Raw genomic sequence first — 288,358 nt, forward strand, 5'->3', positions numbered from 1 at the left:
AATGACAACATGAGGAAAAACTTTTTCACGCAGCGAGTGGTTAGAATCTGGAATGCACTGCCTGAGTGTCCGGTGGAGGTAAGGTCAGCTGAGGCTTTCAAAAGGGAATTGGATCATTATCTGAAAAGGAAAAAAAAAATGCCAGGCCATGGGAAAAGACAGGGGAATGGCAGTAGGAGAATTTCTCTCCTTCAAAGGGCCAGCACAGATATGATGAACCAAATGGCCTTCTATGATTTTACATTTGTGTTGTCATGAAATCTTGCTCTATATCATTAAAAAATTTTTTTGAAACCACAATGAAACTTTTTTGAAAAGGAAACTAAAATATCACTCCAGTGTCTTGAGCTGGCAGCCAAAGATGGCTACACTATTTGCATCACTCTACCTTTCACATTTGGACACCAGTGAGGTAGAATCTACCGGTTTGCAAAATTCCACCAAAGACAATGACCTAAAGTTTATTTATTAGTGTTTCACAAGTAGGCTTACATTAACACTACAATGAAGTTACTGTGAAAATCTCCTAGTCGCCACACTTCAGCACCTGTTCGGGTACACTGAGAGGGAATTTAGCATGACTAATGCACCTAACCAGCATGTCTTTCGGACTGTGGGAGGAAACCGGAGCACCTGGAGGAAACCTGCGCAAACACGAGGAGAAGGTGCAGACTCCGCACAGATAGTGACCCAGGTAGGGAATTGAACCTGGGTCTCTGGGACTGTGAGTTAACAGTGCTAACCACCGTGCCACCGCCTCAGGGTAATGCGAATGAACCACGGCTGAGATTTTCCATTCCCGTTCACATCAGGTGGGTTTGGCAGTGGGGACAGCAAATATCGCAAGAGCAATCAAATTGCATCTTACATCAATGTAAACATGTGATGTGATTGTCCCCTCCCCCTGGCAGTGACTCGGTGCATTTCCCAGTGTTCAATACTGGAAACATCATTTGAATTCATTAGCACATAATTATTGGCCCCTACACCTGAATCGCTCCCCCCACTCCCACCACCACCAGAATATCCACCCATATTGACGTCACAGTGGAACGGTGTGAAACCTGACAGTTTTCCCAAGATGTACACCTGGCGAGCAGGACTTCCAGAGCCCAGATGAGAGCAGCGCTTAGGGGGAAAAGGGTCATGCCCAGGTAATGCCCTGGAACTGTCTGGACAGTGCCGAGAAGCAAGCGCAGAGTGTCAGGGCTGTGCCAGGTATAGTACCCAGGCAGTGCCAAGGTAGTGTATGGGCAGTGCTGGGGCATTGCAGGGGAAAACAGTGGTGAAAGCCTTTGTGCTGGAACAGCCTGTAAAATTGTTGGCCTGATCTTCAAGTGACTAAGTTGCTGGTGGCGTGGGCGAATCAGTGGCTACTCCATAAAAAAGAACTTGTTGTGGTCAAACAAATAGAGGGAAAAGAAGAGACTCAATCAGCCCCTGCTCTCCAGATGGTAACACTATAATAATGAAATATTTCAATCATGAGGGTATCACATCTTCCTTACAGCAGTCTCCTACATTACAACGGTGACGACACTTCAACAAAGTACTCAGTTGCCTGTGAAGCACTTTGAGACACCCTGAGGTTGTGAAAGTTACAAGATAACTGCGCAATTTTCAAGCCTTTCTTTCTGTAGCTAACTTTGATAACTTCAGCTTTGACATGACCTCTAAGAGTTACATCAGGTTCTGTAAGGATGCACACTCACAGACTTCATCAGGAACACAAAAGGTATTTATTAACAAGGAAAATCTATACAAAGGCAGTCAGTCCACCGACTGCTCCAGTCCCTACATGTCGGGGCAACACTGATTCATTTTGGTAGGACAAGCTTGAATGTGGATTACAGGGTCAATGGCAGGGTTCTGAGGAATGTGGAGGAACAGAGAGATCTTGGGGTTCATATCCACAGATCTCTGAAGGTTGCCACTCAAATGGATAGAGCCATGAAGAAGGCTTATAGTGTCTTACTGTTTATTAACATGGGTTTGAGTTTAAGAGCCATGGGGTTATGCTGCAACTATACAGGACCTTGGTGAGACCACATTTGGAATATTGTGTGCAGTTCTGGTCACCTCACTGAAAGGATGTGAAAGCATTGGAGAGAGTGCAGAGAAGATTTGCCAGGATGCTGCCTGGTTTGGGGGGTAGGCCTTATGAGGAAAGGTTGAGGGAGCTGGGGCTTTGCTCTTTAGAGCGGAGGAAGTTGAGAGGTGACTTAATAGAAGTTTATAAGATGATGAGGGGGATAGATAGAGTAGACATGCAGAGACTATTTCGTCTGGTGGATGTAGCTGTTAATAGGGGGCATAACTATAAGGTTCATGGTGGGAGATATAGGAGGGATGTCCGAAGTAGATTCTTTACTCATACAGTCGTTGGGATGTGGAATACACTGCCTGCTGTGATAGTGGAGTCGGACACTTTAGGAACTTTCAAGCGATTATTGGATAGGTACATGGAACACATCAGAATGATAGGGAGTGGGATAGCTTGATCTTGGATTCGGACATAGCTCAGCACATCGAGGGCTGAAGGGCCTGAATTGTGCTGTACTGTTCTATGTTCTATGATCTAACACGGTGGTACAATGGTTAGCACTGCTGCTTTACAGCACCAGGGACCCTGGTTCAATTCTGGCCTCGGGTGGCTGTCTGTGTGGAATTTGTACATTCTCCCTGTGTCCGTGTGTGTTTCCTCCGGGTGCTTCAATTTCCTCCCACAGTCCGAAGATGTGTGAGTTAGGTTGATTGGCCATGCTATATTGCCCCTTAGGATCAGGGGGGTTAGCAGGGTAAAAGTGTGGGTTACGGGGATATGGCCTGATTGGGACTGTTGTTGGTACAGGCTTGATGGGCTTGTGCATGCCTTCTGCCCCAGGAGAGAACTGCACCCCATGGAGTCCTCAGTCCTAGTCTCAGTCCCCCCACTCTCAGTCCCGGTTGATCCCTCCTCTGCTGTGTTGTCCTGAAAGGGACAATCGCCAGTTTCAGTAAAACAAGTTTTCTTGGCTGGTTATTATCTTTAAAATTGCCGCTTATACAATGTGACACTATTATTGGAACAGTAATACGATTGATCTAATACACCAGGGTGGCCTTCATATGGAAATATCACCCCAAAATGCCTCAAGGAATGAAAATGCAATTTTAGATCCATTTAAGTAAAATTTACTTCTGCTTCTTTAGCTTTCCTGTTCTTGTTTCTTCCCTAGTCTCACTCTTTTTCCAGCTTTTTATTGTTTAATTCATTTTAAGGAACCTAGACCTCGCAGTCCCACCATTTAGTTAAAAAAGCACAACTATAAAGATCTTCTGGGATTCTTCTTGGTCTTAGCTCCCGCCATCTATTGTGGAGATGGGGAATGTGTCTGAACCAAAAGGGCTTAAAACAGGTGAAGATAAATGGCTGTTTTGTCAGCCACTCAAGGACACTTCATATAAATGAGGTAACAAGATCACACTTCAGTAAATAAAAACTGGAAACAGGTTTTCTCACTGGTGGCATGAAGCGTAATCAGACCGAAACAAGTTAACTTAAACTAACAGGGTGAGGTTTTAATGATCATAAGTTTCATATAGCAGGGTCTGTTCTGATTGTAAAACTAGAGAGAGAATGTTACACACATCCATTTTACTTCTGGTCTCCAGTCCAGCCACAAAGGAGATGGAACTATTTACATTGGTAAATCTGTAGAGTGATTGAAGCAAATTTAATCAGAGTGTGAGTCAACACCGTGCAAAAGAAAATAGAAATTTGATACAGTTGACGTCAAAAGGGAAGTGAAGAGTGTCCAGCAGAAACAGCTCGAAGGGCGGTAGGGCTACTGAATTGCAATCTCAATTCCCCTAACTCGTGTTTCCTTTGAACACGCCGTGCTGTTAGGACCACAAGATCATCGAACTTGCTCTTGTAAATGAGGATCTCTCATTCAAACGCCAGGAGGAGTCAGCTCTCGCCATGGCTCAGTGGGTAAATGCAGGCCATGATGTTACAGCAAAGGCATCAAGCAACATACTTGGTCTACACTAAGTTAGCCGATCTCAGTTGTGGGTGAGGGGAGAATCTATGATTGGCCTCAGTATCTGAACAATGAAGAGGAGGAAAAAGAGAACAGAAATAGAAAAACAGTCAAAGCTTCCTGTAGTTATGCAATGGCTCAACTTTTCTCCCAAGTTGGAGGTTTGTACGTCGACAAAGTCAAGATGAAATAGAGGCTAAGCTTTTATCCCAAACCATTAGCTGCAAAGCCTATTGGCAGCTAAACTCACACTTAATCATAGAATCCCTACAGTGCAGAATGTGGCCATTTAGCCCATTGAGTACATGATCACAATCCTACACAGGCCCTATTTCCATACCCCATATATTTACCCTAGCTAATCCCCCTGACACTAATGGGCAATTTAGCATGGCCAATCCACCTATCCCGCACATCTTTGGACTGTGGGAGGAAACTAGAGCACCCAGAAGAAACCCAGGCAGACATGGGCAGAATATGAAAACTCCACACAGTAAGGGGCAATTTAACATGGCCAATCCACCTAACCCGCACATCTTTGGATTGCGGGAGGAAACCACAGCATCTGGAGGAAACCCACACAGACACGGGAGAATGTGCAAACTCCACACAGACAGAGATTCAAGCCAGGAATTGAACCCATGTCCCTGGTGCTGTGCAGCAGTGATAACCACTGTGCCACTGTGTCACCCAGAAAGAATGGCTTGTTTTGAATTTTCTAATATGTCATTGAGTAACTGCAGTGCTTGACCAAGTTGACTGGGAAGACACCAGGTTTGATTATTTGTTCATACTGACTTTATTCCCAGTGGCAGTAAAAACTCTACAAATAACCTTAGCAGCCTGTCCCCAGACTGAGCAACATAAAGCTTGTTAAATGATGAAAAGCCTCACAAAGGTACATCCAGAGAAAGATAGAATCCAACCCAAGAATGTTGGCTTTAACTGGAGGAAATTGCAACTCCTTCAGGATAGGATGTTGGACAAGTAGTTGATCAGCACTGAGAAGGAATGTAAGGGCTGAGAAATATGCTGGACAGATAGATATGAGAGCCATCAGTGTAGATCATAGAATCCTAGAATCCATACAGTGCAGAAGTAGGCCATCTGACCCACCAAGTCTGCACTGACTCTCTGACAGAGCATCTTACACAGGCCCTAGCTCCATAAACCCACATATTTGCCCTACTAATCTCCCTAATCTTGGGGCACTAAGGGGCAATCTAGCATGATTAATTCACCTAACCTCCACATCTTTGGACATAGACACCTTTAGAGGTGGAAGCTGACTCCATGTTTGTGGATTTCATCACCAAGGTGTAGATGAGGAAGAGGAGAGAACCAAGGATGGAACCTTGCAACACTTGAGAGGTAATGATGTGGACTGTGGGAGAAAACCAGAGCACCCAAAAGAAACCCACACAGACTCGGGGAGAATGTCTGTCATAACAATCCTATAGGGCACATTAAAGGCACTGAGGATCGTACATCCAAAACCACTACCAATGCCTTCTTATTCCTGAAGGCAGCAGGTCTTGTTCCCAGAGGCTGTGGAGTTCTGTGACATCCTGTCTGAAGATTCCTCTTGCAATGCACCTGCCACATTTTAAAAGGTGACTCTTACATTCTGGCTGCTGGATATGCTCTCCAGGAGCTGTTACCCTCACCTTGCTGTCCCTGCAAGGCCAGGCTGCAGGTGGTTTCTGAGGCTTCTCTGGCTGTTTCTCCTCCTCTAATTGTTGCTCCAGCCAAAATAAAGAAGTGCAATAGCCCCCATTATAAGCTGAAAATCCTTACTCAGGCTGAGAAGGCTACAAGACGTGTGGAGAAGTGCTCTGTGAACTGGAAGTCTCCCAGACAGCAAAATGATCTTCCAGTCCTATGGCTATGCCTTCCAATGCCGTTTCAGCAACTCTCCATAGATCACAGCGGGTTTAATACCAGCAGGGCTTTGGAAATACTGAGTTAACATAAAAGCAGCAAATGCTGGAAATCCTCATCCGGTCTGGCAGCACCAGTGGAGAGAGACACTGAGTTAAGGTTTCAAGTCCGGATGACTCTTCCTCAGAGCTAAGGAGAGGGAGAAACATGATGGAATTTATACAGTTGATGAGAGGGGGTGGGGCAGATGGAACAATAGAGATAGGTGGGAACTCAGGAGAGATTTGAGAAAGATGTCATAGGTACAAGACAAAGGGAGTAGAAATGATCATGATAAAGTCTAAGGCAGGTGTTAATAGTGGTATAAAGGTCAGTTAGCAGAATGGGTGCTCTCTGAAAGCAAAACATGGGAACAGAGTTGACCTTGTGGGAGAGTTTGCTTAAGTAGCCTTGGAGTCCAGATGATGTAATTAGAGCATGGATTTTAATATTTTTCCAAAATCGGTGCTTAAGATGGGCGAGCATGCGTGCATGCGTGCATGTGTGTGTGTGTGTGTTTGTGCTTGTGTGCATGTGTGTGAGTGTGCCTGCATGCATGCATGAGTGTGTGTATGTGCATGTATATATGTGTGTTTGTTTGTGTGTGAATGTGTGTTTGTGTGTGTGTGTGTGTGTGTGTGTGTGTGAGTATATGTGTATTTGTGTGCATATGCGTGTGTGTATGTATGTGTGTGTGTGCATGTGTGAGTGTGTGTGTGTGTGTGTGTGTGCATGTGTGCCTATGCATGTATATGTATATCTGTGTGTGCATTTGTACCCCCTGTGCATACTATTCCCAAAAGCTGGATGGGGTTAAGTTGGAGCTTGTACCTTTGAAGGTATAACAGCAGACAGATAAATCTAAATATGAATTTTCAAAATAACCATAAACTCTCCTTGTTAAATGGGACTTCTCACATACTGTGCCAAAATGTATAAACAACTTGTAACAAAATGTGACCCTTACTCAGACAGAATTTATTGAATTAAAAACCTTGGATGGGGGGATCGTTTTTCCATAGCTCACATGACAATGCTGCGAACTCAGGGCTCCAAATAAGCTTTGGCTTCATTACATCAAAGAAATTTGACCTTAACAGGGATACGATATCATGGGCATGAAAGATAAATAAGTGTGCTGTGCTAGGGATTCGGAGACCCAGTGTGAACCCGAGCCTAACTTCCACACTCAGGCTTCCCTCTGAACAGTGATCTGCTCAGTGCTGGCGATGGTGGATACAACATCACATCAAGGGAGGTCCTGACATTATTCATATGTCGTATCTCCCAGAAGAACTGACATTGATAGCGGCTGTGGTGATGCGGCAGACTATTCAATCCTCTCAGCTATAATTGGGGTCACAAAGGTCAAAATCTAAAATAAAATTGTCTATCAGTGTCACAATAATTTTAAATTCCAGGGAAACACTGAGGTTTCGGCACAGAAGGATCATATAGTCCATTGTGCAAGTGTTAGTCCGCACTGGGGCTATCTGCTCTAATCCTTTTTCCTTCTTAAGCTTTTCCTGCACCCATTGGTAGTTTCCTTCTCCAGGCACTTAACTCCTTAAATATTGTGATTGACTTGGTTTTAATACTACTTGTGAAATCGCCTTCTATATCCTGAGAACTCTTTGGTCAGATTGGCAAATGGCTTTAGATTTACCAGTAGAATGAACTGAACTGGGCTTATTGCAAACGTAGGGACAAGCAGATTGCATTTTTTTGAATGGGCAGCTTTATTCCAGGTTTGTGATCAGTGCTTCCAACATGCTACATTCTGACACCAGGGTGCAGAAGGGAAAAATCTGCCATATGAGGTGACAACATGGTCACCTCTTCCTGACCACCACCCGCACTGGCCAGATATTTTAACTAATAAACTCTGGCCCAATTCCCATGAAAATGTGTTATGCAGGGACAGAAAATGGCCAAGAACTTCCACTCTCTGGACAGCCAGGTGTACTCCCAAAGAAAAGTTACAAAACCCCTTGGAAGTCCCAATGCAATGACTGCTTGAGAGTTACCCAGGAAGTTTCATCTTCCGATGGGCAATTTCCCTGCTCTGCAATGAATCTCCAACTAAGTGTCCAGCCAGGGAAGTGATGGTCACTGTCAGTAATGCACCAAAGCCCAGGATCCCCAAGGGACTGAGTTTAACATGGAAGATTAGCATCTTTTCATAGCTTTGGAGTGAGTTTTCTCAATTTAAATGATTCGAACAACAAGCATGAATTTAAAAATAAAGATGATTTATTATCACTCACTTGCCCCGATGGTCTGGCACATACTATCACACATACCAAAGAGTGGATACAAATAAAAATATATATATTACAATTACAATCTGGAATTATTTCAGTCTCCTTCATAGCATGGCTGTAGCTTCTTAGATGAATAGCTGGAATCAAGGTCTTACAAAAGCATAGGATTGCCAGGAAACTGTGAGGCCTCTTGCAGTTGAATTGCCAGTAGGTTGGCTCTCAGATTAACTTGAAATTGGATCAGTTCCCACTTTTAAAGGATAGCTGTGTATTACCTTGCGTGCATAGTTGTCTTGCAGGACGTTTGTTGGTTTAGGCGGTGTTTCTGATAATGTCTGTCTCAGAGCAGCTTCTGCTATTATATTTTAAAAACAGGTAACAAACATGGCTGCCTTACTCATGTGATTGTTACAAGTCCAAGTCCTTTTCTAAATAAGGTGGCATGTTAGGCCAGCTTTTCACACCCTGAGAGTTTCAGGCAGCCAAGGCCTTTGTGTTTGGGTTGAGGAGACATCACAGTACAATGAAAGGTCATTGAGATCCATTTCATATCCATCTAACACCCAGTGAGTTTCGATGTCTCTCTTGTCCACGGTGAAGCAGAAAGACGAGCCGGCTGATATGTTTCAGTCCTTACTACTGGTGGGCAATCCTTAACAAAGGCATGTGTGAATTTCACAAGTGGCTGTCATCATCCATCTGTAATTAGGTATTTGCTTGTGTGTCAGGATTGCCAAGTCATTTATGCTACAGCCACCTTAGGCAGCTTTTTGTGTCCAATTTTTAAGAGAAGGCTTTAAATTTTGGAATATCTTCATGCCAATACTGGGTGTGAATACAGAGACTTCCTAACAATTAGTTAAATGGATGAGAACCAAGCTTTTCCTCACATCTATGTCCACCCTCTTCACCCAGTGCAATTATTGCAATAACTATGGGCTTCATTTACCTGATATTACTGCAACTTTGGGGAATTAGCTGGGTAAATATGTAGGGTGGTGGGATAGGGCCCGGGTGGCATTGTTGCCGGTGCAGGCTTGATGGACAGAATGGCCTCCTTCTGTACTGTAGAGATTCTATGATTCTATTTTATGTTATGCAGAGACAGAAAATGGCCAAGAACTTCCACTCTCTGGACAGCCAGGTGTACCCCCAAAGAAAAGTTACAGAACCCCTTGGAAGTCCCTTTGGGTCAGGAGGAGAGAATGCAGTGTAGGGAGCAATTCCCATCCATCAACAAGGACCACAAGGCCAACAGGAGGCATTACCTGAGGGGCAGGCTGGTTCGGAAATAGGAATCCAGCACTGCCACGTCAACACATCTAGAGGGCAAGAACAAACTACATTCAATTGCCAAAGAGGCAATGTCACAGATATCTGAGGGAGCTCCAGGAAATGGTCACCAAGAAACATTGAACTGGTCATCAAGATGTGCAGCCATGTGCATTTAATGGGAATCCTGTGTCAATGGACCTCAAGGTTACAGCGACACTCAATTTCTGTGCCAGCAGTGACTTCCAGGGTGCAATAGATGACATCCATGCAATTTCACAGGCTGCCATACATGGGTGCACACAAAAGGTAAATGATGCCTTATTTAGTTGTGCCAATTATTTTATGCCCTTCACCACAGCATGGTGACACAGTGGTTGGCACTGCTGACTCACAGTGCCAGGGTCCAGGGTGCAAATCTCAGATTTGGTCACTGTCTGTGTGGAGTTTGTACATTCTACCTGTGTCTGTGTGGGTTTCCTCTGGGTGCTCTGGTTTCCTCCGATCATCCAGAGATGTGCGGGTTAGGTGGATTGGCCATGCTAAATTGCCCTGTCAGGAGGTTAGCTCGGGTGAATGCAGACTTGATGGGCTACGTAGCCTTCTTCTGTAGGGATTCTATGATTCTAAGACAGCCAGGCAGCAAGGTCAGGCATGGTCAGGTTTCATCGTTTGATTTTCTTGACTGCAAGGGGTAATCGACTGCACTCACATGGCCATAAAACCTCCCTGGAAATAGCCAGTTGCACTTGTAAATCGTAAAATGTTTCACTCCTCAAACGTACAGCTGCCCTGTGACCACAGGAGAAGAATAATGCAGATCTGTGCATATTTCCCAGGGAGTTGTTACGATACATACATCTTTTCATTTCTCCTGGATCTTTTCAAAGATTGATGGCTGGATCTTCAGTGCCAAGGGCAATCCTACATCTATGGCTGATGAGACATCTCCATAGCAAGGCAGAGGAGAGTGGCAGTCTACCTGGGCCATCATCAAGCACACCACTGGGCTTATCAAAATGCGTTTCCACTGCCTAGACCAGTCAGGAGCAGCTCTACAATATGCAGAGGGTGAGATAAGTAGTTGTGGTCTGCTGTGCACTGCACAACTTGATACTGCAACACGGACACACATCACAAGGAGAAGGGTGCGAGGAACATCAGCTCTCCTCAGATGATAAGGGTTTATCAAAACATGATGAGAAGGAGGAAGTCATAAATCCAATGAATGCCAGGACATGACAAGATGTGTAAGGGATACCAGGGATAACCTGATCTACACAAGGTTCTCACAACAATACCACATCTGCATGACCATCCCTCCAGCACCTTCCCACAGTGTGGATATAGCCTTGCCATTCTCCCTCGCCAGATTCACTAAACACCTGCATCCTCAATGATCTAGTGTAAACTGGAGCTTTGTCACACACATTCACTAGTCGTACCAATGACATCTTTGGGGTAAGTGGATATCCATGTAACAGCCTGTCCTATCCAATTATTCTCATCCAACACCATCTTTAAAGTTCTTCTGGTAAAATGCATCTGTCTCATGTATACCCACTGAGAGTGAAAGGGGCCACTATCCTCTAGAGCGCATAGAGGTGGGGAGTTGGCAGATATTCTTGTATTTAGAGCAATGTTGTATAGAATGATCATCACAGAAGTAACAATTCACGTCAATATTCAATAAAGCATGCATGTAATCTCTTTCAAGAATAATGTCCATTTCCCTATCTCCTCTCTAGCCATTATATTGTGGAAAACATAGGGCGTGTCATGACCATTAAATCCAACAATATGACAGTCCCGAACAACTCTCAAAATTACAAATCATTGCTGAAAATAAATGATATCGTGTGTATTGTCAGAGAGACATGGGTAAATCAGCCATGCCACCTTAGTGCTTAGAGTTTTTCCCATTTTTCTTTCTACCACTACGACTAGCTACCACCCCAACATCAGCAGCTGAAGAGGAAGCAATCTGCTCAGTGTCATGCTCCTGTTGCCTTGGAAGGCCATGGCAGGCATCGTCTGGAGCTATTGGACTTCGAGAATTCCAGCTTACAGAGGTAGGCAGGAGGAGTGAGAGAGGTGGTCCCCACAGCCTCGCCTGCAGGAGCTAATATGGTTCTTGGTGGAAGAGATGAGGAAATACTTTTATTTTTATAGTTACGATTTTTATACTGACAGCTAACTCTATACTAATTCTAACTCTAACCCTAACCCCTGCCTCACTGAACTCCCTTCCACACGAGTGATTTCAAATTCTGCTTTCAAAAAGACACACTTTCAAATCTTTTTTTAAAAAATGCTTTCTCTCAGCTGGTCCCATTTAAGTTTTGCCTTTAGGTTTTACACCTCCCTCTTCGGGATTTCTTTTGTCTTAAAGGCTTTTACCCAAACTCTGAGATCCAGCCACAGATTCCCATGGTTACTTCAAACAATACCTCCCAAACTGTGGTCAAATCTCCCAAACCTGAAAATCACTTCACATATCTCCTTGGCATCTCAATTTTCTTCTCAACTCTGCCATTCTTTACTGGACAGTTCTCTGTTCTAGTATCTTTAACCTCAGGCTTCTTGGAAACTTCTTGCCATTTCTCTAGTTTCCTTTATTTAGCTGGACTCTAGTTCCCTGCACTTATTTTCTTTACCATTACTTCATGATTTTCTTCTGGCAAAATTGAGAAAGGTGTTCCCTCTTTATCCTTCTAAACCAATTGCCAATTAATTCAGCTAAAACTAAACTCCAAAAGCTTTTCAACCTTAAAAGGGCCCCTGGCTGCTAAACAAGAGCCTTATGCTTCTGCTAGCTTTTATTTATTTATCATTCAAAATCTCTCTAAGCACAATAGAAGCGCAGTTTGAATTGAAACCAAAGCCCCCAAGCATACAAACACCTTTGTCCAGCAGGAATCTAACTATAGGTTTACTCTGCCTTACACAGAAACACTAAACTAAACCCACTTAAAACTAAATCTTATTTTTAATATTTGCCAATACAAACATAAATCCCTCATAACTACCTTTGTTTCCTGATGTCAGTTTGAATAAGGGAAGATCAAAAGCAAAAAAAAATCAGAGGAAAATTCATCCTATGCAAGGGAACTGACTTGAAACTGTACTGCACAATGTGCCTGGAGAAGGTCTTTTTGAGAAGGTAGTTGTCTCTCTCCAAAGTTAGAAGCAGTCCCAAAAATATAAGTGCCTGGTCTGGTAACTATTGCTAGATTTTTCTTTTAGTTTTAAAACCTATGGTGTGTTGTTCCGGGAGGTTTAACTTTGAGGTTTGGAAAATAGAAAGGTTTGGAATTGGATAAGTTAAATATTCAATGTATAGCCATTAATGTAGTCAAAACTATTATTAGTTGCTTTTCTTGGGTGTTTTACTGTTTAATAAATCTGTCACACTCCTGACTTGTGCCTTGTAAATGATGGGCAGGTTTTGGGGAGCCAGGAGGTGAGTTACTCATCACAGAATTCCCAGCCTCTGACTTGCTGTTGTAGCCAAAGTATTTACATGACTGGGTGCAGTTAAATATCATGGACAGTATTCTGAGCAAGAGTTCTCCTTCTGACTCTATTAAAACCATGGGCCATCTCTGGTCATCTTTTAACCCCTCCCCCTCCTGATTGTAATCTGTCCCCTTGCTCTATCTCCCAGTCACACTCCTTTCTCCGGGATCTACACAAGGACTGCTGTCAGTCGCAGCTTGGTGGTAAGTCCACTCGTTCTTTGCCGGCGAACTGTCTGGGAATGCAATGCAGGTGCCCACAGCTCAGCAGTCTGGTATAAATGAGGTCTGAGACCCAAGGCAGGTGAGTCCTGGACTTGTCCATTTTGGCACAGGGATTGATCCCAGCACCAAGTTCACGGGCAGTATGAACCAATTTCCAGCCGACGCAGCCTGTGATTCTATCCATTTCATAAAGTAAACTGCAAAATGGGTGGATCCTCAAAAAGAATTGCTGCACCCTTAATATTAATCTTTTAAAAAAGCCTTTTTTTTAAATTAGAGACCAACGCAATACATTTCAAACACATATAATACTGATTTAATTAGAGACCAACACAATACATTTCAAACACTTCTAATACTGATCAGCGCTCCGCAGCCTCCTGAAATAAACAGAATTAAACAGAGGCTGAATTTTAGAATTTGCTGTTCTTATTTCTGTGAGCTGTGGACAGGTTTGTCAGTGATGTCACTGGCGGGTTATGTGGGAGAGTGACAGTTGGAATCCAGCTCCTTCATTCCTCATGCTGAGGATCAGGCATGTGGCTTCCACAATTGGAAACAGTAATATATGGGTGCAATGAGTCACTATCTTCCAGGAAAACATTACCTTAGCAACCTAAACCCATGTGACTTACACCAGGAGGCCAACTTGTCAGTTGATATCTGGCCACAAAAGTCAGGACTGCGGGAGCACGCAAACACTCACACCACTGAAATTATATAAGGGTTTCAAGCCATTTTTACGAAGCAAGGGGTGTACAATGCTCATTGTAGGAGATTTCTACAATGAGTTACTGTATTTGAGAACTATTATAAAGCATGTTATGAATGGGGTGCCGACAAAAGGGGCATTCAAAGAACTCCATTAGTGAAAAAGTCATATCAGTAGTAGGAATAGTTTTAAAACGTGGTTCCTAATGTAGTAAATAAGCATTTGGAGAGAAACATTGTAGGGAAAGGGGCACCACAGTAGTACAGTGGTTAGCACTGCCACTTCACGGCACAGGGACTCAGGTTCAATTCCCAGCTTGAGTCACAGGGAGTCTGTATGTTCTCCCCGTGTCTGCATGGGCTTCCTTCCACAGTCCGAAAGTGCTGGTGCATTGTTTGTGCTAAATTCTCCCTCAGTGTACATAAACTGGTGCTGGACTGTGGAGACTAGGGGATTTTCACAGTACTTCATTGTAGTGTAAATGTAAGCGTATTTGTGATACTAATAAATGCACACTTTAAAAATTGTTTTATCATCAACAAAATAACTCAAATGTATTTAAATGATCAGAACAGGTCCCACCTCCTCAATGCCCAAGTGAGATACTTAAAGTATCTTCTCTCCGCTTAACCACCCAGATAGTAGGACATGTAGGAATCTACCTCCCAGCCTTCTTCTGCAGTGCCACTTTGAAACAAAGCCACTGATGTGAGATTTGTGAAGCAAAACTTGCTTCCTTTCTCATGTTACAAGACTAAAAACACAAACTTGAAGCAGATGGATGACTAATAGAGGATTTTCTGGATGAGACTGTTACAAACAGAATAATTACAAACACATAGATTCATAGAGATATACAGCATGGAAACAGGCCCTTCAGCCCAACTGGACCATGCCAACCAGGTTTCCTAAACTGAATTCGTCTTATCAATGTATTGGGCAAGAATAATCCATAATATAGGTGTATTTTGAAATGACTAAAGTATTTTATTAGGCTGACTTGCGGCCTCAGCAAGTGATGTATTTCATATTATTTATTATTTTTTGTGAAGTAGTAGTATGACCTGGTTACCTGCATTTTCATTTTGCTAGAATTGGCATACAGAAAATGATATAGATTCAATGAGGTGCTTAAAATGACCTTCCCTTCAACTCGGTGGATGATGGCCATCCTTCAATGTGAAGAGGCTGAACTTTGAAACGTAAAATTTCAGCATGCTTCAGTCAGAATTGTGAGAACTTTGCAAAAACGGGACTATACATTCTGACTGAATTTTGTAAATCAAAATTAACTAAAAAGAATAAAAGCTGATTTTTTAAAAATAAATGTATGGAAATCATTGGATAACTTTCTGACATTGCATGTTCAGCAGGAGCACATATTGGTTGTAACAATGGTCTTCTGTAAATTGAGTGGTTAATAGCCAAAATGGCAATGCAGTCAGTCTTGGGGCGGCAAGTGGCACAGTGGTTAGCACTGCTGCTTTGCAGCACCAGAGACCTGCGTTCAATTCCCAGCTTGGTCATTGCCTGTGTGGAGCTTGCACAGTCTCCTCGTGTCTTCATGGGTTTCCTATGGGTGCTCCGGTTTCCTCGCACAGTCCAAAGGTAAGTGGGTTAGGTGAATTGGCATACTAAACTGCCTCTTAATGTCAAGGGGACTAGCTAGGGTAAATATGTGGGGTTATGGGGATAGGACCTGGGTGGAATTGTCGTTGGTGGAGACTCAATGGGCCAAATGGCCTCCATCTGCATTGAATGATTCTATGATTCTTAGTAAGTTGATGATTAAGTTGATGGTTTCTCCTCGAGAACACTCACTTTTACACGCCAAATTATCATGTGTCAACTGCTGACATGCAATAAATTGCATGAATGTTACTCTGTGCACATCCAGTGGGAAAAAAATACAATTGTCTCAGTGCAAAATGTTGGTGGTAACAATTCTTCTTTCCCAATATGGTTTAGATCATCGAAACAAAAGGCAAGTGTGCTTGACTGATCTGCTGTTACTCCTGCTCCCAAATACAAGGAAGAGAAAAGTAAACGTCTTCAAGGCTGAGTTGGCAAAAGTTCCACTGGATTTGACTCCACTACATGCCAAAATAAATATTCACTATAGGATAAAGTTCAAACAAGTCTGTTTCTTTTTCAGAGACCACAGCATTTCCCCTAATCCCGGATATTTTTGCTGCTTAAATGCAGTTAGTAGCTACTGTAATGTAGGGCAAGGAGTTACCTCATAAAATCCTTACAGTGCAGAAGGAGGCTATTTGGCCCATCAAGCCTGTACCGACAACAATCCCACCCAGGCCCTATGCCTGTAACCCCAAATATTTTAACCAACAATCCCCCTGACACTAGGGGCAATTTAGCACGGCCAATCCACCCAACCTGAACATCCCCGGACCACGGGAGCAAACCGGACCACTCGGAGGAAGACACGGGAAGATAGTGCAAACTCCACACAGAGAGGCCCCCCCACCCCCCATGGCCAGAATAAACCCGGGTCCCCAACGCCCAGAGGCACTCATGCCAACCACTGTGCCAACCATACCACCCACCATGATTCTGATGATTTGATGTGATTTTCTTGATGACGCTAATGTTAAATTGACAGTAATTCTAGGGAAGCCCCGTCTAATATTAGTTATTAAAGCTATTAAAATTTTTGAGAAAGTTTCCCTCGCTAATAGGCAAAGCCTAGGATCTTGCTGAGTGGGAAATGATGTCTAGCTGGATGGTATCTCAGTTCTTCTCAATTAATTTGCATTTCTAAAACAGGTTCCAAGGCAACATTTTCCAAACAGGAATCCATGCCTTCCTGCAAGCAAAACAAATCCGTGCAGTTTTTGGAATTAGAGTTCTGACATATTTCTCTGTCCGGCAAATACATTCTCAAAATAAACTTCCTAATTAGTGCCTTACAATTTGTCACATTCCAATGCGTACGAGGAACCAATTTAAATTCCCTTCATTATTACCCAATCAGAATAAATCAGCAGTCTTCACATGCGTGTCAATGAGTGCATTCTTCCAATTTTCCACAATCCACTGAAGGATAATTTATTAGTTAAATTGATCAAATGCGATTTGAATCCAAATATCATCACAATAAGATGGGATTTGTTTCTTAAAACACTCGTAAAGGCTTCAGCAGATATATGGAATGTATTTTTTGTGTATAATACCATTAAGATGGAAATGAGACAACAGAAAAAAAGGCTAGGCATTTGAAAATGAGTTAAAGAGAAGAAAATAGAAGTGATGGTAAAAGCTGCATTCGTTCCCAATCTAATCCTCACCATTCTAGTTACCATCACTTCGCTGAATGCATGATAAGCAACTTGTTCTCAGCCACTCTCTAACTAAAAAGAATGGCCTCAATTGGATATCTTATAAGAGTACATTGACATCACTTACATAAAGGCTTCAGTGGTAGTGAGTCCAGAGTGAAATATGGAAGCCAACACTATAGTTAAGAAAGGCCACCAACGCCCCTACTTTCTCAAGAGACTAAGGAAATTCAACATGTCCACTACAACGCTCAACAATTTTTCCAGATGCACCATAGAAAGCGTCCTTTCCAGATCTATCACAGCTTCATGCTGCTCCAGTTCTGACCAAGACTGCAAGAAACTACAAAGAGTGGTGAACATAGCCCAGTCCATCACACAATGCAGCCTGCCATCCATTGACTCTGTCTACACTTTCCGCTTCCTCAGAAAAGCAGCCAGCATAATCAAGGACTCATGTGTCCTTGACATACTCTCTTCCACCACCTTCCGTTGGGAAAAAGATGTAAGTATGAGAACTCGTACCAACTGACTCAAAAATAGCTCCTTCCCGACTGCCATCAGACTTTTGAATGGATCTACCACATATTAAGCTGATCTTTCTCTTCACCATATTTGTAACTGCAACATTATAAGAACATAAGAACATAAGAAATAGAAGCAGGAGTAGGCCAACTAGCCCTTCGAGCCTGCCCCGCCATTCATTAAGATCATGGCTGATCTGTCTTGGCTCAGTTCCACATTCCCGCCCTCTCCCCATAACCCTTAATCCCCTCCCTTATCAAAAACCCATCAACCCGCGTCTTAAAAATATTTAGCGAGGCAGCCTCCACCACTTCAACGGGCAGAGAATTCCAGCGATTCACCACCCTTTGAGTGAAGAAGTTCCTCCTCAACTCCGTTCTAAACTGCCCCCCCTTTATCTTGAGGCTGTGCCCCCTAGTCCTACTATCCTTTCTGAGCGGGAAGAGTCTCTCCACCTCTATCCTATCCATCCCATTCATCATCTTATACGTCTCAATGAGATCTCCCCTCATTCTTCTAAACTGTAATGAGTACAAGCCTAATTTATTCAGCCTCTCCTCATAGATCAACCCCCTCAACTCCGGCATCAGCCTAGTAAACCTCCTCTGCACTCCCTCCAAGGCCAAAATATCCTTGCGTAAGTACGGCGCCCAAAACTGCACACAGTACTCCAGCTGCGGCCTCACCAATGCCCTATACAGCCGCAGCAAGACCTCCCTACTTTTATATTCAATCCCCCTCACGATGAAGGCCAGCATCCCATTCGCACTCTATATTCTGCACCCTCTCCTTTCATTCTCCTCTATGTACTCTACGAATGTTTTGTCTGTACAGCGCGAAGAAACAATACTTTTCACTGTATACCAATACATGTGACAATAATAAATCAAATCAAATCATTGATTGTTATCATTGCTGGCTAATTTCACACAATAGCACACTGCGTACATCCAGAATACTGTTTCATCAACACACACACACACACACACACACACACTTCAAATCATGAAACTAAACAAGTGACCTTTCAGGAGAGTTTATATAAATTGGATCAAAGTGAACTTGGGAGTGATTCTGTTCCCCTACAGTACACGCTAGTGTTCCCCCTATCATTCCCCATAAGGAAGTATCTTAATTTGCCCTGTACGTTGTCTCTGATCAATAAGCTGGGATCATAAACTGCTAACAATGAAAGCTACACATATCACACTGCGGTACATCAGAAATCACACCCACAGAGAGCCCAATTCCCTTTTCAAATGAGTTGTCATGAAATAAGATGCAATGAATAGTACAGAGCTCAGATTCAACCTTAACCAGTAGTTTCTGGGGAGAAGAGGCCTACTGGCAAATTTCAACTGAGTTAAACCAGTGTTGAAATGTGGGGGCGGGGTTGGGTTGGAGAGATGAGAATGTGGCCTTCACGTGATCAGAATTCTATTCATTGTCACCAAGATGTCAAAAGGATCAATCTGAGATTCTCTGGAGGTGTCAACAGGTCAGAAGCATTTTCTAGATTGTTCATTGCGGGCAAATAGGCATGAAAAAGCTGCAATGTGTTTTTTTTAACTGATTCGCACAGCTCATTTACCACTTCCAGACTAGTTTGTTGCTACTTTTTACAGTAATGACCCCAAAAGGTAACCACCACGACAGGCTCCTTGGGATTGTTTACTGTGTTAAAGGTGCTACACAAAGCAGAAGTTGTTGCTGGCATTAATCTTCTGCAGCCTTGCATTATAGGATTTCTTTCAATCCCATAACCTCAAGTGTTAAATAAATCTGAAAGCAATTTTGACATCAAGTGTGGAGACATCTTCCAGCTTTGCCATGTTATTTCAGTTCAAATATTCCATGAAATAGCTTTCGGTTCTAATCGTGTTTGTAGAGAATTTTGTTAAATAATGCAACCTCTATCCTAGTAATTCTCAACTTTTCTGGGGGATCCTCTGCAAATATTAGCACATACTGCTGGGGCCTCCTGCAAATATTGGCAACACTCCTGGGACCTCCTGCAAACACTGAGATACTCCTACGGAGCTCGAAAAACTTCTAGAGACGCTGACAGCTGGCCAAGGAAAAGCAGTGTCTCAGCCGTTCTTAACCCAGCAGAGATAATATTCTAGTCAGTCAACAAGGGTAGGAAAATTTGAAAATTGTATAATAAAGGAAACAAAATATATGAGATATTCTCTGGGATGCCACTTGGAAACTTTCAAAAATCCTGGATACCTGGTTTAAATTCCTACACTGTATTCCAACATTGCAATATTTGTTCATTGGCGAAGTTTTTTAATATAAAGGAACAGTCAATGCTCTGGGATAAAGATTGATCCTACAAATTTAATAGAGATTTATACTTACAAAGAATCTCAGAAAAAGTACATCTTATCGTAGTGGTGGGCTGATTCTGATCTGAACTGAATGATAAACACTGGAACTACATAAGGAAAGGAGAGGTTTTTTCACTGACTCTGAACCTAAGTATAGAATCATAGAATCCCCACAGTACAGAAGGATGTTCAGTCCATTGAATCCGCAGCAACTGTGCAATAGAGCACCTTACCCAGGCCCACCTCATGCGCTATCCCCATAACACCAAGCATTTATTTCACGAATTCCCCTAACCTGCACATCTTTGGACACTAAAGGGACAATTTAACTTGGCCAATCCGCCTAACCTGCACATCTTTGGACTGTGGGAGGAAACTGGAACAGCAGGAGGAAACCCACGCAGACATGGGGAGAATGTGCAATCTCCAACAGATAGTCACCCAAGACCGGAATCGAACTCGGGTCCCCAGCACTGTGAATCAGCAGTGCTAACCACTGAGTATAGGTTCTGAACACAATATGAAGTATTTTCATGTCATGTTGTTAGTATCAGCAAGAAATAGTGCCCACTTGAAGCGCACATTTTGCCATAAGGCCAGGCAGAGTATTTTTTTAAAGTGCAATTCATAACTCTGATAGTAAATATCCACAGTTCAGTTTCACCTCTGGCCAATCCTCGGAGCTCATCCATATCAGTATAATGAACTCTATATTTATCATCGGCTAGCTTTCAAGACTGGAAACTAAGGAGACAGAATACTCCGTATGTATCATTCAAGAGGTAGTCAGTGAATGGTAAAGGGATGAATTATTAATGGGTGAAAGACTGCTTGCCATTTTAGGTCTGCGTACACAAGTAACTGAGATGGTCCCAATTCAGATTGAGGGTATATGATACAAACACACTGGAAAACCAGCAATGGCATTGGTCATGGTCACATAGTGGTTTTAATAGGACTACAGTTGTCATGAAAAGTAGTACTATCATGGATTTATCTGCACTGGGGCAACATTGAGTCTGCCATTGAATCATTGAATCATAGAATCATACAGTGCAGAAAGAGGCCCTTCGGCCCATCGAGTCTGCACCGACCACTATTCCAACCAGGCCCTACCCCCATATCCCTACATATTTTACCCGCTAACCCCTCTAACCTACGCATCTCAGGACCCTAAGGGGCAATTTTGCATGGCCAATCAACCTAACCCCCACATCTTTGGACTGTGGAAGGAAACCGAAGCACCCGGAGGAAACCCACGCAGACACGAGGAGAATGTGCAAACTCCACACAGACAGTGATCTGAGCCAGGAATCAAACCTAGGTCGCTGGAGCTGTGAAGCAGCAGTGCTAACCACTGTTGTGATCCCAGAGGCTGAGAGCACAGTTACAGGATGAGCCCTTGGTCTGAGAGTAGTCGAGAGGTGGTGTTCTGGAATCATTGGGACAACACTTGAAATCTGAGTTCACAGGAAGAGGCGGGAGGAGTGGAAGGAAGAAACTGTGTTACATATTCATCCTAAGTACGCGGGCAATTGGGACTAACTGGGAAGACACTATGGTCGGCATGGGCCAGTTGGGCCAAAAAACCTGTTTCTGTGTTGTATTGCTCTATGACTCTAGATTACAGAGAAGAGATTATTATACATAAAATCTCAATAGCGCACAGCAGAAGCTGTTGATGACCAGAGGCCTAGTTCGAATGACACTAACACGTACACTAATCTTAGTAGAAGATGTGTGTATTATGTGAGTCAGTGTACTTCATGTCTATAGTTTCTCATTTTACCATTCATCATTCTGAAAAACAAAGCATTCAACAACGAGAAACATTCTGGGTCCTGACCACCATGCTGCCCTACAGGTGGACCTCCCAGGTTAGGTGTCCTGGAGGGCTTCTTCTTCCAGCTTCAGAATGTTCCTGGAGATCCATCTCCATTATCAGGAGGGCCACCTTCTGGTCCCAGAGTTCTCCCAGAGATCCAGCTTCATTTTCAGCTGGTCCACCTTCTTTCTTCAATAGTGGGTCAGTGACGTTGGACTCCTTTTCAAAATGGCACCCAGATTTTATTAGAAAACTGCTTGACACACGAAAGGTAAAAAATCCAAAAGATGATCCATCAACGTAAACCTAACTTGGTTAGATAATTAAAACCCTGAAGAAATGGCACAAACCACTGTTTTTATCTCTTTATGTAATTTGTCCGGAAGTCTCGCACTCCATCCTGCTCTCTGGCAATTTTCTGAGGCAGAACCAACCTTGATATGATATTGGCCCCAAACATACTTCCAAACGTATATCCATAACAACAGTACGGCCACTTTCTTCTACTTCCATAAAATCAGCCAACGTGACCTCTGCCACTGTTGTCTCATCCAAGTCTCTGTATCTCTGGATTTGACTACTCCACTCCACAGTTATCCAGGCTGGCTTCCCATCTTTCAGCCTCCCTAAATGTTAGGTTATCCAAAATTCTGCATCCCTTATTCTACCTCACATCAAGTCCCATACATTTATCACTCTGCGCACGCTGACATACATCAGGGTTAAGCAATACCTCAATTTTAAAATCCTCACCCTGATTTCAAATTCCTCCATAGCATCTCAATTCACTGTCTCTAGTCTCCTCCAGCAAACCTCCAAATAACTGCACTCTGTCAATTCTGATTGCTTTGCAATTTTAATCACACCACCATGGTGGAAGCCTGGCATTCCCTCCATAAACCTGTCGCCTCTCTCCCACTTTGTCCCCCTTGAATATAACAGCATAAGAACTAGAAGGAGTGGGCAATTCAGTCCCTAGAACCTGCTCTGCCATTCAGTACGATCATAGATGATCTTGCCTTGGCCTCAACACCACTTTCCTGCCAATTCTCCATCACCCTGCAACCCATTACTAATTAAAAATCTGTCCATCTCCTCCTTAAGCTTACTCAGTGTCCCAGCATCCACCACACTTTGGGGTAGGGAATTGCATAGGTTCATGATCCGCTAAGAAAAGTAGCTTCCCAGCATCTCTGTTTTAAATCTGCCAGTCCTTATCCTAAAGCTATGACCTCTTGTTCTAGTTTTCCACACAAGAGGAAGCATCTGCTCTACTTCTACTTTGTCAATATCTTTTATTGTCCTCTGGACCTCAATTAGATCTATGCCCATTCTTGGACAGAACAAAGAGCAAAGAAAATTACAGCACAGGAACAGGCCCTTCAGCTCTCCAAGCCAGCGCCGACTATGCTGTCTGACTGATCTAAAACCTCCTACTCTTCTGGGGACTATATCCCTCCATTCCCATCCTATTCATTTAGTTGTCAAGTTACCCCTTAAAAGTCGCTATCATATCTACCTCCACTACCTTTCCAGTAGTGAGTTCTAGGCACCCACCTTCTGTGTAAAAAACTCATACACCTCTTCTAAACATTGCCCCTCGCACCTTAAATCTATGTTGCCTAGTAATTGACTCTTCCAACCTGGGAGAAAGCTTCTGATTATCCATTCTATCCATGCAGACTTCTTCAGGTCACCCCTTAACCTCTGTTGTTCCAGTGAGAACAAACCAAGTTTCTCCAACCTCTCCTCATAGCTAATGTCCTCCATACCAGACAACATTCTGTTAAATCTTTTCTGTATTCTCTCCAAAGCCTCCACATCCTTCTGGTAGTGTGACGACCAGGATTGAATACTATATTCCAAGTACAGCCTAACTAAGGTTCGATAAAGCTGCAACATGGCTTGCCAATTTTTAAACTCAATGCCCGCCCGATGAAGGCAAGCATGCCTTATGTCTTCTTGACTACCTTCTCCACCTGCGTTGCCACTTTCAGTGGCCTGTGAACTTGCACACCCAGATGCCTCTGCCTATCAATACTCCAAGGGTTCTGCTATTTATTGTATATTTCCTATTTGTACTAGACCTTCCAAAATGCATTATCTCACATTTGTCCAGATTAAATTCCATCTGCCATCTCTCTTCCCAACTCTCCAACAGATCTATATCCTGCTGTATCCTCTGATGATCCTCATTGCTATCCACAATTCCATCAACCTTTGTGTTATCTTCAAACTTATTAATCAAACAGTTACATTTTCCTCCAAATCATTTATACATAATACAAATAGTAAAGGTCCCAGCACTGATCCCTGAGGAATGCCACTTGTCACAGTCCTCCATTCAGAAATGCACTCTTCCACTGCTACCCTCTGTCTTCTATGACTGAGCCACTTTAGTGTAATTCTTGCCAGCTCACCTCTATCCTGTGCGATTTCATCTTCTGTACCAGTCTGCCATGTGGGCCCTTGTCAAAGGCCTTACTGAAGTCCATGTGGACAATATCCATTGCCCTACCCTCATCAATCATCTTTGTCACTTCCTTGAAAAACTCGATCAAGTTAGCGAGATACGATCTCCCCTAAACAAAACTATGTTGCCTCTTGTTAATATGTCCACTTAGTTCCAAGTGGGAGTAAATCCTGCCTCGAAGAATACTCTCCAATAATTTCCCTACCACTGCGTAAGGCTCACTGGCCTGTAATTACCTGGATTATCCTTGCTACCCTTCTTAAACAACGTAACAACATTGGCTGTTCTCCAATCCTCTGGGGCATCCTTTGTAGCCAGTGAAGATACAAAGATTTCTCCCAAGGCCCAAAGAGCAAAGAACAAAGAAAATTACAGCACAGGAACAGGCCCTACAGTCCTCTGAGCTTGCATTGATCATGCTGCCCGACTGAACTAAAACCTCTTATCTTTCTGGGGATTGTATTTCTCTATTCCCATTCTATTCATGTATTTATCAAGACTCCCCTTAAAAACATAAGAACATAAGAAATAGGAGCAGGAGTAGGCCATCTAGCCCTTCGAGCCTGCCCTGCCATTCAATAAGATCATGGCTGATCTGTCGTGGCTCAGTTCCACATTCCCGCCCTCTCCCCATAACCCTTAATTCCCTCGCTTATCAAAAACCCATCAACCCGCGTCTTAAAAATATTTAGCGAGGCAGCCTCCACCACTTCAACGGGCAGAGAATTCCAGAGATTCACCACCCGTTGAGTGAAGAAGTTCCTCCTCAATTCCGTTCTAAACTGCCCCCCCTTTATCTTGAGGCTGTGCCCCCTAGTCCTACTGTCCTTTCTGAGCGGGAAGAGTCTCTCCACCTCTATCCTATCCATCCCATTCATCATCTTATACGTCTCAATGAGATCTCCCCTCATTCTTCTAAACTCTAACGAGTACAAGCCTAGTTTATTCAGCCTCTCCTCATAGCTCAACCCCCTCAACTCCGGTATCAGCCCAGTAAACCTCCTCTGCACTCCCTCCAAGGCCAAAATATCCTTGCGTAAGTGCAGCGACCAAAACTGCACACAGTACTCCAGCTGCGGCCTCACCAATGCCCTATACAGCTGAAGCAAGACCTCCTTACTTTTACATTCAATCCCCCTCGCTATGAAGGCCAACATCCCATTAGCCTTCCTGACCACCTGCTGCACTTGCAAGCTGTGTTTTGCGACTCATGCACAAGGACCCCGAGGTCCCTCTGCACCGTTGCCTGCTGCAGTTTTTCGCCACGTAAGTAATAATCCTTCCTACCATTATTCCTACCAAAGTGGACCACCTCGCACTTGCCAACATTAAATTCCATTTGCCAGTTCCTGGTCCATTCGCCCAGCCTATCTAGATCCTTCTGCAGACTCTCCACACCCTCCGCACAATTTGCCGTTCCACCAATCTTGGTGTCATCAGCAAATTTCAACACCATACACTCGGTTCCCTCCTCCAGATCATCTATATAAATGGTGAATAGCTGAGGCCCCAGCACCGACCCCTGGGGCACTCCACTAGTCACCAACCGCCAATCCGAATAGCACCCATTGACCCCCACTCTCTGCCTCCTATTTGACAACCAATCCTCTATCCACGCCAAGTCATTATCATGTCTGCTCCCACTATCTCCCCGGTTTAGACCTAAATTGCTCTTCTCTTTTCATAAGACACATCCCTCATCTCTGGTATGAATCTGCTGAATCTCCTCTGAACTGCCTTGAATGCCACTACATCCTTCCTCAAATAAAGGAATCAAAACTATGCTCAGTACTCCAGGTGTGGTCTCACCTGTCCTTTGTATAGTTGCAGCAACACTTCCTTACTTTTATACTCTTTCTTTTTAGCTAGAAATGCCAAAATTCCATTTGCTTTCCTTATTGCCTGCTCCACCTGCATACCAGTTTTGTGTGACTCATGCATGAGGACACCCAGATTCTTCTGCACCAAGGCACTCCAAAATCTCTCTCCATTTAGATAATAAGTTGCCTTTCCATTTTTCTGACCAAAATGCATAACCTCACTCTTATTCATGTTAAACGCTATCTGTCACATTTTGGTCCACTCATTTAACATATCTATATCCATTTGTAAATTTCTTACTTCCTCATTGCAACTTACCACCCCATCTATTTGAGTGTCATCTGCAAATTTAGCTACGGCACTTTCTGTCCGTATAACCAAGTCATTAATATGGACTATAAATAGTTGAGGCCCAAGTACTGAGTCCTAAAGAGAACCGAAACCGCACCTCCTTAACCAATCTGACCTAATATTTTTTAACGCGGCTCTGCATTGAATTTCATTTGATAAAGCTCCTGTGACTGCCCTGGAAAGGTTTATTTTTTCCTGTGAATCTCTGCAGAAATTCCAAGTCTTTACTTTTTATTTTTTCTTACCATCTTCCTCATATCAGATGTACACTGATTGCAAGTACATCATGAATCCATGATTGCAAGTACATCAGTTGCTTATAATCCAGTACACTTTACAAATAAATAACAATGGTTTTTGCTGCAAACTTTGACCTTTGTACTTTGTCAAGTGTAATTTGCATGACCGCGCACAAATCTTAGAATCTTAGCTGTCTGGATTGTGTGAGTCAGTTTTTTCATTTCACCATGTAACCTCTTTTTTTTAATCTACCTCCTATCCCAATGTATATTGGCATCACAATCAACCCTCGGAAGGGTACAAGTTTTCTCATAACATCACTCATCTCCTTGAAAACATCATCATCCCACCACATAAACCTCATCCACAAGTCTGAACTATGTCATGGAGTTGACAGTAATCTTCCTAATCCCAGAACATTGCAATTTGCTGCTACATTCTTGACCTTAGCAAGGAACAAAGTCCTTCATCCTTGTATAAACTGACACTATTTCATGCAGAATAAGTCAATTTTAATATTAAAACACATGATGGGACTTCTCCAACAATCCCTATGGTACTCAGAAGTGTACTTACATGCTCAGGGGAACAGGATAGTTATATGATTATACTGGGTGGCATGGTGGCACAGTGGTTAGCACTGCTGCTTCACAGCACCAGGGACCCAGGTTCAATTCTCCGCTTGGGTCACTGTTTGTGTAGAGTCTGCATGTTCTCCCTGTGTCTGTGTGGGTTTCCTCTGGGTGCTCTGGTTTCCTCCCACAGTCCGAAAGACATGCTGATTACTTTCACTGGCCGTGCTAAATTCTCCCTCAGTGTGCCAGAGGGTGGCATCTAGGGGAATTTTCACAGCAGCTTAATTGCAGTGTTAATGTAATTGTGTCACGAATAAATAAACTTTTTTATGTTTTACCCATCATCACAAGGGGCTGGATTATACCATCTCCTGTGGTGATTCTGAAGTTGGCGGAGCTTGTAAAATAAATCTGGTGGCCTTGCCACTGCCTTGCCGCTCACCACCTACCTGTCTCCCATGGCTGGGGGAGGTGGCAGGCACCCTGCCTGCTCTGTGGCCTACTGAGGCCCTTAAGTGGCTAATTAATGGCATCATCTCCGCCGATCGCTAATGTGCAGGCAGGGGAAGAAGATATCAGGCCAGCAGCCTGGCAACTGTCACCGTGCAGGCTATTGCCAGGCAGCAAGTGGAGATTACTCTTCCCGGAGTCAGAGAGAATCTGTGTTATCATTGGAGGTAATCAGGTTTCAGGTGGGTAGGCTGATGACTGACTTTTCAGTCAGGGAGGATAAGGAATATACTATTTTTTAAAGGTATGATTAGTCATTCATTTCTTTCTTCAACTATTCAATGATTATATTGAAGTAGTTTGTGTCCATGTATAGCAAGACCTGGCCAACAATCAGGCTTAGGCTGATAAGTGGCAAGTAACATTCCCACCTCACAACAGCCAGGCAATGACCATGTTCAACAAGACAATCTAACTATCTCCCCTTGACATTTAATTGCTTTAACTATCATTGAATTCCCCGCTATCAATACCCTGGGGGTTACCATTGACCAGAAACTGAACTGGACCAGCTACATAAATACCATGGCTACAGGTAGGTCAGAGGCAGGGAATTCTCCAAAGACTCTCCAAAGCCTGTCCACCAACCCCAAGGTTCCAGTGAAGAGTGTGATGGAATACTCTACAAGTTCCCCTCCAAGACACACACCATCCTGACTTGCCATTTGTTTTCTGGGTTCAATACCCTGAAACTTCCTTACAGCACCGTGTGCATGTATATCTACATCAGTTGGACAGCAGGAGTTCCAAGAAGGCTTTCTTAATGGTGATTAGGGATGAGCAACAAATGCTGGCCTGGCCCCAGCCAAACTCACATCCCATGAAAGAATAGAAGGCTTCAGTTGATAATAATTAACAATAAGTGAGAGGAACCATAAGATTATCATAGTTGAACCCTGATTGTGACATTGTGCCAATGTGTGTCACACATGTTCTTCACTGCAAGGTGATTAGTAATCAGATGGAACTGTTTTGATCTGCTAAATCCAAGAATTCTACAATCAAAGAAATGCAGGTTAGGTTAACTGGCCATGTTAAATTACTCCTTAGTGTCAGCTGGGATTAGGAGGGTAAATACATGGGGTTATGAGGACAGGACCTTGGGTGGGATTGTTGTTGGTGCAGGCTCGATGGGCCAAATGGCCTCATTCTGCACTGTACACTCAGTGATACTGTGATGCCGTGAATTGTAGCAATCCCATTTTCAATCCCTTTGCACTAGACAATGAAACAACACATCAGCAATCAAATCTGGGACTTGGAAGGCCTGTACGGCTTAACCAATGTTTGGATAAATATACTGAAACACCATCAGAGGAAATCTTTCCAGAAGTGATTGTCATCGCAGATCAGCTTTTATGGAGTCAAAACTGAAGCGAAGAACAAGTCTTGAGCTATGAGGGGGATTTAAAATTGACATGTTTGTCTTCTTACCTACAAATCCTGAGCAAAAAGATACACTTATGTTACCAAAGGCTCTGACCAACACCACTCCTTAGGTTTTGATACTTCACATACTCACATCCATCTTGAATGATTTAAAGATATTTGGAACACTATCTCCAAAGAGTACACAGTTGCTTTCCTAGTATTCATTCCAATATATCACAAATATTTCCAAAGTATTCCGACTAAATTAAATGTTACTTATTTAAATGACTCACCTGATGAAGGGGCAGTGCTCCGAAAGCTCGTAATTCCAAATAAACCTGTTGGACTTCAACCTGGTTTTGTGAGACTTCTTACTTTGCCCACCCTAGTCGAATGCCGGCATCTCCATATCTAAGTTAGATATTACTAGTTTAGAAACATATTAAAGCCATGAGGATGTGAATTATTTTAGAACTGAATTCATATTTATTTGGTTGGTCAACAATGACCCTTGGATATTGATGGTGGGAGAAATCTGCAATGGTAGTGCTTTTGAATGCCATGGGGAGGTGGTTAGATTTTCTCCTTGAGATAGTCATTGCCTGGAACTCCTACAGCATGTATGTTTATCAGCCCAAACCTGAATACTGTCCAGGTCTTGAAGAAGCCCATGCCCACGTGCAGCATTATCTGAGGAGTTCCAAGTGGTACTGAGCATGATTCACTCATCAGCATATATCCTCACTGCTGACCTGAGGGAAACAGTAAGAAGTGACTCACCTGGGGAGGGAGCAGTGCTCTGAAAGCTCGTGATTCCAAATAAACCTGTTGGACTTTAACCTGGCGTTGTGAGACTTCTTACTGTGCCCACCCCAGCCCAATGCTGGCATCTCCACATCATAACCTGAGGGAAAGCCATTGATAAAACAAACTAAATGTAAACTGGAAATATGAATTTCGTGTTGTTTCATCAACCAAATACAAAGAGCGGGACAGAGGCTGGCAATTCTGCAGTGTGTAACTCACCTCCTGACTTTCCAAAAGCATGTTCACTATCTACATGGCACAAGCCCAGAGTGGGTGCAACTTCACCAACACTCAAGAAGATTGATACAATCCAGGACAAAGCATCCTACTCGCCCATTACCTTAAACATTAACTCCCTCGGCCACTGGTGCACCATGGCTGCAGTGTGTACTACAATATACACTTAGTGCACACGGCAGCCACCTCCCAAACTTGTGACCTCTCTCACCCAGGAGGGCAAAAGGCAGCAGGTGCATGGGAACACCATGACCTCCAAGTTACGAACATCGCGAAATATATTGCTGCTCCTGCACGATCACAGGGTCAAAACTCTGGAACTTCCTGCCTAATAGCACAGTCTGCACCTTCTCAGGAGTGATTTAGTGCGGGCAATAAATGCTGGTCTAGCCAGCAACACTGACATGCCAGGAATGAATAAAAGGAAATTAAATTTGAGCGGTGGTATTAAAGACTCGTGGAAGAAATGGACTTGGGATACAGAGTGACAAACTTTGATTATACATTCGCCTGTGAGGAATACAGGGCCAAAGAGAAGTCCCTTGTTTTTGTATTTTCTGAGTTCCAATCTCAATTTACATATTGTTGTACGATACCCCGTTGCCAGATAACTGCCAATGAAACTCTCACTGACTGGAAGAGGCTTGTGGCCACACCAGAAGAACTCTCATTCTGATGGCAGCACTATAACTTAACTGGGACAACATTTTGTGCTTCCATAGTTACAAAAATCCAATTCAAGTGACTGCTTCTGACTAGGTCACGACACCAGCGCTGAACAGAATAAAATCAGTCCCGGTAATGGCACAGGCCATCAGTCCTTCTGGAAGAGAGTCTAAGCACATTCCACACTTTTAAGTCACAGTTGCAGGTTAAAATGAGGGTCGCTACTGTATGCAAACTCACCCCTCTCTGCAGGTATCTCGTATTTCAGGGGGTCGGGTGCCGCCATGTGATTTATATTCCATTTCAACTAGTCAAGAAGTGCTGATACAACCTCCAAGATAAGGAAATTTCTCTCGCGTTGCATCTCATGTTGAACATGTTTATTCTGTGTTGAGCAGTATCTGTTTTTCTAATGCACATGGATATGTCATCTCGGTTCTCTGTTGTAAACCTTTATTAGTAGGTCTGACCCAGACACAAACCTTTTTTTTAAGGTCCTTGCATAAATATTTTATAGTATTCCCTTCTTATAAATTGTTAAAGGTTAGTTCAGATATATTCTCTGTAGGGTGAAATGTTTTATAGCAGTTCCCTGCATTCCTTTTACTTAGCAAGTTCACTGCTCCCAGGGGTAGGTGTCTCAGTTTCAGGTTTCACATGTGGTCAAGCTGTGACAGGGAGAGTTTGACTAGCTACAGAAGTTTACAATTAAACATGTTAGAGACTATCTGATCAAAACAACACATAAAACAGTGCATCAGAAGTCACCCATATTTTATGTGAGGATTCAGATAAATGTTACATGGGCAAATACATACGAAACCTGCAAAATATAAAATTAACGGTTCCGCTATCTTGTCGCTCTTTGTGCTTTGGATACCGTCTCGAGCTGAGAAATTGGCTATTGCAAGCAATCACTGAGTAATGGAAACATCTTTCATTTTACACTAACTTTTGGTACTTTATTTTCCTCCTCCTTTAAAGCACCTTGTAGGAGGTCTTGTGGTACATTGGCCTTCTGAGCCACAAGCCCTGGGCTTGAGTCCCACTCTAGGGGCTTGACAGCCACAGTAAGTGCGTTCATATTGTGACCAAACGGATTATCAACCTGTAAATCCTTCCAATACACCAATAACAGGCAGTAAGAGTGGGGGAGTCTTCTGTTCAGACATGCTTAATGCAGGGTGACACCCCTCAAGCTCTTGCAACCTGTTGCAGGAAGAGTCACCTATAGAAACAGATATAAACTTGAATGTTTTTTAGGCGCTCCATTTGCTGATAGACACTGTCAAGTTTCTGAGTTACAACATCTTGCAAATAATATAAAATGTAATAAGTTGCAAATTATGTTGGCAGCACAGTGCTGAGCACTGCTGCCTCACAACTCCAGGAACTAAAGTTTGATTCCAGCCTTGGGTGACTGTGTGCAGTTTGCACATTTTCCCTGAGTCTGCCTGCATTTCCTCCGGATGTTCTGGCTTTCTCCCACAGTCCAAAGATGTGTAGGTTAGGTGGATTGGCCACACTAAGGATGGGATTTTATAGCCAGAAATTCCCGCCCAAGGTCAACGGACATTTCTGTCCCTCACCTGCTCTGATCCCGTGGCAAGTGGAGCAGTAGAATTCCAGTGTAAATTGTCCCTTAATGTAGGCTAAATAGATTAGCCATGTGTGGGTTTATACGGATAGTGGAGGGAATGTGTCTTGGTAAGGTACTTTATCAGAGAGTCGTGCAAACTCGCTGGGCCAAATGGCCTCTACTGCACTGTAGTGATTCTATTCTATGATGTCAGAACAGTACTGTATTTGGTACTAGAACTGTTGATTTGTACCTTGCCACCACCTGCTCATCTTTTTCTGCATGGATTACGAAAGTTATCTTTTGAAGGATAAACAAATACTCCATTTATCTATTCAGAGCAAGTAGGAAGGAGAGCTTACACTATCAACTTAACTTCAATAAAATTTACTGCTATAATATGCGAATTGGATTGTTCTCTATGAATGGTTATCCATACATACATCACCAAACAGAATCCCACAGAAGACTGAGGTCAATACAAACCAAAATAATGTTGCATTAGTTTCACAAATCCAAAATCCTTCGAGTCAAATTTCAACCTTGTGTTGTTTCATCCTAACTCTCAGTATTAAAATATACAGTTGCAATTAAACTCAATGAGCTGGCTGATTTTTTAAAAAGGATAACCATCAAAGATACCATTAATTCAGAAAATTGTGGCTATTCTTATGGTTGCATGTAAGAAGATTCACTTTTTGCAAGCATTTCATCACACTTGATTGAAGAATGTTGAAAGATACATTGAATACCTATTGCTTCACTTAAAGGGTTAAAGTGTGTTAGAGCCCATCAGTGTCATCTAGGCAGGGGTTTTAAAATAATATTTTTAAGGATCCGATGAAGTGCTGAAATCATTAATCATATTCTTTGGGTTTATAGCTCCTCTACAATAAAGTAAGAGGAATTCTAGAAATGGAAAGCCTCCTTTCTTACAATGAAAGCTGCCGTGACCTTTAGGGTGCTGACAATAGTATTCTGACATCATGTAAAACAACCTTCAAATTTAAACCAGGTGCAGATAGTTTGCTGGCGTCTTGTGGCTGCCATTCTGTCCACAGACTCGTAGACAGAAGTACTGAGGTACCAAGTGTGATTGTGCGGAGATACCACACACAGCCAGAGCCTGGAGGTATGACTGGAACAGCTGATGCTATTAAAAAATATTTATATTCAAAACAGCTACACTTTTCTCAGTTAACTGTGATGCGTTTGCATTCTGCAGACAATTCAACCGACCATCTTTGGAAAGGGGTTCATTTAGATTGTTAAAAAGTATTTTGGATTATAAGTTGTACCCATTTTACTAATTCTGCCATTAGAAATATTAGTGCTCTTCACATCTACCTCCAGATTTTGGTGCATCATTTTTGTACTTGGGAATGACATTAAAAGTCCAAACAAAAAAAAAACCTCTTTCTCCCTTTCTTGGGATAACCAAAAAGTTAAGTTTGTCATTTGTGGTTACTTTAAGTGATGGATACATAAAGATTTCATAAACTCATCGGTCAAAAGATTGCTTGATTAGGGAAAACTAGAAAAAAAAACTAAGCAAACTGTACCTACTGTATTTCCTCCAGTTTTCCTTCATAAAATTCTTTAAGATTAGAATTCTTCATAAGCAAGAGGTTAAAATCAATTTAGTTCCTTATCAAGCTAAAAGTTCAACTAAATCATTTACACCCAACTTTGATGTTCTTTAAAAAAGCAACAGATTCACATGGCATGGAGCAATGTCGACACGTCATTTTGAAACATGGGCCTTATCGTAACACACTGGGAATGACATCCATTGACAAGCCATATACTCCTAAGAGGAAAATGAGACAATAAATCAAAGCCCTGCATGGTGGCACAGTGGTTAGCTCTGTTGCCTCACAGCACCAGGGGCCCAGGTTGAGTCACCATGTGGCATCTGCACATTCTCCCAATGTCTGTGTGGGTTTCGTCTGGCTGCTCTGGTTTCTTCCCACAGTCTGAAAAGATGGAGGATTGGTTGTCAAATAGGAGGCAGAGAGTGGGGGTCAATGGGTGCTATTCGGATTGGCGGTTGGTGACCAGTGGAGTGCCCCAGGGGTCGGTGCTGGGGCCTCAGCTATTTACCATTTATATAGATGATCTGGAGGAGGGAACCGAGTGTATGGTGTCGAAATTTGCTGATGACACCAAGATTGGTGGAATGGCAAATTGCGCGGAGGGTGTGGAGAGTCTACAGAAGGATCTGGATAGGCTGGGCGAATGGACCAGGAACTGGCAAATGGAATTTAATGTTGGCAAGTGCGAGGTGGTCCACTTTGGTAGGAATAATGGTAGGAAGGATTATTACTTACGTGGCGAAAAACTGCAGCAGGCGACGGTGCAGAGGGACCTCGGGATCCTTGTGCATGAGTCGCAAAAACCCAGCTTGCAGGTGCAGCAGGTGGTCAGGAAGGCTAATGGGATGCTGGCCTTCATAGCGAGGGGGATTGAATATAAAAGTAGGGAGGTCTTGCTGCGGCTGTATAGGGCATTGGTGAGGCCGCAGCTGGAGTACTGTGTGCAGTTTTGGAGTAGTGTGTGCAATTTTGGGCGCCGTACTTATGCAAGGATATTTTGGCCTTGGAGGGAGTGCAGAGGAGGTTTACTAGGCTGATGCCGGAGTTGAGGGGGTTGAGCTATGAGGAGAGGCTGAATAAACTAGGCTTGTACTCGTTAGAGTTTAGAAGAATGAGGGGAGATCTCATTGAGACATATAAGATGAATGGGATGGATAGGATAGAGGTGGAGAGACTCTTCCCGCTCAGAAAGGACAGTAGGACTCGGGGGCACAGCCTCAAGATAAAGGGGGGCGCAGTTTAGAACGGAGTTGAGGAAGAACTTCTTCACTCAAAGGGTGGTGAATCTCTGGAATTCTCTGCCTGTTGAAGTGGTGGAGGCTACCTCGCTAAATATTTTTAAGACGCGGGTTGATGGGTTTTTGATAAGGGAGGGGATTAAGGGTTATAGGGAGAGGGCGGGAATTTGGAACTGAGCCACGACAGATCAGCCATGATCTTACTGAATGGTGGGGCCGGCTCGAAGGGCTAAATGGCCTACTCCTGCTCCTATTTCTTATGTTCTTATGTGCTGGTAAGGTGTATTGGCTATGCTAAATACTCCCTCAGTGCATCTTAAGTTCGTCACACTATTTGTAACCCCCATGACTTGCCTGGGCTTGGAACATCTCACTTACTGTCTTGCCTGGAGACAATACACATCTCTTTAACCTATGCTTAATGCTATCTCCACTCACATTGTCTGCACCTTTAAGACTGGATTAGAATGTGATCTTTACAGCTAATCAGTATTCTGTAAACTGAGTGTGTGCCTTTACATGCACTGTCCGTGATCAGAACTCCCCACTCATCTGACAAAGAGGCAAAGCCCCAAAAGCTAGTGGTGTTTGCTACCAAATAGACCTGTTGGACTTTAACATGGTTTGGGAGACTTCTTATGCATTTACCCCAGTCCAACACTGGCATCTCCACATCATGTCAGGTTGTGACAACAATCATATTTCTGCCCAAAAACAGCCAGGTTTTCACCCCAGATCTTCTGACACTGTCAAAAAACAGGGGGTGTTTTGTGCCATCATGCTGGAAGGGCAAGGCCTAAAAGCTGGTGAGGCCTGCTACAGAGATTGATGTGACTTTTCAAAGGCAGTCCTGATCTCAAAGGCCCCTCCATGGTACATCTCTCCCCACCTCCAGCAGACAAGGGAAACACACAACCCTTGAGCAGAAGGTCATCCTCTCAAATGGTTGGCTCCATCCCCCCATCCTCCACCCCATGCAGGCATCAGGGTAACCCAAATCTCTACCTCATCTTCGCCAGCAACAGAGGCATCATTCCCCCCCCAAAATGCAGGTACAACCTCTCTCCCCACCACCTCGCCAACACACAAATGGGGAATACCCCAATGGGGTACCCCAGGACCAGAAGTGCCAATACCACCAGGCATGGTCATGACTGGTTTTAATTTTTAAAACCTGATATCACACCTGCTGGGGAGAGCATCTAACATCCCAGGACAGCTTAAACCGTTTGGTCAGGTAATACATTTAAATTCACGGTAATCAAGCTTACACAGCTCTTGGGCGTGAACTGGATTTGATCACCAGCAGGGATCAGGGAAGGTCTCAAACAGACCTCGCCACCTCAAATCCTGTGTTGGCCTTGTCACAGGGATTTGTGAACAGGCATAGAGAATGGCAGCCAGAATATTTGCAGAAATAGTTTCCTGATAAAAATAGAACATAATTGTCAATCGTATCAGTTATATGATTCAATTCTACTACAAAAAGGTAGATGTGGCATTTTTGTCAAATGCAATCATGTCAATATTTGCAATGATTAAATATGACCAATATAAATGAACCAATTATTTATTTCTTAATGTGCAAATTCCTTGAAAGGTGGCATTATGATTAGGTATGACCGTGGTTGATGTGGGGTTACAAATAATCCCAACAGAAATATAGAAAAGAATCCGAATGTTAAGGAGGGCAGGTTTGGATATATCTGTGATATTCTCAAGTTAAAACATCAAGATTCACAGTTCCAGTCACAATTGAAAGGTGGCTGGCACTCAGCTGGAGTCGTTGTCTTTAAAAAGAGTAAGCAGTGTTACTCTTTTTTTCCCCCCGGTGCAAATACATTTTTTCAAAAAATGTTCTTTCAGGCATAATTTCTACCAACAAAGCAACAGAATTGAGATTAGTCTTGCAAACAAGTTTATTTTATAATAATCCATGGGTTTTAACACTTTATTGAAATCATTCCCACTGAGGGTTTACTGTGCATTTTCTAACACATTTGGAAATGTCCATTTAAAAAATTACAGATTATAATTCAATATTTTCCACAAAGGTGAACTGCTGCTTTAAAGAACTGTTGACAGATTGACAATATTCTGTCATCAAAGCAGGAAAAGTGCAACAAACAGAATTGTTGAACTTGAGATGTGTCTATTTGAAGTGCATTTTTATTATTGCATTAATAGAGCATAGTGGTTTAAAGCTTTCATATCAAATGAGAAAATGCCTTTTGCAAAGGACTGCAGTAATTTAACATTTTTTATTTTTAAAAACATACTCTTCTACATCAGCAATAAAAGATTATTTTGGGCAGTAGATTAAATACGACAAAGAAAAAAACAGGCATTACATGTGAATTGTTCCATCATCCAGGTTACAAGATCATTACTGGGGCAATATTTCACAGTAAGCATCTTTCATAAAATGTAAACAATGAGGAATCTTCCTTTTAGTATACAAATAGAATGACCCGAGTGTAAAACACATCCTGTCTCCTGTTCAGTGAACACAAATTAGACAAAGCACTATAACGGGAGTACAATATCTTGAGCGTGCAACTGGCATTAGCATCTGGTGGAGTTATTAAAAAAAGAACTGACTGTCATAAATTTGGAGAATATCAGGATCAAAGGCAAGTTGAATTTTGCTTAATTTTAAACATGGTGGCATTGAATTAGTCAATGTTACGAGCAGCTGCATGGTTTTTGCTTCCTTTAACTTGTGCAAAATTGGAAAACATTTTGGATGTGACCCAAAATGTTACATTATCTGTACACAAAGCTCATGTCTTAGCACAGAATAAAACATTGTAAAATATTACCCAAAAAGTGAACAAAGTAGCCAAATGTTGATGCACTTCAGCAGTCAGCCATGTTTTACTTGCAGGACCTAATCTGGCAGAGTGTATAAACAACATTAATCTGTGACAAATGACAGCTATTGTACGCCTTTGATCAAAATCCCCTGGTGTTCACTGTCAAACCAGAGCAACTTCAAAAACATTTAAACATGCACACTTGCAAGGAAAACAAATTTAAATACTTATCTTGTGAAACTGTAAGCAAGTGTTAATCATATCATCCTCATCAGTTCTTTAAAAAAAATTAGACTGTGTTAATTAAGATACTTAAGAAACAGTTCCCAACTCAGATGAAATATTCAATACATGTGTATAAGATAGGGACAGAAGATTTCCATTCCTTTCCTTTCAAAAAAAACAGTGCTGAATAAGAGATACTGAAATATTAAAAAAGACTCAATGCCCACTTGCTTTTTTGACAATTGTATAAAGTTTTTCCAGCAGAGAAACTTGGGTTCTTAAAAATGTGTTTCAATGCCATTTCTCCAAAGCAGCCATGGAAACCACATCAGTAATGTGCACCATTATTTAGGGAAGGTTTCATCACTGTATTTTATTGGTTTAATATCAAATCCCAGCAGAGACTGCCCTTTGCTCTATTTTCAATTATTCAAGTTCTTCAATATTTCTAATTTGACAAATAGACAAATATAAAAATCCTGTAAACCTATATTTACTATCCCAAGACTAAAGAAATAGACTAAAGATGTTTTTGATGATTCTCACAGGTACACATCAAGTAATTGGACACAAAATACATATATATACCAATATATGCCAGTGTTAGATTAGATTGCTTCTCGTCCCAAAGTGCAGTAATTTTGTTTTGATTGCTGCCAACGAACATACAAGTTTTAAAAAAATCTCATGCACACATTCATTATTTACTTAGATAATTTTAAACAGATTGCTTTAAAAAGACTATTTTTTGGACAAGTATTTGAGAATAAATTTAACAGCATCATAAATCACCAATATCTCTATTGCAATTGAACACGTTACATAAAATTGCACTGGCCATAGAAATTTTCCAAAACATTATTTTTCCAGGTGACAATTTCTCTTCTGGTGGATATTTCTCCACGGCAATACAACATACTTGATTTCCTTATGCTCTGGCCCACCCCCGCAAAAACACGAACATGGAGAGTGGGATAGAAGCAGTCAAAGCAGAGTCCTTATTTTTGATCTTGCACAAACATTTCTAGATGCCCAGTCACCAGGTTTATTCCCAGAGATTTAGTAAATCTGGTCCAGTTTCTGCACCTTTTTTTTGCCTGCAGAAAGGCAGTTCCACTTGTCACCATATTTCCAGTGAATCAGGAAAAAAAGTGATGGCTACAAAGATGTCACCGAACTGATAGATTTCCTGAGTGTTTGTGGTTTTCATTTTGTGCAACTTCTGTTGATTAGGCTTCATTTTCAGTGTGCAGCCAGGTTATAATGATAACAGGCAAACTAACAGCACCACTCAGGCAGCCCAGAATAATCAACCCTAGAGCCTTGTAAAACAAAAAGAGTAGTTTTGAGGCAAGAGAAGGAAAATATAAAACATATTTCTATGAAATATCTCTGTTGTTGCTTTGAAAACACCAGCCTTGAGATTAAACAATAGAATACTAGTCATGCACAGATTAAAGAGTTGGTTTGAAATTACTTTGCAATTTTAGAAGTGTTGGCCCAATGACTTGAAACGGATTAACACCACTCTTAAAATCAGGGCCGAGGGAGTATGCTGAAGTCACGTGGTACACACATCCTACCCCAAGTCATAAAGGTTACTTTGGTAATCAAATTTGTATGTATTCCAAATGTCCTTTGAAATGTGAGATACTATGCATTTGGGCCAACACTGTTCACATCTGTGCAGTGTCACTGAGTTTTGGGGAGGTGGTGGTGGTGGAGGGAGGAGGCGAAGGAATGAAGCCCTCTGCTATGAGTTGGTACATCACTGTTTTCATATATTCTGCAGGCAGGAGTGTGTGATGGTACTGTTCAATGTCACTTCACTCATGGTGAGGCCAATTATTCTGTTAAATGTATTGGGAACAATGGGAAAGTGGATGAAGCAATACATTATTAAAAACAACATGTGTCTTTTAGGCTTTGCATATGGCTACGCTAGTTTCAAATCTGTTGAAGCCCATTTTAAAGCAATATACCATTGTTACGTCAACAAACGTAGAAGCCAAAGTGGGATAATATGGATGATTCAGACCATGTCCATTGAGTTTGAAAGGAACAAAGTGCCTGTGACAAAGAAGACAGCTGTAAAACTGGATTTAAAAAAAAACAGAAAACATGTGAATGAAGTGGCAAATTAAGGGGCAAAGTCTAACAATGGAGAAAGAATGATTTCATGCTTAAATCCCTTTCTTACAAGTTCCAAAATGGAAAAAAGACAATTGAAGTAAACTGTAGTAAGGTTCTCAAATAGTACAAGATCATTTGGGATTAAGTGCCATTCTGCCAATTTAGCATTGACTAGTAGGCTGGAATATCATATTTTGATTAAGGAAAGCCAGGACTAAAAGATTTTTTAAAAAATTCATTCATGGGAGTTGGCTCGACATGCGCTTATTGCCTAGCCCTGTGGGCAGTTTAAGAGTCAGCTACATTGCTGTGGATCTCGTATCTCATGCAGGCCAGACCAGGCAAGTGCAGCAGATTTCTTTCCCTAAAGGACATCTGATGATTTTTTTAAAAAAAAATCAATAATTGCTTCAAGGTTATGAGACTTTTAGTTCCAGATTTTTTTTTCAAATTTCATCATCTGCCATAGTTGGATTTGAACTCGGGTCCCTGGATTACTGGTTCAGCATCAAACCACCATGCCATTGCCCTGCCTTCCAGCCATACAGTCTTGCACCAAAAACTGGTTATTTCAAAACTCACCTTAAGCTTCTTCAGGGATTTCAAAGGTTCACCGCTTATTTGCAAATAAAAGAGCCCAGGGTAGATAAACAGTAAAGCAGTTGAGGTAGTGGAACCTGAAGAAATGGAGAGAGGATTAGACTTTTTTTAAAAATGCAAAATGTACACATAGAAACAGATCATCTGGCCAAACAGGTTGTCTGTGTTTACCTTCCACTGTAGCCTTCACCCACTGCATTTCATCTAACCTATACCTTTATTTCCCCACTCATTTGTCTAGCTGCTTCTTGATGTTACAACTGATCTAAGGTCTAAGACATTAGATTCAAAAGCATTTTGAGCTTTTTATTCAAGACTGAAGTGAAAAAGCTTTTTGTGACTGATGTAGAATTTTACGTAGGAGGAATAGTTGGATAGGTTGGGATTATTTTCCTTCAGAACAGGAGGCTGAGGGGAGATTTAATTGAGGTATCCTGGATTATTTAGGAACCCATAGAATGGATATGAGAGACCTATTGGAAGGTCATTAACCAGCAGCCCCTGATTTAAAATAGATTAACAGCAAGATTAAGGTTTGAGAAGATTTTTTTCCCCTCAGTGGTGGGGATCTTGAACTCTCTGCCTGAAAGAAGACAAACGTTCAATAGAGAATACCTGGATAAATGCTGCAACCCAATTGGAAAGTATGATTGAGTTGGACAGCCTTCTTTCAGCTGGTAAAGACATGGCTTGCTTCGGCACTGGAAAATCTTCATGGTTCTATGACTCCTTACATTCAAACTACCTCACAGCAGCTTTAACTTAAAAGTCAGTGATTCAGATGGGCAATGCTCAACATTGGAACATAAATAGAAACTTCAGTGATTATGTAACCAGGAAATTGCAATCTTTAGACTTCATGGTTGTTAACTTGATGGCAAATCCTTCAGCAGTTACACGCAATTGGGGTGAGATGAGAGCATAGGCCAGACCTGAGCCTTCTTTGAAAGATTCTTACAAGCAGCACAGTCCCTGGCATTCATCATTCACACACTTGAAAATCACAGGTGCCCCAACAAAGCCTTTCACTGCCCTACATGTTTTGCTGTGTTACATTTCATAAAGAGCAGATGATTAATTGATTCAGAAATCTGAAAAAAACTAACTTGGGTTTACGTCTTTCCCAGTTTCTATCTTTGGCAATTTGCTTCCAGCTTCATAATAAACTAACTTACCAACTACACCAAAGATATTCTGAATATTTGGCACATACATTGCCAATAGCACAATCGCTGTTTGAATAACAAGTGTGACAGCAATATGGTGTAACCATGTGAAGGGGCGGTTTGAAAATAACAGCAGCTTAAAAGCTTTCCTTGCCTGCAAAAGAAAAGGAAACATCCATGATAAACAGATGCTCTTTAGGATGCTACTTGCTCTAACCCAATATTACATGAGATAATTTATACAAATAAAATTTTGTATGGGCTCCCACTTGGTTAAGGTGTTTATAAATGCTAATGTAACACAAGGTAGCCTTATATATGGAATTCAATAAAACATTTTAAATCATACATCCATATCTGAAAGCATTTTCTTTCAATTTAACATTGAGTTGCAAGAACATGCCAAGAGACAAATTTACTAAAATAAACCTTAAAACTATTGCTGCGGCATCCACATTTTGCTTTCTACCAAAAGCACAGAGGACATTAAAATTAGATCCCCTGTGGCATTGTTAATGGGTAGTCAGTTATCTCATTTCTTATGTCTAGTGCTTGCCCTGGTCCTGCTGCAGCCTGTACATGACAATACTTTGATCCTTGCTTCAATACAAGTAAAAAAAAAATTACATTCAGATAGATGAATCTGCACTAATCATCAGTTTATATTCTTAATTAGAAACGTATTAAAAAATTACTTTCCTGTTTGACTTCCCATAGAGTACTTTTGTAAGATATGAATCTTGTCAATTCACTTCTCTAAACCCATTGTCATAATTAATTGAGTTTTTTTTTGTACTCTAAGCCCAGGGTTCAACTTCGTTTTCCAAACTGATTAAAATTGCTCAAATCTCCTTCTTACCACAGCATAAAACATCAACACTTCAGGGGCAAAAACATGCACTTCTGGCTTAAAATTTTGTCTACGATTTAGAACGTGGAACAACAATTGGACAGACTTGGAATAAGTCATTGAAGGGTACTTAGCTTGTCTAATGATAATGATCAAATGTCCCTGTTAATGCCATGATTTTGGGCTATAGAGTAATGATTTAAGCAATGCAATTTGTAAATGCTAAGGGATAAACACTGCAAACTTTTGTTTTAGCATCATGTTTGGCAAACTGGTTTAGACTAATTCACGCAACAAAAACACAGTGCAAAGAGTAATTACATCTTTGCAAAAACTCACTGGGAAATGGATGAGAGGCACAGTTAGAAGTACAGAGAAGAGTATGCATATTCTAACAGACATGATGACAACATCTTGCGGCAGATATTGGCTATAACTGTGCAGCAACTGAGAATCCACTTTGCCTGAAATAAATCAAAATTGAACAAGAATACCTTAAGTGCTTTGGAGAGGGTCTGTAGAAGGAACTTTTTAAAATGTTCTAATTAATTCTCCATACAAACCATAAAATGTCAGATAGCCAAACAAGGCAGACAGCATGTAGACTGAAAAACTCAGAGTTATCCCTACGTTAACTGCTTTTTGCATCTTGCTCTTTGAAGGCCTGATTAAAAGAAATCCAAATGCATTAGTGTTGCACATGCTTCGTTACAAGATTAAGCAGAACAGCCACTATTGTTGAAGCAAGTATCACAGGCTCATAAGAATATAGTACGTCAAAAATTGAACATTAAACTTATACATACAAGCCTGAATCAATGGCAGGAATACAGAAATTAAAGCATGTTTTAATAATTCAGCCTCAGCTACATGATTTACTTTCCAACTATCATAAAATAATGAAACCATCAAGTCAGCCTACTTAAATGATCTATTCTGGACACCATGGGGGCTATTTTTCCAGCCTGCTGTGCTGCTAGAGTGGGCTGGGGGACATAAGCGTAGGCCATTTCGTGGGCTCTCTGCTGGGTGTCATGGCCTCCACATGACTACGGCCACTGGAATTCCAACATCAGCTCTGCGTGATTTGGTTTAAATATTTAAACTCAAATTTAAGGGTCATTAATGGGCCCAAAGTCTCCGGGCCTGCTAGCTTCATTGCCACACCCCTTCCTCCGGCCTGGAGTGTTTCACACAGCCCCCCCCCCACTAACAGGGAGCTGGCAGCCGGAACCTTGGGGGTCCCGCAGGAGATCAGGGATAAGGGGTGCCCCCTTGGCATTGCCAGCTTGGCCCCCAGCATTGCCCAATGGGCAGAGTGGCAATGTCCAGGTGGCACTGCCAAAGGATAGGGTCAATGTGGGGGAGGGGGGTGTGTCCTGCTGACACACCGCATAGGGGTAGAATGACAGTGAAAGACTGATGGGGGCAGCCTGGAGATGACCAGCGATTGGAGATTGGAGGAGTCAGTCAGGCTGCATTGTGGGGCTGGCCAGTGATCAGTAGGTCGCCTGCGACAGGCTACTGCACATGCGATCTCCACTACGGCAGATCGGCGCATGCCCAGCACTGTGCTGCCAGCTTCTCCAGCAGGTATAGGCCCCACCCATTGATTTTTAAAATTGAGATTCACGCTAGTGATGTAGAGTGTGGGAAATTCATTTTGAAAATCACATTAAAATAAAATGGGATTTACTTCAGTTTTTACTAATTAATTTAAATGCTGAATTTGGGTAAGAATGAACAAATTACGTTATTGGAGGAGGAAGAAAAGCAAGCAATTAGAGTAGCAGTTGAGTCAATAAGGATTGCCAGTGCGGGCGCTGAATCACGTAAGAACATAAGAAATAGGAGCAGGAGTAGGCCATCTAGCCCTTCGAGCCTGCCCCGCCATTCAATAAGATCATGGCTGATCTGTCGTGGCTCAGTTCCACATTCCCGCCCTCTCCCCATAACCCTTAATCCCCTTGCTTATCAAAAACCCATCCCCCCTCGGCCTTAAGCTAGGATCACCCTTCCTTATGAATGTCACTCCCACCATAACTCACCATCTCAGCTATTGGGGTTGGGGCTGTTATTTGAGTGAATGTATTGGCATACCATGTGTAATAGTGATGCAGAAGGAGGCATTCCAACAGTACTGGGAAGCAATTCTCCAGCTTCTGTGCTATTAACTCCAAAGACGGGCGGGTTAGATGGATTGGCCATGCTGAATTGCCCTTGTGTGTCCCTGGGATGCATAGGTTAGAGGGATTAGTGAGTTGGTTATGGGGATAGGGCCTGGGTGGTGGTGTTGTCGGTGCAGACTCGATGGGCTGAATGGCCTCTTTCTGCACTGTAGGATTTTATGATTGGACACGGGATAACAGATATTTTGATAGAACAGCAGGATTTGCTAATCAGTCCAACAAATTTTATGAATGACTGGAATTTACTACATTACATGGATTGGACTGATACCAATTCCCGTAAGAGACTAGAATGACAGGCTGCTTTCAGTGTAGTAAAGTGATGTACTCAAGTCAATTGGAACTTGCAGTCAGTCTGTAAAGACATTTGCATCATTTACATGACTTAGCAGGCTCTTTTCTCCACTTACCTTTGGAGTTCACAATAAATGGGCAGTACAGATGTGTGACACAGAAATGAGAAGGCCAGAATTGGAATTGCATACACACTCTACGAGATGACAAAAAAATTGTGTTAGAAGAACATTTTATCTAGCATAATGTTTTTCTTTGGTTCAATCAAATCAGCTTTTTTTGAGACCCATTCTTGCACTCTTGACCTCTTTCCCACTAAACTGCTGACCGAACTACTTTTTCTTGGCCCTCACGATAGTGGACATTTTAACTATTTCCATTCCTCACTGACTATCGCCATCCTCTTCAAAAAGATTGCCATTACCCTCAACCATTTTAATCAAATAATGCCTTCATGCAATAATAAAAAAAAATCAGATGCTTCATGAAGAGCTATTGAAAAAAATTGACAAACTCAAATAAGGAGATACTTGGATTGGTGACCCTCAAAAGAAACAGATCTTAGATATAGAAGGGCAGAGAGTTTCCAGCCACGAATCTCAACAATTTTCTTTCAGCTCTCATGCCTAGATTTGGTTAGAAATCCACACTTGGATGAGCTGCAATTTCCTCTACACAGCGGGAAAGCCAAAGCTGTCACCTTTGGTACCTGGCAGAAATACTGCGCTTTTGCTACAGATTCACTCTTCCTATCTGTTGATTGTATCAGATCGAATCAAACTCCATTTCCACTCCATCACCAAGACCACCACAATTCCACTCTTGTATCAGCAGCAATCACTGCCCCAACCCATCTACTGCTAGACTTCCATCCATGCCTTTGTCACAAAGATTTGGCAATTGCAATGCCATCATGACTGACTTCCCAGCCCCTAACTTTCATAAACTCAATTTTATCCAAAGCTCAGCTGCCGATGTTCTATCATGCACCAAGTCATCATCCCCTTCCACTTGCTTACCTTGACTTTCAGTCCCATTGAAACCTCAAATTTTATGATCCTTGTGTCCAAATCTTTCCATATTGTGATCTCTGCATTCTTCTTCAGCCATACAATCCTCTAAGAGCTCTGCATTATCTCAAGCAACCCAAGATTTTGTAAACACTTAGTGACTATTCTTTCACAAAACCCCTCAAGATGCATTTTTCTCTTAAAATACTTTATAAAACCTCCAGATTTGACTAAACTTTTCTCTTTTTGGCTCAGGCCTTGAATTGTCAGGTATTGCTTCTACTGAAGTGCCTTAGCATATTTTTTCCTATATTTCAGAGCACTAAAATAAAAATTACCAAGCCAAAAACAAAAACAATACATGACCTTGTGTGTGTTAAGGAAAATCACTGAATAATTCAGTTAAACAACCATTCGCCAAAATGAAAAGATGCTGTGTAATATCTAAACAGTTTAGACTAGATCTTAAAATCAGAATCCCAATTAAAATTGGGCCTTGTCCAAAATAGGTCATCCCTAGTCAAGAATGCCTTGGGCAACTCATTGTAATTTGTATTCCAACAATTTTCCATCTATGCGGATGCAGAGTGATGACAGGAGTTTTACATGGGATGCAATTTAGTTTAAAAGGGGCTACTGTACAAATTATCATTCATTAGAAAAGTCTACTTTACAAGCATTTCATATTATAGCAATCCAAAGGGTCAGGATGTCAAACGAATAGTGCTGTCAGTGCTTCATTAACAGGTACATTTATTCACACAGGAAATTGCATTTTGCCTCTAAGTTCAGACTCTAATCGCCCAAGCCCTTGAAATAATGGGTTATTTTATTTAGAAAAAAATTAAATGGATTTCATATGTGAATTCCAAATGACTTGTAAGCCAGAGATGCATTTATTTTAAAATCAGTAATTAAATATCTCAGTTCTCCCGACTTTTTTTGTTGGAGTAACAACATGAAAGGATCAAGAACCAAAGTAGATATTACAATTCAAGAAATGGGTTTTAAATAAAAAAGAAAAGTCACAACCAGTATATTATCCATCTAATAGAAGACACAGGATAAGCCAATTCCACTACAAGTTCTTAAAAATTAATGATTAGATGATAGAACTAGCAAAATAGTAATGTCATTTGATCAACGATCCAGAGGTTAAGGCTAATGCTTTGGGACATGGGTTCAAATCCCTCCACAGCAACTAGTGGAATTCAAATCCAATTAATTAAAATATGCAATTTTCTGGCCACTATTACATAATAAATTGTTGTGAAAATCCATTTGGCTCACTGAAGTCCTTTAGTGAGGGAAAACTGCTGTCCTTATCTGGTTTGGTCTACATGCAACTCCACATTCACAGCAACGCGACTGACTTTCAATTGCCTTCTGCAATGGCCTAACAAGCCATTCAGTTCAAGGGCAATCAGGGATAGGTAACAAATGCTAACCTCACTAGAGATCATGAACGAATATTAAAAAAAATGCTTGAACAGTTTTATATCAAGTCCAGCCAGAACAACATTTAAACATTCTTAGATACATGACGTGTTCCATCACTCAAGCTGGATTGTTGGTGGATCACTTTTTGTAAAGTGATCACAGTCTACTTAATTTAGTTTAGAGTTAAATCATCTTTTTCCAGGTGTAAGTGGTTTGGAAATTGCTGTTCAATTAGCCATGAGGAGTGAAGTGATCAGGAGCTGCCAGTCATTTATTAATGTCACCTTTTGTAGAAGGCTAATCGTACAGCTGATGACCATAAAATTCTATAACTAGCGAACAGTTGCTAGACCTCCATACACTGCTATAAAGCAGAATACAAACCTTGGCTGAAATTTGTAGAAGCTTAGGTTTACATTCATCGGAACTGAAGTCCTAAACAAGAAAGAAAAATGTAACTTTACATTCCACCAAAAACCTTAGATCATCTGCTGTCTATTTAGCCCTTCAGCCTGGTACACAGTCTTCATTGAGCATCTTGCACGTTACTGGCAACAATTAGATTTTTCTTTCATTTGAAACTGCTAACATAAATAATAGATATCCTCCTGCTTCTTGCCATATCTCATGGAGGAAAACAATACATACATGGGTGCCAGTAACTAGCCAATAAAATTGGATAACCAGCGATCCTGGCATGCAATCCCATACAATGAGTGGATAATTATGGCCAAGTCAGATCCCAATATCCGCACATTTTCTATCTGAAGGTTACTAATAAAGCAGATTAGGAGGAGTGGCTGGTTCGTTCACTACCTTGGCCTCGGGACAGAATCCATTTGCCATTTTTAGTAATGGAGTATTATTACATTCTTGGCTGTTCCAGAAAGTAGAAAACTAAAAGCATATTGCAATACAAGAATTGTCAAATTGAAATGCAAGTGAGCAAATGCATTCAAACACAGATAAAGTAGTCACTATTACTGACAGTAACATAATCCTTCTGCAGACCATCCAGCTATAAAATTGCTTTATGTAAAGACAAGCCCAAACTTTTGGAACATTGGTTTGAATCTAGTGCAGATTTGAGGTCCTGCGTGAAATGAACTTGGACAGTCCCAATTCAATACCTATTGAATGAGCACACAACACACTATTTCTCCCAATCTGACAGAATTGAATAACCTAATATTGGAAATGTAAAAAAATGCCACATTGCAGTTCATTACACTAAAGCTGACTAGCAGTGATGCTAATGCTAGGTGTCTGAGAAGTGTTCATTCCCCAATACTTGCATGCATTCTGATGGGCAAAGAACAGCAAAGAAGCAATACATCAATACATTCAGTCCTTTATGTGGGGGGGGGGGGTCTCACAACATTTTTGCTCCAGAGGCTCCCATTTGATATTAGAATAAAATCTGAACGCCAACAATAAAATTGGTATTTCAATATCACATGAACAGTCTGCATGCTATTCATTTTAGCAACAGGAGAACAGGGACAAAAAACAAGTCATGGAAGGCTACAAACAAGACAAACCAACTCAGGCCCCTGAAATCCTCCTGTATCCTCTCAGGGAACCATGAACTCAGTTGAAAACCCTCTACTTTATAGCTTATATTTAAGGGATTTAAAAAATTTGTTGACTGAATTTGCACTGTTCTCCATTAATTCACTTATACATGAACTTCTATAATATTGCTCAGTAAAGCCACTGCTTTACTCCATTAGGTGTTAATCTGGTAAAAAAAATACATACATTCGAAAAAATTAGGCTTGGCACAGCTGTGATATTTTAGCCATAAATAGGATTCACATGCATCCCAGTTAGACAGCCAGGAATTACAGGAGTTAATCAAATCATACAGCCACAGAAGAGATCCTTCAATCTATTGCATCTGCAGCAGCTCTTTGAAAGAACTATCCACTAAATATTACCCCAATTTTTTTTGCCATAGTCCTGCAAAACGTTTCAAGTTTATATCTAATTTTCTTTTGAAAGTTACAATGCAACCTGCTTCCCTTTCAGGCAGCGTATGCTGTATCATTCAAGCTTTTCAGCAACCCACCTAACCACCAGAGCTGTATTAAAGACATCTTACCTGCACATAATTCATGGTTCCATTAAACAGCGGGCAAGGAATGAACCATTTTTTAACTATGACCTGTGAAAGACAAAGCAGAAAGACTGTTTGACATGACTTCCTTTCCGAAGATTCTGCTGAGATAATTCAATTTGTTTGCAGAATGAGAATTTACGAGTCAGGAATGCACACAACTGTACATGGCCAGCACCAGCTAACTCAACTTATCTGATATATTTGGTGCAAATGACACCATACTTAGTCAGCGTATGACCAGGAGCTCCCCACTCAGCTGCTTTAACAATTCCTAATTTAAACATCTTGATTTGAAATTCACAGGAAAAATGTAAAAACTAAGAGCAGATTGGGGGAATAAAATCTGCAGCCATGCCAAGATGTGATGTAAAAGTATATTTTTTTAAACCATGGAAGAAACCCTTCTGTTGCAACAATTTTAATATGAATAGAAGGGGAAGTTGATTTCAGAAAAACAAATGTAAAGTCATCGTAGATTGGTGGAGTTGCCTATTTTGCTCACTATTGCTAATGTGGCAGAGGACTGTGATGGGAGCTCAACACCTCTTGACCAAGAGTGCTTTGCTTATAAAATAGTAAATAGCAGAAAATCTAGCTTTTGAACATTTGGATTTAATTCACGTATGCAACTATAATTTAGAAAGAGAATTTCCAAGGCAGAAATGTTAAAGCTGTACTGAGACTTTCACAGATGCACAACGAAAAGCATTCTTCCATCTTGTATCACAGCTTGGTATGGCTCCTGCTCTGTCCAAAACTGCAAAAAACTACAAAGGATCATGAACAAAGCTCAGTCCATTGTGCAAACCAGCTTCCCATCCATTGACTCGGTCTACACTTTCCGCTGCAGAGAAGCGGCCAGCATAATCAAGGATTCCGAGCACCCCAACATATTTTCTTCCACCTTCTTCCATCAAGAAAAAGGGCACAAAAGTCTGAGATCACGTACCAACCAACTTAAAAACAGCTTTTTCCCCTGCTGCTTTTAATGGACCCAGCTTATATTAAATGGATCTTTCTCTACACCCTAGCCATGACTAACACTACAGTTTGCACCCTCTCCTTCCCCAAGTAAGGTATGTTTTGTCTGTATAGCGTCCAAGAAGCAATACTTTTCACTGTACCAATACATGGGACAATAATAAATCAAAGGGAATTTTTTTGTAGCATTTGCTTTAGGAATACAAGAATGACATGGCCATTCATCCCTTCACACCTGCTCCACTATTTAGCTGGTACTTCAATGCCACTTTCCCACACGACTGATAAAGCGATAAGGAGATAATCTCCAGAAATCTATTAATTTGTCTTGAACATGCCAAATGAGCTCCCCACAGCTGTAACGTGCTCCACGTTGCAACCAAATAAGGTTGTAGATGTTTTGGCTGATTCTTGAGCAGCAAGCTGAACGTAGCTATCTTTGAACGAATACAATTAGAAAACCCTCGAGGAAGGGAATAGGTGTGGGAAAAGGGACAGGATAGTGTAGATAGAATCTATTTAAAAATCACTTCACTTCAAAACATGCCACAGACATGCATCTCATCACATTTTGCAGAGAAAAAAGATTTTCAAACCTGCCATACTATAATTCAAATGGTCCATCTCTTTGGGACACACTGGTCAGAACTTCCAACTTCAGGAACCAGACATGGGCAGCACTGAGTTAGTCAATTACACAACCCACCCAATTTCCCTTTCTCAATGGCAAAGTAGGATCATGTGGGATGTGCAAGGCTGAGGATCCATTACTGATATTGCAGCCCTGATGTTGAAAGCTCTACTCATTTTAGTGCAAACAGCATATTCAGAAATAACATGCAAGCATTAGTTCTAATCATCTAATGACTTTTGACAAAAATCAAACCAACATCACAAGAGTTACCACCGGTAGAAGATCCGAAGCAGTCACTTACAGGTTCCGTTTCCACCTTGGCACATTTTGCAAAGAAATAGTTTGTGATAAGTGTCTCATCACGTTTATGCAAAATTTAAGGCTTACAATATTAATATTTGCATCTATTGGAAAGTGCACATGGATAAAAAGCAATAGATTAAAAGTTGAACATTTTCTCCTTTTTCGCCACACTATTTACCAAGCTTTCTAGGACTTTGCTTCTGACAATTGCTTACAAGAAAAGGTGTGTAAAGCAGTCTGGACCTCATTTACACTCTTCTCTTGGGAAATGTTTAACCATCACTTGGCAGTTCTATGATTGGAACTCAAGTTCACAAACCTTCCCACTGCTCAGTGGGATTGCTTGCAGGTTCTTAATATCACTACACAGACAGAAACAAGTTAATTTTTTATTCAGGTTTTGGAAAGTTTAACTGACTTGATAGAACAACAGTTCCTAGTATGACATATTTGGAAGGAAAAAAAATGTTTTTTTTAAATTCATTCCTGGAACATGGGTATCCCTGGCTAGGTCAGCATTTATTGCCCATCCCTAACTTCCTTTCCGAAGGTGGCGGCTTGCTGCCTTAAACCACTGCAGTCCATGTGTTGTTGGAACATCTACAATGCTTTAGGAAGAATGGACATGTGTAGGACGAAAACAAAAGTTAGACTGATGAAAATCCAAATGAGTGTTAAAGTGACATATCAAATCTGGGATGGCTCATTTTAAAGAGATTTATGTACCACTGGCTAAATAAAGTTGGTAAACGGAGGTACAGACTGGAAAAATTCTCAAGAACGAAGGGAGACATTAGGAGAATTGTTATCATAAAGAGGGTTATTAAAATATTAGCAATTGATGTAGATGCCACATCTTATAAAAACAGAAGATTCAAAATTGAGTACATATTAAAAAAGAATCAAGGGATGGTCAGAGAAGTGAGAATAGAATAGACAAAAGTTGAAGGGCCAGCATAGGCACGAGGGGTTGATTGATCTCCTTTAAATGATGGAATTTCAATGATTTGATCATAATCCAAGGATAGATGATCAGCCAACATCAAGTCATGTGTATGGTTCTAAACACAATGTTTAAGAATTACCACAACTGGTTTTACATAAGGAATAATAAAATCAGTAAGCCATCTGCAGAAGCATCATTTTAGAAGGTGCAGTGGATCCTCAATAGAAGGCAGGTCAAATCTGACTATATAATCTGTGGTGTTAAAAAATACTAAGTTGCTAGCACAATGAGTGGAACTAATTCTGTCTGACAAAGATCCAGCACCTCAGACTCAAGTATTAACAAAAAAAAAGAGGATACCACGCTACTGGAAAACTTAGGCATGCATTTGTTTTCTCCAAGTTAAGGGATGACAAAGATGTACGCAAGTGGTGCAGTTATTTTAAAATCACTTTCAGCTGCTTTTGAGCATATTCCTACTTGTATGGTTCCTCTTACACAACTGCAATTTGTACATTTATACAAGTGAGCCTTAAAACCCACTCCACAATAGAGCTATAACTTTCATAATTATGTTGTACTGTGATGCCAAGGGATAGCCCATGCATCTGGACAATGGATCTGTCTCAGGTTAAGTAGTGTCATGGTACATATTTTACAGTAATGTTCCATTATCATTAATTCCAGTATAAAATACGACACTTGACAAATATATAACAGCTGCACCATGCAATTAAATGAAATGTCCAATAAAAAATGACAGTTGCTGCAAACTTTCCACATCTTTGTGCATTACATGGTTAGAAGCAATTTTTCTGGTTCAATTTCCCAGCTATTGACAGTGGCAGGTCAGTAGGCAGGAATATCCCAAGGCAGATTGGTGGCAGTAGATTGCTGCTCTGATGCTAAATCGTTCCATAGCACATTATGTAGGCTAAAGGTCAATTTTCGCGCTATTTTCTTTCACTCATTCCTTGTATAATAAGCTTCTCATCTAGGCTGGGATGGAGATATTGACCGGATTCAGAACAAGCAAACTATTAATGACAATTTTCAAAAGTGGAAAATGAAGGTTGAGTGCATAATTTTAATTTTCTTTGGCATACTGTATTATCTGTACCCTTTCCCCTGTCAACTCCTACTGTGCTAAGTGAAAATTGGATGCAAGACATTCAACGATAGTCTTAAATGATGTCTCTTCCTATTACGTAAACACCCGATTCAGGATTTTACGGCCTAATTTGTCCTGAAATTGTAGAATCCTGTCTGAGTTCAATGGACCTTCCCGCTGCCCACTCCGATTCCCATGGCTGGCAGGGCGGTAAAATTCCAACCGTGGGTCTTTCTACATAAAAAGGGTATAGCTGATGACAGGAAATGAACTTGTTGAAATATGAGGGGAAATCTTTGCCAACACAGCCTTGAAGCAAAACAAAATGTTTGTCAAATGCAGACCATGTCTTACTTTAATTTTCACCACTATGTCAGTGTATTGGTGGGTTTCAGTCCAACCGATTTATTTGATAGTAAACTCACTAGCTTTCGGGTTAGCCCCTTCATCAGGTGATGTTCACCACTTCATTCACCTGACGAAGGGGCTAACCCGAAAGCTAATGAGTTTACTATCAAATAAATCGGTTGGACTGAAACCTGGTGTTGTCAGGCATTTTACTGTGTTTACCCCAGTCCAACACTGGCATATCCACATCAGTGTATTGGTGGGCATGCAAGTATTGACAAATCACATCCCAAGTTTTAGGGTGGTTGGTCATAAGATTAATACAGCATTGGCACATACTGTATTAATGTTATGACCAACCACCTAAAAAGTACAACCAGCTTAACGAGTTTAAAATGTAACAATATGAAATTACACTCACCACAATGGCAAAGTAGACCATGAACAAGATGGATAAACCACTTGTGTAACCAAGAAACTCTGAAAATAATAAGGCATGATTTAGAAAATTTGAAATAAAAAAGTTGCAGTTGTGTGTGTGTGGTGGGGGGGGGGTGGTGGCAGGCAGTGGCAGTGGTGGCGGGGAAGACAAAGAATACATTCTATTATAGTTTACATGAAGGAATGATTTTCTATAGCCTCATGGGCAAAAATGAGCAATACTTGCAGGTATTCCATTACCCTGCCCCCACACAGCAGAAGCACACAGAGCACAAACAGCTGCACATGCAAAAACAACTAACTAGTATATTTGGCAAATGGGCAGCCCTTTGCATGAGCTAAACAACAAATAGTAGAGTGTGTTTGGAAATAATGGCAAATACTTGAAACACACATTTCACACCATTCACTTTTTCCTAAACGACTGGATAAGCCCACAACCCACTCTCAGATTTGTGGCATCCTTTCAGCTGGCAAGTGGTACTCTTATGTGGACAGTTTAAAGAAAGTGAGATGGTTCTCATTTGGAGAAGAAAAAGGTGATAAAGCAACTAAATTTCCTAAATCATGAAGCATTTTAATAGGAATAAACAAAGGGGAAGCTGGTCAAAGTAACCACAGGACACAGATTTAAGATGCGGGGAGGAAAAAGTCTACAGGGAAAGAGCAAGGGAGTGAATTAATTGGATGGCTCTTTTTAAAGGGCTGGCACAGACATGATGGGCTGAATTACTATTTCCCATGCTGCATCTTTCAACTTCTGATACTTTTCTGAATTATATTTAAACTTATTTCTGGAATTTTTTTTTGCCTTTTATCCATTGTTACCCAAACACTATGGAAATTATATTTTAATCAAGTGAAACAAGGCCTGATTTACACAATGTGCAACGTGTGCTTCAATACAACAGTCACAACAATTTGAAGTCACCAAACTAGAACTTGTCAACATTATTCTTCCTAATCTAAGCAGAAACCCCCTCCAGGCAAATGTAAATGCAGAAAAAGGGAAAGATTAGATTCAGAAGTTTGCAACCCCAATTCCTAACGGTACAACAAAGACTGCTAGAAGGAAGACATCATGAATCAATTTTTGATTGGGGAAAGAGGCTGAACCAGTCCTAACGCAATGATACATGACTAGCAGACACTTGGGGAAAATGCTTGTATTCAAGAGAAGATACCTCCCAAAAAACAACAAACTGGAGTCCCAAGTCAGTCACTTTTCACTGATGCAAAACGTTAAATGATGATTGCAGTTCCACTCAAGCAAAAGTTACTTTTGAATGTAAAATTAGGATTGCAAATCCAAGCTGCATTTGTCAAAGAACTGTGATATTGGGTATTTTGGCATCAATGTGGTTCACTGCGAAATGAAGAGTTTTTTTTAAAATTAGACTTTAAAAAAGGGTAAATCACTAGTTGAATGTAGATACGGTAACAATGTCATTGGAACTGCACTTTCTCCCTTGAATAACCAAGAGTTCCCTATTCTAAGCACGACCTCCAGCAGCCTCGATCAACTATGTAAAGTTTCCACTTCTGCTGCACTGAACAGAAGAATAGGAGAGATTGCGGAATAGGGTCCTTTTGAGGGGTTGGGAAGAGGAAGACAACAGCCCGGAATACAAGCTAGAGAAACCATGGGGCCCAGAATTCCCCAGACAGAGAAGCAGTGGCAGACAAGTGGTGAGTGTGAAGGGTAGAGAAAGGAATAGAAAAAGAGGAGGGAGGAATCCTAGGAGTCTTAACGTGGCAAAAAGTGGAAAAATTATACTCACTTGTGGCATTCCAAGAATTTGTACAAGGAGAAATGAGGAAGGTTCTTGAATAGAGGCCCATTATACAGTGGTAATCTTCACCATATTTCATTGGGTGTTAGATATTTGACATAAGGCTGTCACGTCAATTCATCAGGAATACCTCTAAACCCGAGGACCTTAATTCTCCCAATGTTGAAATCAAGATTCAGTAACTGGGTCCTAATTCATTCTTCACCAGAATCTTTGGAACAAATAACTTCACACAGCCTTTACTTCCTTTGTATAATCTACAACTGATTTAACTTATCATTTTTCACACCTAGGTCCTACTTTTTACTTACCTACATTGCTCAACAATTCTTAAAAAATCTCTTGCCTCAAATCTAGTCCTTTTACAGTGAAAAGCCAAGTTAGTTTCCTAGGATATTGTTTTTGGATATATACACTTTGCAGTACACCAATTACCTGTGATGGCCCATGTGCTTTAGGGAATAAAGCAATATTTTATGTTGGGATGATAATCATTGAGAAATAAACATCTCTAGGAGATGATTTCTGGTAAAGTAGCTTGCTTCCAGTAACTGATCACATGACCAAGTTGCCCAGGAAAAACAATAAATTATAGGGGAGTAGAACGTGTCTGTAGTTCTGTTCGGTGTTTAGAAAAAGCTGGAGAGGGGGAATATTTCTTTCCAGCAGGGTGCAGTCGAAATTATGTTGGCAAAATGGGATTTTAAAAACTGTTAACTGAAGAATTCCAGTGAGCTGGATTTCAGGGATGGTCAAGATGAGGATTGTTGGAGCACAAGGGGAAGGGGGAGTTGGTGAGAATAGTGGGACTCAGAACTCAATGTGAAATTCACTACACAGGATGTATAAAATCAACTCAACCCAACATCCACCTGATACAGAAAAAGGACTTTGAACAAGTACAAGTGACACAATACGACAACCATACTTTGTTTACTTTTAACAGCAGCAGAAGCTATTCTGCGGGCAGACAGAGTTTTATCAGAAGGCCATTGAACCAGCTTGGAGTCATCTAAGCAGCCATGGTAATGAACCCTGAACATCAGAGAAGGACTGCCACTTCCACTCACCTGAGAGCCAACCCCCTGGAAACTGGACTACAAGATGCTTCAGCTTACTGAGAACCATCTGCTTTACAAGACCTCAACTCTGAAGAATATATAGGTCTGCCATGAAAGAGACTGAGACAATCAGGAATTTCACTTGTGTTGTTTTAACTTCCATTTATCTCATGTGTGTGTGAAAGAGTTCAGTACTGAAACTTCACCCCAGAGCAATCGAGAGATAATAAATAACACCCTTCATTTTTAAACTCAAAGCTTGCTGCTGGAGATGATTTAATTGCAGCAACCACCAAGGGTTTAAAAAACACTTAGATGTTCAAACATATGGATCACAAATATATCACAGACAACAATGAACCAGGGCCCTGGGAGATGCAAGGTCTGAGTTGCTGAACTCATCTTGAATCACTGGATTATTTCTATCTAATTGTATTTCCTTTCCAACTCTTATACAGGGATGATTCCTAGAACTCCCATTTCCGAAAAAAGGAAACAGAACAGGTATTCTGGAGTGTTCAAGCACAGACAACTCTAATCACAGCATTTTAGCAGTATTCTGCAACAAAAATGTAACTTGAATTAACTGAGTTACAACAGAAGTCATGCCATTTCACAAACACTCCCAAAAATAGCAATAGTTACAGATCAAATGTTATGCTGTTAAGTACTTTGGCTTGATGACAAATTGCACTAGGTACATTCTCTGAAACTTCAACTAAGGATGTGCTACATTTTAAAAGATCAAACCTATCTAACAAATTGAAATGTAATTGTCACCAGGATAAAGAGATAAAATAGCAATTGGTTATATGTCACTCATTCTATGTTGGTAAGAAATTGCAAAGTAAAAGTAACATTTATTCACAGTAAGGACTAATCTCCTTAGGCAAGTGAAAAATCTTATCCAAACAAACAAAAAGTCTAAGATTAGAAGTTACCGTCACATTTTATGGCATATAAATTTAATAAATGGAGAATTTACACTGAAAATTTCAAAATTAGGGTAGCTGTCTCCCACCCTCCCTGTTAGAATGTTCAATACAATAGCCAGTTGTACAGTATTTAAAAGAATCACATTTTGTCATGGCAAGGTATCATGGGAAAACAAAGAAAAAACATCAGTTTGAGTATTAATATTTCTATAAATAGGAAATAAAATCAAGTAAAACAATCACCTATTTTAGGGAGAAGAGCAAGCGGCAGAACAATACAGACAACGGTAATGAGGAGGAGGATCTGCCCATTGAGATACCACGGAGTCCTAAAAATGTGAAAATAAAGATACTCGTGTTAACCAAAAGGCATCAGCATTTAATGGTGATAAATCTAAAAACGTACAAGATCATTGCCACAATTTGGAAATCTTTATGCTCACAGATCTGAAATATTTGCAACCATCTTCAGCTACAATTGCAGAGTAGATCTTGCCCTACTTGAATTCCTTAGAAGCCAGTCTTCAGGCTACCCATTTCACTCCACATGACATTAAAAAACAGCCAATGAAGAAAGCAAAGGCTAGAAGGTTCCAAGAAAACTCTGGCCGCAATGATAAAGACTTGTGCTCCAGGATTAGCTGCGCCTCTAGCTAAACTATCCGTCAGCAGCTGTAACACTGGCATCCACTTGACTGGATATTGTCTATCCAAGTCAATCTTTTTGACTAAACAATTAAACTAAATCAAATGGAGGGGAGTCCATGAAAGTACACACCCATTCCAGCAAATTACTGCACCATCAGCAAATCGATAGAAGGAGTCATTGACTGTTCTATGAAACAGTACTTATTCACCAATAACCTGCTTACTGATGTGATGTTTGGTAAATCACTTGGCTCCAAACGTCATTGTAGCCTTAGTCTATAACATGGACAAAGTGAATCCGAGGTGATGTGCAAGTGACTGACCTTGACAGAGTCTGACATCAAAAATACTAGTAAAATTGAAGACAATTTAAAGTGTGGGAAACCTCTCCACTGGCTGGAGTTTTAGAATAACAGTTATTATGGCACCATAATATGACATCAAGCCATACAGGAAGATGGTGGGTTAGTTGACCAAAACATTGGACAAAAAGTTAACTTTTAAAGAACGTTGCATAAGAATACAAGATTAAGAGGCAGAGTTATAGGGAGAGGATGTCAAAGTGTAGGGCCTAGGGAGCTGAATCCATAGACACCAAGAGTAAAAGAAAGTCACTGTTTCTCAAGATGCTGGAATTGTCTTTGGTGCAGGTGTGGGGATCAGTCTGGAGGCTTCAAATAGTTATGCAGAAGTTAAAGTAGTTTTATTTCTTCTATTTCTATAACTAGCTAGCATAACACTGGCAGATGGTTCTCACTGCAGCACAATTGTCCAGGAAAGTTAACACTTAAGAACATAAGAAATAGGAGCAGGAGTAGGCCATCTAGCCCCTCGAGCCTGCCCCACCATTCAATAAGATCATGGCTGATCTGTCATGTCTCAGTTCCACATTCCCGCACTCTCCCCATAACCCTTAATCCCCTTGCCTATCAAAAACCTATCAACCCGCGTCTTAAAAATATTTAGCGAGGCAGCCTCCACCACTTCAACGGGCAGAGAATTCCAGAGATTCTGGAACACTTCTGGACAATTGCTGTGCAAAATGGTTTATCTGGGAAGTTCCGAACAAAATTCCCTGGAGTATCTTAGGAGTACCTGCCAAATTCAATATGGGGGAAACTACATCCCATTATTATTGATTGTTAAGGTCCCAGCACTGATTCCTGTGGCATTCTTATTGGTCACAGCGTAACAACTTGAAAACACCCTATTTATGTCCACTCTGCTTCCTGTTAACCAAACCTCTACACTAATGCGTCACCCCAACTCCATGAGCTCTTATCTTGTACATTAGGTGCTACACAAAGGTTAATCAAATATCTTTTAGAAACCCAAGTGTACTACATCTATTAGCCTCCCTTCATCCATGTTCCTGCTCAGTCAATTTGTCAAATAGGATTCCTTCAGTGGACCTGTTCTAATTATATTGTGCTTTAAGTGCATTGTGGATTTTCTTAATAGATTCCAGTATGTTCTGGATGATGATGTCATTTGCAGTTTTCTCTCCCTCCTTTCTGAATGGCAGTGTTACATTTGCAAACTTCCAATCTCAGGGACCATTCCCGAATCCAGGGAATTTTGGAAATTTACAGTTGCCGAGATAGATGATGTGCTGGCTATCAGAACCCTAGGATTTTGGTCAACAGACCCTGAAGATTTGATGGATTTCTCCAGTATTTTTTCCTCTACTGCTATCAATTACCTCACTCTTTAGCACCTAGATTACTCAATTTCTAGTATGCAATTTATGCATTCTACTGTGAAGACAGGCATAAAATACTTGTTCAAGGTCCCTGCCATTTACTCATTCCTATAATTTCTCTTCCCTCTATTTCCAAGGAACCAAATTTAGGTACTCGCTTCCTTTTTAATACATTTGTAAAAGCTCTTACAATCTGGTCCTCTTTTCCTGGATAGCTTACTCGTTTATTTTTTCCCCCTTTATGAAATTTTTGGTGACCCTTTTATGGTTCCTAAAAACACACCCAATTTTCAGACTTAGAACATTATAATCTAATACTATCTCAAAGCCACAGTAGGATCTCTCCCCTCTTTTTTGCTTCTCAACGGAATTTACTTTTTGAATATTTTGAATTTTTTAATATTTTTGCTACATCATAATCTACTTAGCCAATTAATCTTGGCTAGTTCTCCATTTATAACTATTTAATTGGTTTTAAGATTCTTCTTCATGATTGGAGTATGTCACTTTCAATCTTAACATGGAACTAAATTACATTATAATCACTAATTCTCTGTGGATCTCTTGCATGGCATTACTAATTATCACCGCACAATACCAGACTGGAAGTAACTTTATTCCTTCTTAGCTTCCTGGAGCTGTGTTGTGGAACCATGAAAAACATTTTACAAACTCACCTGCCTAACCACCTTTGCCAATTTGATTGGTTCAATGTACAAGATGATTAAAGTTCCCCATAACTCTTTGTTACAAACTCCAATAAATGTTTTGTTTAAATGTTCTGTTGTATCAGATAACTACTGTTATCTTTTGCCCTGCACTCCATATAATCACTTAATGGATAATGTGAAAAGGCTGCAAAAGTAGAAATGTTATATAATAACAATGAGATTCTCTCCAAAATAAGCTCAGAATTGATGATGTTCACTGATCATTATAGAACCTTTAGTCCCATATGGAACTCCTCAGGTAATTAAGCTATATGTGTCTGCATGCAGCAAGATCTGGTCAACATTTCAGGCTTGGCTGATAAGTAAGAAGTCTCACAACACTAGGTTAAAATCCAGCCTGGTATTGAGAGACTTCTTACTATGCCCACCCTAGTCCAATGCTGGCATCTCCACATCATGGTTGATAAGTGACAAGTAACATTCATTTTAACAAGTGCCAAGGAATGACTAACTCGAGAATCTAACCATCCTCTCGATATTCAATAGTATTACAGCTATCAAACCCCTCAACATCTACATTCAGAGTGTCACCACTGACTGGAAACCTAACTTGACTAACATACAAATACGGTGACCACAAGAACAGAAGCTTACAATACTTCAAGTTTGACAGCCAGAACAAAACAGTCACTTGATTTGTGCCTCATCTATCCGTGGCACAACCGTGGTTGCAGTATGTCCTATCTGCACAATGCACTACAATAACTCACTTAAGGTTTCTTTAAAAACATCCTTGGAAGCCATGACTGTTGCCATTTGGAAGGACAAGGGTAACAGGTACATGGAAATGCTACCACTTGCAAGCTCCCTCAAAAATCCATCCCAACTTGGAAATACACTACTGGGACAAAATCCTGCAGTTGCTTCTCCAACAACAACATAGGAATATGTTCATCACAAAGTAGTTCACCATCACCTTCTCAATGGCAATTACAGTTAAGCAACAAATGCTGGCTCACCAGTGATGCCATCAGGCAACGAATAAGAGATTTTGAAAGAAATCACATAGGATCAAATGTGTGGGGGACAGCATAATAGCAAATGGACCAAAATTGTACAGTTTGTATAACTGAGCCATATTACAAATACAATATTACTAGTTTATGCCATGTATGGTTTAACAAAAAATTATATTTACCACAATTCGACACTATTGTGCTGGTAGAAATGGAGCAGTATAGAAATATAATTTTCAAAAAGAGCAATAAAAACCTGAAATTACTAACTAATGGCTTCATTTGACAGCAAACATTTCAACATTAAACTTAAGTATAATTACTAATCGGTCAACAGCTCCCTTGTAAGTGATAACTTGTATAATGAAATTCAGTGCAATTTATGATGTTCTCATCAATTCTGCCATGAATAAATTAATCTAACCACATAATTCAATTCCACTGAAGAATCTATATATAATCATTATCGCTACTGACACTCACCCAATGTAGTTGTGGTGTAGGAAACCAGCAATTGCAGCAGGTAATTCAGATTTTATGATGAACAGATAAGACGACATCGCTGATGGCAGAAAGAAACGTGTCAGAATACGTCTGGCTTATTTTCCTTGTGTTTTTGTGAATTATTAAGAGCTGTACTAAGCCTAACTGCTGATTCAAAGTTGCATAAAATCGTTTGACAATTAGGCTTCATGAAAGAAAGAAAACCTGAGGCAGCTATTTCAGTTTGCTTCCTCCATCCTTACCTGGACTGGCCTAAATGTAACTCCAAAATCACAGCTACGTCACTGGCTTCCAACTGCCCTTGGGCAACCAGGGATGGGCAATAAATGCTGGCCAGCCAGCGATGGCCATGTCCCATGAATGAATAAAGTTTCTTTTGGGGGCATTTTAATAATTGGTCAAGTTGCATATGAAGGCAGCGTATCTGTCTTTTCACTACTAAAGAAACTAAATGGCAGCTTTGTTTTCCCACATGGCATGTGCTTGCAGTGTCACAATTTGCAATACCATTTAAGGCAATCACATTGGGGGAGAAATTTAATACTGATGTTCTAAGATCAAAGGATACGCAACATATTGGGGAAAAGGAGGGAAAAGAAAGGAGCTGCTGGCCACCTGGTAGCTGACTTGGGAGTGTTAACACAATGACAAAGTTTATCCCTTGAGCAGCAAAGCCATTTTTCAATTTGACAAGCAGAAGAATACTTCAAGCAGTTTAAGGCAAATGCACATTGAAAAAAATTATAGTTATTGCTGAATTAATGTTAGATTTTGGCAAACGTATCCTAGCAAATTGGAGTGAATTAATATGTGCATTGATAAAGGTTTGCATTCTCCGAAAGTAACCTGGGCAGAATTAGCTTCTGTAAAACAAGTTTTTAAAACGTTATTACAAACAGATGACAATTTAGACTTTGCTTCATACAAACTATTCATTTACATTTCTTTTACTGAGACTTAGTTACACAGTGAACAATGGTTTCTGATTACATCTGTTCAAGACAGAAATCTGTTCTACATATAAAACGATTTGCTCTGATTCTTAGCAGCACATAACATTAGTTTTTATGAAGGCGGCTCAGATTCAGAAGGGAAGGCATTGGATTTACCTAAAGCTCAATGTTATTAATTATGTTACTGGAACATCCTGGAGTTTCCACTGAAGATGAGCAGCATGGGAATTTTTTTTCCAAAAAACAGGGATCTTTCAGCATATGGTTGAGATAGCAACCATTTCTCACAGGATCAATTGCCATCTTAGAGAAACAAATGCAGCATGGATAGGAAATGTTGCATTTTAATTTTAAACCAAGTGTATCTCCTCTTGTTTTAAGTAATATTTGCAGTAAACCCTGGGTAATAGAAGAAATGCTGAGTTGTCTGTTTGGTATATAAACTATTTATTGAAATCAAAAGGTTTCTTCTGTAGGCAAAATCATTTATACACCAATAACATTCCTGTTTTTGTATTTAGGTAACATGGGTGAAGTGGTGGGCACTTCTCCAGGGACAAGTGGCAGGCATGTCTTTCCCCTCATATTGCCACCTACATTTCTCTAGCAGGCAAGTCAGTTGCATAATTGGTCTAAAAATAGCATTTACGGTATTGTGTATCTGGGACTGCCCTGTCAATGGCACATTCTAGAAAGTATGGTAGAATCAGTTTGGCAGAGAGTGCGGAAGGTACCTTGTCGCTTGCTCTGTCTTTCGAAGAAGCTGCATTTGTTTTGTTTTGCTTTGGAAAAGAATTAAAACATCAAGAATAGGAGTAGACAATTTAGCCCCTTGAGCCTGCTCTACTATATGATAATTGCAGATTTCATCATGGCCTCAGTCCCACTTTCCTGCTTGTTCACCATAATCCTTCAAACTCTGTCCACCTCTTCCATAAATTTGCTCAAAGTCCTGGCATCCACCACATTCTGGGATAGTGAATTTCACAGACACAACCCTTTGAGAGAAGTAACTTACCTATTTAAATCTTCCACCCCTTATCCTAAAACTATGACTTCTTGTTCTAGATTGCCCTACAAGAGGCAACATTCTTTTCACGTCTACTTTGTCAATTCCACCGCACCCCCTCCTCCTCCCCACCAATCCCTATAACCTGCAAACCTCACACTCCTTACATTCTTCTAAACTCCAGGGAGTATAGGCCTAAATTACCCAATCTCTCTTTGCAAGACAAATCTTTCATCACTGAAATAAATCCAGTGAACCTCCCCTGAAATGCCTCCAATGCAACCACATCCTTTGTCAAGGGGATCAGAACTGCAAACAATATTCTAAATGCAGTCTCACTAATGCTTGTACAGAAGTAGCAACAGTTCACTTTATATTCTATTCCTTTAGCAATGATTGCCAAGATTCCATTTGCCTTCCTGATTAACGGCATTCTAACTTTCTGCGATTCATGCATGAGGATACCCAGATGCAAAGTTTATCTCCATTTAGATAATAATTTGCCTTTGTATTTTTCCTACCAAAATGGACATCATCACCCTAAACCATGTTAAACTCCATCCACCAAATATTGCCCCATGTACTTAACCTATCCATATCCATGGTGCAGCATGGTGGCATATAACACTGCTGCCTCACAGCTCCAGGAACCTAGGTTTGATTCCAGTGTTGGGTGAGTGTGCAAATCTTCCATGTCTACGTGGGTTTCCTCCCATAGTCCAAACACGTGTAGGTTTTGGTGGATTTGCCATGGTAAGTGTGTGGGATTACAGAGATAAGGCAAGGATAGTCGCTGCCAAATGCCACCCCCCCCGACCCGCTGTCAGACTTGATGGGCTGAATGACCTTTTTGGGATTCTATGACTTGTAAATTTCTTTCTTCATTTTCAGAAATTACTATCCCAGCTATTTTAGTGTCAGTTTAGCTCCTTATCTTAAAGATTACAGACCTTGATCACTTCCTGCAAGTCCAGTTTCTCCAGATCAGGAGACAATGTAAGCTATAACCAAGAATAGCTTTGCTGACCCGTTTGCAACTCATGGATGCTGCAATTCCAGATATGAACGAGTTCTTGCACTCAACATTTCTCTCTCCTACACCCCCCCCACTCCTTTTCTTTAAAAAGAAAAGCAGACAGTGAAACTATGTTAAACAGTTAAAGATTATCATGGTCAAACTGCCTTTTACAATCAAGTTTTGATCTCTTGAAAATGAGTAACCATCATTTGTGGAGGATATAATAAAATAAAAGATAGAACAAAATTGAAAAGAGTACAAGCCTCAACTTGAATGCCTAAGCATTTTATTTTCCAAGCCACCCACTCCCATTTTAACTTGACACAAACTAAACCAGTTGTTACAAAGTGGATCAATTCTTCTTATAGTATCGCAGTTAAGCACGCTTCTGGAAGAAATGCCATCATTTAACATTCTCTGATCGAATATTTCTCTCTAGGTAGATTTAGCTTACCTCCAATGTTCTGTATCAATATTGCACCAGCAACCATAACCTGCAAGGAAACCCCACAAGTCTCAGTTACTCAAGGACACGATAATGTTACAAGCACATCCAAAGACGTGCAGGTTAGGTGGTTTAGCTGTGCTAAATTGCCCTTGTGGCAGGGGATTAACAGGGTAAATATGTGGTGTTATGGGGGATAGAGAATGGGTGGGATTGATGTCAGTGCAGGCTCAATGTGTTGAATGGCCTCCTTCTGCACTGTAGAGATTATATGAATAACCCTCTCCACAGATGCTGGCTAACATGTTGAATATTTCCAGCATTTTCCAACTTTACTTCAGATTTCCAACATCAACAACATTTTGCTTTTGTTTCACAACCAATAAGCTACTTTTATAGCGTGGTTACTGTTATGTGGCATCAAGCTTACATTCAGCAAGGGAGATAAACAAAATCAGTTTTTGACATGGGTTAGGAAAGATTGTTAGCCAGGAACTCATTGGTTTTCTTCAAAGAAGATCTCAGTTTCATGTTTCAGTTGAAAGATAGTACCAGCAATACATAAATCCTTAATTATGGCACGAAGTGTCAACCTAGATTATATGCACAAGCTTTACAATTTACTTGAGACAACTGGAGTCACAGGCGATTTTGACATCATGCAGAAATTTTAACATTCCATCTTATCGGTAGCCTAAAATAACCTAATAGTTTCAACTAATTACTCCAAATGGTACAAAAGCATATCACCCGCAGCCAATACTTGTATAAGGCAGGGCATGGAGGTCATAGAATTTTCATCTAGTGTAAAAACAAATTGCTAGATTTCAGTTTTGTATTGGGAAGAAGAATGTGGCACTGCTGACAGCCCAGAAGAAAAGAACTCACTCACTTTCATTAAATGGCATTTATTTACAGGGCTTGGAAGTATGCAAGAGCTTGTTAACCCTGTGTGCAGGATGAACTGTTTTATTGTTACCTTCCCAGTTGTCTTAAAGGCATAAAACCCAAGGTCTTCATAGGAAGTCAGCTCTAGGAATATATAAGGGAGATATTATTAATGGAAAACGGTTTCCTTTTCAGCATGCAATTTTGAAATTTCATTCTTATAACACCACTCTTTCCTTTTCCCACCCTATTTGTATGTGATAGAAAAGGAATAATATGCAATATTAAAAGCCCAATTAGATACATTTTAAAATGAAGGGATTAACCATTTTAATCATTCTAAAACAACTCAAGTTCTTACAGCCTATGAGGGCCACAAAATAACTTGGTTTTCAACTTACCAGTCTGTTCGCACAATTCAAGCAGCAGATGAACTGAGTATGCAGCCAGGATGGCGACAACCAACAACAGGAGGCTGCAGGAAGAAAGCAACCAATTAATGATGGCACTTTACTGTAACAAACATTTCACATGACAAAGCACGCAGCTCTAATTTTGTTACCAAATTTTCTCCTTTTCTGGAGGAAATGATGGGGTACAATTCTACAGATGCAACACCAAATATCACACTGAAGTAACCATTCTTGATGTCAAGATCCAAGACAGTGAATCCCAGCAGACTCTTCCAATTATTGGCATGTTTACAGAGACACACTCCCAGTCAGGCAGTTGTGGGAAGTTATGAGCAGGAACTCTGGTCATGGACAAGGTTAGTAGCAATCACACCTGAGACAGGTCATAAATTAAAAACCCCACTCGAGACGTCAATGAATAATCCAGGCTGACAAAAAAAAATCGACGTGTGCTGCTACACTTTTGAACAGACAGATTTTCAGATGATATATTAAAGTAACTATTGCCTTGCTGTTAGGAAATCGACAGCCAGGTGTTGATAAGAAATAATCCCAGGTCAGGTTTGACAGGATAAAGCATCCACCATTCCATCCACAATTAATTCAAGTCATCCTCAAAATAATGCTTGCTATTGAAGTGACGTTCTCTTTTCAATTTCTACACCAGCCCCTAATATCCAATTTAAAACGTGCTAAATTTTCTGGGGAATCGTGCCCCCCAAATACCTCCCGCAATTGTGTACCATTGGTATTTACACACACACACACACGATTGCTGCATATACCTTTGGTATATTACAAATTCCAAATAATTATGTATTTTCAAGTTGGAACCATTTTTGACATATTAGTTTTTTTGAGACAGGTACATCTTGTTTGAAGCCTTTGCTAATTTTCTACATTGACATCAACATTCTTGCTGAGTTGTGCTGGTACGTAGTATTGCAGCAGCCGGGAAAGTAGGTGCCTTGTTCCATGATAAATAATACACAGAAAAACTGGCCAAGCACAGCAACTAAATTTTAAAGGGGAATACTATTTAGCATGTATGAGCCAGTGCTACACTGTAGCAACATGTATTACTATAGCACCTTTAAAGCAGCAAAAAGAAAAGCCCCAAGATGACTCACAGGAATATTTGGAAACAGAATTTGATAACAAGCCATGAAATTTATTACGGTAGGCTTGACCAAAGAGGTACATTTTAAAGGAGCACCATAAAGCTAGAGCAGTTGAGGTGGAGGGAATTCCAGAGCTTAGAGCCTTAGTAGCTGAAGGCACAGCCGCAGACAGCATACAATAAAACCAAGGGTGCAGAGAAGGCCAGAATTGGAATGCTGCGAGACTGGACGAGGTTAGAGAAATCTGGAAGGACAAGGTTATGGAGAGACTTAAAAAATGACAATGAGATTTTTTACAAAGTCATTGCTTGATTGTAAGCCAATATAGGTCAGTGAGCACGAGGATGATGGATGAACGAGACTTGGTACAAGTTAAGACATGGGTAGTAGAGTTTTAAATTACTTCAAACGTAAACAGGAGGGTGGGGGGGAATGCAAGGCTGTTCAGCAGCATGTTGGAATTTAACATACAGTAGCTTAAAGATAGCAGACACTTCATTCATTGCCCTTATCAGAAAAACAGCAATCTTATTCGAAGAGAGATTACTGAGACTTTACAAGGTTCAATTACAAGCAAACTATTCAGGATGTTAGATAATCAAGTAAAAGCAAGTGTAATGTCTTGCCTTCTTACCTAAAACCAATAATACCTGTACTAGACATTGCATATGCCAAGCCCAGGATGCCACTTCCCATGATGGCATGCATTATGTTGAACACTGAGGAAGCAAATGAAGCATGTGATGATCCCTGATGCTCTGTTACCTGCAAAAACATAAAGTTGCATTAGATTTGAAAGAAAAATTATAGCAAACTGTCAATCCTTCATTCAGCTAGCACTATATAACCAGAGTACAGGTTACATATTCATTACTGAAAGGTCAGTGAGCTGAAACAGTGCATTTCTATCTCCACAGATGTTACCTGACCTAGAGTATTTCTAGCATTGTGCTTTGTTCCCCCAACAGCCGCAACTTCTAGGAACCACTGTATTTTGCTTTTGACAAAATGATATTTATTTAACCTCATTGTTTTTAAAATTGATGCCCCATTGTATCAAAGAGGCAAAACCATTGGAGGAGAAGTGGTTGAAGCATACAGCTACGCACAGATGTGTGCATAACAGTCAGTTTGTGCAGTACCAAATCATAATTCAAAAGGGACTGGAATGTACTTAATGAATGAGACCCACTTAACCGAACCACATGCATTACATTCAACACATGCATGCACTTTCAAGCAATTCATTTTGAATAAGGAGTTCTGCTTCAGATGGCACTGTGGCTGCTTATTTTTGTTCACCTCCACTACTTGAATCATTATTTTCATCCTGCACTCAGTCATCCATGAAGACATTTCTTCCGATACATTCCTGCAAACGTAATACTGAGGCAGATGGAGGTTGCTTCAACCAAATTTCTGGATGTCAGAAGATACGCTAAGGAAATGGATTCGTTGTTTAACATACCTTGCCTGTTCCAGCACCAAGATCATCATAAGCTTTAGTCAAATGGAACAATTGTGTATAGTTTCCATGCACCAAAAAGTGACTCGATGGTCCACAAAAAAAAACTTTAGAATGCATCCTGTATTCATACACATGGTAATACAGCTGCACTTTGAAAAAGTAAACAGATGCAATGGAAGAATTATTGCTGTAAAATTAATAACTTCAAAATTTTCTCAGGTAACTTGAATCACGTCCACGTTATCTGCCACTACAAGTACCGAAGGTTTACAAAATAATCTGGTCGTGACAGAACTTGAAAATGTCTACTGGCGCAAAATCTTAACCAGCATGCAAGTATGTGGCATACAGAAAATAATAAGACCAAAGAACGATACAGTGGTCATCTGGCCCATCAATCAAGTGCTATCTAATTAGTCCCACTTCCCTGCTCTTGCAAAGTTCTAACAGCATTTATCGTTTCAAATGCTTTTCCAGTTACTATTAAAATACCGTCACAATTTTCAGCTATTGCATTTCAGATCATAAAAATTAATTGATCAAACTTTCTCTTCTCTCATAAGACTTCTTATCTTTTTTATCCCCTCTGGTTACCAAACCTTTCTTCCACTAATATTACAGAATATCTTTCCTGCAAGTCAAATATTTTTAGAATTCAAGGCAGCACAAAGTTTCTAACATTAATCATCTACAACGGTCATTCAGGAACTTTCAGAAGTGCACAATTACTGCTTTGAGCCTTCCTTCTGTACTTTTCCTTCTTTGTTCTAGCACCGAAGAAGCCAAATGCTACCTGACTATTCCCAATGTGGTAAGGATGAGATAACAACTAAACATAGGATTTGAGAGAAGCCTGTGAACCATTCATTAGTAATTAGACAGATAGCTGGCTATCAGACCACATTTAATATCTGGCCATTTGAAGTGATTAATTTTGGAGTATGAACATGAACAAAACAAAAATTGACAAAATGGTAAAATTTAAAAGGTGTAGAGAAGCAGAGGCACATGGGTTTAGCTCGAAAAGCTTAAAAGAGGAATATTTGTTAAAGCTATATGTAGAGTACTGTGAGCGTTTCTGAACACTGTATGCTGGAAAGGAGATTTGTAAGGAGTGTAGCATAGATCCACGACAATGTTACCAGAACTCAGGTTTAGATTTGCGGAGAGATTCCACAAACTATGCTTCTTTCCCTTGAACATAGAGGGTTTAAAGGGTGATCTGTACTTAGGAGTTTGAAAGTAACTGATAGGGTAGGTAGAGAAATGTTTTACAACTGATGAGAATCCAGGACAAGAGGATGTAACCATTAGGAATAGAGCCAGGTCATTCAGCAGGAAAATTAGGAGACACTTTAGCAGAAGGTGGTAGAATCTAGAACTCTATCCCACAAAAAGCAGTACATGTAAGCTCAATTAATAAATAAGAACATAAGAACATAAGAAATAGGAGCAGGAGTAGGCCATCTAACCCTTCGAGCCTGCCCCGCCATTCAATAAGATTATGGCTGATCTGTTGTGGCTCAGTTCCACTTTCCCGCCCTCTCCCCATAACCCTTAATCCCCTCTCTTATCAAAAACCCATCAACCCGCTTCTTAAAAATATTTAGCGAGGCAGCCTCCACCACTTCAACGGGCAGAGAATTCCAGAGATTCACCACCCTTTGAGTGAAGAAGTTCCTCCTCAACTCCGTTCTAAACCGCCTCCCCTTTATCTTGAGGCTGTGCCCCCTAGTCCTACTGTCTTTTTTGAGCGGGAAGAGTCTCTCCACCTCTATCCTATCCATCCCATTCATCATCTTATACGTCTCAATGAGATCTCCCCTCATTCTTCTAAACTCTAACGAGTACAAGCCTAGTTTATTCAGCCTCTCCTCATAGCTCAACCCCCTCAACTCCGGTATCAGCCTAGTAAACCTCCTCTGCACTCCCTCCAGGGCCAAAATATCCTTGCGCAGGTGCGGCGCCCAAAACTGCACACAGTACTCCAGCTGCGGCCTCACCAATGCCCTATACAGCTGCAGCAAGACCTCCCTACTTTTATATTCAATCCCCCTCGCTATGAAGGCCAGCATCCCATTCGCCTTCCTGACCACCTGCTGCACCTGCAAGCTGGGTTTTTGCGACTCATGCACAAGGACCCCGAGGTCCCTCTGCACCGTCGCCTGCTGCAGTTTTTCGCCACGTAAGTAATAGTCCTTCCTACCATTCTTCCTACCAAAGTGGACCACCTCACACTTGCCAACACTAAATTCCATTTGCCATTTCCTGGCCCATTCGCCCAGCCTATCTAGATCCTTCTGCAGACTCTCCACACCCTCTGCACAATTTGCCTTTCCCCCAATCTTGGTGTCATCAGCAAATTTCGACACCCTGCACTCGGTTCCCTCCTCCAGATCATCTATATAAATGGTAAATAGCTGAGGCCCCAGCACCGACCCCTGGGGCACCCCACTAGTCACCAACCGCCAATCCGAATAGCACCCATTGACCCCCACTCTCTGCCTCCTATTTGACAACCAATCCTCTATCCACGCTAACACCCTACCCCCAACTCCATGTCCCCTGACCTTCTGCAATAACCTCTTGTGAGGTACCTTGTCAAACGCCTTCTGAAAATCCAGAAAGACCACATCCACCGGCTCTCCTCTATCCACTGCCCTAGACACATCCTCATAGAACTCCAGTAAATTTATCAGACACGACTTCCCTTTAATGAAACCGTGTTGCGTCCGCCCTATCAAGCAATTCCCTTCAAGATGCCTCGCAATTTCCTCCTTAATGACGGATTCTAACATTTTACCTACCACAGACGTTAAATTAACCAGCCTATAATTCCCCGCCTTTTGCCTGGCACCCTTCTTAAACAACGGCGTAACATTAGCCGTTTTCCAATCTTCCGGCACTTCCCCGGAATCCAGCGACGTCTGGAAAATAACCACCAAGGCATCCACTATAACCTCCGCCATTTCTTTCAGAACCCTCGGATGCATTCCATCCGGTCCTGGGGACTTGTCCACAATCAGCCCCCTCCAGTCTGTCGAGCACCACCTCGCTAGTAACAGTAATGTCATTAAGACCCTCCATTCCTACCACCTTTCCATCGCTAACACCCGGCAAATTATTCACGTCCTCCTCCGTGAAGACAGAAACAAAAAAGTTATTCAAGACCTTAGCCATATCCCCATCCCCTACCACTAGCTCCCCTTTCTCATCCTCTAAAGGACCAACGTTCACCCTAGCCAGCCTCTTCCTTTTTATATATTTCTAAGATCAATCCCTTTTTTGTCAGCCAAGGAGATTAAAGGATCTGGAGCCAAGTCACGATCTCAATGAATGGGACAGTAGGCTCAAAGGGCTGAACGTCTTACTCTCATTCCCATGTTAAAAACGAGACATCTTGATAAATATGTAAACTAAAGCATGCAGGATTCTGACGTTTGATTTAGAAAAGCAAAGCGGAAAAGACTAGATTGCAGTTTGAATACACACACAGGCAGGCTGGTTAGAGAAACTGGGACTTCAACATCCTTTTCACTAGACTATGAAAATTAACAGTTGATCTCCAGAGGTGTCAAAAATAGACAGTGTTGGAAAAGTAACAGTGAGAAAAGCATTTTCTTTATTGGTTGAACAATTAACAAGAGCAGCCCATCAGGACTAAAAACAGAATACCAGAAATACACAGCAGGTCTGCCAGTATCTAGGGAGCAGGAAACAGAGTTAACGTTACAGGTCATTAATAAAAGATTCTTGTTCATCACTTCACAGATGCTGTCTCATATTGCTTTTTATATCAGATTTCCAACATTCACAGTATTTTGTATTTGTATCAGTACACTTAATATCAAATGTAAAGAAAAGACTTGGATTGTTGGTTATGAGGACAGGATTAGTCAATTAAGAATTATTTAGATTCAAGGATGAATGAATGCTGCAAATGTCACACTGTCTAAGGCTTAATGGTCCATCCTCATCATCCTTTCCATACAACATTAGCTTATGGTGTAGAAATACTAAGTTTATCGTACATTTGTTTTCTGAAACATGGCCAGATTTTGTTTTGATCCTGTCTGAAGCCAAATTGTCAGAAATGAACAGCTTTGGATAGAAGAGGGAAAAAAACTACAAAATAAATTCTAATCAACTATGTGGAAAGAAAAAAAAAGTTGTATTGCATCATTATTTGAATAAATATAGTACATTACACCCCCATAAACAAAGACTATTTAATCATTTTAAAGGCACCAATTCCAATGATGATTCCCAATTGTCGTCATGTTTCAATACAGTCTCCTGTCCTACCTAAAAATGGAATTCACACCAGTGTACCTATTTAATAGGGGTACTCTGTTTACGGCATGTTAGCACTGACACCAAACGCAGCTACCTATCAAGTTATAAACAGATTCTTCCAATTTGGGAGCTCAACAAATTTTAGAGCTGCAATCCCAGCTCTCCCAAAGTCAAGATCTTCCTCATCTATTATGCCAATAACAGATCAATACTGCTCTCTGGGTGGCATGGTGGCACAATGGTTAGCACTACTACCTCAGTGCCAGGGACCCAGGTTCAATTCTAGCCCCACGTCACTGTGTGCAGTTTGCACATTCTCCCCACGTCTGCGTGAGTTTCCTCCCACAGTTCAAAGATGTGTGGGTTAGGTTGACTGGCTATGTTAAATTGACCCTAGTGTCAGGGGGATTAGTAGGGTTACGGGAATAGGGTCTGGGTGGGATTGTTGTAGATGCAGACTTGATGGACTGAATGGTCTCCTTTTTCGCTGTAGGGATTCTATGTCTGAAATAAATCTGTAGGATTCAAGTTTTGCATATTGGTATCTTTACACATTCCAGGATAAAGAAAAATGTAAATATTTAGTACAAACTAGAGAAAAAAGTTAAAAATGGGTTGTCAAACTAACATTTTACCTATGTCTTTCAATCCTTATTTTCCTAGCTACTTGCTTTTAGTGATTGATTGGCACAAAGCTTGATGCAATTTCTATCATGCCAATCCAGATGTAACTAGATTGATGCTAAACCCAGTTGTAGATACATGATGAGAAGACAATTGGGACAGAGAGTACACATTATATTTAAGAGTGGCAAGGAAAAAGAAATAAGCCTCTGTACCCAATAACCCAAGCCCCAATACCATTGTGTTATAATATACATTTTTCTAGACCATTTTTCCACAAAACGTTCCAATGTTCCCAATATCACACGATTAGGGAAATATACAGATTTGTTTTTCTTGGTTCAAAAGTAAATGGTCTCATTCTTCCCCACATTGAAATCCAAGTTTCACAATTCTATTCATTTACATAATTGATGTCCAGCGTTTTCTACGCTACTCTTGACTCTGCAATTAACAGGAATGGCACTGAGAGAAATCTGGGGATCTCACTATTTGTAAAACAGTGCGATTGTTTCCACTACTTGATAATCAGGAAAGGAGAGGGGCAGGGACTTGGATTGCACACTGAAATAACCAAGGAGGAAGCAGACAGGCATTTTCATCATGTGATCAATCACAAGTTACTTTACCACAAGTAGCTGATGATGCAGAAACTAGATCATTAGTATAAAGTAGATAGGGCACACATTTGAAAAGGATGAACTTAAAAAGAAAAATTGGGTTATAGAACAGGGTAGTAAAACTGGAGCTGAACTGCCTCCTGTGTTGCAATATCTTATTCTATGAAAGGCCTTTGAATCTGAGCCCAGGTTTTGAAACATTTGTCCCAAAGTCAGTTCAACACCACTTGCTTTGGTCCATGCAAGTCTGTGCTGAAGAGTTTTTATGCAAAGTCCAAGTGCTGATCACCTGCTAGTTCAAAGCCATCACATTCACACAACCCAAGGCCACAAAATCCAAGGAAATGGGAAGATCAGGCATATTAATAAAAATGGCACCAGGAAGCCTGACTACACAGTGCAAATACAGGAGATTCTGGCTTAGTTAATATAGCAATAAACCATTGCTTTGCCACAGGTTATGAGGGGAATCCAAATGTTACCAGTACTATGTAATCAGTGCAATTTCATTGAATCCTATCAGTTATACTGGTGGAATTAAAGTTCCTCCAACCTCTGCAACTATTCCTCCCCCTACCTTCCCTTCACAGCCTCCTAACCTTCCAATGACAGTTGTTAGTATAAAGATTCACAATGACAAAAGGCCCAACTGTTGAACTCAAATGAAACGTGGCTTGGCTTCATGTGATCAGAAGAATGCTTTTCCAAAGTTAGTAACTCAACTTCAATTCCAGGCACTCAAGTTTTGCTAATAATCTGTGTGAAGTTTTATGAACTACCTTTTGGAATTCACTTGGACACGTCCCTGTGTACCAGATTAAGTAAGAAGTCTCACAACACCAGGTTGTTGTGTTCTTGCTATGCTTACCCCAGTTCCAACACCATTATCTCCACATTATGCCACCAGATTAAGGACATTCAAAAAAAATGCAACTAATCAGATTTATTCCTTTATAAATTCATGCTGGCTCTTTTTGATCAGCAGTGACTTGTTCAAGTGCTCAGGTACTAGTTGCCCTTGCATTTTGGTTGCAGAAACTTCTTCCAACCCAGCACATCTGTCATGCACAATGCAGCACCCCCCCCCCCCCCCAAGACACCCTACTCCCCATCCCACATCAATTCTCACCCCATTCCAGCTCTTTCACCCCCTTCATATAAAAAGGCCCATCTTCAGTACAATTTGAGAAGCAGACTGAATTCCCATTCACTGAGGACCAACAGGTTCATCCCATCAGCAGCCATCCTTACCCAACCTACCTGTCCACAGGTAGGAGGGGGGCGCTGAGAGGGCAGCAGGGCCTTTCCACTGACAACAGTACAACAATAAATCCCTGTCGCTGTCATGTTAAACGGACTCACATCTCTGGGGATCAAGGCTGACTCCTCGCTCAGTTCGCTCTCAATCTCACTCTCACTCCTCATCATTGTCGCTGCAGCTCGCTCCTGCGCTCGAGCGGCTCCACCCCACCGACACGTGACCAACGAACGGCACAGCAGGTTCTAATGACGTCGCGGAGCCACGCGCCTTTTGATGACGATTCAGAGCTGCGTTCTTGCTGGGGAGGTCGGCATGAGGTGAGCGGGTTGTGCGGGCAGTGGTGCGATCGCCTAGCAACAGGGGCGGGGGAACGGATCCACTAGCAACAGGGGAGGGGAGTAGGACCCCCTAGCAACCAGGCAGGGGATATTGGATCCCCTAGCAACCAGGCAGGGGGTGTTGGATCCCCTAGCAACCAGGCAGGGGGTGTTCGACCCCTTAGCAACAGGGCAGGGGTGATGGGACCCCCCAGCAACCAGCCAGGGGGTATTGGACCCCCTAGCAACCAGGAGGGGATGTTGGACTCCTTAGCAACAAGGCAGGGATGATTGGGACCCCTAGCAACAGGGGAGGAGGGGATGGGACCCTCAGCAACAGGGCAGGGGAATATGGGGCCCCCTAGCAACAGGGCCAGGGTATGGGACCCCCTAGCAACAGGGCAGGGGGGGATGGGACCCCCTAGCAACAGGGCAGGGGATTGGGACCCCATAGCAACAGAGCAAGGGGGATGGAAACCCCTAACAACAGGGTGGGGGTGATGGGATCCATTAGCAACAGGGAAGGGGTAATGGGATCCCATAGCAAAAGGGAGATGAGACTGCCTAGCAACAAGGCAGGAGAGGCAAGTTGGACCCCCTGGCAGCAAGGCATGGGGAGGTTGGGACCCCCTAGCTACAGGGCAGGGAGGGATGGGACCCCTTAGCTACAGGGTAGGGGGAATGGGACCCCTAGCAACAGGGCAGGGGAACCCTCTGAGGCCTGAGCCAGTGGTCTAGTGTTGTAAGAGTGGGTTGCCCAGAGGAAAGAAAATGATTGTCGTACATCGTTCCAGTGGTAACAGCAATTAAACAGGCTGCTCAGACTATCCAGTGCCCACCATCAGTAGGGGCAAAGAATGCTGTCTTTAGGGTACTTCGGGGAGGTGGCTGGCATGTGTTGTGCTGAGGGCTTTCTCCATTACCTGTCGATCCTGTGGTGATGTCTCTTCCCAGGATTGGTAGTGGATTCCAAAATATAGATGGGAGCCCATAGCATAAAGCCATGCCTGATTTGGTGTCAAACTAGCAAACACTTGCAGAAAACCCGGAAGGATAACTGGAATGGGAAATTGATTTATTAGATTAAAGCTTTTCTTTAGGACTAGGCTACATGATTAGAGTAGAGGGAAGTTTGGCTGTGCTATATCTGACCTTGAAGTATCTGATACTGCCACTGAGTGCCTCATTTGGTAAAGTGTTCAAATTTGAATGCCACAATTTTTCACCTTGGTAAGCACAAATATTTGCCAATAAATGTTCGGCTAATATTGCCTGTAAGCTGGTGTATTGGGTGCTGTATTCTCTAAATACTGTATCTTCTGAATACATAAGTGGCTAGCTTAGTTACTCAAATGGCATTGGAAAGTTATTCAAGGTGAAGCACAAAACTACAGCATGAAAAAGGCAAAAGATTTTGATTTTGAAAATAGTTATGTCAATAGATCAAACAAGGTGTTATAGCTGGATCTGAGGAGATTTGTCAGTATTCAAGAGATATATGCATTATAGGTAAGTTCAAATGAAAACATTTTTTTAAAATTTGAATGGCGTCCTTTTTACCCTCATGCCTCTCTGAGTCTTACAAAAAAGGTAATTTGTATGAAGGATTTTTTTTGCTGATTTTCTGGATCATTGCCAAGTGTTGGAGAAAATCCATGACTTAAATTTTATCTATCAGATTCTTAGTATTTAAATCTCAACTAACTTTATCTGGATTATATAGTTTATGGGGTGGTCCAGAATAGAAATGTTCACTGACTTGGAAATGTAGAGTCGAATTGGGCATTTTGGATCAGTGATCTGAAATGCCAAATTGTGTATTAGTGAATCAAGCTGCTTCAGGTCAAATCCTGGCTACCTTCATTAATTACTTAATCAAGATTAAAACAAAGAAACTGGAAATGCTCAGCAGATCAGCCATCATTTGTGGCAGAAAAACAGAATTAATGTTTCAGACATACTTGTCACAGAGGGAATACAGCGAAGGTTCACCAGACTGATTCCTGGGATGGCAGGATTGTCATAAGAGGTGAGACTGAGGTGGCTGGGCCTATGTTCCCTGGAGTGAGTGGAGATCTCATTGAACGAATCAGCCATGATCACATTGAATGGCGGAGCAGATTCAATGGCCAAATGGCTTATTCCTGTCCCTAGTTTCTATGTAGGTGGATGACAGAACTGAAAAATGTCAGAGACAGCAATTTTCAAGTATGTATAGAGGCAGTGAAAGGGAGAGGGAAAGAAAAATAAAAGTGAAGGTCTGGTAGGATAAAATGCAAGAGCAATTAAATGAAAAAGCAGGTGGTATTGGGATGAGTTTATAACAGCTGTAAGTGACAATAGCAAAACTATTACCAGCAACTGCTGCCTTGGAAAAAGAGCAGTGGCTATGATCTGAAATTGCTGAACTCAATGGAAGGTCGCAAAGTTGAGATCCTATTCCTTAACTTTCCATTGAACTTTATTGGAAGAGTATGAAGCCAACAACTAAAAGGGAAATGGAATGAAGAATTGAAATGGCAATCAAAAGGAATCTCGGGGTCATACGGGCTAAGTGATCATTTCCAATTTGTCTCCCTACTGTAGAGAAGACCACATTGTCACCCACAATAAATTGGAAAAAGAGCAAGTAAATCACTATTTCATCTAGGAGCACCGTTTGGGACCCTGCATGGTGGGAAGGAAGAAGATGAAAGAACAGGTCTTGGGTCTCCTGGACTTGTGGCGGGAAAGTGCTGTTGGGAAAAAGAGGTGTTAGAAGACCAGACCAGAATGTTGCAGGTGGAATTGTCTCCCTCTGAAAGGGGAGGGGTTTTTGGTAGCAACATCATACTGGAAGTGGTTAAAATGACAGAGGATGATTCAGTGAATGTGGAGTGGAAAATAAGGAGAGGGGGTGCTCTGGGAACTGTGAAGGCAGAAATTTAATACTGGATTAATCAGCGTTTATACTTAGTATCACTGGATTGACAGCACTTTTAGTATTTGTGGATTAACATCAGTTCTTAATACCAGCTCATTTAGTATCACTGGATTAACGCAGCATTATTCCATTGTTGGATTAACACAAGCACTATTCTACCACAAGATTAATATTGTTGGATAATGTTTAGTATCACTGGATTAACAGCTCTAATATCACTGCATTCCTAAAGGACATAGTTGCTAGACTGGGACTTTGGCAGCAGGTGAGGGGAAACAAGAGGGAAAGACATACTTGATCTTATCCTCGCCTGCCTGCCTGCCTGCCTGCCTGCCACAGACGCATCTATCCATAACAGTATCGAGTGGAGTGCTCATCGCACAATCCTTGTGGAGAACAAAGTCCCTTGTTCACTTTGGAGGAGAACCTCCATCATGTTGTGTAGCTTAACTACCATGCTAAATGGGATAGATTTCAAACAGATCCAGAACCATAGAAAGGTTACAGTGCAGAGAGAGGCCATTCAGTCCCTTGTATCTGAGCTGGCCAAAAAATAAACTAACCACTCGTTACCTCCACTCTCTTCACTGTCAAAGGCCCCAAACACTCCTTCCAAGTTAATGGGATAATTTACTTGTATTTCCTTCAATTCAGTTCACTGTATTTTCTGCTCATTATGGTTCCCTCTAAAATGGGGACATCAAACGCTGGTTATGTGACTGATTTTCAGAACACCTCTGTTCAGTCCGTATGCGTAACCCCAACCTTCCTGTCCCCTGCTCAGTTCACCATGTTGCTCTCATTTTTGTCTTGGACGTGCTACAGTATTCCAGTGAAGCTCAATGCAAGCTGGGGGAACAGGACATCATTTTCCCATTGGGCACTTCACAGCATTCTGCACTCAACATTGAGTTCAACAACTTAAGACCATGAACTCTGTCCTCCATTTTGAACTATTTTTGCCCAAGTGCCAGTTTATATCTTATTCTCATGTTTTTACTTTAAGACAGAGCTGAACTATGTTCTGCTGTTCACGCCTACTCTGGACCAATGCTTTGTTTCTTTAATGCAGTTTTTACCACTCTCGTTGTCTTTGGTTCAATGACATTGTTGTAATTTAATCTCCCCTCCCTTTTAACGTATCCCTGGCCTCTTTTGTTCCACCTGCCTCCCCACCACTCTGTTGATAAAACCTATCACTTTCTTATCTCTCTCCAGTTTTGGAGAAGTGTCATATTGGGCTCCAAGTATTAACTCTGTTTCTTTGTCCAAAAATGCTGCTAGAATTGCTGAGTTATTCCAGCATGTTCTGTTTTTATTTCAGATCTCCAGCCGTATCTTTCTTTTAGTTAAGTCATATTGAAGCAGTGGTGTGGAGGATGGGATAGTTAGAATAGTAAGAAGTCTCACAACACCAGGTTAAAGTCCAACAGGTTCATTTGGTATCATGAGCTTTTGGAATGCTCCAAAAGCTCACGAAACCAATTAAACCTGTTGGACTTTAACTTGGTGTTGTGAGACTTCTTACTGTGTCCAACCCAGTCCAATGCTGGCTTCTCCACATCATAATTAGAACAGATATGACAGAGACAGAGGATCTGAGAGTATGGAATAGATTGGATTTGATCTATATAATTTTCAAAACCATTATGTTTTCCATATTTTAGAGTTTTGTACTTCATATGTTACCGTTCATCTGTCATTAAAATAACTATGTTCACCCTGTAAGGTGAATGCAGTTCTCCATATATTAACTTACAAGACACAGTTAGCCAAAAATTTAGTAGTACTCAAGGCGGCTGTGAAAATAAATAGGCTTATGGTAGGTTCTGGTTGACTGTCCTTAGAAACGGAGCTGGAGAAGTTGGGGATGGGAAGGAAAGAGTCAGAGATGGACCATTTGAAGATGAGGCAGGGAAATTGGAAACAAAGTTGATGAAAAATTCTATTTAGGGGCAAAAGCAGGTAGTCATGCCAACACAATCATCAATGTACTGGAAAAGGAGGTAGGGAAAGGGCACCAGAGTGACACTGGAACAAGGAATGTTTTCACATAGCCCACAAGAAGGCAAAGTGACCCATATGGGTTTCCACAATGACACCAGTTATTTTTAATCATTCATGGAATGTGGGTGTCACTAGCTGGTCCAGCATTTATTGCCAATCCTTGAGGGCATTTAAGAGTCAATCACGTTGCTGTGGCTCTGGAGTCACACGTAGTCCAGATCAGGTAAGGATGGCAGATTTCCCTAAAGGACATGAGTGAACCAGATGGGTTTTTGCCACAATTGAAAATAGTTTCATCGTCATCTTTAAGAGTTTTCGTTCCAGATTTCTTTTATTGAACTCAAATTTCACCATCTGCTGTGACAGGCTTTGAACCCTGTTTCCCAGAGCATTACCATGATCTGTAGATTACTAGTATAGTGACAATACCACCATGCCACCTGACTCCCTGATGAAGCATTTTCAGACGTCAATAGAATCTTGAAACACTAAATGCATTCTTAGGCTTTCTTTCTCTTTTAGTTTCATAAATATTAGAATTTATCATTGTTATCAGTAATTGTTATCAGTATATGTCTTTGAGTTTAGCTTGGCCATACTAAATACAAATGCTCAATTAAACCTAGTCATTGATTTGATGATAGATGATCAGAGCAACTTCTTACTGAAGCCAGTGGATCATAATTGCCTTAATAACTATTTGGTGTTCAATTTTATTTTCATCTTAGAATTCTTCTTTTCTTTACCAAGTCTTGGACCAACACTGTATTAAATGCATTGGCTAAAAAATTGACAACTAAGCAACATCTTCAGATTACTCAAATACAGCCTCAGTATTTGTCCAGCCAGTGCATTTCCAGAGGTGTCATCACTGAACTGGCCATAATGTCAGCACAAAACTCTGAAGAGGACACCAATCTCTACACACCTCCCACGACTGTACGTGGTATTACTGAACTTAACAGAGACTTATTTAGAAAGCATGTGAGTCTTCCAGCTCTCAAGGTGAAAAAAGATGTCATAAACAAAGTCATGAAAGTTTTGAAAAACTCAACACTGAAAAGACCCGGACTAAAGCGTGTGATTGAAGACTCTGAAGATGAAATGTATAGACTTGTTTTATTGGACCCGTGCAAAATATCGTGCTCAGAATCTTTTGAGGCCCCCGAGAAGGCTGTTCTAAAGGAATATAATGTTGATCTTCAGATTCATATGCACAGTTTAGCAATGACTTATGAGCATTTCAAATCTGAAGAGATTCTAAAGGCAGTTTTGCCTGAAGGACAGGATGTAACTTCTGGATTTAGCAGAGTTGGCCATATTGTTCACATGAACCTTCGAGACCATCAGCTTCCTTATAAGTATTTGATCGGTAAGGTCTGAATATCGTTTCTTCTAAAATAATTCATCTTTGTTTCAGGGAATGAAATATTATGCTTATTTTTGATAAAGCTGATGATAATGGACTCATAATACCAGCTTTTAGACTGATGTATAGAAATGGAATCGTGCCATTTATTATGTTTTGTATCAGATTATGTAATAGGTTGGAGAAGCTGTGGTTGTTCTCCTTAAAGATAAGTTTGAGAAGAGATTTGATGGTGGTGCTCAAAATCATGGGAGGCCTGGACTGGAAGATCTGGAATTTCCTGCTTGAGTGTATGGTGGAGGCAGACTGAATATTGCCTTTCAAAAGGGACAAGCAGCTAAAGGGAAAAAATTGAAGAGACATGGGGAAGCACAAGGAAGTAGGCCTTCCTCCATTGTTCTTAGAGCCAGCACAAGTTTGACAGACCAAACGGCCTCTTTCAGTGCAGTAATCATCCCATGTGGCATGTAAATATTAATTTGTTGCAAACATTTGGACATAATTTCAAATTATTGCTGTTAATTAAGATTTGAAGTTTAAATTTATAAGTAACAGAGTTTCTACTTTAGAAGCAGAAACGGGATGGATAGGATAGAGGTGGAGAGACTCTTCCCGCTCAAAAAAGACAGTAGGACTAGGGGGCACAGCCTCAAGATAAAGGGGAGGCGGTTTAGAACGGAGTTGAGGAGGAACTTCTTCACTCAAAGGGTGGTGAATCTCTGGAATTCTCTGCCCGTTGAAGTGGTGGAGGCTGCCTCGCTAAATATTTTTAAGAAGCGGGTTGATGGGTTCTTGATAAGAGAGGGGATTAAGGGTTATGGGGAGAGGGCGGGAAAGTGGAACTGAGCCACAACAGATCAGCCATGATCTTATTGAATGGCGGGGCAGGCTCGAAGGGCTAGATGGCCTACTCCTGCTCCTATTTCTTATGTTCTTATGTTCTTATGAAACAAATACCATGCGCTTTTTCTGTATTCATGTAGTCTTAAAGAAATTGTCACTCATTTTGTTTCCTAGGCCAAGTTATAATGGATAAGAATCCTGGAGTAACTTTAGTGGTTAATAAAACCAATATTATTGACAACACTTACCGTAATTTTCAGATGGAAGTACTAGCTGGGGAAGACAGTATGATCGCAAAGGTAAGAATTTCAAGTTTACAACAATTTTCCATGATCCTCAATTAAATTTTCTTAAAACTGTTCCATTTTTTAAAAATTACATCCAGTAGGTAATTTTTGAACTCTCAAATTAACCACCAAGGATTAAGAAATGCCCACCATGTAGTGATCATAGTTTAAAAGAATGCAACCATTCTAAACATACACACTTAAGGAGTCCAGAGTTAGTTTTTTTTGGAGGAATGTAAGTACTTTAACATGTGGTGGTATCAGCAATTCAAACAGAATCATAAACAGTTTTGGTAATAATATCTTTCTTCTGCCTTTGGGTATCAGACTGCAATGAAATACATAATTATCTTTCAAAAAATGCAAATATCTTTTTAGGATCCAAAACAATTATATGGTGGAAATAAATTATGTTGATTGGGGGTATTGGGGAATGGTGAGAGAAGGAGAATGTGACCTTCTTGCTCTTCAAATAATATTATTCATCACATACCTAATTTCCCCATTCCAGGAAAAAATAATGTTCTGCATTTTGCACAAAGGAGATGGGTGGCAGAGTGGTTAGCACTGCAGCTTCACAGCGCCAGGGTCCCAGATTCAATTCCGACTTTGGGTCACTGTCTGTGTGGAGTTGCACATTCTCCCCATTTCTGTATGGCTTTCCTCCGGGTGCTCTAGTTTCCTCCCACAATGAAAAGATATGCTGGTGAGGTGGATTGGCCATGCTAAATTGCTCCTTAGTGTCCTAAGATTGAGACATATAAGATGATGAACGGGATGGATAGGATAGAGGTGGAGAGGCTCTTCCCGCTCAGAAAGGACAGTAGGACTAGAGGGCATAGCCTCAAGATAAAGGGGGGGGGGCGGTTTAGAACGGAGTTGAGGAGGAACTTCTTCACTCAAAGGGTGGTGAATCTCTGGAATTCTCTGCCCGTTGAAGTGGTGGAGGCTGCCTCGCTAAATATATTTAAGACATGGGTTGATAGGTTTTTGATAGGCAAGGGGATTAAGGGTTATGGGGAGAGGGCAGGAAGGTGGAACTGAGACATGACAGATCAGCCATGATCTTATTGAATGGCAGGGCAGGCTCGAAGGGCTAGATGGCCTACTCCTGCTCCAATTCCTTATGTTCTTAAGATGTGTAGATTAGGGGTACTAGTGGGGTAACATGGGGTTGCGGAAAGTGCCTGGGTAGGATCCTCTGTCAAAGTCAGTGCAGACTCGATGGGCCAAGTTGCTTCTTTTTGCACTATTAGGGATTCTATAAAATATATACATATGTCTGGTGAGATGACAACTTAACTGAAACAATTCCTTGGTTGTACAATGAAAACTGAAGCCCTGGTTTTGGGCATTGTTTAGGCTTCAAAGTATTGTTTGTTTGAATGAACCCTCATTAAAAGTTTAATATATGGGGAAGAGGACTAGGAAGTGCTTATGAATTTAAAAAGGACAACTGAAAAGAACTATCTGTCTGACTAGCCCATGGGAAATACAGGTAACCTTTAGAATGGCTGCAGCATGGAAGAACACCATTTTGCTGCTTATGTCTGTGCCAACTTTCTGCAAGAGCCACTCAATCCCCACTCTTTCCCCGTAGACCCTTAAATGTTTGCTTTGCAGTTGTGGGGAAATGTTTATCTGAAAGTCCAATTTTAGACCGTGTTTGCAAGTAAAACCTAGTTAATTCTTCGTCTGCTACATGGGTTTATTTTTGAAACACAGAACATTTGGTGGAAGGTAGTTGAGACAGCAGTATTCCAGTCTTAGGTTCATTTCCTCCTGTTCCTAAAAGTGCTTAAAATTGTAAAGTAGCTCTGGAAAGGTGTGCATGTGGATGTTGATGTTGCTGAGCCTGTAGGTATATTCTGTACAATAATGTTACTCAGCTTGTGGAGAATACTCTGTACAATGGTGATTTTTAAAGAGGAAGTAGTTGATTTTTTTTTAAAAAGGAAGCCAGTGATTGAGTCTTTTATTAAAAAAGCAATGTGATTACATTTTCAAACAGTCAGCTCAGTGGAATGGAGGGAGAATTTTTCAAAATATTCATTCTTTGAGGATGTGGGCATAAAGGGCTAGGCCAGCAGTTATTGCCCATCCCTAATTGTCTTTGAGAAGGTGGTGATGGTGAGCCACCGCCTTGAACCACTGCAGTCCATGTGATGTACATACACTGAGTGTGCTGTTAGGGAGGGAATTCCAGGATTTTGACCCAGTAACAGTGAAGGAATGGCAATCTAGATCCAAGTCAGTGTGCTGTGTGGCTTAGAGGGAAACTTGCAGGTGGTGGTGTTCCCATGCATCTACTGCCCTTGTCCTTCTAGGTGCTGGAAGTTGTGGATTTGGAAGGTGCTGTTGAAGGAGTCTTGGCAAGTTGCTGTAGTGCATCTTGTATATTGTACAGACTGCTGCCACTGTGATTTGTGTTGGATGGGGTGCCAATCGGGGAGGCTGCTTTTTCCTGGATCTGCTTTATCCTGGGTGTAAACCAGCATGTACAGCAGGATATTTCTACAGTTTAATTTCAATTGTATAATTTTAATCATTTCATTATTTACCTATAAATATTCCATTATTTGTGTCTTGATAGGTCAAGGAGAACAGTATAACGTATGAATTTGATTTTTCCAAAGTCTACTGGAATCCTCGGCTCAGTACAGAACATGGCCGAATAGTTGGTCTCCTGAATGCTGGAGATCTAGTGTATGATGTGTTTGCTGGTGTTGGACCTTTTGCTGTTCCAGCGGCGAAGAAAAACTGCAAAGTCATGGCAAATGATCTGAACCCAGAATCCTTTAAGTGGCTAGTCCACAACTGCAAGCTAAACAAAGTCGACAAAAAAGTACAGACATTCAATATGGATGGCAGGGATTTTATTTTGGGTCCAGTTAAAGATGACTTAGTAAAACAAATTGATGTGCTTTCATCAAAGGAGAACAAAACCTCCATTCACATAGTTATGAACCTGCCTGGTATGGCTATCGAGTTCTTGGATGTCTTCAGACAACTCCTGGAGGACCAGAACCCAGTTGACGCTTTACCTACAGTCCACTGCTATAGTTTTTCTAAGTCTGATGAACCTGCCAAAGATATTCAGAAAAGAGCAGAGGATTTCCTAAGAACTTCTTTAGAGGGACGTTGTTCTATCCATTTGGTTCGGAATGTGGCCCCAAACAAGGAAATGATGTGTTTAAGTTTTAAGGTCCCTGCTGAAGTGCTGTGTAGGAGTCACTTGGCGGAAGGAGGTCAGTACTTCAGTCGCAGTAGCTATTCTCACAATGACACATCATCATCTTTACAGCTTCTGGCATTCAGTATGATTTTGTTTACCACTGCAAAATGGGTTGTGGCTTAAATATTAAATGTACCATAAACAGAAAAGCACTGTATAAGAAAATATTGTTTATAATTTTAGGGTCTCAATTTAGATATTGTCTCAGGTAGAATGATACTAGCCACCTTGCAACATCTGTTTATGTGTGTTTCCTGACTACCCAAGATTTAAATATATGTTAGTGTATGTAACCCAGGGGGTTTAACACCAGTACCTCGGAAGTGGGTCCTCTTGACTTAACTAACGTTACTGCCAACAGCCCCACAAGCTACTTCTAAGCCTGGTCAATACTTAGCTTCTCAGTGTTCTCTTTGAAGACCTGGCTGAGAATTTCCATCTCTTTTTAAACTGCCCCACTCCTCCAACCCCTCCCCAATCACCGATTCATTAGCAAAAAGGAATAACAAAGTATTTAGCACTTTCAGGAATTTCAGTTATGCCTCCTATCAGTATTTTTATTGGTTAAGATTCTAAAATGGTCAGATTTGTGACCTATCATACTCAACCATACTGATAAAAGGTCACCAAAAAAGACAGAAGATTTCATTCATCACTGGATATAAGTTAGCAACATCAGTTGAAAGTTACTTCAGTCACAGGTAAGTAAAAGTGGTGGACTTTATTGAACCCCTATCTAGTTTTGAAAAAGTGAAGTTTTGCTTTTGGAAAATATCTCCATTGAATCAAATGATTATTCACCCCACCCTGTTCCGCCACTTTCATTACAAATGATCTGTTTCTCTGTAGGCTGTGAGACCATCAAACCATAGAACAGTACAGCACAGAAACAGGCCTTTTGGCCCTTCTTGGCTTTGTCAAACCATTTTTCTGCCTAGTCCCACTGACCTGCACTTGGACTGTATCCCTTCACACTCTCCATTTTCCTGTCCAAGTTTTTCTTAAATGTTAAAAGTGAGCCCGCATTTACCACTTCATCTGGCAGCTCATTCCACACTCCCACCACTGTCTGTGTGAAGAACCACACCCCCCCACCGGCAATATTCCCTTTAAACTTTCCCCCTTCACCCTTAACCCATGTCCTCTAGTTTTTTTCTCCCCTAGCCTCAGTGGAAAAAGCCTGCTTGCATTCACTCTATCTATACCCATCGTAATTTTATACACCCGTATCGAATCTCCCCTCGTTCTTCTACGTGCCAGGGAATAAAGTCCTAACCTATTCAAACTTTGTCTGTAACTCAGTTTCTCAAGTCCCGGCAACATCCTTGTAAACCTTCACTGCACTCTTTCAACCTTATTAATATCCTTCCTGTAATTAAGTGACCAAAACTGCACACAATACTCTAAATCGGCCTCACCAATGTCTTATACAACCTCACTATAACATTCTAAATCTTATACTCAATACTTTGATTTATAAAGGCCAAAGTACTAATTTACTACCTCTCCAAGTATACCTAGCGACTGAACCTTCCTAACTAACCTCCCATGCTGACCTTGTCAAAGGCCTTACTGAAGTCCATGTAGACAACATCCACTGCCTTCCCTTCAGCCACTTTCATAATAACCTCCTCGAAAAACTCTAATAAATTGGTTAAGCATGACCTACCACACACAAAGCCATGTTGACTCTCCCTAATAAGTTGGGCTGAAGTCATCTATTCTCAAGTCTACACATCAACTCCCTGCAGTTGGGACCATCCACGTATTTGTAGATCCTATCTCTTAGCACTCCTTCCAATAATTTACCTACTACTGACGTCAAATTTACCAGCCTATAATTTCCCTGATTACTTTTAGAGCCATTTTTAAATAACAGAACAACATGAGCTTTCCTCCAATTATCCGCACCTCACCCGTGGATACCAACATTTTAAAAAGCTTGCTAGGGCCCCTTCAATTTCAACACTAGTCTCCTTCAAGGTCTGAGGGAGTACCCTAACCAGTCCTGGGGATTTATCTACTCTGATTTGCCTCAAGACAGCAAGCACCTACTCCCCTTTATTCTGTATAGGTTCCATGACCTCCCTACTTGTTTGCCTTATTTCCATGGATTCCATGCCAGTTTCCTTAGTAAATACGGATGCAAAAAACCCATTTAATATCTCCCCCATTTACTTTGGTTCCATACAAAGCCAACCACTCTGATCTTCAAGAGGACCAATTTTATCCCTTACTATCCTTTTGCTCTTAATATGCCTGTAGAAGCTCTTAGGATTATCCTTCACCTTGATTGCCAAAGCAACCTCATGTCTTCTTTTAGCCCTCCTGATTTCCTTCTTAAGTAGTTTCTTGCACTTTTTATACTCCTCAAGCATCTTATTTCTTCCCTGTTGCGTATACATGTCATACATCTCTCTCTTTTTCTTTATCAGAGTTGCAATATCCCTCAAGAACCAAGGTTCCGTATTCTTATTCACAAAACATTGGATATCTTACTCTTGCTTCAAACTAACCATTACAATTCAAGTAAACAGTGCATCCGTCTGATGACGACTTAGCATAGGAAGTTATTGCTCAGAAAAACATGAAAGATTGTCTGCCATCTATCACTCCATATGCCAGTTAACACAATGATTACTCACGCGTACATTGTCATTTCAATTGAAGGCCGCACCATTTACTTTGCCCATTATTAGTGCAACATTGAGCTTGTCAACAGTTATTGATTGAACATCAGCAAAATAGATTTAGATATTTTAAGGGGGTTCATTTGCAGCCCAGAAAAATGGCAGAATATGAAAACTCATAAGGATCAAAGCTTCAAATGGTTAAAAAAAATCAACTTTTTTTTCTTGTAAGTTTTATAGTTGGCTACATTTCAGAAGTTCTGTTATTAATATACAATCTCACTTTCATCTTTCCAGACAATACTGAAGAACCAGCTCCAAAACGTCTACGGCCAGATGAGATTACTGCCTCAGAAGGACCACAGTGACTTGTGATAAATGAGCAACATCATTTTTAGCAGTTAAGAAACCGAATACAGTGCAATTTAATTACCAGTCAGTAAAAGGAATCTCAGAATGTTTGCATCATTTCCTGGACTCCATTCTCCTGGTCATGATTTGTTTCTATAAGCAGCCAGTGATTTGTTATAATGGGTAATGAAGCCCTCTCAAGGGCTCACTTTTTTTGCTCACCAGGATAGATTTTCCACTGCGGATATTGAATTCTATCATGTTAATAAGTGACCAATGGGAAATCTTGTCTTCAGCAACACCATTAGAACTGCAAATGTATATATTTTAAAATGTATTGTACATTAATCATTTTAGTTTTTGAATTTGAAATAGCCTATGTTCTGCACAGCAGAGAATGTTTGTGTAGACGTGAGAATAGGTGACTTCAGTCCAACTGCAGTAAAATAAATTGCATTTGTCGTAAACATATTTTCTTCAGCTCTGGTGTCTCATGATTAGGGGTTCAGTTTACAAGAATAATAAAGCAATTTGTATTTTATTGAAAGACTACATTTAAGTTCTTCATATAACAAGTTACAATGATTACTTTTATTCAGTTCATTTTTTGTCACAAAGTGAAATGTCCTGAGATTGCTCAGAGTGGAGTGCTAGTTCATTAAGCACTTATGTGCATTTAACTTATTTGCAATACTCCACTGTTGAGATAGAAGATCCTTCCACTTCAATTTGGTTTACTCAGATACAGGACAGTAAAGATACTGATGCTATTTCTTTGGTATCAAAGGCAATGAAAACCAGTCAAATAGTTAAAAGCAAATTATTGTGGAAGATGGGATCTGAAACAAAAACAGAAAATGCTGGAAAATCTCAGCAGGTCTGACAGCAACTGTGGAGAGAGAATGAGCTAATGAATTGAGTCTGGATGACTCTTCATCAGATAGACTAATCAAATAGTTGCTTAGCATTGGAGAAGTTAAAGAAATATGATGACATCCCTTCCTCCTCCATCCGCTCCCTGCCACCACCCCATCTAAGTGGATCCCCATCCTCCCCGAGACTCCACTAGGGCCTGCCCCTTGGCACAGATTGGCACTGCCAGGATCATGTAGTTGTAAATCTGGTTTTCTGAGCTTTAGTAATGGAACTTATTTTTGTTTTTGCAAGGTCTGCAGTTCTGGCAGCATCTATAGAGAGTAAAACAGTGAACTGTTTTTATAATTCTGCTTTTGTATCTAGGGTCTGTATCAAGCACTGTCATGAAAACTGCACAGATTAGATTAATTTTCTCCTCCATTTCCTGAAAACAACACAGAATCTCTCTAATTCCACTGCATCTATTGTGATATTTATGCATACCCGATGCTTGTCTAAGCATCACTCTTCCTTCCTGTCATGTTTCAGATATCATAGTGAGCAACTGTTATTTTGGGTTGAGATTTCAGATTTGTCTCAATTAAGGTTCATATTTTTGTGCCACACTTAAAAGAAGTTTTTTTTAAAGACACTTTCCATGAATAGAGCCAGGATATCTGCAGTCACTTAATTATCTATTTAATATATAAATACTTGATATAGTTCTGTTCTCTCCTCTCATTGTTGCTACTTATGCTGGCTATTTCTTTTTCCCAAGGCCACCAGGAACAATTTCTCTTCCAGGCAGTAGCCTGAAATGGCTGCCCATTTTGAATTTACATTTGCCAATTTTAAATGAAATTTACACACACCTATCAAAAAACATAGAAGCCTACAGTACAGTATCCCTTAATGGGGAAAAAAATCTTCTGCAGCCACTTGGGTCACTTATGTTCCAACCCCTGGATGTTAAGTTTGTTTTTCACGAGACTCATCCATCCTTGATAGAAGGGCAAACACCAACCATTGTCAGAATCAAAGTTCTTTATTTGTTCTACATATGTAGGCTGGCTAATCTTTACTACTTAACCTCCACTTAGTGCTGGAAGTCAGTTAGTAAAAAGCACATGAAGCAACAAGGCTGACCCCTTTTATACAGTTTACAATCCCATCAGGTAGATGTGATTTCAAACAAGACTTAAGCACACATCATCTGATTCAATCAAAAATGTCTAGACTTAAGCACACATCACCCAATTCAATCAAAAATGAGTGGTTATAAGAATTGCTGCATAAGAAAGAACATCCTATTAAAATACGCATTTACTACTTACAATCCCCACCCATCAGAACATAAGCAAAATAGCTTTAGGATACACCATTTGTTAGCGCAAAAGAGAACATTATCACATACTCAGCTAGACCTGCACCCCAGCCAGGCTCAGCAAGCTGGAGCCTGTGGTTAACCTGTTTTGTCAGTTTGCTCCCATGAGCTGTTTCTCTACCATTCTTGCAAGCCCAGTAGTTCGCCTTGCCCTCTACAATAGCCATTAATTCTTTAATATCTCATGGGCAGCAGTTGGGCATCGTAGGCTCAGCACCCTTCATTGACTTTGTTGAACTTATTCTAGCGCAGCTGTCTTTGCCACTCCTCTTAACTTCACCTCACTAAGGTAAAGCCAGCAACCTTCCAACTCCAGTAGCTGACTCTTCGTTGCAGATTGATCTGTATACTTGGCTGCTAATTACCCATTGTCTCCTCTTCAGTCCAACCCGCTAAGTGACTTTGTATAGCCATAGTTGATCCCTACTCCCAACGTGGCCACCTCCTGTGATACCACAAGCTATTCTCCTGCCCTACTCTTGTCACTCCCTCAAGATGGATATAATTGCATTTGTCATTTGGGGTGTTTGGTAGGGTTTGGGTGGGTGCCTAGGTGACTACGAAAGCTAATCTCCACTCTTAAGTTTTTGCAGATTATTTGAGTTTTGTACCACAGGATTTCCTGTCCTGATATTTTCTCGATGCATCTGCTCTGCATTTGTTTTTGAACAAAGTCGCAGTTTTTGTTTGTGCCAGGTAGAGCAATCTTGGGCCAAGCTTCTTCCAGGACTCGAAGTTGATATCAAAACACCTAATTAATGTGTGTGTGTGTGTGTGGAGGGGGAGGGGGGGCATGGGGATGTGGCTTTGCTGGTCAGTAGTGTTGTTACCCAGGAGTTGTACATGCGACAACTTCAGCCCATTGTAAGGCTGAAGTTGTCGCATGTACTGAAGAACAAATCTATGCTATGTTGCATGTCCAACTCTGAAACAGGAGTTAATGGACAGTCACTGGCAAACAGAAAATCATTAAGTTTATACTTGAAGTCCTTGGTCTTTGCCTGGAATTATCACAGATTGTGCTGCTTCCCACACACACATCTGATTCTGATGTTAGGATCAACATCATGGAAGCTACTGGACAGCACAATGAAGAAAATCATCCTGAAGAGGACTGGCGCTAACATATAGTCCTATTAACTCTTAGTTTTCTGATCCATTCTCCATCACTATCACCCAGGATATGTGCGTGTAATGAGACAAGAGGCCAACTTAATCCAATAAAGAGGACCCCCTCCACATTTTACTCAATAAATACACTTCACAATCCTTCACCTTACTCTCAGGCATCCATTACCCTAATGCATTAATGTGCTGCAAGGAAATGGTTACAAATATTAAGAACAGCAACAGGTCTCTCTGGGAAACATATACAAATACATCCTGTATATACGCTTTGTCTCTTCGTTGCCTGCCATTGCACCGCCTTTACATGGCTAGCCATTGTGTAGTCCAGCAGTCACTCAGCATCCATATGAGTGCTTCTGCCTTCCCTTTCTGGCACTGAACAGCTGTTGCTGAAGGTCAGCCAGTGACCACCAGTATCACCTCTCTCCCTGCTGGCTGTTCAGACTTCTGGAACATAAGTCCTTAAGTCTCTTCTCACCCTTATCTGCCAACATGATCCCTCTGCAACCTCTCAGAACCAGATGATGCTTCTCCTGTCATTGCCTCACTGCCTTCAGATGCAGCTCCACTCTCCATCTGCCTCTATCACCCACCATCTCACTCAGCTTCACCTAGTCTACTTCCAGCCTTGCGAAGTACAATAGTTTTTTTTAAAACTAGGAACAGAGGACTTAGGATCAGAAGTAAATCATTGAGTCCTTTGAACCTGCTCCACCATTTATTTAGATCATGGCTGATCTGGTTGTGTCTTAACTGCACTATGCCCTGCATAACCCTTGACTCTCCTGTCAATAGAAAATCTGTTTTAATACTCATGAATAAATTCAATGACTCCACTATTTTCTGGGGAAGATAATTTTTTATTATTTATTCATTCAAAAGATTTTGGTTTTGCTGGTTAGGCCAACGTTCATTGCCCATCCCCAAATGCCCTTGAGAAGGTAGTGGTGAGCCACCTTCTATATCCACTGAAGGCCACATGGTGAAGGTACAACTACAATGCTGTTAGAGATGAATAGCTTTTGGGAGAAAACAATTCTCATCTGTCTTAAATGGTCAACCTCTTATTTCTAACTTTGTCCCCTGGTTCGAGTCTCGCTTACGAGTGGAAACAGCCTTCAGGTATCTATCCTATCAAATCATTGCTGCAACAACCCATGATTTCCCATCCTCCCAGCTGCAGCTGCCAACATTCCTGTTTGAATTGCATCTTAAATATGCAACCAAGCATCCCCCACTCCCCCATCCCATCCACCCCCACCAAGTAAAATATGGTCAGATGCCAGGGTCATGAGGGCAGGCAGAATTCTTGCCGAGTAATTTTTCTGAAGAGCGCAAAAATCCAGCCCCGACGATCAATTGTCACTCCAAATCCACAGGATGGTGGGGTAGGAAATGGAAAATGTCACATTGGTGTCAAAGGGGATACTCAAGGCTGGGGCTGAGCCATGTTTGTACAGAGGATTTTTTTTTAAAAAGATGTGTCACAGTTTGCAGTTGTTCCCCATTTCCCCATTCGGCAGCTGCACAAAGCTTCAGGCCATCCCTCAGGAACTGGACCACAGAATGTGCAAGTCTGCAACACTTGTTTTTGACAAATCGTTGGGAAAGCAGCAGCAGCAGCTGACACTTGACATGATATGTGCACGGGTAATCAACGTAAAGGTGCACAGTGCCTATAAAGATAAAGATATATTAAATTTCTCAATTCCATCACAATCTGTATGTGAACAACATAAAAAATGCTAAAAAGGATAAACCTAAACAAAATTATGCCAGCTGAATTCTTCTGGATAACATTTCAAAAAGTTTGAATTGAATAATATAGAAAGATTATGAATACCAATATCTCAAGTTGCAGCACAAGTATAGGCAGGTGTTATTAAACATTTATGTGTATTCACCTCCGGTGTATTTGTGATGAATGCAGTAACGTTTTAAGATCAGTCAATAAGACAAGTTAGTTTTTGACTTCCACATATATTTAGTCCCAATATAGTTCCGATCTATGTTAAGGTGAAAGAAAAATCAGGAATTAAAAGTTGTAAATGAGTTTTATTCAAAATAAATGAAGACTTTTTCAAATTGACTAGACAAACATAGGAGCTGTTATCTTTACGCAATACAGGCAATCATTACTGATCCCCATCAATATCATCTTTGGCTGTGCTGAGAAATATTTGCGCTTCCTCAACCTTCAGTTATCAGATATTAAGTGGTACATACACATCTGTGACCAGTATTTAGTCAGTGTCTCCTTCTTCCTGTAAATGGATCTTGACACACTCCTTGTAAATAGAAAATGCTAATCTTTGACTTTATCAGCTGCTGTTTCCAAACAGCTGTCCAAGTTCAAGTTCTTTGGCTGTGTGTCAATTTTCCATTCAGCTGTGGTGTGGCTGATAGTTTTTCTTTAACAGAGATCAAGTTGTTGGAGCTCATGCCATCAATTCAATGGCTACCTTTGAATCCTTCTTCTGTCTATCAGGCTAGCTGGACTGCCAGAAAAGTCCACTAAATGCATCTTGCAGAGCACGATAGCATGCAAGCGAAGAGGTGTAGCCTCCAGCAAGATCCTGGGGTGTGGCAGTACGTACATGATTCAGGTACCTTAAAACAAAATGAAAACACAGTTCTGAGAAATTAGTTTGCATAATTCCTATTAGGCTAATTCAAGTAATGGAAAAGTACATTGAGTAAATCCATATTTTCATACAGTTGATAGGTTCTTAGTAGTTGTAGAGCTTGAAAATTAACATCTAAAGTATCGTACTTTAACACTTTGGGCGGCAGTATGGCACAAGTACTAATTTTGAAAGCAGTAAGCAATGGAAAATACTGAGTAATACTATCTATTTCATTCATTGACTGTTGCCAATATCAATGAAGAGTCAGCTGCTATTAACAAAGTTTTCTTCCCAGATGTTGCACTGCTATCACAAACACTGATGTAAATGGAGATATCAGCTGGAATTTTACCAGCATGCCCACCCAAGCCTAAGGTCATGCTCAAGGCCTATGGAGATTCCAGGGCGGGAAAAATCAAGGCCATCCTCTCCATGTAAGCTCAGATCAATTCCAATATATTGGTTTGCAATCAAATGGCTGTACTACATATATTGTGTTGGTGGACTGCAAAATATGCAGTACTTAACTACTTACTCACAAGAGCAGCAAGTGTTTACCTAGACTGATGACCAACAAAAGTCTTTGCAAATGGGAATTTTGCCAAAAGGATCCACTTTGGAATATACTCATTCAGTGAAAACTTAGAAAGGCATGGATTAATCAAGCAGTAAGCATGGACCTGTGAAGGGCAGCTTTTGCTTAACTACTTCATTTCCGTAAAAATAAATCAGCGAATGGATAACAGGAATCCACAACATGCAAAAATGAAATTTCAGATGGTATTTGATAGGGTGCCGTTTAAGAGACTTGTTGTAAATATTAAGACATATGACATGAAAGAAAATATAGCTGCATGTGTAGTGAGATGTCATGGGGAATGTAGATGGGTAAACGGGTGTTTTTCAGATGGATTTGAGGTTGGCAGCCAACTGCTTATTAAAATTTGCTGATAAAATAAAATTATTGCAAATTGAGGAAGGCGGCAGATAGGGGATCTACGTAGATCAGTGAAATGGGCAGATAAGTAGCTGATGTAGCTTAATGAAGAAAATTATGAAATACTGCATTTTAAGATAAAAAGCAGTGAGAAGCAAATATAGTCTAAACAGAAGATCTGAAAAACAGATAAATAGTTTCTAATTTAGCAGTACTTGACAGGTTCTGTGGATGAAAGTGTTTTGAGGATAAACAAAATATTGTTTCCATTTTTGGTAAATCAACAAGGGGGCACATAAAACTCAAGATTATCTCCAGAAAACTAGAGGAAGAAGTTAGAAGAAATGTTTTCACACAAGTTGTTAGACAATGAACAAACAAAAGTACAGGAAAAGGCCCTTTTGCCCTCCCATCGTGCCAATCATGATGCCTTAACTAAACTAAAAAAAACTTCTCTTACTTGGTCTGTATCCCTCTATTCCCTCCCTATTCAATTACCCATCCAGATGCCTCTTAAATGTTGCAAGTATGCCTGCTTCCACGGACAACTTTATAATAAAGGCCTTCTGAAATAGAGACTATAATCATTTATAAAATGAGTATCAGCAAAGGATATAAGAAATTGGAAACAGGCATGTTACAGAATAATGTCAATAATCAGATGACAGGGTAGCACAGTGATCAAATTGTCTCCTTTGATGTAATTTACAATTTTAGTATTTTAAGAATACATTTTTTACAACTTGTTAGTAGGACATTTGTGCAAGTACTTACTGATTCCCCTTGCATTCCATGATATCTGCTTGAAGGCACTGGTCAGTTAAAGGAAATATTTGCTTAGTCATTTTCCAAATAGAGCTTTCCATTGTGCTTGGTTCCAATGTTAATTCATTCTGAAGCCAGTTGGTGAAGTAGGAAACCAGACCCCAATCTTTTTACTTAATACTAGATTTATTTACAAAATACAGCATTATAATTGTCTATCTCCTCCCTAACCAAAACTCAGTGTCCCAGATGCCTCTTTTAATAAGATTTGCAACAAAGATCTTGTCTGTGTTTGTGATGATGGTGTGTAACAGATCACTCAGGAAGTCTAAGTTGCTGTGACAACATGCACTTTTACATGCATGTTCTAATCTGGAGCTATGGACTGTGATGGTAGAGGCTACAACTTTTTTTCCATCAGATGACTGACCAGGAATCTCTCCCACAAGCTTTCCTTGGAATATTTTTACAATGTGTGGAGCAGGAAAGTAGAAGGAATAGATGATCACACAATGATGCAAATTGTAAATGAGAAGAAATTCACTGCAAGATCAACAGAAACAAATTCTGCCTTGACTGTTATTACTAAGGTGTAGTAAAATTATAAATCCTGTACTATTCAGAGCAGCTCAGTAACTTTGAAACTCGGGAGCTGAAGTACTCCATAGAACACTACAGCACAGAAACAGGCCCTTTGGCCCTTCGGCCCTTCTTGGCTGTGCTGAACCATTTTTCTGCCTAGTCCCACTGACCTGCACCTGGACCATATCCCTCCACACCCCTCTCATCCATGTACCTGTCCAAGTTTTCCTTAAATGTTAAAAGTGAGCCCGCATTTATCACTTCATCTGGCGGCTCATTCCACACTTCCACCACGTTCTGTGTGAAGAACTCCCTACCACTAATATTCCCTTTAAACTTTACTCCCTTCAATCCTAACCCACGTCCTCTAGTTTTTTCTCCTCTCACCTCAGTGGAAAAAGCCTGCTTCCCTATGCTCCAGGGAATAAAATCATAACCTATTCAACCTTTCTCTGTAACTCAGTTTCTCAAGTCGCGGCAACATCCTTGTAAACCTTCTCTGTACTCTTTCAACCTTATTAATATCCTTCTTGTAATTAGGTGACCAAAACTGCACACAATTCTCTAAATTTGGCCCCACCAATGTCTTGTACAACCTCACCATAACATTCCAACTCTTATGCTCAATACTTTGATTTATAAAGGCCAATGTTCTAAAAGGACTCTTTACAACCCTATCTACCTGTGATGGCACTTTTAGGGAATTATGTATCTGTATTTCCAGATCCCTCTATTCTACTACACTCTTCAGTGTTCTACCACTTACCATGTATGTTCTAACTTGGTTTATTCTTATATACTTTTATTTAAAAAACCCACACTCTGTCAGAGTTCAAATAAACGGCACAGAAAGCTCTTAGGCATTTGTAAAATGCAAAATAAGAACAAGAAATTTAACTAACCAAACATTTAACTATCAAAAAAAGGCATTTTTTGGCTCTGTTTAAGCAAGGTGGGGTGAATCAAGCATGTGAGGCAATTTTCTTTCAAAAGGATCTGAGAATAATAAAAGATGCTTGCTACTTTCGTTTATAATGTACATGTTGAAAGTTAAAGTTTATTTATTAGTCACAAGTAGACTTACATTCACACTGCAATGAAGTTACTGTGAAAATCCCCTAGCCACCACACTCCGAAGCCTTTTTGGGTACTTTAAGGGAGAGTTTAGCATGACCAATTCACCTAACTTGCACATCTTTGGACTGTGGGAGGAAACCCACAAAGACACAGGGAGAATGTGCAAACTCCACATGGACAGTGAACCAAGCCGGAATCGAACCTAGGTCCTGGCGCTGTGAGGCAGCAGTGCTAACCACTGTGCCACCTGTATCTACCCACCGATGAAATGATAAAAACAAATCAAGTTACTCATTTCCCAGTTCAGAACCAGATTATGCTTTTAAATTTGAACCTGCTTGTTATGTTTTGGAATGCACTGCATGAAAGGGTGGTAGAAGCAGATTCAATAGTAATTTTTAAAAAGGAATTGGATGGATACTTGAGAAGGAAAAAATTTGCAGGGCATGCAGAAAGAGCAGGAGAATGGAACACATTTGAAACCTCTTTTCAAGAACCGGCATGCAGGCCAACTGGCCCTCTTCCGGTGCTTTGCGATTCACTGAACCTCTGGAGGCAAGGAATCTTTCCCAAAAAATCGGGAAGGTTTGTTATTTTAAATAAACAGTGCTACATTTGGAAAGCTTTAGAACAATAACAGATTAAGAAAAAATTCCACACCAGCAGTTTTAGAAAAACTCCTATTCACCTCATCATACACTAGCAACTTACATATGCACCCCAAACATCTTTAATGTAGCAAATTGTCAGAAAGGGGAAGATCAAACACTGAGTGGGAACTAAAAGCTTAGAGATGATATCCTGATAAAAGCTGCTATCTGTACATTTCAGAACATGCATGAAGTGCTAGCAGCAACTTTTTATGACATAAATGACCAGATAAGATATCATCTCCAGTGGTATTAATAACAACATGCTGGGACTTATTTTATATGGTTTCACTCAAGATTCAATTCAGTTTAAGAAGAGTTAATGCCCACAGATACAACATTGTTCAACGTTGAAAAAGCCAGTAGTCACTGGGCAAAAAGAAGTCTGAGCAATCGGAAATATCAATGACCTATCCTGGAAAGAAGTGGGGCAGCCTTCAAAGTGGTTACTCTTGTGAATATTAGATTTCAGACAGAAGTAGGTTTGGTTCTAAGCAATTCCTAGCATTGTGATAGAATTTGTTTTCATTCGGCGCACTTCACACAGAGCTTTGCTGAACAGTGAAAAATGCCAAACTCATTTCATTCAAAATGGTGCCCATGACTTATAGCTCAGCAGGCCAATTCTTTCAATGTATATATTTGAGGGAGTGATCCAAAGACTGTGTTTATTTCATTCTCTCTCGGCAATGTTTGTCAGGGACACAGGGATAAACACAGCAAAACATGTTATGATCTTTTGGCGTAGGGCTAGCCAGCTTGAAAGCGAGTTTTGCTTAATTATTCATATAGTAGAGGAACAGGAGGAAATAGATATAGCTCACTGCATGATGGTTGTCTACCCATTCTGATATTCTATTGGTTTATAATTGGGACTCATCTTACTGAAGTGCTTTTCAGTTCACCTTCTGTAAACATAAGAAGTTGCACCTGTAGGTGTTTGAGGGATCATGGTATCTTGTACAGGCAACAAGAGGTCCATATTACAAGCTCCAGCTTACACTATTGTTTAACTAAACAGAGTAGTCATGGTGTATTCCAGACCACAAGAGGCATAAGGTCTGCCAATTGTTACAAATTTCAAATGTTTGTGATGTATATTTTTTCTGACACAGCAAACATGAGAAATATAACATTGACTGAAGGTATGATTAAAGAATGAGATTTCAAGGAAGCTCTTTAATCTAAAGATAGTGGCAATCTTAAGAACCTCTTATATATAACCTGTACAGTGTAGGCCATAACTTCAATTTTTGTACAATTGTACAGCTATGACAATCTAGAACAGTGTTACAATCCCAGCTGCTGTTACTGCTGAATAAGTCAAATTCCAGTATAGAACCAAACTTTAATTCTTTTTATTTAAATACGTGGATGGCAGCTACTGAACAGTCACAGGTCTACTATTCTATTCCCTAACACCAGTAACAGAAATAGTCCAAAGATAAGAAATGGGACCTTTCCAATAGATTAGCCACTAGACTTGGGAGTAGGACATTGGTGGAGTTAATGGAGTACGCAAAAAAGAAGGAAGGAGCAGGAAATAAGTTGCATTGATTTATATCAGCAAACATACATATTAACCATGCCCCTTCTGCACAGCATGTTAATGGTTGGCAATTACACTAGTGGAAGCTGGTTACATTGTCCCAGAAAGCTGGAAATTTTGACACCATTTTGTGCATTTTCTAGGACCGGTCAAGCCGAAATGTAATTTTTCCTATAAGGATTAGATACATTTTATTGATGTAATAAAAGTAATGGCATGTATTCAAGATAAATTGGTTTAAATGGGTTAATTCAACCATTAAGATAACAGGATCAGGAATGTCAAAGCTAGGCACTAGAACCTTATATTGTATGCCTATGAAAATAAAAATCATCGCACATTACAATTATTTAAATATTGTAGAAAGAGTGGTTTCCAGGAACAGACATAGGGATTTGAACTTTGTGCTTTCATATTCAGCTGTTTGGAGATAACCATTCTACACTTATTGAATATTAATATCCCTCTTTATATTTCTCAGTGGATGTTGACCACTTCCATTTTTGTGGAATGCACGTCCCTTTATTCACAGATTTACTGTTCCCAACTAGTTTTTGCTTGAAATATGGATTTTTCTAAAACAATGAAGCTACTAAAAATTATGATTCACTAACATGAGGTCTGGAACATTTGGGATTTTTGGCAAGAAGGAGATGGAAAGGAAGTGGGGAGGGGCAATTGGGGAATACAAAATTATCTTTTGACATTAGAGATTTTGATTATTTTAACAATTCTGTCATCAATTATTACTGTTTTATAGTATATAGGGCAGTGTTCTTCAACCCATGTTTTAATATTTCCAGAATTTAAAACTTCTTTATAATGAAAATAGCTGTTTGGTTGAGTTCTTTGTAGCCTATTCAGCAGAGGAAAGAAAACAGATATTAATACTGGTAACTTACTAGAGCAAACTATTATTATGAAGGTGTATGTGATAACAGGAAACATTGTTTGCCAAGGATGCTTCTGAATGCCAAAATCAGTTAGGAGCCAGAATATCCCGACTAAGCTCTTTTGGCTAACTATAAGAATCAAACACACTATGCTCATTCTTTTATTAACTAACTAAACTATTTGCAGATGATTTGCAGTGATAGGAATCTCCATTCATACATGTAGTTGTTCCTCCTGCATTGTAGAGGAGGAACAACAGTATTTTGCTGTGAACATTTATAATTCTACAAGTATATTGCAACTGAAAACTCAGATTTATTACTGTCTGGAAAGGATGGAATTCTTTTTAAAAGCAAGGAGATAAAGGGGAAAGGAGGAAAGTGACACAAGGGAATATAAAATTGATTTTTGGTCAGAGGTTTCAACTATTTTAAGTCTGTCATCACTTAATAATGTGTTTCAGATAGTATTCTCAAGCAGCATTTCTAACCCATGTAAATATTGACTGGCCTTCTGGCAGGAACCTGGAATTCAATGCTGAAAGGGTGCGGGAGACAGGAATCCTCACAATATTTAAGTAGCATTTACATGAGCTTGAAATGCCACAGCATACAAAGGCTACAGGCCAAGTGCTGGGAAATGGGATTAGAATAGATTGGTGCTTGATGACCAGCATGGACCCGATAGGCCGAAAGGCTTCTTTCCATGTTGTAAAACTTTATGATTCACTTTGATAATCAGGTCTCATCTAAATGCAGCCCATGAACAGATCTTGAGGGTCAAAACATACCATGGCAACTTCCTGATTCCCTTCTCCCACACTTGTCTAGATGTTGAATGAGATGTTAAAGGAGCGATGGGATGGAAGGCAAAAAATTGAAAGGTCTCCTAAATGACTTGAAGATCTGATGGAGAATTGAAGAGAGATGGGTGAAACCTGCTTCAGACAGACCACTCAAGATGATTATTGTTACGACCACAGCAAATGTTACTGCTGAGCAAGCAGGCCCAGTAGTGAGGTCCGTCTCATTGAGTATAAATGTTTTATATTGTGTAAACGAGGAGAAAGAGCTACTGATCCTGAAAACATAGAACCCCACTCATATCTTTAGAATTAAAAAAAATGTATTACAAGGAACAAAGCTTAAGTACACAAGATTAAAGTTACACAGCTAAAACAGTCTTACAGAACAACACACATACACACACATTTAATCTTTCATCTTAGACCTCACAATCTGTCTCTAGTAACCTTCCTCCTGTTTGTTTAAACCTGGACATACACCCTCACACAGCTTTCTTAATCTACACAGATTACCAACGTAATCCCAAAAAAAACACATCTCTTAATACAAACTAATTGTGGGCAACGATGTCTGACTGATAATGAAAATGGTTTTGGGGTCACGAAGCATCATGTATTCCTGATTTACACAAAATAATGTAACTGCTACATTTCTGGTGAGACCATTACCACCCTGGCGGAAGCAAAAGCAAAATACTGTAGATGCTGGAAATCTGAAATAAAAACAAGAAGTGCTGGAATTACTCAGCAGGGCTGGCATCATCTGTGGAGAGAAACACATTTAATGTTTCAGACTGATCTTCTATTAGGTCACCTCAAAAGAAAAAAGAAAACATGTAGTAGGAACACAGAATCTATCCAACAGTCCCCTAACCTACCAGTAAATTACTTTAGATACATCTCTGTCTGTTTCAAAGTCAGTTGCTATCCGTAGATATTTTTGTATCTTTTTTTGACACTTAAATTCTGGGGGAAAAACTTGTAGAATAGTATTTCCAGACAGTAACTGGTAAATAGGGGAAAACGGTAATGTCACTGAACTAGTAAACAAAAAACATGGGTGATTTTTTGTGAGTATGAAGAACCATGTTTTGCCCTATTAGGATAACAAAAAGTTACTGAACTAGTAATCTAGTTCAGGCCCAAGCTAATGTTCTGGGAACATGGGTTCAAATCCCACCATGGAAGCTGGTGGAATTTAAATTCAATTAATAATCTGGAATTGAAATGCTACTCACAGTAACGGTGACCATGAAACCAGTGTAGCGCCATGAAATCTGGTTCTTTAGAAAGCAAATCTGTTTTCCTTATGTGGTCTGGCCTACATGTGACTCCAGATCCACAGCAATATGGCTGACTCATTAGCTACCCTCTGAAATGGTGTGGCAAGCCACTCAGTTCAAGAGCAATTAGGGATGGGCAAAGAATGCCGGCTTTGCCAGTCACGCACACATTCCAGGAAAGAATAAGTTTTAAAAATATGACTCAGCAATTCAAAACTCTTATTTAACTGAAAGTTTGAGTAAATAAATTCCTCTTCATAGAATCCTACAGTGCAGGAGGCCGCCATTTGGCCCATCAAGTCTGCGCCGACCACAATCCTAGCCAGATCCTATCCCCATAACCACATACATTTACCTTAGCTAGCCTCCCAACACTAAGGGGCAATTTAGTATGGCCAATCCACCTAACCCGCACATCTTTGGACTGTGGGAGGAAACCGGAGCACCCGGAGGAAACCCACGCAAACACGGGGAGAATAAGAACATAAGAACATAAGAAATAGGAGCAGGAGTAGGCCATCTAGCCCTTCGAGCCTGCCCCGCCATTCAATAAGGTCATGGCTGATCTGAAGTGGATCAGTTCCACTTTCCCGCTTTCTCCCCATAACCCTTAATTCCCTTGTCTGTCAAAAACCTATCTACCTGTGACTTAAATACATTTAGCGAAGTAGCTTCCACCACTTCAACGGGCAGAGAATTCCAGAGATTCACCACCCTTTGAGTGAAGAAGTTTCTCCTCAACTCCAATCTAAACTGCACCCCCCCTTATCTTGAGGCTGTGTCCTCTAGTCCTGCTATCCTTTCTAAGCAGGAAGAATCTCTCTACTTCTACCCAATCCATCCCTTTCATTATCTTATACGTCTCTATAAGATCCCCCCTCATTCTTCTAAACTCCAGCGAGTACAGACCTAGTCTATTCAGTCTCTCTTCACAGTCCAACCCCCTCATCTCCAGTATCAGCCTAGTGAACCCCCTCTGCACTCCCTCCAAGGCCTATATATCCTTCCGCAAGTGCGGCGACCAAAACTGCACACAGTACTCCAGCTGCAGCCTCACCAGTACCCTGTACAGTTGCAGCAAGACCTCCCTACTTTTATATTCTATCCCCCTCACTATAAAGGCCAACATTCCATTCGCCTTCTTGATCACCTGCTGCACCTGCAGACTGGGTTTTTGCAACTCGTGCACAAGGACTCCCAGGTCCCTCTGCACCGTAGCATGCTGCAGCTTTTTGCCCTTTAAATAGTAATCCCTCCTACTATTATTTCTGCCAAAGTGGATAACCTCACACTTGCTAACATTATACTCCATCTGCCAGGTCCTCGCCCACTCGCTCAGCCTATCCAGATCCCTCTGCAGACTCTCCACACCCTCCGCACAATTTGCTTTTCCAATGTGCGAATGTGTGAACTCCGCACAGACAGTGGCCCAAGCTGGGAATCGAACCTCTTGTACATCGGCTATTTTACAACATGCCTCTGAACGTCCAATATGTATAACTGCACCTTCCTCAGAACCTGGTGGTGTCTTAATTTAAGGGTTCAAAGCAAGAAAAAAGTATTGGATTTTGTAACACTATTTTTTTTGCTCTATAATAAATTGGCCAAGTGCAGCTGAGCCTGAAGCTGGACAACAGGAAATAAGGTTTGTAACATAAAACCTTAAGATGGAGGGCACTGCATAAAAGGTCACGCACTTGAAGATTTTTTTCACAATTACTTATTGATTCATACGTGTTTTATAGTATTTCCAGGATTTCGAAATCAGAACACCATTTGAAATACAGGTGCTCTCTGTAATGCATTTGTAAAGCAGTAATCTTTTATTAAATTATTGCCGTGGGATCCTTAACTTAATATTTTGACACTGAAGTGGTTCAGAATTTAGAAAAGGCTGAAAATCCTTGGCACACATTTTTAAGTTAGATCGTTAACCACTACTTTTTTCAAACAAGGCTCAACAGGTAAGAATGTGTCAAGTGGGTAATTAAGCCAAAGGTTGCATTGTTCAGCCGTTATCAGTGAATTTTCAGGACTATTTGCCTCCCTATATGGGCATAATAGTACATACTCACAGTTCTAACAGCTGTCATCCCTTCAATTACACTTTGCAGAAAACTGCAAGCTGTATAAATATTCCCCTAGCAACCATATGATCACCAATAAAAGGAACTAAATTAGCCAACTAAAATAACCCCTGCATTAAGTTGTGAGAGCAACCACAAAAGTATTTTTCTACTTCTTTACAAACGTGTTGTGTCCTGTATTAAATATATCATGGTATAAACAGGCATCCATATTCGATAGGCCACCAGTATGGTTAGATGGGCCTATTCACTTGTATTTACACATAACAATAACTTGTATGTATATAGCGCCTTTATCATGATAGTGTCCCAAGATGTTAACCAGAACCATTGTAAAACAAAACCTGACACTACAATATGCAAGGGGATATTAGGGCAGATGACCAAAAGCTTTGGTCAAAAGGCTAGGTCTTAAACGAGGTAGCAAGGTGGAGAGGTTTTTAGGAAGGCAATCACAGAGTTTCAGATCCAGGCAGCTGAAGGTAGGGCCACAAGTGCGGAGTAGTAACGTAAAATGGAAGTCCCACCTTCTATATAATGGCAGTAGCTACTGTAAACCAGGGCAATTAAAAGGTCCCAGCCACTGTGAGAAGCCAGGGAGAAAGTAGCATGCAAGGCAAGTGGGTGAGGGGGTTAGGGTGATCGCGGGAGGGGGGGAAGCAGTGGGAGGTATTGGGGGGGATGGGGAAATTGTTGAGGACGGTTCAGGTAGATGAATGGGGTGCCTTGCTCTGGGGGGTCCAGTGGTCGGTATCGTAGTTAGAAGTAGTTTTAATCCTTCCAATTTTTGCTGGGTAATGCTAAGAGAGTCAGAAACATCCAAAGTCCCCAGTTTAAATCAGAGTATTGGATGGTTCCAAGTACAGGATAATTGTCCATCAGAAATTTAAACTTCCTGGACCATTATTGTGCAGTCCTTGCATGGGGACTTCCAGGGGTCCACCAGCACATCTTCTGGGGTACCTCTATTGTACAACATGTAGAAAACAGAAGTTCTGGGCGAATGTGTTATTTCATAACTGTAATAGTTAAGATTAATGGACACTAGAGGGCAAAATTACAGCACGTGTTAAAGAGCTATGGCCCAAAGGCAAAGCATCTGGTAATTATTTGAAGTGTTAAATGGAACAGTGCTAAGACAATGGAATACAAAGAGCGGTCAGCAAGTAAATATAACTACACAGCACAGTATGAAATTTGGTAGTGATTTCCCATTAGCTTCTTGTTCATAAATTACTCATATGCTTTCATTTAATTCACTTGAATACAAAAACAGTAGACAAATCTACTCTTCCATTGTCTCTCAAACAGTTACAATTTAAAACCCTATTATCTTAACATTGCACTGAAGTTACTGTGAAATTCTCCTAGTCGCCACGCTCCACCACCTGTTCAGGTACACTGAGGGAGAATTTAGATGACCAATGCACCTAACTGGCACATCTTTGAGTGTGGGAGAAAACCAGAACACCTGGAGGAAACCCACACAGACATGGGAAGAATGTGCAAATTCCACACAGATGGCGACCCAAGCTGGGAATCGAACCCGGGTCCCTGGCACTGAGGCAGCAGTGCTAACCACTGTGCCTCCGTGCCGCCCCCTACACAATACAGTATGTTGTTGGCATCCAATTTATGCAGTACAAATGTGAAAAAAGTCGGAATGCAAGATGCATCATTGCCTTTCCAAGTCAAGTTATCCTATGTACAGCAAAGCTGGGGAATAGGGACGTTGTATTTCAGCAAGATCATGAATTCCATGTGTCAGGTGCTTCCAAAATTTCTGTGTCAACATTTTTCAGGTTCCACTTGGTTTTATAAACAATCCCAAATTTTTCCATCTGAATATTGATTAAGTACACAAAAACTTCATACTCACAGCAGTACAACATTTGAATTAGTGCTTATTTTTTGGCATTTTCTGCCCGCTTGTGTTTTTGCTCTATCTTGTAAAATTACATTAATTTGAAGTGCCTGTACATTCAGAAAGAATCCATAAAGAAAAATAACTTGTAAATAACAAATCCAAAAACCGACACACTTGGCACAAAATCAAATTAAGGAATATCAGATTTCTTAATTGTGAGTAAACACGTATGGCACATAGGCAGTGAATTGGTTAGGCACCTGGAGAGAAAAGTTTGAGGGGCAAGGGCAGCCACCTTTCAAAAGGGGAAAAAATGTCTTTCATTCATTGAAATAATTAAATTATTAAGGTGGAAGAACAAAATCATAGAATCCCTATAGTGTAGGAGGAGGCCATTTGGCCCATCGAGTCTGCAATGACTTTCCGAACAGCATCTTACCAGGCCCAATCCCCTCTCCCACCCTATCCTTGCATGCATTTACCCCACTAATCCCCATGGTGTTGGGAGCAGGTACGATAGCAGCATTTAAAGGACATCTAGATGAATACATGAATAGATTGGGAATGGAAGAGCACAGACTCCGTAAGAGCATATGGTTGTAGTTTAGACAGGCATCAGGATTGGCGCAGGCTTGGCGGGCCTGTTCCTGTGCAATACTGTTCTTTGTTCAAGGGTGTCCAAATGGGCTCATGGTCAAAATCATAGCTAGATCCTTCCAAATACACTGAAGTAGAAGCAGTGAAGCCAGGACTTCTTTGAAGTACCCAAATATATTTTGGCTTTTGGTTAAAATTTATCTTTTGTTTTTTGAATTGAATTTGTGGTGTTGCTGGAACTACTTCAAGATTTAATCCAAAGCAGAACAGACCAGTCAAGTTGTAACATACTGATTTTACAATGCAGACAGCATTGGATCTCACCTCAAGTACACAAATGTGACTTACCTACACCGATAAATCATTTTCCTCCAAAATCATACCTCAAAATTTTTGCATCGCAAATCAGACATTTATCACAACAAAGGCTCCACACTATTGGCAGATAGGATGAGGGCTTTGATCTGAGACTTTTTTTTTTAAGTACCTCAGACAAATCAATTAGGAACATAAAATTGAGGGTCGGCTATTCACCCACTTAAGCCTATCCACTATTCAATTGGATTAAGGCTGATCAGGACCTCAGCTCCATTTCGTTGTTTTGATTCAATTTCCCAATTCTCCCACTTTTCCAAACTTTTAGGGACATTAGGAACAAGGACATTTGGACAGTACTAGAAGTAGTCATTCTGATAATGAAGTCAACATCTGCTGAGGAAGACTTGTCCAAAAGGACAGTTTATAACGCTCGCAATCCAGTCTAAACCCATCTCCAAAGGTCCAAGTTATCATGTCAGCAACGACAGAGTGGTGGTCGCCTCAGTGCTTTGGTGCGTCCAAGTGATTTAATTGTCTTTCATGGGTTCTCTCACGACCGAGGTCTAATGTGGGATTGCCATGGATGTTCGCAGAAATTGCACTTCAATGGAGAGTCCAGCAGGGCATGCCAGGTGCAGCACTAGGCATACCTAAAAATGAGGTGTCAACCTGGTGAAGCTACCAGACAGGACTACTTGCATGCCAAATGGCATAAACAGCAAATGGTAGACAGAGCTAAGCAGTCCCACAACCAACAGATCAGATCTATGCTCTGCAATTCTGCCACTTCCAGTTATGAATGGTGGTGGACAACTAAATAACTCATTAGAGGAGGAGGCTCCACAAACATCCCCATCTTCAATGATGGAGGAGCCCAGCACATGAAGGGGCAGTGCTCCGAAAGCTCAGGGCTTGTGCTATCAAATAAACCTGTTGGACTTTAAGCTAGTATTGTGAGACTACCTATGGAGCCCGTAGGAAGATGAGGATGAAGCTTTGCAGTAATCTTCAGCCAGAAGTGCCAAGTGAATGATCCATCTCGGCACCCTCCAGTTTTGCCAGGGTCACTCATCTCCTGACCTCATTACAGCCTTGATTCAAACGTGGACAAAAGATCTGAATTCCAGAAGCAAAGTAAGTGTGACAGCCCTTGACATCAAGACCATATTCAACCAAGTGTGGCATCAAGGAGCCCTAGCTGGAGGTCCCCAGCATCTCAGATGCTTGTCTCCAGCCAATTCAATTCACTCCACATGATATCAAGAAGCAGTTGGAGGGGGCACTGGATTCTGCAAAGGCAATAGATGACATTCCAGCAATAATTCTGAAGACTTGTGCTCCAGAACTTGCCACTTCACTAGCCAAGCTCTTCCAGTATAGTTACAACACTGGCATCTACTCAACAGTGTGGAAAATTGCCCCGGTGTGTTCTATATACAAAAAGCAGGACAAATCCAACCCTACCAATTACCGCCCAATCTACTCTCGATCATCAATAAAGTGATCAATAAAAAGGTCATCAACAGTGCTATCAAGCAGCATCGGCTCAGCAACAACCTGCTCAGTGACGCCCAGTTTGGGTTTCGCCAGGGTCATTCAGCTCCTGACCTCGTTACGGCCTTGGTTCAAACATGGACGAAAGAGCTGAATTCCAGAAGCAAAGTGACAGTGATAGCCCTTGACATCAAGACCATATTCAACCAAGTGTGGCATCAAGGAGCCCTAGCAAAACTGGAATCAATGGGTATGAGGGAATAAGCTCTCTGCTGGTTCGAGTCATACCCGGTACGAAGGCAGATGGTTGTGGTTGCGGACAGTCAGTCATTTCAGCTCCAGGACATCGCTGCAGGAATCCCTAGGGTAGTGTCCCAGGCCCAACCATCTTTAGCTGCTTCATCAATGACCCTCTTCCATAAGGTCAGAAATGGGGATGTTCGCTGATGAGCGCACAATATTCAGCACCATTCACGACTCCTCAGGTACTAGAGCAGTTCATGTTCAAATGCAACAAGATCTGGACAATATCCAGGCTTGGGCTGAAAAGTGGCAAGTAACATTCACGCCACACAAGTGCCAGGCACACTAATCACCACCTCAACTTTCAATGGTGTTATCATCACTGAAACCCCCACTGTCAACATCCTTGGGGTTACCATTGATCTGAGACTCAAACACAGTGGCTACAAGAGCAAGTCAGAGGCTAGGGGTACTATGGCGAGTAACTCACCCCCTTACTCCCCAAAGCCTATCCACCATATACAAGGCACACGTCAGGAGTGATGGAATCCTCCCCACTTGCCAGAATGGGTGCAGCTCCAACAATACTCAAAAAGCTTGACACCATCCAGGACAAAGCAGCCTGCTTGATTGGTGCCACACCTACAAATATGCACTCCCTCCGCCACCAACACCCAATGGCAGCAGTGTGTACTATCTACAAGACACACTGCAGCAATTCATCAAAGATCTGTAGACAGCACCTTCCAAACCCACGACCACTTCCATCTAGGACAAGGACAGCAGATACATGGGAACGCCACTTCCTACAAGTTCCCCTCCAAGCCACTCACCATCCTGACTGGGAAAAATATCACTGTTCCTTTGCAGTCGCTGGGTCAAAATCCTGGAATTCCCTCCCTAACAGCATTGTGGGTCAACCCACAGCACATAGATTGCAGCGATTCAAGAAGGTGGCTCACCACCACCTTCTCAAGGGCGATGAGGGATGGGCAATAAATGCTAGCCAGCCAGTGTTTGATAAAAAATAGTTCACATTGTCACTGTTGGTGCTTGAGGGAACATCTATAGCTGCACCAACTCTGGCCTACCTCAGGTTGCAACAAGTATTGCAAGTTTGGCACGTATAATCTCGAAACATGCAGAATTAGATTTTATGCTTGCCTTCTCATGGGCCAGTGGCTGCAGAGCTTTCCCCAGAGGAGTGGTTTCCATGCCTCTTTTCCAGGATGTCCTTGTATTGCTTGCACTGGCAACTTCATGTTGTTTGTCCAGAGACAAATCCTGTTGAAGGTTTACTTTGGGATTCTGTAAGTTTTCCATAACCTGCCAAACTAAATTGAATTTTCTGGAGAATAGTCTCCATGTTGTTCAGCCGAACATGATGAAAGATTTCATATCAGGTAACTAAACACACTAAGTGCTGAACATTCAGGCTCCTCAGAGGCATTGCTTAGACCAGGCAGAAAGGGAAGACAGTGCTGCAGTAGTAATACGACTGGATCAGTAATCCAGAGGCCCAAGCTAATAGAAAAATAGAATCCTTATAGTATAAGACGCCGCCATTTAGCCCATCAAGCCTGCACCAACATCAACCTACCCTATCTTCATAACCCCATATATTTAGTCTGCTAATCCACCCCCCCGAAATTAGGGGCAATTTAGTATGCCCCAATGCACCTAACCCGCACATTTTTGGACTGCGGGAGGAAACTGGACCACCCGGAGGGAGTCCATGCAGACATGAGGAGAACGTGCAAACTCCACACAGACAGGAAATCAAACCTGGGTCCCTGGCACTGTGAGGCAGCAGTGCCAACCACTGTGCTGTCCTGGGTACATGCACCCATCCTGGCAAGTGGGGAGGATTCCATTACACTTCTGACCTGTGCCTTGTAGATGATGGATAGGCTTTGGGGGAATCAGGAGGTGAGTTACTCACCACTGTACTCCTAGTCTCCGACCTGCTCTTGTAGCCTGTGTTTATGTGGCGAGTCCAGTTGAATTTCTGGTCAATGGCAAGTATGTTGACAGTGGAGGTTTCAGTGATGATAACACCATTGAATGTCGAGGTAATGCCCTGGGCACGTGAATTTAAATTGCACCACAGCAACTACTGGAATTTTAATTCAATGAATAAATCTGGAATAACGTAAACTGTTGTAAAAGCCCATCTGGATCACTAATGCCCTTCCTTTCAGGGAGGAAATCTGCCCTCCTGTACTCTAAACAAACAAGCACCACTACCCAAAATTTGGTAGCCCATGCTCTGAATCTTGCATTCATTCACCAAAATGTTTGACCAGACAATCATTTGATTGGCTGAATAATAAGACATAAGATCATAAGACATAGGAGCATAATGAGAACACTTGGCCCATCAAGTCTGCTTCATCATTCAATCATGGCTGATATTTTACTTATCCCTATTCTCCTGCCTTTTCCCCATAATCCCTGACCCCCTTATTAATCAAAAACCTATCTACCTCTGTCTTAAAGACACTCAATGACCTGGCCTCCGCAGCTTTCTGTGGCAAAGAGTTCCACAGATTCATCACTCTGTAGCTGAAGAAATTTGTCCTCATCTGTTTTAAAGGATCGTCCCTTTAGCCTGAGGTTGTGCCCTCTGCTTCTAATTTTTCCTCCATGTCCACTCTATCCAGGCTTCGCAGTATCCTGTAAGTTTGTAATATCCCTCCTGATCCTTCTAACCTCTAACCAAGTACACAGACCCAAAGTCCTCAGTTGTTCCTCATACGACAAGCTCTTCATTCCAGAGATCATTCTTGTGAACCTTCTCTGGATCCTTTCCAAGGCCAGCACATCCTTCATTAGATCTGGGACCCAATACTCCAAATGGGGTCTGACCAGAGCCTTGTACAGCCTCAGAATTACATCCTCACTCTTGTATTCTAGGGTGTCTTGATTTATTCCATGAGTAAATTAATCCAGTTTCTTTCTTTCACACTGATGTGGGTGAAATGATCAACCCACCACCTTGTTCTTTCCCTCTGACAACTCCAAGCAATAATCAGTATTTCTACCAGTGCAACCCATACTCCTCTATGTTCACTCCCCATTAATATGTAGCATTTCATCGAATGCAGTCCTTTCCTCATTGTGGGTGGGGAAGAGTTTGGCACTTAATCAATAAATCTCTTGATTCTCCATCGACTATGGAAACAGCTCGTCAGCTGCTTCCATTTCATTCCATACAAAATGATACTTTAGTCCTGTCTACTGCTCAGCTGCATTACTATCATATCATTACTGGTTCACTGCCCTTCCTCCTTGTCCATTCTAAAACTCCTCCATCTCAGAGAGATTCCCATCCCTCACCACTACAGAGCATCAATAAAGATCCCAGGAAACTGTTTCTCTCCGCTGCCAACCCCACCAAACCTCACCATAAGCATTCAAATACCATCATCCTATCATAATCTCTTTAATCCTGACATTTAAAAGGGAATTGGATAAACATGCAAAAGATAAAATGTGCAGGGTTAAGGGGAAAGGGGGTGGGGATTGGTACTGGTTAAAGTAGCCTGGCAGTTGGGAGCTGAATGTCCTCCTTCTTTGGTTTTAATTGCCTGCTTGTTGTTTCATGTCTTCATCAAAGTTTCTACTTGGAAAGTTTCAGTTTCTCCTGCAAGCCTAGATTTTGGGTCAATATTCTTGTTCATGAGCAAAATATGGACTGTGTAGTCTGAACATTTACGATATCAGCATAACAGATATGATTTATTTTACTCTATGTTACAAGGCTTGTCCCTTTATTTTCAAAAACATGATCTTTCAACTGACTGGAAATTTTGCAATTTGAACTGAGAAAGAACAATCTACTTGAAATGCAAGGCCGCATTCTAAGGTGGAGGTAAGAAACCAACAAATCACCCTCAGCAGAGTGTGGAGAGAGAGAGACATTTTCTATAATCCAGACACCCACCAAAAGTCGTATCAGAAAGAGACATTAAAAAACAAAGTACTGGATATTGAAGCAATGGCTACTGTAGACAAACTGGCTCAAACCTCTGTGAAATACACAATGGTATTTCAAGACAAGGCTGCCAGTGCTAGGGAGAGATTGCTAGTGATACAGGCACTTTCCAAAAAGCCAACAGTGCAGGAAACAAGCTTGAAAGCTGCTTGCTATCTTCCCTTATTTTGGAGTAAGAGTGCTGCCTGGCTCAGGAAGCCAACCAGAAACCGAGCACTGAACCAGAATCTTATAATAATTGAAAAATGTTCTACATCTAACTGCATCCAAGGAACCAGCTAACTTAAATTGGCTGCAACATTTAAAATCTACGCCTCAAGGACAATCAAAGGACGCTTAACCAGATATTTTACCTTTTTTACTGGACCATAACTCCCTTTATTTCTGATGTACACATGTGTGTGCAAGCATGTATATGTTTGTGTGCCCTAATGACTGCATGAGGGCCAAATACATGATGATGCAGTTTTATTTGTTTTGGATTTTTTGGTTAATAAATTTGTTTTTTTTAACTCAAGAAAACACAGTTTGATTGGCTCCTTATTGCTCACAGCTGAAAGAGTTAAATAGATTCTAATTTGGTAAAAGCATACCTTCATAAAAAGAAACTTAAACCTTTGCTGTGACCAACTGAGAGTGTTGAAAGAGGGGAGCCACTTCACCTCTTCTCACCTGGTCGTAACACTCCGCTAGTACTTTCTTCCCAGTATCTTTCCTTCAAATTATTTCGGCATACAAGAGAGAGCTTTGGCTGAAGCAATGTTTGAGTGATTTTTTTTAACATTGTGCAAGTAGAAAGAAAATAGTGCTGGATTGCACACCCGTTGTAGCTTTTGTTTTGTGTTCTACAAACTTTTGTGTGTGGTGCTTGAGAGACAAAAACACATGAGGCAGACTGATGTTGGAGAGTGATGCAAAAAAGAGAGTATGTTTAATGTTAATTCAATTTTCCCAAGAAAAACACCAGCTGAGTTTTGGGGCCAACTGATTACCTCATCAGTGTGTTGTTGACGGTAAAGGTCAATGCTAATTGCGCATAATTAAAAGACAGATTCCAACACCTACGTGAAGGAGAGAAAAGGGAACAAATAAAACAGCAATTTAAGAGCCAGGGAAGAAAGTGATCACATTCTCTGATTAACTCTGTGCAACAGTACAGGGAATTGTGTAGTTGTTTTTGATAAAACTCAAGAGGTTAGATTTGATTTATTATTGTCACATGTATTTGCATAGTGAAAAGTATTGTTTCTTGCACACTATACAGACAAAGCATACCATTCATAGAGAAGGAAAGGAGAGAGTGCAGAATGTAGTGTTACAGTCATAGCTAGGGTGTAGAGAAAGATCAACTTAATGCAAGGTGGGTCCATTCAAAAGTCTGATGGCAGCAGGGAAGAAGCTATTCTTGAGTCAGTTCGTACATGACCTCAGACTTTTGTATCTTTTTCCCAACGGAAGAAGGTAGAAGAGAGAATGTCTGGGATGTGTGGGGTCCTTATTTATGCTGCTTTGCCAAGGTGCGGGAAATGTAGACAGAGTCGGTGTAAAAGATCCCATGACATTATGTCATAGAATAGTAGGGAAGTTATCATGAGTGTCCTGTTCGATATTTATCCCTTAATTAATATCTCAAAAACAGATTATCTGGTCATCATATTGCTGTTTGTGGGAGCTGCTGTGTGAAAATTGGCTACTGCATTTCCTACGTTACAACAGTGGCTGCGTTTCAGAAAGTAGTTTGGGATGTCAAGAAGTTATGAAAAGCACTATATAAATTCAAGTTCTTTCTTCACTCTTGTTTGCTAGCTTTAGATTTCACTATAATGTCACCTCATGCCACCCAGATGTTCATTTTCCCCTGCATCCAAACAAAAACACAATATACTGACTCCCTTTTGTAGCTTTACATGATTATAAACTTCAAAACTTACTTTCAACAGAACATACTGTTTATTTGTGCACTGCCATTCAGCGATTTTATATTGTAGAAAATTTATTTTGCAACGGATATTATGTTATTCATACTAAATGCCTTTCTTTGGTGAAACAAATCCTCATTGAAGTGAATGCTTTTTTATGCTTGTTGTCCTTGTGCATTGCAAAATGACTATACAAATCTATCATGCAAATATATTGATAAAGAAATGATGGGCTGTTATTAATGTGCAAATGATCCATAATTAAAGCTTATTAATAGGTAATTAATTTATTGTCTTAACTGCTTAAGCTTTTTTTTATGTTTTGCTCTTACTGAGCAGGCTTCAGTGCATCCTTCCTTCACCCCCTCTACTTTTCTCAATGCAGTTTGAAATTAATGGTTAAACAGTTTTTCCCTTTCATACCCACTGCCCATTACCCATGTGTAATAAAACATTTGTGGATTACGAATAACAAGGTTCCATCAATAGATGAAAATGTCTTTCTTTTACACTGTAGACAAAGTTCTGCTTGACGTTTAAAAGTTTTTGAAGTTTATTTATTAGCCTCACAAGTAGGCTTACATTAACACTGCAATAAAGTCAATGTAAAAATCTCCTGGTTGCCACACTCCAGTGCCTGTTTGGGTACACTGAGGGAGAATTTAGTATTGCCAATGCACCTAACCAGCATCCCTTTCAGACTGTGGAAGGAAATCGGAGCACCATTGAGTAATTGATAAAGCATACAAACATTTCATATAGGTTCTTTAAATTAGTAACCCAGAGAAAAGAGATTTAACGGAAGTATTCTTTATATTAAAATTTGATTTTGTAGTACAAATGGCAACTTACTTACCCAATATAAGCCAGCAGTATATATGCAACCTTGTAAGAACATCATATTACATTTTAATTAGTTAAGTGAGATGCCAAAAGAAAATTACTTTTATAGTTTGTAAATTATAGGCATTACTTCCTCTGAAAAAAATTTACAATTTAGTGGATGGTTGTTTGAACTAGTTCACATAGCTTCTGTTTTGCTTTTACTCACCTGTGAAACGGGCATGCCTTGGCTAGTAACTGGTAATTCCACATTTCCTGAATATAACTTTTACTTGTTTTGTACTTCTTCTATGACAGCCTAAATTCTAGGTCTGGTCTTGTCTAGGAGATTGAAAATAGTGAATTGCAAGCTTTGTTACAGTCTGTGTTCTGCCATTATCAAAGGGAGAGACTCAGGAAGTTAAGAAAGTCTGTTGTACCTGGCTTTGTCAATAGGGGCATTAAAATGTAGAAACAAGGAAGTTCTGGTAAACCTTTATAATTCTCTGGTTAGGCCTCAGCTGGAGTGGGGTATACAATACTGGGCACCACACTTTAAGAAAGATGCTAAAGTCCCAGAAAAGGTACAGAGAAGATTTACCAGGATGATACTAAGATCAGGGGAGTTCATGTAGAGAGATTGAGGAAGTTGGGAATATTCTCCTTGGAGCAGAGAATGTTAGGGAGGTCATTCAAATTTGAGTTTTATGTGAACAGGTTAGGAGAAACTAATTTCTCTGACAGGTATGTCAGTAACCAGAGATCATAGAAGTAAGATAATTGTTGAAAAACTGGAGTGGAAATGATTTTTTTTTAAATAGAGGATTGTTAAGATTTGCGATGCGCTATCTGAAAATACTTGTGAAGGCAACTAATTTTGCAGGTTATTGGGGAACAAGGTGAGGTATAGGGCTAAATCAAACAAAGCTTTCAAAAAGCTGCCATAGGCACAAAGAGCTGAATGGCCTCTTTCTATACTACAAGGTTCTACTATTCTAATACTTAAATTGAAATTAAATTTACAGCTAAATTTTCTTCACAATGTTTGTCTCATTTTTTCACCCAAAAGATCACTTTTTTAAAAATAAGTATCAAAAGATTGAATAGAAAGATGAACAGTTCTCCACAGGAAATGAGAAAGGGGCATATCTCTAAGGTGGAGTACAATATTGTGGACTCCTTCAACTATTGTTATGACTTCATCTTATGACTTATGGCTGTCTCTCCTTCAATTTAAGTTATAATCAAATAAAACACAAAGGGTGAGATTTTCCAGCCGCATTCACTCTGAAACCAGAAAGTCCCGCCCGTGGCCAATGGACCTTTTCATGGTCTGACCCTCACCCACTTCGATTCCATGGCAGGGAGAATGGGAAAATTTGCCCCACAGTATTTTTAGTTTCAACAGAACTCTGTTGCTGGTATATTTTTGCTCAGCAAATACCAACTGAAATTGCAATCCTATTGAATTGAAATAGGTTGATATAGATATTTTTGGTCTATTTATTCAAATGTTCAACTTTTTAGGTGCTACCAGCTATTGGTAGAGGTTTCCTTCTAATCTATAATTATGGAGTTTATACACTGAAGCAGTTTCAGACTGGGAAATTACCTCCAAATCCCACTCTTTGTTCAAGGTAATTGTCTGGTATTGTCCTGCGAGGGTGTTCTATTTCATCCTATATGTTTGTTTAAACACAAGACGGGGATTGTTGTCTTTGTCATTTACTAAAACAGTTTGTGCCTAGCGTTTACCAAAAAGATTAAAACCATTACAAGTGGGCTATTTTAGATCTAGATATGGGCAGATCAAGCTACAGAGCTTCGAACAAGTTTTAGCTTACTGCTGAATTTTTCCAAAATATTCTCATTTTAAAATACGGCTATTATTTGCACATTCTTCTCTTCCTTTGCCATTAGAGTTTTACAAAATGAACATAATGAGATTTTCAAAATTAAATCTCACGGCACCAAACATTAAATCCACTTTGACTAGGTATCCCTCTTCTTTCACAGAGCATTTTAAACATGGTGGATAGCAGGCGATTAAATGATACAGCTTGTGTTATTGTGATGATAGTCCATGAAGACAAATCTAATGACTTCAGGAAAGGTGCTACTGTACTGTACAGTATCAACTGCTGCAGGTCCAGATTCATTTTATCAGTGGTTTTAGTGAGCAACTAACTCTGCTCATATCATGTAGTAAGGGGCAAGCTGAACTCAATATGGTTGTAACTAAACGCCTGGCTGGATTACTGCTAACCGAAAAGAAAAGCTTACATTTATGTAGCACCTTTCACAATCAGACATCCCCAAAGTATTTTACAAAGAAGAGTAATCACAAGGTCTCACAAAGTGCAATGATACATGACAAATAATCTGATTCAGTGATATTGGCTGAGGGATAAATTTTGGTGGGGACATGGGAAGAAATCCCTTGCGTTTTTTTGAATAGTGCCACAAGATCTTTTACGTCTGCCCAATAAGGTAAATAGGGCAAAGTTTAACATCTTGTCTTTACTATGTCTCCTCCAACTATAATATGCCCTTGAAACTGCACTGAAGTATCAGCCCAGATTACATGCTCATCTCTGGAATGTTGCCTGAACCCAGGACCTTATGATTTGGAGGCAAGAGTGCTTTCAATCAGTCAAGGCGAGCATCCACGTATTATGATTTGTATATTGCCAGCAAAATCTAAAAACATTACGTACCCTCAACAAAATATTCAGGATAATTATATAGATTTTAGGAATGGCAATTCTGAAACATACACATGTAACTGCATAAAGCATAGGGGAATGCAACATAGTCTTTCCTGTATTTCCAGCATTTATCAACCTAAATTCAGCAGATCGCAGCTATCTTGTGGGGACATCACATAGCTGAGCTGACAAAGCTTCTCTTATTCCACAGAAATATGGGTGCTGACAATTGTTTGGAGAGGCAAACTCTTGTAAACTATCTGTATGCAGATCTATTGCATGTAATGGTACTGAGTCTATTCCCTATGCTTTTTTCCTAAAACACGGTAAAGTCATAACCCCTGTACTGCATATTGATAGGACAATGTAAAGAAAAAGAAGTGGCAACAAGACTTTCCATTCTCACTGATGTGTAGATTGCTACCACACGGTCATCCATAACACTTGCACACAAACAAACTTGTAATTTTGGTCTGAAATATTAGAGATGGGAACTGAAGGAAATAAGACTCTACCAATTGATTGCCAAGTGGATTGTTTGAATATCTAATTTCTCATGTCCAGTTCCCCCACAGAGGGTCACTCTACCCTTTCTGAGCTCCACTTGTTACCGTTGCAAACTATGAGGATATTCTGCACTATGTTATACTGCAGCAACTGCCTTGCAAAATTCAAAGCTTGGTTAATCCTTACTGGTTGGTAAAACAAGGCTCTGTGTGGAACCATAGCTTAAGCAGATTCAGTTAAATTGTTTATGTTTTTAAAAGTGGGATTTGGGAAAGATGGCTGCTGCTACTTAACTTGAAATTCTTAAATAAGCCTTCACTGCCGTCCATGACCCTTTTATAAAGAAGACAATAAATCCTTCTACTGGGTTGCCCATAACTGTGGCCTACCAGAGTTAGAACACCTACTTCAGGTATCCCAAAGCACTGGAGAAGCACCAGTGATGTCTTCGCAAGATCCTCCAAATATAGGGTCAAAAAAAAGGTGGATCAACAACCATATTCTCTTCCAAGTCAACTTGCTTACCATCAAGGCGGTAATCACTCAAAACCAATCCCACTGGCCTGACATTAAACTCCTGAAGCAACTCCTCTACCCAGAACTCGATCGTGGCAGCAGACTCACAAAAGAGTGGAAAAGCTTTAGGGATGTCCTCAGAGCATTCCTGAAGAGGTCACAGATTCCCACAGACTCATGGGAGACCCTGGCTTGTGAATGACAAAAATGAAGGAGGCTCATTCAGGAAAACATCAAATATAATCAAGACACGTTTTCAGGAAATTGCTGAGACAAGGTCAAGGCATCAGAGGGAACGCAAAATCTCCAAATAGCCCATCTACTTAACCTTCGAGCAACATCTGTCCCACATGCAGCTGAGTCTGCAAACCGTGTATTGGACTTATCAGCTTCTCAAAACCCATCCAACTGGAATGGAAGCAAGTCATCCTCAACCCTGACAGATTGCCTAAGAAGTCAAGAAGTAGACAGATATTAAATCCTGTTTGATTTGTAGCTGGAACTTTCTTTTACTTTGTAGAATCATAGATTGATTAGCAGTCTCAAAGTTGCACTGAACATTCAAACATCAGGCATGAGGCTCTATTCAGTCAATTAGTCAAATATAGATGTATAACAGAGTACTGAACACTGACAGTAAAGCATGAAGATTCTTTTTAAAAAGGGCCTGCAAAATCTTGCTTGCAATCTGATTCTCTTGATCAGGGTGAATCCTCTGATTGCTTCTGATGCCAGTAATCTGGTATTCTGTTTGACAACACTGCAACTATAGTAGTTCCACTAGTGATCCTTTACAGAACATTGGAAATATGCTGATGCAATGAAAAGAATACATTGCTCAGATGTTAAGAAACAATGAACATCAGCAATTTTGAATGCAGTACTGAATTTTGTACAGTACTAAAATACTTTTAGCAGGTGTTGATATACAAGTTAACGCAGTAGAGGAGATGACTTGAGACCGGTGGGTGAAATAAACCACATCGGTCGATAGTAAAAGGCATACCACAGGATAACAGCACAGTCTCGATCTGGTGATCTAAAAGAGTTCTTATTTTCTGTACGCTTGTCAAGAAAAGAAAAATATAACAAAACACTTTCTAGCGGCTCATTAACAACGAGATTAGCTTCCTAGAAACTGAACAATACAATATCCAGCAAAGGCTAGATATATCAATGGTGCTTGACAATCTTAACATCTGACTAATATAATTTATTTCTGTAGACAGGCAGGGGAATTTGTCCCCAACATTTGTTTACAAGTGGTTCAATGTAAGGAGCAAGTAGCTTCACTTTGGGGAGAAGCAAATCACTGGAATGACGCAAGTTCTTAATGATGTGAAAGCCTGTGAGAACAGGCTTTCCAATTGCAACACCATAGCATTTCCTCATCCCTTCATAGGATCTATAAAGCTAACCATTTTCATCAATATAGAAAAATGCAAAAGAACAGCACAATTTCTAACATGGAAAATTTCAACAATTATAAAAGCTACTAAGCTTAAGAGATCTCCCCAAGGTTCATCTATTTCCTGAACAAATCAGAAATATTACATAAACATCAGATTACAAGCCAAGTTTGACATTTTAATCTCCAACAGTACCCACAAGAAATCATCAAATGTGGAGCAGTGAGGAGATGTATACTGGAGTAAAGATTCCCTAAAATTGAGAGAAAAATTATTAATTACTCTTTTTTAAATAAATAAAAATCTTCATGAACATCTATCACATTATTTCATTTCTCAGTGCAGCCTTTCACAGATCATTGAAATTTCCCCAGTGTCAAGGCTTTTTTTATGCTTCAAGTGCATTCTAATAGGAGATGGATGAATGGATGCTTACGTGGTTCAGAAGTCAGCAAACTGACAAATGTAAATACTAATTAAAACTACAGTAAAGCAAAATAGCATTTTACTCCATTCTAAAACCCACAGTCATTACGTGAAGTGAAAAAGATAGCAAACTGCACAGCCATTGTTTTCACTATCTCAGCCAATAGCTGCCTTTTGAAAGTATACTGATCATCACAAATCTCTTTCACACCATTGTAGCATAGTGTTTATTGTAGGTTTAAATGTGCCCTGTAAACACTGCACTAATAAATCTGTAGTCTTGCAAGCTTTCAAAGCAGTTGTTTCTCAAATTTCATAGCTTCTCTCAACCATAAAGCTGTCAAGTTGCTTCAAAGATGGCAAATTGAGGTCAACATCATTCAGTTCTTACCCCCTTCCCCCCCACCCCCTCTCTATAGTAGATAAACCCTAATATATCATGCTATCTTCTGAGATAAAAGTAGAATACTTCCAGTTTTCTCCATATGGTTTGGAACCAGATAAAGTGACAGTACTGGATAGATCTAAGTCAGTATTTACATTGTTTTGTTTAAATCTGAAGGAACAGTATTTATTAAGTAACTGCAAATTTTTTTTCTATGAACAACTGAAAGCAATATTTTTAAATAACGTGCAAAATTAAGACACCAGTTCCAGTATCAGTAGCTGACAAGGCAATAACCTAAAATCATCAAATGATTGGAAAGAATATTTTTGTTGTACTTGATACTTGACCACGCTATAGGTGCTTTCTTTCCTTCCTGTCTCCCTTGACAGCTAATATATTATTTTTAAACAGTTTTCCTCACACACTGTGCTTCTCTCCTTTAAATTTGCTATCTTCCTACTCCTCAAAAAAAACCCTTGACCCCTCCAACCATGCAAATTATCACTCCCATCACCCAACCCCCCTTTTCGTCTTCAAGGTTCTCGAAGGAGCTGTCGTCTCCTAAATCTGCGCCCACCTTTCCCTGAACTCCTCACTTGAATTCTTTCAGTCAGATTTTTATTCCATCACACTACAAGAACATTCACAAAGTCACAAATGGTAGCTTTTGTGACCCTGACGAAGCTAAAAGATCCCTCCTCGTCCTTTCCAATCTGTCTGCAGCTTTTATTTAAGATGTGGTGATGCCAGCATTGGACTGGGGTAAGCACAATAAGAAGTCTCACAACACCAGGCTAAAGTCCAACAGGTTTATTTAGTAGCACTCTGAAAGCTTGTGCTACCAAATAAGTCTGTTAGACTTTAACCTGGTGTTGTTAGACTTCTTACTGTGCTTTTATTTAACACAGCTAACCACATCATCCTCTTCCAACAACTCTCCATTATTGTCTGGCTAGGTGGGACTGCACTTGCTTGGTTCGGTTCTTATCTGTTCAGCCATTGATTGTCTGTGGTGCTTCTCACTCCTGCATCTTTACCTGTTTCCCTGAAGATCTATTGTTTGCCCCCTAATTTTCTCATCTACATGCTGCCCTGAAACATGGCATCAGTTTCCGCATGTACACTCCTGGCACCTAGCTCTCTCTCACCACCACCTCCCCTTTGATGCAACACTTCCTCTATATTGTCAGATTTCTTGTCCGACATGCAGTACTGGATGAGCCGAAATTTCCTCCAACTAAACATTGGAAAGATCAAAGCTATTGTCTTTGGTGCTGCTCCTAGCTCTGCTCCCTAGACCCCAGTTCATTTCACTCCCTGAGACTGAACCAGATTGTCAGACCTAATCCCAAGATGAGCGGCTGACAACATATTTGTGCCATCACTAATAGGGCCTATATTCACTTCTCCAACAGCACCCAACTCTGCCCTTTCCCAGCTCATTTGCTGCTGAATTCTTTATACCATTTTTACTTCTAGACTTATCCAATGAACTCCGGGCCAGCCTCCCACATGCTACCTGCTTTAAATTTGGGGTTATTCAAAAATCTGCTGCTGTATCCTTACTCATTAATGCCATTCACTTCCCGTGCTCGTTGACCTACCCAGTCTCAGTTATAAAATTATCTTTCTCATCTTCAAATTCTTGAATGGCCTTGTCCCTCCCTATCCCTGAAATCTCCTCCAGCTCCACAACCCTTAAAGATACCTGCGTTCTTCCAACCCTGGCCTCTTAAGCATTCCTGATTTCAACTGCTGCACCACTGGCAGCGGTGCCTTCAGTTGCCTTGAGGCTAAGATCCAGAATTCCTCCTCTATACCTTTTTATCTCTCCTGGCTCCTTCAAGATGTTATTCAAGCCTACCTTTCTGACCAAGCATTTGGTCAACTGCACTAATATCTCCTTATATGTGGCCCAGTGTCAAATTTTGTTCCATAACTCTTTGTGATTTGCCTTGGGATGTTTTACTACTTTAAAGGCACAACATTAATACCAGTTGTTGTTTTGCAATTTAAAATTGCAGCCAGCAGCTAAAACATGCTGACTGCAGTTAGTCATGTAAACTTGGCAACTTGTTTCGGCATCAACTGATAACCAATTGTTGCTGGATCTTAACAGCTGACACCAGATTTATCAGCTCTGCTCCCATCTTGCACCTGATGGAGAGCAACAATGCGTTTGAATGTAAACGGGGGAACTGGCAGTGAAATGCTGGGAGCAAAAGTGCTGTCCTGAAACCATCAGACACACATCTTTACCTCAGGCTAACTAGAAATGGGTGATAAATACAGCCTTGTCAGCATTACCTGAAAGTGGAGAATAAAACAAAAACAAGTATTGCAATGTAAAAGCACCTTCTGCTTTTCTTGTTATTGTTTGCCTACGTCACTTACTTTATTGTTATTTTCTTCAGACAAAGAAGAAACATTCAAGCATTTTTATTGATTTCTTGGAGATTAGGATATTTGTATTATACTACAAGGATTACTACTTTAAGGTACTTTTATGTCCAATAAATATGGTTCAGGATTACTAAAAACCTCCAAGTCTTAATCTCAACAGGTGCCAACACATCTCAAAATAAATCTAGTAACTGAAGGGTCAACAAAAACCAGCTGCACCTCACAGGACACGTGGAAATGCAGGTTTTCAACACTGCTGAATTTCTAGAAATCCACCAATTTACATAGGGAGAAGAACAATGGAAGACATTTACAACCCACACGTGCCTTTGCAAACAGTTTGAAACTTGCATTACATGCAAAAGGAGAACATAATGTCATTTTAATCACTTTGGTCATCAACCCAAGATTTCTGCAGAACAACCTCTGGTTTCTAATTTCAGAAAGAGCTACCTCACTGTAAATAAGCACTGTATTGAAAAAAAATGTTTAAATAGAACATTACAGCTAAAAAGTGACACCGCTAGCTTAACAGTTTTAAAAGCATGCTTTACAAATTCAATTTCTCACTCTGGTTACCAACATTACATCAAGAAATTCAAACTTGTTCCACTTCCTCTCAATTTACCTTATGGCACAGGAACAACCAAAAGGAAGTGATGCAATTAATGGATTTCAATGACATCTAAAACGAGTAATAAACAACACCTTTAATGCAGTAATACACCCCCAGGCACTTCATAAAGAAAAAAGGATTGCTCAGCCAAAGAAGATACCAACTTAGTTCATTACATGTTTTTTAAGGAGGTGTCTTAAAAGCAGAAAAGGGCAGTAGAAGCACAGAACATTTTGGGGAGGTGACTAAAAGCTAAAATAATGAGGCAAAAGAAGGGTGAAATTAGAGAAATAGATGGGGCATGGGGGACGGTGGGTCGGGGTGCATTTTAAATGAGGCGTGGAGAACCAGGTGCCATATTAAGTCATCAAGGATGAGTGTGAGGTCGGACAGCAACTAAAAGAATACTGGAATAGCTAAATCTGGAAGAGACAAATACATGAATAAGAATTATATGGCAAATGGGCAGAGATAGGGGCAGAATTGGCCAATATTATTGTGCAGGAAGCAGAGCCAGAAACTCAACTTAGGTTGAACAGGAGACCAAGAAAACAAATGTGTCAGTAATGGCAACAGTCAGGAAGTGATAGATAGAAAGTTAGCTATGACGGCAGAGCTTGTGGCAGGAGCCAAAGAAAATAGCTTCAGTCTTAATGACATTTAGTGAAGGTAAAGTACACAGAAATCACAGCATCTCCATTATACAAGAGTACAAGAGTGGTTTCTTCTGGTGAATATAATGGACTATTCACCATATAGTCCAATGGAACATAAAACTACAATGGGAATCTCAGCAGCTTTGTTACTAGTGATCTAGAAACCTGGCCTTTACATTATCTTTTTTGTAAAATAATCAAAAACTAAATAAAACAAGATATGGACTGAGAAATATGTGCATGAAATAAGCATGTTAATAGTAACAGGCAAAGAGATTGGTTTCAACCCACAGCCTGTGACTATATATCCCCCAAATCACAGTGTGTGCACATTAGACCCATCACCATAATTCACAGCAAAGGCCAGTTGGACACCTGCCACAATAAACTGGCTGTCGGCGCAAATTCCTTCCATTTAATTTAAAAATATGTTCACACATACATTTAACGTACACTAGTTAATTTCCCATGGTGATGCATTAATTCAAGACCAAATGAAGTCTTCAGATGTAACGGGCTAGAAGGGGAAGAACTGGACTAAAGCATAAAGCTGTAATTGACTCCTTATTTTAAAATCAAGCAGTTATTATCTTTGTGTGTTTTGTATTGTTCCCATTAGTAGCCAGAGGGCACAGAATTAAGATACTCGGCAAAAGATTCAATATAGATGAGGAGAGAGTCCGCATGTATACATCATCATGCAAAAAAAATCTTGAAACAGGCAAACTTGGTACATGATAGCTAATGCTACTTGAACAGTAAACACAAATTCATATTTTCCTTCTCTTGTTACTCTCTATATTTAATATTTTGTTTTCTCAAGTTATTGCCTAGGATTCTAAAAGATGATTTTGATACAGTAGATAAGGAAAATTTGACTAAAGGGTAGGGTATTCAGAGGAAAAAGATTTAATCTAATTAGCAAAAGAGCCAGAAATCACGAGGGAAAAAAAAAGAAAACTACTGAAAAGAGGGACATGTTGCCAAAGCTTTTCATCTTGCACTCATCTGGACAAATGCAAGAATGCCAAAAAGAAAATTACACACAGTGAGTCATTATGACTGGAAATGTACTGCCTGAAAGAACAGATTCAACATTATTGTTCAAAAGAAAAATAAATACTTGAAAGGAAAATATTTGTATGGAAGTGCATGGTTGATAGTTCTTTCAAAGAGGCAGCACCAGGATGATGGACGAATTACCCTCTCCTATGCTGTAAAATCTGATTATTTATACATTAAATTTACAGCAAAGAAACAGGCCATTCAGCCCAACTGGTTCATGCTAGTGTTTATGTTCCACACCAACATAATACATGATTAGAAAAATATACATTTTCTCCTGGATGCATGGAAAGTTGGCACAAAAGGTGAAAAATACAGGGGAAAGAGAAGCTTTGAAAACAGAAAGTGTAGAGATACATATTTTTAAAAATTTAAGTTGATCAAGCCATCATGACATTGTACATTTGGAACCATCAATGATTCCTGAATTCCTTTTTGAGGACAGATACTGAAATTAGGATTGCAATCCCTCAAATTTAGAAGATAAAGATGTGATTAATCAAAATTTTCAAGACTCTAAAGGGAACAGATATAGAAGGGAAGTAGAAACTATTCCTGAGAGTGTAGAACTAGGAGACAAAGAGGCATAGTCTTCAGGAATAAAACAATTCTATCCATAAACGGTAACAGAAGTTTGGAATTCTTGCAATTTTTGCTTGACCATTTGCAAATTTCAAAACTGAAACTGGAGGGATGTGGGGCAAGATCACAGATCAACCAGACCTCATTGATGAATCAGGTTTGAAGGGCTAAGTGGCCTTCTCCTGTTCCTATGTTTAACAAAGGTGTCAGCTATAGCTCAGACGGTAGCATTCTCCCACTTAAGGGCAACAGTATAAAATTCCAGGCTGAACTTGCAGTGATTGTGCTGAGTGTGCACTGCACTAGCACTTTTGTTTTTCAGATGAGATGAGACACTCTTCTTAGGTGGACATAAAGGGCCCCATTTTACTATTTCAATTCTAAGTGCTGGGCAGACCTGAAACTGGGAGTGTTTCAGATCTCACTTTCAGACCCCTTCCGAGGCACCCCCACACACACTCTGCCTGCAAAAATATCAGCAATTCCGAATCGAGCTGCTGCAGGCTGTGAGCAGGGCTTAATGCACCCAAAACTCTGCAGCTCCAATTGACGCCTCCAACTGCACATGCACTGAGCAAAAAAAAAGACAGAATGCTGCTCCCCTGCCAAATCCCTCCCCCACAGACATTGCCCCTCACCTACAACATTATGGACCCCCCTATCCCCCCCACACCCCCATCACCTAGACCGATTGTGGTTCCCCTCCCCCCTTACTGTTCTCAGGCAAAGTGACAACAGACACTGCCCCCCCCTTCCCCTCCACTGATCTCAGGCAGAGTGGCAGCAGACAGTACCCACCCCCCCCAAACCTCAAGCAATCAGACATCGAATGCTTGGCACTTACCTGCTCACTAACAGGAGCATCCAAATTGGACTTTGATGGAGCATGTTTGTTCGCGCCAATTCTGGATGGGCAAGTGCCAATGCAAATGCCATTCAATAAGATCATGGCTGATCTTTTTGCGGATTCAGCTCCACTCGCTCACCATAACCTTTAATTCTTTTACTGTTCAAAAATTTAAAATATTCAACGAGGTAGCCTCAACTGCTTCACTGGGCAGGGAATTCCACAAGGAGGGAAGCACCAGTAAAGTTGGGCGTGCAGCCCATTAAGTCAATTTAAGCATATGCAAATGCATTTAAATAGCCATCGCACCTGTTTCAGGCGTGGTCCCAATTGCGGCCATTTTCAGGCCTTGGTAAAGGGGGAACTGGCACAGAGGCAGGTGTGGATCATGCCTGATTTCACCAAGATTTCGCGCCCGAAAACAGGCACAACTTGATGGTAAAAGCAGGCCCAAAGAGTCTCACAGCACTAATTTGAAGAGTAGTTTTAAAATTTATTTATTTATGTCACAAATAAGCTTGCATTAACACTGCAATGAAGTTACTGTGAAAATCCCCTAGTCGCATACTCCGGCGCCTGTTCGAGTACACCGAGGGAGAATTTAGCATGGCCAATGCATCTAACCAGAACATCTTTCAGAATGTGCGTGGAAAATGGAGCACCTGGAGAAACCACGTAGACACTTGGAGAACGTGACCCAGGCCAGGAATCGAACCCGGGTCCCTGGCGCTTAGGCAGCAGTGCTAACCACTATGCCACCGAGTAAGAGAATTATGCAAAATATCCTAGCTAATTGTCCCTCAATCAACATTAAAAAAAAGACCATCTGATCGCTGTCGCGTTGTTCTTCCTAAGAGCTTGCTGTGTGCAAATTGGCTGCTCAATTTCAAATTATGACTGCACTTCAGATATACTTAATTGGCTGTAACGTATTTTGAAATACCCAGTGGCCATGAAAAGTGCTATATTAATGCAAGATTTCTTTCTTTGACCAACAGATTATTTAGCCATCGAGTGGGATAAACTGCTCAAATCCATCAAAGAAAATGCCAATTGTAAATACAAGTCACCTGTAGAGTACTTCAGATTATGGTTTTCTTTCAGGAACCCAAAAGTACTTTATACTGTTTGTGGCTTCAGGAAAGCTCTATAATACCCTTTCTTTAAAAAATATATACAGAACTTGTGCACCTCCAGTACCTGTTTTCCAGACCTTTGAAGCCTTTTGTTAGGACACACAAAGTTTAGGTCTCAGATATCAGAAATAGTCTCCTTTTTAGTGTAGTGTACTGTTGGCTGCAACCGTACTGTTGCATTTACATGTTATCCACAGAACAGCTTTTAAAACCTATTACAGCCTTTTCAGCTATGTTAACTGGTATATCGTTAAATGTAAATTTCCAGCCGGAGAAGGTCTTTAAGCAACAGCAATAAAAGTGAATGACTTAAAAGCCACCAATGCACCACAGAGTGTAGTGAGGGAAAAGAGAAAACACATGTTTCATTCTCCAGTCATTGCCAGTAGGTTTCTAATGTAAATCCCAAGTATATGCAAACAGAAGAAGAGAAAAAAAACAAAGATCGCACTGCAGCCATTCATTTGCAAATGGTGCCTGGCCAGTGTCACCTAAAAATACGACATGGATTAATAACTTACTGTCGATTTGTTTTTTTTAATGAATTGGAGTTTGAACCTCCTCAAAAATGTGAATATAAAGCTCAAAAATAAATGCAGGTCAAGTATCCCTTATCCAAAACCCTCAAGTCTGACTGTATTTCATATTTCACATAATTTTAGTTTTCAGATATTACATATATGCCTAGGCCTATTTATATTACAATGACAAAAGTCTAGCCTAGCAATAGTCTAAAACTAAATAAAATAACTTGAAAAGTAAAATGCATCACTATAATAAATACAGGGTATCTGTAATAAGTTCCCACCCGTGGTGCCATCTGCAATTCTGCTTGTAGGAGAGGGTTCACAAGGTAAACCGTGCAGACAAACAACTCGACTTCCCGTGCTCAAGGTCGGTGCGGTAGGTTCAGGTCAGAGACTTCCCGCGTTAAAGGTCAAGTGCAGTCGGTGAGGTTTGTGTCAGTTCGGGTCACAGACTTCCCGCGCTAAAGGTCAATGTGATTAAAAAATTGTGTGGTTGTTTCGGTTTTATAGGGAAAGGATGCTTGACCTGTAACCTAATTCTCAGAAACATGGGGAAGGAGGGGTTTAATGGAGTGATTCGAGGGTCTTGCTCGCAGGCTGGAGAGCTGGCGAGAGGCCTACATTTGCTCCTTTGGGGCAGGCCCGTTGAATCACGAGCCAAGCAGGCCTGCACTGTGGCACTCACAGGATCAGGACGCAGAGTCGGGAGTTCCGGTTACCAAGAAATGCTAGCAAGAGGCTATCTGCTCTTAGAAGCATCACTAGAGCAGTGGGCTGGTGCTGGGCCAACTGCCACTGGAGTCCAAGGATCGAGAAGATACCCTGCCCAGATCTAAGTGATGTTGGAAGGGTTGTGTGGAGTGGTTATCATACAGGAGGAATGTAAAGGGGTTGGTCAGCAGCAAGGGCGGGAGGGTGTCTCTCAGCAGCCCGATGCCAGGTTTCTTGCATCAGGCCCCAACGTGCCTTTGAACGAGAACTCCACCGCCACTGCCCTGCACCAGAGATTACAAGGAACCAGCCACGGTTTGCTATTTGTTTTCCCTCCACCCATTGTTTGGTTAGTACCTGATGACAGGATGAGGCTCTTAATTGGGCATTTATTGCCCACTTGAGGGCCTCAATTGGTGGCAAGACAGGAAGATCACCTTCAGCCTTCCTATTATGGACCTACCTGGGGTAGAGGCAGGAAGGTGGTAGGGTCCCCAATGACTGACCACCTATCTGATTAAATACCTGCTGCTCAACAAGAGAGGGCATAAAATTTCATCCACTAGGTCAGGTTAATTCAAATGCTATTATTTTATCAATTTCAATACAATCACAATGCATTGTGTATTTCAATATACAGTATTCTGCATACCATTTCCAAGTATGTATATGTTACTTTTTACAAAACAGTCAGAAGTAAATAGCCAACTGGTAAATAAACAGGGAATAATAATGTTATGTTCCCTGTATAGACCAATAACTTCTAAAGAGATGTTTTAATTTTTGACAAGCATCACACAAGATTTCAAGTTTTAGGACTTTCACTGTAACAAGTAAACTGAAGCAACATTGACTAAACAACTTGTATTCTAAACTACAGAAAAGCTTCCTCATAACTTTTAAATGACTGAAAATTTCCTCTTCATGGTTAAACTTTATCCTGTCCGTTATGTAGATATTTCATTCTCCAGGAACCAGTCTAAAATCTTGTTTCCTTTCTCCTTTTCCAGCTGGATAACTTCTAATCCTCAAAGTGACTTGCACAGTGAGGTTACACTGGAGATTTCTTCCTCTAGCCAAAACTGGACACACCTCCCAATCTTAAATTCTCGCAAACTTGTTCTCTATAATCTAAGTACAAGCCCCACCTTTATTCTGCACGGTGAACAATAGAAGCCGGCTCCCTCTCTGTCTCTCCCAGATGCTTGCAAACTGACCTGTCTCTGTCAGGTTCAATGACATCTCGAAAAATCTTAAAAGTCAATGCTTCATTGAAGTCATATGGATCCTTCCAGTCTCTCAGCCCATTTCCATGGCACGGTAAATCACATGGGCCTTGCATTTGAGTAGAAACTAGCTAGCTATCCCCTAAACTCCTAACTCCACTCTATCTTAGAATTAAACAAACAATTAAATAACCATTTATAAAACCTGAAATTCCTAACACCTATCAATGAGATTAGAGACTAAAAGATCTATCCATTGACAGCATAGTTTTTCTGGTCATTGTTTAGGTGTAAGTATCTCATTTTCTTCCCAGTGGGACAACTTTGCCCCTTCTTTAAATACCAACCATCGAATTCAGAACCCCCAGAATTCAGAACCATCAAATTTATGTGACCCCCACTTTATTCCTCTATTTTACCCTAAACTAAAGAGACAGCACCAAATCATAACAATATTACAAACAAACTATCATGAAATACCTCACCTTCTGATATTTGTTCACTGGAGTTTATCCTGCATATTGTATCTCAGCGAAGAACTGTAATGTTTAATACTATCCTACAGTCGACATTCTCAAACTAAAATATATGTGGGAATGTGTTGGTTCTGAATTTATAAGCCATGGATAGCAATTCAAATATTGAAAAAAAAATCAAAAACCGTTAGAAAAGTGAGCAAAAATTCCAGATGCAAGCATCTCCACTAATCTTAATTAGTGCAATGCCACCATATTTGCTGGGTACAAAACTGTGACTGACACAACGTGTTGTTATTGTGACTCTTACAAGCCTACTTACTGATCATCATAAGCACACACTGATTATTGCTCAAATTAACTACAAAGTACACCAGTCCCTAACTGTTCCGTTATCAAGATCCCATCCTGAATATACCATTAATGAACTGCTTGCTCTACTTCCAGAGCCGTAACTACGTAGAGATGATAGTAAAAACAGTGAAAAAGCCCATACCACAAATATAATGAAAATTTGCATTTTGCCCTTTAAATTAGTTTGTACATTTGGAAGTACTCTTTTATGCAACACTGCATAATGAGTAATCAAATGAAATTCTTTGTGACTGTGATTATGGTGGATAAACCGTTTGATTCTTTTGGCCTACTTGCAGACCTTTACATATTTAACACATCATCCTTTTCCAACACCTCACCTTCATAATGTGGCTGAGCGGAACTGCCTTTGTCTCGTTCCACTTTCATCTATTCAATTGTAGCTACGCAATGGCTTCTCTTCCTACTCCCACACATTTATCTTCGGGGTATTCTGAGGATCTATCCCTAGTCCTTTTCTTTTCAACATCATTGCCCTATGGCAACATTTTCCGAAAAGACATCAGGGTGCATCTGCACACCAACGTCTGGTCTAACTCAACTTGTGCCAAGGGGCAGGTCCTGGTGGGAGCCTTGTGGGAGGAGGATGGGGGGTTCATTTGGATGTGGTAGTGGCTGGGAGTGGGCAGAGGAGTAGAGGATGCCAGCTCAGACTGGTGGGGGGGAGCGGGAGGGTAGAGAAGAGCCGACTCCAATCAGGGGTGAGGAAGACGATTTCTAAGACTTTGTGGTGGACTGAGAGGTAGGTTTACTCAGATTCAGATTGAAGTGCCCTTTAAAGATGGTGCCCCAATCTCTGAGCAGCAGGGTTTAGCTGGTGTGTTAGGCCCTGTTCCCTTGTATGATGGCTTGAAACGTGCCCGCTTGATTTCTTTTCCCCCTCCAGAATGTCATAAGATCTAGAAAGAAAATCCACCGGTTCCTCTGGAGGAAAATCCTGTCGTTTTTTGGTAAGATTTTGCCCATAGTCTCTGGATTGCATCACAAATTCCATTCACCATCCCTCTCCTTGGCAACTGCCTCAGCTCATCTGCTGCTGAAACCCTTATGCATGCCTTTGCAACCTCAAAACGCGACAATTCCAATACTCCCCTGCCAGGTCTCCCATCCTACATACGTAAACTTGTGTTCATCCAAAACTCCGGACCCATTTCTTCACTAATGCCAAACACACGTCACCTCATGCTTGCTGACCAAGTTAGCCCTCAATCTGACAACATCTTAATTCTGAAATCCTCATCCTTGTTCTCAAACACCTCCATGGTCTTGTCCTTTCCTAAGAACGTAACTTTCTCCAGCTTTACAAGTTTTTGAGATCTCTACATTTCTCCAATTCTACATCTTCGCCTGCGATTTTAAATGCTCCACTACTGGCACTGATGTTTTCAACTGCGGTGGTTCTAACCTCCAGAATCTTCTCCCTAAACTTCTACCTCTCCTTCTGTAAGGTGCTCCTTTAAACCTCCCTCACTGATCAAGATTTGGTCACTTGTCCTTCTGTGGTTTGATCACACTTTTATCGATTATGCCCTTGTTAAGCACCTTGGGATAGTTTGTTAGAGTTCTTGTCAGAATCAAAAAGCACACCAATTTTCAGATAAATAATTATCCAAATACTATACCTACCCATTTAGATCATTATTTTAATTACAGATTGAACATCAATAACATTATAGAAAAATAGAAGCCATGTTTTTTTTTTCAAACATTAGAGGCAGAGATGGTTTTCCACAATAACATGTGGATTATTTGAATTTGGGAAGAGTTATGATCATGCAATCACATAAACTAACAGCATTTGGCCCCCCACAAGCCTGATCCGCCATTTTATACGACCATGGTTGATTCGGTTGTGGCCTCTACTTTCCTGTCCAACCCCTTATAACCTTTGTCTCCATTATCAGTCCAGAATCTACCTAACAACTTTATAAGTATTAAATAACCCAGTTGCACTGCTCTCTGGGGACAAGAATTCCACAGACTAACAACCCTCGGAGAGAAAATATTTCTCCTCAGCTCAGTCTTGAACAGGAGACCCCTTATTTTAAAATGTGTCCCCTAGTTCTAGTCTCTCCCAGAAGGGGAAACAACTCTTTAGCATTCATGCTGTCAAGTCCCCTCAGGATTTATGTATCTCAGTAAGAACTAAGCTTTTATCATATGCAAGCTTGCATTTATAGAACACATTAATGCAAGTTTTCATGGATATAAATGTAGTTCCAAAAGACCTAAAACAAATACTCAATAGCAGCATTAAAAGATTCAGCAGCAAAGATATTAAAAGGATTTCTGCATCAGTCATTACAATTTTTACCTTGAAAAATGAACTCTTAATTAAAAACTGTTCATTTTGAATGAGTATATTTGAGGGAGCAAAGGCAATGCAACACACTGGAAATGAAAAATCAGTTCTTAGCCATTTCTGTATACATTGGCAAACTGCAGAAATAAAAAAAAAGTCTTTTAAAATGGAACTCTTGTTACTCACAGAGCAGACAACATAAAAGGTCTCCTCTATTACCCTGCAGGAAATAACCAAGGCTCCACAGAGTAAATTTGAGAATTTTTCAGGTGCTGATTTATGGCCGGTACGTTAAAGACTACTGCACTTTTATTAGTGATTATAACGGTACACCTCCAAACTGAAACGTTCACAAATTGAGCTTCTCATTGAGACCAAGTGTGCAAAAAAAGTTTCTCTTTCTGTTCACAAAACTATATCCACAACCATTACTAACTTTGAAAGAATAACTTAGTGATTATAAATGATAATGGCTGAGGCGCTAGAGATTAATGATGCCCAGGCTGAAAAACATAATTTTAACTCTGAGGAAAAATTACATCTGCACACCTGCTGCTCTGTCACTGTGCAGGAAACCATTTCAGCTCCACATCATAAAGTGGTATAACACTACTTATTAAAGCATTAATCTTGTTCTAGTGATCCTGACATACTGCCAAAATTTACTGTTACATCACAAAAAATATCAATTAAGCAAAACTTGATTTTGACATTTTACAGAAACTTGCTCAAGTTCAGTAGTAGGGGCTGCTCTAAATGGTAATTTTCTGTACTCATCATTAATTTAAAAGCAAAGGATTAAGAATGCATTGCTTTAAATAGCATTTTCTGATGCAATATGTTTGATTTAACTGGTAATTTGAAGATTCTGGGCTTACTTAGTAATTTTACAAAATCCTGTCCCAAGAAAGTACAAAAATATGGCACAGAGAATGATTTATAATAGTTACAGGAGAATATTTTACTTAATGAACAGCTATAATTTTAAACAGTATAAACCTGTCAGCACACACTGCCTTTGGTAGTTTTTTTTTCATACTCTCCTTTACAGAACACCTCAAAATCTTTCTTGTAGTGTATGATGCAAAATTATTAATGTGCAGAACCAAAGCAGTACTACAATATTATTTAATTGTTACAAATCAAAAGCAGAACTAGAAAAGACAAGAAAAAAGAAAAAAAAGGCATGAAAATTGATAAAAATCTTGAAATCATCTGGTTGTTCTAAAAGAGAAAATATTAAGTGCCTGAAAGAATTTCCCTGCAAACCCTCCCTCAAATGCACCTCGAGATGACTGGCAAATCCTTTCCCCTTCACACTATATTATACCACCTGTGAAGGAACAGAATAGAGAGAGGGGGAGAGAGACACGCAAATAGGGTCCAGGAGAGTAGGACACAGAAAAAAAGAGCAGGCTAAAGGACAGACAGGTCGAAGAGGTCCCCCATGCCGACACTAGAGTTAAGAAAGCCTACCAACACCTCTACTTTCTTGAAAGACTAAGGAAATTTAGCATGTCAGCTACAACTCTCGCCAACTTTTACAGATGCACCATAAAAAGCATTTTTTCTGGTTGTATCATAGCTTGGTATGGTTCCTGCTCTGCCCAAGACTGCAAGAAACTACAAAAGGTCATGAACGTAGCCCAATCCATCACACAAACCAGCCTCCCGTCCATTGATTCTGTCTACACTTCCCGCTGCCTCAACGAAGCAGCCAACATAATCAAGGACCCCATGCACCCCGGACATTCTCTCTTCCACCTTCTACCGTCTGGAAGAAAATACAAAAGTCTGAGGACATGTACCAACTGACTCAAGAACAGCTTCTTCCCTGCTGCCATCAGAATTTTGAATGGACTTATATTAAGTTGATCTTTCTCTACACCCTAGCTATGCCTGTAACACCACATTCTGCACTCCCTCATTTCCTTCTCTATGAATGATATGCTTTGTCTGTGCACAAGAAACAATACTTTTCACTAATATGTGTGACAATAATCAAATCAAAAGCAATTCTGTGATTCTGTTTCATCCACAAATTTTGAAATTGTGGTCTGTACACCAATGCCTGGATCATTAATATGCATCAGGAAGAACAGGTGTCCTAATACCAACCTCTGAGGAACACCACTATAAATCTCCCCCCCAGTCTAGAAAACAACCAATAACAACTCATCTGTTTCCTATCATTTAGCTAATTTCATATCCTTGTTGCTACTGTACCTTGTATTAAATGCCTTTTGGAAGTCCAAGTACATTGCATCACCTGCATGACCATCACTAACCTCTCCCTATTGTCTCATGAAAAAAGCTCAATCAAACTAGTTAAACATTATTTTCCCTTGACAAATCTGCGCTCCCTTTCCTAAAAAGAAAACCTATGTTATCCAAAATGCTAGGAAAACTGTGTTTGAAACTGAAAAGGAGATGGATAGTGGATAGACTTTGGAATCAGCATGCTGTTCTTTGAATCTAATCCCAGATTCTCTTTAATAGCAACAAAGATTCAAGAGGGAATTTGTTCAGTAGAGCCTCAAGCCAACTTCTAGTAATGCAATCCCACACCAGGAATTGATCCACATACTGGCAAGTTAACTCATCCCAAGAAGTAGCCAACAGAACAGCTAATGTGGAAACTGGAAACATCAGATACAGGAGCTGAAACATGCAGTGGATAATTTATTCTTCATCTACCTCCTCCACAAAGCTAGTGTCTTTTCTGTTCCTCCAATTTCCCTGACTATTTCCCCATGTGACATTGAGATGTCACAGGTATCAGCCAACACTGCCACTTCTTGTACTTTAGGAAACATATGGTCTTCTAAGTGCGACCTCATTGCTGTTGCAATGCTATTTCAAAATTTTTGGCAGATGGCACGTTGGCACAGTGGTTAGCACTGCTGTCTCATAGCGCCAGGGACCCGCGTTCAATTCCGGCCTTGGGTGACTGTCTGTGAGGAGTCTGCATGTTCTCCCCATACCTGCAGTGGTTTCCTCTGGGTGTTCCAGTTTCATCCCATACTCCAAAGATGTGCAGGTTAGGTTGGTTGGCTATGGAAAATTGACACTTAGCGTCAGGAGGATTAGCAGGATAGAGATGTGGGGTTAAGGGGATAGGGTCTGGGTACGATTGTAGCTGGTGCAAAGACAATGGGCTGAATAGCCTACTTCTGCACTGTAGGATTCTATCATTAGCTCCCACACGTTCTCAAAATTTTGTTCTTATTTTAACGATTGGAATCAATCGTTAAAATTAGAACTAAATAATCTCAATGCCTTTTTTCTCTAACAAATTCTCCAAACATTTCATTTGATTATTTTTTCTTTAAAGTCCAAAATTTTCACTGATTGTTTCAGGAACAAGCTTGTAAGCAGCTTTAACCATCTCATTATCTGTAGATTGTTCTTCTGAAAGACTAGGAAACACATCAATAGCCTTCCCAACCAAAAGACCTTGCAAAAGGAGAGTCTGTGTCTCCTTAGGCCACTTTAAGCTTTGTAACCATTTTTACAACAAGATAAAATATCTCTCAACCCATCTTCCATGTATTCCATTATATCAAAGTTCTGATGGGACTTGATCCGACATGCTAGACTCTCTCTCCCTCTACAACTTAAGCTTTTTGCTAGCCAGTCCATGCTGTCTAATTTCTTCTTCTCTTTGAAGCTCAAACTTTCACATCTCCATTTCTCTTTCTTTTTACTCTTTTTCCAACTCTTCCATTCTTAGCCAAATTTGAGCTAACTCTAACTGATATACCGGTTCCAGGTTTATTTTCTTTTAATTTTAAATGTAACGTAATTATTTTGAACACATTATCCTATGAATTCTGATTTCACTTCTACATTCAATTAATTTGCCATCTCTCATTGTGACTTCAGTAAAGGGTTTAAAATAATCCATGGTTACATTTTCTATTCCCAGAAGAGCCTTAGTAATTGCCATAACCATTCTGCTTTTCAATCGGTATAATAAAATTCCATGTGAGAGCAATTTTTGAAGAGAATTCTCAGGGTAGACCTTCAAATGTGGAGATTGGAATCCCTTGTGGAAATCTTACAAACCTTAACCTCAGCAAGGATCAGCACTCATATTTGTCTGTGGATTCAAGATTCTGGATAAGCACCCAATTTGTGTTATAATCCTTGGCCATGCCCCGGCAAGTGGTTGATAAGAGTGAAGGGAGATCCAGTTAGGAATCATTAACATTTTGTTTAAGTAGATAACATTTGAGAATCAAGACACATACTAAGTGAATACAACCACAAGATTCCACCAGCCCAGCATTCGAGCCCATACGACCTGGTTCAGGAACAGCTTCTTCCTCAGGGCTGTTACCCAACTGAACTCTGTCCTTTAACATATCCCCAGGCGATGGCCATTGTGCAATATGCCTGTATACACTTAAATGACCATTTTATATATAAAGACTACTCCATTTTCTTTTTTTTGTATCTTGGCAGTCTGCAAGCTTACTTTTCATTGTATAATGCACAAATACAAAGACAATAAAGTTGAATTGAAGTTTGGAATAAACAAAAATAAATACAAATTCAGAAAGATAAAACTATACAAGTTCAGAATAAACATTTTACATAATTGATCTTAAATTCTAGCATTCAGTGTAAATATGAGGTACATGTAAATTAGCTGGCAAACTGTGGTCATACACACCACACAATAAATGACAGATGTGAGCCAAACAGCTTTCAAAACAACCCACCAGATGTTTGACACATTGTGAGCCAGCCAATCTCACTGAAACTTCATATTTCTCACAAGGGATTCCAATCCTCACATTTGAAGATCTAGCCTGGGAATCATCTTCAAAAGCTGCTCTCAAATGACATCTTCAACAATGACTCACCTTCTCAGATCTTCAGGGCTCCTCTCATACCCACTTTGCTCAAAGTCTGCTCCCTGCAGCTCATTCTTAAATTTGGAGGCTATTCTTTTCTTTAACTTCACTTAAGAGATCTATTTCATGTCCCCTATTTTTATCCATATTCCGAGACTAGCTTTTGCTGCAATGGTCACTGGTCAGGTATGTTTCTCCTATCTAACACTTCCTGGGTAAATATTCAGGTAAGTGAGTCAGAATCCTCCAGAATCTCACATTCTAACTCAAGAGTTGGCGATTTTCTCAGAGGGTTAGAGGTGCAGTGGAACTGCCTATCAAAAGTTGAAATTTTACAGGCAATTCTCACAGAATCCATGCGTTAGAACATCCAAGAAGTCTCCCGGTACACCTTTCAGGGTGCATCTAAAGTACAACCATCAGGAGGCCAGAAGATTTGGACCAAGGTGTACACAGTTAATAAATATGATTTTATAAATCCATTGGTGAATATGGAGAAGGAAAAGATTATGTAATTACTGACCATTCATAGAGAGCATCTAGTAAATCTGAGGCTGTTAACAAAAGAGCTAAAAGAACTAAAATTAATCCAAAAGGTAATTTTACTTGAGAAAAATACATTTAAACTGTGCATTTCAAGCCCCTGGATCATCCAGAACACTTCAAAAGTATTATATTTGCTGTGAAGTGTAGTCATTGTTATTAAGCAAACAAACGTAGCAGCCAATCTGCACATCCCACAAACAGCAATGAGGTATTCGACCATTCAACCTGTTCTATTGCTTGAGGGATAAGTGCTGACAAAACAATAGCAGACCTCCCCAGATCTTCATGAAGCTGGCTATAGGATCTTTTACATCTGCTTGAACAGGAAGCTGGAGCTTCAATTTAATGTCTTGTCCAACAATACAATATTTTCACTGTATTATACTTGGGTGTCATCCAGATTGTACGCTAAAATTCAAGAGTGCAGTTTGAAAGAACAAACTTCTGACTTAAATGTGAGAGCTACCACTGTGCCATGTCGACAATTGCAAGCTAAAACTGTCTTGTTCTAGCTCCACATTACTGTGCTGAATATCCCACCCTCAAATACACCAATACACCAGAGAGATTACAGTAAGTACCACAAGGATGATCACACAAGTCAGCTCCTAAATCTGGAAAATCAATTTTTTTATTAAGTAGATGGTGAGTATTTCCATGGGAGCATGTACTACTACACCAGTTTATATTTATATATGACCCTTTCCCAAGCTCTTCTCAAATAGATACAAAGGAAATCAATGTTAATCCAGGAACAAGGTAGGCAGAAGAAGGGATCAAAACTCAGAAGATTAGGAAGAAAGGTCCAAAGCAGCTGAACGATCTGGCAGGGTAAGGTGAAAGCATACAGAAGGCTAGAATCAAAGGGTTGGAACATTCGGGAGATGATTACAAGGCTGGAAGAGAATGTTGAGATGGATGGGTCAAAACAACAATGGGAATCACAGATGAAGAGAAGCATTTAAATGTGATACCAAGCACCTCTGCAGTTAATAGGCAAATGGAAATTAGTGCAGTGAAGATGCAGATGGCAAAAGTTTGGACATGCTGGAATTTAGAGAGATGGTAGGGTGATAAGCCACTGAAAAGAAGAGAAATGGAGAAGTAAAATCCAAAAGTTATCAATATCAGATCATCCCCAAGAAACCAAATAGACATTTTAGAAGAAACTAGAGTGGTGAGAACAGGACTGATCGATGCACATACTGTGGATGCATTTTAGGGGAAGCTAGACAAGCATGTGAGGTAGAAGGAAATAGAGGTTTATGATAACAGTTTCAGATAAGGGAAAATGAGAGGAGATTCAAGTGGAGCATAAACATTGGCATGCACGGGCCAGGCCGAATGACCTGTTTCTGTGCTTTATATCCTATATAATCCTTTGTAATGATAAAGGTGATAGTTACAGAAGGACCAAAGTCAGAGTAACATTGTGGAGGTGCAATTAAGCAATCCTGAAGGTTAGATACCATGTTGGGGAAAAAAAGATATGATGATTTTGATCAAAAATTTTTAAATGCATGGATTATCAATACTTCAAAGACCGAAGAAAATCATTCAATATGAAAAGATGAGTAAGTTGTCAATGTAATCAGTAATTTTGACTGATATAAAATTCCTATTTAAACTATTACTTGAACTGTACAATATTGAGAATATCCTCTGGACAAGTTCTTCCCATTTTAGTATTGAGATCACAATTTACTTGTCTACATCAGTTGTCATATTCTCATGAGCATTTTCAACAGACTAAACAATGCCAGTCTGCTCTCTTGTTTCTGGATAATGATGAAAGGCTGTTTGACAAGTGTTTATTGTTTGAATGCATAATTTCTATGCTTGTGTGTTTTTAGAAAGCATGCCGATTGGCATTCAACATACAGCGTTATCAAAAGAAAGGCCCAGCCAGCTTGTTTCATGTTGGAAGTCAAAACAAATAACTGTAGATACGGTTTCTTATGTTTACTTAAAGTTTATTTATTAGTGTCACAAGTAGGCTTACATTAACACTGCAATGAAGTCACTGAAAATCCTCTGGACACCACAGTCCAGCGCCTGTTCGGGTACACAGGGAGAATTTAGCATGGCCTATCCACCTAACCAGCACATCTTTCGAACTGTGGGAGGACACCAGAGCACCCAGAAGAAACCCTCGCAGATATGGGGGAAATGTGCAGACTCCACACGGACAGTGACCCAAGCTGGGAATTGAGCCCAGGTCTCTGATGGTGTGAGGCAGCAGTGCTAACCATGGCGCTACTGCGTTGCCCTTGTTTTCTTAACAGCATTTAATAGCAGCTACGGCGACAATACAGCAACTCCACATTTCAGACCACATGAGGAGCTCATGGTATAAATCTGAGATAAATTTCAATTTCCTTAAAAACAAACATTCAATCTATTTTCACGCGACACAATAGATTAAAAAGATTACTCAAGGTAGCCTATCATTACCAGCATTTTCTCATTATTAACTCTGACTAAGAAATTCTGTTTACCTTAAATATGTTAAATATGAAATTCTAGAAAATACAGAAATTATAAAACATTAATTTTATGAGAAAACAATGGAAAACATGGCATTATATTACAGAATCAAAGAACTCTAACACTGGAGAAGGCCAATCAGCCCACTGTGCTTGTTGCAGCTTTCCAAATGAGCAATTTCCTCAGTGCCATTCTCCTGCCTTTTCCCCATTACCCTACAATTTCTTCCTTTTCAGATAACAGTCTGATTTCCTTCTGAGTGCTTCAACTGCATCTGCCTCCACCACACTCCCAGGCAATGCATTCCAGACCTTAACCACTCGCTGTGTAAAGAAAACGGTTTCTTATATCACTTTGCTTCTTTGGTCAAATGCTTTAAATCTGTGTCCTCTCGTTCTCGATCCTTTCAAAAGTGGGAACAATTTCTCCCCATCTACTCTATCCTGACCCCTCATGATTTTGAATAGCCAGGAAGAGATAAGAGAGGCTGGGAAGCTAGGTGGGCTATCATGACAGTTCCCTTTAGGCCAGTTTCAGAGAGGCAGGATGGCAGAGCAGGGGTAGTGGCCAGGGCATGGAAAAAGGATGGCAATTGAAGACGACTGGGATTTTCCAGTCTCAATTTATCTTCCAACAGCAGACTGCGGGGGGGGTTAGAGGGTAGAATGGGGGAGGGGGAGTGCTCCAGGGGAGGCTTAGAGACCTCAACATCCACTCTGACTGCCTGGACTTGATTTGATTTATTATCATCAGGTGTATTAACATACAGTGAAAAGTATTGTTTCTTGTACACTATACAGACAAAACATAGAGAAGGAAACAAGAGAGTGCAGAATGTAGTGTTATAGTCATAGCTAGAGTGTAGCAAAAGATCAATATAACGCAAGGTAAGTCCATTCAAAAGTCTGACAGCAGCAGGGAAGAAGCTGTTCTTGAGTTGGTTGGTACGTGACCTTAGACTTTTGTGTCTTTTTCCCGAAGGAAGAAGTGGAAGCGAGAATGTTTGGGGTGCGTGGTGCCCTTAATTATGCTGGCTGCTTTGCTGAGGCAGCGAGAAGTGTGAACAGAGTCAATGAGTGGGAGGCTGGTTTGCATGATGGATTGAACTACATTCACAACCATTTGTAGTTCCTTGCGATCTTGGGCAGAGCAGGAGCCATACCAAGCTGTGATACAACCAGAAAGAACGCTTTCTATGGTACAGCTGTATAAGTTGGTGAGAGTCATAGCTGAGATGCCAAATTTCCTTAGTCTTCTGAGAAAATAGAGGCATTGGTGGGCTTTCTTAACTATAGTGTCGGCATGGGGGGGGGAACAGGTTGTTGGTGATCTGGTAGCAGCCACCGGCCATCCTGTGGTGAGCTACCCTTATCCCCCATTACAGTGTCGTCCAGGCTGCAAAGACCTACCATTTTTCTGTTTCAAATTTTAAAATCTTTAACGAGAGGGCACCTCCATTTTAGGCCACCCTTCCCTCACTTACCTGCCATGGCATATTTCTGCTGCTTTTAAGCTAAACAGCCTCCTGTTTAGGCAACATATTGCAGATAATGGAATGTGAAACAATCCCAAATAGTCTCCTTCTGGCTCTCCAGCTTCAAGAGAACACCCCCATCATCCTTAATTAGATGGCAAGCTCCCGTCTGGCTATTAATTGCTTAATTCAGGGAAACCATAGGGGATATGACTGTTTCCCCACACACAGTGTAGATTCTCACCCCTCCTGAGGCTGATGGCAGGGTCCTGTGATTTGCGGGATATTGGTTCCCGAGATATCAGGTTTTAATTTTAATAAGAATAATTTGTCACCTAACAGTTAGGCTCTGATATCATTCCAAACATAGTTCTGTAAATGAGTAAGTAATGCCTTGCATGTTAATGAAATGTCACAATTATGCACAAAAAAGATGGCACTTTGGATCAAATATAAAGAATAATCCCACAAGTAGTTACTACATAGAATCTGTCCTTCAACATAATTTACCTTATAACACTAAATTACTAATGTTACTTATATAGTGATCTTTATATTTTTGTTTTTAAGTCTAACCAAAAATACACAAAAGAATTATGCTTTACCAGTGCAACCTTACTTTAATACATTTAAAATATTTATTTTACTTTTGTCAGTAATTAATGAGTTGTCTGCTTGTTGCCCTTATGTGGGCAATTAATGCACAATTATGGGCTTCATCATGCTGCCTTCCTGATTTAACAGGCAGTGTTGGAGGTCTCAACACAATGCAAAGCTCAGCCCAGTTTAACCATGCAAGCTGCATCCTTCCTAGATCTCCTGTGCCAATAACAGAGCCCCTTCTCCCCACAGTTTTGCTCTCTACATCCACTCACCCCCATGCCTAGCATAGCCAACGAGGTAGGGGCGCTCATCAAGGCCAGGCAACCCTGGCATCACAAGATCTAAGACTTAATTGAATTTCAGGGTATCCATGGTTCCTTTTCCCAGAGTAATACCAGCAGCGGTCACCAATCCTGATGTGGCAGAGTGCTGCTTGCCTCTAATTAGCTGGCAACACTATGAGGTGGGAACTTTCTCCTGAAAACAAAAAAGTACCATCGCAGACTAATTAAAGAATTGTCGTCCTAAAAAGTGGGATGAGTCAGCCAAGGGGACCTAAGCGCACCATAAGACATGAGAGCAGAAGTAAGTCATTCAGCTCACAGTTTCCAATTGTGATAATCCTCAGTTTCACTTTCCCATTTTATCCCCATAACCCTTGATTCCTTTACTGATTAAAAATCTGTCTATCTCAGCCTCAAACATACTTGAAGACTCAGCCTCTGCAGCTCTCTATGGTAAAGAGCTCCACTCAGAAGAAATTCCTCCTCATATCTGTTTTAAATGGGTGACCCCTTACCCTGAGACATGCCCTCTGGTCTCAGACTTTCCCACATGGGGAAACAACCTCTCATAGCTTACCCTGCCCAAACCCCCTGAGAATCCTACATGTCTTAATAAGGTCATCTCTCATTCATCTAAACTCCAATGAATACAGCCCCAATCTATTCAATCTCTCCTCATAAGAAAATCTCTCCATACCCAACCAGCACATACCGATCATGTATCAAGTACACCAAGGTCAAGGTCATTAATATGCATTAAGAAGAACAAGTGTCCCAACGGTGACCCTTCAGGAACTCCATAATGAATGTTCCTCCAGCTCAAAAAACATCCATTAACTGCTACAGTTGCAGAATCCCAAGTTCAAATTAAATGAAACATATGGGATAAAGTACTCAGACAGATATAAATTTGAAATGAGTTGGGGAGAATTCTGCTAAAAATATTCCTGTTTATCCATAGATAAGGTATTATTTCAGTAGCAATTCTATTTTTAAAAACAAAATCCACTAAAAGGGAATGCTATAAGCATAGCAAAACATCCAGTTACAATTTCAATGAGTTTGTTATAGAATCAAGACTTGAATCTACTAGTTTTAGTTTCACTAAGCTCAACAATTAAGGCAGTTCAACAAACATAGATCTGCCAATTTCTCCCCTTTCTTCAAGCATGTTCAGCCATGAAGACAAAGAAAATTACTTGTTGTTTAGGATGCCATGGATAAGAGAGGAGATGAGAAATAAATTCAATGAAAAATCTAAAGGGAGGCTATCAGAGCATAATAGATGCAAAGTAGGATAAGTAAAGCTAAGGGAGTATAAGGAGAAATGTCAAAAATCAAAAAGATCAGTAAAGTATTTTAGAAGTCTATCAGCAAAAAGAGAATTGTTTAAAGTGGGGTGGGACCCCTGACAGGGGATAATTATCAATTTCAGATAATCAAAAAATGGACTATGTAATAAGCACTTGTCATCGATCATCCATAAAAGTGGATTAGAGAAAAAGGAAAATTGTAAGTAAGATAAAGCAGAGGGGAATGAAGTGCCAGACCTGTTGGAACACATGCAAGAATCCTGACGAAGATAAGGAAGAGGATTGCCAAAGAACCTGAGGGTTGGCAATGTTCTGCCAGTTTTAACAAAGGGAGACACTGCTCTTTCAGGCGATTAGAGGTCAATGAGTTTAACAATGCTGGTACAGAATATGAGAGATTACAATTAAGAATAAAATTATTCTATCTAGATGGGGAAAATTTGGTAAATGCAACAAGCACCAATTTCAGAAAGGACAACCGTGCTTCACCAAACACGGAATTCTTTGAGAAAGTAAAAGATGTGGCAGATATGGAAATTGTGAAAGAAGCATAAATGGAGTTTAGCCAAGTCATCGACAATGTGCCTGCCCTTGGAGTATGAGGAAAAAAAGTGTCAAAAATCAGAAGAATTAGTAAAGTTTTTTATTTTCTTATCAGTGAAAAGAGAGTGGAGTGGGACTCCTGACAGGGAAATTCCAAGAGAAGATAATGGTGTATGAAATTAAGGAGAGAAAGTCAAATTGCTCATAAGGGACAAACACTGGAACTAAAAGCAGTTGGGAATATGTCATCATGTTTCCAAATAGACAGTGAACTTCTGTTCACACAACAATATCAATAATTTGGTCTGGGGGGAGTGCTATCCAAAATGAGCAGATGATGCCAAACATAGATGGTTATTGTTGATTCTTTAGAAGACCACAAAGGGATACTGATAAGAAGGGGGGTGGACGACTAAATAGATTCAATATCAGTGAGTATGAATGGTACAATTTGGTTTTAAAAAAAGCAGCAGCAATTGTATTCTGAATGGAGGTAGGTTCTGCATTGTGGAAGAGCAGAGTAGTTGAGACAGATTCAGAAGGACATTGAAAACAGCAAGTGTGTAACATTTTTATATTTTATTACAAGTAGTATAGAACATAAAAGTCAAGAGATTATGAGGAAGTCTTTAAAAATTAACACTCTATGCAATGGTGGTGTACAATTATTAGAATGCTGCTTGGAGGAAACACAAACACAAAGAAAAGGTCTCATTAATTGGGATTCTTTTAATCTGAATAGATTATGGGGTAATGCTACAGAAGTGTTTAGAGTTACGAGAGGATGGAAAAAGTAGATAAGAGCATACAATTGTTCAAAATCAAACCCCACCTAGCACAGTGTGAAACTTACCATGTCAGATAACATACTTGTTAGCAAAATCAAAGCTCATCACTTAAAGCAGCGCCAATGTGGATACAAATTACCACATTGGGAAAGATAACAAGATTTTTGAGGATGCAGAGGAGATTTATTACAATTATGCCAGGAGAGCCAGTTATGTGGAGAATAAGAGCACATAAGATTAAAGGGTGATTTAAAATTGTTTATTCTAACAAACCCTCGCTGCCATTGTCAAATGAGATATTATACAGCACATTGGCTCCATTCTTATTTTAGTTTTGTGATAACTCTTGGGATTAAAATAGAAAGGAACACAAAATTTTCATTGGGTGGGGTCTACCTAGTGACAAAGTAGTGTATTCACAGCTGCAAGTTGCTGCTTTTGTTCCTTTCCACTTGTGAGCAAAGCAGCTGATCCCCAGGAATATCACATATCAATACAAACTTGCATTGATATACACTCATGCACAAGATAGTTTAAAGTTCTTTATAGTCTGGAAAGGGATATAATGGTTACAAGAAAGAACAAAGAGGATACAAGGGAAAAGGCTTAGGTATATCAGAAAGCATTGCTAGAGAGAAGGGCTGTAAGAGGTTTTTAAAAAGCAGAGAAGAGACTGGATGGAAGGAACCAGATGGACAATTCCAGAGGATAGGAAAGTAGCAGCTGGGAAAACAACCAATGTCCAAATAAAGGCAAAATTGAAGACAAACTTCATGTGGGATGAAGGAATTATAAGCAGAAATGGGAATTGGAAGACCACTCTTTTGATTTGAGAAAGTGGGGTGATTTAGAAATGAGGATACAAGTTTTAAAATTAACACATTTGGGTCATAGGAATAATTGGAGCTTAAAGATGATTGGGGGATCAAGAATGTGGGACCTAATGCCGATGAGGACATGAACCATGGGTTTGGGTTTATGGAAGTTGAATGCAGGGAAGGCAGACAGAGAAACATCGGAAGCTAGGACTTCATGAAGTAGGCACACCATGGTATTGCCATGTGTAGACTTGATTTTCAAAACTGATTCCTATTGTAGAACACATTGAGTATTGCTGTTTTGTCCTGATAGCAGACTTGAATTTGCAATCCGTGCAAGGTCAGGAATTCCCATTTGCAGTCTGCATCACAAAGCTGGCTTAATTAGTGCAAGTTATAAACTGCATCTGGGATCAGCAGTGAGAGGATTGTCAAACAGCAAAGCTATAATAATTTCCTGATCCCTTGTACCAACACATCAGTTGTTCTGTCCCAAGCTCACTGGTTTGTCACGCAAAGAGGTAAAGATGTGTGTACAAGGCATATACCTGGCTATACTCTTGAGCTTGAGTAAATGAGACCATAAGAGCACGACATATAGGGGCAGAATTAGGCCATTCAGCCCATCAAGTCTGCTCCGTCACTGTATCGTGGCTGATACATTTCTCATCTCCATTCTCCTGCTTTCTACCCATAACTCTTGATCCCCTTATTGATCAAGAACCTATCTCTGTTTTAAAGACAAATCAATGACCTGGCCTCCACAGATCTCTGTGGCAATGAGTTCCACAGATTCACCACCCTCTGGCTGAAGAAATTCCTCACCTCAGTCTTAAGAGAGCGTCCCTTCACTCTGAGATTGTGCCCTCGAGTTCTAGTCTCTCCCACTAGTGGAAACATACGCCTCATGTCCACTCTGTCTAGGCTTGTCAGTATTCTGCAAGTTTCCGTTAAATTTCCCCCTTATCCTTCTAAACTCCATCGAGTATAGACCCAGACTCCTCAATCTCTCCTCATATGACAAACCCTTCATTCCCGGGATCATTCTTGTGAGCCTCCTCTGGACCCCCTCCAAGGTCAGGACATCCTTCTTTAGATGTGGGACCCAAAACTGGTCACAAAATTCCAAATGGGATCTAACCAATGTCTTACACAGCCTCAGCAGTACATCCCTGCATATTTAACATGTGAAAAGATATTAATGGAATGAAGTCAATGACGTCAGGCCTCTGGTAAAGAAGAGTGACCTTCACATAGTTTACTTTGTTTTCAACATCTATCCTAAATTGGCTTCAGTACTATAAATGATGTTGATTGCGCAGTAATTCAGTTCATTAACTGTTACTTTTTATCTACCCCCTCATGAAACATTTAAATCCTTGTGTTATTTTGTTTGGATAGGCTCTTTGTTGCAAGATGGAATATGGCACGGACACAAAGGTCCCATCCGAGGAAAGGAGAAATTAGATACTAATATGACTTTCTGTATGAGAATTGCTTTTTTCTTAACATCTGACCATAGACTGACCTTGCTAATGCCTATTCATTACCTATATTTCACTGCCAGCACATGCAGAGACATCTGGAAAGAAGAAATTGGGATACAGAAAGAGAATGTATTTTAGATGTAGAGAAGTGAAGAAAATATTTGCTCTTAAACGAAAAACAGATTCATATTGAGTGTCTCAGAATTAATTTGTTTGCTGCCTTGGAGGACACAGACTATCTTACTTGAGTCAGAACCAGGATCCAGAATCTTGTGTGTAAAATGTGCTGACACATACGCTACTTCAAAAACCCTGTTTTCAATGATTTGTGAATTGCAAAGAGGGGGAGCAAGAAATGAGAAGAACTTTTATAAATAATAGGTTTAGAGAAGAAGAGAGATTTTTGCACTGCATCAGTTCTGGCCTCTTGCCATTGGCTGGTGTGCTCTGGCCCATAACTCTGAAATTCTCCCCCTACACCTCTCTCTTTTTTTAAGATGCTCTTTAAAATCTATCTCTCAGTAGGTTTTTGGTCATCTGTCCTGATAACTCCTTAGGTGATTTGGATTTTCTATTCTACATCGCTCCTGTTCAGCACCTTAGGTCATTTTATTATTTTTATTTTCTCAGCATGTGCAATAATCACCAAGCCAGGCAATAGCTTCCACAATAGCTAAATGGAGTTCTCAGAGCCCTCTATTGATTTTATCCAGGGGACCGTCTTCAATGACGTGAGTCATTGATTGGGGTGCACCACAACTGCAGTCCAGGTTCCCTGCAAGGCTCTGCTTGTGCCGATTTGCCTCGGTCAGTGCAGAAACGGTTGAGGAGTGCCCACTGTTGGTGTGGCAAGTTGAAACCAGGTGGGACAACTGTGGACCCTCTAATGAGGAAGTGGCCTTTAATGGTGGTGTCTTGGTTCCATTCCTGCTGCCACAGGGCCTCCATTGTTACTCTTTGGCATGGTGGTCTTAGCCATTCAGGTTGGCATGATAAGAGGTGGGCAGCAGGTGGATTGGTAAAGATCCTTGTATTGCAGCAGGCTTGAGTTGATGCAAAACTTATCCAGAAGCTTTCTTGTTGCAATTTGTTGCTCCGGACTGGGAGCCAAGGGATTTGTGCTGATTAGAGGATACCTGAGATGATATGCATTGTTGTGTTGAGCTGGGTATCTACAAGACTGGTGTGGGATGCATTGTACTACACTGGTACACAGTACTCTGAGGTTAAGTAGACAATGGCAAGAGCTGTGGTCCTTAAGGTTTGAGTATCTGCAATCCATGAAAAACCAATTAATTTGCTGAGGTTGTTTCACATTTTGATCTTTACTGCTGTCTTGCTCAAATGATTTTTGTACCTCAGTGTTCAGTCAAGTGTAACACCAAGAAAAGTGCCATGTCATTCGTGATTCATTCTCTTGCCATTTAAGGAGGTGTTAAGTTCCCTCTTGGTGCTGATGTGTGGCATGATGTGAACGTTGACCCATGCCAAATCTATGTTAAATGCACTATTGTTCTTAAAGAGGAATTGTTCTGATAGATTTTAGGGAAGTGATGAACTTGATTGATTTATCCAGCTGATTATGGATCAACACAAGTTATTTTTTGTTAAAATTCCTTTTAAAATTTAAGAAAAAATTGAAGTTCGTTTCTAAAGGGGCTAAAACAAGCCTCAATACAATTGGCCAGATTTTCAAATTTCTGAATTGTTGGAAACCCAGTATACAACCAAAGTGTTGGGACACTGTGGAAAACGCGATGCGTTGACCTACACGGGAACTGCCTGGGAAATCTGAACTTCAGATGGGCAATTCCCCTGCTTCCCAGGACCCTGTACGAGTCAGTGGCTTCAGGCAGTTCCGTAATGCTAACCCAGTTAATTACTCAGGAAATGTTAGATAGATTAAAACCTTTTCTTCTGGGTAATTCCAGAACTGACCACCCCATCCCAATGATGATAGCCTGGACTTTCCCAGGCAAGGTTATAAATTTTTAAATTAACAATTGAACTTTTCTTTATACAAGGGGAAAGTTGAATACATTCAAACTCCTAGAAACATAATGCAACTGTTGAGTACAGGACAAAGGAAACAGCATTTTGAAGAGTTGACTATTTTAAATTTGCTGGTTACAGCCAATTTCAAGCTCACTGATACAATTACAGAACCGTTATGGTGCAGAAGGTGGCCATTCAGCTCAACATGTCTGCATCAGTTCGCCAAGTGAGCATTATGACTTAGTGCCATTTTTCTGCCTTTTCCCCATAACTCTGCAACACAGCACATTGTTTGAATAGAAACAAACAATCACTGAATAATGCCCTCCTGAATGCTTAAATTGAACCTGCCTCCACCATACAGCTGGAGTACTGTGTGCAGTTTTGGGCGCCGCACCTGCGCAAGGATATTTTGGCCTTGGAGGGAGTGCAGAGGAGGTTTACTAGGCTGATACCGGAGTTGAGGGGGTTGAGCTATGAGGAGAGGCTGAATAAACTAGGCTTGTACTCGTTAGAGTTTAGAAGAATGAGGGGAGATCTCATTGAGACGTATAAGATGATGAATGGGATGGATAGGATAGAGGTGGAGAGACTCTTCCCGCTCAAAAAAGACAGTAGGACTAGGGAGCACAGCCTCAAGATAAAGGGGAGGCGGTTTAGAACGGAGTTGAGGAGGAAATTCTTCACTCAAAGGGTGGTGAATCTCTGGAATTCTCTGCTCGTTGAAGTGGTGGAGGCTGCCTCGCTAAATATTTTTAAGAAGCTGGTTGATGGGTTCTTGATAAGAGAGGGGATTAAGGGTTATGGGGAGAGGGCGGGAAAGTGGAACTGAGCCACGACAGATCAGCCATGATCTTATTGAATGGCGGGGCAGGCTCGAAGGGCTAGATGGCCTACTCCTACTCCTATTTCTTATGTTCTTATGTACTTGCAGGCAGCGCTCTCCAGATCAAAACCACGCGTTTTGTGGAACAGTTTTTTTTCACTCACATTTGCTTCTTTTGTAAATCATTTTAAATCTGTGTCCCCCCGTTCCTGATCATTTTGTGAGCAGGATCAGTTTCTCCCCATCTACTCTGTCCAGCCCAGTCTTGATTTTGAACACCTCTATCAAATCTCCTCTTAGCAGTGTCCTTTCCAACTTCTCCCATCCATCTTCATAATTGAAGTTTCTCATTCCTGGAAACATTTTTATAAACCTGTTCTGCGCACTCTATAATGCGTTCACATCATTCCTAAAGCATGGCATACAATACAACACAGAATATCCCAACTGGAGTCTAACTAATGTCTTGTACAAGTTCAGCATAACCTCCTTGCTCTTGTGCTTTATGTCACTATTAATAAAACCTAGAATACTGTATGCTTTATTAACTACTCCCTCCACCTGTCCTGCCATTTTTGCATGCTATGCACATGCATGCCAAGGTCCCTCTGTTTCTGCACACCCTTCAGAGTTGTACTCCTTATTTCATATTGTCTCTCCATATTCTTCCTGCCAAAATGAATCACCTCACACTTCTCCACACTGAACTTCATCTGCCAACTATCTGCCCTCTCCATTAATCTGTCGATACCCTTCTGAAGTTCTGCACTATCCTGCTCCTTAATTTACAACACTTCCAAGTTTTGTATCATCTGCACTTTTGAAATTCTCCCCGCACACCAAGATCCAAATCACCAATACAAATCAGGAAAAGCAAGAATCCCTGGGGAATACAGACCTAACCCCAGCCTGAAAAATAACCATTACTCGCTGTTTCCTATTACTCAGCCAAGTCAATTCCGTCAATATTTGTAAGTGCCTCCTCTGACCTGGAAATTCAGATTATTTAAACAGGAAAGGTATAACTAATTTTAAATGTGAAAGGAGCAAAAATGTTATATAAGATATTTGAGTGGTGAATATTGTAATTTGACAATATTTGTTGAGTGTTTCCACAGTTTTACTTTATGTTGGCTTTTTTTTTAAAATCACTCAGTTGGCAAATTGTAATTTAGTATTATCTGAAGACTCGTGCATCTCCTGTAACAAAATGCAGGCAAATGGAGATCAAAGGCCAGAAGAATTAGAATTTAAGAAAACATCATGAGATTTCTATAGAAAAACTTTAAAAAAATCTCTGTGGATTAAATAGACACACTACATTGAATAGAGTTACTTGTGGGCTAATTATGCTTTCAACAAAAACTGGGCAAAGCAGTCACTGAGAATAGAATTTCATTCCTTACCCGCATTTTCCAAGGAGCTCATATTCTGGAACTTTGGGTCCATAAGTCTCTATATGCAATGGTTGGTAGACATACAGTGCTTCTTCTATCCTTGGCATTGGTTGTAAGGATATCTGCTGACCCTGTTTACAAAACATATTGCATGTTAAAACGGTTATTTCTGAAATAGAGAAAAAAAATGAAGTGCACGTAATACCACATAGCACAAACATCAACGCAATTCCAATATCATAAATTATTACAGCTACAGATTACTTCAAAGTTTAGCAAACAAAAAGTTCATAAAATTAATTTCAACCCATCTTAAGGTGTATAAAATCAGAAATCACGGAGGATACCTGTGCTGACAGGCGCCAGGGCGTGGTTGTAGAAAGTTGTTTTTCAAACTGGAGGCCTGTGACCAGCGGTGTGCCTCAGGGATCAGTGCTGGGCCCACTGTTATTTGTTATTTATATTAATGATTTGGCTGAGAATATAGGAGGCAGTTTGCAGATGACACCAGGATTGGTGGCATAATGGACAGTGAAGAAAGTTATCTCCAATTGCAATGGGATCTTGATCAATTGGGCCAGTGGGCTGACGAATGGCTGATATAGTTTAATGTAGACAAATGCGAAGTAATGCATTTTGTAGATTGAATCAGGGCAGGACTTATTCAGTTAATGGTAGGACATTGGGGAAAGTTACAGAACAAAGATCTAGAGGTACATGTTCATAGCTCCTTGACAGTAGAGTCACAGGTGGATACAGTGGTGAAGGCGGCATTTGACATGCTTGGTTTCATCAGTCAGAACATTGAATACAGGAGTTGGGATGTCTTGTTTTGTACAACTTCAACATTGGTAAGTCCACACTTGGAATACTGTGTGTAATTCTGGTCACCCTAGTATAGAAAGGATATTATTAAACTAGAAAGAGTGCAGAAAAGAGTTACTAGGATTGGATGGATTAAGTTATAAGGAGGCTGAAAAGACTGGGACATTTTTCCTCTGGAGCGTAGGAAGCTGAGGGGTGACCTTATAGAGGTTGATAAAATAATGAGGGGCATAGACAAAGTAGATAGTCAATATCTTTTCCCAAAGTAGGGGAGTCTAAAACTAGAGGGCATAGGTTTAACGTAGAGGGGAGAGATACAAAATTGTCCAATTTTTTCACACAGAGGATGGTGAGTGTCTGGAACAAGATGCCAGAGACAGGTACAATTTTATCTTTTAAAAAGCATTTAGATAGTTATGTGGGTACGATGGGTATAGAGGGATATGGGCCAAATGCGGGCAATTGGGATTAGCTTAGGGGTTTTAAAAAAAAGGGCGGCATGGACAAGTTGGGCCGAAGGGCCTGTTTCCATGCTGTAAACCTCTATGACTCTATACTAGCTCGTCAACTGGAACTTACCACTCTTAATTCATTTTCTCCTTTTTCTTTCCTTTCTTAAGAGCACCTCACTTGCAAATTGCTATCTAACTCAATTTTATAATGATATAGCCTGAACTTTCAGGATTGCGAGCACTTGGTAGCTGCCATCCCAGGAGTCGTGGGAAACATACCCTGCTGACTCTGACAGGACTTCTGCCATTTAACACTCAATTGAATGTTGATTGGAATAGGCAGGATTTCCATCTGCCCTTAGACGGATGCCTCGCCTTGGACAGCTATTGGCCAACAGCTCTCCAGTCTCACCAGGCACAACACTGCTGTGGCCAGAAAAGATACTGCAGGACCATGTCTGAGCCTAAGTCCTGGGATCACATTTCAGGTAAAGACCAGGGATACCAGGGCAGGAGGGTAGAAGATGTCCTGGGGAGTTAGGAGTTGGGTTCATACAGACTCAAAATGTTAACCGTTTCTCTCTCCACAGATGCTGCCAAACCTCTGAGGTTATCCAGCATTTTCTCTTTTTCCCCAGATACACAGCATCCAAGATATTTTGCTTTTATTATAGCATAAATGAATTTAAGGGGAAACTGGATAAATGCAAGTTGAAAGAAATATAAATAAAAGCTGATAGAATTAGATGAAGTAAGGTGGGAAGTCGTTCCCATAGAGCGTAAATGCATCATAGAGTAGATGGGTCAAATGGCCCATTCCTGTGCTGCACTATCAAACGTAACTACTTAACCTTTCAGAAATTCAAAGACTTTCATTAAATCTACCACAATCTTCTATATTCTACTCAATAAAAACACTTACTTTTATTTTCTATAAATTTTCAATAGTGGCATCACTGTGATACTCAATAACATATTCAAAGTATGTTTAAGTATATAGAATTAAAAATACCTCCCAATTCCTATAAACATCAACGCAAGGAAAGTAATACGAATGTGACTTTTAGAACTTTTCAAAAAAAAATTCTTTGGAGAGATCTATTTAGAAAGGCAGACAAATATTTATTTGAAGTCAGCTAGTTTTAAGCAGTAATAAAACCATCCTGTAATACTTTCAGCATACAAATAGAACATAGAACATTACAGCACAGTATAGGCCCTTCGGCCCTCAATGTTGTGCCGAGCTACGTCCAAACCCAAGATCAAGCTATCCCACTCCCTATAATTCTGGTGTGCTCCACGTGCCTATCCAATAACCGCTTGAAAGTTCCTAAATTGTCCTACTCCACTATCACAGCAGGCAGTCTATTCCACACCTCAACAACTCTCAGTAAAGAATCTACCTTGGACATCCCTCCTATATCTCCCACCATGAACCTTATTGTTATGCCCCTAGTAACAGCTACATCCACCCGAGGAAATAGTCTCTGCACGTCCACTATCAATCCCTCTCATCATCTTATAAACCTCTATGAAGTCACCTCTCATCCTCCTCCACTCCAAAGAGAAAAGCCTCAGCTCCCTCAACCTTTCCTCATAAGACCTACCCTCCAAACCAGGCAGCATCCTGGTAAATCTCCTCTGCACTCTCTCCAATGCTTCCACATCCTTCTTGTAGTGAGGTGGCCAGAACTGAACACAAATATTCCAAATGTGGTCTCACCAACATCCGGTATAGCTTTCTTTCTCATAAAACAGTATTCTGCACCGTGGAGGTCATCTCTGTATTAAGTCTCGCTTATTATGGCTCAGGAGCCCCACTCTGACATGGCAGTCTCTGCTGCATTTGTTGTAGAGGAAGTAGTGGGTTGAAACAGTGCACGACTCGCTGACCTCCATCTCTTCTGGGCCCTTTCCACAGCCAGCTGAGTCCTGTGTTTCTTTTTTGCCTCCAGAGACCATGGTTCCCAGCAACTGTCTCCCAGGTGTCAGTGTCAATATCTACCATCTTCATATCATATCTCTCTTGCAGGTGTCCTTGTGGTCGAGATATGGGTGCCCAGGAAGCCCCGGCCCGGTGGCCAGTTCATCAGGTATAAGACCATCATTCATCCAGTGAATGTGGCAGAGCCAGTGCTTAGCAATGAGTGTATGCTAATAAAAGTAGTACAACATAGTATTTGGCATTTGAGGCAAACTTGAAGGATGTACTGTTTTTAAATAATTGTATTTGGTATGCTGTAATACTATGTATTAGTCTGTTGCTAAAGTGTAAATTACAAGATTGTGGCACAATGAATCACAGAATCCTACACTGCACAAGGAGGCCATTTGGCCATCAAGCCTGCAGTGATCATAATCTCAATCAGACCCTAACCACATTATCCCATGCATTTACCCCAGCTAGTCCCCCTGACACTCAGGGGAAATTCAGCATGGCCAATCCACCTAACCCGCACATCTTTGGACTGTGGGAGGAAACCAGAGCACCCGGAGGAAACGCACACAGAGGGAAGACATGCAAACTCCACACAGACAATGACCCAAGCTAGGAATCGAACCTGGGTCCCTGGTGCTGTGAGGCAGCAGTGCTAACCATCGTGCCACCGTTCCTCTGAGCCAGAAGCCATGGGTTTGAGTTCCTCTCTAATACTTGATGGACACAGAAGTTGCATTCATAAAAGCAGGCAAACAGATGGATTGTTGAACCCGCAGATCCTTACAACATGCCTTTAGCAGGCAATAAAGGAGAGACACTCCTGGTCAGCTATGCTTGATGCAAGTGGCAGCTCTCAAGCTATAGCCACTGGCTTTAGGCTCACAACCTTTTTCAGGGAAGGCAAGCTACGGAAAACAGATGTAAGCATGTGCTTTGTCTGCTCATCTCTATGCGCAGGATGTCTTCCAAGTCCAAGTCTACAGTGGAAATGTGTACAATCTACCACATCCCTCTTTAAGGCTACATGGTAAAAAGTATCTATATCTTGAGGTCAATTAGAGGCTAACTCCTTAGGCACATCCTAAGGTTTGTTAGAGAATAATGTTTTTTCAATAGATTCACTGATAATGACAATGACTAATGGTTCAGGTTTCTCTAGATTGGCATATGCTTGTGGATGCCTGGCCCTTCCAAAGGTCACAAAAGCCAACAGCAAATCTCCCCCCAGAAAATCAGTTGTTAGCTTTTCCAACAAAATTTTCAGAAAGCATTCAAAAACAAAATGACAGGAGATAAAGTTTTTGATGCCAGCCCAAATGTAACAAATGTTTCATCAAACGGTACTTGTGCAAGAGAAGGTTGTAATCAAGCAGTGATGTTGTATTATTTTACAATTTTTAACAAACATGCTGCAGGGCAAATTCAGTCTTGGTGACTATACTCATGGATATTTGCAGGGCTACAACAAAAAAAGCAGGCAAGTGGGACTAGTTGACTTACTCTTGCTGAGAACTGGCATAGATACAATGAGCCCAATGACCTCCTTCTGTACAATAACCATTCTTTCAATTAGTGATTGCATGGTAATGAACTAAAACGCTGGCAACTGCTCAAAACCTGAAGTTGATTTTTGTTCTAAGAGGGGTAGCTACTTTGGAAAACAAACTGAATCTTACTAATTGGTAGCTGGCTCACTCAGCCAACCTAACTGAAGATATGTATACCAAAACTCAGAATTGGGAAGATATTTCGTAAAATCCCTAACTGACCTTTAAGTAAATGATAAAGATGGCAGTTATACATGTTTTTGCAGTGTCAAGTGATTTACACATATTTAATCAACTCAGGTAGATGAGGGCAAAAACAGTTTTCAGCTGACAGCAAGCAAGTGTAGCAGCTGCAACAACAAAAATGTTCAACATAATGTTTTCAAAAATATAAAAGGGGCACATTTAACTTAAAATGTCAAAACAACTGCTTCTAGAGAAGGAATGTCTGGTTTAACAAACATTGCACAAATCTTTTATACACTGACAGTAACTGTTTTTGCACTGTACATACTTACATAAAATAGTATCTGTAACTAGTCCTTTACAGGTTCCCAAAAGTCAGACTATATCAATATGCAATATCATTTCACAATTTTCTACGGTTCTGATGAGCTTTCTACCCAAAACTGCACACAGCACTCTGGTGTGGCCCAGGTTATGTCTCATGCAGATTCAGCATCCTCATTTTGATTTTATACTTCATGACTTGATATATATAAAAAAAAAAATCGGAATCCAAAGAAATTTAGCCCTTTTTAAAGCCTTTTCAATCTGCAGTTGGATGCACGTTTCAATCCTTCATGCCTTTGACTGTTAGGCTGTCTTTTCCCTTACTAAAGGTGTACTATTACATATTCGTCTATGTGGAATATTCTTGTCACAGATCTGTTCCAAGTACAAACTTGCATGTACTTCTGCAGTCTTGAATCTGTTGACACCTTCCAAGTCGATGTCCATCAGAGAATGATTTAGCCTCAATCTTCTTATGCCTGGTTAAATGTTTTTCAAGTCTGCATTTTATTCAACTTGTTTTCCTTTATGATGATCAGCCATTTTGATCTTCAAATCAGTCTGAACTAGGCTCACTCTTATTCCCCTATTCCAGTCCACAAATTTCTTCCAGGCTCGAGTTTTCTTTATCTACTCTGTTATAATTATTGGCATCTGAATGCTTACCTCAGTACTAAGGAAGGAGTTGCTATTTTGCTCTTAGTACAGTTCTATAATTATATCTTCTTCCTTTTCTTAAAGATCTGCATTAATGCACCCACTGTAATGCTGTTTTGCAGTAACGCTTTAGTAACCTAACAAATTGTAGCCTTGTGCATCAAGTCTCACACACACAATTTTTGTACATTTGAGCAATCAAAATAATATCCAGATTGATTTTAATCAAATCCGTTTTAGATCAATTCCTTACATTCTAATAACGCTGAAGACATTCAAAACTTGTAATGCCAGAAGAGGTTGCAACCTCATTTCATTGAAAAAAAGTTTTTAAAGTAGACAAAAGTGACGACATTTAATGATCTTTTTAGCGCAAGTATTTTAATACCCTGAAATTTCAAATCACATCTAAAGAGACAGTGGGTGGAATTTAATGCAGCTCATTGCAGAGGGAATTATGCTTTGCAGGAGAAGCCTCACGTCCGTCCCCTAACAAATGCAAAATCTCCCCGATTAAGCCAGAGGGCAGTTAGGGCTAATGTAAACACCAGTGGTGGGAGGTCACTTAGGCCTGTTAGAACATAGAAGATAGAAAAACTACAGCACAACAGGCCCTTCGGCCCACAAGTTGTGCAGAACTACCTACTAGACTTGCGTATAACCCTCTATCTTACCAAATCCCATGAAAGTCCCACGTTAATAAACTAATTGATACCCATTTAATCGTGGAGCCCAGTGCAATCCAGTGTTTGCTCAGAGATTAAATGGGAGCCTCACAGCTATCACTCATCCCCTGAGGGGGCCAACAAACCCTCCTGTGGGCAGACGGGTGGGCAGGGTATTTGGTTACTCACTATCAAGCACCCATGCCCGAAAAAGGGACAGAGCATCAATGGGGGAAGTCACGCCTGCCCGTACCTCCAACCTCCCCCTCTGATGACCCCAACCTACGATGCCCACCCCACCTTCACCAACCTTTGGCCTACAGTCCCATGATGCACCTGAACCTCTGGTGGATGCACTGCCCACAGATAATACCATTCCCCATGGTGCTAATGACAACAGACTGTGGCCAGCCTCTTGTTTGGCTGATAGTTCATTGGTCGCAAATCCAAGGAAGGCCAACAATGGCGATTTAAATGCATGAAGCGACCCTCGTCAGACAAAATACATCTCACCTGGCAGAACTATTCCATTTCTTATGATCCTGTATTCTGCATGACAAAACACTTAGATACAAAGTTCAGAGGAAGTTTTGCTGTTCTCCAACGCTTGCTTATAAACACGCTAAAGTTTAATTATTTACAGACCTAAATGCATTCTTTAATTTTGCCATTTAATATCATGCATGATTCCGAACCATTTTCAGATGGCAACACAACATAATTAGCTTCACATTTCTTCAAAGCTGTATAGAGAATTGCAGTAGAATGTGTCTTCTTTGGCTCCAAGGAAACACGAACATTCATTTTCAAAATAACATTATAAAATTGATGCATTTCATGATGTGTTTAAAACATGTCAGCTCTCAACATTCCTTCTCAATGAAACAATGGCACCAAAGAGTTTTAAACAAAACTGCATGAAAAATATCTGCACTCTGTTTCTTATCATTTTTTTCCATTTGTTTAAGGAAAGGGAAAAGACAGTCTAGTCAGGGATACTAAGATACTAGGAATAACCTGATCTCTTGTAAGGCTCTAAAAATAATAAAAGGAAATAAATGAGAAAAGCAAATCAAATTCAAAATCATATAAAATCACAGAAGTTACCAAAACAAGCAACAATTTTGCAATAAGCTCAAATTTTCTAGCTTTCCCCTGAAAAGGCAAGCATGAGTGACAATGTGTCAAACCCACGTGCTTCACATACTAACTGAAATGTTGCTCAAACAAAAGAGTGCTTCAATTTTGCTCCCTTTACCAGTGACCGTTACTCGTCTTCTGCAATTAGTCCTGTGCCCACATTTTACACAGATAACTGTATATGGGTGGAGTTTGAAAGTGAAATTCCCTAATTATTCCATGTTGACCACATCCATGGTGTAGGTAGCCAGGTGAAACTCTAGCAAAGAATTTATGACATCTGTCTGCTTCACTGGATAATATGCCCACAATCTGAGATTGCCCCGTTCTTTCTCTATGTCCCTACTTATAAAGCCCAGGATGGTCTTGTTCTTTTTGTGGTTTTAGCATTCTCTGTAAAAAAAACTTCATCAAACCTAAATTTTAAAAGACTTTCAAAATAAACACACCGAAGCTAACGGTAATAGTCAAGAATAGGGTATTCATGGTGTAACTACACCATTAATCTAAAAAGTAAGGTATTTTTGTCTGTTATGCTTGATGAAAATATTAACAGAAAAAACTGAAATAAGACCATAAGACATAGGAGCAGAATTAGGCCACTTGGCCCATCAAGTCTGTTCTGCCATTCATTCATGGCTGATTTTTTTCTCATCCCCATTCTCCTTTTTCCCCATAATGCCTGATCCCCTTATTAATCAAGGACTTATCTACCTCTGTCTTATAGACATTCAATGACCTGGCTTCCACAGCCTTCTGTGACAAGTTCCACAGATTCACCACTCTGGCTGAAGAAATTCTTCCTCATCTTCTGTGTTAAAGGATCATCCCTTTAGCTTGAGGTTGTGCCCTTTGGTTCTAGTTTTTCCTACTAGTGGAAACACCCTTTCCACGTCCAGGCCTCGCAATATCCTGCATGGTTCAATAAGATCCCCCTCCATCCTTCTAAACTTCAGTGAGTAAAGACCTACAGTCCTCAACCACTCCTCATACAACAAGCTTTTAATTCCAGGGACCATTCTTGTGAACATCCGCTGGACTCTTTCCAAGGCTAGCACATCCTTTCTTAGATACGGGGAGACAAAGTTACAGGGAGAAATAGAGAGAAAGTTTAAATCACGAAGGGCTTGTACACACTTGAGCAACATAAGCATACGTACACGTGTGTAGTGGGCACACGCAATCTTCCCCCACCCCACCACTTGGGGAATAATGGGGAAGTATTGGAAGGATTCCCAAGCTGACTATCAGTCCATTGAACAGCATTATGAATGTTCCTTTCATGAGCAACAAGTGCTAGCCAACAGAGGTCTGGACACTATCTACTAAGCTACAAAACATCTGTACTGAACCAATGAGGAATATGAAACGTGCCTAATGGTTCAGTAAGCATAGAAGGGAGGTTGGGACACAAACAAAATAATAATTTAATTAACAATTGGAGAAAATTTACAAGCAACTTAAGCTCGTGTTATCCAGTTACATTATAAAATACAGCAAATTGATTTCATCTATATGATCATTGTGTTCCATGTAGCCTCCTTGAATGAAAAATTTAGCAATCTGATCTCTGGTCCATCCCCAATGGCACCAAGGAACAGAGAATATTGATTTGCCCTGGTCCAAAAGCTCCTGGCTCAACGGAAAGATTTTCATTTCTTAGCATGTTGGCACGCCTGCATTTAAACATCTTACTTTAACTAAATACGGCTTGACTTCAATTGTGAACTGTGGTGTGAATCATGATATAACTCAATCATTGGGTACCAGTTCCTTTTAATTTATTCACGGGATGTGGTTATCACTGGCAAGTCATTGGCAGATGGGATATACTCTCTCTTGTTGGAGATGGTCATTGTCTGGCACATGTGTGATGTGAAGATTATTTGCTGTTTATCATCCAAGTCTGAATGTTGGTCTTGATACAGGTGGGTATGGGCTGATCATTATTTGAGGAACTAAGAATGTAACTGAACAGCATGCATTTCAAGACAAATTTCTCACTTCAGACTTTAGTAGTCATTGGTGAAACCACTGAAGATGTCTGGGCCTAGAATATGGCCTTAAGGAACTTAAGTAATGATATCCTGGGGTAGAGATGATCAGCTATCAAGAAGCACAATTATTTTCCATTGTGCTAGGCATGACTGCAGCCAACAGTGTTCCTACCCCCACCCATCTGATTTTCAGCAACTTGAATTTTGTTAGGGCTTTTGATGCCACACACTGTCAAATACTGCCTTGATATCAAGGATGATCATTTGCATCTTACATTTGGAATTCAGGTCCTTTGTCGAGGTTTTGGGCTAAACTATAATGACATCAAGGGATAAGTGATCCTGGTACAAACTCAGCACTGGAGCAGGTTATTGTTGAACAACACCTTCCATCACTTCGCTGATGAATAACAGGCTGGTGGGGCAACAACTGATCGGATTGAATTTATCCGTGTGTATAGAACATTCCCTTGGCAATTTCCATTTTGTCAGCTATGCTGGAGGTTGGCTAGAGGCGCAGCGCCTGTGTGGAATGCAGGTCTTCAGCTCTGGAGCTGATATGTTGTCAGTGCCCATAGCCTTTGCTTATCCAATGTTCTCAGCTGTTTCTTGATATTACACGAGTGAATCAAATTGGCTGAGGTCTGGTACATGTCATTGTGGGGATCTCAGGAAGGGGCCGAGATGGATCAATCACTTGGCCCTTCTAGCTGAAGGTGGTTGCAAACACTTCAACCTTGTTTTCTGCACTAACATGCTGTCCTCCACTTTCACTGATGATTATCCACGATAATTGTTCATGGAACCTCATTCAGTTTCTTCATTGTTCAACATCATTCACATCTGGATGTGGTAGCATTCCAGAACTTTAATTTAATCCATTGATAGCAGAATCACTTAGCTTTCTCTACAGTATGCTACTTCCACTGTTCAACAGCGTGCATACGTTTATACCAGACCTTCACCAGCTTAGAATCTCATTTATGCAATGCCTGGTATTCCTTCTGACATGTGCCCCTAACTCCTCATTGCAACAGGATTGGCACCTTGGCTTGATGATAATAGTAGAATGATGGATATATCAGGCTGTGAGTCAAAAGATTGTGGTGGAATATTTGCGTCACTACAGATGGCCCATAACACCTCACGGATGCCCAGATCTATTCTGAATCTGCCCTATATGGCATTGTAACAGTGCGATACAACATAATGCAGGATGTCCTCAGTGAAGATAGGGCTTTGCCTCAACAATTGTGGAAGTCACTCCTATCAACATTGTCATGGACAAAACCTATCTGCAGCAAGTAGGATGATGAGGAAGTAATCAAGTAGGTGTTTCCCTTGTGTTAGTTCACTCACTGCCTGCCAATGGCACAATTTAGCAGCTGCGTCCTTCAGGGCTCAGCCAGTAAATTTGTTACTAAGCCATTTTTGGTGACTAACGTTGAAGGCCCTTCAGTGACTTTGCCTCCACAGCCTTCTGTTGCGGAGAATTCCACAGGTTCATCACCCTCTGAGTTTCTCCTACTCTCAGTCCGAAATGCCCTACCCATATGCTAAGACTGTGACCCCTCTTGTTCTCGATTAGAAAGCAAATGCAGAGATTGTTACGAAATTTCTGTACCTTAGTTTATTCCAACAAAAAAGGTGCAACTTACTATCTAGGTGCACTGTTACATTAGTTGTAATTCACTCAGTCTCATTAAAAGCAGAGTCAAAAAGTGTGAGAAACTAACTGATTGAATAGATATAACATATTTTGTGTTCTCAATATGCTAAGTAGAAAATGAAACCCATTCTACTTATTCTATTAAAGTCATCAGCACCCAATGCCAATGAATTTCCATGGTTGTTCTCCTGATTAGCCTGCAGATCTACTGAACCATCAGAAAACATAGCAAATGGCTGAAAGCTTCCTTAAGGTTCTACCAACTTCCCATCAAGTTAAGGGCAGCAGACAAATACATTTATAGGATCTCAGGGCCAAATTTTAACTTACTAATTTGTGTTTGCAGAACTTCAAATAGTTTCAGTTATTTCTAATCAATTGAAATAAAAAACTATTCCACATTTCATACAAACACAAACTAAAAAGTTAAAGTTGTTGGGTCAGAAATAGAGTGAATGGATTATATATTATTCATGCACTCGCTTTAAAATTTTTGAAGTCTTCAGATTGGATGTTTGTTACAAAAGTAACAAATCACATGACCACGTCATTTATTGGCAGGTCAAGTCTCACTTTCATCGAGATTCACTTATAAAAAATTGTAAATGGCTTCCATACATCTCCTTGTCAAAAAGTAATCTATTCAACACAATGGGTTTACACTCTGCTCACAAATCCTTACCATATATAACAGTCTGACCTTGGCACAGATACTAGTGCCAAGTGGCTGATGATAAATGACAGCTTTAATGATGAATGGGTTAAAATACAGTTGTTATTATGGAAAAATGTATAAAATGCTCAATTATACACGAGGAGGTTTGTTGACGCTGTATTTGTACATCTACTTAGTACTACACCAGTTGCCATTACACATGTTGATGCCAATCAGACATTTGCTGCAACACTTCACAAAACCTAATTAATCTCTGCACTCTGTCCTTCCCCTCACAAAACTGGCTGTTTGCCAGCAAGTCAATCTTTTTCAAATCAGTTCAATCCCTTTTAAATATTAAGCATTCAAAATAAATTCATTTTATAAATAATAAATCTACAAACAGTCTGCACAGTAGTAGATGTTCTCATAATGTTTCATCCTGATGTTGTCTAGCTTTCTTTGCATAACAGACGAGATACAAATGGCTCATGGCTTGTCGTATACATTCATTCTGCTGACCTCTGAAATGACCTATGCAAAGGCAGTCATGCATTGCACTGTGGTATAAATCTTCACAGACAAGTAAAACCTGTTCTGTTTGGCACAAAGCCCTCTAGCTGTAAAAGCTACTCATATTTATGGAGGAGGGTAAGAAGGGGCCACATTTAGAGAGCATATTATCCTTCAACATGTGGCAAACCTAGCACTGCAAAAAAAAAGTTTAATGTATTTTAAAGCTCCCAAGAAGCAGAATTTTACAAATAAAAGCATTTTTGAAAGAGGTGTTAGTTATGTTTAAGAAATTCAATCTTTAAAATTTACAAACCTAAATGCATATGAATATATAGTATATATAAATGTATACACATTATATAAAAATATATACCCACCTTTAATTTGGATTCATGGCTTTTGAGGTCCACAGTAAAATTTATTATGCAAAACAGTAATCTTATAGTTGGTTCATAGTCAGTGCACAGAGCAAATTCTGGTTCTAAAGGTGACTTTTTTCTGGCATACAGAGCTTCCAACCCCCCTGCCCCCCCGCCGAACTAAACAGGGGAAGGAAATTAGTTAGACCCTCAGAAGATTTTTTTAACTAAGTTATAAAAATAGGGTTCCCTTAACTGATGAACCAGGTAAGACTGGGTTTTACAATACAAGTAGCACCATATATATTTAACTTTTTAATTGGACTTCATTTTAAAATTTGCAATCTTCTGTTTTTAGGCAGTGTAGGTGTCAAAAATGTGTTTTAACAGCTGCGGCTCAGTGGGTAGCACCCTGGTCTGAGTTGCAAGCTCTGAGTTTAAGTCCCACTTCAGGGCATAAGCACAAATATTAAGACTGACACTCAAATGCAATACTGAGGAAACAATTCAACAATAGAGGTATTAGCTGGAATTTTACTGGCCCACCTGCCACCGGAGCAGACGAGGAGTGGACAATGAAAATCTTGGGTGGGATTTTCCATTTTCACGTCAAGTGCAGCTGGAAAATCCCACCCCCAGTCTTTAGGATATAATGTTAAACCGAGACCCCCGGCAGGATTTTATGGCCACGCTCAGGCAAGACTGTAAATTCCAGCCTGAGATCAGTGGAGATTTCCATCGTCGGACCCTCGCCCATGCCGATTCCATGGCCCCCATCTCCTTGCATGCCTGAACAGCACTATTACAAAAGAGCAAGGGTATAATCCCTGGTGTCCTGCCCAATATTTATCAATTTTGCAAATATAGGTTAACTGATAATTATCATTGCTGTTTGTGGAACCAATCAATTCCCAACGAGAAAACTCAACTGACAGCTGCATAACTACATGCTGATATGAAAATAATCCTATCCCATTCCCTCCTGTGCCTTATACAGAATGGCACAATTCTAACAATGGACAAATAATCAGTCAATGCCATCTTGATCCCTTTACTGACATGCAGTGTAAATAGGAGAAGGTAAATTAGAAAAAAAAGTTTTATAGTTCTGTAGGATTCTTTTTATAAATTTTCTCCCATTTCTAAGCTCTATTGAGTAAATTTGAGCCAAAGAACTGGCTCTAGTCACTGGGTGAGGATAGCAACAAACATGTAACTTGATAAAAATTGTCTAGTCAGTTCACATTACAGATCAATCTATACTCTCACAATACCAACCTATCCTTTACATCCATGGCCCTGAGTAGGACTCCTATTGTTCATTTCTCTGGAGCTACAATACCAGCTAACCTGTCTGAGAGATGTTGTCACAGGTGGATTATTTCAGCAATTTCTTTCCCGCCTACCAACCAAACACAGCTTGGTATTGTGATCCTCAATAAACTTAGTAACAAATTAATTATTCACATTAATATTTACAGTGGGCTTACAAATGTCTATTAAAAGTACCCAACAATCAATATTATATTTTTGACCAGTGATATTGCACCACTACAGGAAGAGAACTTCGCCAGTGTATTTTGATGATCATATTTCATCCCATGACCAAGCACTTTTTATAGAACCTTAAAGTCACAGTTATATATTATTTTAAAAAAATGTCACTTCTAAAGTTTTATTTCCATGTTGAGCAACATTACAGTTCAGGTTAAGTATTTAAGTACCCAAGTGCACCTCCTTGCGTGCTGGAGCCTGCCAAGGAATGATAAATCAAGTGTCACACTTGTATAATATAGAGAAACTGCAACTTTACCATACATTTTCATGGCTCAAGAACTGAACAATGGAAGCACTGGTAAAGCAGTTTCTACTCAGATTACTTGAGCATCTTGGCAAATTATACTTTGAAACTATTTTCACACATTCCACAATATAATTGATTTATCCTATATCGTGCTGATGTCAAACTTGTGACATGCACTCAATTTCCATTTATTGATCAATCCTTAATTGAATGCCAAGACAAATTAAATACAAATTATGAGTACGATTTTAATGACCAAGGCTGCACAACAGGCAAAGTGTTGCATATAACGTTTCAAACTGGTCCCAGCAATACCTCAGTGTTACGAACTGGTTCAATTTGGAATTCTGCCATTAACTGAAACTTCCATCAGCCATGCCACAAGAAACCACTGTAGGGATTTCAAAAGTTTAACATCTCTGATGGTCAACTCAAATATTTTTCAGTGCATATTATGCTATTTTGCACTTTGTAAATTTAGACTTGCCTTTCAAAGTTGAATTTCTCTATTCGTCACTACCTCTTGTAACCCATATTTTAAACCATGCTTGGCTCAATGGATTATCTCAACGCCATTGCAGAAACAATGAAACTGATCTCTCTAATGGATTGTCATATAATTCAGCCCCCCCCATCATCATAACACCGTCCTCTACCCAGAAATATAACTGCATTAATTCAATTGTTATAGCATGCTCAACTTCCTTTTTTTTAAATAAAGGAAAGCTCAGCATGTGGACAGCACTGGCAAACCACAACTTTTACTACCGTCCAAATAACAATTAATTAAGGCGCATTCAATTGAGGCAAATGATGATCTTTATGGTTTCCAAGTATTGCATAGTACAGCGGTATATAAATGTCAAAATAGAATCATTTTCAGAGGACCGTTAGTTTCAATTCTGTTGCAGAATGCCCCTACAAAACAACCAGTAACATACCAACAAGAGACAAGAACATTTATAGATGAAGCAAAACATTTACTTAAACATGAATAAATGTCCGTACTTTTTGTTCAAAGAATTCCTCCATTTTATTGAAGGAAATTTTAATCTTTGGATAAATTGCCAACATGGAATTCTTCAAACCACTCCCCATTCCTGTTAAACAGTCTCAGTGATGTAATTGACTGTTATAATCCCTACACATCTCAGGCTGTCTCCATTGAAAACAATGGAAGACTCAACTTCAAGTTGACCCAAGAATGGCACTGGATTTAAAGTGGCTCAGCTGGTACTCACCTCCGATTCTGGTTGTGGGCTCAGAACTTTTATGCTTCAGAACTTGAGCATAAAATCTTAGACTGTTATTCCAATGCAGTACTGAAGAAGTGATTTAGACTTGAATTGACAAGACTGTATACTTGCTGCAACATATAAATGTGTTGTGGGGTTGTGGTAACTCATTAATACAGGAAGTACCTTTTCTGTGGTTTAGTATATTGCCTGTCCAAGGAATATTAAGTCTATGTTCATCTTAGTGTCTTTACTACAGAAAAAGTCTTAAAATCATGTTGTGCAATACTTTCTGTGAGGGGTCACAAGATGATACATGGGAAAATATCAGATTGGTGCAGTTGAGGTGCTTTATGAACACGAGGCTGAGACTATGTCAAAATTGAGGCTATTTTAATGTACACTCATTTGTCCTAAGAATACTGGAGAATACTGAAACTTGGTGCCTGATGTAGAAAGTGTTCCTTCTAACATTTTCCTCGTTCATCTGTTAAGCATAAAAATTCTGACCAGAAACAACTCCATTATGAATTGGCAGCTAGGAAATCTAAAATCAACAACCGTCTTTATAACCATGTATTTTTGTTCAATGCTTCAGCAGCTTCTATTGATATGTTAGAGACACTTGTTTCAAAAATGTTCTCTTCAATCAAAACTGACAAAATGGTTTTAATAAAACAGCTGCAATTTATTTAAGGGGATGAAATTTCCAGGTGGTCACACAGGTCGTACCAGTTCAAAATCTTTACAAGAATATGTGTGATTTAACACAATCGGGCACCACAAAATGCTATGTCGGGAATATGAACAACCATTCCTAAAACTAGAACTGTAATGCATGTACCTTTAAAGTTTAAAAATTTTTTTAAAGTTTATTTTATTCATGTCAGAAGTAGGCTTACAGTATCACTGCAATGAAATTACTGTGAAAACCCCCTAGTTGCTACACTCTGGCACCTGTTCAGGTACACTGAGGGTGAATTTATGTACCTAACCAGATGTCTTTCAGACTGTGGGAGGAAATTGGAGCACCAGAGGAAACCCACGCAGACATGGGAAGAAAGTGCAAATTCCAAACAGTGACCCAAGCTGGGAATTGAACGTGGGTCCCTGGCACTGAGGCAGCAGTGCTAATAACTGTGCCACCGTTCTGCCCTTTAATATTTGCAGATGGCTCATATTCAAAATAAACTTTTATTTTGGAACTAAAATCAATTCTTTGCAGAATTTAAATTAATTTGAATATTCAGCATTAACGTTTCATACATTCATGAACTTAGAAATCAGAATTCAGCCCCAGGATGTCAAGGGCTGTAATTCAAGCGTTTGCACTAGAATCACATGCTGCTGATATCCTATAATACCAACACCCAGCAGAGACTGTAAGCTCAGTGAGAAGGTATCTCATTTGTATGGCACCAGCAGGTAGCAGAATAATTTTGGGTGTTTCTTTGTTGTCCAGTTAGTTTTTTTTTTAAATATAAAAACTTTTCTCCTTAGGAGTTCTAACTCTTTCCAGGCTTCACCAGTGAGGCTTACTGCTGTTATCGTGCACCAGCAGCACTGAAACACCAGGTTGGGGCGGCACGGTGCTTAGCACTGCTGCCTCAGTGCCAGGGACCCGGGTTCAATTACGGTCTCGGATCACTGTCTGGGTGGAGTTTGCACATTCTTCCCGGGTCTGCGTGGGTTTCTTCCAGGTGCTCCGGTTTCCTTCCACAATCCAGAGTTGTGCGGGTTAGGTTGACTGGCCATGCTAAACTGACCCTAGTGTCATGGGGATTTGCAGGGCAAATGTGTGGGGTTATGGGAATAGGGCTTGGATGGGACTGTAGTTGGTACAGATTTGATGGGCCGAATGGTCTCCTTCTGTAGTAGGGATTCTATAAGGTTCTGACTGAGGCTGGAGTAGCAGGAACTCCTGGCTCGGGGAATCACCACCACAAGCCTGAACTTTACCTTGTAAGGGATGGTCATAAGTTTCATCCATTACAACGCAACATGGAAATTCCTAGAAACAGTAGACATCCAACACAACTACCTTCACCTCATTTTCACATGGCCTTCCACAAAAATTTTGACCAGTAGAATCCTTATGAAATTTCAGGACTTTCATGTTTTCGAAAGGTTGAACATCCAACAATCAAAAATGCTAAATTGCCAGAGAATAAGGATTACCTTGCAACCAACTTCCTCAGTGAAGAACATGTCATAGCACTGAAGTAACCACAGGTTGTCAAACAAGGAGATCGAAATCCACTATCTTCAAGATGCATAATGACCATACAAACCACTACAGTTCAAAAAGGCAGCTCACCAACTTCACAGGGGCAATTAGGGATGGATAATAAATGCTGGCCTTGCCAGCACTGCCCACATCCCATGAAGAAATAATTTTAAAAAAAAAATCAATTTTTCCACCTTTGCTGGGCTAGGAATCGTGTGATTTTCCGATATTATGTTGTGTAAAAGGTCAAGTAGTTCATTTCCCTCTCCCCCCACCCCACTGCAACAATAGGGGAATACAAAATGTAATAAGCATATAACTGTAAAGGTTGTTTCATGAATTCACAAGTGGTAGTGAGGATGGCTAGGAAGATCTTGGAAGGTAGAGGATGCTGCTTTCATCGGAAGCAAAACAAAAATGTGGACACTAAATAATTTTGTCCTCCTTGTTCAGTGGCCTCAATTTTCAGTTAAAGCCTGATACTTCATGGTCAAGGTAACTTTTGATTTGATTTATTATTGTCACATGTATTAACATACAGTGAAAAGTATTGTTTCTTGCACACTACACAGACAAAACATGCTGTTCGTACAGAAGGAAAGGAGAGAATGCAGAATGTAGTGTTACAGTCATAGCTAGGGTGCAGAGAAAGATCAACTTAATGCAAGGTAGATCCATTCAAAAATCTGATAGCAACAGGGAAAAAGATGTTCTTGAGTCAGTAGTTACATGACCTCAGACTTTTGTGTCTTTTTCCCGAAGGAAGAAGCTGGAAGAGAGAATGTCCAGGGTGCGTGGGGTCTTTAACTATGCTGGCTGCTTTGCTGAGGCAGCAGGAAGTGTAGACAGGGTCAATGGATGGGAGGCTGGTTTGCAAGATGGATTGGGTACATTCATGACTTTTGTAGTTCCTTGCAGTCTTGCTCTCTGTATGAAGACAATTTACTTGCTACATTCTGCTGAAGGTTATACATGTCTTCTTTGGTCTTTACATTGCCGATGGACAATATTTATAAAATCTTTAATTAGTTAGTTAGGAACAGCAGTGTAACATTGGAGCAACTATGCCACTAAACAACATAGTGCAGTAACATAGGTTTCCACCTATCACTTCCTGACATTTAAGTAAGGCAATGCAGAAGGACAAAGCAGAATAAGGCAAAGCTAAGTTAAAGACGATACTTTACTCCTGGCTCAACTAATTCAAATGCTGTGCACATATCAGGTTTCCACTGATGTAATATTTTACTTTTGAAGTTTAACATTAATTCTATCCAGATGGGCATTCAGTACTCTCAAAGCAGAAAATTAAGACAAGTTAGCATTCACAAAGCAATGCCTATCCAACAGACTGAAAAAGGATTTTGAATGTGTGTAGCTCCATTATACCATATGCAAAGTACATAACTCCTTACCATTTTGATGCCAGTTGAGAACGTGACAGATTTGACTTGCCGCTGTGTTTCCAGCTGTGTTTCCAGTTGTGCAGCCCGGTCCTTATGCTGAGCCAAAAGCATGCTGGCGGGCAGCTGGGAGCTTTCCTACCAGACACATTAATGACAGATTAGGGCTTTAGACAGAGGGAAAAATTCCCCTTTCATCCCCACGTTGAGATACAAGGACATAGGAAGAATTCCTAATATACCATATTTAGGTGATACAGTTACTAAACCCAATCATTAGAATTAACAGTAATTTTATTCCTCACAAGTTGTGTTCAAAATTTCAGTTAAAATTATATTTCCACTTCAGTTGACTCTATTGTGAAGTCTTTCTTCACTTTCTTTCCAGTTGAACATCACCTTGTGACTAACTTTCACTTGAGATGAGATTAGAAATTACTTCATTATGACTCAAAGGATTGACTGTGCTCAGAATAATCTGCCATCCTTCCCTTTTGGAGCATAGCTCCCTCTGAAGTATTAATTAAAAAGGAAAGTGAAAAATAGAACATTTACAACTCAAAAAGAGGCTTTCGGCCCATTGTTCAATGTCAGCCATTAAAGAGCTAATCAGTCTAATCTTACTTTCCAGCCTTTCATCCATGTCCATGCAAGTTATGGCCCTCAAATCCGCTTTCATGTATTTCTTAACTGCGTTGAGAGATTCTGCCTCAACCTCTGGCAGCAAGTTTCAGACCCCCACTATCCTCTGGGTGAAAATATTTCCCGTCAATAAATATCATGGTGTTTCAAATTTGCCCTTCTAAACAATGAACCAATATCCTTTTATCCTTTGCCTTACCTATCTGAAGGCACTTGTATTGAATTTAATTTTCTATCCCATTAACTATCTTGTGTATGTCTAGGAGATCTCCTCAAATGCATTTATTGTCAAGATGAAAGAATCTTGGCCTTTCAAGTCATTCCTCATGGCTCTTCCTTTGAAAGTAAGGATCTCGCTCATTGCTGTCTTGTGCAGTGCTTCCATGGGTCTGGATAGCTTGTCGTCATAACAGCAAACAAAAACACATATGCTGTACTCCACTTCAGACTGAACAAAGTATTATACAAACTTAATTGAATTTGCAATATAACCCAATCTCCTGTTCATTGTCTGCTTCTCAGAAAAAATAATCCCCAGCCTCACTGCAGTGAAACAATGGTAAAAGTTGGTTTCTGATGGCTGTGGACATCTGCAACCAAACACATCAAAAAATACTAAGTTCAATCCATAACCAATGCAGATTTTGCTCAGTCAATGCTACAGTTTGCACATTACAAATACCTCACTGCTCACATGCTAAAAAGAATGATTCAAATTTCCCACTCCTGATTGCTGTCCAATAACATAGAAAGTAGAAGCAGGATAGGCAATTTGGCCCTTCGAGCCTCCTCCGCCATTCATTGTGATCATGGTTGATCATCAAATTCAATATCCCGATTACCCCCCCCATACTCTTTGATCCCTTAAGCCCCAGCCTATGCTGACCATTGTAGGAAGAGACAAGAAAAAGCTAATCATCCAGTTCTAAACCGCACCGGTCTTGCTTTTTAGATTACAAGTTCACAATAAAAAATTAATATTTTTAAAACTACATTGGTGGATGCCAGGTGAGAACAGTATTATTGTTGTCCAATTTAGTTTGCTATTTTTCATTTATCATTATTTATTTAAAATCTTTTCAGAAATATTTCGCTACACCCTCTGCTGTTCGCTCTCCCTATTTGAGTGTCAGCAGTTTAGTAGTCGGCAAATTTTTTTTGATTCCAGCTTCAACAACATTACTCTTTAGAAACTCATCCCACATTACATCAATGATTAATTTTCCCAAGCAAGCCTTGGTCATTAGTTTAGTGACAAATTGAAAGGAATGATGTGGTGCCCTATGCCAGTTGGTTGCCGGGTTGGGATTGCCCCAAATTATCTTACTTTGAGCACTTGTGGATAGTAGGTAAACAGCAATTTGAGCTGCTTTCAAAGCCAAGTTCCAGAGGTGAAAGACCGGTGCAACCTGCTGTGTCTTCCTTGGCACCATAAAACAAATTAGTGAAGTAATTTAGGGCAATGGCACTTAAAAACTAGCCTCTGGACTTGTAAGCAGAAGTATTAACAGAAAAAGAATTGGCTTGCTGCTATCTCCAACATTAAGGTGTTACATTATTATTTTCCGAGAGATTTACGTTTCAGATCCACACCTACCAGGTCATCAATGAGGGCCTGTTTATTCTTCTTTTTTGCCAACTGCTGCATTTGTTCTTCCTTCAACAGAAGCAGGCGTCTTTGATCACTCTCCTGCCGTTCAAATTCTAAAGCCTCTTCTAAATCTTCTTGCTCCCGGGACTAAAATGAAAAGGAGGAATACTTGGTGCAACCTATAAATTTGATTTCACTGAAGCCTGGTAGATGAAGAATTCAAGTAAAATATATTATCCAAATCCTTAGTTACAGCAGTCTAATATTTCCAAAAGAAATGCAACTTCAAACAGATGGTTACATCTTAGAATATGAAATTTAATCAGCATTTGCATTTAGCCAACCTCAGTGGGCAAGTTTCACTAATCATCAGCAAGGGAAGCACATGGAGCAATACCAAGGTGCCAATATTCTGACAAAACACGGGGTAAACGGAATAATTCTCATGCTTAGAGAGATGCTGTTTTATTGACTAGTGACCGTGCTGGAGTTAAAAAATTCAAAGGAATAATGATATTGAAGGTAACTGAAATAATCAAGAGAAAATGAGTTATGTACCAATCACTTCTAGCAGGTTTCAGTCCAACCCACAACACCAAAACCACTCTCAAAGTCATCAACATGATGGTGCTGTGGTTGACACTGCTGCCTCACTGCACCAGAGACCCATGTTCAATTCCAGCCTTGGGTGAATGAGCATGTGAAGTTCTCCCTGTGTCTGCATGGGTTTCCTGCAGGTGCTCTGGTTTTCTCCCACAGTCCAAAGATGTGCCGGTAAGGCAAACTGGCTATGCTAGATTGCCCCTTAGTTTTCCAAGATGTCTAGATTAGATGGATTAGTCATGGTAAATGCGTGGGGTTACACAGATTGGGTGGGGGAGGGGACCTGAGTAAGATACTCAGAGAGTCAGTTCAGAATCGATGGGCCACACGGCCTCCTCCTGCACAGTGGGAATTCAATGATTCTGTGCAACTGTGGTGCACCCTCCATTCTCTAGCTTTGTGGCCTTCAAATATCGCTACCTCCATCCACATATCTGGTTACTTCTTGTCTCATTTATTCAAAATCTCCTGTGGGCTCTCAAGTTCCATTTTGTAACTCCAAAAAAAACTGCTGTCTGTATCCTAACCCGCACAAACTCCCATTCACTGATTATGGAGGCAGAGAGGTGTAAGGAAGGAGTTCCAGCGCTTGGAGTCTCAGCAACTAAAGGCATGATTGCCAATGGATAAATAGTTGTGATGGGGAATTAACAAAAGGATAGATTTAGAGGGGCGCAGATATCTCAAGACCGGTTGTAGGGCTGGAAGAGACTATAGAGATATGGAGGTGTAAGGCATGGAAGGATTTGAAAACCAGGATAAGAATTTTAGAATCAAGCTGACGCTTGACAGGGAGCCAATGTAGGTCAACAAGTTCAGGGATGATAGGTGAACCATACTTCCTGCAAGTTAAGACAGGGGCAGAGTTTTGGATGATTTCATGTTTATGGAAGAAAGGATGTGGGAGATTAGCCAGGCATGCATTGGAATAGTTGAGTCTGGAGATAGTAACTCATGTTGATTTTGTACATTTGCTATGTACCTATGGAGGAAGATTTTGCCCCAAAAAAATGTACAATGACAAAATGATAGAAGTTGTTGACAACCAAAATTCTGAGGATGTGATGTACAGAGGAGTTCCACCAGGCTTCTGGTATCTTGTCATGCAAGCAACTGTCTACCAGGTAGAAGACACAGAACAGCACATAACGGTTCTGAGTTGGACTGAGAATCAATTAAACAAACAAAAACTGAGAACAAGTTTAACAAAAACAATAGATATTGTAAATGGAGCAGTGCTGACGTGGCAGGGGTTCACTAATGGAACACTACAGAAGAGTTCTAAGGTCACAGCTGAATAGGTTGCATGTATATAATTTGAATTTGGGGAGGAAAGCATAGGTACCAAATTAAGGAGGAAGGACAGGTAAACTACAAACAAAACGATCTAGATAAGCTAGAAATGCAAGCTTTTAAGTGGACAATTACAGGATAATGTTACTACAGAAAGGAAATAAACTGGGAAAAGAACCTAAACTGCTCAAGGCTACTGAAGAGAAAGAGATTGAGTACAGAACTGGTGGCTAGCTCAGCAAATCAAACAGATTGTCTCGCAGTAATAAGGAAAACTGGATTGTGTCTATTTAAATTGGACCAAGAGGGATGGCACTAGGTAACCCCACCATCACCAAACAGGGGAAGCATCACAAACAAAATTATTTAATACAAGTTCCAATCAAACTAAAAGAAGCATTACACAACTTGAATTGCTATTATAGTCAATCATATACTGTAGCAATCGGCACAGATTGTGAAAATATTCAAGTTTGCAGGAGGATTCTTAACTGGAATGTGAGGTGGACAGCAAAAAGCAATTCAGCACAAATCTAAGGACATGATAATGAGTTCTTAACTAGAGGCCAGAACCCGGTAGACGTGAAGTACTCAGCGCAGTTTTGGTTACTGTAATACAGCAAAATGATACATACAATAGAAGCAGTTTCAAAAAAAGGTATGACACTGCATCTGAAATCATTTTATTATTATGCTGATTGTTGTGTATAGCGGGCAAATTGTGTTCACACAAACGTGTCCATTGTAAGTGATCGGGACTCTATTTATAAAACTACTTATACATTTAAACAAAGTTAACCAGGATAGGAATTTGAAATTAAACAGATCAACTGACTGACCAGTTTTAGTTTATTTCTGTAAATAATGTCTTTGTTGTCCTTCTGGTATTGCTCCATTTTTCTTTTAGTGTTCTCTATATCCACGTTGTTGGTCAGATTACTCACTGTAATAAAAAGAAAACTTTAGTACACAGCAAGTCAAACTACCCAATATGATCTTGCACTCTAATTGAAAGTTGCAAAATTTGACTGGACTGTCAATATTTTGCAAGCAAAAATCATTTTACTATGAGTATACTGTAATGCAAATTTAATTGACTACATTTCTTTGACCATTCAAGATCTAGCCATTGTTTTTTGTAACTGTATTAAGCCAAGAATTCTCCATGTCTCTTTTTCTATTGCCTCCATGTCTTTTTATCCAATATAGTTCTGTTACGTGAAAAAGCAGTTATGTTAGCTCTCTTCAAATTATATCTTCAGGAGTTTTGATTACACTTAGGAAGTTACTGCAATGTGTAATCTACACTTTAAATTACTGTATTACACAGTGAATAAAACCACACTCAATTTCAAACCTACTCTGATCTCCTCTACATTCATTTTATTCCCCCGATACACAATGAGTAAAACTTTTAGTATTTATTTGGATACACAGTAACAAGTACTGAAAACAAGACAAATCACCAAAAAACAAAACTGAAATGATGCTGCATGTTATGAATATTTCCACAAAACATGGAGAATGATGTGGCCTAATGCACAAGGCATTAAGAAAGGCTATTCAAGAGGGATACAAGTCACTTCATAAACCAAATTCCAAGTCCCAAGGAGCACCATATACAATTGTATTCAAAGTGCTTCATTAAACGCTTTGTAGGATTATTTCCATAGCTTAAACTGAACTATTCTGTGGAAAGCAAACAGATCACAATTAAGTAAACTTTTAATGTGACAGTTATGTTTTTAACTGCTATAATTGTCACAAACAGTGAAATTGTTCAGTTTCCTCCGTCAACCATTAATTATATTGCCCGCTTTGCAATGTATATTGCTACATTGAGCAATTACAATCTTCACTTGCTGCTGAAGCAGATACTGTTTTTTTTTAAATGCATTAACATTCCTGGACACAAATAGCAAGGCAATTTTGCAGACAACTTGCACCATGGAACTGAGCTTTGGTCAATTTACTTTGAAACCAGGCTAAAGAGTCCAGTGCACTATTCCATAAGGTCAACATAGATGCATCTCTTCCAGAAGCTCCACATCTGTCTTTACCCAGATGACAGTGTAGAATCTGAAAGCTTACTTGTCAAAAATATCCCAACATCCAAAAGTTTGCACTTGTGACTGGGAGTTTTGACATCAGAAATCTTATCTGAAATTGCACAAAGACATTGAGGATAATGCATCGGTTTAAATTGGATATATAAATCAATGCTATTTACTCTGATGATTGCCCAATACGATACTAACTACTCCCAGGAATTAATAAGTTTGGTCTTTTAATGCACAGATATTGCTGAATTGATTAAACAATAATGCCTAACTTTTTGGGCATTTTTCAAGTTTCAAACTTACCGATATCTTCAACCTCTTCAAGAAAATCATTGTATTCTTTCAGAGTGCCAAAGTCTTCTTCTCTTTTGTTGTATCTTCATATCCAAAGAGGAGCAAACAGGGTCATTAAACATTTTGATTTTGTTCATTGAAAGCATAATAAATGATTATACATTAGTCAAATCAAAAAGTGACATTTAAAAATCAATGCTTAACAATATCTAAATTTAACATGAACTTCAGCATTGCAAGTACAAATGATTTAGGTCTGAACGTTAGTTAAATGTTTATTTTAGGATATAATTTGTTCACCACAACTTAACGAGACTTCTCCGCATCAAATTTAATGAATAGCTGTGTAATAACCAGGTGCTTACATAGGGTCTGATTAACACACTGACTCAAATGGTGCTGATGAATGTTAGCAATCTGGACTCAGGAAGGTGCCTGTGTTAATCTAATGGAATTACACTAGTGGAGTCTACAGAAAAATGCTGTTGATTCAGCTGAAGACTGAATATTTTAATTTTACAAAGAGCTGGGGAAATATTTAAGAGTGTATTAAAAATGCAAGTTTAGTTCGCCCTGATGCCAAGTTCATGTAGTGCAAATCGAGGATTAAAAGTTTTCTTGAGAGTCTCAAAGTTATTCATTCCAATGCCTGAGTTTGAACTCCATTTATACCATAACCAGAACTGGGACACAACATATTTTTGTTTTGCAGCGACGTTACTGCTGTAGTATTAATGCATCCTAAATCAGATTAACCAAGGGGTTGGGGCAGTCAACACGGCCTGGTCTTCGTGTTTTAGAACTACGAAAGGAGAGAGTTTCCAGGATTTGAGATCAATAATGGGTGAACATTACTTGGTCCAATACTGATAATTATACGACACATCCACAATAAACCCATTAAAAGTCTGTTGACCTCAGGTGGGAATTTCCAGTCTTGGCGCATGGCCAGAAAACCCCACCCATTAATTCTGTGCAGCACTGTCTCCAAACTGACAAGTCAGCCAACATTAGTCCTGAAGCAGAACTTAAAATCACAAGCTTTTGGCTCAAGGGCAAATTTGCAACCACTGAGAAAAAATGGCATTTAAAAGTATACCCTACATTTTTCTTCTATAATTAAGTACAACTTTCACATCTCTAAAGATTAAAATAATTACAAGTATAAGTCCCTTTTATACTAATCTGGCATGCTTGTATATGATGCATTGATATCAGTATTTGGATCATGATATTTGGCATATATAGGATTTCCCAAGATCAACGCATATTCTCATTAACCAAAGGCTCATTTAAAAACTAGTAACTGCTGGAAAAACTCAGCAGGTTAGGCATGATTTGTTGAAAGATTAGATAAAATGAAATTTCAGGTGACAACCATCTCCAGAGAACTGACAGGCAGAAAATAAATTCCGTCCTTCAAAAAGGAAGACAGGACTAATTTGGGGAAATATAGGTCAGTTAACCAGTGTTGAAAGATCTTTGCTAAAAGACAAAATAGCACAACACCTGGTGACAAAGAATATAACACCAAAAAAAAGCTTGGAATTCTAAAATGAACTTCATGTTTAATTAATTTACGGAATTCTTTAAAGATAACAAGCAGCACAGACCTAGCCAATGTAGTAGATGCAATATATATAGGCTTTTAAAAGCTTTTGATAAAAGTGCCACATGAGACACTCATGACAGAGCATGTAAAATCAAGAACCAGCTGCAGAGTCATTAATAAAACAGAAAACTAAAGATAGGAGTTAAAGAAAGTTCCTCAATATTGGCAAAAATGGAAAACGATGTCCTTCAGAGATCAGTGTGTTGGGATCATTACTGTTTACTAATATAGGTTGGATCAAATTAATTTGGACTGAGGAATCAGAGATATGGTATCAAAGATTTCAAATCATGGAACCACAAAATAATACAGCACAGAAGGAGCCTACATACTCCCTTCCTCTTTTTCCATCACCCACTTAATTCTGTTCCCTCCAATATTTACCTAACTCTTTTTGGAAAGTTACTCCCAAATCTATTTTGACTATCCTTTCAGGCAGCACAGTCCATGCTCAGAATGCTTTGTTATGCAGAATAACGCTTCCTCATATCACCTCTAGTTCTTTTGCTAATCACCTTTCAATATGATATCAGATTGGGGTTATAGCTAATAATGTGGACACCTGCACCAAAATACAGTACATGATAAAACAGACGTGAGAACTGGGGGAAAAATTTGGCAAATATAATTCAATACAGTGAAGTGCGAGGCAATTCACTTCATTTTGACAGGAGGAATAAGGGGGTCACTTATTCTTTGGAGGATAAGAAACAGCTAGAGGAGCAAAAACATTTGGGAGCACAGAAACATAAATCACTAAAAGTGGCGATGTAATTTGTTAAGGCCATAAAGAAACAAAAAGCATTCCAGAGGAACAAAATACAAAGAGAGGGAAGTAATGTTAATTTTTACAGTGAAGTTTAATTTAACCTAGCTGTCAAGTACTAGACTCACACTATAAAAAGACTGAAGATCTGGAAAAAGTGCAGAAAGATTTTCAAGGATGATGCTAGAATTGAGAGGATGCGATTACCTGGAAAAATTAAACAGGCTGGATTTCTCTAAGACAAAGAGCAGATTTTTCAAATTATGAGGTAGGTTAGATGTGCCAAAGTTGTCTCTATTTATGAACAACTCCAGAACAAGAGTGCATAAATACAAGATCACTAATAACAGATCAAATAAATAATTTTACAAGTTTTTTTTAAAATATAGTGCTAAAAATGTAGAACTTAGCCACATGGAATAGATGAAGCAAACAGCATTGAAACATTTAGGGTAGGCCTGATGTGAATATTTGGGAGAAAGGAATAGAGGAACATCGAAGCAGGATGAAAAAAGGAAATTACAAGTGGGAGGAGGCTCATGTAAAGTATAAATACTGGAATGAATGAGTTGGGACAAACAGCATGTTTCTGTACCAGGCATTCTATTATGAAATGCTGCTCACAAATGATAACCAACAACAGAAATAAAATCCTTACATTTTCAATACTTTCTTTCGAATCTCGACCTCCTTGTCTACTGTGGGATCTTCAAAGAGTTGCACTCTGAAGTTGTTCTTTCGCAGAGCTGTGCCACACTCCTGACAGTTTCCAGAACCTCTAACAAACAGTAGTTCCACACAACTCTCACATCTGTTAAAACAGCAAGTTGATTTACTTTAGTTTTGTTTTTCAAAAAATACATGTTCAAATACATAGTTCTCAAGTCAGTCCTAAAGTATAATTTTTCTGACTATCAATTTTTGCATTCAAAAACACAGTTTCTTTGCAAGTACATCATGGTATATAGAAAAGATATTGTAGCAACGACAGTAGGAAGAGCATACTGTAGCTTCTTCACATCAAGAATGAGGGTTAAAAATCGTAGCATCCTTGTGAAAGCTTAAACTATGATTCAACATAAGTTTTACATAAATGAGTATTTTTTTAATGCTTTCCTGGAGAGGTATTTTTGTATGTTTCATGTGTCACTTTCACCCGTAGCTCCAAGGAACCAACTCACCTTTAGTGCTTCCAGCTCAAAGCAGATCCAGGTTTCAGTGAAGAATGGTACTTCATTGATTTAAATGTATTTAAGTTCTTCAAATTAAATAGCACCCCCAGATGATTTAACAATAGTCTGCATTGCTTTTGTTCAACTAACTGAGTCCCTTTGGATCCAAATGAGCTTGGCAGTTTCTCCCTCATTGGCTAGAAATTGTTGGTTATTCACATCACAAGTGATGGCAGCATCAAGGAGCACAGCATAAGAGTTCGCAATGTGAAACTTAGTAAGATAGAGAGTTATAGGTATGCCTAGTAGGCAGGAACATGTTCAGCGCAACTTGTGGGCCAAAGAGCCTTTTTGTGCTGTAGTTTTTCTATGTTTCTGTGAAATTCCCAATGGCAGCTGACTATAGAAGATAATTTTTAATAAAGAATGTCAAACAACTGATACTAGGCAGATTAATACACCTGAATGACGCACTAGGCAATGCAGCATTGACAAAAGATTTGGCAACTCATCACAGCTCAAAACCGACTTTGTGTGACGATCCTCCAGTAATGTAAAGGAAAAGGACAATTGAGTTCTTGGAATATCGAGCCATAACTTTAATCCCCTTGGGATTTGTCAGCAAGCTATCTGAATGTTTGTAGTCATTATACCATTACTAGCTCAAGCAGGAGCTGATGGATTGTATCATACACAAACAAGACAAAACACAGTGGAATCGTAAACAGCTTTTTTGGTTAGGCTGGATTAAAATATTATCGAGGTGCAGGGGGCACTTTCCAAAGGGTAACTTTTAAATTCTCTCATTTGTGGTTTGTAATATTTTATGCTACACTGGATTCAGTGCACATCAAGGCAGCGTATTTTTCATTCAACATTATGGTACTTAAACATTACACAACTGATTGAATAACTTAAATTACACTTGATCTATCCTTAGATGAGATTGTGTTATCTATTTTTACAGGGCTCATCCATATTCCTTGACCAAATTAAAAAACTTTGAACAGGATGCTATGAATTAAGATGTAATTTTGTAACTAAATTAGCATTCAGTCCACGGCATATACTGCCTCATGTAACTTTAACAAGTTAGTGAAGTTTGTTAGATTCTTCCAGCAATATGGACATAATAAATACAATAAATGACATCTAGAAAACCAGTCTATCCACTATTGAAGCCAATGGTCATAAAGCTGTGTTTATTTCACAATTCTCTTTTGGAATGGGTAAGAAACAAAGGGCCCTATTTTGTCATTTTGATTCTAAGCGTTGGACGGACTTGAAACTGGGAGTTTTTCGGATACGACTTTTAGACCCTTTCTCAGGCACCCTCATACGCACTCTGCCTGAAAATGTATCAGCAATTCTGAATCATGCTGCAGGTGGGGCTTAATGTGCCCGAAATCCTGCAGCTCCAATTGGTGCCTCTAACTGCACAGAAAAAAAAGATAGAATGTAGCTGTCCTGCCACATTGCTCCCAGGCTGGATAAGGCCTCCCCTGGGCCCCCATAGACATTGCCCCACTTCAACAACATTACTGACTCTGCATGCATTTAAATGGCTGTTGCGCCCATTTCAGGTGCAGTATTGATTAAGGCCATTTTCGGGCCTTGGTAAAGGGGGAACCGGCGTGGAGTCAGGCACGGATCACACTACTCGCCTCACACTGACTTTACCAAGTTTTTGTGCCCGAAAATGGCATAGCTTAATGGTAAAATCAGGCCCAAGGAGTTTTTTTGCATATTTATATAATTAAGGGACAAACAGATAATTTTACTGAGAATTGCATTAATCATGGCATACAGTTTGTTTTATTAGACAAAAAGGAAATGGCATAAGTAGCTTGTCATGCCATAATTGTTTCAAAGATTGCAAGAGCCTTTGGCAATTAGTGGTTAATCATAACTTCATTCCCCCATTAAAATCAATTGTCATTTTTAAGGACCTGAATTAACAGTTTTCCCATGAGTGGAATTTAAAACTCAAAAATAATGACACCAATGAACAGTGTTGAGTGCATAAATTGTCTAAATTTCACACAATTACTGCAGGTGATTCTTTATTGTGTCCTTATTTTCCAAAGCAGTGCTCTGTTTCACTTTGTGAAACTAACTATTCAACACAAGAAAGTATTTCTTCCAAAAAAAAATTGCTTTTGAGAGGGCAACAAGCTCTTCTGAGTGAATTACTTAAATTAAGGTCCACCCTTTATTCTGTACATAAAATACCCGTGTAATTTATGGGATTATTAGAGGATTATAGCTTTCAATCAAATACCAGTAAAAGTGTCCCTCAGAAACCAGTACTTAAAGTTTTTCAACATTCCAATATAAATATTGTTTTTTGAAACTTTATTGCTTGAAGCGAAGGAATAATCTGTGTTGTGATTCTCATTCATTTCAGGTATCTGCCGATAAGCATGATCAAAAAACGTTTACTGCTGATACCAAGATTTTCAAATTGTGTGTTATGCCAGAACAGAGTCGAAAACAAACTTCAACTTGGTAACAAATTATTATTTGATAGCATGCTGGTGTTATGTCCACGTAAAACTGCTTCTGGATTTGATGCCTCAATGCTCATTTGGAGAGCTGGTGAAGACACAATGGGCTAAATGGCCTCCTTCTGCACTGTAGCAATTCTGTGACTCTTTTTCAGCTTCATTGCAAATATCATTATTTAATTTAATGAGATCCAGAATGCTTGTGCAAGCGTTTGTGGATTCAGAACATTCACCAATAAGCCAACTCTAATAAAAGGTGTCGCCTCGGTTACTGCAGTCCAGCTTCTAATAAGGACCTTCAGTGTTTACTGAGTTGCTCTCTGAACTTTTTGCACTCACACGAGAGGTCCATAAAAATTGAAGATTCATTTAACTGTATCTTTTTCCAATTAGGAAATCACCAATACCACTAAATATCCTCATATATTGTTGGTATTAATTCTACCTCATTCTTGCCAATCTTTGAATTAACCTCATGTATGCAAAGCCAAGAAGGATATTTCCAACGGTTTGTCGAACAATCAATGCATTGAAAACCTGATACTTTATTTTGACAGTGAGCTGGTAAAATAACAAAACCCACAAATATCCGAGTGAGTAGCCAAATGTACAGCAAACACTGGCTGTACCTCTTCTGATTCACCACAATGCCAACTGCAGCCAAATTGTGCAGGAAACTTTGCAGTTACTTTGTGCCAAACAAAATTTACAGTAAATGAAACTAAACTTATCATTGCAGGAAATTCTGCACTAATATCTCCAAACAACGAACCATATCACAAAAGATTGCCAATTAATTAAAGGAATATAGCAATGTGGTCAGTCCACAATCAAATAAATCATAATATATTGGAGTACAGGAGTTACAGAGAGAGGGAAGCAGAAAGGCAATCAGAATCTTTTTATATATACAATGGGGAGGGAGCCACTGACAGAACTAGGAATGTATCATTTATTGTTGACAACAGTTGCCTGTAGTTTGTGATAATTTTTTTTTATTCTAACCAATATTCACAGAACAGCAAGTTGAACTGCATAACAAGTAATTTCACCAGTATAATAAAACTGTAAACTGACTGGAATATTTCATTGACTTTGTTTCCATTTTCCTCATCTTCACCAAGTCCACCTCTGACTCTTCCCTTCCCTTCTTTGAGTTCACTGTCTCCACTTCTGGAGATAGGCCATCAACTAATATTCATCACAAATCAACAGATTTCCACAGCCACCTAGAGTCATTGAATTCCTATAGTACAGAAGGAGGTCATTAGGTCCATCGAGCCTGCATCTGTTCTTTTGATGCAACCTTCTACACCATCTCTTCTGATTTGCTCTTTTTCTCCCTCATTGAGGATTCCCACCCAGTGTGGCTGACAGGGCCTCCCATTGTGTCTGCTTCATTTCACATGCTTTTACTCACCCACATTCCCCTTCCTTCCAGAACCATGACTGGGCTTCTCTTGTCTTCAGCTTTCACCCACCAGTCTCTGCACTGAACAAACCATCTTTTGTCGTTTCAGCCAGTATGATGCCACTGCCAAACACACCTTCCCCTGCTCTCCCCTTTCAGCACCCCATAGAGAGACCACTCCCTCCACAAAACTCTGATCTACTCCCAAGTCATTCCTAACATCCCCTCCCTTCCTTTCAGCACCTTTCCACACAAGTGCAGGAGATACAACACCTGTGTTTTCACCTTCTAAGGCCCCAAACATTCCTTCTGACTGAAAGTATGGTTTTGCACATCCTTTGATTTAGCATACCATAGTGCTCAAGATGTCATCTCCTCTACACTTAGGAGACCAAACTTAGCATGGGTACCACTTTACAGCACACCTCCAGACTGCAAGCATGACAAGTTTATGGTTGCTTGTCATTTTAATTTTCTATCTTACTCCCATGCTGACCTTTCTGCCCTTGGCTTACTACAATACAAACTGAAGAAACAGCATCTTATCCTTCTGCAGTCAACCATCTGGTTCAACAAGTTTAGGTCAGAACCTCCACCTTACCCTTTTTTTGTCTGTTTTTCCTTCTGTTTTGCTGGGCTGGTCTTGTGTGGTTTTTCCTTTCCCTTCACGTTGCATTCAGATGATTGCCATATAGCCATTCACACCTCATTTGAGCACAACTGTGTGTCATATCCATTTCTATTCTCTTGGGCTATTGCACCAAGAAAATTTTCCTCCCCTGCCCTCCACCCAATCGCAGGCCCACAGACCTTCTCTTTTGTTCTCCGCAAGCCCACCCACACCACTCACACCTCCCCCTCCACCCCAAATAAAAAGTACTTGCATTTCTATCTTTCTTAAGTTTGGTGAAAAGCCATCTTGAGCTGCTGAAATGTTAACTCCATTTCTCTCCACAGGTGCTGCGCTGAATATTCCAGCAATTTTTATTTCACATTTCCAGGAATTTGCAGTTACTTTGCTTTTGTAGTGTTGAAGTAATTTAATCAATCTATCTCCAGGATGAGCTAACGTTTCATTTCCAAACATTTCACAATTGATTCTGACTTTAGTCATCATTTCCTTTTAAAACACAAGCACGCACAATTCACAACAATGCAAGTGAACCTGGGGTTTGATATCCCCATCAATTTGGGACAATAATAGCTAGTAGGAAGAGGTACAAAAATTCACTTCTATGTCACTTCTATTTTTCTTTTGGGTTTCAGAACATACACTCAATTCTGTAAAGATTTTTTGACAAATCCAAACGGTAATTTATGAAGCTGTCTGGATCCCCGAACACTGGTCAGTAAGAAAAATGAAATTTTAATTATGTTGCTGGAGGCAGCAGGAAAAATTGGACTCAGAAACAACCATTCATTTCCAAGTTATTTCAATATACAGCAGGTGAATAGATTTTCGCAAACCTGCAATTCAATCAAAAAGCAAATGTCATCATATCCAAAAATACAACGTTCAATTTATGTTTCGTTGAATTGCAGCTTTGTAATTCACTTACAGGTATGCTACTTATTATAGGGTCATACATACCAATTAACTATCAGATTCTGGAAAAGTATATTAGATTGTGTGACAGGGTTAAAATTACCACTGTTGCCCTACAATAGATTACAGAAGAATTGAATGACAAGTAATATATTAAAGGAAAACTATGGGATAAAGTAAAAATTAAATAATGCCTTGGTGGTTATTTTCCAAACGTCGCTGGATTCCGGGGAAGTGCCGGAAGATTGGAAAACGGCTAATGTTACGCCGTTGTTTAAGAAGGGTGCCAGGCAAAAGGCAGGGAACTATAGGCCGGTTAGTTTAACGTCTGTTGTAGGTAAAATGTTAGAATCCGTCATCAAGGAGGAAATAGCGAGACATCTTGAGGGGAATTGCTTGATAGAGCAGACGCAGCACGGTTTCGTTAAAGGAAAGTCGTGTCTGACAAATTTACTGGAGTTCTATGAGGATGTGTCTAGGGCGGTGGATAGAGGAGAGCCAGTGGATGTGGTCTTTCTTGATTTTCAGAAGGCGTTTGACAAGGTACCTCACAAGAGGTTACTGCAGAAGGTCAGGGGACATGGAGTTGAGGGTAGGGTGTTAGCGTGGATAGAGGATTGGTTGTCAAATAGGAGGCAGGGAGTGGGCGTCAATGGGTGCTATTCGGATTGGCGGTTGGTGACTAGTGGAGTGCCCCAGGGGTCGGTGCTGGGGCCTCAGCTATTTACCATTTATATAGATGATCTGGAGGAGGGAACCGAGTGTATGGTGTCGAAATTTGCTGATGACACCAAGATTGGTGGAATGGCAAATTGCGCAGAGGGTGTGGAGAGTCTACAGAAGGATCTGGATAGGCTGGGCGAATGGGCCAGGAAATGGCAAATGGAATTTAATGTTGGCAAGTGCGAGGTGGTCTACTTTGGTAGGAATAATGGTATGAAGGATTATTACTTATGTGGCGAAAAACTGCAGCAGGCGACGGTGCAGAGGGACCTCAGGGTCCTTGTGCATGAGTCGCAAAAACCCAGCTTGCAGGTGCAGCAGGTGGTCAGGAAGGCTAATGGGGTGCTGGCCTTCATAGCGAGGGGGATTGAATATAAAAGTAGGGAGGTCTTGCTGCGGCTGTATAGGGCATTGGTGAGGCCGCAGCTGGAGTAGTGTGTGCAGTTTTGGGCGCCGTACTTACGCAAGGATATTTTGGCCTTGGAGGGAGTGCAGAGGAGGTTTACTAGGCTGATGCCAGAGTTGAGGGGGTTGAGCTATGAGGAGAGGCTGAATAAACTAGGCTTGTACTCGTTAGAGTTTAGAAGAATGAGGGGAGATCTCATTGAGACATATAAGATGATGAATGGGATGGATAGGATAGAGGTGGAGAGACTCTTCCCGCTCAGAAAGGACAGTAGGACTAGGGGGCACAGCCTCAAGATAAAGGGGGGACGGTTTAGAACGGAGTTGAGGAAGAACTTCTTCACTCAACGGGTGGTGAATCTCTGGAATTCTCTGCCCGTTGAAGTGGTGGAGGCTACCTCGCTAAATATTTTTAAGACGCGGGTTGATAAGAGAGGGGATTAAGGGTTATGGGGAGAGGGCGGGAATGTGGAACTGAGCCACGACAGATCAGCCATGATCTTATTGAATGGCGGGTCAGGCTCAAAGGGCTAGATGGCCTACGCCTGCTCCTATTTCTTATGTTATTATGTTCTTATAAGGATAGTAAAACTCAAGGGTTCTGAATTTTTCAGTAAATTAAGTCCAACTACCTAAATTCCTTGGATTTTAAGTAGAGGGAAACTTTCAGTTAACTTTCTATAAATAAAGTGTTGTCAGCTCTACAGAAGCAGGCTTTTTTATTATTGGTTTATGGGATGTGGACATCACTGGCTGGGCCGGCATTTAGTGCCCATCCCTAGTTGCCCTTGCGAAAGTGGTGGTGTGCTGCCTTCTTGAACCAGTTGTCCCTGAGGTGTAGGTACACACACAAGGCTGTTAAGGGGGAAATTCCAAGATTTTGACCTAGCAACAGTGAAGGAACGGCGATACATTTCCAAGTCAGGATAGTGAGTGACTTCAGGGGGACCTCCAGATGGTGGTGTTCCCAGATATCTTTTGCTCTTGCCCTTCTAGTTGGTAATGGTCATGGTTTGGAAGGTGCTACCCAAGGATCCTTGGTGAGTTCCTGCAGTATATCTTGTAGATAGTACACAAGGCTGCCACTGTTCATTGGTGGTGGAGAGAGAGTGGATGATTGTGGAAGGGGTAGCAATCAAGCAGGCTGTTTTATCCCAGATGGTGTCGAGCTTCTTAAGTATTTTTGGAGCTGCACTCATCCAGACAAGAGTATTCCACTACTCTGCTGATTTGTGCCCTGTAGATAGTGGATTTAGGGGAGTCAGGAAGCAAGTTACTCGTTGCAGGATTCCTAGTCTGTGACCTGTCCTGGTAGCCACAGTATTTATATCGCTAGTCTAATTCACTTTCTGGTCAACAGTAACACCAGCATTCTGATAGTGGGGGATTCAGTAATGTAATGCCATTGAATGTCATGGGGAAATGGTTAGATCCTCTCTTGTTGGAGATGGTCATTGCCTGGCATGAATGTTACTTGCTACTTGTCTGAACAAGCCTGGATATTGTCCAGATCTTGCTGTATTTGGACATGGACTATTTTAGTATCTGAATGTCACAAATGGTAACGAACATTGTGCAGTCATCAGTAAACACCCCCACTTAGGAGGAAGTAAGATCATTGATGAAACAGCTGGAGATGGTTGGGCCTCAAACACTACCCTGAGGAACTCCTGCAGTGATGTCCTGGAGCTGAAGTGATTGACCTCCAACTACTACAACTATCTCCCTGTGTGCCAGGTCTGACTGCAACTTGGGTTACAAGTTTAGTAGTCTAACAAATAGAGACTCAAATCTGTCACATATGCATCGAGTCGCATGTGGATACTCCAGGACCTTTCACATGTCCTGAACAACAACATGTTATAATTATGAGGTCTATAGGATTGTTATGCTTTGAGACAGTAGTTTAAATTTAAGGTAAAAGAATGAAGGAGGGTCATTTGACCTGCATTGCTGTCTGCCCAACAGCAAGCCTGGTTGGTCTGATTGTTACTGATTAAAAGGAACATAAATTGTTTAACGTGGACAAACGTGTGTGGTTCTTAAACCTGGAGAGATAATGGCAGCAGCCGGTATGCTAACAATGAAAGACTGGAGCCTCCAAAGTGCTGGAGAAGTGCTGACAACAATCGGACTGTAAACAGTTGTTTTTTTAAAATGTCTGCTCACTTCCAAGATAAGTGCTGGGATCTCAAGGATAGCCGATCAACATTTCTATCTGGATTCAAGATTCATATGATTATCATGGAGATGGGTTCTGAGGGGGATGGGGCTAAGACAGCTACGAAAACTCAGTTAAGATTAATCTGTCAAGATTCAGGAGAAGGAGAGCAGTTTTGAGTTGCAAGATGCTGTGGTTCACAGCACAGGCATGTCAGTGGAAGCTTGCACTCCTAGAAAAAGAAGCTCCAGGGGGAAAAAACTCACTGTGAAAGACAGCTCTGAGATTAAAAAGTTCTCAGACTGAGGAAGGAAAAGATCAGAAGTAAATCCTGGGTAGCTGGTTCCAGATGAATTCACAGTATGTCTGTGAAATGGGTTTTTGGTTGTGCTACAAAAAAAGGGTATGGGTATGGGTTTTGTTTTGTGTTTAAAGTATTGGTTGCCTACAAAGATTACTGTATTTTTAGACACTGTCAAAGCCTTAAAAGGTGAAATCTTGTTGTGTCAACCTATCAGCTATTAACTGAAAGATAGACTTTCTTTTTAAAAGTCATTGGTTTCATAACATTGTTCAGGAAGTGTCATCAACTGCAGTACTTGACTGCTGGACTTCTGAACTTAAGCAGCTGTTGGCAACACTACGGTGCATCCATCAGGATGAGTTTCATGGACAGCCCATTTATTGATGAGGTCAGCTAGCAGCTTAAAAGGTATGCAGAGATTGGGGACAGTCAAGACCGACCAGTGGAGGAGGCCCTGAATGCATCGCACTCCCAAAGTCCAACAGTATTCAGTTTTGAATGCTGGCAAGATTGCTCCTCAGGAGAGTGCAACCATAGCCTATTTGAGATGCCAATGTCGGTTGTCCAAGTCTCCAAGGCACATAGGAGTGCGGGAATCACTGCTGCCCGGTAAACTATGGCCTTAGTCTTAGATTTAAGACCCTGGTCTTCAAATAGCTCACTGGCACATTGGAAGCAAGAATGAATTTCGTCATCTATCCTTTATCACTGCTAGAATACAACGCCTCAAATGGAAATATACGCGTGGAAGAACCAAATCTAAGCTCAATATCACTTGATCTACAGTTAACCAAACATGCAGACTATGATTCAAGTTCAGGGCAAACTCAAAATTACAGAATGCTAACCTTGCACAGCCTTTATGTCTAAATCGGGATCACATCTGTATTTGCTATGTTGAACAAATCAGAATAATCCCCAACATGACACATATGAGATAGCTGATTGCCTACCAACTTTTCTTCTTTTTGGCATAAATTCAAAGAAGTTAAACACATCTGCACTGCATCCCACCACTTACATGAATCACACAATGTCAGGGTACTGGAAGTCCTTGGCTTGTGAGAGCCAGTTCCTAAAAACAAACAATCAAACTGCCAATCCAAAGTTAGTTGAACTATTTCACAATGCAGCACTTAGTCACATGTTCCCATGCAAATTAATTGCTAACATGTTAAGTTGTTAAAACAAAATTAATTCTAGGTGTTAGAAAATCAACCCAATGAATCCACAAACTACCTGTCCTGATTAGAGCAGCTCTTAGAGTTTGAGCCCAAAAAAAAAACCTAACACATCTTCAAACACATGAACCTGTCTAATTAGGTACCCACTGCCATAGTTTAAACTGGACAATTTCTCATTTGAGTTTCAACAAAATGACTCTCAATTTTTTTAAAATAAGATTTAATCTCGAGTGAATTCATGCATTGGGGCTGTGCAGACATAAAAAGATTACCATTCAAAACAGTATTTTTTTTTACCTAAATCGACCATCAAGAATAGATACTATGCAGAGTTCACTGTTTGTTTTACAGATCATTCCAGTCATGTGTTCCATTTTTTAATTATAATTCGTATTTCTGTAAAGGCAATATCCTCTCAGAGCATCTAACAAGGCAGAAAAAGATTAGCATCCAACAGGAAAAGGGGAAAAACTGAACAAGGAACGGGAAAGGTTGTCAGACGACTGATTTTGGAACATAATGTAGGATACGAAAATTTTGTCCATAATGGAATGCAAAAAGCAGGGAGCTAGCAGTAATCCAATGCCAATTACATTACAGAAGCAGGCTATTTGACCTGAATGGTCGGTATTGCATTACCCTCCACACAAGCAGTCTTCCTCCTGCTGCATATCCCCTTTCCTTCAGCCACCTAACTAACCTATTCTAACCTTGACGTTGTCATGGTTTCTGAATGACTAACTGCATTCCACAGCCTCACAACCCAAAATAGTTTCTTCTGTTTTCTGTCCCAAACCTCTAATATTTAATTTTCTATCCAAGTCCACTGTCTCTAGAACCCTCAATGACTGAAAAGAATGATTCCATCTACAGTGTCGCATCTTTTCATAAGTGCAAATACCTCTGTCAAATGGCCCTTTGGTTCCCAAGTTTTTCTTCGTATTTGCATTTCCCCATACCAGGCAGACTTGTAATCTAAGTTATGCTTCCCCTTTTTGCTGCAACTTTTTTCCTACATATGGAACCTAAAATGAGTGTTAGTATCCAAGTGGCTTATTTTATTCATCATTGCACCTTGATTTTTATATGCCACAAAGAATATTCCATCAATTTTTTTCTAATGGCTTTACGCACTTGAAGTGCTGCTTTTGATGCCTTCTCAACACCTAAATCCTTCTGCTTTTCCACATCATCCAACTTTTCTCAATCAAATGAGTTACTTTTGTTTTCCACACGGTGTGTGATCAATCATATAAAATTGTACCTGGTTACTAAGTAAATGTAGTGGTTGTACTTTATTCAAATGCTTTTTGAAGATCTATATAATGTGCCCAATTTTGGGAACACTACACTTGGAATGGTGTCAGTAGACAAAAAGGATGAAGAATGAATTCACTGAGATAATACAAGGATAGGAAACTATATATGAGATGACAATGAAGAAACTCTGAATTACAGCAGAGGCAATTAAGAGATTGCTCGGAATTTAAATTATAAAAAAGATGTTTCATAAAACACAGGGAAATATTATTTTTAAGTTGATAATTATGCATTTAAGATTAAAAGAACAAAGTGAGAGGCAGGAGAACTTTTATGCAGAGGACGCTTCGGTCAAGGAATCTAAGAGAACAAAGCAAAAAGCCAAAATCAATAGGGTAATATGAAAAGAAATAGTTATTTGAAGAAGAAACATATATTATGCCATAAGAAAAGAAAAAAGGGAATGAGATGAAATAGACCACTGAAAGCCAAGACAGCCACAGTAATACAAATGGCTTTTCTCTATTGTAAATTCCTAGGCAGCACTTGAGAAACTTCTCACAAACATAAGTCACATGTTGAATCACAGGAAAGACAAATCGCATGGAAAGGGATAGTTAGCAAAAAGCAAGATGATATAGGGAGGTTTCTCAGGTCTAGCAAGATAGGGCGGATGATGTTTTGTTTTGGGGTGGCTGCTATCTGGGCGATCCCTCAATAATCTGGATTTAGGAATTGGGGAAGCAGTACTGAAATTTACTGATAACAGCAAGCAAATTGTGACAAGGACAGTGAAAAACTATAGGTAGATACAGTTAAGCTATGGAAGACAGAGAATCATTCATTTCCGAGCCAATTTAATTGAAGAGAGATAAAGATGCAACACTGTAACATGCCTTTCTGCCTGAGCAGTCTGTGTTGGCATTTATCCTCCACACCAGCTCAAATAATTCTAATCTCATTTCCACACCCAGTTTCAATGCTCTTTCAATCCATTTGATATCACTCTCTTATTCAAACTAAATTGTGAATGTTGTCAGTTTTTGCTTAAACCTCTAGCCCTGGGAGCGTATTCCATAATGTCCTAATTGTCAGGCCCAGTTTTGTACAGTCCTTTAATGGAAGAATATAAAAACAACAGAAAAAGTGTTGCATAGGTTATCTGAAAATAGCAGTGACAGTTATGATAACTGATTTGATAAAATTTACTGGAATCAAGCAGGTTGAGGGCTCAAATGATAAAGAAACGTCATGATTGCATGTAACCTAAAAATGGGAGTAGTTAATTCAGCCCTTTGAACCTGCACTTGGATGACCTTCTACCTCACTACATTTTTCTGCCCAAATCCCTTGATTCTCCAAACATCTAATCGATCTCAGTCCTAAACGTCCTCAACAATCGAGCATCCTCAATTCTTTTAGGTAATCAATCCCAAAGATTCACAACCTTTTGAGTGAAGAACTGTCTCCTTGTCTCAGGCCTACAGAATCAACTCTTTATTCTCAGACTGTGCTCACATCAAATAATGGGGTAAACAATAACAAGTCTTAGGTGGATTGGCCATGCTAAATTAACCCTAGTGTCGGGGGGATTAGCAGGGCAAATAAGAGGAGTTACGGGAATAGGGCCTGGGTGGGATTTTGGTTAGTGCAGATTTGATGGGTCAAATGGCCTCCTTCTGCCATTGTACAGATTCTATGATTCTAAGTCGCTCTCACTGGAGAGTGTATTGAGAGAACACAAATTTGAAACAAGCGCACAAACAGATTGAAAGAGCTAGGAAAAAATGTTTGGTGGTTCTTTTAGGTGGAATATGCTGCCACAAATCTCCAATACTATTTTGGAAAGAAATTAGTTAGCTACTGGGAATAAAAGTAATATTAAAAGCTGGACAGCAAACAGGAAAGCAGATTACACTGGACAGCTCATGTGAAAAGATATCAGCACTACAACCACAACAAACTGAATGTTACAGCACTAAAATGGACCATTCTATTATTACTATCAAAACGATTAGATCTGCATCCCCGAGTCTATTTACCCACTGAATACAAAGGTTCCTAAATAGTAAGCATGGACAGGATATTTGAATGCATGGCTTCCAAATGGGCAAATATATCACACGATGCTTAGCTATTCAGAATGGGAAAAATACTTGATTATTGAACTATATTCCATTTGCCAATCTCAGCCGAGGCAACTATTACCCCAACATAAGGAAACTGAAGAAAGACAATCAATACATCAGGCCATATCCCTAATTCAGGATAACACAGAGAAAAGGAGGGAGCCAGAATTGATGAAGCAAGCCTGGAAGTTCCAATGATGAAAAAGTACACTAACATTCAACGTTCAAGTTCAAATATGAGGAATATTTACTTAAGACAGCAAAGGGTTATCACCCATGATATAGATCACCATGAAAGTACAATCCACTCAAATCATTCAAAAATATTCCTACACTTAGAGAACTAAATGATCTAACCACCTGAAATACGCAACGTAATTGTTAAAAACCTGAATGTGAGTGATACCCCAATGTGTTCTGAGAAGGTGTTGACACTAAACCCTCTTCTGAAGCCACTGCTGCCCTCGTGGTTAAAAGGTGCTATCACTGAGATCTTAAGTGGAAAATACTACTGCTCTGACCCAGTGATCATGGAGGAAATACTAGATGGTCGAAAGTCAGAATGTGATTTGGAAATGGTGGCATTTTAATAACATTGCTAATCTCACTTTTCTTGCTGGTAGTGGTTGCAGAGGAAGGAAGTGCTGTTGAAATTATATTGATAAGTGCTGCTGTGTATGCTGTACTGAGCTAGCCATGAAGGTCGATATTGGATCCATTGACACCAATACCAATCAAGCAAATCACTTCATCTTGAATGGTATCCAAATTCTGGAGCACTATTTCAGCTGAATTCATCCAAGTGAGTGGTGAGCATTCCTCCACAGTTATACATAACAGAGATTGAGGGTGGGGGAGGCAGTCAGGAATGAAATGGTTATTACAGGGTATCTGGCTTCCACTGTCTTGCAGTTATTATAGTCAATGTCAACTCATAGAAGCGATGTGGAGGAACTAGATCAGGGTAGAAGATTCAGCTTTCCCTTCAAGATGATCATTGACTGCATTTATCTGGTGTGTGCAAATGTTACCATCAAGAAGTAGGTTATTGGTCAGCAGATGTCATTTAATGGCACTTTTCATGAAGTTTGGAAGCAGGCAGCAACTGGCATTAGAACATAGAAAAACTACAGCACAAACAGGCCCTTCGGTCCACAAGTTGTGCCGATCATATCGCTACCTACTAGGCTTACCTATAACCCTCAATCCTATTAAGTTCCATGTACACATCCAGAAGTCTCTTAAAAGACCCTACTGAATTTGCCTCCACCACCACTGACGGCAGCTGATTCCACTCACTCACCACCCTCTGAGTGAAAAACTTACCTCTGACATCTCCTGTGTACCTACTCCCCATCACCTTAAACCTGTGTCCTCTCGTAGCAACCATTTCAGCCCTGGGAAAAAGCCTCTGAGAATCCATCCGATCAATACCTCTCAACATCTTATACACCTCTATCAGGTCACCCCTCATCCTTCACCTCTCCAAGGAGAAAAGACCGAGCTCCCTCAACCTATCCTCATAAGGAATGCCACCCAATCCAGGCAACATCCTTGTAAATCTCCTCTGCACCCTTTCAATAGCTTCCACATCCCTCCTGTAATGAGGTGACCAGAATTGAGCACAGTATTCCAAGTGGGGTCTTACAAGGATCTTATAAAGCTGCAGCATTGTTGGTTTTTCCTTATTCTTTGAACTTAGAAGATGCCTGGAATTTTCGATGCATTAGTAGATGTCTGTATCATAGCTTACTGGAAAATCTGTAGCATTACCAATAGGATGCCATCAGTGTCTACAGATGTCACTATACCCAAAATGCTCAGTCACTTAATGTTCCGTGATGGGCACTTTGGCCTGAAAGTTACATAGCTTGTGCCACATATCCTATTTGGCCCAACCTGTCCATGTGAATGTTTATGCGCCACTCAAGCCTATTGTTCAGCTTTCCTCTTGCACCACTTGGGCCCTGTTAGAAAGTGGTGGTGATACCTTGAGCCTGGGTTGGATTATGGTACCTACTATATATTAGGTTAGCCGCTATCGTTCTGATTGAAAATACAGAAGGCCTAGAAATAGTATAGAAATCAGAAAATTTAGGAAATAAAGATTCAAAGTGCCTGAAGTAGCCCTTGATTTCACATGTAATCTCCTAACTATGTTTGAAAGACTTGGTTCGCACATGTAGATTCAAACAAACACAACAGGTTTTAATGAAGAGCTGTTCCTTGCTCTGCATCAGAATACAAAGCTGAAGGTTAAACAGCAACCTGAACACACACCCAAATGACAATCAAATCATGTGATCAACTGTTAAAGCAGCCTGGCATCCCTCTTAAGAATATAACAATGTTATATCATTCCCCCTTAACTTCTGTGGTGATGACATCAAATTACTATGATGTTAAATGTATGATCAATAATCCACTAGGCAGTACAATGCATTATTCAAGATATTCAACAAGAAAGCCAATCAAAAGGATGTCTATTCCTCTTTGGTTTTCAACGATCTGGAATTTGGCTGTCCTTGACCCTAGAAGTAGGATTTGGAACTTCAGTAGACCCTTCTTCTCTTGGAACTAATTCTGGATCATTCTCATATGATAAAGTAGCAGAGGCACAATCAGGCAACTCAGATTCAGCTAAGTCTTCCATAATAGTATCCATAACACTAGGGACTAAAATTGGTACTTCGGGGGAATGATTCAGAGAAATCATTGAGCTGATAACAACAGGTTAGCATGGCGCCACCAAATAACTTCATCTTCGGTTTGAACTATGTAAGAAATTGGACCTGTTTTTACTAAAACTATGGCTGGCTCCCATTCTCAACTCATATCATAATTACATGGTAACACTTGATCTCCTTGTTGAAATAAGTATTGTCTTGCCTTCATTCTCATCCAAATACTTGTGATACTCTACTATCTCTGAAGTTTCTGAAGGTAATAAATCAAATGTAGCTCCCAACTTTCTCTTTAAGAACAGTAATGCAAGTGAACTTGGGTAGTCAGATGAGTGGTGTTTCTATAAGATGGCAAAAAGCTACTCACACATGATAATGAACTTTGCTCATCTGAAGCTTTTAAAGAATATTTTAAGGATTTAACAAATGTTTCAGCTAATCCACCAGTAGATGGAGGATAAGGTGCAGATTTTATATGCTGAACACCATTTACTTTGAGATAATCCTCAATCTTGTCAAGTGAACTGTGAACCATTATCTCCAACAAGCTGTTCAAGTTTACCAAATCTTGTAAGCATTTCTTCCAGGTTTTCATTGGTTTGTTCAGATGTAGGAGATCTCATGATAAAAACTTCTGGCCATTTTAAGTGTGCATCGACTGTAACAAGAACATGTAACCTTCAAACAGACCAGTGAAATCTACATTTAATCATTGTCATGGCATTTTAGGCCATTCCTAAGGATGTAAAGAAGACAACAGCATATTTATTGACACTCTCCCATTTTCTTTTCCTCCCAGTCTGAACATCCAGACCCAGCCACCAAAAATAACTACATGTCAGTTTCTTTATTTGAACTATACCAAGACAACCTTCATGTAGCTGTTCAAGAACTCTTCCATGCAGACTAGCAGGAATGATCACTTGGATTCCCCACAAAGACACCCACTTTGGGCAGTCAATTGATGCCTTCTTGACACATGCTTCCAAATCAGAATGTGGACAATGTGTTCCAGCTATCCTTCCCTTCAATACTATATCCATCATGTTCCCCATCACAGGATCATTTCTGGTACATTTCTGAAGATGAAAAGCTGTTGCAGGTAAATGATCTTCTAGTGAAAAATAAAGATTAGGAAAACTAGTTGGTGGCATCTGCTCAATAGGTAAAAGGTAAGCGCAATAATGTAATGTATCTGCATAAGCATGGCAATTGATACTCTATATCGTGTGTGTGTGCAGATACAATCAGCAACCACCTTCGCAATCAACTAGTAACTAATGACCATATATCTCTTCACAGCCCAAAATTACAATTAAGGATTGTTAATGTGAAATGGAAACCATACAACTAATGATGAAACTTTCATACACCAAAAGTTATACTTAATGTTTATCTAATTGAGCATAGTCGGATTCAGCACTAGTCCGAGTACACAATGCAAAAAAAAATTGGTTGTTCCTCTCCCAAAGGCATATTACATGAAACTAATGCCCCTACTCCATAAGGTGAAGCATTGCAAGCAAACAGTAATGGTAGCTTTAGATTAAAATTATTTCAGGTTTCTGCAAAGCATCTTTGTACACTTTCTCACATTCTGTTGTCCAGTTCCATGACTGTGTTGCACATAGCTACATTATTGAACCATTGCATAATTTGCTACGTTAGGAACGTATTCGCCATAATACTTCAGTAATCCTAGAAAGGACTGCAATTGTGTCACAATCTTCGGATATGGTACTTCTAAAATTGCACCTATCTTTTTAGGTGTTCTATGTAGGCCTTTACTATCAATAAGATGACCCAATTACTGGACTGACATCCTGAAAAAGTCACACTTTTCTTTCTTGATACGTAGACCACGTGCTTCAAAACATTCCAATGTTGCTTCTAAATTATTCAAGTGCTTTTGTTCACTGGACCCTATGATTAAGAATCATTCAGGTAACCTTGTATACCAGAGAGACCACATCTGATCCATCGATCTTTGGAAAAGGATCAGTACAGATGTTACCCCAAAAGGTAAATTTTTATATCAAAAAAGCCTTTATGAGTACCAATGGTTGTGATTTAGTGCCTACGTTAATCTGTAAATATGCTTGTGAAAAATCAGTCTTGCTGAGTTTCTGCCCATCTGATAATTCAGCAAACAAATCTTCAATTAAAGGAAGTGGATATTGATCAGCACACAACACCGGATTTATGGTTGTTTTAAATCACCACAAATACAAACTGAACCATTTGGTTTCATGATAGATACAATGGGAGTAGTCCAGTCACTTTACAACAGGCTCTAATACACTGGTATTGACAAGTCATACTAATTCTTCTTCGATCTTGGGATTACAAAAAGTACCTCTCCTGCTTTGAACCTCTGATTGAATTTTTGGCTCTATCTCAAGTTTCACTTGAACTCCCTTAAATTGAGCCAAGTGTCTCTGGATACGATCTTGTATTTATCCAGAATGTACTCTGGATCTGTTTTGGCATCAACCAGTCTGTTGATAGCACTCCAGTTAAGCTTTATCTTCTCCAAGCATGATCACCCAGAAAGAGTTGGAAAATTATCACGGACCACTTGGAGAGGCAACACTGCTGTTTGTGCACTGATCTACATTGACCATGATGTAATCTTTTAACAGCATTATTCCTTCTGTGTACGTTCATAAAATTACATCAGCTGGTTTTAAAGGATGATGCTTTATTTTTTGCTGGTATGTAGTCTCAAGAATTAAAGATACTTCAGCACCAGTATCAGCCTCCATCCTAATATGTTGTCCACTTTGGAATCACCCAGAATGTGATCAACCCTGTTTGGAAAAGTTGGTTAGTTGGATCTCTTCTTTATAATTTTTGGACATTCTCTTCTTCACAGTTGTAATTCTTTTCCATGTTGTAAATTATTTTTATAGAATTCAACTTATTTTTCTTCTTGACGATACCCAGATGCTCTAATATTTTTCTCAGGGGAACCTGATCTAGCCCAACAGGTTTTTGCAAAGTGATCTTTTTTGCCATAATTCTTCCATTGACTATCCTTGCTCCAATATTCACTTGCTGAATGGCCCATTTTGTACATCTGTGACATGCTTGTTCCTGTTTTAACTATAACACCTTTTAGGAGAAAAGGAGACAAACCAAGGGTAAAATGGAACGGTGGTGTTAACATAACTTCTGTGGAAGGAAAGATGAATTGATAAGTTTTGGAATGAGAAAGGGTCTCTTATAAAGAATCAGTTCTCATATACATTTCTTGAACTGAAATTATCTTAACACATCAAAATTTATAATATCCTGAAACCAAGAAATAGAAAACATCTAGATCATTATAGAGCTCTATGACAAAATGTATTTCATATTAACCATCAAATCTAAAACTGATTAGACTAGATAGCCTTTGAATATTCATATTTGTATTTTGGTTCAATTAGCACTTTAAAGAAATTACAGCAAAAAAAACTAAAGATAGTTTTGTTTTTCATGCTTCATACAAACAAGTTCACAATAAAACACTTTACCACTTTCACCTGGACTTCAGTGTGACAGGTTGGTATTATATTTTGATTTCCTGCTTCAACTAAACTTGCAAGAAACTTGAATCAGCACTCCTGTCTCTGTAAACTCTAGTCAACACTATCATCCTAACTGGTTTCAATTAGGGGACTCTTACAAGAATTCAGCCATATTCATCCTGAAGCCTTTTAAAGAAAGAACTTGCATTTTGTTCAGATTCCAGAAAACTGGTTTCTCCAGCTTGCATTACTAAATTCATTTCCCAACCACACAAACAAAACCCAGTTTGTCCATGGATATAGAGTCGTTACTGGAAAAGAATATAACATAATAAGATAACTTCAAGTAACAGGCTTGGAGAAGCAGCATTCCAACAATTCAAAATGAATAGTTCCCAAATAAAATATGAAGCCAAAAAGGCTGACAATGTGAACTGTGTGGTAAGTATTTATAAAGAACAAAGAGCTAATGTTTTAAATCACTGAATTGATTGTGATTTGATTTATTATTGTCACATGTACTAACATACACTGAAAAGTATCGTTTCTTGCATGCTACACAGACAAACCATACCATTCAGAGAAGGAAACAAGAGAATGCAAATGTAGTGTTACAGTCATAGCTAGGGTGTCGCAAAAGATCAACTTAATGCAAGATAGGTCCATTCAAAAGTCTGATGGCAGCAAGGAAGAAGCTGTTCTTGAGTCAGTTGGTATGTGAACCAAGATTTTTGTATCTTTTTCCTGACAGATGAAAGTAGAAGAGAGAATGTCTAGGGTGTGCAGGGTCCTTAATTATGCTGGCTGTTTTGCCGAGGCAGCAGAAAGTGTAGACAGAATCAATGGATGGAAAGCTGGTTTGCGTGATGGATTGGGCTACATTCATGACCTTTTGTAGTTTCTTGCAGTCTTGGGCAGAGCAGGAGCCATATCAAACTGATACAACTATAAAGAATGCTTTGTATGGTGCATCTGTAAAAGGTCAAGAGAGTTGTAGCAGACATGCCAAATTTCCTTAGTCATCTGAGAAAGTAGAAGCATTCATGGGCTCTCTTTACTGTAGTGTCGGTGTGTGTGTGTGTGTGTGTGTGTGTGTGTGGGGGGGGGGGGGGGGGCGCGCGAAGAGAAGAGAGAGAGACAGACAGACATGTTGTTGGTGATCTGGACATCTAAAAACTTGAAACTCCCCACCACTTCTACATCATCCCTGTTGATGTAGACAGGGGCACGTTCTCCATTACACCTCCTGAAGTCAATGACAATCTCCTTCATTTTGTTGACATCGAGGGAGAGATTATTGTCGGGGCACCAGTTCACCAAATTCTCTATCTCATCATTGTTTGAGATCCAATCTCCTACAATGGTGTCGTCAGCAAACTTGAAAAATCAAGTTGGAGGGGAATTTGGCCACACAGTCATACATGTATAAGGAGTATGGTAAGGGGCTGAGAACACAGCCTTGTGGGGCACTGATGTTGAAGATGGTTGCGGAGGGGGTGGTCTTGCCGATCCTTACTGATTATGGGCTGTGAGTTGAGAAGTTCAGGATCCAGTCATAGAGTGAGCAGCCGAGGCCCGAGCCATGGAGTTTGGAGATGAGTTTCGTAGGAATATTGGTGTTCATGGCTGAGCTGTATTCAATAAATAGGAGTCTGACATTGGTGTCTTTGTTATTTAGGTGTTCCTGGTGTGTTATGGCACAGGAAGTCTATGATTAGCCCATCATGTCCACACTGGCTCTCAGAATGAGCAACTTACTAACTGCCATAGAATCCCTACAGGACAGAAGGAAGCCATTTGGCCCACTGTGTCTCCACTGTCTCTCTAAAAGAGCATCTTACCCAGCGCCCCCGCCTCACCCCGAATCCCCACAACCTCACATGGCTAATTCACCTAACCTACACATCTTTTGGACACTAAGGGCAATGTAGCGTGATTAATCCACTTAACCTGCGCATCTTTGGATTGTGGGAGGAAACCAGAACACCCAGAGGAAACCCATGTTCGCCAATCCTCTGCCTTTTCACCATACCCTGCTCATTGTTCCTTTTCAGGTAACAATCTTTTGAATGCTTCATTTGAACCTACCTCACCACACACTCAGGCAGCATATTTCAAATCCTAGCCACTCACTGCAAGAATATTTTTCCCCCTCAAAGCAGTTCTGCTTCTTTTATTAATTACTTTAAATCTCTTTCTTAATCCTTTCACAAATAGAAACAGTCTCTCCCCATCTACTCTTTCCAGCTTCCTCATGATTTTGAATATCTTTATCAAATGTCCTCTCAGCCTTCTGTTATTCAAGGAAAGCAGTCCTAACTTCCCCAATCTACCTTCATAACTGAAGTTCCTCACCCTGGAACTATTCTCATGAATCGTTTCTGCACTCTCCAATATCTTCACATCCTTTTTAAAGTGCAGTGCTCAGACTTGGACACAAAACTGCAGCTGTAGCTGAACTAGTGACTTACATAAGTTCAACATAGCCTCCTTGCTCTATGCCCTTATTAACAAAGCCCAGGATGTTGTATGCTTTATTAACTGCTCTCAACTTGTCCTGCCACCTTCAATGACCTGTGCACATTTTTACCCAGGTCCTCCTGCTCCTTTAGAGTTTTACTTTCCCGTTTCTATTGTCTCTCCATGTTCTTCCAATTTAAGTGAATCATTCACATTTCTCTGCATTGAAAAACTGTTTATTTGCTTGGTATAGATTCCAATAAACCCAAATGCTCAATGATATTCATTAACAACTGAAGAGAGAAGACTAATATTTCATTTTGAAATACTAAATATTATTATACTGTGCAATTTCAGGTCGTGTTCCATATTTTCACCATCACTTTTTTTTTGTTTGTGGGGAGACTGAATTCAGTTGACAGGCTGTACCGTACGGTACTAAAGGGCAGCATAGTGGCACCGAACCAGCAGTGGCCAGAAGCAAATTACTGCAGATGCTGGAATCTAAAACCAAAAGGCAAAATGCTGGAAAAACTCAGCACGTCTGGCAGCATCTGTAAGGAGAGAAAAGAGTTGACGTTGCAAATCCAATGGCCCTTTGTCAAAGGTAAAAGGCATAAGAAGTGGGAATATTTATACTGTAGGGTGAGGGAATGAAAGATGAGTCATAACCACAAAAACATGGGAAAGGCTGCGAATGGCAGCCCACAGAGAGAATAAACGCGTGACCAAATGGCAGAGGAGCCAAAATCGGAGGGTAAGCTACGGCAGATGAAGGGGGGGGTTGTTGGGGAAAGAAGATGAGTCTCACAACATCAGTGACCCGGGTTCGATTCCCAGTTTGGGTGACTGTGCAGACTCTGCACATTCTCCCCACGTCCACGTGGGTTTCCTTCAGGGGCTCCAGTTGCCTCCTACAGTCCGAAAGATGTGCTAGTTAGATGCATTGGCTATGCTAAATTGTCCCTCAGTGTACCTGATCAGGTGCTGGAGTGTGGCGACTACGGGATTTTCAGTAACTTCATTGCAGTGTTAATGTTAGCCTACTTGTAACTAGTACAATTTTTTACTGATGTTAATTCAGGTGCCTGGCAGTCAAGTTCAAGGTGCGCTCCAAATCTCCAGCAAAGGAGGCGGCAGGGGCCGGGATATGTTTTTAGAAAAAGCTAAGGTCCACATTCATGAATTAAACGCCTAATTTACAATAGACAAGGAGACAGCATATACCCTAAGGGGATTATATAGATCGATAGATATATATCACTCACAGCGTGTGTCCGCATACATTCACCATCAGTTTGAGCGAAGGGTTGCGGTACTTGGTAGTTTTACACCGAGGACATCCCTGATCATCCATCCTGACAGGTCTCTCGAAGACAGCACAGCGATCACTCGGCTCCGACTGCAACGCAAGACACTTTACAAACGGTCCGCTTTTGCTGAGCTGGGGGAGGGGAAGACAAATGTGAGGACACCGCACTCGCGAGCTGGGCTGCAATGGCAATTCGAACCTGGCCCGGATAGATAGTAGTCAATTGCAATCCAGCAAAGTCCCAGTTACTGGGTTACACCAGATAGAGATTTCCTATTGAAAACAAAATGCTAATGTTAATTTATATTTATTAATTCATCCAATACGGTTTAAATCTGGCGGTGGTGGGGGGAGAGATGCAATCATCATTTGTGTCATGTGCGTGCCATATTTTAACTTTGCAATATCAGCTGGACAAACATTGAATGCGCTCATGTTTGTACATTAAAAAGAGGTTTGTCCTGGGCTGCCAGACGTTTGAATATTTAATTAAACCAATTCAAATCTACTTTCTATCATTTGCACATTTCCTGCAGCTGTCCAATTTAGAATCACTTTCATTACAGTTTTCAAGGGATTAAAACTTGATAAAAGATTCAAGACATACTTTCAAACTCACAGGGACACATTTAGCTTGATTAATGTATTTCTATTTGTATTTTATGAGACTATTATGTTGAATTATTTATTTTCACTTTATAAATAGCACCAGCTGGTTACTGCAAAATTTGCATATCTGTATACATATAATTAATAAATTTACATTGACACTTCCTGTCCCCAAACTTCATTTCCTCGTCACACTCTTCCTGCAGAATTTTTGTTGTCTGACGGTTTATAGGGCAAGACCTATCTCAGGTGTGCAGAGATTGAACCAGCACCTTTGGTATTATTTTGCATCATAACCAAAACTGTCAACAAAAAATAGAAATCAATGTTAACAGTTTTGATTGGTCAAAGTTTGTTGATGGAACAACTGGATCACTTGAAATTATTTTCTGATAAAATCTGCATTTCTTAACTCCGAATCATAAAATCCAAAAAGACGCCATTTAGTGCATTGTACCAGATCTTTGACAAAGCTGTTGTATGAAATCTCTCTCCTTTCTCTTTCCCCATAGCTGATTTCCCCAGCCCCACCTTTTCAATTATTTATTGAACTTCCATTTGAAATTTACTATTGAATCTACTTGCTCCATCCTTTCGAGCAATGTACCCAAGACTGTAACATAAAACAATCTCTCCCCGATCCTCTTTTACTAATTACTTTAATTCTGTTGTTTTTTTTGATTCATTCATGGGACATGGGCATTGCTGGCTGGACAGCATTTATTGCACATCGCTAGTTGCCCTTGAAAAGGTGGTGGTGAGCTGCCTTCTTGAAATGCTGCAGGCCACGTGCTGTTGGTTGATCCACAAAGCCATTAGGGAAGGAATTTCAGGATCTAGTGACTTGGCCACCAACCCATTTGTCAGTAGAAACTGCCAGTATTTCACTTACTCTGAAAACATTTTATAACATTGAACACCTATTAAATCTGACTTCAAAATTCAGCTCTAAGGAGCACATTCCCAGCTTTTCTCATGCTCATCTGAAATTCAGCTGTCCCCAAGTCTCATTAACACAATATCCCATGCTCACAATGCTCTTTCAAATCCTTCAGCTGCATCTCTTGATCTCAAAACTCTTTGACGTCCTTGATTGTCATTGCTTCACCAATGCAATCATGCCTGTCCCTTCCTAGGCTTTAAGCTTTGAAATTTGCTCCTAAATGGTCACTTCCTTTAAGGATTTGTACAAATAGCCTTTGAGAGACTGTTTTAATCGCTTGTCATAATACCTCCTTACGTAGCTTGGTGTCAGGTTTTGTTTAACACCTGAGAAACACCTTAAATTTTTACATTTATAAAATGCCTTAAGTCAGTGGTGTTGCCCTCTAGTCTTTGTGTAATTGAATTTTCTCATTCTTGATTTGATACTGTGGAATGAACGGTGTCTTAGGATTGGCTCGACAGGCTGTGCTTGTTTCCACTGGAATTTAATTAAGTCACCCCTCACTTTTATAAAGTATAAAAGATCCTGAACAGTATTGACGAGGTGGACCCAAAAAGGATGTTTTCTCTTGTGGGCAAGTTGAGAACTAGTGGGCACCATTTTAAAATTAGGGGCTGCCCCACCAACAGATGATGTCAAAAGAGGGCTGAGAGACTTAGGAACTCCCAGCCTCAGCAGGCACTGGAAGCAGACTCACAATACTCATGATAGTTAAGGGAACCAGAGGTTATCAGGGGTAGTTGGGAATGTGAAACTCACAGATAGATCAGCCATGATCCTATTGAATGGCAGAAGCAGCTCAAGCTGACAAGTGACCTACTTCTGCCCCTATTTCATATGTTTGTATGGTACAATTCAACTAAATTACCTTTGCACCCTTGTTACACTGATACTATAATTCCCAAAATATGGCTTTAACATAAAAATGACTGAAATTTTCTGGCCATTTATGCCTTGCCACCTCAACAAGTGAGGATGATAATTTGGAGCTCAGCCAAGTCTCCATTTGCTGCAGCAGGGCCACAGAATGGCTGGAAAATTCCAGCTTACATAGTTTAGTGTTCTCCTTAAGATCAACATTAAAGTTTACTTGAAGGTCTCAGATGCTCAAAACAGAATTGGTTTTGATATTTTTGTGGAGACCCAAGTTAACTAAAATCAAACACTGTGGCAAGCATCTGCACTATGTAGTTTCCTAGGCCAATTCAGTAGCCATTAGCTAGCCAAATGGTGGAATTGCCTCCAGTTTAATCAATACTATTTGGTTGTTTCTAAATTATTTGAAGAATGCTGAAGAAACGTTAAACCTTTTGGGGATATATTGTCATTGAGCTTAAGTTTGTTTTACAAAATTCAGAAAGCACAACATACAAACAATTTCTCTTCCTTTGACTTATTTAAATTAAAAATAAGAGTTTTGAATTCTGCTGATCTGTATTGTTAATAAATAGAAAGTGTAACCATTCTAATCATTGACCCCTTGTCAGTCAGCCACAGATTCACTTCCTCCAAATTGTCATTTTACGCTTGCCAATGCCTTCTGATTAAGCTGGCTAGCACTTAAAATGTTAAAGTTCTTTATGACTCTTCCAGGACCATCATTAAAACAGCAAATTTAACACTTGCAGAATGGTTTTACAAAGTTACAAAGCAAAGCTGGGATGCTGTTGCCTTGCCCCTTTACCAACATGTCAGGCATAAAAAAATTCCTACTCTGACTGCTGATAGACTTTAGTGATGTACCATCATGAGTTTTTTAAAAATCTCAGCTTTCTCTTCTGATAGAAAACTAAAGAATACAATTTAAACAGTCTCAAAAAACTACTAGACTGCAAGTCCTCCATCCCATTACTTCCAAAATCCAGTATCATTCCCCACTGCTCCAGGAGCACAGGGCCAATCCTACTTCCTCTACTCAGGACTGCTAAGTCTCTACACCACGTGAAAAGTGAAGAGGTTTACATGGTATCATGAGCTCTTGGAGCACTGTTCCTTCATCACCTGATGAAGCAGCAGCACTCCAAAAGCTTGTGATACCAAATACATAGCACTACTAAAAGTCAGGTATCTATCTCCAACAGTTACGTTATCATAAAAGCAAAATACCACAGATGCCAGAATCTGAAACAAAAGCAGAAAATACTGGAAAATCTCTGAAGATCTGGCAACGTCTCTGGAGACAGAATAGCGTTGATCCATCAGAAAGAACTCTTCAGTTGTAGGCAATAAAATAAAACAAGACTTACTCCAAATTATAAATCAAAGGAAAAGATTTAATAAAGAAACATCATTACTCCAACACATTCGGTCTTACCCTAAGCCATCCCTACCTTCCACAAATCCCAGTGGCTTATTATTTGTACAGAGTCAGCTGGTCAACTGACCACCGCATCATTTTGTCATTGGTTACATAGTTTTCTGGGTCAGCTGACGCTGACAGCATGTTACCAATGGTCACGCTACAACAGATCCAATGTTATCATTGGTTACATTCTAACAAATAAAGCCAATGTTTTGAGTCAGGATGACTCTTCGTCAAATACATATAACACACCATCTTGATGTGAATTGCGTGCTTGAAGAGTAGTAAGGAAAAAGAGGTAATTGCGTCAATAATGGAATTGACTATTTAAAAAAAGAAAAACAGTATTTATGGTTTTAACAGAATAATGACATTAAATTAAATTCTCAAAGCACCGGTAATAATTCCAAAATGTCATTTAGTAAAAATATAAAACGTAACTTATTCGGTCATTGTAAATCATTGAGCTTCATTTCATCTTCTTGAAAATATACACACCCTATGTCACATTCCAGGACCTCATGATCATCTTTCCACAGGAAGGATGAAAATTTAGTGTATTAAATCAAACAAATAAAGTTGAGGCAAGAAGAAATTAAGATGTTAATAAGTTAGCTCTTATATTGTTTCCTCATAACCTGTAGACATCATCAGTTAGACCAATTCAGCAGGAAAAGAATAACCAATGCCCTTTGTGTTAGAAAACATTCAATCCTATTGGCTGTGAATAAGACAGGTTTCCATTTGCAACAGAATGGTTTGAGACAGCAAAAGGCAGTAGTAAGGATGGAATGCAAGAAGGAAGAGTTCAATTTTCAGTTTAATACAAGTAGGACATAATGAGTTCATTTCTACATTCTTACGCAAATAAGTTGTACCAGTTGAACGAACTAAATCTGATGAAAACCACAAGTTCATCTACTGCGAACTAAAGCAGCTTAATTATTCACCTTAGCTCTTGTATTACCAAACATTTATTCAGTCCACCTGCTGATAGATTGAAGATGTGCACATTTGAAATGCACAATTATTTAGTCCCAGTCACAAGTTCCAGCCTGGATTATGCTACTGTGTTAATAAATATAAGCCAACATGAGTCAACTCCCAAAAATGTATGACATTCAAATCATTCACAGAAACCACTGCATCCTAGGTGGGATCTTTGACAAGTGCCTGTTACTGAAAACGTATTAATTTCTGCAACTCAATGTCAGCGATTCCACAACTAGGCTTGTACACGTTAGAGTTTAGAAGAATGAGGGGAGATCTCATTGAGATGTATAAGATGATGAATGGGATGGATAGGATAGAGGCGGAGAGACTCTTCCCGCTCAAAAAAGACAGTAGGACTAGGGGGCACAGCCTCAAGATAAAGGGAGGGCGGTTTAGAACGGAGTTGAGGAGGAATTTCTTCACTCAAAGGGTGGTGAATCTCTGGAATTTTCTGCCCGTTGAAGTGGTGGAGGCTGCCTCGCTAAATATTTTATTTGATGGGTTTTTGATAAGAGAGGGGATTAAGGGTTATGGGGAGAGGGCAGGAAAGTGGAACTGAGCCACGACAGATCAGCCATGATCTTATTGAATGGCGGGGCAGGCTCGAAGGGCTAGATGGCCTACTCCTGCTCCTATTTCTTATGTTCTTATGTTCTTATGTTCTTATGATTGCTTCCTGTACACTTTCTGTGTTGCGATTGTAATGTCATTTTCCCTTCCCTTTATTGCCATATCACACTCTTACAGTCAAATCACGTTTCAATCTCTTTTATAACCTTACAAAAACATTAACTTTTTATTGGCCTATTATGCCCATGATGATAGAAAGGCAAGATTTGCCTTCTGCACCTGTTTCTTTTTCAAATTATTTGAAGGAAAGATAGTGGGAAAATATAAAAAGTTGTACTCAGGTAAGGTCTACGATGAATGACTCTTTTCAGTGTGGTGAAATTGTGGGTTTGTGTAAAAGAGACTGAGAAAAAGTTTCTTTCCACAAAGCTTTTCCATAATTGCAGATTGTACTGATGATACAGCTGCTGCAGATTTTGCTTATATTTGAATACTAAACAATCTGTATTTACCTTTTCCAGTGGAAAAAGCCAAATGTTGTCGCAACTAAATTTTTAAAGCTATTGATATTTTTATTTCAAAGCATGTCAGGCTAAAAGACAGTCAGAGAGGCAATAAGGCCAACTTTATTTGGCCACGCACCCAAACGGAGATAGTCTGAGATCTGCACCAAGTCTGGCCTTGTTTTCAATTTCATTGGTGGACAGCCTGCGAATTAGAGGATAAGAAAGCCAGCCCCTACTCATTAAAGTGCAGATGCACTTCTTAATGAGTGGTGCCATTCAACAACATAATGCTATGCTGGCACTAACTATGCACCTGCCTTAGACAACCTTGATGCAGAACTGAAGGCAAGTCCTGTTCCATTGAAGATGGCAGGAAGGTGCCCAAACAGATCAAGAAAGCTGACCTAGATGGTGTTAATGGATGATGGCCCCCATTTTGCACTGGTAGCAACAACAAAACCCTCAACTGTCCTTATTTCACTGAAACTGACAGCAATATGTGACTTGAAAATCCAGGAGTTGAGATACCCCTACCTTCAGCTTGGCCCCAAGTGCAATCCCTGAGCAATCAGTAAATTGGTGAAAACTTTCACTTTTATACTGTTAGACTCCCTGTAAAGAGATTTGAAAAGTTACACCTTCCTTGTTGAAGGAGGTAAAACTATTTTTTATGATGTACTAACTCCATAATTACTGCAGAACACTCTCACTGGTCACAGGAAGCTAACTTTATATGTGCAGAATGACAACATTCTCGAATTAATGTTTTAAAAATCCACAGTTCTTTAAAGTAGGTTTATTTTTAATTCAGCTGTTATCTAAATGCAATCATGATCATTTATTTCACTATCAGAAATATTAAATTTAAAGAGAAAGGGAGTTCAGTGGTTTTTAACTTCCTGGTTTGTGGTATTTCAGAATATTTCAATGTGATTAGCTGTTGCTAATGTCATTGCAGCTGGATGCCTGGATCCCCTTTTATTTCAAGCCAGAAATACTGGCTTGTCAGGTAAGGGGAGGTCTAACACCATAGCTTTTTTGGGCCACTTTCTTGGAGGTCAGCATCAAGCCCTGTTGTTTCATTGCTAACTGTAAGATCCAGCCCGCTATCATCACCCAGGATATGGGATCAATGCTAGACAGATTTTCACGGCCTGAGCTGGGCAGCATGTTTGAGTATGAGGTCCTCCTCGTATATGTCCCCAGCTTCTAAAAACTGCTTGGACATACCATAAACATGCAATGCAATGTAAATAAAATTCAACTGTTAAAATGGAAGGAGCGGCACAGTGGCACAGTGGTTAGTACTGCTGCCTCACAGCACCAGGGACCTGGGTTCGATTCCTGCTTGGGTTATTGTCTGTGTGGAGTTTGCACATTCTCCCTGTGTCTGCTGGGGTTTCCTCCGGGTGCTCTGGTTTCCTCCCACACTCCAAAGATGTGCAGGTTAAGTTGATTGGCCATGCTAAATTGCCCCTTAGTGTCAGGGAGTTAGTTGGGTAAATAAGTAGGATTATGGGGATAGGACTGGGTTGCGACTGTGATCAGTGCAGACTCAATGGGCAGAATGGCCTCCTTCTGCACTGTAAGGATTCTATGTTTCTATGACCGTGAAGTTCCTATAAGAAGTAATCTGGTCTCAATAGTATTCAATGTGCTGCAAGAGTCAAGACTTAATCTTATGACACCGGTTAATGACCTTGTCATTACGTGATATGGCAACTGAGCCTCATTTTAAAATAACATAATTAATCTTTGCAGAACAATTTGGAATGTTGTGTACTATTACTTATTATTGAATGTATTATTAAATATAGGCCTCTTTATATCATCAGTATTGATAACAGACAAATTCTTCAAGGTGTTCTTATCCACACTTTATCTTGACTGGTCATCAGTTTATATCAATGGTTAAGAAACTGTATAAATCAGGAATTCATAGAAACATAGAAACTAGAAGCAGGAGAAGGCCACTCGGCCCTTCAACTCTGCTCCACAATTCACCTTGATCATGGCTGATCATTGAATTCAATATCCTAGTCCCCCTTCTTCCCATATTCCTTAATCCCTTTAGCCCCAAGAGCGAGATCTAATTTCTTCTTGAAATCAGACAAGGTTTTGGCTTCAACTGCATTCTGTGGTAATGAATTCCACACATTCGCCATCCTCTGAGTGAGGAAATTTCTCCTCATCTCAGTTCTAAAAGGTTTACCCCTTATCCTCCAACTATGACCCCTAGTTCTGACTATCCCCCCCATTGGGAATGTTCTTTCTGAATCTACCCTGTCTAACCCTGTTAGAATTTTATAAGTTTCTATGAGACTCCCTCTCACTCATCTAAACTTCAGTGAATATAATCCTAACTGACTTAGCCTCTCCTCATATGACAGACCTGCCATCCCAGAAATCAGCCTGGTAAATCTTCGCTGTACTCCCTCAAGAGCAAGGACATCCTTCCTCAGATAAGGACACCAAAACTGCACACAATACTCCAGGTGTGGCCTCACCAACGCCCTATACAATTGCAGCAAAACATCCCTATCCCTATACTCAAATCCTCTCACTATGAAGGCCAACATACCATTTGCCTTTTTTACTGCCTGCTGTGCCTGCACACTTACTTCCAGCAACTGATGCACAAAGGCTCCAAGGTATCGTTGAGTATCCACCTATCTCAATTTAGGCCCATTCAAGTAATAATCTATCTTCCTGTTGTTGTTACCAAAGGATAACCTCACATTTATCCACATTATACTGCCATGCACATGTCCACATGCTCAGCCTGCCCAAATCACATTGAAACATCTCTATATCCTCCTCACAGCTCACCTTCCCACCCAATTTTGTATCATCTGCAAATTTGGAGATAATATATTCAGCTCCCTGTTCCAAATCATTAATACATAATGTGAACAGTTGCGATCTTAGCATAGATCCTTGCAGAACCCCACGAGTCACAGACTGCCAATCAGAAAAGGACCCATTTATGCCAATTCTTTGCTTCCTCTCTGCTAACCAGCTTTCTATCCATCTCAAAGACATTACCTGTAATCCCATGTTCTTTAAATTCACATAGTAGTCTGTTATGAAAGACCTTGTTGAAAGTCTTCTGAAAGTCTAAATAAACTATATCCACTGGTTCTCCTCGGTCAACTCCGTTAGTTACATCTGAAAAAATTCCAATAGATTTGTGAAGCATGATTTCCCTTCTGTAAATCCATGCTGACTTTGTCTGATAATACCATTGTCTTCCAAATGCTGAGTTATGAAATCCTTGATAACAGACTCTAGCAACTTGCTCAGTACGGATGTTAGGCTGACTGGTCCACGGTTCCCTGTTTTCTTTCTACCCCCCATTTTGAAAAGCGGGCTTACATTTGCTACCCTATTCCAGAGTCCAAAAAATTTTGGAAAATAACCACCAGTGGGCCTACTATTTCCGGAGCCACTTCCTTTAGTACTCTGGGATGAAGATGATCAGGACTTGGAGATTTATCCACCTCCAGTCCCAACAATTTCCCCAAAACCATTTCCCTATGAATATTGATTTCCTTCAGCTCCTCACTAAAACTTTTTTCTCTCGGCACCTTTGGTATGGTATTCACGTCTTCCTTCGTGAAGACTGAAGCAAAATACAAATTTAATTCCTCAGCTCTTTCATTATTCCCTGTTATGAATTCTCCCATTTCTGACTGTAAGGAGCCTACATTCGTTTTTGGCAATCTTTTTCTCTTTACATATCGACAGAAACTTTTACAGTCAGCTTTTATGTTCCCAGCTAGTTTACTTTCATATTCTATTTTTCCCTTCTTAATCAATCCCTTGGTCCTCCTTTGCTGAATTTTAAACTGTTCCCAATCCTCAGGCCTCTTGCTTTCTTTTGCCACTTGGTGCCCTGGCCTGGATTTCCATGTCTCTGACCATGTCAGAACGGGTGTGGGGGATTCTGGGCTCTCACAATTCCAGACTCCCTCATAAGGAGTAGAATTTTACATTTCTCCCAGGTAGGTTCTGAGCCATGGTGCAGGGTGAGGAGCTTAAAGTTGAGTGGATTCCATTGGGAACTCATCCAAAACTCAGGCACAGTTTCATACTCGGGCGGGCATGGCCTTGGGCAGGAATCCCACCCTTTCACCTATTAAGACCCTTAAGTAGCCACTTAATGGCCACTTAAGGGCCAATTCCAGCAACACTTAAATTTGTAGGCTGGCGGGAGCAGGTGAGAGTAGGGTGGGAAAGTGACAATGAAACATTCCTGATCTCGGGTGTGAACGGAGCTGCCTCACTCTGAAGGCCACCCTCTGTTGCAGCTTCAGCTTCCCCACCCCTGACCTACAACCCCCCTACCCCCTTCCCTTTTGGCACAATTGACCCCCTCCTGGATCTTGGAACTTAGCTTTGGAACGGTCCTGGGATTTAGTTTCAGGCAGAGCTCTGCGATACCACTTCTGATGTGGAGATGCTGGTGTTGGACTGGGGTAAACACAGTAAGAAGTCTCACAACACCAGGTTAAAGTCCAACAGGTTTATTTGGTAGCACAAGCCACAAGCCACTAGCTTTTGGAGCGCTTCCCCTTCACCAGGTGAGTGGGAGTTCTGTTCACAAACAGGGCATATAAAGACACAAACGCAATTTACAAAATAATGGTTGGAATGCGAGTCCTTACAGGTAATGAAGTCTTAAAGGTACAGACAATGTGAGTGGAGAGAGGGTTAAGCACAGGTTAAAGAGATGTGTATTGTCTCCAGCCAGGACAGTTAGTGAGATTTTACAAGCCCAGGCAAGTCATGGGGACTACAGATAGCATGACATGAACCCAAGATCCTGGTTGAGGCCATCCTCATGTGTGTGGAACTTGGCTATCAGTCTCTGCCAGCAACTCTGCGCTGTCATGTGTGGTGAAGGCTGCCTTGGAGAACGCTTCCCGAAGATCAGAGGCCGAATGCCCATGACCATTGAAGTGTTCCCCAGCAGGAAGAGAACACTCTTGCCTGGTAATTGTCGAGCAGTGTTCACTCATCCGTTGTTGTCGGGTCTGCATGGTCCCCCAATGTACCGTGCCTCGGGGCATCCTTTCCTGCAGCATATCAGATCCATAACATTGGCTGAGTTGCAAGAGTATGTACTGTGTACCTGGTAGATGGCGTTCTCACATGAGATGATGGCATCCATGATGATGATCTGGTGCATTTTGCAGAGGTTGCTGTGGCAGGGCTGTGTGGTGTCGTGGTCACTATTCTCCTGAAAGCTGGGTAGTTTACTGCGGACAATGGTCTGTTTGAGGTTATGCAGTTGTTTGAAGGCAAGAAGTTAGGGTGTGGGGATGGCCTTGGTGAGATGTTCATCTTCATCAATGGCATGTTGAAGGCTTCGACATGTCACTGATGAAGACGAACATCTCGTCAAGGCCATCCCCACACCCCAACTTCTTGCCTTCAAACAACCATACAACCTCATACTGACCATTGTCCGCAGTAAACTACCCAGCCTTCAGGAGAACAGTGGCCACAACACCACACAATCCTGCCACCGCAACCTCTGCAAGACGCACTGGATCACTGATACAGATGCCATCATCTCATGTGAGAACATCATCCACCAGGTACACAGTACATACTTTTGCAACTTGGCCAACGTTGTCTACCTGATACGCTGCAGGAAAGGATGTCCTGAGGCATGGTACATTGGGAAGGCCATGCAGACACTATGACAACAGATGAATGAACACTGCTCGACAATCAACAGGCAAGAGTATTCTCTTCCTGTTGGGGAACACTTCAGCAGTCACAGGCATTCGGCTTCTGATCTTAGGGTAAGCATTCTCCAAGGCAGCCTTCACAACACACGACAGCGCAGAATTGCTGGCAAAGACTGATAACCAAGTTCCGTACACATGAGGACGGCCTCAACCGGGATCTTGGGATCATGATATACTATCTATAACCCCCACAACTTGTCTGGGCTTGTAAAATCACACTAACTGTCCTGGCTGGAGACAATACACATCTCTTTAACCTGTGCTTAACCCTCTCTCTACTCACATTGTCTGTACTTTTAAGATTTGATTACCTCTAAAGACTCGCATTCCAACCATTATTTTGTAAATTGAGTTTATGCCTTGAGATGCCCTGTTTATGAGCAGAACTCCCACTCATCTGATGAAGGGGCAATGCTCCAAAAGCTAGTGGCTTGTGGCTTGTGCTACCAAATAAACCTGTTGGACTTTGACCTGGTGTTGTGACACTTCTTACTGTGTGTACCACTTCTGACCACTGCAGTGCTGTGCGGGTTGAGGAGCTATTGTCCATCACGGGCAGGGATGACCTTCCGAGGGTGGATGACAGTCCCCGCCGATTGCCAATCAATGCTCAAGTAAGCATTAAATGGAAGTGGAAGTCCTAGTGTTGGCAGTTGTGCATTATGCACTGACACTCAGGCTGGCGAGAGCCGGTACCTGAGATTTTATTTTGTTGACATGGCTGGACAGTTGGGAGTACCTTTCCTGATTGACAACTTCATGATTTTATAATAAGCTATTTTTTCTGTGATCTCTTTTGTCAATGATTCAATGTTTATTTGCACAAGATAAAGAAATGTCAAGAGCTTATAGCTTTTATTGCTAATGCTTTAGAAGTCTAGTTGATTGATATTTGAATACAGAAGGCTTCTTGTCTTGGGTTTCCATAAATACTGCTCTGCATTGGCAGGCTATTGACTTTGAACAAAATGCCTACAGCAACAGGTATCACGTTTTCCAATTATACTCACCATCCCCCTGCACCCGCCTTACATGCACCACCCTATTTCGCTTTAAAATATATCTGATCTGTTGCCCAAAAAATCCAAAGTGTTCTGGGTTTAAAGCATCTGGATGCCCTATGATTTTCTACAGCTGATGTAATAATTCAATCAATACCAGTAAACTGTGGAAGGTGTACAAAATAACTTGCAGCATGTAGCTGCACATGTTAACAATCATTTTGAGGGAGGAATTGACATTTGTTGGTTTTGCACTGTTTTACGTTTAAGCTTATTTATTCGTGTCACAATTAGGTTTACATTAATACTACAATGAAGTTACTGTGAAAATCCCCCAGTGGCCACACTCCAGCATCTGTTTGGGTACACTGAGGGAGAATTCAACATGGCCAATGTACCTAACTAGCATGTCTTTCGGACTCTGGGAGGAAACTGGAGCACCCGGAGGAAACCCACACAGACATAGGGAGAACGTGCAAACTTTGCACAGACAGTGACCCAAGTCAGGAAGTGGCCCGGGTCCCTGGCGCTATGAGGCAACAGTGCTAAACACTGTGCCACCGTGCCGCCACAATGGATATCCCTCATTATCAATTTTTCCTGATCCCTTGGCAATAACAGAGTTGTAGTCTGATTGCAAACCTTCACTTTACACAAACAGCTTGTGCCAGATAGAAAGATGGTAGCAGATTCACAGAAGACAATGCAGTCCACAGTGAAGAATCTGAGATTGAAACCTGACATGCTAAAACTGGAGACAGAAGCTTATGCCTTGCAGTCTGTGACATGGTATATTGATACATCAAAATGCTACGTTAAAATGGCACCTAGTAACTGTTCAAAGGCTAACGCTGTCTGTACTTCCGCCACAAATAAACATGTTCTAGATATTGATGTGATTTGTGCAATGTCACAGGATGACCCACATTTTTTTTTTAAACAGCGTATGCCCCCATCTATCCAATAGTTAGACCCACACAAAGGAAGAAAAGTGAAATAAATAACTGAGAGCTTCAACATCTGTCTATTCTATAACTTTCACCACCTATCCAACAAGTATTGGCCATCTGCCTGTCAGTACTTTTGGCTAACTGCCTGAATTTGTAGGTTAACCTGGTCTTCTGCCATAACCTGCCCTTACTGCTTTGTTATTCCCCCATCCTGAGCAGTTCACCATCTGTTTGACTGTTTGAAAGGCCACCCACTTCACTGCCTGCCTGGCCCCAAAAGCACTGTGTACTGCACAGTTGATTTGCAAACAGAAACATGCCATAAACTGGTTAAATCTGTTTGCTGCTGTTGAATGAAGAATGAATGTTGATGGATAGAACAGGATGTGGAGAAAACTCCTTGCTCTTTGAAACAGTGCCCCAGCGTCTTTTCTATCCACCTCAGTAAAAATGGGACACCTTCAGCAATGTGGCACTTCCTCAGGACTTCACTGAAGCATCAGTCTAATGTCAGAAAATCCTACCCAGATGGTGTCAATGCATCCCAAGTCAGAGTTAGCATTCCCTCAACTGGCTGTCTAAGAAAGGCATGCCTTCAGCAGACAAGATGAGAACCGAGGAGCATAGTGCAATGGCATATAACACTCCGCAGATCTCCTCAGTCTAAATCAATAAGCTTTCCCTCTGCCCTTCAGATATGCTCAGCATTACACTCTTAACAAAATCCAGCTAATCTCCCAAGTCTGGAGAAACCAATCCATACCAAAATCTTTGACGTTTCTTTGGTACCCACATGCACACTATGCTACAAAACTGATAATGAATAGTAGTACTATTCATTATTGTAGCACTATTAGTACATAGTAGTACTATTCATTATTGACAAAAAAATTACTTTTTTTTGTCAATAATACATGCTTATTTTTGTGTCTGAAGGGAAAAAAAGTGCATATCTTCTGAGACCAAGCAATATCTGGGTCCAAAGATCCCACCTCTACTTCTAGAACCATTTTAATTCCACTACCAAAGGTAAAAAAAACTCTAAACATCAAACCCCTGGGTTCCCATTTGAACATAATGTGCCTGCATACCCATTCCATTAACTTTTTAAAAATCAACAATATATTTCATTTTACAAAAGTAATTTGCATAAAATCGAAGATTGTCAGTGATGAATTGCTGATACATCTTAAAACTCTGCCATACAGATATTTTAAAAATGTTAAAATTTGAAGTTTTTTGCAAATGCTAATTCAAGTGTTTGCTCACAGCAAAAATATTATTAATTTAAAAAATCATTGAGTTTGGTGTTTTTCATATACTCCTATTGTGCAGAAGGAGGCCATTTGGCCCATTGAGCCTACGCCAACAACAATCACATCCAGGCCCAATCCCTGTAACCCCATATATTTACTCTTCTAATTCCCCTTTCACAGAGGGTCAATTTAGCTTGACCAACCAACCTAACCTGCACACCTTTGGAGTGTCAGAGGAAATCAGAGCATCTAGACAAGACCCATGGAGAACATGCAAATTCCACACAGACATATGTATCCTGTGGGTCTCCAGACAAAGTGACTAATTGGCCCATTAAGTAAAAATAAGTTTAGACACCACTGCGGTCTTAATTTTACACCAAGATCACTAATGTCCTTATAAAATTGCACTGGTAACATCTCTATTTCGACAGCAATCATTATTTACAATTCATTTGTTAAGAAGAGGATCTGTATATTACTGCTTGACAGAAGATGTTAAGGAAATTGAAACATTCAGTTTAAAGAGCTTACCTCTCCAATTATCTTTTATTTTCTACATTCCTGCCTTGAGGATAAGAATTTTGTATTGGGATATGGACCTTGGAATTTATATTACGGAACTTGAGCACAGAAGGAGGTGATTTGGCTTTTGTTATATCCCTTTCATTATTCATACAAAATTGAAAAGCATGAAATACTATGGGAGTTAAAGGGGAAGGTAAGAAGTTGGCTACACAGATGAGACAGAGGGAGTCTGTGCATGGAGCTTTGTTATTGGCCCAAAGTGAGTAAGTAGTCTGCTACCTCAAGGATCGCTGTTGGAACATTTATTATTCACAATGCCTACCAATAATTTGGGAACAGAGGAGATTCTATTGCATCAAGGTTGCGTATCGAATGTTGGAGATCTGAAGTTTGGGGGGGATGGGGAAATGGTGGTGGGGAGGTGTGTGCAAGGGCAGCAGAGTTGCTAACGATCAAGATCATACGGAGGGAGTTAGAATAGAAGGTTGGGCTCTGAAATCACAAGTGGAGTTCAATGTTGTTAAGTGCAAGGTAATGAGCGCAAAAGAAGAACTGAAATTGAACTACACCAAGGACTGTTCTTTTCATTGTACACCAATGTAAAGAATTAGGACATAGAACATTACAATGTAGAACAGGCCCTTCGGCCCTCGATGTTGCGCCGACCAATTAAGAAAATAGCAATGACCCTCTAACCTAAACCATTCCGTTTCCATCCATAAACCTATCCACGGACCTCTTAAACACCCCCAAACTTGGCGCATCTACAACTGCAGCAGGCAGGGCCTTCCATACCCTTACCACCCTCTGGGTAAAGAATCTACCTCTGACATCCATCCTATAACTACCACCCCTTAATTTAAAGCTATGTCCCCTCGTGCTAGCTTTCTCCATCTGAGGAAAAAGGCTATCACTGTCCACCCTATCTAAACCTCTAATCATCTTGTACATTTCAATAAGGTCTCCTCTTAGCCGCCTTCTTTCTAACGAAAACAACCTTAAACCCCTCAGCCTCTCCTCATAGGACCTTCCCTCTATACCAGGCAATATCCTGGTAAACCTCCTCTGCACCCTCTCCAATGCCTCCACATCTTTCTTATAATGTGGGGACCAGAACTGTACACAATACTCCAAGTGCGGCCGCACCAGAGTTTTGTACAGTTGCAACATGACGTTGCGGCTCTGAAATTCAATCCCCCTACCAATAAACACCAAGATACCGTATGCCTTCCTAACAACCTTATCGACTTGATTTCCAACTTTCAGGCATCTATGCACATATGCACCTAGATCCCTCTGTTCGTCAACACTATTCAGAGTCCTACCGTTAGCCCTAGACTCTACACATTTGTTATTCCTGCCAAAGTGAATTACCTCACACTTTTCCGCATTAAACTCCATTTGCCACCTCTCGGCCCAGCTCTGCAACTTGTCCAAGTCTCTCTGTAAACTATGACACCCCTCTTCACTATCTACCTCTCCTCCGACTTTGGTGTCATCAGCAAATTTACTAATCCATCTTTCTATACCCTCATCCAAATCATTTATAAAAATTACAAACAGCAGTGGCCCCAAGACAGATCCCTGAGGCACACCACTTGTAACCGAACTCCATGACGAATACTTTCCATCAACCACTACCCTCTGTCTTCTATCAGCTAGCCAATTCCTGATCCAATTAACTAAGTCACCCTCAATCCCATACATCTGCATTTTCTGCAGAAGCCTTCCATGGGGAACCTTATCAAACGCCTTACTAAAGTCCATATATACCACGTGAACTGCCTTACCCCCATCCACCTCTTTGGTCACTTTTTCAAAAAACTCAATAAGGTTAGTAAGGCACGACCTACCCTTCACAAAACCATGCTGACTATCTCCAATCAATTCATTACTCTCTAAATAACTATAAATCCTATCCCTAATAATTTTTTCTAATACTTTGCTCACAACAGAAGTAAGACTCACCAGTCTATAATTCCCGGGAAAGTCTCTATTCCCCTTCTTAAACAATGGGACAACATTCGCTATCCTCCGGTCTTCTGGCACTATACCTGTGACCAACGACGACCTGAATTGTCACATGGTGCTTGACAAATAGACGTAAGAAAAGCAGACGCTGATCAGGAAGAGAAAGACCAGGACTGGGTGGCCAAATATGATCAAATGGATAGCTTTTGAGGTGAAGCTAAGTTATGTTAGTCTACGGAATACAGCTTAAGTAAGGGATTTTGGGAACATTGTAGGACAGTAATTGAAGCTGTTTGCACTGGATATGGCAGAGCTATACAATGCAAATATAATCTGCTGTAATTTTACAGCACCTGGAATAGAAAGTGATACCGATTGTTAATATGACACACGTTAGTCACCATCTGGAGTAATGTGTCATTCTGATCGTCAAATTATAGAAAAGTCAGCATTGCATTGAAAAGGGTCACATAATTGTTGCAGCAAAGAAGGAGACTATTCAGCACATCATGCCTGCACCAGCTCTTTGAATGAGCAGTTTATCTACTGCCACTCCCCTGCCTTCTCCCAGTAGTTCTGCACTATTTCTTTTCTGGTAATAATCCAAATCCCTTTTGAATGCCTCAAATGAATCTGCCCCTACCACACTCTCAGGTGATGTGTTTCAGATCTTAATTGCTTGCTGCATAAGAAAGTTTTTCCTCATTTTGCCATTGCCTCTTTTGCTAATCACCTTATATCTGAGCCCATTTGTTCTTGAGCCTTCCACCATGGGAACAGTTTCCCCCTGGAGCTTAGAGCAGAGGAGGTTAAGGTGGGGGAGGAAGGGTGGGAACCTGTTGATGTGTACAAAATTATGAGGGACATAGTTGGACAAATAGGAAGGAACTTAACCCCTTAGAATAGTGGTCAATATGCAAGGGACAAGGATTTAAGGTAAGGGGTAGAAGATTCACAGGGAGTTTGAGGAAAAACCATTTCCCCCGTGGGTGATGGGAATCTGGAACTCACTGCTGAAAGGATGGTAGAGGTGGAACCTTCACTACATATAAGATGCATTTAGATGAGCACTTGAAACACCATAGCATACAAGACTACGGATCAAGTGCTAGAAAATGGGATTAGAATAGATAGATGCTTGATTGCTGGTGCTGAAGGGCCTCTTTCAGTGCAGTAAAACTCTGTGACTGTATGAGTCTGTCTACTCTGTCATCTCATGATTTTGAAAACCAATATAAAATTTTCTCTCAACCTCCCTTCTCCAAGGAAAACAGTTGCAACTGCTCCAACCCACCTACATAACTGAAGTTCCAAATTCATGAATCTTTTCTGCACTCTCTCCAATGCCTTCACATCTTTTTTTAAAATGTGGCAGCCAGAATGGAATGCAATATTCCAGGTGAACTACTTTTTTTTTGTAAGTCTAACATAATCTCTTTACTTTTGTATGCTCTATGTCCCTATTAATAACACTGTATGCTATATGTTTTATGAACCACTTTCTCAACCTGTCCTAGCATCGGCAATGAGTTGTGCATATATATATATAAACCAGGATCCTCTACTCCTGCATCCCTTTCAGAATTGTACTCTTTATTTTATACTGTTTATCCATTTCTACCTACCAAAATGAATCACTTCACATTTATCTGCTTTGAATTTCATTTGCCACTTGTCTGCCTATTCCTTACATGAAGGGACAATTTTACATGGCCAATCAACCTAATTCTCCCCTCAAAAAAAACAGATTGATCCCAAAATCAATGCAAATATAACTTGTCTTTCCAAGGTAAAGTTCCCAGGATGTGTAGGTAGGGGGATTGATGGAGTAAATATGTGGGGTTACAGGGATAGGTTGGGATGGATCTGGGTAGGATGCTATATTGGAGGATCAGTGCAGACTGGATGGGCTGAATGGCCTCCTTTGGCACTGTAAGGATTCTATGATAAGATCCTTGAATATGTTGGCATCTCCCACATCGGTGCCTATATTTCCTGGAACTCCACATTGGAATGCCCTGATCAGATTTCCACCTCTGTATCAGTACCAAATTGATTCTTTTTAAAGTTACAAAATTGAGAGCCGACCTGCCATTTGTAAATAAATAATTAGTGTTCAATTGAGCTTGTTACCAAGCCAATTTGCCTGAATGTTACACTGCCCACACCACAAAACAATGGGCAAGGGCAAGCAGATGGGAGGCCTTGACTTCCCAATGCCCTCACTTCCAAAGCCTCCAAACCTCTTCACCCCCAGATCCACACATCCTCTTCATGTTGTGGGGTGACCCTGCCATGTTGAGCTTTGATCGGAGCAGCATTGACTTTCCTTCTGCTTGTCCTCCCCATTTCCAATAGAAGAACATAAGAAAGAAGAGCAGGAGTAAGTATCTTTCCCCTTGATCCTGCTGTGCCATTCAATTTGCAGACTGATCTTCAGTCTGAATGCCACTTCCCTGGTCACTCCTTTGCCTCCCTGACAGATCAAAAATCTATCAATCTCAATAATAGAGCATCAAAACCTCTCTAAAGTTGGGAAATCCAAGGATTCACAGCTTTCAGTGTAGAAATTTCTCCTCATCCAGGTCCTATCCTCAGGCAGGAGCCCTGAGTTCTAGATTACCCATCCAGGGGAAACAACTTCTCAGCATCTACCTTATCAAGCCCCTCCAGAATCTTGTGTGATTTGATCATCTCTCATTTTCCTAAACTCAGAGATATGACTCAATTTACTTAGATGTTCATTCTAGGGCAACTCTCAATTCAGTAACTGATATAGAGAATCTTTGGTGCACTGTCTTCAATACAAATATATCCTTCCTTAGATAAGTAGACCAAAACTATCCGAGGTTCTCTAGAAATGCTCTCACCAAAGCTCTATCCAATTCTAGCAAAACTTCCCTATTCCTGTTCTCCAAATGCCTTGCAATAAGTGGCCAACATAGAACAGTACGGCACAGTGCAGGCCCTTCAGCCCTCGACGTGGTGCTGAGCTTTGTCCAAAACCAAGATCAAGCTATCCCACTCCCTATCATTCTGGTGCCATTTGCTTTCCTCATTGTTTGCTGTACCTACATGCTAACTTGGAGTTCCTTGCATAAGTACACCCATTTGCTCTGAACACAAACATTAAAAACTATTACAACTTTTCAAAAATATCATGATCTTTATTCTTTTGGCCAAAGTGAATAATATCACACTTCCCCACATTATATTCTATCTGCCACCTTGTCTCCCACTTACATAATCAATACCTGCAGCCCCAGAACTGAACTTTGCAGCACTTGTTACATTCAGCTTGCCAACCTGAAAATGTGCCATTTATTCCTTCTCTTTGCTTCCTGTCCTAACCAATCCTCCATCCATGCCAATATATGATACCCAACCCCATGAGCCCTGAGCCTGTTCATTAACCTTTTGTGTAGTATTTTATCAAATACTTTTTGGAAATCTAAGAATAACACATCTACATGTTCGTCTTTATCTATGTTACTAGTCACATCCTCAAAATTAAATATTGGGAGGACCATAAATATTGGCTGTGATTTTACAGCTGCATTCTGCCTGGCACAGATTTCAATAATCCAGGAAGCTTGTGCATGGTCCTAAAAATGGGTTTTGCGCCTGGCGCCAAATGGTTTGCAATCTTCTGGGCTCCTTTCTGCTGGTGCAAACTAGATCTCACCCAGAAAGGGCATGAGGCTGATTCGCATGAGATTGACTTGTTTTCAATTTCATTAGCAAATTTGGCACATGATCATCCCCCTCCTGGAATGTTCCCACCCTCCCCCCCCACAGTGGGAAGTCACACAGGCATAAATCACTACTCGTCGCTGCAAGTATGATCCAGGGGGCTGGGGAGTAAGAGAACTGGGGCATCAGGTGTGGGTCATGAAGTGGGGCTCATGAACAGGGACTCATTGAGAGCTTCCCAGTGCCCTGATATCTGTGACTTTTGCTGGAAAGGAGCATGGGCAAACATCCCTTCAATGAGAGGAGTACACAATGAGTGGGGATGGCAGTGGAGGGGGGTGGGCAGCTCCCTGATATCTGTGGAGGGAGGGAGAGGGGGTCCACAGTTCCAATTGGAGATTAGGATGCCCTTAAAAACGAGCACCCAATTTCTGTGAAGCCAGGCTCACCGGTTTGTTTAAGGCCTGACCCTTTGAGAACTGACATGAAACTCACCATTCTTCCAGAAAATGTCTAAAGATCGGATGATTGCAATTTGATTTGCACTGGACATACCAATGTGGATCGCATTTGTTTCCTCACCCAAAATGTTTCGGGAAAATTTCCCCCTATGTCTTCATTCCTCATTGCAAAGAGTTTTCCCTGGTCATTGATTGGATCTCCAGCCCTGGTCTGGGATTGAGCCTAATTCACAACTTTGCCCAGATACACTTCTGACCATATTTCATGCCATCACTAAGACTGCTTATTTCCACCTCTGTAACATTGATCAACTCTGCCCCTACCTCAGTGCATCTGCTGCTGAAATACTCATCAATGTCTTTGTAACTACTCATGCACTCCTGGCCAGCCTTCACATTCTAGCTTTCATAAACTTGAAGTCTTAGAAAATTCTGTCATCTTGTCCTTACTCACATCAAGTCCTGTTCACCCAGCACCCCTTTGTTCATTGACCTTCATTGGATCCCAGTTTAGCAAAGCTTCAATCTTGAAATTCTCATCCTGTTTTACAAAACTCTTCATGGTTTCATCCCTCCCTATCTTTGTAATTGCCTGCAGCCATACAATCATCTGAGGCATTTGCTGTCTAATCACCAAATTTAAATTCCCACCACTGCAGGTCTTACTTTAAACTTCCAAGACCACAAATTCTGGAATTCCTTCCCTAAACTTCTCCATCTCTTCCCTTTCTATCTTTCCATCATTAAGACTCTACTTAAAACCTATCTCTTCAACCATAAAAACCCATCTAGTTCACAAATATCCTTGAGGGAAGGAAATCTACTGCTCTTACCTGGTCTGGCCTACACATGACTCCAAATCCACAGTAATGTGGTTTACTCAACTGTTCTTCGAAATAGCCTAGCAATCTATTCAATTCAAGAGTAATTAGGGATCGGCAACAAATGCTGGTCTTGGCAGAAATGTCTACATCCCATGAAAGAATAAACAGAATACCCCTACGACCTGAGGTCGCCATGGAGATGAACAGTGAAGGAACAAAGGGTAAATAGAAGGTAATTTCAATGGGATCGGGTCAACCAGTACTTTCCGTTTGGCAGTTCAAAACATAAAGAAGAAATGAGCATGATTCTCTCAATGGAGCTGTTTTTCGTTTAGTAGTTTTCAAATAGGTCCCAGTGTTGAAGCAGGTCTCTAAGAATAGACAGGACAGTGTGTTCATCTTCTTGATTCTCCGCCCAAAAGCAGGTCCATCTGACAGCACCGTAATCTCCACCATTAGTGGGCAACAAGGCAGGTCCCAAATCCTCAGTGGCACATCAGCCAGAATGGTATTCGAATGCCGTGCTGTTTGCACCAATGTGATTTGCAACAGCCAGCAGAGTCAATCAGCCCCTGAAGGAGACTTGAGTTGCTCTGTTAAAAAGACTTTTATGTGCATGTTGTAGCCTGGAGCTATGGTTACTGATGGTGGAGGCTCCAATTTCTTTCCCTCACATGTTTGACCAGGAATCTCCCACACTTAAGCTCGAAATTTACTGCCCCCTGCCCCGCCCCCAGCCGCAGGAATTGGAGCCGTTGAGGGAATAACAATGGGAAGTTTCGTTGACCTTGGGTAGGATTTTATGGTTTCAGGATGATTGCAGATGTAAAATCCTGCCCTCACTACCTACCACTTGGCATATGTTGGAAAGATATACATTATGAATGCATCTTCCTTGGCCATCAAGTGCAGGAGTGGGCCGTCAACCCAAAGCTTCTGGCTCAGAGGCAAGAACATTGCCCACTGCATCCCAGGATCTCCTAGGGATTGTGATACTGTGTGTTATACATTTGGAAAAAGCAGAGAGCGGCAGCAGATTGTGGATGAGACAAGATCCATTGCAGCTGTTTCAGGATTGCCAGAGACCACCAGAACATCGAAAGGGGTCAGGGAGGAAGTCTCTAGGGAATCTGTGCCAGCAGAAATGTTGTAACCTGAGTCAGGGTTCACTTTGTTGGTGATAATTGTATCAGGGCACTTTGTATGGAATGTGGCTGCTGGTGACTATAACCTAAGGGCTGAGACAATTGAATGGGAAGTGAGAGGCTACAATCTCAGGCTAAAGGGACGATTCTTTAAATCAGAGATGAGGGGGAATTTCTTCATCCAGAGAGCGGTGAATCTATGGAACTCTTTGCCACAGATGGCTGTGGAGACCAGGTCATTGAGTGTCTTTAAGACAGAGATAGACAGGTTCTTGATTAATAAGGGGATCGGGGTTATGGGGAACAGCAGGAAGATGGGGATGAGAAAACTATCAGTCATGATTAAAAGGCAGAGCAAACTCAATGGGCCAAGTGACCTAATTCTGCTCCTATGACTTATGGTCTTATGGACAGATCGTACATAGTGGAGGCCAAATTGGAAAAGCTGTGAGATTTCACTTGGTCCCCATATTTGTGTAGGAAATAATGAGGGTGCTTGTACCTATGCAACACATATCTTTGTCACTTCAACAGTTTATAGTGAAATTTACTTCTTTGTTCCAAATATACTTTGCTTGTTAATTCATGTTTGAATTGTGTTGAATTTAGTTGGTTTATTACAGTAAACATTTTAAGGAATGAAACCTTCTGCATCAATTTTCTTTCCATTTGCTTTGTGGGGATTCCTTTCTTTTAAATGTGATTGGTCTCTACATGGATTGTGACACTGATTTTTCTGAATTGATTGTGACTTAGAGATAAGATGGATTCTGAGGCTTTTGCTAATGTCACTCTTAAGCAATCACTAGGCGTGGAAGAACTATACGGGGACTCCAATTGTCCTCTCTCCTTGGGAGAATTGATCTGTTTTTTGCCCTTTCTTTTCCATACCAGTTTCCTTATTCTTTATTCAGAAATTTGTAACACTTAACCTGTTTAACTTTTAAAATCTTGCCCCATTGCATTCATCATAGACACAAACAGAAAGTAGCTGGATATTTCTGTGTTTACGGAGTGGTTTGACCACATTTTATAGCTAGCGTAGGCAAACACTTAAAGGAATGTGAAAATAGAAGCTGCATTGCAGACTGATTGGCATCTAAAACCAGGGGAAAAAAGGGTTATCCTTGCTGTTAACCTTTATTAGAACTCTTTAGGACTTAACTTCAGATGCAGAGTTACCCCTGACACATTAATTCACCATTACTTTTCAAAGGTTAATTGACCTATTATTGCTGAAGGTTCCATTTCTTCAGGTATTATCACCCTCACTTTCAAATCTTCCCCCTCCTCAAAACAAACTGACCCCTATGTCCTTGCAAACAACTGGCTCATCTCTAGTTTCCCTTGCTTCTCCAAGGTCCTTTAATGTGTTGTTGCCTGCCATATCCATACCCATCTTTATCAGAACTGTGTGTTTGAATCATTTCAATCAGGTATTATAAATACCCAACCCATGGCAATATTTTAGAAGTAATTTTTAGTCTGGGTAAGTAACGCGTAACTATAGAAAACAGGATAAATGCAACTAAAGCAGTTTATAGACGATTATACTTATGAAGCTTGCTGCCACATTCATCAGAGTGATTAACAACTGGAGAAGTCAGCTCATAAAACAGCAGGTGGGCTTACTTAGCTAAAGAATTTGAAGACAAGGGGCAGCACTTTCCGGCCAGCTCACCTCAAGGCCGGAAAACCCGAGGTCAACACATTTTTGCATGGTCCGTGTCCCACCTGCTATAATTCCAGTGGCGGGCAGGATGGGAAAATTCTGCCCAAGGTATCTACATTGCTCTCAAAGAAATGCAACCCAGTTAGTTGTTCAGTTTTGAGAGTTAGACATACAATATGGTAAAAGAGCCCCGGAAGGCTATGTTGTTATGGAGATGGTTGGAGTTTACAATGGTCCAAGGGGTTCAATTTATTTGTGCCACTACTGGGGGAGAAGATCTTACCAAAAATGTGCAGCTGCCAGCAGGCTCCAAGCAACAAAGGTATTGTTGTTAGCTGGCTCTGTGTGTTTGGGGCTCAGAAGTCCCAGCAGTCATTTGTTAGTCTGCAGTTAGGCTCTAGGAGAAGCCCTGGGAAACTAAAAAGTTGGCAGAAGGTCACTGGCTCTGAGCTGGAAAGGGTTAGGGCTTAGACGAAGCCCTGGGAGCCATATCTAGCGTTGCATAGCTGGAGAGTTTGGAATTTGGTGAAACTCAAGGGCAGTGCCAGCCAGTCAAATTAGTGGCTATTAAAGAGGTAAAGCTGTGCCAGCAAATAGGCTGGAGTACATACTCAGAAATCCAAGTGAATGGTGTCTTGGGAAAAGAGATTGAAACACTGATGAAAGTGCGGCCATTGAGGCAATCTGAATTGGAGCAGCTCTAAGGGAAGTTGAAGGTTTTACATTCAAAAGTGAAAAGTTTGGAGTCCCTCATGAAGGGGATAGAATTTTAATATGATTGATTAACTCACATTTTTCACTGACGTCTGGGTGGGTTGCTAAGAAATCCATGGGATCCGTCTTGTGTTTGCTTTTTATTGTGCAATGTGGGGTGTTCAAACACAGTTTACCTGTTAATTCATATGCATATTAACATTGAATGTTAAATTTTAAGATAAATATTGCAAACTGGTTTATCTTTTTGACCTCATATAGTAACATTTATTTTTGTTTGATTCTGGTGGCTTTGCTCTCTTAGCAAGTGTTTTGAATCTCAAACCTTGTCTGCCTTTAACAATACGTTATTGATCCCTACCAATTCACATCAAAATCATGGAAGTCTGGTCTAGGATCATAACACTGGTTTTGGGCTGGTCACAGTGTACATCAGTCACAAGTGATAACTATGACAATGGTAAACTTGCGCTTTACTGCTTCCATTTCAAATTTTCAGCTTTCACAGTCGTTTTAAACACAAATGGGGTCAGTGCAATATGTTTTCTAGTGTTGGGTGGCTGCCAACTCATTTTAAACATCACAAATTGGAATGATTCAATCAACACACCAGATGCTGGAAATCTGAAGTTAAAAACAGAAAATGCTGGAAGTATTCAGCAGGTCGCAAGTCAGGCAGCATCTGTGGAGAGTTAATGGAATCTTGTGTCCACCTCATGGTAAACTTGGTAGTGGGTGGGCATTTAATCAGGCAGGAGGGTGGCTGGTGGGGACCTCGTCACCTTCATGCTTCCCACCTGATTAAGTCTATGGCACAAGGAACCATGGACAACCTGCCCTGCCAGCAATTGAGGCCCTTAAGTAATGCTCAATGAATGACCCATTCCACCTCCGGAAGTATTACCCCAGTGATGTGCTGGGAGCTTGCCATGTGAGGTGCATGACTAGCAAAGCTTGGTTTATTTGCTTGCAAGCTCCCATAGAAAGCTCTCGTTCATAGAGGGACCCAGCTTGAGGAAGGGGTGGGTGGGGATGGAAGGGATGGGGGGGGACATGAGGGCTGGTGAGAGATAAGCCCTGCTTTAAATACCAAACACTTTATCCCTTCTCCCTTCTCACAATCACTCACCTTTGACCTGGGTCCATCCACAATATTAGGCCATTCAATAGAGATACCAACCTTTGATTGGTCAGCAATTCTTGGTGGTTGGGACCTATGCTCCTGGGGTCCATGATCCAAAGGGAAGGTCTGCCACTGGTCTGTTAAATGCCTAATTGGCACAAGATGCTGAGAGCTTTCTCAAAATGTCATGATGCAGGGGGCTTGTCAGCAACCAAGACCCCCATTACCTCTACAAAATTCCAGGTCAATGACCCTTCATCTGATGTCGGATGATTTCATCAATGTGTTTTCCTACAACAGCTTGTATTTATTTGATGCCTTTAATACAATGAAATGTTCCAAGCTGTTTCATAGGACTATTATAAAGCAAACTTTGATACTGAGTCACTTAAGGAGATATTAGTCAATTGACAATAAGTTTAAGTACAATCTGTCCATTACTGAGACTAGCTTTATTATTTCAGAATTATCAATTGAATTTAAATTTCATTAGATGAAACTTGAATATATGATTCCAGCATATTAATCTGGACTTCTGGTTTCCTAGTCCGATGACATTACCACTATGTCACCAATTCCCCCGGTCTGCTGCATTCTTTGGGGTCTGCCATTCAAATGAAACATTAAACCACACTTGTATGCACAAATGAACAGAAGGTATTCTATTGAAACCAGGGAGCTCTTATTATTTTGTGACCAATGTTAGACTCTTGAGTTATCACTGCTGGACACAAATTCGGATGCTTGGGAACAACAACTCTAAGTTCCATTCCAAGTCACACACCATCCTGACTTGGATATACTGTGCAGTTCCTTTGTTGTCAAAGAACCCCCTGCCAAACAACATTGTGGGAGCATCTTCATCACACCGACATTCACAAATGGGAACAATTTCTTTACATTTAATCTCTTCAACTTTGTGATTTTAAAGGTTTCAATCCTATTTCCTTATCTCAACTTTTGCAAAGAGAAAGAGCCCCAACAAACTCAATCTTTCCTAATAGTAATATTATATCCTCGTAAATCTTTTCTGCATTTTCATCATTGCTTCAGTAGTGTTTTTCAGTATAGAGATCAAAACAGCACATAGTTTTCAAAGAGTGATCTTTTTGATTTACATGTCACATATTATTATACTGTGAAAAGTATTGTTTCCTGTCCTCTATGTAGACAAACCGTACCATTCATAGAGAAGGAAAGGAGAGAGTGCAGAATGTAGTGTTACAGTAGAGAAAGATTAATGCCAGATAGGTCCATTCAAAAGTCTGATGGTAGCAGAGAAAAAGCTGTTCTTGAGTCAGTTGGTATATGACCTCAGACTCTTGTATCTTTTTCCCAATAGAAGAAGGTGGAAGAGAATTTGTCTGGGCTGCATAGGGTCCTTAATTATGCCAGCTGCTTTGCCATGGCAGCAAGAAGTGTAGACAGAGCCAATGGATGGGAGGCTGGTTTGATCTAGCCAAGATTATCAGAAATTTTGCATTACTGCTCTGCTTTTGTACTGTTCCAATAGAAATTAACTTCAGTATGTTGGTTGAACTCCTTCTGGTCCTATCAATTTCCATTACTTGTTGCAGTTTATATATCTGCAGTCCCAGAATTCTTTTCTCTTCCATCCAATGTAGTTTCTTCCTTCCAACGAAGAAGAAGCCTCTTCATTTTTCCCACCAATTGAACCACCTTTCCAATCACTATATTACATTTCATTTTTTATTGTCTGGCTATTCCAGCAACCTATATTTTGGTGCAGTCTATATAGATTTTCCATTCACGCCCGCCATGAGACTGGCGTCAATTCCTGCCTGAGGTCAACAACCTTCAAATGGTACTATCTGCAAATATTAACAGCATTCCTTCAGTTTCTGAGTCCACATCATAATTTATTGAGATGGTGAATAATAGCTTGGCATAGTTCACTGCAGATCTTCTCACCTCCTGCCACTTTGAGAAAGTGGAATAGCAATGTGGGATGACACGGTGGCACAATGAGTAGCACTGCTGCCTCACATCTCCAGAGACCCAGTTTCAATTCCGACCTTGGGTCACTACCTGTGTGGAATTTGCACATTCTTCCTGTGTCTGTATGGGTTTCCTCCAGGTGCTCCAGTTTCCTCCCACAGTCCAAAGATGTGCAGGTTACGTAGATTTGCCATTCTAAATTGCCCCTTTGGGTCCCAAGATGTGTGTGTTATGGGATTAGCCGGGTAAATTCATTGGAATAGGGCCTGAGTGGGATGCTCTGTCCAAGAATCCATGCAGACTTAATGGGCTGAATGGCCTCCTTCTGCACTGTAGGGATTCTATGATTCTATGGAATGTAAGAACTACCCTCTCCGCCCAAACTGGCAGGAAGAGTGAAAGCAGAGAAAGGAACAGAGTTTGTAAGAGTCCTTTCTGGTCCAGTATGTAATAAAGCCAACAAGGGAAAAGCACTGTTGAGCCTACTAATGGAAAATGAACTGGCACAATTAAGGGAAATAAGTGTGGGAGAACGTCAAGGGAGTAGTAATCACAACATAATCAGATGTAAGATAGTGATTGCGAAAGGTATAGAAAGTGCAAAAGACCAAAATAATAGGTTGGGAAAAATACCGGAGGGAGGTGGATAAATTCCATTTTAAAAAATCATACTCCCTACGAGTAAGAATTGGGGATAAATAAAAAATGGTTAATTAATGAATCAAAGAAGAAAGCAAATGCAAAGTTCTTAAACTTTAAAGAGGGATAACGAGATGGGATAAAATAGGCTTTGAAAATATGTTGAAAGGAAAATTAGAAAGATAATGCAAGAATACGAAATGAAAATGTAAAAGAACGTATACAGAAGTAGGAATGTATTCTATTGGCACGCAAATAACAAATGGAGACATAGATTGATGTGGAACTGGCAAATTCAGGAGGCGACGCTAAAATAACAGATAACGAATAAATGCCCTAATAGGTCGATTTTAACCCTTTTAACGATTGCTGTATTGGCTGTTTGCCTGCGTTCCTCATTCTCTTCATTCCTCCTTCCTCCCACTTAGGCAACACAGAAAGTAACAGTTCAAATCAAATTTAAAGAAAAACAGGATGGAATCGAATTGGAAAGAAAATGCTGGGTTACCTTGCTCGTTAACTAGAATGTTGTTTAGAACCCGCTGTTTTTGGCATTCGCGTTATATTTATACTCAGCTTGTTTATCCATGACGTGCTGGTGCAAGAACCCACCAAATACCCCACGGAACTTGACAAGAGGCAACCTCGGAAAGTAAAGCTTATTTAAAGTTGAGCTCGTGTGTGTTTGTGGTTGGCAAAGGGGATTAGAGATCTTTAAATTCAATCGCAATTTTAAAGTCGCCCACCTGACCTGACCAAGTTTACAGGGGCTAAACGTTGTCTTGGGAGAATGCGAACTGACCGTCTGAACTGGGGAGAAAGTCTAAAATTTGCGTTTCGTCAGTGCCCTGCCAAGGGTCATTTGCCGCAAGAGGCTGCGAAATTTGGATGCGGCCAATTTAAAGATGCAAAAAAAGCTTAGAAAACTTTATACGTGTGTATTTTATAGATGGGTGTACATACGCGTGGACAATGAGAGAAATATGCAAACGCTCCAATTTTATTTACAGCTATTTCATCATTAATTTTGGAGTGGCACCTTGATTGGCCTAGAATTTACAATTACGCATTTTTTTTCGTTTACTTTTTTCCCCCAAAACGTCTCCTGTTCCACCAGAGGCCCAAACATCCTAAACCATGCTACACAAATGTCAAACATGCTACCACTCTACCGCCCACACTTTGGCGAATCAGATCACAAGGTTGTGCCCCTGTTTACAAGCAAAAACTGAAATGGGAGAATCCGTCAGAGAAAGTGGTGCAACGTTTGTCTGAACAATAGGATGATCTCCTGTGGAACGGCTTAGAGTCAGTGGACTGGTCAGTATTTAAAAACGCTGAGAGCCTGAAAGAATAGGCCACTACAGTAACTGACTTTATTATTAAGTATGTCGAAGATTGTGTGCAAACAAACAAAGCTGTGTGTTTCCCAACTGGAAACCATGGATGAACAGGGATGTCCACTGCTTGCTGGACTCCAGGTCTGAGGCATTTCAAGTCAGGCCACCCTGACCTATATAAGAAAGCTAGATATGATCTAAGGAAATCCATTAAAGATGCCAAAAGACAGTACGGGACCAAGCTGGAGTCTCAGGCTAGCCACACAGACCCCAGCTGACTATGGCAAGGTTTGCAACACATAACAGACTACAAGATGAAGGAATACAAAATCACCAGCATCAATGCATCCCCAATGAGGTCAATGCATTCTATGCCCATTTGAAGCAAGAAGCCAGTCCCATCCATTGACTCCGTCTACACTTCCTACTGTCTCGGAAAAGTAGCCAGCATAATTACGGACTCCACGCACGCCAGACATACTTTCTTCCACTTTCTTCTGTCAGGAAAAAGATACAAAAATCTGAGGACATGTACCAAATGACTCAAGGACAGCTTCTTTTCTGCTGCCACCAGACTTTAGAATAGACTTACGTCACGTTAAGTTGATCTTTCTCTACACCCGAGCTATGACTGTAACATTACATTCTGCACACTTTCCTTTCCTTCTCTATGTACAGTATGCTGTCTGTATAGCGTGCAAAAAGTACTTTTCACTGTATACTAATACATGTGACAATGGTAAATCAAATCAAGGTTAGGTGCATTGGCCATGCTAAATTCTCCCTCAATGTACCAGAACAGGCGCTGGAGCTTTGGGATTTTCACAGTAACTTCATTGCAGTGTTAGTGTTGTGACACTAATAAATGAAATTAATTTTGGAGTGACAACCTTGATTGGCCTAGAGTTTGCAAACAATTATGCACTTTAAAAGAAAATGTGTTCAAAAAAGGATGCTGCTTTTTTTGTAAAAGAATTCCAGGGTACAGAAAGAAGGAAACTCAACCGGGATCAGTGTTAACAAGTTCTTTCCCTCCCCGCCCGCTCCAGGCTCCCCCCAGAAAAAAAAGTGCAGGGAAATTTAATTTCAGCTGATTGACAGTCTCTGTGGAAACGGCCAGGTCTTAATCCATCAGGAGCCGCCCTCTGGTGCCGCTTGACCAATGATTGGAGAGGAGAACGAGTCGAATCTGCGCCAGACTGGGTCGCCGTCACGTTGAAAACACACACAAACCATCCCGAGAGATAGTTATCTGCATGAGGGAGGGAGGCAAGGGGGGGTTGTGAACCTGATCGGTAGGATCACAAGCCCCCAACACCAAAGAGGGCATCAGCAGGGGAAGGGTAGGGAAGGGGGGTGGGTGGGTGGGGGAGGGAGGGAGGGAAGGGGGGGGAGAAAGGATTCTTTTTAATATAAAAAGAAAGAGAAACATGTCTTCCGCCTCAAACGAAATCACCAGCACAATTGAGATTAAAGTGGAGAGCGACAGCCTGCCGAAGGCAAAGATCAATAGCCTGGCTTCGCCAGCCGCTCTGGAGCCTGAAGTGAGCGCCCTTTCCTCTGTCAGTGCGCAGATCTCCGACCAAGTGGTGCCCGTGGAGCTGCTCAGCAACCCGGCGGCGGCGCTGACTTTCTCGCCGGAGCAAGTGGCGTGTGTGTGCGAGGCGCTGCAGCAAGGGGGGAACCTGGACCGCCTAGCCCAGTTCCTGTGGTCCCTGCCGGCCAGCGAGCTGCTACGTGGCAACGAGAGCATCCTGAAAGCCCGGGCGCTGGTGGCTTTCCACCAGAGCCGCTACAAGGAGCTCTACAACATCCTGGAGAGCCACGACTTCGAGCCGTCCTGCCACACCGCCCTGCAGGAGCTGTGGTACAAAGCCCGCTACACCGAAGCCGAGAAGGTGCGCGGTCGCCCGCTCGGCGCCGTCGACAAGTACCGGCTGCGGAGGAAGTTCCCGCTGCCCCGCACCATCTGGGACGGCGAGGAGAGGGTCTACTGCTTCAAGGAGAAGTCCCGCAACGCCCTCAAGGAGCTCTACAAGCAGAATCGCTACCCTTCCCCGGCCGAGAAGCGCAACCTGGCCAAGATCACCGGCCTCTCCCTCACCCAGGTCAGCAACTGGTTCAAAAACAGGCGCCAGCGGGACCGCAACCCCTCGGAGAGCCAGTCCAAAAGGTGAGGAGGCCGGCAAGGCAACTTCCCAACTCCTTCAAAATGGCGCTTATCTAGTCCTTTATTTCCTACTCTTTTTAAATTTTTTTTAAAAAGTTACACTGGATCCCCAAGGATTGTAGAAAGTATTCCCAATATTTCCCTCCCCCCCCGCCCCCCAACTCTTCCTCTTCCCTCTCTTCCATAGAGTCAGTGCTGTTGTTAGATATTGGGAAAGAAGGGGGAGGGGAAACTTGAGGAAACTTTTTTCAAAAAAAGGGAATATCAGGAGATCAAAGAGGAGTAGAAACAGTTTGTCTTTTTTGGCTGTATCTAATTTTTATTTTTGTTTTGAAAGTGCAATTCCAACTGGTATGGGTGAGGGGAGTGTAACTTTTTCTGCTTCCTTTTGAGCTATTTTGCAGCATGGCCGTACTCTGGCTTTGTTTTGAAACCTGAGTCTTTCCCATTCAGCTCGGATTTCAGGCGAGTTCACTTCTCCACAGCAGAAGTTTGCTCCTATTCTCTCCCTCTCCCCCTCTCTCCCCCCCTCGCCCGCCCCCTCTAGTTTATATCTGAGAGGACAGAAAAACTGCTTTTGCTGGGGAGTTGGAATGGATTATTTCTCCTCCTCTCTCTCTCTCAACATCAATCCAGCGCGGTGGCTTTACTAGTTTTTTTCTATATAAGCTTTGTGTTCATGAAGGTAGTGAAATGCTGTTTTTAAAGGGGGTAGGAGAGCGCACCTGGTGGAGGTAGTGTCGAGCGACAAGCTGGAACTGTATTCATTTCAAATGGTGATGTAAGAAACTGCTGGAGGGCATTTGTGAAGTAAATGAGGTGAAGGACGCCTTTGTACTCGGTCAGCGCACCATGCAGTTTGTAAAGGAAAAGTCAGATTCCACAAATAGAACCAATGCTTCTGACTCATGGGCCATTCTTGTCTCCTTTAATCACTTCATTTTATATATAAAAGGCATCCTGTACAAAAAGAAGCGACTTTATTGCAAGCTAAACACACACAAGGTAATTCTTTGATCTGTTTGGGGAAAGAACGAATTAGCTGCAACTTTTGCAGGGTGCCATCCCTAAAGGTCAGAGTTGCAACATACCAAGCTGCACTATCGGGTGGATGGCGGGAGAAAGACACCCCCTCGGGCCAAGTAAGCGCTGAAGATAATCCAACATGCCATTTGCAATTAAAATTCAAGTAGTAAGTTTGGCTGGAGAACTTTATTTTAAAACGAAAAATACGGATTGAATAGTGATCAGTGTAATTTTGCGTTTTAAAGTGCGTATGTTATTTACAAAAATACAGGCGATGTATAACCGAAAGCTTTTAAAAAAAGCTGCGAGTCCATAACCAGGAATTGTTGGAATCGCGACAACAGGCCATTAAGCATTTCTAAAGAGAAAACTTATATTAACATTGAGTTATGACCCTTTGTCTCTGGTAGTTCTGAAACAGTAAGGAAAGTCATTGTAGTTAATTGAAAAGCTCTGCTTTTTATGATAATGCACGAGATGCATATTTCAATCTGTACAACACAGCTACACAATTAATAAGTGATACTGGTTTCAAATCTTTGGGCAAAGCAAAACAGTTAAAGAATTGAACGGTGTGTAAAATAAAATGAGGTGGTTCACGTAGGAATGTTTCACCCCAAAAAACCTGCTGCGCTTGATTGACTTCTTTAAAAAAAACATAGCCAGAGCTGTTTTCAAATGCATTTGCTGATACTTTTAAGAAACTTCAGTTATCTGTTGTATTTTCGGGTATTCAAAGTTTTTATTGGACAAAAACACCAAAGCCTGGGAATTAACTGGGGCCTCTTTTTAAAACTGTGATAACCTGTTTATTTTAAATGGGTTATAGCTCTGCAAAAGTAATTGGAAAGGAATGTTACGAAAATGTACATCCTTCATTATTGGCAACAGTCCTCGACTTTCAAGGGTCAGGTTTTTCGTGGTGGCAGAAGAAATGGGGAATACAAATTATTAAAATGTTGAATGGCATCCTGCAAATTTGGATATGGGAAGGATGGTGCTCATTATAGAATAAAACAGCACAAAATGAGGCCATTCATCCCACAGCGGTTGAACTAGTTCTTTTTCAAGAGCTAACCAGTTGGTTCCATGTCCCTACAATTTTTTTCCCTTCATCAAAAAAGGCAAGATTTTCATGTTGCCTCTAGTGCTTTTACTAACTACCTTTTTAAATCTTCAGCCATTGAAACTAGTTTCTCTTTATTTATTCTATATAAAAACCTTTTTATGATTTTAAAACCTCCTGTCAGTCTCTGCTGCAAGTCTGTGGATCTAACTGTAATCCTTCTTCTCTGAAACCATTCTAGTAAATTGCTTCTGTAACCTCTTCAAAGCTGATGGCACAGTGGTTAGCCCAGTTACTTCCCAGCTCAAGAGACCTGTGTTTGAATCCGGGCTTGGGTCACTGTCTGTGTGGAGTTTGCACGTTCTCCCTGTGTCTGCGTCGGTTTCCTCCCACAGTCTGAAAGAAATGCTGGTTAAGTGCATTGACCCAAACAGGTGCGAGAGTGTGGCGATTAGGGAATTTCACAGTAATTTCATTGCAGCCTTGGCATAAGTAAACTTTAATTTTTTTTCTCAAGTTCTCAGCCCAAAGGAAGGTTTAACCCCCTCGTTGGGTGGGAAGGGAGGCAGATCTGAACCCACTCCAGCCGGATCAGATCAGAGATCCAACCCCTTACTGTTGGCACCAATTGGAGCCACACCAGCTGTCCAGCCAACTGAGCCAAAAGGCTCCCAAGGAATCCACGTTGTTGTGGCAACCTACATGTTGTAGTCTGAAGCTATGGAATGAGATGGTAAAGGCTCCAATTCCATTCCATCACATGGATGTGTGATCTATGAAAATTTCTTTCATGGCTGACCAGAAATCTCTCTCCTGCTCTTACTGCCACATGTTGGAAGGATTTACAAGTTGATGCTTGACTTATTTGGCCACAATATGAATGTACATTCCATGGCCATCAAGTTCTGAAGTGGAGCTTGAACACAGAGCTTCTAGCTCAATAGACTGCATCACGAGACCTTCTACCCAAGATATTATGTCCTTCATAAAGTATGATCCTCATAATTGGAAATAGCTGTGGCTGAGCTGTTGTTTAATACAAGCTGAGTGTAACTTACTGCCCTTTGTACTGTCTGCCTCTATTTAGAAAGATGAAGATTCCAATGCTGGCGACATGCCTCTTCCATTTTGAACACCTCAGGATTATTTATTTTGGGTTGGCATCTCATTGACCAGATCAAATGTGGGTTCTTTATTTCACATCATATTAGGAGCAGCAACCCAACAGCAGTTTTGCTGGATTGGCCAATTAGCAGGCCAGCTCTTGAAGCTGGAGGACCAACAAGAGCACCCCCCCTTCCCCCTTCCAACATGGAAGGAGCTGCAACCTGCCATTGCAGGTGAGAATGGGAGGGAGAGAGACAGAGCACTTCCTCTGCTCTCACCACTTTCTTATAATAAATGAGAACATCTACCCAGTCACCATTGTTGATGGGAAACCTTAATGTGGAGGTGCCAGTGTTGGACTGAGGTAAGCTGGAATGTTCCCGTTTGCCTATAGGTTTCCAATGGCATCAGGAGCATCACATAAGCTTAGAGGTTGCCACTTAGCACCAGACTAGGGTGATGGGATTCAATACTCCAAGGTCACTGAGTCCCCTCCGCAGTCACCATACCTACTTAACCAGAGCTGTGGCCACAGACTCCCCTGTGAGGTTTCCCATTATAAGAAGTCTCACAACACTAGGTTAAAGTCCAACAGGTTTATTTGGTAGCAAATGCCACTAGCTTTCGGGGCTCTGCCCTTTCATTAGGTTGAAGGGCCAGAGCCCCAAAAGCTAGTGGCGTTTGCTACCAAATAAACCTGTTGGACTTTAACCTAGTGTTGTGAGACTTCTTACAATGGGAAACCTCACAGGGCAGTCTGTGGCCACAGCTCTGGTTAAGTAGGTATGGTGACTGCGGAGGGGACTCAGTGACCTTGAAGTGTTGAATCCCATCCCCCTAGCCTGGTGCCATGTGGCAACCTCTAAGCTTATGTGATGCTCCTGATGCCATTGGAAACCTATAGGCAAACAGGAAAATTCCAGTCAGTCTCTGAACAATGGCCCTCATTGTTTTTCTTAAATTGACTTAACATGCTGCCCTTGCTTGCGGAATGGTATCTAATCCTGATGCCATCAGAAATTCGGGAAAATGGGTGAGAGTTAGGACCAAGGGAACCAGCATCAGGAAATTCCGTGCCTCCATTCCTGTTCCCACATGCAGACTAAATTTCTGTCCTGGTCTCCATAACATTTACTTGGCTCATTGTGAATTAATTGTAGCTGTGGCGTCAGGAAAGCAACCTGTTCTGCACCATCCTTTTAAAGTATCTGTTTGTGTGAAAAGTTGTCAGTGGTTTTATGATGAATGGGTGTTGTCTTGTGCCCACTATGGACTGAAATGTGACAAGTCTTTTCCCACCCGTGCGTGAAGACAGTTTCATTAGGGATCTGTTGAGGTGGCAGAAAGAGGAAGACCTCATTCCATCAGTTGGAGCTGGACAGCACTGTTTGCAAAACCACAGGGTTAATGCACTCTTTCCCCAGGACAGCTGCAAGTCTCAACGTTACTGTGATAATGTTTCAGAGATTAATTTTATGGTATCAATTTATAGTAGCACCTCTTCTGATATTTATGTAACTGTATATTGAAATAAGTGCACTGAGATAACTTGTGTACGTTAAATGCCATACATACTTGATACAGTATAACTCGTGCATTTTGCTTCGATGTCTGATAATAGTCTTCACATTAAGTTTCATAAAAGCATGATACAAATTTTAGACCTCAGTTCTTCTGTCCCTTTTTTTCAGGATCCCTGAATTTAAAATGAAAGTTGATCGATTTATATTTTTGAATTAGGTTATGAGTTTGTATGAAATATGACTGCAGTTATCAGTACAGTACTAAAAGATTGTGCTCTCCCCTCCTGAGACCATAAGATCATAACAAATAGAAGCATGAGTAAGCTATTCAGGCCATCAAGCATGTTCTGCCATTCATTAAGATCATTTTATTGTTTTTTTTTATTATTTCAACCCCAAGTTCCTGTCTCCTCTGTCCTGTAACCCATAACTCTTGAGGTTGCTTTTTTGTGTGTGTGAATTTTGCTTGTCCCATTATGCTATTTTTTCATGATGCAATGTTCTATCCAGGGCAGTAAGTTTCTTAGGGCAATGAAAACCTAAAATATGGTTATTAATAAAATGGTACTTGTATTTTTTTTAAACCTGTTTCCACAGTGAATCAGATGGTAATCACAGCACTGAAGATGAGTCCAGCAAAGGTCAAGATGACATGTCACCTCGTCCATTGTCAAATCCATCTGATGGGATGAACCACTCCAACGTCCATAGTGCTCCAGAAGGCATGTTCATGCATCATGTTGGGGAACTGAAGCCCTCCCAGAGTTCCTCTGGCATACTACTGAATGGAAATCTTGTCACTACAAATGGCTCTCCTCTGTTTTACAGTGGAAGTTCTTTCATCCAAGGTCCTAATGGGGTTCTGGTTAATGGACTGTCTTTAGGAAATGCCCAGACAATAAGTTTGAACCCAATAGGAACAACTTCCAGTGTGCTGGTCAATGGTATTTCAAACGGTGAGTTATTAGTGAGTTGCTACCTTTTAAATAAGGATTTTAAAAACTTGACTGAATCATTGTCCTGTTCAACTGTGACTTTCAATTCCAATTCTTCTGTTTCTTTCCCAGGATCTGCTGGTGGCACTGAACTTAAAACTGAAAGTGTACACATGCTTACCTCCGAAGAAGTGGTATCGCCAGAATCTGCTGAAATTAGTAGAGGTCCAACACAAGTAAACCAGTATGGCCTTGTACAGCTCCAAAACTCAGAAAATAACATCCAACTAGTAAATGGAAATATTGGGTTACCTTCACTGCAGCTGCCTTCTGTTTCGGCTGCGTCATCGCAGGGTGAGTTTCTTTCTGATTTTTGAGGTGGGTGCCAGATAGTGGATTGATTCAGTTTAATTTTGGGCATGCATTCCATATTAAATTCTTCAAGCATGCTGTCAGAGTTTAATTTCATTGTGTTACAACAAAAATGAAGTGTATTTTTTTTAAAAAAAGCACAGGTTTTGTTTGAGTTGAATTGAGGAGGTGATTGTGTAGGAGCACATTGATTTAAGAAATACTATGAACAGGGTTTGTGTTTGTCAGACAGTCCACAGCTGCATCCAGACATCATCAGCTTACCTAACTGGATTGGTATTTAGGCTGGCAGACTTTTACACATTGTAAAAATCCCCACTGAATCTTGGAGCAGTTAAGGACCTGTTTTGCATCTTTTTCCCCAACACTGTGAAGTTCATAGGAACAAGTGTATGAAACATGGCAAATGCAGTATTTGCGTAGTGAATATCAACTGCCATGCAAAATCCTTTTCAGAGTTACAACCACCCTGTATGATTTAAACACTGAGCAAGATCACTGGGTAAAAACCAATGGTCATTTGCAAAATTTTTGAAAAATTGGCTATTTTCGTTTTATCTTTTTTGATTGAGAACTCTAACTTCAGATCTGAGTCCTCAATAAAAGTTTTTAACAGCCTTGAGATTGTTTGCCTGACAGAATTGGTAATGCTCTCTCCCTTGGTCTTACCTATGCCCATACCTAAATTGTCCAGTTCTGATAACCTTTCCAATGCTTATCATAATTCCATTGTGTTCTTCATTCTGGTAATGCACAGATAGCAAATAATTAATGACCTTTACATTGTAGCATTGCTGATGTCAGCCTTGATTTTCGTATACTATACAGTCTCAAAATTCAAAGGAAACTCATTTGGCATTTGAAGAGCAGCGTCCTCTCTGGCAGCAGTTTTGCAAAGTTTTCCTGAGAAGCAGCCTTGCTACCAGGGGCAAATGCAGAAGTGGTGGCTCAATGTAGCCCCACTAAACAGACCAATATTAGAGTTTACATAATAACTGGCTTGTACTCCTTCCCCAGCCAACAGGGAGGTACTATTGCCAGCAAACTAAAGTGGTAATTGTGAATTTTAAACAAGTCAACATGCACAAGCTTGCAGATGTGCATTTGTTTTACTTTAGCTGCTGGCACATAGGAAGATAATTCTGCAGCAAAAAGGGGATGTTAATTTATGGATTTACCTTACTGAGTTTACTGTGAAGGAATCTTCCTAATAGAAGTGTAAACGTTCACAAACTTAGTCCATTTATAGCACCTAGCTGCTGCCTATGTAAAAGTGAATGCAATCTTAAAGAGCATAGGATTATAATAATAAAAAAAAAGTTTTACTGTCCATGGCAAATTGTTTCAATGTGCAGCATAAACCAGTTTAAATATCTCTTACAAATTGGAACTAGGCTCAACAATTTTTTAAAAAATAAAATATTTATTTGGTTTCTTGAATTTCACAGTAACTTCATTGCAGTGTTAACGTAAGCCTTAGTTGGGACTAATACCCAAACTTTAACTTCCTAACTTTAAAAGATCTGTTTTCTAGATAGTATGTACTAATACAATGGAAGCATGAACAATGTTACCATGAGTCTCTATAATCAACCAGATTATCATAAACCCTTACACTTCTCAGCACATGGTAACCTTGAAATTTATTGAAATTCTAGATTTTCTGTTGTCAAGTTAAATTTTACTCTGCTTTAACTTCACCTGTATTCGAGATAGTAGTAATAATTTGGAATAGTGCAGCTGGTTTCAGAGTTTGGCACCCCAGAAGCCATTCTGGCCCCTGAGGCATGAAGCTTTTTGTGATTCATGTTCACTTCTCTTTTTATTTCTTTTTGTATTGCTAATTTTATCTCTTTCACTCCACGAAGTTTTTACCGCCAAAGACGATATTCGTTGCCTCCGTCCCTGAAATATCTTGCCCATCTCCTCCCTCATTCAATTCTTTTTCTCCTCGATTCTTTTCTTTCCCCTCTTATTTTGCTCTGTCATTCACTCCTTTTTGTTCTGGCTCCATCTCCATATCAATGAAGTGATAGAACATTGTAGGGAAAATCATTCTAGAATAGAGTTGCTTTTATTTAACAGGTTAGAGTTTTATAAAGACTGGAACATATTGCTTACCTATCTTCTCGGCGGAACATGGGATAAAGTTTAGCTTTTTTTTTGTTTTTGTCTAATTTTTTCCCTTCCATCCAGTTTTTCTTTAATCTTTTTGATTGTTCACAAACCTAACATCCAATTTGCCTCCTCTCTGAACTTCCAACCCAATAATCTCTTCATCACACAACCCCTAAACAGTACGTACCTCACCTCTATCTCAGCCCATCTGCTGTTGAATCCTGATCTTGACAATTATTATCTCCAGTTTCTGTCTCTCACCCTCCTCCCTCTGCAAACTTCAGCTCATCCAAATATCTGTTGCCTTTACCTGATACTAAGGCAAGTAGGACTTGACTTAACAATCGCCCGTATTCTCTCTGACCTACATTTGTACCATTTCCAACACATCAGTGCTTTTTGTCATCTTGTTTATGGCAGGTGAGTCTGTGCCACATCGAGCATTGGCCATCCTTTGTTTTCCCTGCTTAAGCTGTTCACTGCTCCTATATCATCTTGGAATCAACAACAGCTCTCAGCTTCTTTCCCCATTGCCAACCAGCTCTCTAAAATCCTGTCATACACATCTTGCAACAAATGTGAAAAGTGCATGGGTTTCTTTGTCATCGAGATTGAGACCATCCATTCAGCTGGCTCTTGCACATCCTTCCTTTCCCTTTGCCAGCTGGCCAAGACCTGTTCCCTAGCCCTGAACCTACAACCTCCTCCAATTTCTTTCTCATCTACTTCAATGTTATCTACATCTAATTTTGTCCATGAAGCCTGCTTACTTCTACCTCTGTCCTGATCCCATAAACTGGTAATGGCACAACTTCCCTTCCTGGTTCCATGTTTAGTTGATGTTATAGGAGGCTACGTTTTCTGGTGCCATTTCCTTCTTTATCCAATCTGCCAGCATCATCCTTCCCAAAAAACACAGCCTTGACCCTTTTTTTTTTGCAAACTAGTATCTAATAGCCAAGCAAAATTGCCATCTCCCTAATCTGTTACTGTTTCACCCATCAAGGATTATTCTTGGTTCTGTCCTATATTTCATCTACATGCAGCCCCTTGGTGACTTCATGCCATTTCTCAACACTATTCTCTTTGACCACTCCAGATCTTCTGTGTTGTCAGACTACTTGTTAAACACCTATTTTATGGAATAGTGCATTTTCATTCGTTAACCATTGGAAAGACCAAAACCATTGTTTTCAGGCCTTACCTCCATACTGGACCAAACACCAGCAATTAGGATTAGCTTAGTGGCTTTAAAAAAAAAAAGGGGGCGTCATGGACACATTGAGCTGAAGGGCCTGTTTCCATGCTGTAAACCCCTATGACTCTATTCACTCTGAATTGCATCTTTGTCCTTGGCCAGTGAATCAGGCTGAACTGGACTGTTTGTAATCTCAGTACACTACTTCACCATCAGCTGAGCTTGGACTGCAGATCCTCCCCTTAATCAGGCCCATCTACTTCTCTCTCTGTAATATCATCTGTCTTTGTTGCTATCAGAACACTCATCTGTACTTTACTGACCTCCATGTTTGACTATTTTGATGCTCTCGTGACTTGGCTCCCATCTTCCATCCACCATTTAATTCAACCAAAACTCCACAACAGTTTATGTTCATGATATGGGCTTATTGAGCCAAAACATCCCAAGACAGATGTATTATAAAACACAATATGATACAAAGAGATATTAGGACAGAGAGCCAATGTGTCAGCCATGGAGAAAATATAAGTTTGTTTTTAAGGAGAAATTTTAATAAAGGAAAATACGATGGAGAGGTGGAGAGGCTTAGGAAGGGAATTTCAGAGCTTGGGGCCCAGGAAGTTCAAGACATGGCCACTATAGAGGAATTAAAATCTGAGATGCTCAAAAAGATGAATTCAAGGAGCACATCTTTGGGGCTGGAAGGAATTTCTGAGATAGGGCATGTTGTATGTTGGAGAATGACGCTAGGGAACATGGAGAGTTTTAAACAATGGAGCTTTATTTATAGGTGCGTATTCTCTTACATGGTTGCTGCTTCTTTGCTTGTTTCCCATGCTGGGGACTTGTGACAACACTTCCAATGAATACATGAGTACAGTGATACGGCAGGGATACATAATGCTTCCTCTTCCCCACCCTTTAAACTGAACATCCCCAACAAGTTCAACATGAATAATAATCAATAAGCTGGTTGCTGTTAAGAAGTCATAGTCTGGAGGTCATCGCTCAGTGGTAGATTCTCTGGCAATACTTCGTTACACTGGTGGTATCCCCCAGCGTTTTTGTCTTTCCTGTAATCTCCGCGGTGTTTGGTTTAATTGGCTTTGATGTGGACACTCAAGCTTGTCTTGGTGTCTGATCAGTAGATGAGGTGCTTTCCTCAGTGTCCGTTGGTGTCAGACTTGCAGGAAGGTTCAGATGAGGACTTTGTATGGTTGAACTTCGATTCTTCTCTGCAGGTTCTGATTCCGGCAGATCTGTTCTCCGAGCCAACAGCTAGTCAGCATGTCTCCTCAGACAATGTCATCTCTGGTCTGAACAGTACAAGAAACAAGTCCAGTCTATGCAAGAGTTATAGCAGGAACTCATTTCGCTCTTGTGGAGTAATTCCTAGCCCAAACTGCTTGTCCTTGGTGGAAAACTCGATGCTTTGCTTCCCCACTGTCCATTTGTCCATGTATGATTTCTTTAGTTTTTGGTGGTTTCGACAGATGGAATGCTGACCATAGTTGTCCCTTCATCATTAGTGATGCAGGAGAAGCCTTGGGTCATAGAATGTGTGGTATTCCTGTACACCAGTAGGAATTTGTTATGACATTTGATCAGCAAACCTTGTTCCTAGGTTGCCCTGAAGCTATGTTTCAGGTTTGGATGAAACATTCTCCTAGTCCAGGATGATATGGTGTGGACCTAATTTGTTGAATACCATTCTCTTCTAAGAAACTTTTTGAATTCTTGAGTTCCATTATCACTTACCAGTTATTCAGGGAATCCATCTGACCTAAAATAGTAGATTACATCACAGTGATCTTTGGCCACTTTAGAGTGAGCATTGACTTTTACTAAGAATACATTTTCTTCAAAAGGTCCTTCAAAATCCACACGCACACGTCGCCAAGTCTCTTCAGGCAATTCTCGTGGATGTAACATAGCTAATGGTGGCAGGTTTCCTAAATTCGCACAGGAAGAGCACGTTCTAGCTTCCTTTTCAAATTCCGCATCCAGTCCTGGCCACCAGAAATAGCTTCTTGCTATTTCCTTCATGTTTACTATACTACAATGGCCCTCATGTAGCTTCTCTAACACACATTTAGTCAGTGGTCGTGGAATAATCACTGTGAGCCCTTGTAGAACACATCTTGACTATACTAACAGTTCCACTCACGCTAAGGTTTTGAGTTCCTAAGTATTAGATCTCAAGTCTTTGCTCATAAAACCAGATCCATCACTTCTAAGAGTCCAGGATCGCTGTGAGTGTGTTTCCTCGTTTTGTCTAGAAGTGACAGGTGTGTTGTCCACTTGTTCAGAGTAGAAGATATTCCCATTTGAGTAGTCTGAACGACTTGGCAGTGGCAATCCCCAATGTATGGCAATTTTTCTTTAAAAAAATTTACAAACATACACGATAAAATATCGTGTCAGAACACACCAAATATACTTTTGTTTATTATGTCCATCCATATTACCATGTAGATTAGACTGTTGGCACTTAATGGTGTAAGTATGTGAGACAAAAGCAATACCCATCTTTTCTTTCTACTTCAAGTGGCCCAATTCCTGTGTGTGCTCCAAAAATGGTAGCTAGTAGTCAACAAGGTGAATTCTCTCCCATACAAGAACTAATAGAACTTCTTACTCCAAAGGCAAACCTCTAATGCTTCCCTTTAATGTATATACTTTCAGCCTTGCTCAAGACTGGGGACAGCTTCCACCATTTGGCCCAATAGCATTTGGTGCAGACCTTTGCTTGGTTTCCTCCTTTTATCTTTTAACTGTAATATTTTTCGTGCTTCTTAATTTACCACACAACATTGTGCTTCTTTAAAAGTTTTGTGATGCCTGATTCTCCACTGGCCATCACGTTGAATCTGGCTCAGTTCAGCCAAATCTTCTCCAACCACATATGACCCATTAATTATGGATAATTTCCCTTTTCATGTGAAGACAAATCTGCTGTTTGCCCATTTAAGTTGCACGGCTACCTCAATGTGGCCCTTCAGTGGAACTACTCCACTTGTCTTCAGCAGTGTCTTTCGTGGCTTCAGTGGAGGTTCCTCCTTGTAAACGGTCTATGGCACCAGTGTGACTGCTGTTCCGGTGTCAATTTCCATCCTTGTTGGCTGTCCATCCAGCAGTAGAATGAACCAGTATCTTGTGTGCAGCACAAGCAATGGCTAGCACATTCAGTGATAATTCCTCCTCAAACTGAGTCGCTACATTTTTCTCAGCCCTTTTTGTACAACATGAACATTTTTTTTGTTCTGTTTTGTCTTGGTGGTTCTTTTGTATTTTTACTCAGAGTTTGCTTTTTCTTCCAGCAAGCACACCTCATGTCTTTTTTATCCCACAGCTTCAACATACCATGTCCTTACATCAGCATTCAACTGCAGAAATACTTGGCTTTGCACACAAGTGACATGTACAAATTGAGGTTCCAGGGTGTTGATTCAGCTGCCATTTTGTCTATCCTAGTGCTGAATTTCCTTTGTAGCAATTTCCATGGCCTTTTTTTTCAGAATAAGTTTACCCTCCATTAGCACTGTCCCGAATAGTGTCATTCAGCACGTCTCCAAACTCTTAATATTCTGCAAGTCTTTTAAGCGTAGCCATGAATTGTGCTTTGGAATTGTGCAGTTGACACACACACACACACACACACACACACACACACACACACACACACACACACACACACACACCCCCCCCCTCTCTTATTTTCTATTGTGGAATCAAACGCTCTGTAATCACCAATGGTTTTGGTGTAAAAGTTTTGCAAGCACATTTTTCAATCTGTTCATACATTTTAGTGCCTGGCTTCTTTAGTTGCAGTAAACTAGGGAGGATATGAAATGTTTTTCCCTTCCTAAGAACATAAGAAATAGGAGCAGGAGTAGGCCATCTAGCCCTTCGAGCCTGCCCCACCATTCAATAAGATCATGGCTGATCTGTCGCTGCTCAGTTCCACTTTCCCGCTTTCTCCCCATAACCCTTAATCCCCTCTCTTATCAAAAACCCATCAACCCGCGTCTTAAAAATATTTAGCGAGGCAGCCTCCACCACTTCAACGGGCAGAGAATTCCAGAGATTCACCACCCTTTGAGTGAAGAAGTTCCTCCTCAACTCCGTTCTAAACCACCCCCCTTTTTATCTTGAGGCTGTGCCCCCTAGTCCTACTGTCTTTTTTGAGCGGGAAGAGTCTCTCCACCTCTATCCTATCCATCCCATTCATCATCTTAAACGTCTCAATGAGATCTCCCCTCATTCTTCTAAACTCTAACGAGTACAAGCCCAGTTTATTCAGCCTCTCCTCATAGCTCAACCCCCTCAACTCCGGTATCAGCCTAGTAAACCTCCTCTGCACTCCCTCCAAGGCCAAAATATCTTTGCGCAGGTGCGGCGCCCAAAACTGCACACAGTACTCCAGCTGCGGCCTCACCAATGCCCTATACAGCCGCAGCAAGACCTCCCTACTTTTATATTCAATCCCCCTCGCTATGAAGGCCAGCATCCCATTCGCCTTCCTGACCACCCGCTGCACCTGCAAGCTGGGTTTTTGCGACTCGTGCACAAGGATCCCGAGGTCCCTCTGCACCGTCGCCTGCTGCAGTTTTTCGCCCCATAAGTAATAGTCCTTCCTACCATTCTTCCTACCAAAGTGGACCACCTCACACTTGCCAACATTAAATTCCATTTGCCATTTCCTGGCCCATTCGCCCAGCCTATCTAGATCCTTCTGCAGACTCTCCACACCCTCTGCACAATTTGCCGTTCCCCCAATCTTGGTGTCATCAGCAAATTTCGACACCCTACACTCGGTTCCCTCCTCCAGATCATCTATATAAATGGTAAAAAGCTGAGGCCCCAGCACTGACCCCTGGGGCACTCCACTAATCACCATCCGCCAATCCGAATAGCACCCGTTGACCCCCACTCTCTGCCTCCTATTTGACAACCAATCCTCTATCCACGCTAACACCCTACCCCCAACTCCATGTCCCTCGACCTTCTGCAATAACCTCTTGTGAGGTACTTTGTCAAACGCCTTCTGAAAATCTAGAAAGACCACATCCACCGGCTCTCCTCTATCCACCGCCCTAGACACATCCTCATAGAACTCCGGTAGGTTTGTCAGACACGACTTCCCTTTAATAAAACTGTGCTGCGTCTGCTCTTTCAAGCAATTCCCTTCAAGATGCCTCGCAATTTCCTCCTTAATGACAGATTCTAACATTTTTTTGTTTGCTTGTGCAAAATAGTCAAAACGCTCAGTATTGGAGCTCCAATACTTTCATCAAAGGAACAGAATATAAAGGTTAGGAAGTATTGTTGCAAATATACAAGGCATTGGTGAGCTGCACCTCCAGTATCATGCACAGTTTTGGTCCCCATATTTGAGGAGAGATGTAGTGGCATTGGAGGCAGTCAGAGGAGGTTCACTAGATCTGATTCCGGAGTTAAGGGGTTTCTTGTATGAAGAGAGATTGAACAGTTTAGGCCTATACTCTGTGGAATTTAGAAGAATAAGGGGAGATCAAGTTGAGGCGTTCAAGATGATAGAAGGTATGGGTAAAGTAGATGTAGAGAGGATGCGTCTGCTTGTGGCATACTCTAGGACAAGAGGTCATTGTCTTAGAATAAAAGGTAGCAAATGTAAAACAGAGCTGAGGAGAAACTGCTTCTCCCAAAGGATTGCGAATCTGTGGAATTCACTACCCCAAAATGTGGCGGATGCTGGGACAGTGAGTAAGTTTAAGGAGGCGTTAGACAGAATTTTAATTGGTTATGGGGAGAAGGCAGGACAATGGAGATGCAGAGCATAACAGCTATGATCAAATGGCAGAGTGGACTCCGGGCTGAATGGCCTAATTCTGCTTGTATACCTTATGAACTTATCGTTTCCCGTACGTGCACTTTTGCAACGCATTTCAAACAGCTACCTTGATTTTTCTTTCACACAAGACACAATCTGATCCTCAGCTTCTTACTTAACACACTCAGCTCGATTACTGCTATAGAGTATCGTAACTCGTATACCTAACCCATCCAGTACACAGCACATGCAAGAAGTTTCTTCTTTAACTTTCCTGTTCTTGACCTTTTCCTCAGCAAATTTGACTTTGAAGCTGGCTAGCCAGTGCTGTTCATCATCAAGTGTTTGAAACAAATGGGGCTTTATTTAGAGGTGTGTGTGTGTGTGTGTTCTCTTACGTGGCTGCTGCTTCTTTGCCTGTTTCTTGCACCAGGGACTTGTGAATCATTTGTGATGAATGCATTAAACAGCAGAGCTTAGTAAGCCAATAAGAATGAATATAAAAGGGAGGTACAAGGCCATAAAGAAATTTGAAAACTAGGATGAGAAGTTTAAAATTTAGATGTTCCCTTACTGGGAGCCAGTGAGGTGAGTGAGCAAAAGCGATGTATGAAAATGACTTGGTGAGAGTTACGATATTGGCAGCAGAGGTTTGAATGACCTCCAGTTTTTGGAAGTTAGGATGTGGAGACCAGCCAGGAGTGCTTTGGAATAACTAAGCTGTGAAGGGACAAAGGAAGGAGAGTTACAGAGGGGCTCCTGGAGCTCTGATGTCCCTCAGTGTGGGGATAGGAGAGCAGGAGGTGGGGTGTGATTGTGGTGTCATGGGGTAGGCAAGTTGCAGAGGGGGGTCCTGGAGCTCTGATCTCCCGGGGGAGATGGGGCTTCAAGTGAGGTGCCCCCTTCCCCCAAGATTGGGGGGGGGGGGGGGGGGGAGGAAGTATATATGTCACTTTCCCAGCCTACTTGCTCCCGCCAGCCTAAAAGTTGAGTCTGCGCAGGATAATAAATCACCAAAGAAAAGTTGCTTGGTGCAGAGGAAGGAAAGCATTGAAGATAACTCATGGAGGAAAATTGGATAGTGCTAGGCTGGGTAGTATGCAACCATAATGTTAAATCACAGCAGAGGGGCAATGTGTGATATTTAAAAGAGGAGAAAGTACCAGAGGAGTAAGGTGATGGAACAAGGTGAGATTTGCTTTTAAGGGCCATGTCAGCACATTGACAGCTTTGCTAGGGACTGATGAGGTGAGGAGACTTCAGTTAGGGAGAAGGTGTCATCACCATTCCACTAGGTTTCTGTCAAGGTCATGATGTTGATGCAATCATTTACTGTAAGCTCATGGATTGCAAGGGTTTCGCTCACAAGCAAGTGGACATCCCTGAGGGAGATATGGGCAGTAGCTGTAACAGCTGAGCCACTGACGGAGTCCCTGGGATCAGCATTGAGAAGGGAGAATTGGACTGGGAGGAGATCTGTGTCCTCATGTTTGACCTCATTCATGGCTGTGCCCCTGTAAGCTGCTACAACTCTCCTGAGAGCTCAGTGTTCCTGACAACTGTGAACGCTTGCGTGACCCCATTCTTTCTACTCTTTCCACCCTTCCTAATTAATTGTGGCTCTTAATTTCTGGAATTCCATCCCTAACACACTCCACAACTGCTTCTTGTAACCTACCTCTTTGAATGAGCTATTTTTCGGCAATCCTGGTTTCCCCACTTTGTGTCAATTTGTTTTTCAAATGTTTATTTTTCTAGTTAAATAACTTAAGACAGTTCAGGAAGTGGAAATATGGAGTTGGAAGCGTAGGATTTTCCCTGTTTAAATAATCTCAGAGGTTGGGAGATGCAAATTTAAGCAGGACCAACATTAGTGAAAGTGTAACAAGTTTGCATTCTAATTTTGGACATTGGAATTTATCAAGGAAAATTAAGATTTGGTAACTGGAAGTAAGGATTTGTAGATGACGAGTGTTGACTGAATTAGGATTTTATATGTAAAGTTTTCAGTTCTATCTTCCACTTCTAGTACCTGCATGAATTGTGCTTCACTGTAATATCAGCTGTACAATGCAAGGTATGTGCAACAGCAAGATGAAAGTTGATTTTCCTGTTTTATGTTGGCATCAACTTTATTTTTGCTAAAATACTGACAGCAGGAATTCAATCCTCGAGTTTGACACAAGCAGCATTGACAAATAAGATGGGTTGAGAATAAGTGATGACACTGCTGTCTGGAGTGTTTCATGCAGGCTGTATCTACAGAAGAGTCAATTAAACATACAACTTAAAATTGCCATTTTCATGTTGGTAACACTTCTCCCGATTACAGGTTAACAATAATTTTGAGCTTGCTTAACCACAATGCTAATTCATTTTTGAAAACATAATGATAAGTGCATGATCGTGTACCTTTTCATTCTAACTTGACTTTCTGTGGAAAGCAAAACTAGGAAACCTAAAATTATTTTCTGGCTTTAAAAGCACAATAGTATTTTGTAGTGCCTCTGAACAAAAACAAATTGCTTTACAACCTAAACTTTATGCTGGGGTATGATCTACTCACTAAGGGCTAAATTGGGTCTTGCTTAAAAGAAATAATAATGTAGTTTTGTTTAAAGCAATTTTAAAGATATTTCTTCCCTTCTGCCAGAATGCAGAAAATATTTGGAATTAGATATGTATACTAGCAGAATATTGATTTTATGAAAATATGGATATTTGCCTCTAAATTTTGTTAATATGTGCATGTTATTATACAATGGACTGCTATTATTTACAGTTCAGTAAAAGTTGTACTATTTTCTGACATGTAGGAAACATTTTGATAACAAACACATCAGATGGAGGAACATTCCTAAGTGGGACAGCAGCCAGTCTTCAGCAAGGTAAGGTCTTCTTGGCTGCCACTCTCCCACCAAATGCAGTAATGTGCACGTTACCTAATGCGGGACAGGCTGCAGTCCCAGTAAAGCAAGATGCATTGGAAGGGGGTCTTGTTTTCTCTCAATTGATGTCAGTGAGTGGAAATAATCAACTGAATATTAATTCATCTCCTGGGAACCAACCTGGAAATACCCTACAGACTCCAGCGCCAACTCTGGCAAATACAGGGCTGCCTCACAACCTGCCTTTGACTTCTTCAAATTTGCTGAACACATCGAGTACTTTGAGCTTCAGCCTCACAGTGAGTCTGCCACTATCAACTACTGCGCCGCTGAATTGTGAGCAACAATTGTCTACTGCTGTCACAAATGCCGTTCCTGTGGTGTCAATGGCCAGCAGTCAGTATGCTACACTCCAGAACTGTAACCTACTTTCAAACTCCGGCCAAGAGACTGTAACTGAAACTGGTCTTGGTGCTGCTGACAGTGAAGATAAAGCCAGAAACCCCATTACAGAAGAAACGCATGAATACAGTAGTGGGCATGTGTCAGTACTTCACCCCCCAGTAAAGGAAAACTACTTGGTCGTTTTAGAAAACAAATCTAGCAACCACCTGACAGTAATGGACTCGAAATCCAAGTATGTTATAAATGATGTCGTTAACAATGTCTGCAAAGAACTAGAAACTGAAGAGAAGGAACTAGCTAAACTTCAAAATGTTCCTATGGATGAAGATATCGGTGATATATAACTGCCTACAGATAGGTGGCTGGCTAATGGAAATAGGACAGTTTGATATTTTCCGTCCTTGCATTTAGGTAACCAAAGACTGATGTGTTTCTGTTATCGTATTTTATCTACTTCATAATTTAAAGGAAAAAAACTGATGATTGAGGTAGCCGAACATTATCTGTTACATGTTTTTTACTGGAATCTTAACCTCTTAGCTGTAAGTTGGTATTTATTTTTCCAAGTTTAAATATGGCATAAAACTCTGGTGTAAGCAGTCATAAGAAAAAATTATGGTTTGGCTAGTGTCTTAAAGTTTTATGTCTGTACTGATGGGATTTTCTTCTTGTAGCAATCACTTCATATGCATGGTTTGATATCAGTGTACCATTAGCAAATGTAAACATTACATTATGATATATTTCAGGTACACCAGTCTCGATTAGACCCAGAATCATCTAACTATAAACTTCATTTTATTAAACACTAAGATTGGGATTTTCCAGTCCCTCCTTTGCCCCCCTATGGGAATTGTCATGGGTGGGCTGGAAAATTTGACAAACCAGCGAAGGTCCGTTGACCTCAAATGGGAATTTCCGTCCTATATTTCCCCCAAAAAATGCAAAGTAATACTTTTTTTCAAATGTAATTTATTATCTTTTTGCGGATTTTTCAAAACAATTTATCGAGAAATTTCCCAAGATTGTAACAGCAAACTTTCTTAACAGTCTTTTCTATGACCAATAACTGACAATCAATGTGAGCTGTACCAATGTATCACCAGAATTACCATTGCAATGTACAGTTTTATATTTAAATGGCCTAAAGTCCAAGTACTGTGAAATATGACAGGAAGCACACCATTACTTTCCTGTTTTCTACCTGCACAAAGCATTAATTTAGGTGGAATGTGTAAGAAAGTGAATATCTCAAATTGGTACTATGCCACAATATTATAACGCAGAGAAACTTTATTTTTTTATCTTGCTGTTTTACTACATACATGTAGTTAGCTTAATGAAGTGCTTTGCTGAAATGCTTAAATGTTGCCAGCAATAACCTAGGCAATAGAGAACTCCTGTGCATTGATTTGGTGCCTTGGCATTTTAGCAGAACCAGAGCCCTATGGGGTTACATTCACCTCTGTAAATCAGGCTCTTCACTACTAGTGTCAAAATCAAGTATGGGCAGAAATCTTGTCTTGTGTGTTGGCACTAAAATGATGGTATTGGATTAGCCACCCATTATACACAATTCCATAGCGGTAAATGGAATAGCATATCAAATAATATGCATAATGTGTTGCAATCAGATATTATCCATTCTGCACCACAGCCCAAGATCAATTTCTACCCATATCAACTTAAGAGTCACAGGTATCACCTCAGTTACTGTTCCAGTGCAATGACAGTCTGTTCTGAGAATATGACGCTTAGCTGCCACCAACATTCACTCAAGTCAATTTCTGCTGTCATCAATACACATTGCTGGATTCCGCACCAATACGAGTTGAATTCATTTTAGCATAAATCAATATGTTTGTTTCTGGGTAAACTTTAAATAAGTACCATATTATATATGGGACTAAAACTGCATTACACATTAGCATACCACTTGAACAGTTGAGTTGTAATGAAATCAAACTTTTTAGGTCATGTTCATAATCTGCTCCAGTTTTCATGCTTTATAATATCTTCTGCACTCAGTGATGCAACCTTGTAGCATTCTCCTGATAGAAGTTGTGGTAGTCATTCCGTCAGCGAGATAAATCCAGATGTCACATGGCACAATATCACTTCAATTGACATTTCTTGTCGTGTTCTAATGGCAAGCGAAATATAATGAGCAGTAAAAATTACATTTCTACATGTTAAATAGCAATATATTCCTCGGCACTAACATCTTAATCTTGATGATAAACAATTTGAGCTTTGCTCTTTGTAGTTTTTTGGTGTTCTTTCAACTGCTTTGAAATGCTGCTACTGTGCAACTTACACGCAGGGAAACATGGCCTGTAGTAATACATATGGTTTAATCTTTCCCTTCAGAGAAGCATTTTAATGTTAGGTCAAATTCCATTAAGCAAACTATTCCCATTTAGAAACTTATCATGCATGTTACTGAATTCAAGTTTTACTTTTTCTTTGTGCCAGTTAGTGTGCACGCACCCCCACCATTCGCTGGTGTCCAAGCATTATAATGTCTGTTAGTATGCACAACAAAGCACGTTCATGGCCCTATACATTTAAAAAAAAAAATACCTGTTTCTTATAAAAAGTTCAGCTTGCCTTAATCTGTTACTATTAGTTTTCAGTGCACAGTGCTTGAACTGTTGGAACAAACTCCCCTACTCTTTCTTCACCCACACACACACACACCCAATTATTTTTCCCTTCTCTGGCTTGTGTGCCCTGCAGGAAGCTCTTCCAAAAGTGGAAGTCTTTTTGTGAAGTGAAAATTCTGTAACTCCCTATGGAATATGTCTTACATTTGTTCGTGTATGTTTACTTGTTACCTTAATGTGTCTTCTTCCATTCAGTGCCTCTTGCGCTCTTAGATTTTAAGCACTGCAAAGCATTTGAAAACCTGTTCAACCCACTGGAGTTGATAGAAAAATACCATTCTTCTCCAAGTGAGAATGAAGTGTAGCCAAGTGTGTATGAAGTGTAGCCAAGTATGATTTTTCTGGTATGTGAAAGCCTGCCTGTACGTTGAGACAATCTTATTATTTGGATAAGAAGTATTTTTATATGATCATTAAATTCCCCGAAGCGAATGACTACATCAGCAGGAGGTTTAAACAAAGTTTTTTTTGTGATCCTCGCATTAACTTACAACCATGCAAAAAAAAATTTAAAGCTTTATCAAAGTACTGGTGGAAATAACTGAAGTTTTTTTTTAAACTGCTGTGTAGACTGTTTAAGGAGGGAGCTGATTTCTTATTCCACCAGCGATACTCTGTATTTCTGCTAAAATCAACTGTGCATTAATATTGGGATTATGTACTCTAATATTAATCTGACACAGCTGAATAGTATCCAACATGCGTTTTTTAAAAAAAATTAGTTATCCATTTTAAGTTTTTAAATTGCTGAACTTTGACCCATGCCCGGTCCGAGGCAGTAGTGGTGTGTTGTGAATTTTTTACATTTGGTACTCTTGAATGCTTGTTGGGTAAAACGTTTTGTTGTTCCCTAGAAATGATAAGTGTGTTGAGTGGTAACATTTCACTGTCCCCCTCCTTATCTGACTGCACACAGGGAGAAGTTTTCTTTTTCTGTATCTATACGTTTGTTAGTAAAAGTTGTTTTATAGCTTGCTCTAAAGGGGTTTTAATTTAAAGGGAAGGTTTTATTAGCCAGTGCAAGTTATATACCTTGATTTAAAGTCTGTTTTACTGTACTGTAGATTTGGCATGAAGCTTTATAAACATTTTACATTTGGTTTGAATGTGTCTATATATAAACAGTGTGAGGGATATGGGTAGCGAAAACATCTATACTGCACTAACTTCTTGGTGATGGTACATTGAGCATGTATTAGTGTTTTGTGTTCACCCTTGGTATACCAAAGATATTTTAAATGCTAGATTTAAAGTATAATCTGGTTTTTGTCTGTACTGTTACATGACCTTTTGTTTATATTCTGAAATGATCTGAGCTTATTTTTCTAAACACTATACTCAATGAACTTTATATTTATACATTTTTGCATTGCCTTTTGTTTTATTAAATTGCATGAATGTCACTGATGAATGAACTCAGAATTATGACCAGAATGTTGACTGGTTGGTTTAGCTTTTGCATTGCAAGCAATGATTATTGCATCAAAACCAGCCAAAGAGAAGGTACAGCCCCCCTCTTTCCACAGCATAATAACACATGATTCCATCTGGCAACAGAAATTCTTCAACATTTTGCTAGTTTTATGTGGGTTAACAAATCAATTGACTCTGGGCAATATCTCACTGATCTATTCATTCCTCTCAAATCCATGCAGTCCAGCTGGGAGCATGAGCTGGTAATGAACAGCAGAAATTCTGCCGTTTTGTTTGTTTCTCCTTGGCCCATTTGTCAAGACTAGCCAGGGTGCCCTCATCACTATTGTTGTCTCCAGATAACTAGCTTCATAGCTGAAGTAAGGTAACGCCACATGGTGTAAGTATTGGAACTGTTAGTGTGCCTCAATACTGCGCCAAGCACTGCATTTAACCACTGAACTATTGGCACAGGAAAGTGGAACATTTAAATTAAAGTGCTACATACATACAATCTGGACAAGTAATCACATCTCATTATTATTTTTATTATGTTAGTCTGAGATAGAACAAACTAATTGCCTTGTGGCCTGAGTTACCTAATAATGATTTGAACTCCTCTATTGACTGTGTGTTTGCTGGCATGGGTTGGAAGAAAATTATTACCATTATAGGACATATTAAAATTGAGTTTATGTAAGATTGTGCTTGTATTCACAGCCCAAAACAAATTGTATAAAAGAATTTGAGGTGAGATTTTGATTCATTTACAGAAATATTTCTGTAATCGGCGATCCCCTTTAGCATAACATTCGAAGGAATAGTGTGTAAATTGAGTTGTGATTTTGAATGATAATCTATTTTGTTTTTAATTACTGTAATTGTCTTATTAAAAAGAAAACACCAGCATACTGCCATTCCTTGATGAAGATTATAATGGCACTTAACTGCAAAGGAATAAATTATTTAACTTTAAGCTGCCATGTATGCCAGCACTAGATTGTGGTGGTGCTTGTACCAAACATTACATGTTTTCACAGCACAAATTTCATGCTTCTCCAAACAGCAATCAAAACCAAGTTCGCTCCAACAAAGAAACATGTGTCTCCTTGTGATCTTCAAGTTAATGTGGGACAGTATTTTGCTGCATTGATAGAAAATGTCCAAACTCCACTCCTTGTAAGTTTTAGCAGGTGTTATGGAGTGATGGGCTTTCCTTTAAAAGTTTATTTATTACTGTCACAAGTAAGGCTTACATTAACACTGCAATGAAGTTACTGTGAATTTCCCCTAATCGCCACAGTCGAGTGCCTGTTCGGGTCAATGCACCAAACCAGCATGTCTCTCAGAATGTGGGAGGAAACTGGAGCACTCGGAGGAAACCCACGCAGACTCGGGGAGAATATGCAAACTCCACACAGACAATGACCCAAGCCGGGAATCAAACCCAGATTCCTTGCATTGTGAAGCAGCAATGCTAACCACTGTGCTACCATGCCACATATTTGATTTGTGCCCGTATAGTCAGAAGTTAAGAACCTTGACTTGAGACACCTAGCTCATTTCAGAATTTAGTTTTAGCACTTAGCGAAAAAAGACCACTATACCACAGAAGAAAATTCACAATTAATCCCCTGCAAAGTAATGTTTCAGTGGTGTGGAGGAACTTGGTTATTAAGACTAGTTTGCCCTGTGCACCTTGCTTTATAAACCACTTTCCTTTTTATCTAAGGATGTTCATCATTGACAAGTTATAGAAAAATAATGGGATGCATTATTTAAAATTAAGCACTTCCATTGCAGAATACTGAATATATGTCATTATGTTTAAGGAATTTTTGATATTCTGTAAGAATGAATTTCTAGTGAAGAAATATGCCTTTAATCAAGATATCAGATTGGTGGAAGGAAAGCAAATTTTTTTTACAGTTGTGTGGATAAAAGTTTAAACCATTTTACATTAATGAGCTGTCAGTGACCTATTTATCACTTGTCTCAACATGGTTTACTTTTGACCAGATGTGTAAACTGGGAAATTAGAAAATATGCTTGAATTGTCTTAACACCAAGAACTTTGCTGCCATAAATTTATTTGAAAAGTGAAGAAAATGAATGATGCTATACAAATAGCATGTCGATTCATGGAATCCTATTCTGTAAGCCATTATATAACTTGACAAAATTGTTTGAAAGCTATTGAGACTGAACATATATAGAGAATGTTCACAATCATGGGACATTAGGTAGACACATGGGATCAAATACAGCCTTCAGTTTATATACAATTAAATGCAAGTACAATTGGATCAAGGTAGAGGAATGGTGAAGAACTATAGAAATTCATTGCACTTTGTAAATGAGGTGAGGCTTTCTGCTTCTACGATCCTTTCATACAGTGTGATCTACACCCCACCTCTGGGTGAGAAGCATTTTTCTCATCCCCCACGTCCTCCCAAAATCTTTCTATAATTTACTTTTGATCCATACCCCCTGATTATTGGTCTGTCTGCTAAGGGAAGTGGGTCCTTCCTAGCCACTCAATCTAGACCCTCAATTTTATATAATTCAATTAAATATCCTCCTTTTCCAAAGGAAACAACCCCGAGTTCTCTCAATCTTCCCACAGCTAAAATCATTCATTCATGGCAATACCCTCCTAAATCTCTCTCTTCTCTCCAGGGATCACCTTCCTGTAATGCAGTGACCTGGTATGCAGTACTCTTGCTGTGGCCTAACTAGTGCTGTGTGCAGTTTGAACATAACTCCCTTCTCTTTTTATATGCTGTTGTTGTCACCTAAGTGCCATGCTGAGTGGTGTTTGTGGTCTTCCAGACTTTTCTGATCATCGTGGATGACTTTGCTGTACAGGTCCTTCCTAAGCACATATTTCAAAGCTGTAAATTTTTCTTTTATTTCCCTCTTCCCTAATGCTCCAATCTTCAATCAATAATTGATTACTAGCCAGATAATATTTTAGTGCTTGGATTCTCATTTTCAAGACTCAAACTGGCACTTAAAATGCTGCTTAACTTTGTAAAAACACATGACTTTTCCAGTCCCTTTTCAGATTCCTGTATATCTTTTGACATCAGATGTTATTGTGCTTCCTAGGTAATTAGATTAACTGCTGTGTTCTAACTAGCTTCCATTTTCATTTTGGATGCAGCATTCCTGTTCAAGTCACATCACTGCTCAGTGAAATAGGCCTTTCCCAATTGAGAATTTTATCCCGGTTTATCTTTTGTCCTTTTCCATTACTATGTTAAATCTAATTAAATTCTAAATCACTACCACCACTAATAGCCCTTTCACCTGGCCAGCTTCATTGCCTACACCAGGTCTATTGCTTAATGGAGTTTTCCATGTGCTGACATTTTAAAAATGCTTTTGATTGGATTTAAGTCTTTTCAGTGCTAAAGGACTTTGGAATTGACTGGAAAGATAGATAACTCGTAAGACTTCTGAGTGTGGGCAACGCAGGAGTAGCCAATGGGGAGACAGAACCATATGTAATTGGAAAATAAGTTTCACAAGTGTGTTGTGTTTTACAGTCCCCATCAGTGTCCAAAGATGTGCAGGTTAGGTTTGTCAGCTATACTAAATTGCACCTTAATGTTGGGGAAATTAGCAGAGAAAGTACATGAAGTTACAGAAGTAGGACCTGGGTGGGATTGTGGTTGGTGCAGACTTGATGGCCAAATGGCCTCCTTCCGCACTGTAGGGATTCTATGATCTATGTTGGGGCAATGGTCAAAGAGGGTTTTGAAGACTCAAAATCTGACATTAAAATTGTGGAGGGGAGGGGGTTATTGCTGAACATAATTAAGAAAAGGCAGAAACTGCAGGATGCAGCAAGAAGAAATGGACTAGTAAGACACATGAAGGAAGGATTTCTGGGAAGGAAAAGAATATGAATGAAAAGACTGGCACTAAGAGCCATGGAGAAGATTGAAGTAAGAAACTGCCTTTGTGTGGAGGAGACCTGATTAGTCTTTTTATGCCTCCATTTTCTATCCTCCTGAGAAAGCTTTGCAATCAGGATAGATGAGCTGCTATTCCTGACCTCCTTTCAGCGATGTCTCAGTAACAGCTATGATATCATACTTTCAATCTGTATGCTCAGCTCATCTGCCTTCTTCACTACATTCCTTTCGCCCAAATACATACCAATAAACACTGCCAAACCTTCTCTCTATTCTCGAGCTTTTATTTCCTCAAGTCTCCATGCACACTTGACATTGCTTTGTGTTTCATTTCTAGCTTTGCTTCTCTCCCTTCTAAACCTATGCTCAGATTCCCATTTGCTGCCAAGCTATTTAAGAAAAAAACCCTCCCCAGGCTTTCGCAGCCCTCCTAACCCAACTCTGCCCCAGCATTCATTAATCTGCTGTATCGTCCGATTTCTGTTCTCACTGGCACCGATACCAGAAGGAATGTGGAGATCACTGCCATTTGAGGTTTTGCCAATTCTTTCCTGACTTCCTAAAATGTCTGTAAGGCCTCGTTCTACCTGTCTTCTTTTCACTGCGAATGTCCATTAATGAGGTACCAATGCTTTTGTAAAAAAAAAAGTCGCAACCCATTCTTAAACTCTTCTTCAAGCCCTGATTTTTTTTTCAAATAGTTTTCATTAAGTTTGGAAAGGTTTCTATTTACACTGAGTATTCCTCTCTTTTCTGAAGAGTTTGAGGTTTAGGAGTGTCTGGCAGAGTAGATAAGAGAAACTGTTCCCAGGGTGAAGTAGCCAAAACCGGGGGCACTGATTTAAGGTGAGTCACAAAAGAGACAAAGGTGACTTGAGGGTTTGTCTGTAAAGCAACAAGTTTCTGGGATGCAGAGTGCTCTGCCTGTGACTGGTGGAGGCAGAATTAATCAACGTCTCACAAGTGAATTGAAGAAGCGTCTGAAGAGAAGACATACAATGTTTGCTGAATTTCCTTGGTGGAGAGCCAGCACGGACACAACTGGCCAAATGGCCCCTCGGATGATCAGGTAAGGAGAGGCTGAATGGCTCCCCTCTTTCCCTGCTCCTTATTTGACTGCAGCAAGTATTTTTTAATACGGATCTGCTTGCGAATTTGAATGCTCAATGTGCTGTGATTGTAAGAGACAGACACCGATTTCCTTGAAGTTTTTATGCACACGTACCAATGAGTTAGAGCGTGGGAGGTTAGATTTAGTGCAATTTCATCATCCAATAAAGATGAAGGTAGCACTGTTCTCGTAGTGTGTATGGCTTGAATGGCTTAGCTTGCTGTTCCTTCAGATTTTGGCAGTTAAAAGGCGTAGATGGGCTTGGGTAATGTCTTTCTCGACCGGACTTTATTGCCTGAGATTATTATGTTCGGTGTGTAGTTCACATTCAGGTAATTTGCCATGCTAGTCTCCCTAACAATAAGGGGCAATTTAAGAGGGTCTATGTACAGACTCTACATAGATGGTGATCCAAGCCAGGAATCAAACCCAGGTCTCTGGAGCTGTGAGGCAGCAGAGCTAACCACTGTGCCTCCCATAATGGTCTGGATGTTCTTTCAGTAAGTTGGGAAAGGATCTCGTCCATGTTGCATAAAATTAAATCTCACGGGATCCAGGGTGAGGTATCTGAATGGATACAAAATTGGCTTCTTAACAGAAGCCAGAGGGTTGTAGAGAGTTGTTTTTCAAACTGGAGGCCTGTAACCAGCAATGTGCCTCAGAGATCAGCACTGGGCCCACTGTTATTTGTCATTTATATTAATAGTTTTGGATGAGAATATAGGGGGCGTGGTTCGTAAATTTGCAGATGACACCAAGACTGGTGGCGTGGTGGACAGTGGGGAAGGCTATCTCCAATAGCAGCGGGATCTTGATTAGTTGGACCTGTGGGCTGATGAATGGCCGATGGCGTTTAATTTAGACAAATGTGAGTTAATGCATTTTGGTAGATTGAACCAGGGCAGGACTTACTCAGTTAATGGTAGGGCGTTGGGGAGAGTTACAGAACAAAGAGATCTAGGGGTACATGTTCATAGCTCCTTGAAAGTGGAGTCACAGGTGGGACAGTGGTGAAGAAAGCATTTGGCATGCTTGGTTTCATCAGTCAGAGCGTTGGAATACAGGAGTTAGAACATTTTTATTGAAGTCGTACAAGACATTGGTAAGGCCACACTTGGAATACTGTGTGCAGTTCTGGTCACCCTATTATAGAAAGGATATTATTAAAATAGAAAGAGTGCAGAAAAGAGTTACTAGGATACTACCGGGACTTGATGGATTGAGGTATAAGGAGAGGCTGAATGGACTGAATTCCCTGGAGTGTAGGAGGCTGAGGGATGACCTTATAGAGATCTATAAAATAAGGAGGGGCATAGACAAAGCAGATAGTCATATCTTTTCCCAAAGATAGGGGAGTCTAAAACTAGGGGGCATACGTTTTAAGATGAGGGGAGAGAGATAAAAGTATCCAGAGGGGCAATTTTTTCTCACAGCAGGCGGTGAGTGTCTGGAACAAGCTGCCAGAGGTGGTAGTAGAGGGGGGGGGTACAATTTTTTATTTTTTGAAAAGCATTTAGATAGTTACATGGATACAATGGGTATAGAGGGATGTGGGCCAAATGCAGGCAATTGGGATTAGTTTAGGGCATTTTTTAAAAAAAAAGATGGCATGGACAAGTTGGGCTGAAGGGCTTGTTTCCATGCTGTAAACCTCTGACTCTATATTCCTTCAGGGTAATTGCTTCTGCTGGAGTTTTCTAAACAGGTTGGCTCCACTTATTGGCTTTGGAATTTAACATTTAGAGTGGTGCACATTTTTGGGCATCTTAGAAGCTTGGTTTCAAGTCACTGGAATATGGCTTCGGTCCTTTTTTAAAATGCAATCTATGATTTCCAGCTAATTGATTGTTTAAAAAAAGCATAGCTTTGAAACACCTCTGGTTCTATAGCAATTGTATGTCCTCAGGGCACCTGGACCCTTTGTTAGACAAATGAAAGTCCTGAGCCCACAGTTGCCAGGAGCTAGACTAGCAATCTTTCTATAGGTGGCCTCCTAAGTGACCACCTCCCAGCACACCATTCCAATCAGGACGATGGGAGAACTCAGATGCTCCTGGCCGTACTAGAGTGCTGGATGCTTTGTAGCCAGCAGTAGCCCTGCTGGGAGAAAAGAAGGCTCCTACCACAGGTCAGGAGCCATAAAGCTAATTTGATGTGGAAGTGCGTTCACTTGCCTGTATGTCAGTGATCACATAATTGGGACCCAGGCTTGTAGTTCAGTTGGAGTTGAGGTGGAGCTCCTCGTCAGGATTGTTATTGAAAAAATGTTGATGAAGCCACAGAATCCCCCAGGATGAGTGCCTTAATTATGCAAATTGGCTGCTTGATTCCACGGTGCAGGCCACCATGGGAAAGTTTCCTGATTGACCTTTTTGGGGGGGGTGGTGTGGAGAGAATGCATTGTGCTTCTCACCCCCACCCCCTTACTTTCAAGCTTGGCCAGGAAAATAGCACCAGAGAAAACCAGCTCAAGGTGTCTTGAAGCTGCATATGTCAATAGTTCAATGTTGAAAATCACAGCACCATCTACAGGTGTAACATGTTGTAGGTAAATGTGGATTTCTAGAAAGAAATTCCATAGGATCCCTACAGTGCAGAGGGAGGCCATTCAGTCCATTGATTCTACACCAACTGCAATCCCACCCAAGCCCTAATCTTTTAACCCCAAATACCCTGCTAATCTCCCTGATACTAGGGGCAATTTAGCATGACCAATCAACCTAGTCCACACATCTTTGGATTGTGGGAGGAAACTTGTGCGGACAAGGGGAGAACGTGCAAACTCCACACAGACGTTGACCTGAGGCCAGAATTGAACCTGGGACCCTGATGCTGTAAGGCAGCAGTGCTAACCACTCTGCCACCCACGTGTGCCAAATGCATTTGTGCTAAACACATTGACAGGCATGTTAAACATTTTGCAATATTGATCCACCCACGACTATTATAATGTGCCACAACCTGTCACTGCTCAGGTTTACATCTTATATGCAAAGTATGTATCATAATTGCACTCTGACTCAAATTTCAGATTCTTAAAACTGCATTGAACCATGTTGTCAATATAAAAAAAAATTGGTTAAGATATCTTCAAAAAATTTAAGCACGTACAAAGGGATCAAGGTAATTAAACTGTTTGGTCCTAATAAAGGTTGGGACTTTCTAAAAGTCTTGTCAAAGCTATTGAGCAGGGGCTTACTGTGTTGTGAACTCCCACAGAGGCTGGGATTACACCTAGTGGCACGGTAGCACAGTAGTTATCTCTGCTGCCGTGCTGCTCCAGAGATGTGGGTTCAATTCCTGGCTTGGATCACCTATGTAGAGTTTGCACATTCTCCCTGGGCCTGTGTGGGTTTCCTCCGGGTGTTCTGGTTTCCTCTCATAGTCTGAAAAATGTGCTGACTCCAACAGGTGCCAGACTGTGGCAACCAAGGGAATTTCACAGTAACTTCATTGCAGTGTTAAAGTAAGCTTTACTTGTGGCTAATGACTACACTTTTAGTGGAGATTGGACAGAAAACCTTTCCATTGCCATCACCAACTGAATTTAATAGCCAGGTGGCATCCTAGCAGAACAAGGTTCTGCCCCAATTAAACCAGCTTTACCACTACTGAAAAGATCTTGTGCTGGTCTAAGGTAAGCATGTGACCTAGATAACTAACTCCAACCAGTATGTCTTTTACACCATCTTGCTGCATAATCTCTACTTTGAAAGTGGTCGTGGATAAACACTTAAATACACGGGTAAAAAGCCATACCAAATTAAAATGTCATTCATGGATAACTATTCAAAAAAATTGGATGCCAATACCTCCAGGCTAAAACAAATTTATGTATCATGCTTCACGCTACAATCAGACTGTCTTGTTGGCCTCCTCATAAACAAAGGAAAGATTCTGGAGTGCAGTCGACCTGAGTATTCATTTCAGGAATACAGATTACTTGCAGAACTTATACGTGCCTACAATAACAGCATCAGACTTGCACATAATGCTTGGAATCTAAGTGGGGGTAACACGCTTGTCACCTGCCCATCTTCACCTGATCAGGCTTTCCTGCCCTGAGGCTGATTCAGGCCCTTATGTGGCAACTGAAGGATCTTGTCCCACCAGAGCTGGGCAGGGGTCTCCCCATTCGAGGATGTTGCCCAACAAACTTGGTTTACTAGCAGCCTATGAGTGGGGATCCCAAAATACCACCTGAGTAAGAGAAGATTGGCAACGCATGGGGAACAATGTCTCTGGATGGGGGAGGTGGAAACGTAGAAGGGAATATTTGGGGGGGTGCCCTAGCTATTCGTTTCAATTATTTGGATTTGGAGACCAAATGTAATATTTCCAAGTTCAGGGACATTACAGAGTGTGTGTTGTGAGGAAGGTGTAAAATAGCTATAGTAGGATTTGATCAGTCTTAGTGTGTGGGCAAGAGATGGCAGATGGAATATAATGTGGAAAAATCTGAGATAATCCACTTTGGAGAAGGAACAGATGTGCAGGGCATTTCCTAAATAGCAAGAAATTAGGAAGTGTGGATGTACAAAGGGACCTGGGTATCCTTGTCCAGCAGACACTGAAGGCTAACATGTAGGTGCAGCAAGCTATTAGGAGAGCTAATGGAATGTTAGCCTTTATCACAAGAGGTCCCCCTTCAATTGTATAGGAGCTTGGATAGATGGATCTGGAGTATAGTGTGCAGATTTGGTCCTCTTACCAAGGGAGTGCGACAAAGGTTCCCAAGACTTGTTGAGGTGATCTTAATGAATCCTACAAAATACTTTAAGGAATAGACAGGGTAGATGCGAGTAAGGTAGCCCCCATGGTTGGGAAATCTAGAACCAGAGGACACAATTTTGAAATAAGGGAAATGTCACCTAGGATCATAATAAGGAGAAACTTTATACCGAGAATTGTGAATCTTTGGAATTCTGTTCCTCAGAGGGCTGTGGAAGCTCCGTCATTGCAACTGTTTAAAGCAGGGAGTGACCGATTTCTGATCATTAATGTAAAGGTTATGGGGAAATTGGGTATAAAAAGCATTGAAATGTCCAATCAACCAAAATTGATGGGCTGAGTAGACTATTCCTGTTCCTAGGAACATGTGCCAGCATGTTCCTGTTTCTCCACAATTTCTCCAAAGGCTGGTTCTATCTTCTCTCCCTGCACATGTAGATGGATGTATACTAACAACATGCAGATGAGGAAAACACGGCCTCCACCATCTGTTCAAATATTTGAACTTGGGAGCTGGCTGTTAGTCCTTGTCACTAAGCGTTCATAGGATGGTAGAGGGAATCTGGGCACAGAAAGAGAAAGGATGTCTCATGCAGTTGATTGTAGAATGTTGCTGTGCAGTCAACAACTTTCAAATTAAAGTAGATTTTTCCTTAGCAAGCCCCATGTCAATGATGCTAGTCTCTTCTCCAGGAAGCATCCTTGTTTATTTGAGGATTGCTGAACCATGGTTTTTGCCATGATTTCACTCTGGCCAGAATGAAGAGGCAGTTTCCAAGTATATATCAGCTGAAATGGGGATTCAATCCCATGCTATTCGTTATTCTGAGCTATACGTTAGCCATCTACCTGAGTACGTTAAATGGATCCCTGACAGTGCTATCCAACAACAACACTTACCAATAACCTGCTCACTGATATTGAGCTTGGGTTCTGCCAGGACCACTCAGCCATTGCGTTCATTACATACTGATCCAGATATGGACAAAAGTGCTGAATTCAAGAAGTGAGGTTAAAGTTTCTTTACTGTCACTGGTTCAAAATGCTGGAACTTCCTGCCTAATTATAATCTCAGTGCATGTGTGCCATATAGCCTTCAGTGGTGCACCACCCCCACCACAAGGGCAATTGGGGATAGATTTCATAGAATCAACAATGCAGAAGGTGGCCATTTGGCCCATCAAGCCTGCACCGAGAACAAGCCCACCCAGGCCCTATCCCTGTAACCCCACATATTTACCTTCCTAATCCCCCTAACAATAAGGGGCAATTTATCATGGCCAATTAATCTAACTTGCACATCTTTGGACTGTGGGAGGAAACCAGAGCACCCAGTGGAAACCCATGCAGACACAGGGAGAATGAGCAAACTCCATAGAGACAGTCACCCAAAGCTGGAATTGAACCCAAGTCCTTAGTGCTGTGAGGCAACAATGCTAACCACTGTGCCACCGTTCCACCCTAGGCAACAAATCACCCCTTGAATAAATAAGCCTGCCTCCACAAAGCACATTGCCCTTTGGGTGGTGCAACTCCCCATATGCATCATTGGACCCAACCTTCCCATATGTAAATAACCCCAGGTATAAGTGGGACTAGCAGAGCAGTCATTTTACCCAGTCAGATGGGTGGCCTACTCAGGAGACAGCGAAAACCCTAGCTTCTTAGAGGATCAAGTGTTAATTTGGTGACATTTGATGTCTTCATCCAATTCTTCAGCGCTGCAAGTGGCTAAGTACAACATTATTCTGAGCATAAAAGCAAAATTCTGTTAATGCTGGAATCTGAAACCAAAACAGAAAATGCTAGAAAATCTCAGCAGGTTTGACAGCGTCCGCGGAGAGAAATTAGAGCCAATGTTTCAAGCCTGGATGACCCTTCATTGAAGAGTTATGCTATAAGGCTGTTATAGAACAAAGGGAATGTAAATGAGGATGAAGGAGACTCAGAGGTGCTAAAAGTGTTCATTAAGTGATCATTCTGAGCCTAATGGACAAGAACAGTCAGGAAAAGTAAAATTGCCTGATTTTTTAGATATTTAAGTTTCAACAAACAACCATATAGAATGTACTTAAAATCCTGTGGATATAATTTTGTCATTAGGCTAAAAATGCATTAGCAAAACAATAATTTCAACAAAGGTCCTCTGTCCATATGGGACGGCTGGCTGCACTTATAGTGCTCAATCTGTAGGTTCATAGTCCAGAGTTCTAAAAGCTGGTGATGTGTGTTATAGGAGTGCCACAGTGTTTGGTCCTAAGGCCCTAACTATTTACAGTCTATATTAATATAATGGATACAAGGATAGAAGATACTATAGCCAAATATGCAGAAACAATAAAATTGGTGGGATTGTAAGTTGTATGAGGAAATAAATTTACAATTGGTAAGTTAGGTGAGTGGGCCAAAATGTGGCAGATGGAGTTTAATGTGGATAAATGTGAGGATATCCATTTAGGTTGGAAAATTGGAAAGGTAACTTAGTATCTAAATGGAGAGAGATTTTGGAGTACTTTGGTGCAGAAGGATTTGGGTGTCTTTGTGCATGAGTCACAAAAAACTGTTATGCAGGTAATAAGGAAAACAAATGGAATTTTGACTAAAGGAATAGAATATAAAAATGTGTTGCTGCAACCATTGCAAGGCATTGGTGAGGCCGCAGCTGGAGTACTGTGTAGAGTTTTGGTTCCTTTATTTGAGGAAGGATGTAGTATTAGAGGTAGTTCAAAGGAGGTTCACAAGATTGATTCCAAAGATGAGGGGTATGTCTGATGAAGAGAGTTTGAGCAGTTTTGACCTATACTCTCTAGAGTTTATAAGAATGAGAGGAGATCTAATTGAGGTATATAAGATAATAAAAAATATTGACAAAGTAGATGCAGAGTGGATGCTTCCTCTTGTGGGGCCTTCTTGAACAAGAGGTCATAGTTTTAGGATAAGGGATAGCAGATCTATAATAGAGATGCGAAGAAACTACTTCTCTCAAAAGATCGTGAATTTGTGGAGTGCGCTGGATGCCCGGACATTGAGTAAATTTAAGGAGGAGATAGACAGATTTTTGAAGGGTCAAGAAGAAAAGGCAGAAAAGTGGAGTTGAGGTTGAGACAAGATGAGCCACAATCATATAGAATGGCAGAGCAGGTACAAGGGGCTGAATTGCCGATTCCTAGTTCTTATGTATTTAACCACATTCTGCTGTGGTGAAATGACAGACTACTTTGGATGGTATTCTTATACAGTCAATATACTTCCTAAGAACTCTGAACCCATGAACCAACAGAGTGAGAACTATAAGTGCCGCCAGTCATTCTACATGACATTTTAGCATTACATTAAACTGAGTTTCTAAAGCACTCCTGTTCTGCAGAAGTTTAAAAATATACAGTAAGTATTATTCTTGTAGAAAAATATACAGTGCAATTATTCCACAATTGCTATTGAACGTTTTATTTAATTACACTCATTAATTTATACAAATGTTAAAAGGCATGCATATTTGTTCTTCACCTTACCATACCATTAACTGCTTTGAATGCTCCAGTGTTTAATGTTAAAGGTTAACCAGTGAAAAGCTTCCCGTTGTTACGCTGTCAAGTTCAGCTTCAGAAATCCACAGCTTGCATATGTGCCTAGAATCATATGAATAATGAAATGGCAATTTCAGTAAAGACCACAGCTAAATCAATTCAAAATTGGAAATTGCCATTTCTCTGCACATCATATACAATTGAAGTTTCTTTTTAAACTCAGTTAATTTGAGATAATTCAAAAATTTTTTCTGCAGAATATAATGGCAATGGTCTTCTCTTTCATAAATCTTTGAGAATATACATACTATACCCCATGGAATAAAACTCCTGTATCATCCTTAAACTACATTTGAGGAAAAAAAGGCAACAAAAAGTATAATTAATTCAATTTGTCATTCCATCCAATGCTCTGAAGTTGCAATTTTTGTAATTATTTTAAATCTGAGATCAGTGATGTTCTTGCACTTAGGCCACATGGTCATGGAGCAATATAGCATGGAAACAGGCCCTTCAGTCCAACTGGTCCATGCCAACCATGGTGCCCTCCCAGCTAGTCCCAATTGCCTAAGTTTGGCCCATGTCCTTCTAATCCTTTGCCATCCATGTACTCATCCAAATGCATTTTAAATGTTGCTTTTGAACTTGCCTCAACCACATCCCAATTTATTAAGATAGCTGCCACTGTGATAGTGTGACAAGGATTCAGATAAGGACTGTAGCTAAATCAATGTGAAATCAGAAATTGCTATTTCTCTGTACTTGTCCACCCACACTAAGGCTCATCATTAGGTTTAGAATTCACAAATGCAAGAAACAGTTGACCAGTTCCTTTGTTCCATATAAACTGATTTCCAACATGTGGGGAAATTTAATGAATTTCCAAGAACAAATCTTGGCAATAAACATTTTCATACTTTTGACTCTTCTCAAAGGCTGTTGCACCATTCTAAAGCAACGGGTGTAGGAATCTAAGATTGATTTGATTTATTATCGCATGCATTAGTATACAATGTAAAGTATTGTTTCTTGTGCACTGTGTGCAGACAAAGCATACTGTAGATAGAGAAGGAAAGGAGTGTATACAGGATGTAGAGAAAGATCAACTTAATGCACAATAGGTATGTTCAAAAGTCTAGCAGCAGGGAAGCAGCTGTTCTCAAGTCAGTTGGTATGTGTCCTCAGACTTTTGTATCTTTTTCCCGATGGAAGACAATACGTCCAGAGTGTGTGGGGTCCTTTAATTGTTCTGGCTGCTTTTCCGAGGCAGTTGGAAGTGTAGACAGTCAATGGGTGGGCAGCTGGTTTGAGTGATCGACTGGGCTTCGTTCACGACCCTTTGTGGTTTCTTACAGTCTTGGACAGAGTTGGAGCCCTACCAAACTGTGATGCAACTGTAAATGTTGGTAAGAGTTGTAGCAGACATGCCAAATTTCCTTAGTCTTCTGAGAAAATAGAGGCATTGGGGGGGGCTTTCTTACTTATAGCATAAGCGAGAAGGAACCAGGACAGGTTGTTGGTGATCTGGATACGTTGGACCCTTAGAGGATGAAAGGGGGGGACTTAATGGTAGGGGATGGGGAAATGGCTGAGGTCTTGAATAACTTTTTTGTTTCGGTCTTCACGGAGGAGGACGTGAATAATTTGCCGGGTGTTAGCGATGGAAAGGTGGTAGGACTGGAGGGTCTCAGTGACATTATTGTTACTAGAGAGGCAGTGCTCGACAGACTGGAGGGACTGATTGTGGACAAGTCCCCAGGACCGGATGGAATGCATCCGAGGGTTCTGAAAGAAATGGCGGCGGTGATAGTGGATGCCTTGGTGGTTATTTTCCAAACGTCGCTGGATTCCGGGGAAGTGCCGGAAGATTGGAAAACGGCTAATGTTACGCCGTTGTTTAAGAAGGGTGGCAGGCAAAAGGCAGGGAATTATAGGTCGGTTAGTTTAACGTCTGTTGTAGGTAAAATGTTAGAATCCGTCATCAAGGAGGAAATAGCGAGGCATCTTGACGGGAATTGCTTGATAGAACAGACGCAGCACGGTTTTGTTAAGGGGAAGTCGTGTCTGACAAATTTATTGGAGTTCTATGAGGATGTGTCTAGGGCGGTGGATAGAGGAGAGCCGGTGGATGTGGTCTTTCTTGATTTTCAGAAGGCATTTGACAAGGTACCTCAAGAGGTTATTGCAGAAGGTAAGGGGGCATGGAGTTGGGGGTAGGGTGTTAGTGTGGATAGAGGATTGGTTGTCAAATAGGAGGCAGAGAGTGGGGGTCAATGGGTGCTATTCGGATTGGTGGTTGGTGACTAGTGGAGTGCCCCAGGGGTCGGTGCTGGGGCCTCAGCTATTTACCATTTATATAGATGATCTGGAGGAGGGAACCGAGTGTATGGTATCGAAATTTGCTGATGACACCAAGATTGGTGGAACGGCAAATTGCGCGGAGGGTGTGGAGAGTCTGCAGAAGGATCTAGATAGGCTGGGTGAATGGGCCAGGAACTGGCAAACGGAATTTAATGTTGGCAAGTGCGAGGTGGTCCACTTTGGTAGGAATAATGGTAGGAAGGACTATTACTTACGTGGCGAAAAACTGCAGCAGGTGACGGTGCAGAGGGACCTCGGGGTCCTTGTGCATGAGTCGCAAAAACCCAGCCTGCAGGTGCAGCAGGTGGTCAGGAAGGCTAATGGGATGCTGGCCTTCATAGCGAGGGGGATTGAATATAAAAGTAGGGAGGTCTTGCTGCAGCTGTATAGGGCATTGGTGAGGCCGCAGCTGGAGTAGTGTGTGCAGTTTTGGGCGCCGCACTTGCGCTAGGATATTTTGGCCTTGGAGGGAGTGCAGAGGAGGTTTACTAGGCTGATACCGGAGTTGAGGGGGTTGAGCTATGAGGAGAGGCTAAATAAACTAGGCTTGTACTCGTTAGAGTTTAGAAGAATGAGGGGAGATCTCATTGAGACATATAAGATGATGAATGGGATGGATAGGATAGAGGTGGAGAGACTCTTCCTGCTCAGAAAGGACAGTAGGACTAGAGGGCACAGCCTCAAGATAAAGGGGGGGGTGGTGGTTTAGAACGGAGTTGAGGAAGAACTTCTTCACTCAAAGGGTGGTGAATCTCTGGAATTCTCTGCCCATTGAGGTGGTGGAGGCTGCCTCGCTAAATATTTTTAAGACCCGGGTTGATAAGTGAGGGGATTAAGGGTTACGGGGAGAGGGCGGGAATGTGGAACTGAGCCACGACAGATCAGCCATGATCTTATTGAATGGCGGGGCAGGTTTGAAGGGCTAGATGGCCTACTCCTGATCCTATTTCTTATGTTCTTATACCTAAACTCTTGAGGTTCTCGACCATTTCTACTTCATCCCCATTGATGTAGACTGGGACATGTCCTCCACCATGCTTCCTGAAGTCAATGATCATCTCTTTTTTTTGTTGACGTTGAGGGAGTGATTATTGTTGTCACACCAGTTCACCAGATTTTCTATCTCCTTCCTGTGCTCATCTCGTCATTGTTTGAGATACAACCCAGTACAGTGGTGTCATCAGCAAACTTGGAAATTGAGTTTGAAGGGAATTTGACTGCACAGTCATAGGTGTATAAGAGGACAGTAAGGGACTGAGGATACAACTTTGTGGGGCACTGGTGTTGAAGATGATCGTGGAGGAGGTGTTGTTGCCTACCCTTACTAATTGTGGTCTGTGGGTTAGGAAGTTCAGGATCCAGCCACAGAGGGAGGATTTGAGCCCCAGGTCACACAGTTTGGAGATAGTGTTGAAGGCTGAGCTGTAGTCGATAAATAGGACTCTGACAAAGGTGTCTTTATTATCTAGGTGCTCCAGAGTTGAGTGCAGAATGATGCAGTCTTCCCTGTGGTCACTATCAATGCACAGTTGATGTAGGCTGAAATGGATGATCCTAGTTTTATTTTGCTACCCTCTCTTGAAGTTTCTTGTTTCCACAGAAAATCTGCACTCTGTCATTTCAATAAAGCATACAAAAAGTCCCTTATCAGGCTGTCAGTGGTGGAACATGATTGATCTGTTTTAAAAGGATAAAAGATTCCTGCCTTCAGGCTCTCTTTAAAAATCAGTAACATAGAACTATCATTACCATTGCTTTAGTTGGTTTATGCAGTTGCCTTTGGTATTAACAAAGCAGAGAGGAATGGGGGCTTGATTTCCACATCACTCCAAACTATCCCCCCATCGAATAGAAATCGAAGCTATGGCATCTCTCTATTTGGGAGGCGGGGGGAGGGAATGTGTACGGGGGGGGGTCATATCTGTTATTGCTAATTGATTAGTGTAAGCTATATGCAGATAACTTTTTTTAGAATCATAGAATACCTACAATATGGGAGGAGGCCATTTGACCCATTGTGTCTGACCCAAGCCCTACCCCTGTATTTACCCTGCTAATTCCCCCTAACCTACACATCTTGGGACACTAAGGAGCAATTTAGTATAGTCAATCCAGCTACCCTGCACAACTTTGGACTATGGGAAGAAACCGAAGCACCTGGACGAAACACACACAGACATGGGGGAGAATGTGCAAACTCTACACGGGTGCTATTCGGATTGGCGGTTGGTGACTAGTGGGGTGCCCCAGGGGTCGGTGCTGGGGCCTCAGCTATTTACCATTTATATAGATGATCTGGAGGAGGGAACCGAGTGCAGGGTGTTGAAATTTGCTGATGACACCAAGATTGGGGGAAAGGCAAATTGTGCGGAGGGTGTGGAGAGTCTGCAGAAGGATCTAGATAGGCTGGGCGAATGGGCCAGGAAATGGCAAATGGAATTTAATGTTGGCAAGTGTGAGGTGGTCCACTTTGGTAGGAAGAATGGTAGGAAGGACTATTACTTACGTGGCGAAAAACTGCAGCAGGCGACGGTGCAGAGGGACCTCGGGGTCCTTGTGCATGAGTTGCAAAAACCCAGCTTGCAGGTGCAGCAGGTGGTCAGGAAGGCGAATGGGATGCTGGCCTTCATAGCGAGGGGGATTGAATATAAAAGTAGGGAGGTCTTGCTGCAGCTGTATAGGGCATTGGTGAGGCCGCAGCTGGAGTACTGTGTGCAGTTTTGGGCGCCGCACCTGCGCAAGGATATTTTGGCCTTGGAGGGAGTGCAGAGGAGGTTTACTAGGCTGATACCGGAGTTGAGGGGGTTGAGCTATGAGGAGAGGCTGAATAAACTAGGCTTGTACTCGTTAGAGTTTAGAAGAATGAGGGGAGATCTCATTGAGACGTATAAGATGATGAATGGGATGGATAGGATAGAGGTGGAGAGACTCTTCCCGCTCAAAAAAGACAGTAGGACTAGAGGGCACAGCCTCAAGATAAAGGGGAGGCGGTTTAGAACGGAGTTGAGGAGGAACTTCTTCACTCAAAGGGTGGTGAATCTCTGGAATTCTCTGCCCGTTGAAGTGGTGGAGGCTGCCTCGCTAAATATTTTTAAGAAGCGGGTTGATGGGTTTTTGATAAGTGAGGGGATTAAGGGTTATGGGGAGAGGGCGGGAAAGTGGAACTGAGCAGCGACAGATCAGCCATGATCTTATTGAATGGCGGGGCAGGCTCGAAGGGCTAGATGGCCTACTCCTGCTCCTATTTCTTATGTTCTACACAGTCACCCAAGGCCAGAATTGAACCCAGGTCACTGGCACTGTGAGACAGTGCTAACCACTCTGCTGCCATGCCACCCTTCCAGTATTTTAAAAATTAACACAACTCATGTAGCCATATCTCCCTCTCCATAGTTTGCGTTTGTTTTTCACAGTCCTGATGGGGGGCGGAAGTATCATATTTTCATTTACAGGTTCCTTTCTCCAAAGACAAACTTTTGAATAAAGCAGTTAACAGCTGCAGAATATCCTGGAATGACTAGGGAAGAGGTCTTTGCTCCAGAGACTGGGAATAAAATTATTGGGAAACTTTCTTGCTTCTGCTAATAAACATCATTTTGTGTCAAAAAAGTATTATCTTATTTGTGTGTGGCACCCATGGATACAGAGGGATACAAGGGCATGTGGTGGCCCAGTGATTAGCACTGCTACCTCACAGTGCCACGGTCCAGGGTTCGTTTCCTGACTTGGGTCACTGTTTGTGTGGAGTCAGCACGCTCCCCCGTGTCTGCTTGGGTTTCCTCTCGTTCCTCCAGTTTCCTCCCACAGTCCAAAAGTCAAGCTGGTAATGTGCATTGGCTGTGCTAAATTCTCCCTCGGTGTACCCAAACAGGAACTGGAGTGTGGCAACTAGGAGATTTTCACAGTAACTCCATTGCAGTGTTAACATAAGCCGACTTGTGAAGCTAATAAATAAACTTTAAAACATTTATTCAAAGCTGTGTGCTTCTAATGGGCTCTGGTGCTGGCACCAGCATAGGAATTGGTGGGAACCAGTCAGATAAACAGGAACAGCCGGTCTAAAGATGTGGGAGGCATTGGAAGTTTTGCACTGTCAGTAATTGCTAGTAAAAGGCTTCGCGGAAAAGATTCTACTGCTCCTATTGAGCCCCACAACCTCATGTACAGAACTTCTCCCTGTCTTAATCAAAATTGTGGCAGGCGTCCTGGTGTTGTCAGACTTCTTGCTGCGTTAATCAAAATTTACAGACACGGTTGAAAAATAAGTGAGCACAGTATAGCAATATAAAAGCAAGACAAATAAACAATAATCTGAAGAAATTAAAATGGATAAAGACCAAAAGAAATGTGGGTCAGGATTTTTCAGGACCTGGTGGGGAAGCAGAGATGTAACAGGAAGCAAACAGGAACAGATGTAACAGGATCCTGCTCCAGTCTCTATTTACAGTGTGATCCAATGCTGGATCTAGTGTGATCTAGCTCTGTAGTAGCTAGCAGAGAGGATCACTGACCGCTCAGCTTCTGGGGCATATCAGCAGGCAGAGGGAGTACTGGTTTAAGATACCACCAGCACAAGAGCCCTGATTTTTAAACAAGCTGGAAAGAATCCAGCAACATGTGACAACCCCCCCCCCCACCCCGCCAACCCCCAGGACAGCGGCTATGCCAACAGCTGGTGACAGCATCCCCAACAGTTTGTGGCCGCACCGCCCCCTAACAGGCAGTGGCCCCTCCCATTAGGCAGTGATCCACATCCCCAATTAGGCAGTGACCACCCCCCACAACAGCCAATGACACCCCCAGTAATCTGCATAGCCCAGAATCCACCCACCAAAGCTGCAGTGGAAAGCGGTTTGTGCATGTGGCAGAGCAATGTCCCAAGTGGGCCCACAGTTTAGTGACATTGCCCTGTGTGTTCTCCTCCAGCTGCCTGGGCCAAGCAGCATGTTCTCTTCACCAGGGACTGCAGGGGGAGACTCCCCCCTCTAAGCAGGCAAGCTTGGATGGAGATTGCAGAGGAGAGCAGCAACTGGGAGGTCGCCTGGAGAACCTGGTTGAGGTGACGTGAATGAGTCAGTGAATGTTTGTTGGGCAGCTCACGGGTAAGTGTGTTGTGAATGTAGGGAAGGCAGAGCCCAACATATCCTGCCTATGGGTGGAGGCTGCAGCATCTGCTTGGAAAGAAATGGCTGCCATTCTGTCAGGGGGCACAAGCCTAGCACTGTCAACTGGTGCAAAGAGAAAGGGTGCAAAACAGCATAGAGTGGATGAATACTGCATTTTTTTTAAATAGAAAGGCAAGGTTTGTCAACGTTGTATGCGTGAAAACTATTTGCTCAAGTCCAGGCCCCACTAGTGGACTGGTGTCAGTGTTTGACAACTTGTGTGTCCCCTTCCTCATCCTAGCCCTGCGGCAAGGGAATCAGGGTGTCCACTCCATTGTGGACAGAGAGGCCAGAGTTCAGTCACGGAGGATGAGTCATCTCATCGACCTGAATGAGTGCTGCTCCAACAACATACAAAAAAACTTGACAGCATCCAGAACAAAACCCATTTGATTGGCATCCCATTCACCATCTTTAACATTCATTACCAATACAGTGGCAGCAGTGTTCACTATCTACAAAATGTACTATAGCAATTCAACAAGGCTCCTTCACGTGCCCTCTCTACCATCTAGAAGACAACAGCAGATATATGAGAACCCCATCACCTGCAAGTTCCCCTCCAAGTCATTCATCATCCTGACTTGGAAATATATTTTTTTTCTTCACTGTCACAGGATTAAAATCTTGGAATTCTCTCCCTAACAGCACTATGGATGTTCCTACACCTCAGAGACTGCAGCAGTTCAAGAAGACAGCGCACGACTAACTTCTCAAGAACAATTAAGGACGGACAACTAATGCTGGCCCAGCCAGCAATGCCCACATCACATAAAAGAATGGAAAAAAATCTCCTGTCAAGAGAGAATCCTCTGGCAATAATGAGCAATGGTTATGAACTCCAATGTACAGAAATCGATATGAACTGCAGCTGTGTCTGGACTCCAGACTGTAGGGTGGGAATACTAATCATTCTATTCTCCCACTGATCAGTCCCAGGAAAGAGCTGTCATATCCATTGGACACGCATTCAACTCTGAAGAGGAGGAGGGGATCTCAGAGATGCAGCACCTCATCAAGTTCCCACAGTGTCCACCAGCACTGACACTATCACCTCAGTGAGTATTCG

General features: G+C 40.7%; 4 protein-coding genes across 8 annotated transcripts; 2 read left to right on the forward strand and 2 right to left on the reverse strand.

The window, feature by feature from the left end:
* Positions 1-37,279: 37,279 nt before the first annotated feature.
* slc38a6 (solute carrier family 38 member 6) lies at positions 37,280-77,648 on the reverse strand. Of its 3 annotated transcripts, XM_080202406.1 has the most exons (17): positions 77,535-77,648; positions 69,799-69,929; positions 68,032-68,105; positions 67,722-67,774; positions 66,752-66,791; positions 63,297-63,375; positions 59,020-59,105; positions 54,968-55,026; positions 52,140-52,154; positions 50,206-50,268; positions 48,486-48,536; positions 45,768-45,847; positions 43,732-43,832; positions 43,508-43,632; positions 42,328-42,472; positions 41,135-41,229; positions 37,280-39,741 (listed from the first exon to the last, which is right to left on the reverse strand). In XM_080202406.1, exons 1-17 carry the CDS (start codon positions 77,598-77,600, stop codon positions 39,649-39,651), a joined length of 1,356 nt encoding a protein of 451 aa, XP_080058532.1. In that variant the 5' UTR covers positions 77,601-77,648; the 3' UTR covers positions 37,280-39,648. The 3 variants fall into 3 exon arrangements, with proteins under 3 accessions (XP_080058532.1, XP_080058533.1, XP_080058534.1); XM_080202407.1 differs by lacking the exon at positions 52,140-52,154; XM_080202408.1 differs by lacking the exon at positions 67,722-67,774 and having other exon boundaries at positions 77,535-77,634.
* Positions 77,649-77,698: 50 nt separating this feature from the next.
* trmt5 (tRNA methyltransferase 5) lies at positions 77,699-91,936 on the forward strand. Its single transcript, XM_080201961.1, has 5 exons — positions 77,699-77,750; positions 83,409-84,052; positions 85,067-85,191; positions 87,773-88,427; positions 91,342-91,936. Exons 1-5 carry the CDS (start codon positions 77,707-77,709, stop codon positions 91,410-91,412), a joined length of 1,539 nt encoding a protein of 512 aa, XP_080058087.1. The 5' UTR covers positions 77,699-77,706; the 3' UTR covers positions 91,413-91,936.
* A 4,653-nt stretch (positions 91,937-96,589) lies between these two features.
* mnat1 (MNAT1 component of CDK activating kinase) lies at positions 96,590-210,903 on the reverse strand. Its single transcript, XM_080201962.1, has 8 exons — positions 210,765-210,903; positions 186,697-186,849; positions 183,670-183,743; positions 182,146-182,249; positions 179,417-179,557; positions 177,190-177,315; positions 157,584-157,705; positions 96,590-97,372 (listed from the first exon to the last, which is right to left on the reverse strand). The coding sequence occupies exons 1-8, from the start codon at positions 210,851-210,853 to the stop codon at positions 97,252-97,254; spliced, it is 930 nt and encodes a 309-aa protein (XP_080058088.1). The 5' UTR covers positions 210,854-210,903; the 3' UTR covers positions 96,590-97,251.
* A 32,263-nt stretch (positions 210,904-243,166) lies between these two features.
* Positions 243,167-266,419, forward strand: six4a (SIX homeobox 4a). Of its 3 annotated transcripts, XM_080202411.1 has the most exons (5): positions 243,167-243,942; positions 249,259-249,617; positions 249,729-249,950; positions 259,396-259,471; positions 261,916-262,001. In XM_080202411.1, the coding sequence occupies exons 1-4, from the start codon at positions 243,200-243,202 to the stop codon at positions 259,446-259,448; spliced, it is 1,377 nt and encodes a 458-aa protein (XP_080058537.1). In that variant the 5' UTR covers positions 243,167-243,199; the 3' UTR covers positions 259,449-259,471; positions 261,916-262,001. The 3 variants fall into 3 exon arrangements, with proteins under 3 accessions (XP_080058537.1, XP_080058536.1, XP_080058535.1); XM_080202410.1 differs by lacking the exon at positions 259,396-259,471 and having other exon boundaries at positions 261,916-266,419; XM_080202409.1 differs by lacking the exon at positions 259,396-259,471 and having other exon boundaries at positions 249,259-249,950; positions 261,916-266,419.
* The last annotated feature ends 21,939 nt before the right edge of the window (positions 266,420-288,358 follow it).

The sequence above is a fragment of the Carcharhinus amblyrhynchos genome, chromosome 14 (genome assembly GCF_965287045.1).
Source record: "Carcharhinus amblyrhynchos chromosome 14, sCarAmb.v2.hapA, whole genome shotgun sequence".
NCBI lineage: Eukaryota > Metazoa > Chordata > Chondrichthyes > Carcharhiniformes > Carcharhinidae > Carcharhinus > Carcharhinus amblyrhynchos.

What these genes read in the sequence shown, in the direction of transcription:
- slc38a6 (XM_080202406.1), bottom strand. Translation starts at nt 77,600, where the DNA reads ATGATGAGGAGTGAGAGTGAGATTGAGAGCGAACTGAGCGAGGAGTCA. An exon ending in ACAGGTATTATTGGTTTTAG is followed by an intron (nt 68,106 to 69,798) that starts GTAAGAAGGCAA and finishes TTCTTCCTGCAG; the next exon opens with CCTCCTGTTGTTGGTTGTCG. An exon ending in AATCCCTGAAGAAGCTTAAG is followed by an intron (nt 39,742 to 41,134) that starts GTGAGTTTTGAA and finishes TTGTTTTACAAG; the next exon opens with GCTCTAGGGTTGATTATTCT.
- trmt5 (XM_080201961.1), top strand. Translation starts at nt 77,707, where the DNA reads ATGACGATTCAGAGCTGCGTTCTTGCTGGGGAGGTCGGCATGAG. An exon ending in GCTGGGGAGGTCGGCATGAG is followed by an intron (nt 77,751 to 83,408) that starts GTGAGCGGGTTG and finishes TTTTCATCTTAG; the next exon opens with AATTCTTCTTTTCTTTACCA. An exon ending in AAGACAGTATGATCGCAAAG is followed by an intron (nt 85,192 to 87,772) that starts GTAAGAATTTCA and finishes GTGTCTTGATAG; the next exon opens with GTCAAGGAGAACAGTATAAC.
- mnat1 (XM_080201962.1), bottom strand. Translation starts at nt 210,853, where the DNA reads ATGGATGATCAGGGATGTCCTCGGTGTAAAACTACCAAGTACCGCAAC. An exon ending in AATGTATGCGGACACACGCT is followed by an intron (nt 186,850 to 210,764) that starts GTGAGTGATATA and finishes CTGTTTTAACAG; the next exon opens with ATGTGAGAGTTGTGTGGAAC. An exon ending in TCTCAACTGGCATCAAAATG is followed by an intron (nt 157,706 to 177,189) that starts GTAAGGAGTTAT and finishes TTTTGTAAACAG; the next exon opens with GGTCAGCAGATATCCTTACA.
- six4a (XM_080202409.1), top strand. Translation starts at nt 243,200, where the DNA reads ATGTCTTCCGCCTCAAACGAAATCACCAGCACAATTGAGATTAAAGTG. An exon ending in TCGGAGAGCCAGTCCAAAAG is followed by an intron (nt 243,943 to 249,258) that starts GTGAGGAGGCCG and finishes CTGTTTCCACAG; the next exon opens with TGAATCAGATGGTAATCACA. An exon ending in TTCGGCTGCGTCATCGCAGG is followed by an intron (nt 249,951 to 261,915) that starts GTGAGTTTCTTT and finishes TCTGACATGTAG; the next exon opens with GAAACATTTTGATAACAAAC.